The 288358-nt window shown below is 35.1% G+C and overlaps 3 protein-coding genes and 1 pseudogene across 3 annotated transcripts; all 4 read right to left on the reverse strand.

The window, feature by feature from the left end:
• Positions 1-15864, reverse strand: part of LOC141494551 (isopentenyl-diphosphate Delta-isomerase 1-like) — a 27884-nt pseudogene extending 12020 nt beyond the window's left edge.
• Positions 15865-38004: 22140 nt separating this feature from the next.
• Positions 38005-123550, reverse strand: LPCAT2 (lysophosphatidylcholine acyltransferase 2). The gene is made up of 14 exons (XM_074211293.1): positions 123356-123550; positions 116383-116522; positions 114344-114561; positions 112987-113099; positions 109633-109693; positions 107797-107855; positions 106853-106887; positions 103179-103233; positions 82479-82561; positions 73301-73426; positions 70997-71150; positions 51829-51927; positions 44468-44609; positions 38005-40339 (listed from the first exon to the last, which is right to left on the reverse strand). The coding sequence occupies exons 1-14, from the start codon at positions 123533-123535 to the stop codon at positions 40155-40157; spliced, it is 1650 nt and encodes a 549-aa protein (XP_074067394.1). The 5' UTR covers positions 123536-123550; the 3' UTR covers positions 38005-40154.
• On the reverse strand, positions 53537-68392 carry CAPNS2 (calpain small subunit 2). The gene has a single exon (XM_074211294.1). It carries the CDS (start codon positions 61740-61742, stop codon positions 60999-61001), a length of 744 nt encoding a protein of 247 aa, XP_074067395.1. The 5' UTR covers positions 61743-68392; the 3' UTR covers positions 53537-60998.
• Positions 123551-123749: 199 nt separating the features above from the next.
• Positions 123750-158120, reverse strand: MMP2 (matrix metallopeptidase 2). Its single transcript, XM_074211295.1, has 13 exons — positions 157714-158120; positions 150254-150480; positions 147760-147908; positions 145915-146043; positions 144869-145042; positions 141839-142012; positions 141147-141320; positions 140031-140186; positions 139401-139554; positions 137617-137753; positions 136749-136908; positions 130640-130749; positions 123750-129580 (listed from the first exon to the last, which is right to left on the reverse strand). Exons 1-13 carry the CDS (start codon positions 157861-157863, stop codon positions 129477-129479), a joined length of 1998 nt encoding a protein of 665 aa, XP_074067396.1. The 5' UTR covers positions 157864-158120; the 3' UTR covers positions 123750-129476.
• Between the last annotated feature and the right edge of the window lie 130238 nt (positions 158121-288358).

Consider the following 288358-nt stretch of genomic DNA (forward strand, 5'->3'; position numbering starts at 1 on the left):
TGTCTGAGTCTGAATTCGAGCTTCTCTCCTCCTGATTCCAAGATTCACTATGCTATCTGACTGCTACAAACTCAAATGGATACATAACAGACATAAAGTACACAAACAAAATTAATGTAACTAAAATTAGAAGAGAAATAGGTAAATAGAAATATATATGCAGTAAAATTTCTCTGATAAAGGGCTCTTTTCTAATATTTATGTGGAAATGATAAAAATTTATGAAACTAAGAGCCATTTCACAATTGATACATGTTCTTAAGATTTAATAGGTATTTTTCAGAAAAGGAAATCTACTTTATCAATAATCATAAGAAAAATGATCAAAATTACTAATAATTAAAGAAATATAAATAAAACAACTGGAATTATATTCCCACTTTCATTAGATTGGTGAAATTGACCAAAAAAAAGGAAATGACAGATGCTAGAGGGACTGTGGAAAAACAAGTACATAAATGTATTATAGGAGGAACTCAGGAATTAGTCTAATCATTTAGAAAAGCAACTTGAAACTATGCCCCCAAATCTATTGAATAGTACATATTCTTTGACACAGAAATACTACCATTAAGTCTATACTTACTCCAAAAAGATTTAAAGAAAAAAGAAAAAAATACACATTTATAATAGCTCCTTTTGTGGTAGCAAAGAATTAAAAGCTGAAGGGGAATGTTTGATATATAAATGAAACAGAATACTACTGTGCTGTAAGAAATGATAAAGGAGAAGATTACAGAATAGTATGGCTAGAAGTGCATGAAATGATGTCAGGGAAATAAGAAACAGAAGAGCAATTTATATAGTAACAAAAATAATGTAAAGACCACGAGTAAGGAACACAACACAATCATTAATCATGATCCAAGAAAAACATGATGAAACATACTACCAATTTTCTTGGAGAGGGTTGATGGATTCAGAATGTAGGCCTTTTTTTGGATATGCTCAATATGAAAATTTGTTTTGCTTGTTTATATATATTTTTGTTTTTCTTGCTTTTCCAATGTAGGGGGGAGGGGTGGGAGGAAAGAAAAGTGAAATTCCACCTGAAAAAATTAATTGAAAAATTCAAACCCATAAAAATAAGAAATGTTCATAGGATTATATCATCATCATTATTACTATAAATATCTGACACTTGTATAGCATTTTATAGCTTTCAAATTATATTCACATAAAACTGAAAGAAATTACTATTATCTTGGACTGTAGTATCAGAAGACTAATGTCCAGAATGAGGGAAATGATTAGTGAATTCCCCAACCATCTTCATGATACACTCTTACCCTGTGGAAACTTTTGAAGACAATGATCAAATCACATAACCACTCCTAGAAAAGATTTATTAAACAATTGTTCAATGACTCCAGTTACCATCCCTATTTCTTCCCAGAAGAAAACTTTCCCCTGGCCACCGCTCGCCTATATGTATTAGCTTCTTTTATTAGAATGTAAGGTCTTTGTGGGCAGGGATTCTCACTTCATGTTTTTATATCTCTAGGGCTTAGTACAGGGTTTGGTACATACTAATCAGTAATAATTTTTTGCACTCATTTATTCATATAATCATTCATTCATGATAGTTTTTACATATTTTTTCTTGGCCAGATCACATCTGAAGCATTGTTTTTGCTTCACTGACATTGGTTGAGCCAAACTAGCCTCCTCTGATTTTCACACATGCTACTCCAACTCCCATTTCCATATCAGAGACTACTGTTCTCCAAGCCTGGAAAGTATTCCCTTCTCACTTCTGTGAGAATTCTTGATTTCTTTTAAAATTCTGTTCAAACTCAATTGTATTTATGAGGTTTTTCTTTCTTTCCCTAGGTAAAAGGACCTTGTTTTTATTTAGTATAGGCTTCAGAGTGTGTATGTGCTGGAGGGGAAAAAGTAGGGCAGGTGGTGTAACAGATACAACAGTAAACCTGAAGACAGGAAAACTTTTTCACATCTCACCCAGTTTTCTCTACTGTAAAATGGGTATAATGGCAGCAGTATTTCTCAGAATTGTTGTGAAGATCAAATGAGGTAATATTTGTAAAGCACTTAGCACAATTATGTTATATAAGTCCTTGTTCTCTTCTCCTTTTGCATATACCTATGCAGGTAGGTGGCACAGTGGATAGAGTGCAGATCGGTAGTCAGGAAAAATCATCTTTCTGAGTTCAAATCTGACCTCAGGCACTTACTAGCAGTGTGATTTTGAGAAAGTTAATTAACCCAACTGATCTCATTTCCTCATCTGTACATTAAGTTGGAGATGAAAATAGCAAATCACTCCATTATCTTTGCCAAGAAAACCTCAAATGGGTCACCAAGGGTCATATTGACTGAAATTATTGAACAACAATGCTTGTACTTGTTGTCTCTTTTTAACACAAAAATCTCATTGAGGGCAGGAACTATTTTGTTTCTATTTTTCTAGTCTCAGAACCTAATATGGTTTACTACTAGCAATTAACAGATACTTCTTGACTGACAGACAAACGGATTTGTGTCTAGAAGAAGACATCTGGTATTATGGTGGAAATGACACCAGGTAAAGAAAAGCTGAAGGTTTAGGGGCTGTTTGCCTTGGGGGAAAATAAGATTTACTAGAGGGATTGAGGAAAAGGCATGAAAGCTATCTTCAAGTGTATGAAGAGCTAACTTATAAAAGATTGATTATGCCTGTCCTTATTGACCCCAAAATGTGTGTGGGAGGGGAGTATGGGTGGAGAAAATCAAACATGTATTAAGTGTTTCCCATGTTCCAGGCTCAGTGCTAACCACTTTTACAAATATTATCTTATTTGTTCCCACTTGATCCCAACAGGGCAGAATAAGGAGTAATAGAAAATTAAGAGAAAGATTTGAACTTAATAGGAGAAAAATCTTTCTAATAAGTAAGGACTCTGAAAGTAAAATAGTTTCCCCTATGAATCAGTGTCTATCTTTGAAAGTCTTCAGTAGAGTTTAGATTTATAATTGTCAAGGAGATTGGAGAGTAGATTGCTGCGTAGTCAGAGGCTTGATGAGATGGTCTCTAAAGTCCCTCCCAATTCTGAGAGTATATGATTTTTAGGATCCTAGGATTTAAAACTGGAAGAAAACTTGGAGATTATCTAGTACAAATCCTTCATTTTACAGGTGAGGAAAAGGAAGTCCAAAGAAATTAAATAAATTAAATAAATTTGTCTAAGGTCATACAGGGCAGTTATGGGGTGTAGTGGATATAGCACTGGACTTGGAATCATCAAGATCTGAGTTATAATCTGATCTCAGACACTTTATAGATGTTGTGATCCTGGATATCACTTTATTTGCCTCAGTTCATCATCTGTCAAAATAAATTGAAAAAGGAATTGGTTATATCTTTACAGTATTACAGTATCTTTACAGATTACAGAATTACTTTGTCTTTGACAGGAAAACTATAAATGAAATGCCAAAAATTCAGACATGACTAAACAGGATCATAAAATACATAGGGTTCAGATTTGTACTCAAGACCTCTGACATCAAATCCAATATGGTTTCAAATATAATATCTTGATCATATTCAAACTTAATATTAACTACAAAGTAGAGTTAAAAATTCTTACTTATCATGAACAATCCTGGGCCTCAGTTTCCTCATTTGTAAAATGAGTGGGTTGAATTTAGTGACTTTTGAGATGCCTTTTAGTTCTATCATCCCATGTCATAAGTTGAGCTTTCAAAGCCTAGAAAACTTAGAATATCAGAGCTGGATTTATGAAACTTTAATGTTCATTTCTATCTATGATTTTTCATAAGTCTAGAGTTGGAAGGAAAGTTAGTGATTATCTACTCCAATCTCTTGGGGGCAACACAAGGGGAAATAAACAATAGAAACAGAACCTGGAATTTCACTTCTAATGGAAGTGAAATTGTTTCCATTGGAAACTCAGCAGTGAAGGACTCCCTCTTCTAATGGAGAACATCACCTTTCCTGCAACTTAGTCTTAGACAATTACCTAGTGTTCTGAGACATTAAATGACTTGGTGTCAGTATATTCCAGAAGCAGGACTTGAATCCATGTTTCCTTGACTTTAAGACCAGCTCTCTAACAAGTTATGTTCCCTTTTAATCTTTCATTTTTGGAAATGAGGAAATCAAAGAGAGCATTTGATTTTCCCCAAACAGTTTTACTAAGCTACAAAGGCAGAATTAGAATCTAAATCCTCCAGAGGACTGCAGAATCAATGCAGACAGAATAAAAAGCCTGGAAAGGAATAGTGACTTTCTATGATCAGATTGCAAATTAAGTTAGTGGCAATAGCTAGAATTTGAACCCAAGGCTCTGATTCTTGTGCTCTCCCCACACCCACACCACCCCTGCCTCCCTAGAGTCAAATATTGACCAATATTTTAATGATAGAATGCTGTGGTCAAGAAAATATAAAGGTAAGTACTAGGTCTTCTTCTTTTTTCTTAATCCTCTTCTCCACGTGGTTCTGTCTGTAATTTACCAGACACTTCTTAGGTAAGCAAGAAACCACCTCCCGGATATGATGGATCTGTGGGAGTGTGTCCCTTGTCCAGGGAACAATCCACTGGGAATAAACAGACGGCTTTCCTCTTATGCCCCTGAATATTTGATCTTCTATTTATTTACATTCCCTGACTTGGGGTAGGTTTGGGAATGGGGATAGAAGGGCTGTATATCAAATCCTGCCTGAGGCTTTCTTCCTGTTAATATATTAGAGCTGGCCAGTGTTTCTGTGACATCAGCAGGAATAAATGCATAAACTTGGGAGACAATGGTTGAAGAAACAGAGTCCTTTGATGTGTGGCAAATGACTCCCAATTGGGAAACATTGATATATAGCCAAGCTAGGGGTGAAAGAGGGTTGACTAGAAAGTGTTTGTACCCTTGATAAGATATCCTCCCTTCCCCACTCTCCTCCTCTCTAGGGATGCAGGTTAAAAGTTTCAATACATACCCAGCTTTAAGAATCCTGGAGTCCTGACCAAAGACCCTGAAATCATCTGACAAGAGTTGGTTCTGTTTAGGATCATAGGATAAAGGATTGGTTTGCACCTTAAAGATCTTATGTCATCATTTTATAAAGGAGGAAACTGAGGCCAAAAAAACAAAAGATATCATTTGCCCTTGGTTAGGTAGCATTTCACAGAATCAGAGTTAAACATGTTTCCTGTCTCTAAGTCTGGATCAGTCAGATGAAAACAATTCTACCCAGTAACTCATGTCTAAAGTGTAAAATATATGTTGTCAGGGCTATATAGCTAATAAAGGCAGGATTTCAAGACAGCGGACTGATTGAAAGATTATCCTTCCCCAAGGTAACCTCTGGTTTTTGCTGTTGTTGAACTTGACTTTTATTTCCTTGAAAGATCAAAGGATCATGAAATATGGATAAGAAAATCTTTAAGGCCTCCAACATCCTTTGTTTGTTGAAAGACAAATCCTTCAAAATTATTTTGAAAGGGATGATCATTCAGGAATGAATGGAAGTTAAAAGTAATCTCCTAAATCTGTAAATGCAGGTCTGAGAAAGATATTTATCCTAGTGAGAAGGAGGAAGTAGGTTCAAGGCAAATTGAATTCCTGTGGATTCTACTTAATTTAGTACTTGTTTTGTTTCTAAAAGAGCTTGACTCAGTGGATAAAGCACTGGCCCTGGAGTCAGGAGTACCTGGGTTCAAATCTGGTCTCAGACACTTAATAATTACCTAGCTGTGTGGCCTTGGGTAAGCCACTTAACCCCATTTGCCTTACAAAAACCTAAAAATACAAAAACAAACAAAAAAAAATAAAAGAGCTTGACCCCTGGGTGCAAAACTGTTATGGAGCAAAATGCCACATACATTCAAGATCTTGGGAACCACAGATACCTCTTCTTACAGAGACAGAACTAAAAAGGTTTCCCTAATCTGAAACTCTTTAGGAAGGATTCACTAAAAGGGTCATTATTTAATTTTAAGACTCTAATAATAAGAGAAGCTAGAACTTTCCCTCTTATGAGAAAAATAAAAGGTACCACCTCAAGTGAAGCCTACAGCTGAAAGCTGGAACTGGAATTAGGAAGAAGTTTCCATGTCCACATAACTCCAATGAAGTAATGTGTACTGGTCACCACAAAACAAGTGAAGATTACATGTAACAAGAAACCAGCAGGAAGCCAGTCCCTAGAGACCATCACTTTGAAGATCCTGGTGACCCTACAGGGTTGGGATATGAGTTGCCTCTATACATCTATTTTCTATATGTTTGATCTTTGGCACACATACTCACCTATTTCTCACATGTGTCCTTCTATGAGTGTGGTAATTCTGCTACTAATGAAAAACTTTTTGTAACAGAATGTTTCCAAACTCTTCCAATGTGGGGAGATGTGGCACTGTTACTTTCTTACCATACTCTCTGTTGGTTATGTCTTTACTTTGAACTATGTCTGACAAGATTTGTAAACATTTCAGTAGGCCTATGGTTTTGAGTGGATGCCATAGTTATCTTGAACCTAGAATAACTTTTTGGGGAATCTCTGCAAATTAACAGTGGCCTTCTAGGCATTAATAAGATATAATAGGTCTTATATAATGCTTTAGATATGCAAAGTACCCTACAATGTCAATTCATGTGATCTTCACATCAAGAAAGAATCTTAAGTAATAGATCTATGAATACAAATTTGAGGCTGCCTAGGTGAAATGTGATTAGAGAAGCACCAGGAACGGCCCCAGCCCCTGTTTTAGACACTTGCCTCAGTTTGAGTTACTGATTGCTCACTCCTGTGTCCTATTTCAAGACAAGAATCTCCTGAACAGGGAAAATATGCAAAGTCATTAATAGCTTAATGTGAATAAGCTTATCAATTACTTAATATTTTTATCATTTAACAATTGCTAACTTTTGGCACAGCAAAGAAGGATCAGCATGTAGACATAAAGAATTTTGGGGTTAAAGAACTGAAAGAGTGAAGAGGATATGGAAAAAAGCAGATTTGAGGAGGGAATAATGAAAGATGAATAGCTGACTTCACAATTTTGCTGAGGGCTAGATGCTTCTTATGAAAATAGTCTCTAATCAGTGTGGTCAAGACTGATCCTCAGTGCTTTTAAGAAAATTGCCAAAATATCAATTGAGACAAAAAAGAAAATTGCCACATAGGAAAAGTTCTAAAAGTACAATACAGTTTTGGCAATGCAAGTAGCAGTAGAAATCAGGAGGCTGACTTGGATAACAACTCTTACACAGACTACACAGACTTGTCCATTTTCCCTGTAATTCAATTCAATATTTTTTAAAAAATCTAACAGCATTTATTAAATACTTCATAAATAAATAAATTTATTACATACTTCAGAAATGGTAAGAATGATTTTGCTTTGAGATTACTCCTGTGATTTCATTGGAGTAGAGCATAGGTATCAAATAGTGTCTGAAACAGATAAACTGTAATTAGGAACTATTTAATGAAATAAACAAAAATACAATGGAACTCAGACAATGTTAGTATATGGTCAATACAGGGATACTTAATGTGGTTTAGTGGTCCTCATTTCTTTTGAGTTTGACACCAAAGGCATGCACACTTATATTGCTCTCCAAAATAGTTGTATTATTTCTCAAATTCACCAATAGCATATTATTGTATCTATTTTTTCCACCATCCCCTACCCAATATTTGTCAACTTCCTTTTCTGTGATCTCAGTCAGTATTGATTGTGTGAGGTGATATCTCAGTTATTTTAATTTACAATATTTCTCTACTTAATAATTTAGAGAATTTTTTCATATAATTATAGATAACTTTAATTTCTTCTCCTGAAAGCTGCCTATTTATATATCTTTTTGATATATCAGTTAAGGGATGGCTATATTTTTATAATTTAAATCATATCTCTATATATTTGAGAAATTAGATCTTTATCATGAAAAGTTTTCTGTAAGTCCCCCCCCCCCCCAAGTTTTTTGCTTTCCTTCTAATTTTGGCTGCATTGGTTTTGTTCGTGTAAAATATATTTTTTCAATTTCATATGTTCAAAATTATCCATTTCATCTCCCATCATACTCTCTATCTCTTCTTTGGTCATGAATTCTTCTATTATTCATAAATTTGCTAAGCAATTTTTCCATGCTCCCCTAATTTGCTTATGATATTAACATTTGTGTCTGAATCATGTATCCATTTTGAGCTTATCTTGGTATATGCAATGTGAGATGTTAGTCTAGGCATAGTTTCTGCCAGACTATTTTCCAGTTTTCCCAATAGTTCTTGCTCCAAAGTCTTGAACCTTTGAGTAAGTGCTTGTGGTCATTTTACTTCTGTATATTATATGCCCCATCTGTTCCTTTGATCAACCACTCTATTTCTTATCCAGTATCATTATCATTTTGGTAATTGGCCTTTGTAGTACAGTTTGAGATTTGGTTATGATAGGCTCTCTTTCTTCATTCCCAACTCCCATTGTTTTTCTCTATAATCTTAAAATTTTCTTCTTTGAGATTAATTTTATTATTGTTTTTATCTAGCTCTATAAAATAATTCTTTGTATTTGATATCAAACTCAATAAGTAAATTAACAGTTGAAATTGTCATTTTTATCATACTGGTTCAGTTTACCCATGAGCAATTAATAGTTCTTCAATTATTTAGATATATCTTTATTTGTGCTAAAAGTGTTTTGCAATTGTATTCATACAGTTCTTATACATGTCTTGGTTGGTAGACTCTCAAGTATTTTATACTTTCTGAAGTTATTTTAGATAGAATTTCTCTTTATATTTCTTCCTGATGGATTCTTTTGGTATTATATAGAAATGCTGATGATTTATGTGAGTTCATTTTATGTCTTGCTTCTTACATTGCTTCTCCTGACTTTTGGAAAGATAAGGTCATAGCCTCTATTCTCTTTCATCTAAAGTGAAAGAAAAACTGCAACATAGAAGAAACAATGACTCAATTCATGGGAACATCTTCTCAGATAGAGAGACCCAGGTCAGTACTCTATTCACTGTGCCACTTAACTGCCCCTAATTAAACTTTTTAAAGTCATTCCCAGTTGTAGATACATACCTGTAGCCATTCAAAGAAACTGTTCAACACATGATCAACAGAATGGCACCAGTTAGGAATATTTATATATATTTCAAAGTCTCTCCAGGAATTCTGTTAAATGTCATCACATCTCTTCAATATGGGAATTACATAAGTAGCATTGTGTTTATCTTCATAGAGCCCATTGAACAATTAATTCTGTTTGCATTATGAAACAAGACAGGAAAGATGAATGGGAGCCAGACTACAAAAGGATTTAAATGCAAAACTGAGGAGTTTATATATTATTTCAAAGACAAAAGAATCCACTGAAGTCTTTGTAACATGCATTACATGGCATTTTAGGAATATTTATGAGAGTTATATAGAGAATGAATTAGAGAGGAAAGGGGTTTGAGGCAGGGAGACCAATTAGAATGCTATTACAGGGTGGCTAGGTGGCACAGTAGATAAATCACTGGCCTTGGAGTCAGGAGTACCTGGGTTCAAATCCGGTCTCAGACACTTAATAATTACCTAGCTGTGTGGCCTTGGGCAAGCCACTTAACCCCATTTGCCTTGCAAAAACCTAAAAAAAAAGGAATGCTATTACAATAGTCCCAGTGAAAGATAATAAGAGCTTGAACTATAGTAGAGCCTGTGTAAGTGGAGGGAAAGGAATGGATCAAAGAGATTTAGAAGTTAAGAGAAGTTGAATAGGACAGGATAGCTTCAAGTTTGCCAACAGAGATTTGTAAACTGGAAGGATGGTGCTATCACTAATAGGCAAGAGGGAAATTTGAAGAGGAATATGTTAAATATGATGATTTCCATTTCTGGCACATTGAATTTGAGATATCTACTGAATATACTCATAGAGATAATCTAGTAATCAATTAGCAATATGGAACTGAAGTTTGGAAGAAAGATTATGATCAGCTATATAGATATGGGAGTCATCTGAAAAGAGATAACTGACAAGTTGAAATTGTTGAATAAGAGACTTTAGAGAAAAGTGACTAGGACAGAGCCTTAGAGAGTGCTAAGAGAAGATGTAGAAAATGATAGATCAGAAGAAAAGCAAAAGACACCAGTTTCATGGAACCTATAGGAAGAGAAAGTACCCAGAAGGAGGAAATGATCAACAGTCTCAAAACCTATAGAGAGATAAAAAAAGAATAGGAACTAAGAAAAGTTCACTGAATTTAAAGGTCAAGAGCCTTAATCACCTTGGATAGAACAATTTTAATTAAATATTAGTTAGAAGTTTAAAGTTTGTAGAACTAGAAATTAAAGAGTGAGTGGAAGGTGATTTTTAAAAAAGGCAAAGAGTATCACAGATAATTCTAAGAATTTGGCATTGAAAGAAGTCAACAAGATATAGGAGAATATAGCCTGAAGAGATGTCAGAATCAAATGAGGATTTGTAAAGCATATGGGGTAATCACCAGTGATGTGGAAATTAAAGTAATAATTCAGAGATATTTTGCCTAAATGTATGCCAATAAATTTGAAAATTTAAATGAAATGGATGGTTATGTGCAAAAATATAAACTGCCTAGGTTAAAAGAAGAGGAAATCAAATACTTAAATAACCCCATCTCAGAAAAAGCAATGGAACAAGCTATTAATAAACTCCCTAAGGAAAAAAATCCAGGGCCAGATGGATTCACAAGCAAATTCTACTAAACTTTCAAGGAACAATTAATTCCAATTCTATATAAGTTATTTGAAAAAATAGATGAAGAAGGAGTTCTGCTAAATTCCTTTTATGATACCAATATGGTGCTACCTAAACCAGTAAGAGTCAAAACAGAGAAATAAAATTATATACTAATTTACCTAATAACTATACATGCAAAAATTAAATAAAATATTAGAAAAGTAATTTCAGCAAGTTATCACTGGAATAATATGCTATGATCAAGTAGGATTTCCCAGGAATACAGGATTGGTTCAATATTAGGAAAATTATCAGTATAATTGATCCTATCAGCAACAAATCTAACAGAAATCATATAATTGCTTCAACAGATGATTTAAAAGCTTTTGACAAAATATAGTAGCCATTCCTATTAAAAATAACACTTTGGGGCAGCTGTGTGGTGCAGTTAATAGAGCACTGACCCTGGAGTCAGGAGGATCTGAGTTCAAATCCAGCCTCAGACATGTAATAATTATTCTCACACCTAGCTGTGTGACCTTGGGCAAGTCACCTAGCCCCAATGCTTTGCAAAAAAGGTCAAAAAAGAAAAGGAAAACACTAGAGAGCATGGGGGGAAATGGAGTGTTCCTTAAAACAATAAGCAATATCTATCTAAAACTATGGGGATAAACTAGAAGCATTCCCAATAAGATCAGGGGTGAAACAAGGATGTCTATATCACCAGTATTAGTCAATATTTTATTATAAATATCAACCTTAGCAATAAAAGAAGGAAAAGGAAGTGAAGGAATTAGAATAGGCCACGAAGAAATAAAATTCTCACTCTTTACAGATGATATGATGATGTACTTAGAGAACCTTAGAAAATCATCTAAAAACTACTTGAAGTAATTAGCAACTTTAGTAAAGTTGCAGGATATAAAATAAAACCACATTAATCATCAGCATTTCTATATATTACTAACAAGATACAGTAGCAAGACCTAGAAAGAGAAATTCCATTCAAAGTAACAGTAGACAGAATAACAAATTTGGGAGTCTACCTGCCAAGGAAGACACAGAAACTATATGGAAACAACTATAAATCACTATTCACACAGATAAAATCTGATCTAAATAACTGGACAAATATCAATTGCTCATGGGTAGGCCAAACTAATATAATAAAAATGATAATTCTACCTAAATTAAATTACTTATTCAGTTCCATGACAATCAAACTAAAAAAAAATTATTGTTCTAGGAAAAAAATAGAACTAAATTCTTATAACAAAAGGTCAAGCATATCAAGAGAATTCATGAAAAAGAAAAAAAAAGCACAGGAAAGTGACCTAGCCATACCAGATCTAAAAATTATAATATAAAGCATTAGTCATCAAAACTGTTTGGTACTCATTGGATCAGTCGAATAGACTAGGTACAAAAAAAATGGTAGTAAATGTCTATAGCAATCTGTTTTTTGATAAAATCAGATATTACAGCTTCTGGGATAAAAATGCACTCTGATACAAAAAACTACTGGGACAACTCAAAGAATGCATTGCAGAAACCGTATCCTATTTCAAGATAATATCAGGATGGGTACAGGATTTAGACATAAAAATGATTTAATAAGCCAATTAGAACAATGAATTGTCAGATCTATGGAAAGGGGAACAGTTTATAACCAAAAAAGAGATAGGGAATAATATAAAATACAAAATGGATAATTTTGATTTTTTTCTAAATTGAAGTTTTGGCATAAGCATAACCAATGCAACCAAGATTAAATGGAATACAGTAAGAAGGGAAATCGTTGATACAGTTAGTATTTCTGATAAAGGATTCATTTATAAAACATATATAGAGAACTGAGTTAAATTTACACAAAAACAAGTCATTTCCAAATTGATAAATGGTCAAAGTCTATGGAAAGACAATTCTCATATGAAGAAATTAAAATTATCTATAGTCATATAAAAAATTGCTCTAATCATATGGATGAGGAAAATGCAAATTAAAACAACTCCGAGGTACCGCTACCTCATACCTATTGGATTGGCCAATATGAAAATGATTATGATGGAGGAAATGTGGGAAAACTGGGACACAGATGCATTGTTGGTGAATTTATGAACTGGTCCAAACTTTCTGGAGAGCAAATTAAGTCTGTATGCCAAAGAAATGAATAGAAAAAAGGGGGAAAAACCCCAGATGTACAAAAGTATTCCTAGCAGTTCTTTTCATGGTGGCAAAAAATTGGAAATTTAGGGGATACCCATCAATTGACAAATGACTGAACACATAATGATGGAATACTATTGCTTTATTAGAGATCATGAGGAACAGGCCTTGAGAACAACCTTGAAAGACTTACATGAACTGATGCTGAATGAAATGAGCCAAACTAGAAGAACACTGTACTCACTAACAACAACATGGATGATGATCAACTATGATAGACTTGTTCTTTTCAGCAGTACAACAATAAAAGACAATTATAAAAGACCTGTGATGGAAAATACCATCAAAAGTGGTATGGAGGGGCTACTAGGTGGCACAGTGGATAAAGCACTGGCCCTGGAGTCAGGAGTTCAAATCCGGTCTCAGGCACTTAATAATGACCTAGCTGTGTGGCCTTGGGCAAGCCACTTAACCCATTTGCCTTGCAAAAAAAATGGTATGGAAAATACCATATCATTTTTTTCTCTATAAATTTTTTTCTCCCATTTGGATTTCAATCTCCTTTCACAACATGGTTACTATGTTTAGTATAGTTACATAAGTAGAGTCTTTATTAGATTGCTTTCTATAAGGGGAAGGGAGGAGGTAAGGAAGGTATGGAGAAAAAAGTGAAGTTCGAAATCTTGCAAAAAACGATTGGTGAAAAGCATCATTGCATGTGGTTGGAAAAACAAATAAATAAAAATATGTGAATTGGGGAAAAATAAAAGTATGTAAATTGGGAAAAAAGAAGAATAAAGGAGAATCTATAAAATGAGGGGGTTATTTAAGGAAAGTCAACATTCATTCTGGTTTCTTCTTGTGTTTCTTTTTTAATTTCTTTTTTAATTTTTTCAATTGCATATAAAATTAGTTTTCAACATTCATCTTTTATAAAATTTTGATTTCTACATTTTTCTCCTTCCCTTCCTTTCCCCTTTGAAAATGAATAATTCATTCATGTTCAACTATGTTAAACATATTTCCATGTTAGTCATATTGTGAAAGAATCAGATCAAAAGAGAAAAATATGAGAAGAAAAAAACCCAAAATTTTAAAAGTGAAAACAATATGCTTTGGTCCACATTCAGCTTCTATAGTTCTTTCTCTATTATATGGATGGTTTTCTTCATCACAGTCTTTTAGAATTTTTTATCATTATACTGCTAAGAAGAGCTGAGCCTATCATAGCTGATCATCACACAATGTTGCTGTAAAGGTATGTAATATTCTCCTGGTTCTGGTCTTTTCACTTGGTATCAGTTCCTGCAAGTCTTTTCAGTTTTTCTGAATTTCACCTGCTCTTGAATTCTTACAGAACAACAGTATTCCATCATATTCATATATCACAATTTGCTCAATCATTTCACAACTGATGGACATTCCTTCAATTTCCAATTCTTTGCCACAAAAAGAGTTCTTAAATTTTTATAAGTATTAGTCTTTCCCTCAGTTTATGACTTTGGGATACAGAACTAGTAGGGGTATTGTTGGATCAAAGGGTAGCTTTTTAATAGCCCTTTGGACATAGTTCCAAAAAGCTCTCCAGAATGGCTGGATCAGTTCACGACTCCACCAACAGTGCATTAGTGTCCTACTTTTTTCACATTCCCTCCAACAATTTTGTCATATTGGTCAATCTGATAGGTATGTGTGGTGGTACCTCATAGCTGTTTTAATTTACATTTCTCTAATCAATAATTATTTAGAGCATTTTTTATATGACTACAGAAAGCTTAAATTTCTTCATTTGAAAACTGAAAACTTCATATTCTTTGGTCATTTATCAACTGGGGAATGATTTTTTATTTTTATAAATTTGACAGCTCTCTATATATTTTAGAAATGAGTCCTTTATCAGAAATACATTGCTACAAAAATTGTTTCCCAACTTTCTGCATCATTCTAGTTTCTAATCCAAATTTCAAGAAAGAAATATCCTTTAATGCTGTAAAAACTCTTTAATAATAATAATAATATATACATATATATTTATATACTTAATACAATACTTAATAGTTTACAAATTTCCTATGCATGTTATTCATTGAATCTTTGCAACAGTTCTGTGAAGTGCATTAAAGCAGGAGATGACTTCAATTTTTTACATGTGAAGAAACTGAAATTCAGAGGAATGAAGCAATTTGATTAAATTCACCCAAGTAGTGAGAGGACTGAAACCCAGGACTTTCATCTCCAAGTTCATGTTCTTCCTTTACTACACTGGCCTTTCCCTTTTCTTCCCTACCCCCCTCCAGATAGTCTAAGTTTTTGCCAGTGCTTGTGAGTTGGTTCCCTCCTGCTCTGGTCCTTTGAAAGATTAAGTCAAAATGTTTCCACAACTGTTCTCCATTAGCTTGACTCTGTGGTAGCTTAAATAGCTCAGGCTGCCAAAGTAATGATAGAAATGGAAAAGGCTTTTGTGATTTCAAAAGTTATTTGGGCCCAGGTTGAGTTTCACTCATAAATTTTTATATAATTTAAACAAAGACTGAAATTGTAATTAGACCAAAGAGATGCCATTTCTCTTTCAGAGTTTCAATGCATTTTTATATTAAAAAAGAAAGAAAAAGCACTTTGTCTAGATTAATATTCATTTACTAAGAGTTTCTGAAACACGGCAGAAAGAAAAACAAGTTCTCTAAGCATGATATACTTGGGATCAGAAGGAAATGTAATATGCAATAATGAAATCTTTCTGACTTGTAATAGATTCTGAATAAATGTTGCATTTCATTGCTAGTTTTCTCTGGTTTCAAAAGGCTTCCTGCAAAGAAGAAAAGCCCTGTTTTAAAAGCATCAACTAGACTAAAATTCCCCCTATTGCCTTCTAAACTACTCCCTATTTTTTTCAAGTTTTGCGCAAATACAGGGCGTTCTCCTGTGGGTTCTGATGTCAGGGATCCACCCTGGTGCGTAGAAATCTCATCAACAGAAGGGGATGATTGTCCTTCTGGCACCAGCATCTTATGCAGGGTTGGCATGCATGCCTCTTCTAAAGGAAATGGCTGTCTCTGAACAATCCTGGCATACAACTTCAGCTTTCACTATCTCCTTTTGATTTGGAAAACTTTCCTGGTGATAATAGTTAGTGTCCAAGAAAACTAGGAAACAATTTTTTTTCAGTGTCTGTCTCAGAATCTGAGACATGATCCCTTCAACCTGACTCCTATAGGAAAATAAATATAGCAAAAACTTTGGCTGGATACCTTATAGAGATGTAAGTAACAAATTAGTGAAACTAACAACCCTAATGGAATGAACTTGATCCTTTTGGGCTCCTTTGTTTAATCTCTTCAATCACATTTCCAAATGTTTTCCACTTCAATATTCTCCATTAAACACATATGCCTCCATTTGATCTTTAACTGAAGAAACTTTTGCAAGAATGATGAGGAAATACCCCAGGGAAGAAGAAAATCACTGGGTTGCTTGGTCCTCAATGAGAAGCACCTCCACTGTAAGATAATTCATGAGGAGGCTGTTCTCCCCACTCCCAGGTTATTGGCTGTACAGTAAGTTGCCAAGGCTAGTTAATTCCTTCTCCATAACTTTTCTTGAATCTGCTGCCTTCTCTTTACTCACACTACTACCACTAAAGTCTAGGACCTCTGATCTACTGTAATATGATCTTACTTTGTCTCTGTGTTTCCAGTCTCTGCCTTCTCCAATGCATTGTACACATAGTTGCAAAGCTGATATTCTCAAAGCACAAGACTTACTGTATCATACATTTGTTCTAGATATTCCTTTGGCTTCCTCTTGCTTCCAGAACAATGGTATCAAACTCAAATAAAATGGGTACTAAACCTAACACAGGGATTTCACTGGTTGCATATTGACTTTAAAAATAATAGATACTTATATTATCTATGTTCTACTTTTTATTTATTTTGTTATATACATTTCCAAATTACATTTTTTCTTTTTTTAAATAAATTTTTATGACTTTGTTTCTTACATCACCATAACTACCCCAAGTATCTACCACCCCCTCCTAGAAAATCATCCTATATGGCAAATGTTTTAGAGAAAAAAAGAATCATTACAACTGATTGATATATTGGAAAAAGTCCAGGGGAATCCAGGTGGCACAGTGGATAGAGCCAGAGTCAGGAGAGCCTGAGTTCAAATACAGTCTCAGACACTTAATAATTACCTAGTTATGTGACTTTGGGCAAGTCATTTAACCCCATTACCTTGCAAAAACCAAAAAAAGGAAAAAAGAAAAAGTCTAAAAACAAGTGCAATTTGTAATGCCTTCCACAATGGGGTGGGGTAGATGAGGAGGGTCTTCCCATATTTCTTCATTTGAGTTCAGCTTGATCTTTAAAAATTTTGTTATATTCTCTTTTGGTTTATGATATGTCATTGTTCTTTACATTTATATCATTGTAGTTACTGTATATTTTGTTTTCTTGAATCTTCTTACTTCACTATGTTTCACTTCATATAGATTTTCCATATTTCTCTTACTATCATGCATATAATTTTTTAAGGTACAGTGATATTCCATTACATTCATGTACAACAATTTGTTTAATGATTCCCTAGTTGATGGACCTCTATTCTATTTTTAATTTTTTGCTACAAAAATAAGTATTGCTATAAATATTTTGGTGTGAATGGGGCTGGTAAATGGGGTTATGATGACTTATCAATCACTTCCTTTTTTGATATAGGCCCAAAAAGAGTCTCTGGTTCAAAGGGTACAGATATTTAAGTAACTTTTTTGCATTATTCTCAATTGATTTCCTTTTTTATTTTTTAAATTGTATTTATTTAAGGCACTGGGGTTTTATGACTTGCCCAAGATCATACAGCTAGGAAATTATTAAGTGTCTGATATCAAATTTGAATTCAGGTCCTCCTGACTTCAGGACCAGTGCTCCATCCACTACACAACCTAGCTGCCCCTTAATTGCTTTTCAAAAACAGTTTTATCACTTCACAGCTACACCAACAATACATTACTGTCATGACACAATCCCTCAAATATAGACTATTAGTCATTTTTCATCATTTTTTTTGCTATTTTGTAAAGTGTGGAGAAAAACCTCAGAGCTGTATTGATGTTCATTTTCTGTCTCCTACCTCTAGCCATGACAAGTATATGATCTTAATCTCTTCTAATTTTGTAAAGTGTGGTCTTTAATATTAACATTAATAATGTATTATGGAATAACATGATATAAAGCATTTGTCTAAGGTAATTTCTACCAAACTGACTTCTGGTTTTACCAGTAGATTTGATCACTTAAAAGTCTTTTCCAGTAGATAATTCAAGGTTTCTACTTTATTAAACACTATCCTAATTAAGTTCTATGATTTTTGTTTTTCTTTGCCTAGCCTGTTCAATTGATCTGTTTGTCTGTTTTTAGCCAATATCAGATAGTCTTTATGATTGCTGCTTTATTCATATGAATTATAATATATAAAGTATATATTATTATTACTAATTATAGTTTGAAGGATGAAAGTGCTATTTCCTCTTTATTCCTACTTCTTTTCATCATTTCCCTTGATAGTCTGTAAGATCTTTTGTTTTTTCCAAAATAGTTTTGTCATTATTATATCAATTTTGTAAAATATCCCCTTGATAATTTGATAGATATAGTATAAATTAATGTTAGTTGTACTGCCATTTTTGTCATATTGGCATGTCCTAGCCATGAACACTGAATATTCTTCCAATTATATAAATTCTTTATTTATTTAAGAAATACTTTGATATTGAATCTATACAAGTTTTCTGTGTACCTTACCAGTTTAATCCTTAAAATTTTTATACAAGTACTTTTTGAAATGAGATTTCTTATTGAGCCAATATTCATGAATTATATTCATCTATAGTTTTTTTCATGACCTGGCTTAAATATAAAGACTATATTGTTTCATAAGGATTCTGGTGAGTGTTTTCTTTCTAGTAATAATTTTTGAAGCATTGGTACTAATTATTCTTTAAGAAATAGAATTTTTTTTTGAATCCATCAAGAACAGGTGTTCCCCCACCCCACCCCACCCCTTTGATAGCTCATTTTCAGTTCAATCTATTTTTCCCCATGAGCCTGAGTTATTTAGGTTCTCTATCTGATTTTCTGATGGTTTAGAAATTTTATTTTCTAAAGTTACTCCTTTATTCTTCCATGTTCTCAGTTTTGTTAGTAATATTCTAATTATTATTTTATTTTTCCTGCTTTTGTTGTGATTCTACCTTGTTCATTTATTATTTAAATGATTTTATTTCCTACATCCTTCTTTTTAATAAGATTAGCAAAGATTTCATCAATTTTATTAGTCTTCAAAGAATCAGTTTGTAGTTTTTATTTGTCATTATTATGGGAGGTGGTTATTTCAAAATTTCTTTCTAATTTTTAACATCTCTTCTTTTGTTCTTACATTGGTTTATTTATTTGTCTGCTTCCTGATTCTTAAAAGGAATATTTAGTTCATTAATCCTCTCTTTTTTCTATTTTGTTAATATATGCTTTAAGAAATTATTTTTCTCCCTAAGCAATGCTTTAGCTACATCCCAGAAATTTCATTATGTTCTTTGGTCATTGTCATTTTATTGTCCATGGTTAGTCATCATTTGTATTATTTCTTTTTTAACCTGTCTATTATTTGGGATTCCAGTCATGGTGATCTCTATCTTTTTTGTAGTACTTGAACCCAATCTCTGTTTTATTGAAATATGTCTATAGCTGATTAATAACTATTTAAGTCTTTTTGTCTGAAAAAGCAATTCCTTAATACATGGTCAATTTTTGTAAAAGTTCTATGTGATGCTTAGAAGTATGTATACTCTTTACATTCCCATTTAGAAGATGCCATGCCTTTTAGTTCTGGTTTCACTTTAAATTTATTCAGTTCCATATTTTACCATTTGTTTATCTTTCTTTTTGATTTATCCAATCATAGAAAACAGTGACAAGAGACTGTTTTCTATGTCTTCTAATAGCTCAGATAATGGTTCCTTTGTGAATATGTGTATTAAACGCATTTAGAGCATATAGTTCTGATATATTAGCATATATTATTAGTGGTATTAGTTTTTGTCTATAATTACCGTCAGCATAATGTAGTTTCCTTGTTTTTGCCTATTTATTTTTTGGATATTTTTGCTTTTTCAGATATCACCGTCTTCGATTCACTTAATACATACTCATTTTCCTATGGGTTCCTCTTACTAAGAGCACAAAGATCACCCTTGTCTTACTATTAGCCCTCTAGTTGACCTGGGCACATCACATATTTCTCTCTTTCTCCCTGCTCCCCCTTCACCATTCATATATATATATATATATATATATATATATATATATATATATATATATATTCTCTACTTCACCATTCATATATGTCAAAATGTAATACGTAAAAAATTTTGATTCATTTGTAGAAAAGGTGTTTCAAGATTCTGTTCATGATGCCCTAGATCTGACTCCCATTCCCATCATCTGCCTTCATCCCTGTCTCCTTGTGTACATTTAGAAGTAAGTTTCTTAGTGGTAACTCTGCTACCAATAGCTCTGTTGCTTTTGTTGAGCTTGGCTCCTGTCTTTTATTCACTCCTACATTTCTCTTGTTTTGGACATCTGAAAAAAAACACCCCAATATCTTCAGGCTGGATTTGCTTTCCAAAAGTGTTTTAAACCATTCTCAAGTATTAAATTTCTCTCTCTTTATTTTTAAGTTTATAATTAAACTCTTATTTCCAAACTAAGTCATTCTGAGTTGAATTCTGAATTTCATTGCTCTTCAAAACACATTGTTCCATACCCTCATGCTTTTTAGGCAGTGCACAATAATCTTGTGTTACATAAATTGTCTTTACTTTGTATTTGAAGATCTTTCTTCCTAATCACTTATAGAACTTGTTTTTTTCATTGAATTGTTAAATTTAACTACTATATGTCTTGGAATTTGAAATTTGGGGCATTTTTCCCAGGAGATGATCTATAAATATTTTGAATTTTCTATGTTCAGAAGTTCTGGATATTTCTCATCCATTATTTTTTTTCATTATGTTGTTAAAGTCTTTTTTGTCCTTCTGAGAAATCTATAATCCTTAGGCTTTATCCACATATAACTGCTGAGGCCAGTTATGTTTTGTTTGCAAAGTGACCATATTTACCTTTAATGGTCCAATTTCTTTTGCTTTTATGCTTCTAGATTGTCTTTCAGTTCTGGATATTTTCATTTCCAACCTATTTTTCTCTCTTTTGTTTCTTTAGTGAGACCTGCCATTGCAGATCATAGTGTTGCTATTCTGCCCAATTTGTGAGCCATATATTCTGTTCTCATAATTCTCACTTTTCTTGTGAACCCACTGGAACAGTATTCCGTGGTTCTATGTTCTCCTCAAATTCTACAGGGTTCTCTATTTCATCAAGTCTTAGATTATTTTCCTTTATTTTGTAGTATTTATTCATAAATGCCTGAGCTTACTTACTAGATCTGGAGGTCATATTTCTTTCTATTATTAATGATTACCCTTTCAATTTATTAACTTGTGTTTAAGGCCTTTGAGTTTCATTCTTCCTGGAGTCTTTAGTAATTTCAACCTATTTTTCCCCATTATTCATTTTCTGACTTTCTGACTCATTCCCCTTTGACTCATTCTCCAGACCAAGATGTCTCAGCATTTTCCCATATTGGGCAATACATGATATCATAATTAACCAATATTTCTGACCCAAGTGACTTTGGGGTGGACAGAACTTTCCCCAGCTGGATGTTAAGTACTTTCCCCAACATATCCACTATGTCATGTCCTGCAGTGTAGCTTTTCCTGTGACAGACAATTAGGCATGCTAGTGAAGAGGGATGATTTTTGTAGTCTGGGTCACTGAGTTTCTAGGAAAGAGGGGTCAGAGTGGGATGTAGTATTGACCTCAGACATTTGTGTTCTACTCCATTCCCTCTGTTTCTGGCTCTCCTGAAGAAATCTTTTGAAACATAGAACACTTCCCCCGTACTGCTAGCTGTGTGGCCTAAGAAGGTTTCCAAAGTCTGAAGTGCTACATAGGCACTGACTATTTGTCCTGACCCAAATTCTGGGAACTAAGATCTCCACACATCTGGAAAGAGGGAAGAAAGACAGGGAAATGGGGTTGGGTTTTGTTTCCAGCCCTGTGGGTTGGCTTGTGTAGCTTTGTGGCTGCTAGCATGCAATGTGGAAAAGGGGCTCTGAGTAAGCTCAGTTTCGAAATCAGTTCATGGGTCTGTTTTATCTTTTCTTGGATTAAAATCATGAAGACAACTAGTTTCTTTATCTTTGGCACATAATTTCTATATTGAAAAGGTTCAAAAGTTCAAGGAGATTAGATGTTCTTTATCTTATTGACTACATGACCACATCCCAATTTTCCTAACTTTTCCCTGTTTTAATTTGATTAGGTCTTCACTCAGGAGAGTCTCCAATGTTGCTGAGGGCTATGTATTTGACAACTCTTTTCTAGAACAAAACACAAATTCTTCTGTTTGGCACTTAAAGTTTTTCACAGCCTAACACCAATCTATCAGTCCTGACAGGTTAATTTTACTCCCCTTGCTACCAACAAGAGGAATGACCCAAATCTAGACATTGTGTGTGGTTTTTTTTTTTTTTTGGCTGTGGCTGTTATTACTCTATGCAAAACTGGAGTAGTGAAACTGGATCTGGTGATTTTTATTATTGTTGTTGTTCTTAATATTTTTTAACATTTTCTTCCCATTTTTCTCGAAAACCCCAACTTCCCTTCCCAGCACCCCCTGGCCTATAGTTGCTCTCTCTCTCTCTGGCAATACTCCAAATGGAAATTTCCCACCCTCCAATTGAAATTTAACATTACAACTCTCTCTAGTTCTTTTCCTTTATGATCCTGTTGAAAGTTTAGGTGATAAATTATTTGATTGTAGGGTTTTCATGGATAGCAAGTCAAAGTTATCATATTAGCTTCTAAAGAGGAGTAATCTGAAGATAGGAACAAAACTTGAACTCAGTGAATAATAGACATCACCATAGGAATTCAGTCATGGAATATTTAGTGACTAGAGTTTTCCTGGTACTCACTAAATTATACAACTCCATATACCACTTAGACTGGTCTTTAAGTACAAGGCAATCTCATCACTCTGGGATGCCAACAGAAATAGTATGGTCTCAATTTCTATTCAACCATAATTGTCCTTCCAAGCAAGTCTGAGAACTTTTACATTCTGAAATACTTCATCAATCCCTTGTAGGATTAGATTTTCTCCTCAGGAGAGCCTTAACTAGAAACATTCTTGTTCTCTATAACCAAAAATAGTTCTAAAGGGTGAAATATTAAGAAATATATGATGTAGAACAAAGAGAAATTTCAAACCAGTAGCTTGCAGGTTTTCAGATTTTCAAAATAAATGAAAATAAGAGTATGTGGCTACCTTTGGTCTACTTAACTATAGACCTGTTACAAGGCTAGGGATCCATGATTCTTCTTCCTAAGGGTACTTGGAATCAGAGAATATTCCTTAGAGGCATTAAACAGTGCTTATATTGGCCTAGACATAATTACTTTTTTATATCTCTAAGCATACTTTTACTGATGAGTTAGATGCCATGGGGATAAGTGTTTAATAATTCTGAGAAGTGAAATGAGGAAGAAAATGGATACAAATCACATTGAGATTAACCCTATCCACATTACTTAAGAACAGACCTCAGGACAGATGGGACTTGAAGATAGATGGGACAGATTCACTCTGTAATGATTCATTATTATATTTGTATCTCCCTTTAAAGTGAAATTAAACAGCTTAGGTAAAATGAGAAAGCTTTGTAAGAATTAAAAAACAAGAAAAAACATTAAAAAAAGAAAAAAGGTGTAATCGACCTACCTGTAAAACCAGAAGTGATTAGTAGAGATGTTCATATGTGAAAGGGATGGATAAGTTACCACAGATGTGTTGGGATTTATATAATAGAAGGCAAGAATTAAAATGCATCTTATAAGCCACCATAAAATGACCCTGTTAACAAGAAGTTTATACAATTAATGTCCTAGTATTAAAAGTATTAAATATGTTGTGAACTCATTCCAAAAAGAATCTATGTTATTGCTATTTGAGTATCTACGATGCACTCCTTAAGAGTGAGGAAACAGAACATTATCACAGAATAATAGATTTGAGATAGAAGGGACTTTTAGCCGTCATCTAGTCCAAACATCTTCCTCTGTGACTCCCTACACACACACACACACACACACACACACATCCTTAGAGATATGATTTTTCTCAAGTTCATACAGGTAGTAAGCAACAAAGCCAAGATTCAAACCCAGGTCTTCTGATTCCAAATACAGCTCTTTATCTATTACTTCATGCTATTTCCCAGCAATGCAAATAGCTATCATTTTTTTTCCAATGGGACTTTGCTTTGAATATGCCCAGATTACTCAAGATGGAGGCATCCAGACAAAAGCCTTAAGGACTGACTTTTGTGTTCCTTTCTCAGCTAGGGAATAGCCTCTTTCCATTGCTTATATAACTATGATAGGCAATGTCTTTGGAACTATCAGACTGAAAGAACCTCTTTGTCTCTGTTTTTCTCTCTCTCCTCTCTCTCTCTCTCTCTCTCTCTCTCTCTCTCTCTCTCTCTCTCTCTCTGTCTTGATTTCTTAAGATGCAAGACTTATTCCTATCTCTAGTTGCTGAATGCCAACATGAAATTTACTCTCTACTTCTCCATCCCACCTCTCAGTACCAATGGGAGATGCTTCACAATACACAGTCACAATCTCTGGATGTATTACCACAACCACTATGCACACAAAGTGTGAGGCTATCCTAAACAGGTTCACCAAACATATGGGACTTGCCTTCTTCTTCTTTTTAATACTTTCCCCACTTTAATGAGGTCATTAGGGTCAATTCCTATCAACTACTGTCAAATGTTATGTAACAGGACTGATTAAGATCAATCCAATAGTTGGGATGCAGAACTGGAAGAAAATGAAATACCTGTCTGTCTTCTAACAGATAACAAAAGGAATTTTATGATCCAAAGTATGGGAGGATAGTTTCCAAGGTAACAACAATGAATAAATTTGACAAAGATTCCCTGTTTCTATATTTGCTCTAGTGGTACATAAGTGTGAAGCTTATGAAAGGAGCTGCTACTACTTATATGCTATGCTTAAGACCACTAGGAAGTTATGTCAATGGCCTTAGCCTGGGTCCCTTGGGCCAATTAAGACTTGAAGCTGGATTCAATACCTTTTAAAGAAAGGCTAATCTAGCCTTCAAGGAGTAGAACTTTAATAAGAGATATCCCAGTCTGAGTGGCCGGCATCTTATTGCACATTCTACAAAAAGTAACTCAAAGCATTTCAAGAAATTCACTCAAATTCACTTAAATTTGAGTGAATTTAAGTATTACAAAAGAGATCCTTTGTTGGAAGCTCAATGTCTTACAAAAAGTCCAGTATCTTATATCTGAAAAGCAGCTCCCAACTCAAACTTCATGTGCCCTCCTCTCAGTTCAATAAGTCTGATCATATTCTTAAGAAGCAATTTTTCTGATCTTCAGTATACCATTGGTATCCCTATAGTATTCATAGTCTTTATCATACAAAGCTTATTGTGAACGTCATAATATATTTTTTCAAACATATGTGTCTTGACTCTTTAACTAGATTATAAGATACTCAAGAATAAAGATCATTTATTCTTCTCCTTTTTGACCTCAGGTCCAGAAGAACTTTAGTGTTTGTTAATAACATAGTAGGTTTATCAAATGGAAATTTTACTGTGGTAGAAGTTAGTCACAAGGGTTGGCAAAGTAGGCCACCAAGAAAAAACAATTGTGGAATTTGTTTCAGCAATAGTAAACATTTATACAATGCTTTGAATTGTGCAAAGCTCTCTGAAAGTATTATCTCATTTTATCTTCACACTACCCCTGAGAAGTATATGCTATTATCCCTTTTATACAGGTGAGGTTAACTGAAGCATGGGTTAAACTGAGGGCCATTAATCTGGCAAGCATCAAAGATATTGAAAAAATAATAATGATAAAGATAATTGTGCAATCTTCCACAAAGAGTAGTGTATATAAGCAGCATTGTGTGGGACATTGAAAGAAATTGTATTAAAGTCCAGGCAGCAGTCAGGAAGAATTCAATTCTAATATTGAATCAAGATCTTATTAGCTATATGAATCTGAAAAAACAATTAACCAACTTCACTTTCCTTATATATAAAGTGAGGGGAGTTAGAATGGATGACTTCTAAGGTCTCTTCAAACTCTAGATTCATGATCGTATGACATATGTTTGTGCAAAATGTGTATCAAATAAGTCTCCATGGTATAAGAGCTGAAGTTTTGCTCTCTCCTGAACAAAATGGACCTTAAAAGAATTAGAAAAAGGCCACAAAAATGAAATTAGGAATACAAAGGAATTGAAAGGGCAGTGGTTAATTCCACCTGCAGAATCATAAATGTTTTAGAGGTTCAAGGATCTAAAATGATTTAATCTAATTTTTATCTAATTGCTTTATAACAGACCTGACAAGTGACCATTTTGTGTTTGCAGACTTCTAGTGAAGTAGAACCTGATTGCTCCTAAAGCAACCAATTTTAATTCTAATTATTGAAAGATTTTCCTTCCACCAAAATCAAGAAAACTCCTTATAAGTTTCCCAAATAATAAGAGTTAAGAATGAAGTAACCAAATATCTCACTTATTCAGAAGTAATTATCTACCAAAAAACTATTAAAAGTATGGCCAAGAAGTTGGAAAGGAATGAATAGGATCTTTTAACCAATTAAAGCAGATATCATTAAGTCTATATATTCAAGCCATTTACATTATACCAAGAAAAGCCTATTTATTTATTTATTTATTTATTTATTTATTTATTTATTTATTCATTTATTTGCTTGTTTGTTTGTTTGTTTGTTTGTTTGAGTTATTGCAAGGCAATGGGGTCAAGTGACTTGCTGAAAGTGACACAGCTATGTAATTATTAAATGTCTGAGGTCAAATTTGAGCTCAGGTCCTCCTGACTCCAGGAGGGTCAGTGCTCTATCCACTGCACCACCTAGCTGCCCCAAAACTATTTATTATATTTTTAATTTTGTCTATTATTATTTAATTGAATTTGAATTAAGGGCAGCCAGTCAGGTAGCACAATGGACAGAGCACCAAGCCTGGAGGCAGGAAGAACTGAGTTCAAATCTAGGCTCAGGTACCCATTAGCTGAGTATCAGTTCATGCAAATCCATCTAGGCTTCCCTGAATTTCCATCCCACCTGGTTTTTAATAGAACAATAGTGTTCCATGATACATATACCACAGTATGCTAAGCCATTCCCCAATTGAAGGACTTTACTAGATTTCCAATTCTTTGCCACTACAAACAGGGCTGCTATGAATATTTTTGTACAAGTAATGTTTTTACCCTTTTTCATCATCCCTTCAGGGTATAGACCCAGTAGTGGTATTGCTGGATCAAAAGGTATGCACATTTTTGTTGCCCTTTGGACATAGTTCCAAATTGCTCTCCAGAAAGGGTGGATGAGTTCAAAGCTCCACCAACAATGTAATAGTGTCCCAGATTTCCCACAGCCCTACCAACAATGATCACTATCCTTTCTGGTCATATCGGCCAGTATGAGAGGTGTGAGGTGTTACCTCAGAGAAGCTTTAATTTGCATTTCTCTAGTAAGTAATTATATAGAGTAATTTTTTTTATATGACTATGGATTGATTTGATCTCCTCATCTGTAAATTGCCTTTGCATATCCTTTGACCATTTGTCAATTGGAGAATGGCTTTTTTTTTTATTAAATTTGACTCAGTTCTCTGTAAATTTTAGAAATGAGTCCTTTGTCAGAAATATTAGTTATAAAGATTGTTTCCCAGTTTACTACATTTCTGTTGATCTTAGTTACAGTGGTTTTGTCTGTGCAAAAGCTTTGTAATTTAATGTAATTGAAATCATAGAGTTTATTTTTGGTGATATCCTCCATCTCTTCCTTAGTCATAAACTGCTCCCCTTTCCATAGATCTGACAGGTAAACTAGTCCTTGATCTTCTAGTTTGTTTGCTTATAGTATTGTTTTTTTATGTCTATATCCTGCATCCATTTGGATCTTATCTTGGGATAGGGTGTGAGGTGTTGGTCTAATCTAAGTTTCTTCAATACTTACTTCCAATTTTCCCAGCAGCTTTTATTGAAGAGAGAGTTTTTATCACAATAGCTGAGCTCCTTGGGTTTATCAAACAGCAGATTACTATAATTGTTTCCTGCTATTGTACCTGGTATATTCCACTGGTTTTTCACTCTGTTTCTTAGCCAGTACCAGACAGTTTTGATGACTGATGCTTTATAATATAATTTTAGATCAGGTAGGGCTAAACCACCTTCTTTTGCACTTTTTTTCATTAAATCCCTGGAAATTCTTGACTTTTTATTTCTCCATATGAATTACTTACAACTTTTTCTAACTCATTAAAGTAATTTTCTACAATTTTGATTGGTAGGGCACTAAACAAAGTAGTTTAGTTTTGGTAGAATTGTAATTTTCATTATATTAGCTCAACCTATCCACGAGCAGTTGATGGTTGTCCAGTTATTTACATCTGATTTAATTTGTGTGAGAAGTGTTTTATAATTGCTTTCAAAATTTTCTGAGTCTGCCTTGGCAAATAGACTCCCAGGTATTTTATATTGTCTGAGGTTACTTTGAATGGGATTTCTCTTTCTAGCTCTTCCTGCTGTATCTTGCTGGTCATATATAGAAAAGTTGAGGATTTATGAGGGTTTATTTTATATCTTGCTACTTTGTTAAAATTCCTAATTGTTTCCAGTAGTTTTTTGGATAATTTCTTGGGATTCTCTAGGTAGACCACCATGACATCTGCAATGAGTGAGAGTTTTGTCTCTTCCTTCCCAATTCTAATTCCTTCAATTTCTTTTTCTTCTCTAATTGCTGAAGCTAACATTTCTAATATGATATTGAATAGTAGTGGTGATAATGGTCATCCTTGTTTCACCCTTGATCTTATTGGGAATGCCTCTAGCCTCTCCCCATTGAATATAATGCTTGTTGATGGTTTCAGATAGATAATGCTTATTATTCTAAGGAACAGTCCATTTATTCTTATAATCTCAAGTGTTTTTAGTTTTTAGAGCTGTATTTTATCAAAAACTTTTTCAGCATCTATTGATATAATCATATAATTTATGATAGGTTTGTTGTTGATATAATTAATTATTCTAACAGTTTTCCTAATATTGAACCAACCTTGCATTCCTCGGGTGAATCCTACTTGGTCAAAATGTATTAGCCCAGTGATAACAGGTTGTAATTGTTTTGCTAAGATTTTTATTTAAGATTTTTGCATTTATATTCATTAGGGAGATAGGTCTATAAATGTCTTTCTCTGTTTTAACTCTTTCTGATTTAGGTATCAACACCATATTGGTTTCATAGAAAGAGATAGACAGAGTTCTATCTTCCCCTATTTTTCCAAAGAATTTATATAGAATTGGAACCAATTGTTCCTTAAATGTTTGGTAGAATTCACTTGTGAATCCATCAGGCCCTGGAGATTTTTTCCTTAGGAAATTCAGTGATGGTTTGTTGAATTTCTTTTTTTGAGATATGGTTGTTTAGGTATTTAATCTCCTCTTCATTTAACCTGGACAACTTATATTTTTGTTATTCATCCATTTCACTTAGATTGTCAGATTTATTGGCATAGAATTGGCCAAAATAATTCTGAATTATTACTTTAATTTCCTCCTCATTGGTGGTTGAGTTCACCTTTTTCATTTATGATACTAAAAATTTAGTTTTCTTCTCTTTTTTTAAATCAAATTGACCAGAGGTTTATCAATTTTATTGGTTTATTTTTGTAAAACCAATTCTTGGTTTCATTTAATTAATTCAATAGTCCATTTGCTTTTGATTTTATTAATTTCTCCTTTAATTTTTAGAATTTCTAATTTGGTATTTACTTGGGGATTTTTAATTTGTTCTTCCTCTAATTTTTTTAGTTGTATATTTAGTTCATTGATTTCCTCTTTCTCTAATTTATTCATGTAAGCATTTAAAGATATAATATATCCCCTGACAGCTGCTTTAAGTGAATCCCATAGGTTTTTGTATGTTGTTTCATTTTTGTCATCATCTAGGATAAAATATTTAATTCTTTCTATAATTTGTTGTTTGATTCACTCATTCTTTAAAATGAGGTTATTCAGTTTCCAGTTATTTCTGGGTCTATCTCTTTCTCTGGCCCAATATTGCATATGGTTTTTATTGCATTTTGATCTAAGAAAGATTTAGTCACTATTTCTGCTTTTCTGCAGTTACTATTAGGTTTTTATGCCCTAGTACATGGTCAATTTTCATATAATTGCCATGTACTGCAGATCAAAAGGTATATTCCTTTCTATTTCCATTGAATTTCATCCATAAATCTATCATATCTTATTTTTCTTACAATCTACTTACCTCCTTAACTTCTTTCTTGTTTATTTTATAATTCAATTTATCTAGATCTGAGAGTGGGAGGTTGAGGTCTCCCACTAGTAGAATTTTGTTATCTATGTCTTCCTGTAGTTCTTTAAGCTTTTCCTCTATGAATTTGGATACTATCCCATTGCATGCATATATATTCAGTCTTGAAATCATTTTATTGTCTATGGTACCTATTAGGAGGATATAGTTTCCTTCCTTACCTCTTTTAACACTATCTATCTTTGCAGTTGCTTTGTGTGAGATAAGGATTGCTACCCCTGTTTTTCTCACTTCAGCTAAAGCAAAATGTATTTTGCTCCAACCTTTTAAATTTATTCTCAAATGAGTTTCTTATAAGCAGCATATTGTAGCATTCTGGCTTTTAATCCACTCTGCTATTTGCTTATGTTTTAAGGGAGAGTTCATCCCATTCAAATTCACAGTTATAATTACTAACTCTTCATTGCCCTCCATGCTATCTTCCCTCTGTTTTTATTTTTCCTCTGTTTACCCCTATATCTGTATTCCCCAGTATTTTGTTTCTGAATACCACCTCCTTCAATGTGTGTGCCCTCCTATATCCACCCCTCCCCTTTATTTCCCCTTTCCCTTTTTCCCTTTTCCCTTCCCTTCCTTCTGTTAGTTCCCCCTTTTCTCCCCCTCCTTGTCCCTGTCTCCCCCTCCCCTTTTAACCTTTTAATACTTGAAAGGCAAGATGTTTTTTAAGTTAACTGAGTATGTGTGTAAGTTAACTTTAAGCCAAGTCTGATGACAGGAAGGTTCAGCTGTTTCTCATCTCCTCCCTTCTTCCCCTCTATTACTATAGGTCTTTTGTACCTCTTTATGTAAGGAGATTTACCCCATTCAATATGCTCCCTCCTCCCATCTCCTTCTTGTCCCCCTTTTTAAGGAGGAAATGTTTTTAAATCATTCTATCTGAGTCATAGAAAATTCTGAGTATCCATCACTTCTAGCTAAGTATATTCTATCTAATAGCTACAATTCTTGAGAGTTATTAGAGTATTTTTCCCAACAATGGGTTTTAGCCAGTTTCATCCCATGGAATAGCAGTCTCATGGATAAATCTTGAGTGTCCATCACTTCTGGCTAGGTATATTCTCTCTGTTAGAGTTACAATTCTCAAGAGTTATGAGAGTCTTTTTCCCATGTTGGTATATAGCCAGTTTCATCCTATTGTATAACATTTTATTTTCTTTACCCCTCCCCTTTTTTAATACCTTTTCATGTGTCTCTGATCATTTCATCTTCTGGCCAAGATGGCAGAGAGAAGAAAGGAACAGTTCTAAAATTTCCTGATCTTTCCCCATATATGATATGAAACAAACCTCTTAACAGAAATCCAATCAACAAAACACAGAAAGAAATGCCAGGAGAAAGAATATCTACCTCCTTTGTCTAAATTTTTCTATTTAGCTCTGGTCTTTTAATCAGGAATTTTTGGAATTCTTCCATTTTGCTAAACTGCCCATCTTTTCCCCTGAAAAAGAAGGCTCAGCTTTACGGGATAATGAATTCTTGGCTGCATTCCCAGCTCCCTTGCTCTTTGGAATATCTCCTTCCAGCCCTTAATGTTGATGCATCCAGGTCCTGCATAATCCTTACTGTGGCTCCTTGGTATTTAAATTGTTTTATTCTGGCTGCTTGCAAGATTTTCTCTTTTATCTGATAGTTCTGGAATTTGGCCACAACATTCCTTGGTGTTTTCATTTTAGGACCTCTTTTCGGAGGGGATCAATGTATTTTTCAATAACTATTTGGCCATGATATCAGGGCAATTTTCCATCACTAGATCCTGTAATGTTAAGTCCAGGATTTTTTTTCTCTTCAATGTTTTCAAAAAGACCAATAATTTTCAGGTTGCCCCTACTCGATTTATTCTCAAGGTCAGTGGTTTTGCTGATGAGGTGTTTTACATTTTCTTCTATTTTCTTCTATTTTTTTTTTTTTGGTTTTGTTTAACTGGCTCTTTCTGTCTCATGAAGTCATTAGTTTCTGCAGACTCCATTCATTTTTTCATAGAGCAGTTTCCTTCATTTACCTTTTGCAACTCCTTTTCCAATTGGTCAATTCTATTTTTGAAAGAACTTTCCATTTGACCAATTGAGGTTTTGAGAGAATTATTTTCTTTTTCCATTTGTCCAATTGAGCATCTGAGAGAATTATTCTCATTCTGTATTTGTCTAATTACAGATCTGAGAGAGTTATTCTCATTTTTCATTCGTCCAATTGAGGATCTGAGAGAATTATTCTCATTTTGAATTTGTCCAATTGCATTTTCCAGTGATTTGTTTTGTTGTTGCAAGGTATTAATCTTCTCTTGGGTTTTTGTTTCCCAAATTTTCCAGTTGATTTTTGACCTCCTTCCTTCTTTCTTCAAGAAAGTATTTCTGTGCTGGAGACCAGATCATATTCTCCACAGAGGTTCTAGGTCTCTCTGAGTTAGGGTCTTTTCCTACCAAGAATTTTTCTATGGATCCACCTTTCTGCTGACCTTCATTTTGCTAAAACCTTGATTTGGGGAGGGACTGGTTCACAGAGGTTTGGTGTTGGGATCCCCAGAGGCATTACTCACTGAGAGTAATATCTCCAGCTGGCCAGTAGGGGGTGCTGGTTGCTTTCTCTGGAGTGTCTGTGACCTCGATTGAGATCCTCTCTCTTAGCCTGCAGGGAGTGAGTGAAGCTGTTAAATACTTTTGTCTTCAATCAATGGTGGGCTTTACCCTGGGGTGAGGTCATCCCTCTCCCTATTGTCAGCTGAGTTGCTTCTTCTGCTCACACACCTGTGCCTGGAGGGAAGGTCTGCAACTATGTTTGTTCTGAGAAGAGACTTAAGCTGAAATGGAAGTATGGACTCAAAGTTCCTCAGACCAGAGGAGCCCAGAGAGGATGTCTGCAGCTCTCCTGCACCGGAACTCTCCCCCGCAGCCCTGTTTGGCAAGCTCCAGATGGTCAGAGCCAACACCAATGCTTTTGCTCCCAAGGTCGAACAGGTTTTCATCCCACCACTGATCAAGAAGGTCCAGTTCTTGGGCCCTCAGGCTCCCCAGTCTCCAACCCTGCCATTAATCAGGCTAATCTGTGGCTGATCAGCCCTCTGTGCCTGGACTCACCCATGACTGAGGAAGACAAATCTTGAGGTAGTTGTTCTTTCTCCTGGCTTTCTTTTCTGGGTTTTATTATCGGATTTCTGTTAAGAGGTTTGTTTTATATCATAGATGGGTAAAGATCAGGAGATTTTAGAACTGTGCCTGTCTATCTTTGCCAGAAGTCCCTCAACCTATCTTGCTAAGATATGAACACAGTCCTTTCCCATTTCAGTCACCCTCCTCTTAATGGTCTAGAAGTTATCGATGTCATTCCTAAATTGTGATTTCCAGAATAAACTCCAGATGTGGTCTGATAGAGGCCAAGTATACTTTCATCTCCTTTTTCCTGGAAGCCATACTTAATATAGCTGAAGATCACAGTGGCATTTTGTTTTCTGTGTCATACTGCCAACTCATTTTGAAGTTGCAGAACACCAAAATACCCAGTTTCCTTTTTAGATAAATTGCTTTTTAAACATGTATCTCCATCCCTTGTATTTTTGAAGTTTTTTCTTAATATAAGTATAAGATTTCATATTCATGCCTATTAAATTTCAGTTACATACCCTATTTTAGCTTGTCAAGATCTTACTTTATCCTGTCATCCAGTATGATAGCAATCTAATGCATAGCTTTAAGCCATCAACAAATTTGATAAGTATTTGTATTAATTCAAGTCCTTAATACAAATGTAGTCATCCAAAATTTATTTAAGAATGAAAAAGAGAACTACAAACAGAAGAAAAATGGAAAAGATCTGCCAAAATTGTTGCAGCAAACTTTCCTTCATCAATAATATTGGAATAACCACGTTTGTACTTTGGCATTGTATTGGATGAGGAGTTTGTAAAAGAAGGTGATATAACATTCTAAAGAGAACAAAAATCAGAAAAGCATAATTAGATCAAATATATAGAGAAAAATTCTGTGCTAAGGACCTAGAGGAACTGTACTTACAAAGTATTTAAAGAATGTGAAAATTCCAAATGAATGGCTATAAATTCAGGATTTAATGATTTTCCAATCCCACCCCTCAAAAGTGAATGACAACCTCATCCACAACTGACATTTTTTATTCTCTTCTCCTTTTCATACAATGCCTATTTAAGGAAAAACCACAAGGAAATTGATTAGAGTATCCTGGTTCTGCTTACTTCCCTTTGTGTATCATTTTATAGAACTTTCCAGATTTTTCTGATACCCTCTTGCTCATCATTTCTTATACCACATTAACATTCCATCACAATCATATTACACAACTTGTTAAGTCATTCATCAATTGATATGCATCCCCTTGATTTCTATATTTTTACCACCATGAAAAAGAACTGCTATAAATATTTTATACAAACAAATTCTCTTTCTTTTTATTTGATCTCTTTGAGATATGGACCAATGTTTTGACTGAGTCAAAGGAGTTTTATATCCTTTTGGGGATAGTTCCAAATTGTTCAGCAGAATTGTTGGAGCATTTCAAAACTCCAACAACAGTATATTAGTGTCCCTATTTTCTTTTACATGCCTTTCAGCATTTGTCATTTTCCCTTTTTTGTCATTTCAGTAAATCTAATAGGCAGGAGGTGTTATTTCAGATCATTACATTCATATATCATATGTTTATCCATTCATCCAGTAGGTGGACATTCCTTTAGTCTTCATTTTGTTTTGTGCTACCACAAAAAGAGCTAACATAAACATTTTTATATGTACTGGTCTCTTCCTTCTATAATCATGACTTACATTTATGTAAGGCACAGGCACATTGCAAATATTAGTTCATTTGATTCACCCAACAACCATATTAGTTAGGGACTGTTATTATCCCCATTTTACAAATAGATGAAACTAAAGCAAACAATTTAATTCTCTTGCCCAGAGTCATGCATACAGTTAATAAGGGTCTGAGACCTAATTTGAATTCAGGTCTTCCTGACTCTATGGACAGTGCTCTATCCACTGCACCACCCAATTGTTCTCTGATATCTTTGGAGGGGTACTGACTTAGCACTGGCATTGCTGATTCAAAGAAATAATCACATCATATGTATATTGCAGGAAAATTTGGCAAAAAATCTTTAAAATAATTTTCCAGAATACTATTAATTCATAACTCTACAGACAATATACTAGTTAATGTGTCTGTTAATATAAGCCTCTTAAACAGTTCCAATTTTTGACAAAGTTCTAGACACAACTGTGGCACAGTGGACAGAGTGTTGGACCTGGAGTCGTGAAAGACCTGAGTTCAAATCCAAATTTAGATATTTATAAGTTGATTAAATATAATCACTTTTGTTTTAAAGTTAGATCTTCTCAAAATAAAGCTATTCTAGTTTTATCTCACATTACTTCCTATTTCCTGTAGTCTACAGATCAGACATTTTTTTCTATTCCTTACACAAAACATTCAATCTTTTATTTCTGTCTATGACTTTGCACAAGCTGTCTTTCATGGTTGAAATGTACTCTCTCTGTACTTCTGCCACTTAGTATCCTTATCAAAGTTCAATTCAATGACTACCTCCTACAAAAAGTTCTTCCTAATTAATCTTGTTACACAGAAATTATCTTGTATGTATTTTGAATGGAGTAACTTTCTGATCAACACCCTCTTCACTTCCACTTTAGTCCAGGAAATTCAAGATCTAATCACATGAAGTGATGATATATTAACATATTAGCATAACTTTAAAAATGTACCTACAAATTTTATCCCTTTATAAAGTAAGCAAGAATTTCCTTGACTGAATTTGAAGTGGCAAAAGTAATTGGCTGATGTTTGTTCTCCATTCTTGAAGAAGACCATGACATCAGGGAGGTGATGCCTTGACAAGAAAGTGAATTGGATTTGAGTGAGGGGGTGCTATGCTAAGTCACCAACCCCACTTTCTCCTCCAGTGCCATCTGGATCCAGTGGCCAGATATGAATCAGGACAACTGGAGATGACCCTGGATGTGAGGCAATCAGGGTTAAGTGACCTGCCCAGGGTCACACAGCTAATAAGTGTCAAGTGTTGAGGCTGGATCTAAACTCCTATCCTCCTGACTCCAAGGTCAGTACTCTATCCACTGTGACACCAAACTGCCCCAAAGTAATTGATTAGGTGATAGTTGACCATACACCTGCTTAGCCCCTTAAAAGACTGAGGTTTGATATCTATAGGTGATGAGTTTAGTCCTGGAACAACTTCATCAATTGTGACTTGCTGAACCTCTGACAGAAGTCATTAACTAGGAGAACATTTTGCATATTAACAGCAATATTGTGAGATGATCAACTAAGATGGATGCAGCTCCAGCAGTCTAGTGATCAAGGACAACTCTTTATGATGGCAAAATGCCATCAATATCTAGGGGAAAATTATTGAATCTGAATGCAAACCAAAGCATATGATGTTTTAATTTTAAATTTTTTTTTATGTTTTTTTCTCTTTCTCATTGTTTTTTTCCCTTTTAGTTCTAATTCTTCTTTCACAACTTGTATAGACTATATCAGATTGCTGTCATGGGGTGAGGAGAGGGTAGAGTGGGAGAAAATTGTGGAACTCAATGAAAAGATGAATGTTGAAAACTATCCCTTTGCATGTAATTAGAAAAAAATAAAACGTGTGCTCATTCTTTCCACAAATGTGTATATTTGAGGAATAGGGTATCTGAGGTTATACAAGAGGAAATTTTATAGATACTATGCCATTTTAGTAAATAACTGAGTGGATTGTGTCTGCAAGATAATAGTTAATAGGAAATTCATGACCTCTTTAGTTTTAGTAATATAGTCACAGACTATATGGTAGGACTAGAAAAAGCATTTGACTTCCAGGGATTCAATCTGTAACTACAAATGCAAGTTGGGAGAGTAATACAGAGAGAGGACATGCTTTATGAATATATTTTATATACATGTAAATATTATTTCCTTCAGTTGAATAAAAGCTCCTTGAAGGCAGGAACTTTTTCATATTGACCTTTGTACTTCTCGTGCCTAGTACCATATCTGGTTCATAGGACATATTGAATAAATGCTTGATGATTGGTTGATAGTCTTTGAAGAACTCAAATATCAGTAGGACTCCACTCAGATCATTTCCCTAGTATTCTTTCAATTTATTCCCTAGTTTTTCTGTATGTATTATTTTTATTAGCAATTGCTCAAAATATCTCTAAAATGCTTTAATAGCAGTTGCCCATTTTATATACATAATAAAACAGCCTCATTCTGTATATTAGCATTGAATGCAGTGGTGAGTTTATAACAATCGAGACTGGATTTTTATGGTTAATATGCCTTAGGATTTCAATATTTTCTAATCCAAGGGAATCCTATTTCATCTCCAGCTATTTATTGAAACTATAGGGCAACTGATTGGTTTTTAATGAAATTTAATTCCTTACTTTGAATCTTAAGGCAAGAAAAAAGACTTTCAAACAAATCTTTGTTAAATTAACTGTTATCTTGCATAACACCAAACCTTTTTAAAGTAGAAATACTGATCATGATTTATGGTTGTTATTCATAATAATACTATTTAAAATCATCTTCTTTAGGATTAATATCTATTGCTAGCTTGGTTGAAATCTGAGTTTCTGATTAGAATAAAATGATTTCTGACATTTCATAAGCCTGAAATGCAAACAAAAATTATTAAAGAGCCACACATATGTAACTGTTATTCAGCCCACCATGCTGAAGAGGTAGAGCAAATTTTGAGACAAAATGGAGAAAATAGAATGAAATATTATATAGTATTCTTCTTTATTCAATAACATAATAAAATAGAAACACTGGAAAATTACAGACAAATTACTAGTGAAATTAAATAGCATAATATTATCTCAAAACAGGAAAACAAAGTAATCAATTGCATTCTCCCCAAAGGAAGCCCTTAATTTGCAATGTTATTTATTAGGCATCTTTGTCTTTCATGATTAATAAGACTAATATCTAGTTTCTCTGTGATAAACAACAAACAATTATTGGATCTGAGTATCAGATATTTTTCAACTTCTTGTGACAGATACTATATAACAATGATGTGCTAGTCTAATTATTCAAAAGATTACTTCAGTTCACTTATTGTTTAATGTCTAAATAGCTTTGAGGGGTCAAAATCAAACAATTGTGTATTCTTAAGGGTAAGAGTTGATATTCAATTAGCTAAATACACATTTAATTATCTGGGAAATGAGGACATTTATTGATCAAAGTGTTCAATTAGTTTAAAATCATGATTACTTGCTAAAAATAAATTTTGGAATCTCCTGTGAACATTTCTATTTTCACTGAAGGGGGACTTTACTTTTAAAAGAACATTAAAGAACCAGACAGACTGTGTAATTCATTGCAGATATTCCATAAAAAGTCAGAAACAACCTGTTTCTGTGTTTTAGCTATCCTTTTGTTCTTTGTCTCAAACTATTTAGAGCACAACAAAATGTGTTTTAAATGTCAAAAAATCAGACTGTATCTGATACAACTAAATGAAATTACTAACTAATCCAAACTGCTGTATTGGACAGGTTTTTAAAGTCACTTGATTTTGGTTATGCTCTGAAGAATAATGCACTTTACATGTAGACATTCCAGAAAAACTGAAATTTATCCATTTCTCTTTTAGAAAATAAGAGCATTTTGGGAGGGCTAGGTGGTACAGTGGATAGAGCACTGTCCCTGGAGTCAGGAGTACCTGAGTTCAAATTCAGCCTCAGACACTTAATAATTACCTAGCTGTGTAGCCTTGGGCAAGCCACTTAACCCCATTTGCTTTGCAAAAAAAACCTTAAAAAAAAGAAAATAAGAACATTTTAATGGGGGAAACTCCATTTTGAGAATTTGACATTCTAAAATATAGTTAATATATGTTTACATACATACACAGTAAAAATATCATTTGTCTATTGGGCAAATAATACCTTCTGTTGAATAAAATTCAACTCTAACACAGTTAATTGTTTTCATTAAGCAATCAGCATCACCTTAATAAGGCATTCATAATCTTTCATTGGCCATAGAGAGTACTGTAATATCAACATTCTCTAAGTTTTCATAGGAATATCAATTTTGAGATCATTATAAAAACCTATAAATCAGATGCAAACTAAGAAGAATTTGAGTTTCTTAAAATGTCTTATCTAAGAAATGGAATTATTTATCTTCACTGTAAACTTTATAATCCAAGAGTTGTTTTTGTTCCTTGTAAAATCAATAAAGAATTTGATAAAACAACTTTAGAATTCTGCTTCACATATCATACTCATAACCTACTTTAGGGGCATTATCATTTCTAGAGAAAAAACAATTCATGAACAGAATTATTTTCCATTTTTTACAGGATATTCAGAAAAATCCAGATCTTTTAAAAGAACAGACTACTATTCTTACTTAGGAGAGTCATCTTGATACAAAAAGTAAAATTTATTATAAACTAGATTTTTATCTTCAACAAATCAACCATATTGTTAAATGGTATGAAGCACGTCAAAAGAAAATGGTAAGAGTTAGACAATTTAGATATTTAGGTAACTTTTTAAAAATAGAGCCATAAAAACAACTTTAGAGAAGCAAAAGGTTTTCAATTTTATATGTAATCTCTATTCAACAGATATTTTAATTACCATTAATAAATGTCTTTAAAATATAAAATGAAAATTACTGATGTCCATTTTTGGATCAGTCATCTTTTTTGTCTGAAGTGCCATCTTCAATAGGTTCTGGACAGACTTTGTTGTGGGCAACTGATGGAGCCATGTCATCTTCTTTGGGCAAGGAAAATACATGGCATGTCTGGAGGTCTAGGTATGTAGTAAAAATCTTGGCATATTCTGGATGTTTCAGGGCAAAACTCCTAAATTCCACTGAAAGAGAAGAAAATAAAAAATAAAAAACAAAATAAAATCTAGATTGTGTTGAAACCCTCTTGAATAGATCCTGTTTTGCCTGACATAAAATAATAGAATACAACAAATTTCTATTCCCCCTACTTTATAGGGGTGAATTAGAGAAGACTTTCTGAAATCTCAACAATGGCCAATAAATTTTGTCACTTAATTCTGTGTGCCTTATGCAGTCTGAAAAATCTCAATAAGGTGCTAAATCCAGTCAGAAAAATAACACCTAACAGGCTCAGAATACATGATGATGACATCACAAGACCTTCTGATAATAAATAATTGGTCTTTTATTTCAAATATTTCAGGTTTGAAGAATTTGGGGTTAGCAGAAAATCTGAGCCTCAACACGTCATACCAAAAGAGAGGACCAAATTCTTGAATCTGTCCTATATGATTTCGTTTCTCTCTACTTTTCAGTTATGGCTAAAACTTTTAATAGCCATATAGAGCAAAGGGAAGCTTGCCTTTTAATTATTTTCCTAATTATACCTTTCAAAAGAAAGAGTCTTTGGCTGTTACTTCCTCAATCGCTTTCCAAAAGTTAAAATTATATTGATGGATCTTTATAATGAATTAGTAAGGTTAAACTCACTATTTGACAATAATAATCACTTTATACTGTCAAAAGTTGCAAAGCTGTTGTTAACTGTCTTACTAAATCCCTTTTGTGATAAGATAAACTTACTAATTTACTTTAAGGGCTAGTAAGGGGGGAGGCTAGGTGGCGCAGTGTATAGAGCACCATCCCTGGAGTCAGGAGTACCTGAGTTCAAAGAGGGCCTTAGACACTTAATAATTCCCTAGCTGTGTGGCCTTGGACAAGCCACTTAACCCCATTGCCTTGCAAAAAAAAAAGGACTAGTAAGGGAATCAAGGTTCAAGATAGAACACTAATTTTCCAAAGATTAGAAAGGAAGTCATTGTGAAAGCTGACTATGGTTGAATTCAAGCATCTTAAGTCTGATGCCTGAGCTCTATAATGTGAAATGACCAACATCTCAGCCTCTGGTATGATGGGTGAAATCAAGGTGTTAAAGATTTCTGATAGAAATTTTTCATGAAATTAAATCAAATGTGCTGCGATTTGATTTAAGAACAGTATTAAAGCAAAAATTAAAGGTGATGACAGGGGAATCATTTAAGTTCTCAATATTATAACACTTTTAGAGGCACATATCTCTAAGACTTTTTCCTGCCTAGAAAATACCAACCTGTATTGTTAAAGGAGTTTCTTACCAGAAGTTTGAGTTACATCACTGAAATCACAGTACCAGACTTTATTTATATATTCCAATGCCAAAAGTATTTTCAAAATGTTTTCTTAAATATCTTCTCCCCCCCCCCACACACACACTACATTTATACATGAATAAGATTGAGGCAAAAACTCATCTAATACCACTGAGAAGAGAAGGGGTGGGGAAGGATAGAAAAAGGAATCTCCTTCACTAAATAAATATTTTCACTTTTTAAAAGAAGCATTTTTTTAATTGACTAAGAAAATTATGGCTTGGTACCACCTCACACCTCTCAGATTGGTTAATATAACCAGAAAGGGACACTAATTCATTGGTGGTGGAGCTGTGAATTGATCCAACCTTTCTGGAGAGAATTTGGAATTATGCACAAAGGGTAATAAAAATATGCATACCCTTTGATCCAGAAATAGCACTGCTGGGTCAATACCCTGAAGAGATCATGAAAAAGGGTAAAAACATCACTTGAACAAAAATATTCATAGCATCACTGTTTGTGGTAGCAAAGAATTGGAAATTGAGGGGCTGTCCATCAATTGGAGAATGGCTGGACAAATTATGGTATATGTATGTTAGGGAACACTATTATTCTATTAGAAACCAGGAGGGATGGGATTTCAGAGAAGCTTGGAAAGACTTGCATGAACCGATGCTGAGCGAGGTGAACAGAACCAGAAGAACATTGTGCACCCTAACAGCAACATGGGGTGATGATCAAACTTGATGGACTTGCTCATGCCATCAGTGCAATAATCAGGGACAATTTTAGGGTATCTGTGATGGAGAATACCATCTGTATCCAGAGAAAGAACTGTGGAGTTTAAAGCAAAGACCAACTATTGTTACCTTTAATTTCTAAAAAAATGTCTAATATATTACATAATTTTGCTATATCTAATATTTTCTTTCTTCCTCAAGGATATGTTTTTTCTCTCAACACATTCAATTTTGATCAATGCATATCATGGAAACAATGTAAAAATTATCAGATTGTCTTCTTTTGGCTTTTGGGGGGAGGGGGAGGGTCGGGGAAAATTGTAAAATTCAAAACCCTACAAAAATTTGTAGAGACCACTATTGTATATAATTAGAAAACAAATAAAATATTTATATAATTAAAAAAGAAAATTATGGTTTTTGGTCTACAACATTTCTAAAGCATTTACTAACATCAGACTGAAAAGGAGTTGATATCTCTGTTTCTTCAGTAAAATTCTTCTAATTCTTATTTTGAAGATAGAAAATTCAGGGAAATAGCTTGTTTTACCCAGAGAAGAAAAAATGAATAGACTAGAATTAATATTCTTAATCCTTCCCTCAGGATACATGTATTCATTTTTATCATTTCCACATTATTTTTAAATGAGTTTAGTAAATAAAAATGGAGCAGCTAGCTGGCACTGTGAATAAAGTGTGGGGCCCAGGAGTCAGGAAAATTCATCTTCTAGAGTTTAAATCTGATCTCATACACTTACTAGCTGTGTTACCCTCAACAAGTCACTTTCCCTCAGTTTCCCTATTTGTAAAATGAACTGGAGAAGGAAATGGCAAATCTGTATATTTGCCAAGAAAACCTCAAATGTGATCATGAGGAATTAGATACAACTGAAATAAATGAACAATAACAGCAATTAGTAAAGAAAGCTCCAGGTAGCTAACTATTCAATATGGAATAGTGAAACACAATTGGACATACAATAGCTAAATTATTAATGTTTTTCTTGAAAACTGTAATAGACTTCAAATTAAGTCTGTCTGCCTTAGTTTGTCCCTTCTCTAATCCATCCACCAAATAGCTACCAAACCGTTATTGCTAAAGCATCCCCTAACTCAATAAGATTCAGTGGTTCCCTGTTGTCTTTAGGAAAAATACAAACTCCTTTGATTGATTTCTAAAGTTCTTGACAATTTGGCTCTAATTTAGCTTTACAGGATGATTATATATTACTTCCCATCAAGCAATCTAGCATTTAAACAGGGTTACTTGTTGTTTCCTGTTCATAGAGAAATCTGTCTCTATGCCTTTGCACAGGCTGAGTCTACATACCTAGAATGTTCTCCCTCTCCTTGTTTGCCATTTGGAACAAACATTTGACTCTAGTCAAGGCTTAACTCATGCATCATCAACCGAATTACTTTATAATGATTTTGCATTTAATTTTGTGTATATGTTATTTCTCTCTACTAGAATCTGTGCTCTTTGAGAATAGGAATTGATATTTCTTTGTCCTCAGTGACTAGCATAATGAATACCTATTAAGTATCTGTTTGACTGAACTGAATTAATACATTGGGATTCATGACTATCTGTAGATATAGTTAGATGCTAGTCAAATAGAGATAGACAGATGATAAATAGAGACAGATCTGTAGATATAAATATATAAACAAATATAGATATAGATAGATTATAGCTCTATGTATATCTAAAGAGTGATAGACATCTTAGTTTGTAGATTTCTATATGTCTTATATCTGGTATCTAAATCTATATCTATCTATAATCTATCTCTGTTATTGTGAACCTGTGTCTGACTATAGGGAGAGAAGTCAAATACTGATGGTCTGAACTATCTTGTTCCCTTCCAGCTGCTCCACTTGAGTTATACCACACCATGGACAACATGCTTAAGCCTTAACTATAGCCATAGCAGATGAAATCAAAATCCCTCCTTCTAGTTCAAGACTTGAGATGACCCATGGTGGGGCAGAGGATCTGATACAGTTCCTAAAGGTAACATGTATGGAGAGATAATATGGAATATTTTAAGGGACAATCTGTTAGAAGTATTATTGAAATAGCAAATTCTAATATCAGGTTATGTAGTAAACTCACTGTAGGAAACATGTGTTGAATCCCCTTTGGATATTTCCCGGAAAAGGCCGGAAACATTCAGGTCAGGTATTCCAAGAGAAGCCTGTAAAATGGTGGCAAATTCTTCCTCTGTTATGTAACCATCCTCATCAACATCAAAGAGCTGAAAGAGAAAGACTAAAGGATTAACTCTCTGAAAGGGATATTAGTATAGAGTAATCTTTGAAAATGCATAATGATATTTCCTGATATTCAAAATCCTTCTATAGTTTTTATTTAGTTTTGGTAGTTTCCAAGTAAATTTTAAAAAATTTATTTTCAAAAATGAAGTCAACTAGCATTAAATAAATTTAACTGAAGAAAAGTGCAATTGGCAAAATCTCTAATTACAGTCATATTTGTCATATATATATATATATATATATATATATATATATATAGTTTGTACAGAAAAATAATTAGAAAATGTGACTATGTGACTAAGTTAATAGTCCCAAGTAGAAGAGAAAGTGTAACTTTGGTTAAATGACTTAGTCTCATAGGATCATCAGATTCTAGTGGACAAAAACCACAAAGCTATAAAGCAGTGATGATTTTTTATATTGAAAATGTTATTTTCCATGGAGTGCTTTCCTTTGTTATCAGCCATTCTTTCCTACAACTTAGTCACAGTCAATAAATATTAATTAAGCACCTACTATGTGCCAGACACTGTTTTAAACTCTGAAGACACAAAGAAAGGCAAAGGACAATTCCTACTCTCAATCATTTCACTGGTCCTAGATTGAGATAGTTTAACTTTTTCTGTCTGATTAAGTGGAACCAATAGTCCTTAGTATGTGTTCTTCTGCTCTTTCTCTCTCTATTATGTCTGACAAAATGACCACTTAATAAATGACTATCAATTGATTGATTCTTTATATCATAGATTTAGAGCTAGAAGAGGCCATTTAGCCTAACTCTTGTTACAAATGAGGTAACAGAGGGAAGTTTGGTGATTTGTCTAGGGCCATTGATATACTTCCTGTGATCTTAATAATAGTTCTTCATATATCATGCCCTTCACCCAAACATCAAAATTCCTGATTGTGACACTCAGCTTCATGACTTCTTGCTTCTCTGCCATTTCCAAATTTCAGGCAGATTTTTCTCTCTGGGTACCCTCAATGTACATTTTCCAGGTTCTCAAACACCTTTCAAATATCTGCACTAGGGATACACTGGAGAATCAATTTTAAGCTCCTTGAGTGTAAGGCCCAAGTTTTAATTCATCTCAGAGTCTCTGACATGCTGAACTCAATTCATTGAACCCAAAACCACAGAATCATAGCACAAAGAATCATAGAATAGCAGAAAGTGTTTAGAGATGGGATGACTTAATTGTCTTATTTTACCAGAGTTGGATTTAGGTTGAAAGAGTTTAACTCTCAAAGTCATAAAGGAAACCAATAACAGAACTAGGATTCAAATTCAGTTGTTCTGACTCATGCTTGTGCCCTTCCCTGTTGCAACAAATTGTTTAAGAATGCATACAGTAAAGTGGTCAATTGGTTAAAAATAAAAATTGGTCTTTATCCATGTTATTTCTTTACGTTGGGCTGTAATGTTAGTTCTCCTAAATATGTGTCTTTTCTTTTAGTGGGGGTTGGGAAGAAGGCAATTTGTTTTTCCAAGTAGGGTTTTACAGCAATATACATACATACATACATACATACACACACATATATATGAGCAATTCAGAAATCATAACATCTCAGAATGTCAAAATAGGAAAAGCCCTTAGAACACAGAAATTTAGAATGATAGGGGCCTTCAGAGATCATCTGATTTAACTCATTCTCCAAGAACAAATAATAGAAGCCTGGAAAAATGAAGAAACTATTCAATACCAAAAATGAATTCAAAATGAAAACATTTCTTTAAATGTTTGACAGAGGGAATAATGAATTGTTAGGCTCTAGAAATAAGGGTAGATGAGAGGTCACAAGGCCACTGAAAGAATTTTTTAGAATAATGAATAAGTATTTCTGATTTGGAATATCAGCCTTTAATCTTGTCTTATTTGTACTAATGGGATATATTCCCTAATGTTTATGAGGTTTTTCTGTACTTTTTACTTCAGGGACTATGGAAAATATGAGAAGGAATGGGAGAGAATGAAGGAACTTTGGAGTTGTCATTCATTTTTTTTGTTAGGTTTTTTTTTTTGCAAGGCAAATGGTATTAAGTAGATTGCACAAGGCCATACAGCTAGATAATTATTAAGTGTCTGAGACTGGATTTGAACCCAGGTACTCCTGACTCCAGGGCCAGTGCTTTATCCACTACACCACCTAGCCACCCCATCATTCATTTTTAAAAATAAAAAATATCCCATTTATACTAGGAATAAGACAAATATGATGGCAAAATCTTAATACTATCTTTTGAGTACACCATTCCAGTATTCCTGTCAGATCAATTACTGAAATTCTTTGTTCAAAGACTCTTAGGACTATGTATATTTTGAGCCTAATGGAATTTCAGAAGTCATGGAGAGCCATTCTTTTACTTTAGTGAGAAGGAAAACAGTTTTTGGAAGATTAAGGGGCTTGCCCAAGCATTATTTGAATAGTCAATAAGTGACAGAGCTTGTTCTTGAACTTAGGTTCTCTGATGCCAATTTTGCTTCTCCTTTTTTACAGCATCATGCTGTGCTCCCATTTAAAAAACTTTGTTAAGTAATATCACTCTAGTTAGTTGTCATTGCTCTCATCAAAACAAAGTAACTGATATTTTGTGGGGTAGAGCCAAGATGGAGGCCAGAGAATAGCCTTTCCTATTGCAAAAACCTTAAAATTATGACTCTAACAAAATTTTCAAGAGAAGGAACCCACAGAAAGATCCAGTGAGGCAATTCTCCAGTCCAAGGTAAATTGGAAGAATGTGGGAAGGTTCTGTTCCACAGGGTTGGAGGGAGCAGCAGTGCTGGAGCAAAGGAGTTCCAGCCCTCCAGGAACAACCTACAGGACACCTGGGTCCCTGTGAGTGCTAGCTCCTGGCAGCAGAAGCAGTTTCTTGACTAGGCAACACAGGGAGCACCAAGCACAACTTGGAAGATCAGTGGGGGGAACCTCTGACAGAGTGAGCATGAAGCCCAGGCCAGCATGACCCTCCTCAGCATGGCCATGGCCCTCGGAGAAGCCCAGATCCCAGGAAACAGAAGCAAGCCCACAGAGCCACCCAGCAGGGAGCTGACCAGCAGCTGTTTCCAGAGCACTCAGGCAACGAAAGGTAAGGGATTGGGGAGAGACTGTCAAGGTCTCTCCTCTGTTCCTGGGAGGAGGCTTTGTCCATATTCAAACCCTAGTCACAGTCTAGGCCCCCATACATCCATAGAGCAGGGACCCTCCTCACAGACCCAGGGAAGAAGGGTCATCCACAGACCAAAATACAGGCAGGAAAACAGTCAAAGTTTCTCATAAGACCTTGAAGGAACTGAGATCCTTGGGGGATGTCCCAATAATGTTCAAAAGTTCAGGAAGCACCCCAAAACTAGGGCCAATCTGGGGAAATGAGTAAATAGTAAAGAAGAAACCTGACCATAGACAATTACTTTGTACTCATGGAAGATCAAAATTCACACTCAGAAGATGAAAAAGTCCAAGCTTCTGCATCTAAAGACTCCAAGAAATATAGAAGTTAGTCTTTGGCTATGACAGAATTCATAAAGACTTTGAAAATCAAGAGAGAAAGAGGAAAAATTGGGAAGAGAAATGAGGGAGATGCAGGAAAAACATGAAAATGAAGTCAGCAGTTAAGTCAAGGAGATCAAAAAAATCTTGAAAAAAAACAAAATGTTAAAAGCCAGTTTGGGTCAAATGGAAAAAAAAATCCAAAAAGTTAATAAGGATAAGAAATGAGATCAGAAAGCTCTCTGAGGAAAACAAATCCTTCAAATGTAGAATGAAGCTAAAGGAAGCTGATGACTTTGTGAGGAATCAAGACACAATAATTCAATATGAAAAGAATGAAAAACTGGAGGAAAATGTGAAATATCTCATTGTAAATAAACAACTGATCTGGGAAAAACAGATCCATGAGAGACAACTTAAAAATTATTGGGCTACCTGACAGTTATGATGAGGAAAAGAGTCTCAATTTCATTTTTTTAAAAAAATTCTACAGGAAAATTGCCCTGCTATCTTAGAATCAGAGGGTAAAATAGAAATTGTGAGAATCCCCCGATCTCCTCCTGAAATACACCCAAAAAAATAACCCCCGGGAATACTATAGTCAAGTTCAAGAATTCCCAAGTCAAAGAGAAAATATTACAAGTAGCCAGGATGAAACAATTCAAATATTGTGGAGCTACATTCAAGATTACACAGAACTTAGCAGAAACCCACATTAAGGGCTCATAGGACTTGGAATATGATATTCTAGAAAGTAAAAAAGCTTGGAACACAACTGAGAATTAATTACCCAGCAAAAGTGAACATCCTCTTCCAGGGGAAAGCATGGACTTTCAGTGAAACAGGGGAATTTGAAATGTTCTTGTTGAAATGACAAGAGCTGAACAGAAAGTTTGATCTTCAAGTACAGGACTCAGGTGAAGCATAGAGAGTGTGGACAAGAAGGATAAATTATGAGGGGATTTGATGATGATGAACTGTGTGTTTTCCTGCATGGGAAGATGATACTGATAATACTCATATGAATTTTCTCATTTATCAAAGCAGTTAGACAAGGCACAAGAGAGAGCTGAATTTGAAAGTACAATATATTGTAAAAAAGGAGTCAGTGGGTGAAAGGGAAATGTACTGGGAGAAAGAGAAAGGAGAGATAGAATACGCCAAAATATTTCATATAAAAGAGTCAAGAAATAGCTTTTACAATGATATGGAAGAGCGGAAGGTTAGGGATAATGAGGGATCCTTCATTCTCATCAGAAATGGCTCAGAGAGGAAACAACATATATACTCAATAGGTTATAGAAATCTAGAGGAAAAAGGAGAGAAAGGGGCAGGAGGAGGAGAGAGGGAATGTAAGTGATAGAAGAAAGGGTAGATCATGGGAAAGGATAGTCAGATATAACACATTTTCTTTTTGATTTTTTGTAAGGTGTTGGGATTAGACCAAAGGGCTGGGTGGTTGCTGGGTCTCTAGGGTGGGATGTGCGCTTGGGGCCTCCTGGCCTTCCAGAGCACTCAGGCCACGAAAGGTAAGGGGTTGGGGAGAGACTGTCAAGGTCTCTCCTCTGTTCCTGGGAGGAGGCTTTGTCCATATTCCACTGCATCATTCAGCTGCCCCACAGTACATTTTTGTAAAGGGATAGAGTGAAAGGAGAGAGAAAATATAATAAATGGTAGAGGGGAGACAATCAGCAACAGCAACTGTGGAAAAATATTGAAGTAACTTCTCTGATGGATTTACAATAAAGAATGAGATCCACCCCAGAGACAAAGCTGATGGTATCAGAACACAGATTGAAGCACATTTTTTTCTCTTTCTTTCTCTTTATTCCTTATGAGGCTTTTTTATTTTGGGGGGAGATGGGGGAATTATGTTCATTCTTAAAACAACAATATTTTAGAAATGTATGAATAAATGAAAATAAATAAATTAAAAATTAAAAAAATAAAAATAAGTGCTATTTTTGTGTCTCCTCTCATTTTCCTTTCTGTATCAGGGCCTTTCCCTTACAATAGAGATAGGGACAGGAATTAGACCTGTTATTTTGGTCTAATTCAGTGTAGAGCAAAACTTGTCCCAAACATATTTCATGGAACTTCAAGAATATGAGGTGAACATGTACTACACTGTCAACACAGACTAAGACAAATGTCCATACTATAGAAGATTAGGATATATTTCTTTATGTGTAAAAGGGTAAATGATAAAATGTTTGTGAGAGCAGAATAAAAAATGTTGATCATTCTATAAATATAAGGAATTATTATTAATAATAATCAAATTAATATCTTGCCCCAATAAAGGATGACCTTAAGGTTTTATTTTGTTTTTGTTTCATTTTTCAGCATAGTAGAGCACAGATAAAAATCTAAGAAATTCTAATATACAATACTTATTGTGATAAAGGATCACATTTGTTAAATGATAAACTTTTATTCCTTTAACTAACTTTGTAATTATAAGCTTATTGGGTTTAGAGTTGGAAGGAAACTTAGAAACCATCTAGTTCAACCCTCTTTCATATAAGAGGAAAAGAGAGGAAAAAAGGATTTGATCAAGGACATACAGGCAGATTCATAAGTATTTAAATTCAGAGCATCTGATTTGAAATCCCCTGCTATTATACAAATTATATGTTATTAGGAGAAGGTAAAAGTATATATTTAATTATTAAGAATTTTCACATGTAAATAGGTATAATTATGATACCTACTTCACAGACTTGCAGTAGACTTTAAAATATTACACAAATGTTAATTATTGTGACTGTTATAATTATAAATAGAGACATAGTAAAGAACAGAAGATGAAATTTGTGTAACTACTGAGATTCAACCACATTAGTCTCAAACACAAAATGAACAACCCACTCAAAAGTTCATTTAATATAAGATGTTTTACAAAGAACCAGAAAAATAAACTTTGTGACTGTACTCTTCTTCCTATATTAATACCTATGTTTTTGAAGGAGATAGACATAATTTTCACAGAACCAAGGCTTCCATATTCAATTCTATTAGAATGGAAACCACTTAACCATAATTATTTACCTATTATACTTATTTAGAACTACTTAACCATTTATTCCCAACTGAAATTACAAATGAGATAGTAAGGGAAATAACACTAAATTCTTAGAAAACAAGCACACCATATGATGAAATTTATAGTATTATTAATTGAGGATACTAACATAGGAAAAAATATAAATATTCTTTATATAGGAGAGATGTCTCAGGGTAAATACATTCATACTAATAGGGAAAAAAATTTGAAGTTCAACCTCTATTGACTATGGACCAGTAGATTATACAAATACAATCACAACCAAGTAGAATCATGTTTTCAGGGAAATTCTGGGACTGAACAAGTTAATGGCAGATATTGCTTACTTGTAAATCACATTTAAGGACTTCAAAATGAGAAAGCTAAAAAGGGGAATAATTTTCTGACTTAATTTGTTAAATTACAATGCTCTTTATCTGTGACATTATTACAAATTTGTTTTCAAAGGTCTTTATGACAAAACTGACACCTGCATTTTCTTCACTGTCAGTGTCAATTGATTTAACCATATTATTTCCATGTACATGTCAGAGTGGATCTATAAATTCCTCTAAGAGATTCACAGATTTTCAAGTAATGCTTTTAGAGTCAACATTCATTTGTGAGGTTGAATGAGATTCTCTCAATGGGGTTGACAGTACCTTAAATGCCACCTGGATGAGTTCTTCTGTATTGGCAGGATTACACAGGACAGCCAGACCAATCACATATTCCCTGAAGTCTATGCTGCCATCATGATTCTGTGAAGGGATGAGGAGAATTCAATTAGGAAGTCCAACAGTCAATCATTGTTAAAAAGAAAATGCTGGGTGACAATATGATTCAGTCATGCCATGCAGCTCAACAACAACTATATGCAATGTGATTATTTGGAAGAAAAATTTATATATATATTATATGACAGACTAAAAATCCATTCATCTTCAGAAGTAGAAACAATGGGATAAAAGTTGAAAGGAAGCAAATTTTTGGCTCAATATAAGGAGAAATTTTTTAACAATTAAGAAAGACAAAAAATGTAACACATTGCCTGAAGAGATAGTGCTTTCTTTCTCGCTTGAAATCTTTAAACTAAGGTTGAATTACTATTTCTTGGAAATGAGATAGAGGAGGATTCTTGGACAAATATGAGTTGGGTTAGATGGCACTTGAGGTCCCTTTCAATTCGGAAATATTCCAATTCTCTGAAAGGTCAGGAGACCTAGTTATATTTTCTCTTCACCTTGCCACTGATTCCTAAGCATTCAACTTTCACTGAGTGGTTGTAGGGGTTAGGGCAGGGATAAAGACAATTAAGAGGAAGAATTTAAAGGAAAAAAAAAGATCATAATAAAGCACCTTAACACCTTTGAGACAAATGGTATGAGTTATGAATTCCAGGTGCTGTGAAAATCATCTTGGATGCAAACTCTCAGATGAATTTGTAGATAAACCATGAACTAGTACCAGCAAAGCTGGGAAGATGTTTGATAAACTATCACAGAAGGCTTGTCATCAGTGAAATGCAGGTTTCTAATTCTGATTAAAATTTTACTTCTATCATAAATAATACTTTTTCTACTCTCCCAAACCAGTCTAACACAGCCTTCCCTTTAAACAACCTAAGAACTTATATCATTACCTCGTTTATCTTCAAAACACCTTATAAAGGCAAAACAGAAAAGGAAAGTATTTTTATCTTTAATTTCCACTGGAGAAATTAAAGAACAGAGAGGTGTGGTAATTTCTCCAAAGTTACATAATGAGTCTATGCAAGAAACAGGACTAAAAATCCACTCTCCAAAAGGCCTCCAGTCTGACCTTGCCACCAGGTTCCTAAAAGGGCTGTTCAACTGTTGTTGGATGTGAGAGACTTGACTAAGCCTGCTAAATATATATTGTTCAGTACATGGATCGATTTCACCTGCATCCCTTATTCTTAGGTCAACATCATTGTGATATTTGGAAGTTCTCCTGAAAGGTGGACTCATTGTCATTTATGTTATGCTCATTGCAACTCTACTTTAAAAGAGAATATATAATAGCTAGGCAAAGTCACTTTAAGTTTATATTGTGCCTTTATTCTCGGATATTCAAAGTACATTACTTTAATCATATAAACTCACAACATCTTAGAAATAACAAAATCAATTAGCATTAACATCTAATTTTCAGTTGCAAAAACAGAAAATATACTAGTCATAGACCTAGGATTTATATTCAGGCTTCTCAATTTTCTCTGAAAATTTTTATGTATATATATATATATATATATATATATATATATATATATATATATATATATATATATATATGTATGTATGTGTATGTATGTGCATATATATATATATATATATATATATATATATGTAACACTTGGCTAGAAATTAACAAACAAAACAATACCACAGAAAGGTAGACTAGGAGGTCCTAACTCAAATATCTAAAGCAAAGGAAACATTGCCTCTACCCTGGAAGATGCTATTAAAGGAATTTTTTAAAATTATGGCTTACCCAGATTGATTGATTTATTTATAGAATTTAACATTTGGGATCAGGGACTTAGAGTTTAATGATATAAAGATTTTCTTTAATCCAATTCTCATTTAAACAACTTCAGAAAAGGAAAGTAACACACACACATATGGTCAGACTGCTAGGCACAGCTAGGACTTGAATCTATGGGACTTGTGAGCTCTCAAAGGGAGAGCCATCTTTGTTTTATAAATCACTGCATCAAAGTTTTACAGCTAGAAAGACTCTTAGAAACCACAGAATCCAAATCATACTGACACCTGCAAATGAGAAAAATAAGAAAAAGAGATGGGAAATGATTTGCCCAAGATCACCCAATTAGTAAGTTTCTTTTTTCTTTCTATTTAGTATTTTATTTTTCCTCAATTGCATATAAAAATGATTTTTAATGTTAATTTTTAAAATGTTGAGTCCCAAACTATCTCCCTTCCTTCCTCCCCACATTTCCTCATTGAGAAAGTGAGCAATTGAATACAGGTCATACATGTGTGATCATGCAAAACCTTTCCATAATAGTCATGTTGTGAAAGAAAACATAGACCCCTCCCCTGAAAAAGAACCCTCAAGAAAAGTAATGAAAATTAAAAAGTATGTTTTAGTCTGTAGTTCAGACAGCATCAGTTTTTCTTTGGAAGTCTATAGCATTTTTTCATCATAAATCCTTCAGGGTAGACTGGGGTCATTATATTATTGAAAATAGCTAAGTCATTCACAGCTTATAAGATCCATCAGTATTTTACATCATTGCTATACATTTGCACACAATACATCTCATCAGTTCATGTCTTTCCAGATTTTTCTGAGATCATGCTGCTCATCATTCTCAAAGCACAATAGTATTTTCACACCACAATCTCATGGCACAATCACATAGCCTAAACACATATTTATTCAGCCATTCCCCAACTGATGGGCATCCCATTAACTTCTAATTGTTTGCTACCAGAAAAGAGTTGTTATAAATATTTTTGTACATATTGATCATTTTCCTTTTGTTTTTTTTTATCTCTTTTGGCATAGAAACCTAATACGGGTACTGCTAGGTCAAAGAGTATGCATGGTTTTATAGTCCTTTGGCTATAGTTCCAAATTGCTCTTCAGAATGGTTGAATAAGTTCACACCTCTGACAACAATGTCTCATTTTTACCACATCCCCTCCAACATTTGTCATTTTCTGTTCTGTTCTATTACTCAATCTAACAGGTAGTACCTCAAAATTGTTTTAATTTGCATTTCTCCAATCAATAATGAATTAGGACATTTAAAAATATGGCTATAGATGGCTTTGATTATTTCACCTGAAAACTGAATAATTCATATCTTTTAATCATTTATCAATTTGAGAATGGCTCTTACTTTTAGAAATTTGACTCAGTTCTCTATATATTTGAGAAATGAGACCTTCTTCAGGAAAAACTTGCTTTGAAATTTTTTTTTACCTCCATTGTATCCTCCACTCCATTTATTCTATTTTTCTCTCTCCTTTCACCTGTCCTCAAAATTGTTTTGCTTCTGACAGCCCCCCTCCCCAATTCTTCCTTCCTTTCTTTCACTTCTCTAATCCCCTTACCCTTCTACTTACCTGTAAGGAAATATAGATTTCTAAACTAAACCCAATTGAGTATGTATGCTATTCCCTCTTTAAGGTAATTCTAATGAGAATTAAGTTCACTCATTCCTCCTTCCTTCTCCTCTCTTTTCTTCAGTTGTAAAAGCTTTGTCCACTTCTTTACTTCTTTCTACCTCTCCCTCACCCATTCTCCCAAGTACTCTCCTCTATCATCCCTTAATTTCATAATTTTAGATATCATCCTTTCATATTCAACTTAAACCTATGACTCTGTCTAAATATATACTCCTTCTAACTGCCCTAATAATGAAAAAGTTTTTATGAGATACCAGTATCTCTTCCTATGTAGGAATGTAAACAGTTTAACCTTTTTAAGCTCATTATTTCCCTTTCCTGTTTAGCCTTTTTATATTTCTCTTGAATCTTCTATTTGAAAGTTAAATTTTCTATTCAGCTTTGGCCTTTTTATCAAGAATGCTTGAAATTTCTCTCTTTCTTTCAATGTCCAATTTTCCTTTGAAGGACTATACTCAGTTTTGCTGACTAGATGATTATTGATTCTAATCCTACCTCCTTTGCCGTCTAGAATTTTATATGCCAAAACATCCAATTCTTTAGTACAAAAGTTGCCAAATCTTATGTTTTGTTGAATGTGGCTCCAATAATACTTGAACTATTTCCTTCTGGATACTTGCAATATTTTCTTCTTCATCTGGATAAGCCAATACTGTTTTTCATAAAGCACTGTATACACTGCTCACTCACATCATGGATATGAAGAAGACTGCTATTCATATCTCTTAGCTACTAAGAACTTAAAATTAGAGATGGGGGGAAGGTTAGAAGACGTTCAGCATATTCTTACATCTATAAACTCTTAATTATCCAGCATAAGAGAATAAGGTGTTCTGATTCTATGATTACCAAGATTAAAAAATAAAGTAAGGAAAAGTATGATATAATAGAAATACTGGATAAAGAGCCAGGAGACCTAGACTGCAAATTAATAATTTTGTGACCCTAAGTGGCAACACAAACTCTAAATCTCAATTTCCTCACCTGCAAAGTACTTTGTAACATCTGAAGGTATTATTTGAACTTTTCAACCCATAGTGTTATTTTGAAGGAAGAGAACTATAAACTCTAACATACTATATAAAGGGAAGTTAATAATACAAATACAACTACTACATGTAATATTATTTTTTTAGGTTTTTGCAAGGCAAATGGGGTTAAGTGGCCCAAGGCCACATAGCTAGGTAATTATTAAGTGTCTGAGACCAGATTGGAGCCCAGGTACTCCTGACTCCAGGGCCCATGCTTTATCCATTGTGCCACCTAGCCGCCCATACATGTAAGATTATTAATAATACTAAATTTCAAAAATCTAGGATATACACTTAGTATCTTTTGCTGTTATCCAGTTGTTTTGGTTGAAACTGACTCTTCATGGCTCCATTTGGAGTTTTCTTGGCAAAGACAGAATGATTTACCATGTCCTTCTCCAGTTCATTTTACAGATGAAGAAACTGAGGCAAATAGGATTAAGTGATTTGCCTAGTGTCTGAAATCAGATTTGAACTCAGGTCTTCACTACTCTAAGCTTGGCACTCTAATTTACGGCACCACCTACTACTTGCCCTTGATTAGTATTACCCAGAAACAACTTGATCTTTCTTTGATGACTCAAAAGCTGCTTTCGAATATTGTAGTGTCCTCATCCTCTACTATGAAAAACTGGTACACAACTTCAAAAAATGGCAACCAGTAGAAATTTGGGGTTAATAGATCACTATATTGATCAATTATATTCTGGTTTGTTACCTTATGCAGTTATGCTGTTATTATTATTATTATTATTATTTCAAAATACCTTAATAAAATGTATACTCAACATCTTGCTATCACTCACAAATGCACAGTTCTTGCCAACTCTAATACTTTCTCTTGACCCCTTTATCCTCTGATTCCATCATCTTATATTCCCCTTTTCTATTCAATAATACACTTCTAAAATGAGTAGTCAACATTTCCTGACTCTTGTTATCATTCCACTCACTCTTTACCTCGTTTAATGTGGCTGGCAATCCATCAGTCTACTGAAACTAGTATCTTAAAGGTCAACAAAAGTGCTCTCAATCCTCTGTTAATGATGAATGGCCTTTTTTCCAGTCCTGAAACATCCTGACTTTTCAATAGCATTCAATGTTGATAACCAATCCTTTCCTCCTGGACACATTTCTCTTTGGTGGCTAATAAAAAATTGCCCTTTCCCAATTCCCATACCTGTCCAACTATTCCTTGATGTCCTTTGAAGGTTCTGTAATCTCTGACTTTTTAATGTAGCTGTCTGTCAAACTAGCAATGAAAGAACTCACACAAGTAATACCCTCAAAGTATTAAAAGTAAAGAATAGTTTAAATAGTAATGGTACTGGAGGTGAGATTTTAATCCAGGTCCCTTGACTTTAGAGCCAATGTTCTTCCCACTGTACCACATGGGCTTCTCCCTTTATAAATGAGGAAACAGACCTCAAAAGGTTTTACCTAGAGACTCAAAAGCAGTAAGGAAAAGAATTAAGGTTCAAATTCATTTATGTGGGAATAATCATTCTAATCAGGTCTAATGTGACTCTAAGGTAATGACACTCACTTTCATGCAATTAAGTTTTAATCCTTTACAGTTATATCTCATACAGATGACTCACCAAACCAAGTTTAATTTAAAGACTCTGGAGAGGAGGTGGGTAGAAGTTGCATTTCAACAATATCAGAGCTATTTGTATGCACATATTTAATTAATATTGTTTAATAATAGTATTGGTACAAGGCAAGGAGGCCAAATTTCAACTTCATCAATTTCAAAAGTAATTTATGATAACCAATTGAAGACTGTTACACATCAGAAATATCATTATTAGTAGTAACATCATCACCACAAAGTTGTTTCTTTCTGATTGAGAATCAAAGAAGGAAGAGTGTCTCTTCTAACTCACTATTCAAATCTAGTGTTTGAATTTGTTAAACAAGCAAAAGCACTGTCTATCCATCTTATACAAGTGAAAAAGGTAATGTACAATAAATGTGCAATAAAATCTTAAAGAGCATTTTGATATGGAGTTTTGCAAGATATCTAACTCATTGTAGTTTGGGATTGGGTTTGCATTCTGTGCCTCTATTTCCTCGCCTATATAATGAATAGCTTGTATTTGAAGAACTCCAAGAAGCCTTCTATCTCTAGACCCACAATCTTAGAAGTATGGACCTTAAAGACAAAGCTAAAAGAGGTATTTAGATGTAGCAGTTGAGAGAAAGCCCAGCCTGGAGGCAGGGAGTCCTCGAATTTGGCCTCAGATATTTACTTTTACTTACCTCAGTTTCCTCAGGCAAACAGGTTTAGTGACTCTCCCAGGGTAACACAGTTATTAATATGTGAATAATAATAGTATCTACCTCCCAGAGTTGTTGGGTAGCTAAATGGTACAGTGAATAGAGCAACAGCTGTAAGCAAGAGGATGTGAGTTCAAATCTGAACTTAGATAATTAACTGTGTGAACCTAAGCAAGTCACATAACCTTATTTGCCTGAATTTTCTCATCTGTAAGAATGAGCTGGAGAAGGGGCGGCTAGGTGGCACAGTGTCTAAAGCACTAGCCCTGGAGGCAGGAGTACCTGGGTTCAAATCTGGTCTCAGACACTTAATAATTACCTAGCTGTGTGGCCTTGGGCAAGCCACTTAACCCCACTTGCCTTGCCAAAAAAACCCCCTAAAAACAAAAGAATGAGCTGGAGAAGGAAATGACAAACCTCTCCAAGTATCTTTACTAAGAAAATGTCAAATGGGGTCATGAAGAGTAAGACTGAAAAATGATTGAAAAACCAAGATTGTTATAAGGCTCAAATAATATAATAATTGTAACATACTTAGCATAATGCCTTGCACAAATTTTTGTGCAATATAAAATAAATGTTTTGTTGTTGTTCTTGTTGTTATTCATATATTGTTTCATGAAAGAAAGACATTTCTATGATGATTTTTCTTTATCATTTTCTTCCTGATGTATCTTTCAGGGTCATATTTGTTTTGTTTCCTCCTCTGTTCTTTTTGAAAATGGATAAGCTCTTCTAGCTTGGTCTCAGTCTCAGTTATGGTACACAGGACATCACCATGAGAGAGTTTTGCATGAAAGTCCTGGATTTATTTTCAACACTGTTTCACATTCCATTCAATTTACAATTCTGCCTTCAGTTTGTGAAGAACAAAAGAATTTTCCTTGCTCCAAGGCAAGGCAAGACATGACAGGAGCTGGCCAACATCAACCAGGCAAGTCTGATTTTGCATGAAGTGCCTGTAAGAGTGATTCTTTTGATTTATTACGGCAGCCAAGGACATTCTGAACCAAAGATACACCCTTTTAGTCGTTCTTCCTGACCCCTTAGAAAATAAATAGAACAACAAAATAACCTCACTATTCATATTTGCTCTGCTTGAGTCTAAAAGTAAAGAATATGAAGCCTGCAACAAAAAGCTCTACTAAAATGAAATAGTATCTTTATATATGATGAATTATGCTTATAATTCTGAGACTCCCAAATTTGAGTTTGAAAGACTGACTCATAACAACTCTAAAAGACTTGTGATGGAAAATGCCATCAACATCTAGAGAAAAAAAAACTATAGAGTCTAAATGCAGAACAAAGCTGATTATGTTCACTTTTTAAAACTTCTTTTCTATTTTTCTTTTTCTCATTTTTTCCTTTAGTTTTAATTCTTCTTTCACACCATGATCAATATGGAAATATGCTAAACAATATTGTATATGTACAACCTATATCAGATTGCCATGGGGAGGGGGGAGGGAATGGAGGATAGTAGAAATTTATGAAACTCAAAAATTTACAAAAAGATGAATGCTGAAAACTATCTTTGCATGCAATTGGAAAAAGTAAAATAGAGCAACATTTATAGATACAAGAAATATTGACTCATTAGAATATTTTCTTCAATTCTTATAGAATTTTTAGAATATAGTAGAATTATCACATATGAAATCTCAGGAAAAAATAGAACTCTATTTTTACTTTTAAAGGTGAGGAGAAAGGGGTGAGAGGAAAGGAACATTGGCTATTCATTTGTTCTAGGATTTTAAAATTTTTTACTTAATAAATATTTTCTACTAATAAGAATTCATTTATCAAATAATTCCCAGTTGAGAACAGAAAATCATAATAGAATTTTAAATCCCTTCATGATTTTTGGATCTGATTTTTTACCAACAAAATTCACATACATAAAATTTCAAAGAAATAAAAACATTTATGCTATGTTCACTTTTTTAAAAAATCTCATTTTATTCCTTCCTATTTCATGGTTTGCCTTCTTTTTCCTTTGTCCTATTTCCTCTCACATAAAATGACTAATTTGCAAATATGTTAAACAAAATGTGCATCAGAATGGAGGGGGGAGGAAAGGAAAGGTGGTAGAAAAATATGTAACATAAAATTGCATGAATGTTGAAAAACAGAAAAAAGAAGTAAAGCATTTATTGCCCAGATAATAAACTACTCAATATAATTTGCATTTAAATCTCCTTTAATAAAGCAAAAAACAAAACTTCAGAAACTTCAGAGGACAAACAATAGCTATAATGCCCCATCCCAACAGACACACCTAGGTTTAGAGCAGTCCTATCCTCAAGGCAGGACTGTGACTTCTCAGCATTTATTTCAGGAATATATAGTCAGTTCCAGCCATTCTTGAATATTGACTTGAATGTGACCATCTTGATCTCCATCTAGGGACTTGAAGGCTCGAAACATAGCATCTAGACGTACCAAGCAGTTAATGAAGTTGTTAAAATCCATGCTTCCATCTTCCTCAGTATATCTAAGTATAATCATTGGGTAAAGTTGCTCATTTAGCTGGAAGCCTGCTGCCTGAAAAGCTCCCATTAGTTGCTCTGATGGCAGAGCAACAGAATTGTTGGTGTTAAATTTTTTGTAAACACACTGCCATTTCTTGATGTTGTTCCACAGGTACTTAAATTCCTCAAATCCTAGTTTTCCTGTGGTATCACTATCCATGACGGCTACAATGCTCCGACAAGTCTCAAGGCTAAAGCCTTCAGAATTCAGTTCTTTGTGCTTGGAGATGACCCTGTTTATAATTTTCCTCAGGTCATGGGCATCTACTTCCATGTTATCTCCAGCTAACTGATGAAAAATTCTACGGAACTGTTTTACTTCATCATCTTCACTGGCTTCAACATTTGCAAAGTGCTGGTAGGCAGGTGGTGGTTCAGGTGTATACTTAGCAGCTGCAGCCTCACTGATAAGGTTCACAATTCCCCCAACAATACCTTCAATATTTCCTCCTCCTCTTCTTTTCCCTCCTCCACCTAAGAGACCTCCAATTGCTTCTCCAAGACCAGCTTTATCTGCCCCTTCCAGGAATGCCTTTGCAAGAAACATCCCGGCGGTGTAAGAAGAAAGTTGCCGAAGAGACGACAAAGGCTGTAATGGAGTTTTAGCAGCCCAAGAAGAAAAACAAGTTCATCTGTTTTTGCTTAAACTGAACCACACCCATTTGTGTTTCATCCAGCATTGGAGTTTAAGCAGTCTGAATCCCATGAGGTCTTGGAACCTCCCCCCCCACACTTTATAAGACTTCTAATTGCCAACTTTAACACCACTTTAGTGAAATCATGAAAACCACATCGACTTTTCATTTCACTAACAAGAATAATATGTAACTGGGAAGTAAGAAGTGTGTTATATATTGTGGCATTCTCCCTATAACCCTCTGGATAACTTGAATACTCCTGCTGAGGAGAAGTGTGAGACAATGAGAATAGGTTAGCTCAGAAGTAAAGGGATCTTTTTCCCCCAAAGAATTATTTTACTAAACTAAAGAATTCTATAATCCTAGAGATTAGAAACCTCACCTAATTTATCTCCTTGTTTCATGACTCAACAAGGGTGAGTTGGGCTTCCATTCAGAAGCCTGGGCTATCTAGCGCTTTTTATATTTTTTAAAATTAAAGGGGAGAACTATGATCTAAGCCACAAAACAATGTGTTTTCTATCATGAAAATACATCTGTTCTATTATAAGAATGTCTCCTGACCTTGAGGAGAACTGCAAATGATCTGTAATTTCAAATAGAAAAGTCAGACTATTGAAAAGAGAGATAGCAAAGTGATTCTATAGCCTTTTCCCATCCCCAAATACCTGCATTCCTAAATGAAATTTTGGTGCTGGGCTAACAATTAAATGATATCAAGATTAAGAAGGCAGAATTAAGTGTATTGATCCCAAGTAAGCTTACTCTTCTGAATTTTGTTTTATACAATTATACATAATCAACCCTGGGGTTTTTTTTTAATCATTTTTAGAGTAATTTCATATTGTCCATACTTTGAGATGCTTTTTCTAGGAAGTAAAAGATGAAATTAAGGAATAAAATGGTGTTTTATGGATTTAATGCATCTACTTAATTCCTTGTTTTACATACCTCCCACGAAGCTCTGCTGCTGTTCCATTAAATGTTTGGTTTTATTTCTCTTTTATACAACGTATCTTTTGGGATATTAAGATAACATGTCTTTATTAGACATTAGGGAAAAAATAAAAGTCATTTTTTAAAGAATCACAAGAACCTGAACTCAGTGAGCTTTATAACACTTCATATAATTCATAGTCTTATGTTTATATATTTCAATGAGTTCTCCTTTTAGGCTCAGTTCTCAGCTCCTTTCAAGATGTTCTATCTATCTAAAGTATTTCTTACCAAATTTAAGTTAATTTCTCATCATGTGGCCTCCATAACCATCATTTTCAGCTAAATCTTTTTAGAGATTTGAAGGTGGCTATTAAGTCAATCTTATTTTTTCATTTCTAGACTAATTAACCCCAACATCATTTACCTATTCTTAAAGTCCTAATGTTCTCCTTCATCATTTTTGTAGTTGTATTTTGACTCAAATTTCTTTACAGGAAACCCAAAATAGTTCCTGCCTATAATCCTTTAAAAGGGAGCTTGACAGTTTATGACCAAGGAAGATAGATGGAGAACATCATTAAAAACAAACTAGACAATGTTGATTACATTAAATTAAAAAGCTTTCACACAGACAAAATCACTGTAACCAAGATAAAAAATGTAGTAAATTGGGAAACAATTTTTACAACTAGTATTTTTGACAAAGGACTCATTTCTAAAATATACAGAGAACTGAGTCAAATTTCCAAAAAAAACCATTATCCAATCGACAAATGGTCAAAGGAAATGCAAATGTAATTTACAGATGAGGAAATCAAAGCAATTCTAGTTATATGAAAAATTGCTCTAAATCACTACTTATTAGAGAAATACAAATTAAAGCATCACTTAGGTACCACCTCACACCTCTCAGACTGACCAAAATGACCACAAAAGACGACGATCTATGTTGGAAGGGATGTGGGAAATTTGGGACACTAATGCATTGTTGATGGAGCTGTGAGCTCATGCAACATTTCTGGAGAGCAATTTGGAATTACATCCAAAGGGCAACAAAAATGTGCATATCCTTTGATCCAGCAATACCACTACTGGGTCTATACACTGAAGAGATTATGAAAAATGGTAAAAAACATCACTTGTACAAAAATATTCATAGCAGCCCTGTTTGTGTTCACAAGGAATTGGAAATCAAGTGAATGTCCTTCATTTGGGGAGTGGCTTAACAAACTGTGGTATATGTATGTCATGGAACACTACTGTTCTATTAGAAACCAGGATGTCTGGGAATTCAGGGAAGCCTGGAAGGATCTGCATGAACTGATGCTGAGTGAGATGAGCAGAATCAGAAGAACATTGTACACCTTAACAGCAACATGGGGGAGATGATCAGCCTTAATGTATTTGCTTATTCCATCAGTGCAACTATCATGGACAATTTGGGGTTGTCTGCAGTGGAGAATACTATCTGTATCCAAAGAAAGAATTGTGGAATTTGAACAAAGACCAAAGACTATTACCTTTAATTATAGGAATACTGTTATCTTATGTAATTTTGCTATCTCTTATACTTTATTTTTCTTCCTTAAGGATATGATTTCTCTCTCTTCATATTCAACTTAGATCAGTGTATACCATGGAAACAATGTAAAGACTAACAGACTGCCTTCTGTGGAGGGAGGGAAGTGAGACTAAAATTCAAAATAAATAAAATCTTTCTTTTATTATAAAAAAGGGATTGACTGATATTGTTCCTTTTTTATTGAAGATTATAATTCTTCTAATTTCTAGTTTGGTACCAAGTTCACTATTTTTAAAACTGAAAATAGTGTAGCTTCAATGAACAAAGTTATATTTACTTAATGTCTTTGATAGTTGTAAATGAGAGTAGTAATATTGTTGCTAAGATGGGCAAATATTTCTCACCACAATAGTGCCCATATCATCTTTTTTTATGCTGTTTAATTTCCTATTACCTATAATCCCAAATTGTTCCCTCCTGATTTTATTCATGGGAGTGGACAAATTACATGGTAAAGCCCTATACTTTTTCTAACAGGAATGAGTAAATGGAGTTTGATTGCAGTCTCTTTCTTTTCCAGTTTCATTAGTAAGTAGTCTGTCAAAGAATGTTTGAGACTGAAAGGGAGATGAGGCCAATATTGTCCAAAGTACCAAAGAATCTCTATAGTTCTTTGGAAATGATTGAGAGATGCAGAAAAATGGGAAGAAGCTAGGGTTTCTACTCCTAGTAGCACCATGAAGGCCTCACTTTTCAAACAATGCCTGGCCACCCTCCTTTGGTCTGAGTCAACGAAAGGTAGAGAATTTCAACAAGTTTGATTTAAGAAAGCTTCTAGGTCCAATAGTAACCAAGAGGGCTTTGACCTCCTCCTGTCTCCTCCCAGAGGTAGAATGAAAGAATGGGAAAGGTGAAACCTTTATAGATCCTATCTACTACTTGTAATATTGGCCAAAGTACATTTAAATATCTCAGGCATGTTTGTCTACAAGAAAATGGAGGGATGTAAAGCAGAAGAGTCAAAAGAAAGTTCTTCCAGCTCTATTATTTAGTCAATCCTTTGGGGAGAAAACTGGAGAAAGGAAAAAGACTTCTGGGATGGAGTAGCTGATGTCTACACCTCTGTGTCCTTATTCTCAGTAATATTAAATCAAAAGAGCAAACAGAGACCCATTCAAGATAGTATTTGCTCAAGAGCTGTTTTATAGAATACAAACTATTGGAAATACTGTAGAAGTTCAAATATAGCAGAGTGGCTTGCCATTATGACAGGAGAGATAGAGAGAAGACATTTGTTGGTTCGGTCCCTCCTTTGAGCATCTCAGAAGCCTGGGTGCCATAGCCCTGACAAGATACCAGACATACAAAGTTGAGGTAAGTGACCTTGTCAGAAAAGCCATAGCAGAGACACTGTTAAGACCATCTATGCTGTTCACTACCAGAACTGCTAAACTGCAGAACTTACAGAGGGGTAGAGGCAGGAGGACCTGGTGGCATGTGGGAACAGGTACCTCAAGGGTCCAAAGATGAAAGGTAGGCAAATGAGTCTGGGTGCCCCACAGCTCTCCACAATCACTTTTTAAGAGGTAAAATAAGTCACACACAAAGCAATCTTATTTTTGTAATTTAAAAATTCAAATGTTAGCCTATTCAGGGTAGAAATTACCACAGGCTCACCGCCTACTTTTTTTTTCTTCTGATGAGCCCAACCCAAGCTGCTTGTGTAATAGACTTGGGAAAGCTCTGTGTTACTCATTGGCAACAGACCCTTAAAAACTAAGGTTGGGAGGATTGGTACATCTGGTGATGAGAAAGATATTTACTCTAAAACATAAAATACTGGCAGTATATCAAAGAATAATATTTCCATTTTTATCAGATCCTTCTCTTACTACAAATCCATGTTTCTGCAGAAAATCTTTGCTTAACTATACAATTTCTTCAAGCTGTCATCCTCTTTATCTCTGTTAAAATAACTGGTTGCTGAAAGAATTGGCAGAATTAATTGCTGAGCCACTATCAGAAATATTTGAAAGATCATGGAACAAAGAAGGGCTACTAACATTTTGATTTTTTTTCAAAAAGAAATAGAGCTGAGTCTGTCAGACTATAAACTATTTAATTTGACTCAAATTCTTATAAGAATTCTAAAAGAGATCATTGAAGAGATGGCTGAATATTTGAAGAGGAATCTATTGAGCATAAAGAGGCTTTAATAAGAATAATTCATGCCACAATAAACTTCCTTTTATTTTTTTCAAGGTAGAGAAAGAAATAATTTCTAAATTAATAGACAAAGGAAATTCTGCAGTTATAATTTACTTAGATTTTATAGTAAAGCTTCAGATAAAAGTATCTCATACTATTCTTGTGGACTAGATGATAATACAATTAGAGTTTCAGAGCTGATCTGGTTGGTTAAATAGTTGCAATGAAAGAGTAGTTGTTAAATGATTTGGTGTTTATGTGGCAATTAATCTCCATTGGAGTGCTTCATAGATGCCATGTGACTATGGTTTGATATTTTTATCAATGACTTGGAAAAAAATCAAGGATGACATGCTCATCAAATTCTTAGATAACACAAAGTTCAGACAGAGAGTTAATACACTGGATGATGGAATCAGGATCAAAAAAAGAATTTGACAAGAGAGCCTTGGCATGAATCTGGTAAATAAGAAATTAATGTAAAGTATTGCATGTGACTGCAAAAACTTAACTTTGTAAATTCATGATGTCAGAAATATGATTACATAGTTACACAGCTCTGGAGCAATTCTGTGTAAAATTCATTTGTGGTACAAGGAAAATTGTAGCTTTTCTCTGCTTAGGACAACATCAATTATGCATCATATAGAATAGATTTTATTTAACAAATCAGTTCTTAACTACAGAAATTAAGTGGGACTGGAATTAGGACTAATTATTTACACTTAAATCACCAGATGTTACAAGACAGATTTCTGATAATGGGTAAGCAAAAATAAGAAAAAAATTCAATTCATCTCCTATCACCTATACTCCCAAATTGACCTTTACTAATTTTATTCATGGGAGTGGACAAATTGCATAGTAAAGCACTATACATTTTCTAACAGGAATGAGCAAGTAAGGATGTTTGCCATTACTGGCACTCATACTTTAACATTCTAACTAAAAATGAGAACAAATAAGATAGAAAGAGCTAAGGAAGCATATTCATATCAAATAATATGAAAAGATAATATAAGAAGTACAGAACTTGAAAAACTAATTCTTCAAGAGTGCTTAAAGAACACAAAATTTTGCATTTGATATTTTTCTTTTTTATTAAATTTGAAAAAATAATAATTTTAGAAAGGACTTTACAGCTGTGAGAAAGTCAGAATTAGGAAAAAACAGTAATTTTAAACTATTTTGCAAGAACTGGGAATTGAGGAGATGCCCATAGATTGAGAAATAGCTGAACAAGTTATGGTATATGAATGTTATAGAATAACATTGTTCTATAAGAAACCACAAATGGTTAGACTCTAGAGAAAAATGGAATAAATTACAGGAATTGATGCTGAGTGAAGAAGGCAGAAGCAAGAGAACATGGTCCACATTAACAATAACAATGAAAACTGATCAAACTTGATGTATGCAGCTTCTCTAATCAGTTCAGAGAGCTAGGATACCCCTAGGAGACCAACTAAGGACAATACTATTCCCATCCAGAGGAAGAAAAAACCAAACAAAAAATTAAACCTTATAGAATCTGAATGAACACAACATTCACGTTTTAAAATTTTCTTTTATGTATTTCTTTCCTATCTCATAGTTTTTTCTTTTTTCCCCTTAATTCTAATTCTTCATACCAAAAATGACTAATCTGTAAACATGTTAAACACAATTGTGTATGTATAATATTTACCTGACTATTTGTACCACTGAAGGGAGACAGGTGGGAAGGTCAGGTGGAAGGAAATTATGTAACTTAAAAATATGTATATGCATGTTGATGAATGTTGAAAAAGTTTTATAACATATAATTAAAAAGTAAAATATCAATTAAGAAATAAAATAAAATAAAATAAATGATTTTGTATTATAAAATAGTGAGTACCTATTAAAACTTTCATCGATTATTTTGTCTATTATCTACATAAAAGTATTAAACCTTATAAAATTTTAATTCTTTTATTCTCAAAAATGTATTCTTCTATATTCCAGTAAGCACCATGAATCTTTATTTGGAAGTTGAATTAAATAATGCAAGAAAGAACAAAATGATAAAACATATTCTATAGAAATTAGAATAAAGCTCAGGGTGATACTTTCTGATTTACTCACAAAGCATATCCTAAACTGATTATAGTTAGGCCAAGTCCTGATTATAAATCTCCAGTTCACATAACATTTTGATTCTAAAAAGCATTTATTCAACATTGACTATGTGCTGGGGACAAAGAAAGTAAAAACAAAGAAGTTTACATTCTAACAAATATGAACTTACCTGAATAAATACACACAGATTTCCACAGATAAAGTCAGTACACAAATATAATGGTATCATTGGATCACAAAATGATAGTTATGTTATATAATATGTGTAATATTATTTGAAGAAATACATGTATTTGAGGTGAAGAAAAATGGTATAGAAATACTTCTGTCTATCCCAAATTAATCCCCAACCATCCCTCACCTATTTATGTGGTCTTCTAGATACATGTGAAGTAGAGAGGCAATGAAAATCAAGATCATATTCATAATCATTATAAATTTTTAAAAGAGAAAAAATAAAACCAATATAAAAATAAAAATATTGAAGAAAAAGTTCTTTGGATTGGTTTATACCTAATCTGAAATGAAGTACTAGAAGTATAATCATCATGAAAATAATTGTGTTCCTTAATTCCCCTCTTTTCACCTACCTTCAAGCACGAATTTAACCGGATATATGCTAGTCTGAAAAAAAAATGTAGTTATTAAATCCTTCCTGTCTTTATCCTATCAAAATTTTCCAATTTCATTCCATAGTTTAAGCAAATCTATTATCATGCAGGTGTGTGTGTGTGTACAGGGTGTGTTAATGTATCTTAATTGAGCAATACAGTCCTTCAAAAACAAAACAAGTTTTACTTGTACAAAGATACAGGTCTATTAAAAACAAGCCAAGTGAATCACTCATGCCCCTTCTCTGATTGCCATAATAACAGAGCTCAAAAGTAAACTGTTTCAACTCCAGTTCAAGACATTCTCTAGCTAGATCTTACTGTACACACTTGAGTCAAAAAATCCACCAATACATATTAGTAGATTGAAACAATCCATGCAGAAAGGTGAATGACTAAATTGTGTATGATGACTCACCAACCTTCTCATCCCTAGAAGCAGTTGTCTTTCTCTAGATCAGAGGGAAGCCACCTGGCTGACCAAAATTTTGTATTGTCATAGCTCAGGCAGCACCTAACATATGAACAAAAGGACTTCAGTCTTCAACTCAAAGTTAGCACTTCAATAACAAGTAACTTAAAAAAAGATTATTTGAACTCCTCACAATTATATGTATCATGGTATCAATGGAACTGATGAAGAAATCTATCAATTAGCAGAAGGAAAAGACTAATAAAGCATGTAATTAATAACCAGGAGTAAAACCTGAAGGATAGGGCAAGGATTATTAATCTTATTTTCAATTTTGACTATTATTTTTTTTGGCGAATATCTTTTAGATCATGTATAAACTTCCATTTTGGTCCCTTCTCAATCACCTTCCTTTTCCTGTTCTTACTGTTTTTACTCTAAAATATCCCTTCCTTTCAACAGACTATGATTTGCAGAAGTGAGATTGGCTTTTTTTTTGTCTGTTATAAAAGGAGACCTGAAAACAGAAATTGCTTTGTCCTTATCCTTTTTTATTAAAAGTAATTTTCAGCATTCCATGAGTCTTCAGAATAAAGGACAACAGTGAAACACACAAATGATATCTATATTATTAATATGCATATATCATAGTTTTGAAAGATAAATATTGACAATATTATGAAATTTTTTTCTCTATTCCATATTTTATACTAAAATAAATCTTTTTAAAATTTATGTCAATATATTTCTTTTAAAAATTTCTTAAGATGACCATTTTTAAACAAAATTTCTTTGTTTTTTAAAGTTTTTGCAAGGCAATGGGATTAAGTGGCTTGCTTAAGGCCACACAGCTAGGCAATTATTAAGTGTTTGAGGCCAGATTTGAACTCAGGTACTCCTGACTCCAGGGCCAGTGCTCTATCCACTGCACCACCTAGCCACCCCTAAACAAAATTTCTAATTTGATGAATGCATGCTTTATAAAATTTAGTCAATATTAAAAATTTTAAATTGTTTGCCCAGCTGTATGATTTATAGTAATGTTTCAGTAATATTTTGTACCTACAGTTCAGAAATTTATATAGAAAAAAACCCTTTACTATGAACACAAATCCTAAAAGATAACAAAATTCAGATTACATGATGTCTAATTTAAGCTCCAGAAAAGTGATGGTGAAAAACTTCTCTCAGTTTGCATTATTACCCATGTTGCCAGTTACACTGGCTCTGCTGAACTGATTTTCTTTAATATCAGAGTGAATCTAAAGGGATTGAGGAGAAAGTACTGACAGTGATGTGAAAAGTAAATGATTCAAAAATTCACTAAAAAAATAAAAGTCATTAACAATTTGAGGAAAAAATTAAACATACCCTGTCAAAGAGTGCAAAAAGCTGTCTCAGTACATCTGACACGGGCAGTTTTAGATATTCTGCAAACTCTTCTATTCCAATTCTTCCTCCTTTTGAGGCTGTTGCAATAACAGCATATTCATCCAAGTGTTTACGAACACCTTCCCAATCTAATCTAAACAAGAAAAGGTATAGAAATAATTGAGGGGGAAAATTAAAACAATTCAAGAGGAGTCAGAAAATCATCAAAATAAGCATCAGTACAAAAGATATATACCACTTATCCATAATACTTTAAAATTTGAACTGTAATATTTTAAGTAAAAAAGATATTTCTGCAAATAACTAAATTTTGTGCTAATACTTCGAAAAGAGAAAAATAAAAGAGGCAAGTCACATAATGTAGAGAATGATAACATGAATAAAGCCAAATCAAATCCATTTATCAGCTGCTATTTTCCCAAGTGTCACACCTAGTGTAGCTGAGGAATATGTATAGAGCTAATGAATAAAAAAAAAATAAATTATAGTCTTTTGTCCTCAAAGAACTTTCAATTTATTTAGGATTTAGAACTACCACAAATAAAATGTCACTTAGAAAAACTTGATAATCAAGAAATCCTTTAGATACTCTCTTGTTTCCTAAAGTTAGGAATAAAAATTTCAATGAGTAATAATATTAATAAATATACTATACTATATAAAAATCCCATTTTTGTCTTGAAGGAATGAAAAAAGTGAGCTAATATGTTTTGTTTTGATTTCTTTCAGTATTGGATTTCTCTACCTGACCTTTCTAAAACTACAGAAACGATGTGAATGTCGACATAAAAACGATCAGTCAATTTCATTTCTCACATGGAAAAAATACCAATATTTGCTGTAACAGTTATCTTCAATATATTATACACCAATATTGAACTTGAACCAATTGTAGAGTTTGTTCCTAGAGATGATGCCAGTTCTTGTATAAATCAAACTAAGTTTTTCCTTTGTTTTCAATAGACTAGAAATTCTACAAATCCATAGTAGCCATTGGTCAGCTAGGTGATGCAGTTGGATAGAGTGCCAGGTCTGAAGTCAGGAAGTTTCATATTCCTGAGTTCGAATCCATCTTCAGACACATGTGTAACCCTGGGAAAGTCACTTAATTCTGTTTTCTTGGTTTGCTTATCTATAAAATGAGCTAAAGATGGAAATGACAAACACTTCAATATCTATACTAATAAAACCCCAAATGAGGGTAACAAAGAGTCTGAAACACCTGAAACAAATCAATGAATAATGAACATAGTATACAAATATGAACCATGACAAGGTGGGAATCCAGTAATTATGTCTAAAACTAAATGACTTAGACTTAGACTTGAATTCAAGATCACAAATAGGTGTTTTTTTCTGCATTCACATGTCTCTCATCTTCTATTAGTCTACAAAGAAACAGATTATCTTTGGACTCATTATAGAAGTGTTTTATGGTAAGTATATAAAAAGGAATTAGTAGTCAGAATATAACAGGGTATGGTAGAAAGAATCTACAAATCAGCATACTTGCCTTCTATCCATAGCTTTGCCATTGACTCAAAGGGTGACCTTAAGCAAATTGCTATAAGATTCTCATCTGGAATATGAGGTGCAAACTGAATAATGAGCTTCAAATCTGATCTCAAACACATACTAGCTTTGTACTCTGGGCAAGTCATTTAAGTGCCTGCCTTAGTTTACCTCATCTGTAAAAAGAGTGGAGAAAGAAATGACCAACCATTTGAGGATCTTTGTTTTTATTTTAATTTTTTTTGTTTTATTTAAGGCAATGGAGTTAAGTGACTTGCTCAAGGTCACACAACTAGCCAATTATTATGTGTCTGAGGCTGGATTTGAACTCAGGTCCTCCTGACTCGAGGACTGGTGCTCTATCTACTGCACCATCTAGCTGCCCTGAAGATCTTTGTTAAGAAAATTCCAAATGGGATCATGAAGAATGAAATATTATGGAAATGACACATGAAAATGATGATCATCACTTAATGTTAAAACAAGTTAATAAGTTCTATAGTATTATGATAGCATCTTAATGCACTCTCCTGTAATATGACAATATTACTACATATGCCATGAAATTATTTTGAAAAGTAAGAGTAGTTTTGTGCTTTTGCAGACCTAATATAGCTTTAGATTCCTCTTGTGAATCTCTTAGAAGTATGATTAGAGAAAAGGTAGCCCAAGATAAGTCAGCTTTGGAATTCTAAATATGACAATAACTGAAAAAGAAGTCTTCAGAACTTTAATAGTTCTGAAATAAAATAATGCAAAATATGAACTTACTTCAATTTCTGACTGATTTTAGTAAATTCCACCAAACCAGCTTCCATCGGCAATGTCAGTTGTCCTGCTGAAATCATCAGGCGGCAATCTTCATAAGTATGATCTGTAACAGGCACTCCCAGAGCACTAAAACATTGATTTTCAAATAGATTTTAATGATGGTGATATTAGTTTGGATTTTAGTTAGGTTAGGCTTGGATTGATCAAGCAACAACCACAAATGGTTGATAAACTATAACTGTGGCTTTTTTTTTCTGCCGGAGCCGAATTTTTACTACTTAATCAATGAACTTCTGTATTTTATCTATATAGTTCAGATGTTTTTGCTTGACAATGTATATTCATTTATTCAAATTGTTTTATTTTATTTTTTCTGGGGAAAATATTTATTTTATTTTATTTTCCCTATTTACATGCAAAAACAAGCTTCAATATTCACTTTTAAAACCCTGAGTTTAGAATTCTCTTCCTTCTTCCCCCATCCCCCTCACTGAGAAAGCAAGTTATTTGATAGAGGTTAGAAATGTGTAGTCATGAAAAACATTACCACAATAACCATTGTATGAGTACACATAACTTCTGCCAAGGAAAGAGAAACCTCAAGAAAAATACAGTTTAAAAAAAAAAGGATTCACCAAAAGTCAGATTATTTTTAAAAGACAAGTAATAGAAGCATAAAAATTGTAAATCAAGGGATATCAGCTATGTGATAATATAGCTCTAAATCTAATTGGCAAAATGTCTCTGGGAAACTCATTTGATCCCCCAGAATTTTAGATTCCCGATCTTCCCTTCCTAGTTTGGAGAATTATTTTGAAATAGAGTAATATATTTATCTCAATTATGGAAATGAAATGAATTTCTTTCTTTACCCATTCAAAGAAAGAAGGAATTAAGAATAGAATACTAATCAAATTAGTATTTAAAAATTTTTTAAAACAAAAAATAATATTTAAAAAAAGATTAAAGTATTAGTGGAAAGACTGATGTCACACAAAGCTTTGGCTTTTAAAACATATAATATTACAAATAATACACTTTATAATACTTAAAAGTAAAACTCAGTAAACAGATATTGGATCTAAAAAGAAAATTTTGGGGTCCCCTCCCACCATGAGGCAAGTGTTCCATTTTGTTAAGATATCTTAATAAAAAAAATTTTATCACTCTGGATTAAGTATTCACAAGCCATTTATAACAATTTGGTGGCTAGTCCATCATATTAATGTAAATCTTTTTACCTGGTATTTTCCAGGAAGAACACAAGAAAATAATGTGCACAAATGGCCCGATTTCAAGCAAATATTTCAAAGATTCCTTGGAAAATTGGCCCAGATTTGGAGCTGAGAGTGACTGAAATGACTGGGGGTAAGGGGCAGATCTATAGTCTGGTGTTTGGTGGCCAGAACCAACCTGGACTGGCTGAGAAGTGCTCCAGGTGGGAGATCTATCCTGAAGAAGAGGCCAGAGGATAATAGGGTGCCCCAAAGGAGGGAAGGGGATTTGGGTTCCCTCTGTGGGAATTTCCCCAAAATCTTAAAGGAGGAATGTTGCCTCCAGACTTGGAGGTCAAGGGAGCCACGTAGTTGGTAGCTGGAAGCCAAGGAAGCCAGAATGAAGCAAGCGAATAGGATCCAGTGCTGTGTGAGTGAGTTCAAATGATTCTACGCAGGATTGTGTGTGTGTGTGTGTGTGTGTGTGTGTGTGTGTGTGTGTGTGTGTGTGTCTGGACAGTCTAAGTTTTAAAATGTGGGGGATCTGGGTGTTGAGCTCAGGAGTTTCAGAAAGTAAGAGGAGGAGGAAGTAAGTCTGTAGCATGGAGGTCAGCTCTTCCCTTGCTGAGGGGGTGGTAGCTGGCTCTGGCATGTAGAGTTAAAGAGGAAAGGGGATAGGGATTCTTAAGGAGAAAAAGCTATGGTTTGAAAGAGTTTAGAAGAGAGAAAGAACTTGTAAGGGAAAGATTGAGAAGTCATAGGAGGGAAGATTGTTTTTTCTCCCTGGGTTGGGGGAAGGGGGTGGGGGGGTGGACATGTGGTGGTCTTGGACACGTGGCAGTCTTGACCCCATCTGCCATCTTGTTAAGACTTGAACTTTAAATTAAGTTCATCTGAGGAGGACCCTACCTACCCATGGATTGAGTGGGGGGGGGGAGTAAATTTAACGTGCTTAAGCCTTAAAGGGAAAGAGAACCCATAACAGATGGGGTATGTGATTGGGAAAGGAAGAAAATACAAAATCCAGGAGCAAGAAGACACATTTATTGAAAGCAAATCATGTTTAATGAATGTCTCTGCTCTGTCTAAATGTGTTGCATTCCTGACTCTTAAATGTTTTTAAGGATTCTGAACTAGACTTTAGGGAATCACTCTGGGAATTTTAAAAGAGGGTTATATTCTGACAAAATTTGTACAGAATGGAAGGAATTGAATAACCTAGATTGTTAATGATTGGGTAAAGAGATCTAGAAAACAAAAGTGTAAAGATAGTGGGACATTCATTTTGCTCCTGTTCTAAGGGGAATGAGATGTTTAAATAAGAATCTTATGTTTAATGTAAATTAATAATGTATGTTAAATTTTAAGAAGTCAAGAATGTGGACTTCTCACCAGCTGATGTGGGTGGTTCTGACTGATGACAAGAAATAGCAATTGAATGGTCTCACTGTAAAGTAACTTATTGATGAATAAGATGCATTTATCAATTATGTAATATTCTTTTGTAAATACAAAAATATATTATTTGGTTATCACTTGAAAATATGTTATTTAAATACTGTATTGTTAAAGCCTGAAATTAATATGTGATGGCTTTGAAGGACAATAAGGGAAATATCAAAAATTAGGACCCTTCTGGAATAGATCTGTGGGTTCATGAATAATGGAAGGATTGCTTTGTACAATCTAGTAATTTGTGTGTATTCTTATTGATGCTTTGTTATTTTGGAATTAATAACACATGTTGAAATTTAAGGTTACCTAAGATGTTCTAATTTTTTTTTCTTTAGGTTTTTTGCAAGCAAATGGGGTTAAGTGACTTGCCCAAGGCCACACAGATAGGTAATTACTAAGTGTCTGAGGCGGAATTTGAACTCAGGTCCTCCTGAATCCAGGGCCGGTGCTCTATCCACTGAAACACCTAGCCACCCCTGTTCTAATGGTTTTAAAGAACTCTGAAAGTAATTTGTATGTTACAGGGCAGCTAGGTGGCACAGTGGATAGAACACTAGCCCTGGAGTCAGGAGGACTTGAATTCAAATCTAAATTCAGACACTTAATGATTACCTAGCTGTGTGACCTTGGGCAAGTCACTTAACCCCAATTGCCTTGCAAACACAAAAACAATAATTTGTATGTTATGGATGGCTAGTAGCTAAACAAGTTTGTATAGAAGTTTCTAGCTATATGTGTGTGTGAATTGGGAATATTTTGTATATACGTGTGTGTGTGTGTGTGTGTGTGTGTGTGTGTGTGTATGTGTGTGTGTTTGTTCCAAAACTGGTTGTTTACTTTGAAGTCAAGCACCTAGGTAATATAAGAAAGACATACACAAGAAAGATAATTTGAGATCTTTCCGTGCAATCTGCTGGCCAAAAGAGGTGCTATTTGTTGTAAAATATAACAGGCTAGAAGAAGGGTTCTCTAGCCAAGGCGAATCTGATATACCATCTTTATAGAGATAGAGTAGGTGTAGGGGAGGCCAGGTGGTGCAGTGGATAAAGCACCAGCCCTGGAGTCAGGAGTACCTGGGTTCAAATCCGGTCTCAGATACTGAATAGTTACCTAGCTGTGTGGCCTTGGCAAGCCACTTAACCCCATTTGCCTTGCAAAAAAAACCTAACAAAAGAAATAAAAGAGATAGAGGAGATGTGATTTCAGACAAAGGAATTCCTCCTGTAATAGTTAGGAGATGAGGTTCATAGGGCCAGGCATAGTTAGAATACCTAGTTTTAGCAAGGACCCAAGAAGGGCACTCAGACCTTTAGGTAGGGGATTCATTAATTGGGACCACATTAAGACTATAATTTGAATTTAGTAAATTGAACTAATTTTACCTAATTAGGTAAAAGTTTACCAATTAGGTAAAAACTGTTTTTGGAACTTTTAATCATTTTCTCTTTATGTCAGATACTAAGATGGTCAGCAAAAAAGGAAATGTTACTGAGTCAATGTGTTGTTCTTGGAGCCAAGGAAGCCAATGGGCTGAAGATATCAGTTGAATAGGGATGTACAGTCAAAGAGGCAATTTTTCAGTATGACTTGAGGCTGGATCCTTTTGACTTGATTTTCCCAAAATGACATATGAATACTGTCTCAACTGAAAGAATAAATCTGGCCCAAGACACTTGACTACTCACATGACCCGTGCCTTGACACTGATGTTCAATACTTATATCTATAAAGGAATTTTCCTTTGATGTCCTGGATCTTTATAGTTGCCAAGCAAACTAGAATAAAAGAAGTTTTAGCTCAATTGAATTTAATAGCCAGATAGTTTAGGTGTGTGACTGTGATACCTGCTATCAGCTACACACGGTAAGATAAGAATTAAGTTTCCTTGATTTTTATTTTAGGGGATATTTAAGTAATAAGAAGAATGGGAAAATATTAGGATAATTATAGACTCAAGGTCTGATTTAAGGAAAGGAATCTGAGTCAGATAAGTACACCAGGAAAAGGAAAATATGGAAATATTTTGGAAAAAATTCATTTTAGTTAAGGATGTTTGAGTCATTGTAATGAGAGCAAAAGGTTAAGAAATGTATATGATACAAGCTTAAGCTAATGTGATAATTCTAATTGGGAGTTTGCTCATGTAGTAAAACTCTTATGGAAGTTTATTGTGTTGAAGTGAAGTGTGTATGTCAATAGGACAACGAATAAGGCAAGATGGAAATTGTAATAAGCTCCAAAATCTCATTGTCTTGTGATGAAAACATGTGCTGGACCAAGCATTCACAAGCCATTTCTTTCTTTATTTTTTAAATTATTTTTATTTTTATTGAATTTTGCAATTTTCCCCTAGTCTCGATTCCCTCCCCCCACCCCCCACGGAGGTCTGGTGGTCTTTGCATTGTTTCCATGCTATACATTTGATCAGGGTTGGGTGTATTGAGAGAGAAATCATATACTAAAGGAAAGGATGGAATATAAGAGATAGCAAAATTACATAGTTGGATAACAAAGATCAAGGACTATTGCCTTAAATTAAAAAAAAAATCTTGTCTTGTGGTGTAGTTTTGCTATCTGTTACATTTTATTTTTTTCCTTGGGGATATGATTTCTCTCTCAACACATTCAATTTAGATCAATGTACAGCATGGAAACATTGTGGAGACTATCAGACTGCCTTCTGTGGGGTGGTGAGAGGAGAGAAGCTGGATTGGGGAAAAATTGTAAAATTCAAAAAGAAAGAAAGGAAAGAAGGAAGGAAGGAAGGAAGGAAGGAAGGAAGGAAGGAAGGAAGGAAGGAAGGAAGGAAGGAAGGAAGGAAAGAAAAGAAAGAAAGAAAGAAAGAAAGAAAGAAAGAATGAAAGAAAGAAAGAAAGAAAGAAAGAAAGAAAGAAAGAAAGAGAAAGATTAACAAAAAACGAAAAGCATAGAAATGGAAAAAAAGAAAATTTCCAAAAGGAAATATAAATTACAAATAATCACTTGAAAAAAGAATCAATCTTTGTAACAGATATGTGCAAACAACTTTTATCCTCTCCTACCCCTCCCATTCATTAAATACTTTCCACCCATCAAAAATTGGCAAAAAATATTGACAAGCAGTAAAATTCAATGCAAATGAGACTGTGGAGAAAAAAAGTATAAACAAACAAGCCTAATGAAAACTCACAAAATGTGGATTCTTTCTAGAGAATAGTTTGGCAACAAGCCAATAAAAGTAATAAAAATACTTGAATCCTTTGAAACAATAATTCCATTACTGCGAATGTAACTTAAAAATATCATCAAAGATAAAGGAAAATAATTATCTTTCAAAAGATTTTCATCACATTCTTTTTTATAATATAACAAAATAAATACATTTGTAATTAGTAATTGCAAAAAAGTAAAAATCTAAAGTCCAACAAAATGGGAATGGCTAAATAAGTTGTGGTAATGGAATGGAATATCACAATTAATACTAGAAATATTAAAAACTTTTTGGAAGAGTGTCATAAAAATGTAAAATAAAGCAATAGAAGCAAAGAAAAAGTGTAAAGAATATAGCCAGAAAAAGTGGATAAGGTTTGGACAAAGACTTGAGGTCACTGAAAAGTAATTATATATGTAATGGATTTTTATTTGGGTTCAGATCCTTTGATTTAACTAGCATAAAGAACTACTAGGTAGGACATATCCCTCTAACAAAACAGCATCTCTCTTAGACAGGGATGTAGCAATATATGTAAATCAGTATTTGAACTCAGATCTTTCTTATCCTGACACTGGCTCTCTAGCCCATCATACCACATTGCCTCACATAATGAAATCAATTAATTTAAAAGTAAAAACTATGTTAAGCAAGTTAAATTTGTTGCATTAATGTTTGGTATTAAATGTATGATGTATTACTTAATAAAATTATTTCAAAGTTCAAATAGCATGAAAAGTTTACATATATGATATAATAAACAAATACGCTAGAAAATGTAATAAACTGGAATGCCAAATTATCCTGAAATAAAAGGGGGGAACCTACTCTTTTAAAATATGTACAGAAAAAAGAACATAAATACACATATAAATCAATAAAAATATTGTGAAAAATGTTTGCCAAATATTTATACAATCTCCCTCCACCCTACTTCCCAAGTCACAGAACGATAATCTTTGCCAAAACAATATGGTTATTATATAGAGATAGACAAGCTATGGCTAAAACCAGATTTTAAAAATCCCCTCATCATTTTCTTTCTTATTTTTTAATCTTATAATAACTACATTTATTTTTTTTGCTTCATGGTACATTTTCATACCATAGTTATTTCTTTATTATTACATTTACCAATACCAATGAACTCTCTTGTAATACAGAAAACATTAAGCAAAATTGATTGTTCAAAGGACCTTATCTGAGTGGAGTGGCCATCAGGGAGACTTATCTCTTCACATCAAATTTTTTTATTTCATTGGGCACCAGAAATATTCCATCATTCCATTATATTTGTATACTACAATTTATTAGACCATTTCCTAATCAATACATCCATTTTGCTTGAAGAAAGTAAGAAATTTCGAGTTTTTTTCTTACCACAAAAGTTCTATTATGACTATTTTGGTTTATAAGAAATTATTATTTTGGTCTTTGACATCCTCTTCATATATATGCCAGAAGTGCAATTATTGGAAAACTCAGAGTTTTCCAGTGGTTGTGCCAATTCCCTGCTCTGCTAAACATGAATTAGTGTACCAGTCCTCCTGTAGCTCCTCCAACTTTGAGTCTAACAATCTTTCAATATTTTTGCCTGAATGTGAAAGGGAACCCACTGAATGGTTATTAGAAATTTGGGACATTTTTATATGACTTATTGAAAGTTTCCATTCCTTCTCTGAAAACTGCTCATATTTTTTTGCCCCTTTTTTATACCTGTTGGTCTTAAATAATTGTTTCAATTGTCTTTATATCTGGAAAGCAAACTTTAATCAAAGATAATTGTGCAAATGTTTTCCTCACTTTCTCTGCTTTTAAAGGAAGCTAAGTGGCACAGTAGTTGATTTAGACTTGTCAGAAGGATCTCAGTTAAAATGCTACTTCAGATTCCAATTAAGTCACAGTTCTCTCAGACTCAGTTTCTTCATGTGTAAAATGGGAATAACAACAGTACCTCCTTTATGGGGGGTGTTGAGAAAAATCAAATGAGATAATATGTAGAGAGCACTGCAAACCTCAACGCTAGATAGTTATTTTTATTCTAACTGTATTAACTTTTCTATTCAAAGAGTTTTAAATTATTCAAAAAGTTTAAATGTAATTAAAATTATTGACTCTATTTTTTTTAGGATCACCTCTTTTTATTTGCTTAAGAATTTGTCCCTTAATGATAGTTGTGAAAGTTATCTTCTGAATTTCTCCTTTAATCACTCAATAAATTTAAATTTTGGACTTTCATTTTTTTTGCCAAGGGGCCTCCTGAAGCCTAGTGTACAGGTAGACACATGTGTACGCATGCGCACAAACACACACACACAAATGTTTGCAAGGACTTTCAAGGGCTCACATATTATAGGGATATATTTTTGCATGGGATTTTTGTCTTTACATAAAGTAGTATCCAGATAATTTAGCATTTGTTTGAATGAACAGAACTGAAATTATTCTAGAAGACATTTTAAGCTATGAAATGAGATTCAAGGAGATAATAAACTGAAAGTGCTTTATAACCCTGAATGTTCTTTTCAAATGGTGGCTATCATTAGCTTTTTTAACTGAAAGGATATGTTTGCTAAATATGATTGCAATTTCCAATTGCAGAATTTGTGTTATTATCTCAAACTTTTATCGTTTTGGTTCTACAGTTCATACTATTGTAACATTTACCCCAGCTTCCAATGATGAAATGAATATATTCTCAGACTATCCAGAAACAATTATCTCAAATTATCATAGGACAAACTCTATTGAACAATAACTCATCTGAGGTCCAGTCCATGAAGAGGTGTAATAGAGTCAAATCCAATTATTACATTTCCAGTTTAAGCATTTACACTTCAGAAATTACAAATCATGGTTAGATTTATTATTTTATTGACTGTCCAGAGTTAAAAAAGTGATAAATAAAATGTTAATAATGTTGATTAAATGTAAAAGTATGTCCTACATTCTTTTCTATAGAATAGCTGCTAAACATTTATCAATACACAACTATTATTGAAATTTTACAGGGTCTTGATGATACAGAGACATTATCATTGAAACACTGAAAAGTATGACAAAGCTGATGAACATTAAGGGAAAATGTAGAATGACTTATTTTAAACAACTTTACATTTTTAAAGAATAAGGGACCATCTGAGAAAAGCACCATACATACAAAGTTCCTGATTTTATAAATGAGGAAATGGGAAAAACAAAGAACTAAGTTCACACTGATTGAAGATATTAGACTTGGGAATTGCATCCAAGTCTTCAGATTCCAAATGTAACAAATACTCTTTCCCTTGCTAGTACCAAACTGTGCATGGACACTTACTTTGCCATGATGTCTCGGACATGACTGGCAAAAAGAACAGGATCACTTTTTTCTTCATCATTAGGAACATGAACAGGCATAAACTGAAAGATAAATATTAGTAAGGAAAAATACACAGATTTAGAAACATTGTCAACAGTTATCTCATTATTGTTTCCCAGTCATCTTTGCTTATTTATTTCAGTCCAGTCTTCCCATTCTTTCCAGTTGGAAACATTACTTTCATCATTTTACTTTCTTCTCTGATATTTCTTTTCTCATATTCTGTACTTTCTAATCATGCACTTGGTACTGAGTGCAATCAGGGAACAAATATTGAATGAGGGGGATCAGGAAGAGATTTTTTAAAAAAGGTTAAAGACTATTTCCAAATGATTGTGTCTATAGTGCATGAGTGGATGATATGTTGTGGAGATGGAGTCACTGTGCTGAAAGGATGGTAAAAGAAGTATCAAAAAATCAGTGAGGGGTAGCTAGGTGGTGCAGTGGATAGAAAACAGGCCTTCAAGTCAAGAGGACCTGAGTTCAAATTAGAACTCATTCACTTAATAAATTACCTAGCTATATGTCCTTGGGCAAGTCCCTTGACTCTATTGCCTTGCCCCTCCCCCCAAAAAAATCAGTGAGTATGCCTTAAAAGAAATAACAGAATAAGTCAGGAAAACCATTTAAATCACAAATGAAATATAAATATGAGCCATTATGTTTATGTTGAAACCAACATATATGAAAGCAGAAGATGAGATAGAAAGGCTGACTAGAGGCTAATGTATTTTGATGAAAATGAGGAAGTCTCATAAGATGGCAGACAGTGCTGATAAACATGACCAGAAAGTTTTATAAATGGATAGGTATATGTCTAAGAGAAAGATGTATTTATGATTAAAACAATTTTTGAAGCATAAATTTTTAACCTATGGTCAATGAATTTTTTTTTTGTTTAAGTGACTATTTCAATAAAATTGGTTTCTTTTGTAAACCTATATCTTTTTATTTTTATGGATCTAAAAATGTCATTTTGAGAAGAGGCCCAAAGACTTCATCAGACTGCCAAATAATGGATTCTATGCACACAAAAAGACTAAAGAAGGTATGGCCTGGAGGAATGTTAGGGAGCAAAGAATAGACTCACCTCTTCCCCTTCTGGCTCTATGAGGAAAGGGGAATGGGAGATGTGGCCTATTCCACAAAGGACCAAAAGAAAATCATTGACATCAGGAAAATGGTAAGTCACTATTTTTACTTAAGTGGTTTTCTAGAGTCAGAAGGGACCTTAGAGGGAACATATTGTCATTTTACCATGAGGAAACTAAAATTCAAAGAGGGGGTCATAATTTGTGTAACATCAAAGAGTTAGTTAATGCCAGATTCAACTACAACTCATCTCTCTTGACTTTGAGTTCAATGGTGTTTTCATTAAATCATACTTACTCTCTAATACTTACCATTTTTACTATCATATTGCTATCATTTACATATAGTTTTTAAGATTTGCAAAATGCTTTACAAATAATATTACATTTGATCCTCAAGGAGGTTTAACTGTAATGAGAGAAATGATTTATACATATAGGTATATATGTAAAATCTACTGCTACCATATGAGAAGATATAATGGGGGAGGAAGGGAAAGGTTAATACATTACTCTTTTCTACCTCTTAACTTAATAAGGAGACTCCAAAGTTTTTTGAAATTCACACTTCTCTGTCTTTCTATAAATTAAACCACTAGAGGTCTCCAAATATCCCAAATAGCCAATACAGCCAACAAACTGGTTTTTCTTTTTATTTTTATTTCATTAAATATTTTCCAATTATATGTAAAGTTATTAACATTCATTTTTTTAAAATTTGGAATTCTGTAATTTCTTCCTCAACCCTTTAAGAAAAAAAGCAATATTATACTGAGGTCATATAAAACATTTCCTTATTAACCATGTTTGTTAGAAAATACGTATACATCCCAAAAGAAAATTTTTTTTAAAGTTAGAAAAAAAGTGTGCTACAATCTTTCCTCAGAGTTTACTTGTTCTCTCTCTGGAAGTGAATAATATTTATTTTTATGAGTACCTTGGAATTGCTTTGGATTGCTGTCTTGAGCAGAGTAGCTAAGTTTTGCATAATTGATTATCCTTACAATATTGCTATTATTGTATATAATGTTCTCCTGGTTCTTCTCGGTTCACTTCAAACTAGTTTTTCAAATAAATATTTTTCAAAACATACTGGCATTTTCTTTAATCTTATACTACTTGAACCTTCATAATTGCTCAGTAAAAAATAAAAGAATACCTGAAATAAAATGCCAATAACACTACAGAATGATACAAAAATTTAACTGACCAAAGGATTATAATGCTGGAATGACTAGTTTAATCAATCTCACTTATGAGTAAAATAGGCATATAGTGTTCTCTTTTATATGTATTCAGTCATACTTTGTCCTGAAAATACTACCTAATAAAATATTTTGAATAATATAAGTATAAAAATTTAGTTGGGTCCCTTTTGGCATGGATAATATTTGCCCATGTAACAATTTTAATAACCTTAATATCAGAATGGTATTTTACAATTGGAAAAAAGTCCAAAGAGAATACAAAGTAATAAAATGAATAAATTTTATACTTAGATACCTTTAGATTTCCAGTTACCCTTAATGAAGAAAATCAGTGGAAAAATCTAAGAAAAAGTTGCTTCTTCAGGGATACAATATAGGCCCTCTATATCACAAATCGGTGAAACATATGAGTCAAGCTTTTTAAACTGTTCTTGTAATAGACTGGTGGTTTTCAAACTTTTTGGTCAAAGGTCCCCTTTACAATCTTAAAATATGTTGGGGAAATCCCTCCCCCCCTAAAACTTTTCTTTATGTGGGCTATATCTATCATTAGGCAGACAGAAGGACAGATACACAACCAGACATAAAGAAATTAAAACATCTTAATTTTTTAAATTTTTTATTTTTATTTAAGGCACTGGGGTTAAGTGATTTGCCCAAGGTCACACAGTTAGGCAATTATTAAGTGTTTGAGGTCAGATCTGAACTCAGATCCTCCTGACTCCAGAGCTGGTATTCTATCCACTGTGCCACCTAGATTCCCCAAAACATCTTAATATTATTATGAAAATAATTTTGATATCATGGATCTCCTGAAAGGGTCTACAAGTCCCCAGACTATACTTTGAGATGCCTAATATGATATATGTACTTTGAAAGGGAAAGGCAGAGAGGCATAAGGGGAAGTGAGTCCACATTATCACAATATTTTGCTTTTTTCAACAAGGTTAATTTTTCTTTGTAGTCTTAGTATCTATCATTTTCGTCCACTTTTTTCTCTACATCCTATTTCTGACTTTTATCTTCAGGAATTTCAATAAGACTGAAGATAGCCCCAGCACCTGATTTTGTATTTATTCAATTTCAAAGGACTTAGAGATGAGATTTGTCACCAGGAGAGATATCACTGATACTCATCATTCAATTTAACATTTATTAAACACTTATCTTAGAACGATCTAGCTTTGAATAAATAAAGCTTTGTCTCTCAGTACCAATTGCCTTTTTCAACTACCCATAAAACTATGGAATCCAACACTGAGACACTCTCACAGACACATAACCTTTCTTTACTGTGGTAACAATCTAACACACAGTAACAAAAGGTCCCTCTTGTACAAATCAGTTAAAGAGCATTTATTAAGTCATTACTATGTTGTATGTAATCTATAACACAGATAGGAAACAAATACTAGGTCTGCTCCTAAGGAGGTATACATACACCTCTCAACTATTTTTGTCCCTTAGTCTTCACAGCATTGGTACCTATAAGCAAAATATTGTGCTAAAGCACAGGAAACACAAAGATCAAGAACTACCTACTCTCAGGGAATTTACATTCCCCAGGATTTGAAATATAATCAATGCCAATCCAATACCATTGAAAATACATTAATTGTCTACCATGAGTCAAGTACAGCCCTGCCCTCAAAAAGCTGATACAAAAAGCTGAAATGGGGAAGGCAATGTACTGAAGAGGAAAGTGTTACACAACATTACTTAGACACAGGAAGCAAAGAAAAAAATATAATATGATAACTTAAGGAGTAAGAGAGTACTAATAAGTAAAAGGATTATCAAAGGGTTCTATAGGAAATGGCATATTGCTGAGACTTGGAAAACAAGGGGTTCAGTCATCATCTCTATTGATGACTCTAAGAATACTTAGGTAGCACAGTGAAGCGAGCACTGGCCTTGAAGTCAAGAGGAAGGGAGTGCAAATTCAAACTCAGTTGGGTGATGCTTACTTAACTATGTGACCTTGAGCAAGTCACTTAACCCTGACTGTTTCACATCCAGGGCCATCCTCAGTTGCCTTGATTTATATCTGGCCAATAAACCCAGATGATTCATGAGGAGAAAGTGAGATTGATGATTCAGCACAGTATCCCCCTCACTCAAGTCCAATCCATGTGCTTATCATGGCATCATATGATGTCATGGTCTTCTTTGAGATTGAAGGACCAACATCATCATTGATAATTAGCTCATGGACTCCAATCCTATATCCCAAACTATCCATTGAACATTTCCAACTAGATATCCTGGATTTCAAACTGATCATATCCAAAAGAAAATACATTCTTTTCTCCCTAAAATCTGACCTTCTGCTTAGGTTACACCAACCACTTTATCTTGGTATTATCCTCAACTCTTCATTTTCAGATCTTCCACTTATAAAAATAAGGTGTCAACAACTGTCATTTCTATCTTCACAACATTCATTGAATGCTTCTTTTCCTCTATACACACATAGCTACCACCCTAATGACTATCACTTCATGCCCAAGTTATTGCAATAACCTCCTAACTGGTCCTGCCTTGTGTGTTTCTTTCCTCCAAACTATCCTCCAATTAACCACTAAATTGAACTTTGTTCTAAAGTACAATGCTAACTATGATGCTCTCCTTACTTAAAAAAATCCAATGACTCTTTTTGTCTCAACAATCAAATATAACCTTTTCTGGCACTTAAATTGCTTCATAATATGGACCAATCCATCCTTTTCAGACTTCTTGTTCATTACTTCTTCCATTTTCTCTACAATCTAAGCATCACAGTCCACATGCTGTTACTCATACACAAAACCTGATCTCCCATCTCCATCCTTTGCATTATTACTACTCCATACCTAGAAGATCATTTTTCCTTTCTTCTGCCTCATGAAATCCCTGTCTTTTTTCATGACTCAGTTCAGAAAACTTCTTCATAAAACCTTTCCTGGTTCCCTAGTTTTGAGTATCTTCCCCTAAAAGTTGCCCTTGATTTACAACTCTTTTCTTATACTGCCATATTTGTATTTTATGTATACCACATCTATCTATCTATCTATCTATCTATCTATCTATATATATATATATATATATATATATACATATACATGTATATATATTTTTTTCACACACATATATGTAGATGGTCTCTCTTTCACATTAGGACTATTTTGTTTTTGTCTTTATACTACCTAACACAATGCCTGGAACATAAAGTATATTCAATAAATACTTCATTGATTAAATGATGAGGGACAGCATTCCAGGAATGATAGATAAGTGATACAAAGGAACAGTGGGGAGGAGTGATGAGTTTTGGGAAACAGCAAGAAGTCTAAATTCTCCAATACACAGAATAAAGAACAGTGGTATACAATAAACCACACCATGAATGGCTTTAAATTCCAATTTGATATATTTACATTTTCTCTTAGAAGCAATAGTGAATCACTTAAAGTTCTTAAAGATATGAGTGACCATATCATAAAAATTTATTATTTTGCAATCTGTGTGAAGGATAAGTTGAGATGGGAAGACACTGGAAGCCAAGAGTCCAATGTGGATGCTGCTGCAATAATTCAGGAAAGATGTAATAAGGGCCTCAATTAGGGCAGTAATCACATAAATGGAAAGAATAAGAAAAAAATGAATATTTATATAGTGGTGGGATAGAAGCCAGACTGCAAGGGGTTATTTCGTTATTTAAATCATATCTGACTCTTCATGACCCCTTTTGGGATTTTCCAGGCAAGGATATAGGAGTGATTTGCCATTTTTATCTCCAACTCATTTTACAAATCAGGAAACTGAAACAAACAGGGTAAAGTGACTTTCCCAAGGTCACATTGCAAGTGCCTAAGATCAGATTTGAACTCAGGATTATAAATCATCCTGACTCCAAGACCAGCACTTTATCCACTGTGACGTCTAGGTGCCCTGATCAGCAAGGGATTGAGAGATGAGTGGAAAATTAAACAGAAGTAAGAAATATAAGTTTTCCTAGGAGTTTAGTGGTGAAAGGGAGACAAGAATATAAGATGACAGGGTCAAGTGAGAGTTTATTTAAAGATGAAGAAGTCCTGGGCATGTATGTAGGCAGCATAGGAATAAAGAAGTAAGGGATTCTAAAGATGGCAGTTGTGGGGGGGGGGGAATAACTAAAGAGGTAAAACACCAAGAAGAAATGAGGGGATAGGATCAGGGATATATGTACAAGAAAGATTTAACCTACAGCTTTGCTCATCAGTTACCATGAGTTCAATTATTATATCTATTCACAGATGTATATATCCAGTCAGTACCCCCTGGTCTCCATTTTCATAATACTATTATTTCCTTGTGGATGTCACACAGATATTTCAAGGCAAACATGTCAAAAACTATATTCATTACTTTTTCCCAAAAAGTGCCCTTTTTTGAAATTTCTATTTTAAAGCATATTACCATCCTCCCAATCACAGGTTTGCAACCTCTCTGTCTTCAAATCCTCACTTTCACTCATCCTACATAATCAATTAATAAAATTTATCACTTCTATCCTCTATCAATCAGTACACATTTATTAAGCAACTATATCTCAGGTACAATAGTAGGTGCAAGGGTTACAAATAGAAAGAAATAATCAGTACTCCGAAGAAGCTTACATTCTGGGAGCAGGCAATATATAATAATAACATATACTGAAACTAGGTGGCACAGTGGATAAAAAGTTAGATGCAAAGTCAAGAAGACCTGAGTTCAAATTCAATTTCAGATGCTTCCTAGCTGTGTAGCCCTAAGCAAGTCATTTAACCTGCTTGCCTGAGTTTCTTCATCTTTAAAATGAGGAAAATAGTAGCACCTATCTATCTCAAAGTGTTGTGAGGATCAAATGATATATTTGTAAAAGGTTAGGCACTATATTAACATTAGTTATTATTTTTATTATTAAGAAAATAGATAAAAATAGTTAAATATAAGGAAACTAAGAATAAAAATTGATTTTGCCTAAGAAATGGAACCCTAGAGCAGCTAGGTGGTACAGTATATAGAGCATGGGCCCTGGAGTCAGGAGGATCTGAGTTCAAATCCAACCTCAGACACTTAGTAATTATCTGGTTGTGTGACCTTGGGCAAGTCATTTAAACACATTACCTTAAATAAATATTTTTTTAAAAAAAAGAAATGGAGTCCCTGAAAATCAGAATAGAAGGAACAGAAATCAATGACTCTATAAGACAGTAAGAAATATTACAATAAAATAAAATGACTCAAAACGATGAAAACATAAGACATATGATATCACAAGTATCAGAGAGAATCACAATTCAGAGATAGATAATGTAATTATCTTTGGATTCCATGAAAACCACAATATTTAAAAACCTATATGTTCAATTTCAAGAAGTCATAAATTAAAAATGTCCAGATCAATTTGAACCAGAGGGTAAAATGAAGATTAAAAAAAAAATCTGCCAGGGGCGGCTAGGTGGCACAGTGGATAGAGCAACGGCTCTGGACTCATGAGTACTGATTTCAAATGTGGCCTCAGACACTGGCTGTGTGGCCTTGGGCGAGCCACTTAACCCCATTGCCTTGCAAAAAAAAAATCTGCCATTAAATAGTATTCTGAAAGGAGACTCAAAAGGAAAAGTTCTAGCAATGTCATGGTCAAAATTTGATGCCCCTGTATCAAAGAAAAAGTACTGCAAATCTAGAAAAGAGCAGTTCAAGAACTAAAGAACTACAATTAAGACTACAAAAGGGGGGTGGCTAGGTGGTGCAGTGGATAGAGCACTGGCCCTGGAGTCAGGAGTACTTGAGTTCAAATCCAGCCTCAGACACTTGATAATTCCCTAGCTGTGTGGCCTTGGGCAAGCCATTTCACCCCATTTGCCTTGCAAAAAATAAGAAAAATTTTTTTTTTTAAAAAGACTACATAAGACTTGGAAGAATATAATATAAACATGTGGAGATGTTGGAATATAATATTCCAGAAGACAAATAATATAGACTTATAATCAAGGAAAATTTATTTACCTTGAAAAGTTGAATATAATTCTGTTGGGGGGGGATAAATAATAGACTAGAGCATTTTCACTTAGGTCCTAGTATTGAAATAATACTGTTCCAAGGGTTTTAAAAGTGGTAAAGGAATGGAAGGTTAAAAGAGACATACATAAGAATAAGAAGGAGAAGAAGTGGAACCTGCTACTTCTCATATTTAGAGTGCATCAGAATATATAAAGCAATGGTGGGGGAAGAAACATTAGATAAACTTCACTCTTATCTGAAATGGACAAAGGAGAGATGAACACACAGATGCACAAAAAATAGTCCAATATATAAATAAATCAAACTGAACAAGAAAACAAATGAGAGTGGAGGAAGCAGCTATGAGGGGAAATAATATCAGGAAAGGATAGGGAACAAACAAACTGACTTATCCTTCAAGGAATATTTAAAAATGGAAGTGGGTAGGAAGAAAAGTAAAGAATGAAAATCTAAGGGGCTGTCTTAGATTTCCTCTCAGACTATGTTGTGAGGAATGACAAAAGAGATGATTTCAGAAAATCTTGGATAGAATTAACTGACGTAGAATAGAATAAGAAGAACCAAGAGAACAATATATCTGAGAATAATATTGAAAAGAAAAGAAAATGAAGACTTGAGAAGTCTGATTAAATCACTATCCACCATATCTCCAGAAGACCTCTCTCTCTCTCTCTCTCTCTCTCTCTCTCTCTCTCTCTCTATATATATATATATATATATATATATATATATATATATATATATATATATATATGTATATATATGTATATGTATATGTATACATATATATGTATATGTATACATATATATATATATATATAATATCTCCTTTTGTCAGAGAGATGGACATAAAGTAGAGATATAAATTGTTGAACAAAGTCACTTTATTGATATGTTTTGCTTGACTGCTTATTTGTCACAAGTTTTATTTTCCTCTTTTCTTACACTCAATAGAAAAAGGAAGAAAAGGATTAGCAATAATAAAGTTATACAGAATGTTCCATCTCTCATCTCCATAACTTTTTTCTGACAATTTTACCTTACTTTTGCTTTTCAATATCTCTTGTTTCCTTCAAAACTCAAAAATAACCTACATGAAGCTTTCCCTAATTGTTTTAGATCCTAGTATCCTCCCCCCCAAAAATTCCCTTTATTTTTATGCAATAAATATATAATGCATACATATATTTGTATAAGTATGTGTGTGTATAAAAATGGCTAAGTTCACAATGTACATATGTGTGTATGAACTTTTGAGGTTGATTAGCACAGCCTGGTGGAGCATATAGTATATGAATGAAAGAAGTGATACTACTAGATATATATATCCCAAAGACATCAGAAAAAAAAGGGGAAATTTACATTTCAAAATATACATTTACACATTTACAAAAAAATTTATAGCAACTCTTTTTGTTTGGAAATTCTTTGTCCATCAATTATGGAATAGCTAAACAAGTTATGGTATATGAATGTAATGGAATACTATTGCTCTGTAAGAAATAATATGTGCCTGGACTTCAGAAAATCCTGGAAAGCATTGCATGAACCAGTGCTGAGTGAGGTAAGCAAAACCAGAACTTCTAAACAAACTAACAGCAATATTGTGAGATGATCAATTATGATGGATGCAGTTCCTTTAAGTAATTCTGTGTTCAAGGACAATCCTGAGAGATTTGTTATGGAAAATGCCATCCAAATCTAGAGGACAAAACTACAGAATCTGAATAAAGAGCAAAAAATACTATGTTTATTTTAAGAACTTCTTTTATTTTTTATTTTTTCTCATGTTATCCTCTTAATTTTATTTTTACATTAACATTTTTATTTATTTACACATTACTAAAATAATCTTGTTGTAAGAGTAAACATAATCCCCCCTGCCCCCCACAAAAATTTAAAAAACCTCACAAGAAATAAAATGAGAGAAAAAATGCGTTTCAGTCTGGTTCAGATCCCATCAGTTCTGTCTCTGGGGTGGATCTCATTCCTTATCATAAGTCCATCAGAGAGGTTACTTCCATATTTTTCCACATTCCCTCCATCCATCCTCCCCATTACCATTTATTATATTTTCTCTTTCCTTTCACCTCTGTCCTTCTCCAAAAGTGTGCTGTTGGGCAGCTGAAGGCTGCAGTGTACATAGCACTGCCCCTGGGGCCTAAGCCTACATTCCACCCCAGAGACCCAGAAACCACACAGGCTCATGGTCCCAAACAGGCCACCATCCCATCACCTTGCAAAAAGTGAAAACAAAAGTATTGTCTCTGACTATCCTCTCCCATGATCTACCCTCTCATCCCCCTGTCCTCTTTGTCCCATTGCCTTCCTCTCCTTTTTCCTTTAAGGTAAGAGATTTCTATTAAAGTGTGTATATTATTTCCTGCCTGAGCCATTTTTGATGAGAATGAAGATTCCCTCATTCCTCCCCCCACCTTCTTCCCTTTCACACCATTGCAAAAGCTTTTCCTTGTCTCTTCTACATGAAATATCTTAGCCTATTCTACTTCCCTTTCCTGTTCTCCCAGTACACTTCCTTTTCATCCATTGACTCCATTTTTACAATATATTATACCTTTAACTTCAGCTCTCTCCTGTGCCTCATCTGAATATGCACCTTCTAACTGCTCTAATAAATGAGAAGGTTCATATGAGTTATCAATGTCATCTTCCCATGCAGGAATAACATGCAGTTCATCATCATTAAATCCCTTATATTTACCCTTATCATTCACCCTCACTATGCTTCACCTGAGTCCAGTACTTGAAGATCAAACTTTCTGTTCATCTCTGGCCATTTCAATAGGAATCATGAATGTCCAGTCTTTTCCCTAGAAGAGAATGTTCATTTTTGCATTCCATCCTCATTCCAAGTCTTTTGCCTTTCAGAATATCATATTCCAAGTCATATAAGCCCTTAATGTAGATACTGCTAAGTCCTGTGTAATCCTGACTGTAGCTCCACAATATATGCATTGCTTTGTCCTGGCTACTTGTAATATTTTCTCTTTGACTTGGGAGTTCTGGAACTTAGCTATAATTCCTGGGGGTTATTTTTTTGAATCTCTTTCAGAAGGAGATCAGTGTATTCTTTCTATTTCTATTTTGCCCTCTGCTTCTAGGATATCAGGGCAATTTTCCTGTAGAAAATCTTTAAAACTGAATTCAAGGTTCTTTTCCTGATCATGACTTTCAGGTATCCCAATAATTTTTAAATCATCTCTTCTGTATCTGTTTTCCAGGTCAGTTGTTTTTTCAATGAGATATTTCACATATTCTTCTAGTTTTTCATTCTTTGGATATTATTTTATTCCTTCTCTATTCCTTGCAAAGTCACCAGCTTTCTTTAGCTCCATTATACATTTGAAGGGATTGTTTTCTTCAGAGAGATTTCTTATCTCCTTTTCCAACTGGCCAATTCTGCTTTTTCAGACTTTCTTCTCCTCATTGACTTTTTGTATTGTTTTATCCATTTGACCTAAACTGGTTTTTAACATTTGTTTTCTTCAGAATTTTTCTGGATCTCCTTGACCAAGCTGCTGACTTGGTTTTCATGTTTTTCCTGCATCTCTCTCATTTCTCTTCCAAATTTTTTTCTCTACCTCCCTTACTTGATGTTCAAAAATCTTTTTTAGTTCTACCATAGCCCGAGTAGAATTCTTTTTCTTGGATGCTTTGGATACAGAAACTTGCACTTTGTCATCTTCTGAATCTGTGTTTTGATCCTCTATGGGACCAAAGAAATCATCTATGGTCAGTTTTCTTTTTTCCTGTTTACTCATTTCTCCAACTTGTGTCCTGGTTTTGGGGTGCTTCCTGAGCTTTTTGAGTGTTATTGGGGCACCCACGCTACAAGGACCTCAGTTCCTTCAAGGTCTTATGGGAGACTCTGACTGCTCTCCTGTGTTTTGGTCTGTGGATGACTACAAGCATGGCCCTCTGCCCTGAGACTCTGAGGAGTGTCCCTGCTCAATGGCAGTATGGGGGCCCAAACTGTGACCAGGGTTTGAATATGGACAAAGCCCCATAGTCCTGTCCCAGGGACAGAGAAGAAACCTCAGCAGTCTCCTCCCTTATCTTCTGTGGGCTGAGCACTCTGGAAGTAGCTGATTAGCAGCTCCCTTCTGGGTGCCTCCACTGCCCTGCTTCCATTTCCTGGGATCTGAGCTGCACTGAGATCCATGGGCTCTGTCCTAACTCTTGCAGAGTGATCTTCCAAATTGTGCTTGTTGTTCCCTGAATTGGCATGTCAAGAAACTGCTTCTGCAACCAGGAGCCAGCACTCCCAGGGACCCAGGCACCCCATGGGCTGTTTCCAGATGGTTGGAGTTCCTTCACTCCCACCCAGTGGTCCTGTCTGCACTGCTGCTCCTTCCAATCCCATGGAACAGAACCTTCCCATCATCTTTCAAGTTATGGTGGGCTGGAGAATTGCCTCATTGGATCTTTCTGTGGTTCTGTCACTAGAAAATTTAGTTACAGTCATAATTTTAAGGTTTTTGAAATATTTTGAAAGAGAGCTCCTAGGAAAGGCTGTCCTCATGCTGTCATCTTGGCTTTGTTCCACACCCCCTTAATTTTAATTCTTCTTTCCTAACATGACTAATATGGAAATTTGTTGAACACAATTGTACATATACAACCTATATCAGATTGCTTGTTGCCATAGGGAAGAGAGAGGAAAGGGACAATGATAGAAAAATGTGAAATTCAAAAGCTTGCAAAAAAAGGATGGATGCTGAAAACTATCCTTATATGTACCTGGAAAAAATAAAAAAAAACTAAAATAAAATTTAAAAAGAGAGAGAAATGAGACTCTTAGAATGGCATTTGTAGGACAGACTACATAACACCCTGAATATGAAGCTAACCCTTAAAACTTTTTTTGCAGCCATCAAATTACTGATACTATTTCCTCCAAGGTCATCTTCTAAATACCTAAATCTTATGGCCTTTCTCAATCGTCTTTCTCTTTCACTTTTCTGAAAGCTTTTAATACATCCTCCTTAAAACATTCTTTTATCTGAACTTTTATGAAACAATATACTTCCTTTTCTTGTACTTTTGGCATTTCTATTTCCTACTCATTTGGCAAAAAATATAGACCAAATGTACTTTTTATGTACATTATATTTTATATCCAAAAGACAGTACTGCTGTCAATTTCTTTTTTGTAATGAGAAGAGTAATTGATTAAAATGAAGCTTTAACTCTTAGATTATTCTTCTAACCTCATGAAATGGGGGGGGGAGAAGGAATCAGTAATCAGTTTTCACTATCCTATCCACAAAAGGAAAGACATGCTTTTGATGGATGTGTCTAAACACAACTAGGTATGTTTCCAACACCTTGGGATTATAGAAATGAATTGATAAGACTCTAGTTAAATCTCCTTACTTTGTAATCCATGTGCAGAAATGCCTTACCCAGGACAACAAAGATAGTTAAAAATCACTGACAAGAATAAACCCCAAGCCTGCTGACATTTTGACTGGGTTCTTTCAACTATACCATAATATCATTCAAGCTTTTCACAAGCACACTATAAAATAAACTATACTTCAGAACATGTCTCTGTATTTATGTGATGGAGATCTCCCAAACGCTAGTGTCTAGGCCAAAAATCACAAACCAATTCAGTATTGTAGAAATTAAATAAACTTTAGAGACATTTATGCATGTACTTCCATAAGTAACTAGCTCTTTGGGGACTTTTAAAGTAAAATATTTCTGGACCTATTGAATAAATCTACATTAAACATTGTCCTTTCCTAAATCAGAAATTTTTGAGTTTGGTTGAAAAAGAAACTCCCCCCTTGAATAACAAAATGATCTTATATTTCTTTGGGTGGTGAAATGTCCTTCCCAAAATGTCTTAGAATACCACCTACATTTTAAAATATACAATATAACCTTTGTAAGGGAATTGCTTAGAAGTACATGAGTATATCTGTGAACATACCTACACACAAATCATTTTTAATACCCATAATGTACTGGAATTAAAATGGTCTTTAAAGACCATATGCCTTGAATGTATATGCATTATATTGCATTACAAGAAAGTAGGGAAGCAGTCAGTTACTGGGAGTGGGGGAGGTATGATTAAATTTTTTTTTTGTTTGGGGCAATTTTCTTGTCATGAGCAAAGTAATAAAAAAAGCAATCAAAATATATATATATACATATGTATATATATATATATATATATATTTGGAATTTATGTTCTAGACACTGTGCTATATAGGTATTGGGATATAAAATCAAAATGAAATAGTTTCTGCTCTGAAGAAGCTGATATTCATTTGGAGGAGACAATAAATGTGTTTGGGTATGTAAAGGTATACATAGATGTATATTTATATGCCTATGTATAAAGGCATCAAGTAAGTTTGAATGGCCTCTTGAAGGAAGTCAGGAATTCTAGACAGACTTGAATCATGGCCAGAGTCAAGTAGAAATGGCAAGAAAGGGGTAAAGGCAAAGAGTTGGGAGATAAGAGTGTTGGGTGTGAAAAACAGAAGAAAGAAATTTTGTTTGGCTAGATCTTAGAATACAGAGAAGGAAAAATCCATAAAGAGACCAAAATCTTGGAGTCAAGTTGTAAAAGGACTCTAAAAGTCAAAGGAGTTTATATTTGATTCTAAAGACACAAGCAGGAAAGTAACATGAAAATTACTGTGTAGAAATGAATTGAAATAAGGGGGAGGGATCTGAAATAAAAAGTCCATTGAAGTGACCATTGCAGTGGTCAGGAAATTGGTGATGAGTCCCTCTCCTAAGGCAGTGACTATGTGAGTTGAAAGGAGCTGTAGTGAGAAATTGAGTACAGGTGGAAATGGCAAATTGGCAATTAATTGGATTTGTGGTGTTAAGAAGAAAGAAAGAGGAATAAGGATAATGCCAAAGTTATGAGCCTGGGAGACCAGAAGAATGTAGTACTCTCAATAGAAATAGAGAATCCCAATAGAGGAAAGGGGAGAGGAGTTTTAAATGTCCAATGCATTGTTGGTGGAGTTGTAATTGAGAAAATGTGGATCTATACTCACCATAAAACTGTTCATATCTCTTGAGGTAACAAACCACAACCAGGGTTGTATCCCAAAGAGATCAAAGAAAAGGGAAAAGACATATTTCTATAAAAAATGTTCAAAAGTTCTTTTTGTGGTGACATAGATTTGGAAACTGAAAGTTTAATCAATTGGGAATAAGTCATAGTATATATTTATGATGGAATATTATTTTGCTATAAGAAATGGCAAGGGGGATGATTTAAGAAAAAAAAAAACCTGAGAATTACATGAACTGGTGCAAAGTGAACAAAACCAGAATTTGAGACTGAAATTTCTCCTGTATATCCAGTTTTAAATGTCCAATGAATTGTTATCAATGTAGTACTGGAAAACAGGAGGAAAACTAATTCTAAAAAGCTAAGTTAAAACTATCAGCTTCAGAGCTAATTTATTATACATCCTTTCCTCAATAATCAGTAGTAGTAATCAGTTAGAAAGGTCTTCATTTATTGCATAATATGCCATGTTCCTTTATTAGCTATCTTAGTCTGTTATAGCTCAAATCATTAATGTGAGTTGTTTGCAAAGAATTTTGGATCTTATGTTATTAGAGATAAAATAAAATCTATAAAATTATAATATTTTTAATATAAATATTACTTATCAGAGTACAAAATATAAGAAGACACAAAATTGGTCCATCAAAAGTACTTACCAATGCCAACAAAGCATATCTTAAATTCATAAAGAACTCAAGAAAAACAGTTCCTTTTATTGAAGAGAAACTTCACATTCATGAGTCAACTAAATCTCCTATAGGGTTGCCAATCTAAACATTCAGAGCACCAGGATTCCTCACACTAAAGAATACTGTGCTGTGAGCAAAAATGCTTAAGAACTATTAATCTAAATTATAGGTTTATAAACACTACTCTAATTCCTTCACTTTTGAGATAATAAAACTTTCTACAGGAAGCCTTTCCTGATTACCCCTTAATGCTAGTGCATTCTCTCTGTATATTTTTCCACTTTATTATGAATTTAGCTTGTTTGCAGGTTGGTTTGCTTTTTTTCCCCCCTCGACTAGATGGTGAACTCCTTGGAAGCAAGACTGTCTTTCTTTTTTTCACTTCACATCATCCGTGTTTAGTACAGGGACTAGCACAAAATAGATTCTTAATAAATGTTTATTGACTGATTGATTGAAAGAGAAACTGATTTACTCAAAGTCATAAAGGCACATGGTGAGTACAACTATATATGGAATATGGTCAATTCAAATGACAACCACCAAAAAATGAATTTAAGTTCTGATAACTAAAAACATACAAAAAGGATTGAAGATGGTAAAATCCAAGAAAGAAGTAATTGCATCATATAATTCTTTTGTATTCCATTTATCATTTTGCAGGGTGATTGTTGTTGTTCAGTCAATCTGAATTTGTGGACCATGCTATCCATTAAGCTTTGTTGGGAAAAATGCTGGAGTAGTTTGTCATTTCCTTTTCCAGTGCATTAAGGCAAGCAGAGGTTAAGTGTTTTGCCCAGGGTCAATATAGTACTAAGGATAGATTTGAACCCAGGTCTTTCTGACTCCAGCCTTAGCACTCTGTCCATCGATTGAAAATTTACTAAAAGTCTTAAGCAAAATTTAAAAAAAAATGTGAAGGTAAGATATGTTTTTTTTTAAGAATCTTGGGGAGAGTAGAAATTTATATCACTTTTTTTACAAGCTCTCATTTCTCAAATCTAAAATAGTCAACTTCAGTCAAATTTATAAAAATAAGATTTATTCCCCATTGATAAATGGCTAAATGATATCAATAGTAGTCTTCAAAAAAAGAAATCAAAACTAACAATTATCACATGAAAAATGGTTTAAATCAAAATGGGTTAAAAAAGCAATTTTTAAAAAAGTCTGAGAAACACCTTCTTATCTGTCATGACATGAAAGGCTAACATGACAGAAAAAGAAAATGACAAATAATGAGAATAAGTAATAAAATTGAGACACTAATGCATTTTTGGTGGAGTTGTAATTGAGAAAATTTGGATCCGTACTCAAAGGGTCATAAAACTGTGCATACCTCTTGAGTTAGCAAACCATAACTAGAGTTGTATCCCATAGAGATCAAAGAAAAGGGGAAAGGATATATTTCTATAAAAATGTTTAAAGAACGTTCTTTTTGTCATGGCTTAGATTTGGAAACTGAAAGAAAGTTCTATCAGTTGGGGAATGGCTGAACAAGTCATGATATATGATTATGATGGAATATTATTTTGCTGTAAGAAATGACAAGGGGGATGGTTCCATATAAAAGACCTGGGAAGTTTATGAACTTATATGAACTGATGCAAAATGAAATAAACAAAGCTAGAAGAACATTATACACAATAATAGCAATTATTTTAAAGATGATCAGCTATGCAAAACCTACTCTGATTGAGAAAATTATACAAGACAATTTTAAAGGATCCATGAGGGAAAATGCTATTTACCTCCAGAGAACAGACTGAAGCATATTTATAAATTTTTTTGAGATTTTTTTGGTGTGTTTTCTTTTATAATGTGGTTAATGTGGAAAAACATTTTGCATGACTTCACATATTTAATTGACATTCTATTGCTTGTTTTCTTAAGAGGTAAGAGATAGGAAGGAAAAGAAAGAGGAAGGGAATTTGAAACTCAATTTTTTAAATGAATGCTAAAAATCATAAATATTATTGGAAAATATTTAATGACATTAAGTAAAAATATACTTTGACAATATGACATCAATGTTACCTTGAGATACAGAGAATTATTTTCTATGCATAAATTCAGTAGCTATATCTGAGTGGCATTATGACACTTTAGAATTAGAGCTAGACCTAGAGTCAGAAATCTAGGTGTACAAATCCCACTTTCAATTGTGTGATATTGAATAAAACATAACCCTCTCTGAGACAGTTTCCTTTTTGTATAATGTATATAATAACCCTCACAGGGTTGTTGTGAAGATTTGATGTGTCAATGTATATAAAGTACTCTGTTATTAGATGTGTCAATGTATATAAAGTATTCTGTTAAGTTTAAAATACTATATATAAATGCTAAATATTATTATTATATCTAATCCTGGGTTTTATGGTTACAGCAATGTTCTCACAGAAAAATTTTACAGAATCAAATTATTCTTTTTTACTTTTTAATTAAAATGTTTAACAATCATTTATTTTTGACTTCCAAATTCTCTCTCTCCTTCCAGATTCATATTTTTAAATCTTATTATAAATTCACCTAGAGTGAAAAGGTAATAATATTTAAATATTACAAACATCTATTATGACACCATTACAGGAACATCAATCACCAATGCAGATCATAATCAACTGATCTTTCAAGAGTTGTGACTGAAAAAAATCATCACCCTGAAGAGGAAGTCATCTGAATAACTTACTAATGGGAAAGAATTAAAATTGAGTAAAGAAACATCCTAAAATACTAGAGGGAAATACTAATAATCAGTAACAGGTTACATAGCAATGGACAACTGAGATTCCTGAAGATTCATACTATTGAGCAGTAATGAAGAAAGAATTTAATGAAGTACTCAAGTTTTACCAGATTGATAATTCAGCTAATTTTTGCTAACAACATCTAATAAGATTATCTGAATTATACTTGGAATATAGTCAATTAGCATAAAAAAGAAATAAACCTTAAGCAATCAAGACAAGAAGGGTCAAGGCATTTGTGTAGTAACCTAAGGTGGAATCTCTCAGTCTGCCTAGAGAAGCTAGACTGCCTCAGAGCCAAGGTCATGAATACAATATATTCTGCAAAGAGACATCATGTCCCTAGTATCCTGGTTGAGTATTTAATGTAGATCTTCTCAACTGTGTTCAAATGCAATAAGGAACTAAGAACATACAGAAGTCAATAAAATAACTGGAGCTCCTAGGATTGAAAGGAAGCTCCATAAAACCAAAAAACATCCAAATCAAAAATATCATAAATCTAAAATATACACACCAAAGACTGGGTCCTCCTATTTCCATTATCTTGCTTAATATATCTGCTTATAGCAAAATTCTAATGCATTAAATCATATTGAACAGGTCATATTGGCATATTGGTAGAAAACTAAATTCTATTTCTGAAGCTAAAGGATAAATAATTTCTTCCAAAAAATATTAACTAATCAAATCCAAGTCTGGCTAGAGAATAAAAATATTGTTATACTAAAAAAAGAGAGAGAAGACAAAGAAGAAAGCAACAGAGCCACCATGTGACACAGAGGAAATGTGGCAAGAGTGGTTAGAGAAAGAGAAAAGGGGAATTTATATGTCTCTGTTGCAATCCCAAGTTGACCACTGACACATATGTCAGAGTAAAGCATGGTTCTCTGTCTCTGTTCCTCCATCTGCTTGCTGGAGTTTTCCTTGTTTAGATTTTTGTCAACAAGTTAGAGAAATGTCTGGTTTCTGTTTGTATTGTAGAGAACCCTACAATTCTGTAGTGTTTTTTTATTTTAGTTTTTAAAATGAGAATCGAGAATAACTAATAAAAATGTAAAAACAAAAAAGACAATAGTAATGCTTACAGAAACTTGGAGTGTAATTAAGAAAAGAAAGTTATCTTTTCTAAGGGGCAAAAAAAAAATCAAACACCAAAAGATTTAGCTGAAACAAATGCAACCTTGGCTTTATAATTGAAAATTCATTTTAACCACAATTTACTGAATCTTAAATTGTCTATATTAATAATGAATTACTTCTGAAAGGCTAAAGAACAAAAATAATCTATCAAATCAAAATACTTACCTCATAAACTAACACCAAATAGTATAAATTTGTAGCCCTTAATCCTGTGTGTGGCTTGGGTATGCGAATGCACAGCTGAGTTTCCTATTATGTTGCAGAATGAGGTTACTATTTCTCAGAATGTATTTCCTCACAAGGATCCTGGTACTGGAACTGATAGTCTGTGACTAAACGCTGAGTTCATTTAAATGCAAAAACACTTTTAAAAGCACAATGCCTATTGCAACTTTAAACCATTTTGGAATTATTAAATCCAATTCTGTGGTCTTAGAACAGGAGTTTTAAGATGGGTTCTTAATCTGAGAATTGTATTTCAGTATATTTCATTTTGTTTTATGCATTTTAAAACTTTATTCTGAGAAAGGTTCTTTAAACTGCCAAAGCAGTTTATGTTACACACACACACACACACACACACACACACCACATATACACATGTTAAGAGCCGCTGATTTGTAAATTCAAGGAAAAAACCAATAAATAAATTTCACAGTTAAATCCTGACCAACTTACCTCAACTTCTACTTTTGTGAAGAGCTGACAGAAAGTAAGCATGCAAAGTTGAATGCTGGAAGAGGGGGAAAGAGACAATGCCATCTTAATACAAGAACATAGAAATTATTTGATGGTATGCATTATTCTTTTCATTTCCATAAAATTAAACAGCATAAGATTTTGCTTTTAGACATGTTCCTTTTCTATTCATAATGCTCCATAATAATGTACTAACATATTTGAAAAGTTATCATTCTTGTTATGCAAATGTTAAAACTATTATATTTATGAATCCAATAGCTCAGCAAACTAAATCTCAAATTTGAAATCTTTCCAACAAGGATCTATTTAAGATCTCACTTTAAAGCCTATTAGATATCAAGAATCTCTTAAATATAAGCCTAAGTGTCTAATCTTTTGGGATGAATATTAGAAATAATTTGTTCTTTTCCTTTAAAGTATTACCTTACAATTTATTTACTCTTTAAAGATTATATTTTTCACTCTTAAAAATCTTTCCATAAAAGCATTCATTTATAAGTATTTTTAAAATACACGATTCATGCCTGAGCTTAAGAGTAATGAAATACAGTGAGTTAAACCAACTGGGGGTCCTAGCACTGGTCTACAGAGCAAGAGGAGTGAACTAACCCAGTCAGATATGGTTCAAGGTCAAATTTCTGGGTTAATCAGTAATGAGAGGAGTATATAAAGGGAAACTTCTAGACTTATATTGTACACATGCATAGGTGCACATATATATGCATAAAAATTAACATCGAGATATAAATGATTTCAATTATGAAGTCAGTGCAGTGTAAAAGATGTTATTGAAAAGAAAAACAAACTGATAATTTTGAAAATTAGTTATATTTTTGAGCTGGAGAAAATTTTTCTCATAGGGAAAAATATTATTCCAAGTAGCCAAGGATGTGCTTCTGTTTTTTCTTTATATAAGCAGAAGTCAGAAGAAGGAAGCTAGGATAGGAAATAAGAGGTTTACCACTTCCATATCTAATTATATGATAGGCACTGTGGCATAATGGATATAGAGAGTTAGATATGGATTTAGGAAGTTATGTATTCAAGTACTTCTTCTGACATTAATTGTCTGTGTGACCCTGGGCAAATCTTGAATCTCTCAGTGTCTGAGGCAGCTCTAAGACTATAAATTGCCAATGTCAACCTGTACTAGAAAGGGAATTTGCTTATCTGGGTCTTCCCAGTGCTAATGAAATAACAAGTCTGGTCCAGATACCTCTATCTTCTTATGAATTGTTGATTTAACCATCAATTTTCACAATTTCCAGTTAAAACTAAAAATATCTATTCAGGTATTCATGTCTAGCAAAAAAAATACTTAATTCTTGCTTGTTAATAAAAGAAAGTATTGACCTAGAGAATTCAAAAATGATTCTAATCGGATTTTGAAGTTATCATTTAAACCTGTATTTGAATATGTTGGTCTGAGAATTTCACCACTTTGAAACTGCTCTTTATTTTGAATAGTCCAAAAAAGAGAGTTAGAATAAATTTATCTATTTTCACAAGGTATACTATGATCCACTCCAGTTTTCTAAAGATTTCTGGCAGGATTCTTTTAAAAAATATTTTTTATATGATAGTTCAGATGATATATTAAATGATACAAACTAGGTAATTGATTTTTTCCCTGAGAAGTCAAAGGTTAAATAGATTCTATTTTATGATGTTTACTTTGATTCTATTCTTCTTTGTTTTTTGCACTTGTGCTCATTCCCCCTTAGAACATGAATGAAATGAGCAGGATTATTGAAAAATGAACAGTATGTTATAATAAGGATCGAAACTATGATATGATGATGTTTTGGGTGGTTGTGGTGATTGTAGTGATTGTTTTTGGTTTTTTGCAAGGTAATGGAGTTAAGTGATTTGCCCAAGGTCACACAGCTAGGTAATTATTAAGTGTCTGAGGTCAAATTTGAACTCAGGTACTCCTGACTCCAGGGCTGGTGCTTTATCCACTGTGCCACTTAGCTGCCCAAGTATTGATTTTTAATATCATTTGTACAGGGAATTTCTGGTAGAGAAATGTCCTATAATAAAGCAGAATAGTAACTTTTATCCTCAGAGCTGACTGGGGTAGCGAGAGGATAAATAATGAAATGACTTGTTCAAGATCACAAAGATAGTATGTATTAGGGAGTAATATTTAAACCCATATCTTTCTAATTCTGAGGTCAACTCTCAGTCCACTATGACACACTGCCATTTCACAGCATTCTATGTTTTTTGCAACAGTCTTAGTTTCGAGAAAAGAATATGTACTTTTAAGTAGGTCATATAAATGGTTTTATTTGTATCAAAACATACATCCCAAGTTTGTATTTGAAAAACATGACTACTATAAATCTATGGTAACATTTGGGTACCCAATAACTTCCTGATTTTTTTGCTGTTCAGTTGTTTCAGTCACATTTGACCCTTTGTAAGTCCATTTGGGGGTTTTCTTGGGAAAGATACTGGATTGTTTTGCCATTTCTTTCTCCAACTCGTTTTATAGCTGAGGAAACTGAGGCAAATAAAGTTAAATGACTTGCCTAGGGATACACAATGAATAAGGGCCTGAGACCAGATTTGAACTCAAGTCTTCTGGACTTCAAAGCCAGAGCTCTATCCACATAACTGCCTTTTGCTGATATAAGTGAGCTACATAAGAAATTGGAGAAAATTAATATCATAAAAAAGAAGTTGTGACTGAAGGGACAGTAAGCACTATTGAATTGTTTGACAATGTACAGGAATATCTTATTATTGAAGGAAATACAAATTATTTTTTCTCTTAACTATTTCTAAACTATTAAGTCACTAAGTCTCTCTATCATCAAGTAAATAAAATTATTTAAGTCAAGCATATGCTCACACAGGGAACAAAATAGAACACAGAAAAGTGAGCATTTACTATGATGAAACATTCAAAATATAAGTTGGTCCTCCAGTAGCTGTTATCAAACATCTAACTGGCTCAGAGTTCAACAGTGAATTGAATATAACAGTTCTTAGTGAGGAAGATAACATTGAGAGAATGTTTTAAATTATTACTTCATAATCAATTTAACAAGAGTGAAATTTAAGCTTTTCCTATACACTTCTTAAAGCACTACTAAAGTTTAACATTTTTTAAAACAATGTTAATTTAGGAACAAAGTTAAAATTTGACATCTAACAAAAATTGAGGTTCACTTCAATAAGTACTGATAATATTGTTGTTTTTCTGTATTAATAAATTTGAAGCATGCTGCCACTGACTAGCCTGCTTCTTGCAGAGTACAGTCAAAATTGAAGTGTTATCTGATCAGAGTAAATCTGATTAAGCCTCAAGTAATGCAAAAGTCTGAAACTGAAATTTTTACATGTAAAACTAAACAAGCTACAAAATGAACTGCTAGGCTATTTCTTCAGAAATGACAAAAAATCTTCAATGGTCATTAAGATGCTATATAGAATCCACATTTGGCATATCAAAGATTTATTGGATGTACAATGCTACTTTCTGCCAAGACTTGTCATTCACTTATCAGTTAAAGATTCCAAACTGCTGACATAAAAACTTCACATGAGATGACAAGAACAGCTTTGTGCATGAAAAACCTATTTTTCTTCGCTAACAATTAATATATACTAATCTAAACATATTAGTATATACAACTTACAATGTGTACCCCTGCCATGTCCAGGTCACAGTATCCTAAAGCAGAAACAAGTTTCAGAATGTTAGTGGGGGGGTGAGGTGGGAGGGAAAATAAATCACTTGAAACTAAATTCCTTACTGTATGTAATAAGTTGGTGATATTCATAATAGTTATCATCAGTTTGGGGAAATAAAAATACTTTGACATTTATGTTCACAGATACTTGACTCCTATTTGATGGGAACAAATAGGTGACTTTAGAGGACTAAATTTCATGTTGAAATTAAAAATTAAATTTAAAACAAATCTCAAAAAGGATGACATTGAGATAAAATATGGAGGAATAAAACACAGTAAAAGATATGAAAATACAATAAATGAAAACCTATGATCAGATACGTATCTTAATAAATTTTATGAAATGTAATGCCTCTTTTTTCAAAGGACCAAATGAGAAAAAATTGTTTCTGAATTGGACCTGAGTTTTTTTTTTGTTTTAATTAAGTAATTTTAATTAAGTAAAGTTAAAAACAAAAACCATGGGGCAGCTAGGTGGCACAGTGGATAGAATATGGCCCTGTAGTCAGGAGGACCTCAGTTCAAATCCAACCTCAGACACTTAATAATTACCTAGCTGTGTGGCCTTGGGCTAATCACTTAACTCCATTGCCTTGTCAAAAAAAAAAAAAAAACAACAACCAAAAAACCCAGCAACAACAAATAAGCCTCAGAGCTAACAATATTCTCTAATGTATTTACCAATACCTCAAATACAAATGTGAGCTTATCATTCAAAGAAAATATTTTTCCTTCTAAAAACTTTTAAGGGTTGAGCAAAATGTGACTAGATGTACTGGCGCCATTTATGTCAAGCAGCAATTCCAATATTAGGAAGGATAAAAACAATCTACTCTGAGTGTTTAAAATGTTTGAAATTTGTCCCACCAGTAATTTACAATGCTTACCAACTTATTTGGATATCTCAGAAGTATTGGCTGCACCGGAACCCCTGGAATGAAGGCTCCTAAAAGCACAAAGAAATTTTGCAATTTGTCTTTTATATCACTGAATACTATTAAATCAAAATAAAAGATACACTCTTTTAACAGTAGAGAAGAGGTAGCTAGGTGGCACAGTGGATAGAACACGGGCCTTGGAGTCAGCAGTACCTGAGTTCAAATCTGACCACAGACATTTAATAATTGCCTAATTGTAAGACCTTGAGCAAGTCACTTAACCCCATTGCCTTGCAAAAAAACCCAGTAGAGCAGCAATGTGATCTACCAGGTAAAGGTAAAACTCAGAGTCAGAAAGTTCCAGGTTCAAGGACTGCCTCAAACACATTCTAGATGTGAGATTAGCACAGAAAAAACACTTAACCTCATTTTATCTCTCTCAAGCTCTGTAAACAATTAGCTAGGGTCTCATGCATATTGTTGGGAAATTCTTTATGTAGGTGAAATCTCAGAGTTGTACGACATAGCTTCCCCTCAAAATAAATAAATTATATATATCATAGATTTTGTTAAATGTTATAATCTTATCAGGCAAGCTAGATAGTTCAGTGGATAGAATGGTAGGCCTGGAATCTGGAAAACCTAAATATAAGTCCAGCCTCAGACACGAAATAGCTGGTTGACCCTAGACAAGTTACTTTAACACTGTTTGCCTTAATTCACAGGAGAAAGAAATGACAAAACACTTCAGTATCTTAAAGAAAATCCTAAGAACAGTACTGGTACTATGGTCCACAAGGTCATAAAGAATCAGACATGACTGAACAACAACAGTGTAATAAAAAGAAAAACAAATATTTAAAATGATTTCAGATAAACTTGGGAAAATGTCAAATTATTGGAATTTTTTTCAGATTGCTCCATCATTAGGAGTTTAAGAAGAGGATAAAGACTCTGGGGAAACAACCTGTTGATGCCTGCTTGAACATTTACAAACCCAGATTATGGCTCTATACACTGGAAGAGAGGAACAGAAATATAAAATTAGCAGGTTTGGGCTCTAAGATGCAAAAACATAATACAATAAATCCTGTGCCTTTTATAAAGCTCAGAAACTTTTTTCTGGATATAAATATTCAGAGAAACAGTCAATAACTATTTCATCAAGTTTTAAAAAATTAAAGTCTTTTTTTCCAAATAACAAATCTCCTTTTCTTCCTCCTCCTCCTCCTCCTCCTCCTCCTCCTCCTCTTCCGCCTCCTCCTCCTTCTTCTTCTTCTCTCTCTCTCTGTCTCTCTCTCTCTCTGTCTCTCTCTCTCTCTGTCTCTCTCTCTCTCTCTCTCTCTCCCTTTCTAATCTCACTGAGAAAAGGGAAAAAATCAAAACAATTGTTGAAACTGTGCATAGTCAAACAAACTAAATTCACCCCATTGGACAAGTTACTCCAGAATATATTTCCATTTTTCTTTCTCAGTCCATCATCTTTCTTTCCTGAGGTCAGAAGACTGCTTCATCATGTCTCCTCTGGAATTGGGATTGGTCATGGCATTGATCAGAATTGTAAAGACTTTCAAAGTTATTAGTCTTCACAGTTTCATAGGTTATCAATTCACTTGAAATGGCAGCATAAAAAGCTCTCTAGATTTTTAGTTAGATCTGAATTTGAATTCTGATTTTGTCTCTTGCTACCTACTTATATGTTGATCAAGTCATGGAGCTTCAGTTTCCTCATCATCGAAATGAGGGCCAGTGATCACAAGGACCATGGTATCTTGAAAACAACTGTATTCTACTACAATCAATTTTATACCTATTAGTCAAAATAAATTATTAAAATTCACTCACCTGGCTTAAAAGTGATCAGACAGGTACGATTAGTGCAGGTGCCTTCTGGGAACACTAGTAACTTGATAGAACAAGAAATATATTTATTATTTCAATCTCATTAACAGCTAAGCATCTTATGTAGTTTATTACTATATAATTGTTGCCAGTTCTGTTGTTTTTAATTTTAAAAAATACAAATGATAGCACATGCATTCAGATAGAAGTCACTGATTTTTTTCCAGTTTTCTTTAAAAGGTAATAATGATGGTGGAATTTTCAAATGGCTACTATGACAAGGTTTTTGAAACCTACACATTGTTGGCACTGAAAAAATACTTGTTAATATTGATTAAGATGATTCAAGCTAATTTAAAACACAGAAACACTAGTTCAATGAGATTTGTACTGAAATGAAAATTGGAGTAGGTTCTAGTTTTTCTTCTACCTTTATAATGCCTTGGTCAAATAATTTCTTAGTTCTTCACTCAGTTTTCCCTTTCAGAATTAATACTATCCTTTCATCATATATGTTTCAACAATCAATTTTTAAAATGCTCATAAAATGTTTTACTGAGCAAGACAATATATGGAATGCTACTTTATAATATTAATAACATGTTTATATCATGTTTTAATGTTCCAAAGCACTTTGGATATATTGTCTCATTTGATCTGCAAAACAATTCTGGTGAGGTAGATGCTATCATCACCTCTATTTACAGATGAGAAAACTGAGGCAAAGAGAGATTAAGTGACTTGCCCAGGGCCATGTAGTTAATAAGTAACTGAGGAGGAAGCTGAAATCAGATCTTCCTGATTCAAAGTTCAGAATTCTTTCTGCTATACTACCCAGGCTGCCTAATAAGTCATTTGCAAACTGAAAATGATACGTACAACTGCCATTCTCTCATTAAAAAATGGTTCCCATAACTGCTGATGTAATATTGATGCATTATTACATTTGAATGTTGCTGGCAGTGTTTTGATTATTTCAGTCTTGTCCAACTCTTTGTGAACCCATTTGGGGTTGTCTTGGGAAAGATATGAGAGAAGTTTCCCATTTCCTTCTTCAACTCATTTGACAGATGAGGAAACTAAGGCAAATGGAATACAGCAACTTGCCCAGGATTACACAATTAGTAAGTGTCTAAGACTAGATTTAAGATTATGATTCTACAAATTCAGTTGCAACAAATAGACATTGAGTAAAGTTGCAACCTAGAACTTAGTGAAATTGGTGCAACTGGTCCTGTGCAATAGTTTTATTTGATTACAAAAATCACCTTCCAAAAACAAGAAGAGAAGAATGAATGAATAAATGATTACAAAACAAATAAATATACAAATCTGTTTGACACATTTGATTTATTAATCTAGTTATCTGTGTCAAGAACACATATTTAATTCATAATCATCAATTTCATTATTACATACTGAACAACTAGAAAGTACCTTGTTCAGAATCAAGATTTCTTTCAGGGCAATTAGATGCAGAATGATATCTATAGAAGATACTTTTTTATAGTTTAGAATTAAAATGTATTCAAAGAATATTGGACTTTAAAAATATTCTTAATTCCAGTTCTTGATGCATCAAAGGAAGAAGCTATACTATTAATTCAAATCAACAAACATCTATTATTGAATGTCTACTATGTTCAATGTTCAAAAATAATAGCTACATGTTGTGGGTTACAGAAAAAAGATGTAGTCTCTGTTATCAAGAAATATCTTATTTAGTAACTGCTATAAAGCATTTGTTATTTACTTGCTGTATCAACAATATAGAGAATATTATGTTAAAAATCTAATAAGCACCAATTGAATTAAATTGAAAAGTTCTTGCACAATCAAAATCAATGTAGCTAGAATGAGAAGAGAAATAGTTAACTCATAAAACTTTATAACAAAATATATCTGGTAAAAATCTGATATATATGGTATAAAAGGAATAATAATATACAAATGTATAAGAATAAAAGACAGTCCCAATGGATAAACAGTTAAAGGATATTAACTGGCAATAATTAAAAGAACAAATATAAGCTATTAACCATGTGAAAGAATATTTCAAATCTCTAACAAGAAAATTAAAATAATTCTGAAGTTCCACATCACACCCATCAAATCTGTTGCTGTTATTCTGTATTTTCAGTCATGTCTGACTTTTCTTGAACCTAGTTTGGGTTTTCTTGGCAAAGATACTAGAGTGGCTTACCATTTCCCTCTCTACTTCATTTTACAAATGAGGAAACTGAGGCAAACAAAGCTACATGATTTGCCCAGAATCATACAGCTAGTAAGTACCTGACACTAGATTTGAACTCACGTCTTCCTAACACCAGGTCAAGTTCTCTATCCTCTCTATACCACCTGGCTATCAGCAGATCAGCAGGTGGCAAAAGGTAAAAATGCTAAAATGGTCTGTTGAAAGATGGGCATACTTAATGTACTGCTGCTAGAGCTTTATACGGAATGATCCACTCTCCAAACAATTGGCATTATGATTTTAAAGTGCTTTAAGTGTACCTTCACAACCTTTAGTCCAGAGATATAATCACCATGCATAGAATCCAAAGAGATTAAAGACAGTGGAAAAGATACCATATACACAAAGTATTGCTAGCAGCAAATTTTGTAGTGGCAAAGAACTGAAAACAATAGCTAGGTATCTGTCCATTGGGGAATGGTTGAAAAAAAATTGTTATAGGAATGTAGTGAGATGTTTTTATGTCAAAAAATAATGGTAAATATAAAGAACTCCAAGACTTATGTGAACTGATGGAGAATAAAGTTGAGTCAGAAGAACTAATATCAGAGTTATCAAACTCAGGCAGCTGGCTACCAGCAGCTGAAAACACATGAAAGTACCCAAACCAGATTAAAATGTAAAATGCAATAAAAATGAATAAAAATACAACACAAAAGAAATAATGTTAATTATGGTTTGCTAAATCAATATGCAACCTGAAGAAATTCATTTCTATTCAAGTTCAATACCACTGACTACACTTATAACTACATAATGTAAAAGCAAAACTGAAAAACTTTTGGACTCTGATTAATATAGTAACCAATTCTGACTTCAGAAGAATGATAAAAATGGAAAGAAGCCTAAAAGCAAGAATAAAGAATGCATTCTGATAGGTTATGGTGTTTTGCTGAACTTATTTTTCACAAAAGAGGATTCTTTTTTGTTTTTTTTTTAATAAGAGAAAAGTTAATAAAAGATATTGATGTTTAGAAAATCAATAAAACATTCTAAAACTCTAAATACATTAAGCATACTTAAATTCTAATTAATACATAAATTAATAAATCTATAAACTAATAAAGGGCAGGTGTTGAAGAGATGTAGATATATATTTTTACCTGAGGCCATTCACCTCTTGAAGTGGCCCTCTTTCTTATTTCATTTATTGTGGTCTTCCGAGAATCAGGGTCTACACGAGACACTAACACTGGCTGAATAGCTCGTAATACTCCTTTTGAAACATGTAAAAAACACGCAAATAATGTTCTTGGTTAAAAGGTAGTAAGTTAAGTGAGAAATAATTCAAGTCAACAACAACAAAACTCATAAAAATTGTTCATATCAGTCTATGAAAAAAGAAGTTATTGTTTTTCTTGATGGGGGAGGGAGATGATAGTGGCAAAGGAGTCTTCCAATTCAAGGAATTAAGTTTCATTTCTAAAAGCAAAGTGGATATTTTAACATAAAATTATGTTTTATCAACTGGCCTGAAAGAAAAAAGGGAAAAGAACTTAAAAAAATAACAAATGCAATTTTTATAACCACTCAGTGCATTTTTAATACCAAATTCAAATTCAAAGCTTATGAAGATTTGATATGTGAAAATGTGGATTTACACAAAAGCTATTATTCAGATATTTTATAGGAATATCTCCATCAGATAAAGAGTAAAATATTTGGTACATTATACAAATTTATATTTTTAGATAGGAAGCCTCTTCTCAACAATTGATGGATTAAGTGACTTGCTCTTGGTCACTCAGCCAGGATTTCTTAGAGTACAGACTTGAGCTTGACACCCAGGTCAACTTTCTTCTCTACCACATCACAAAGAAATAAATTATCTTTATTTATATGACAGGCAGGAAACACCAACAACTCTCCTCCAGAGCAATCAAAGCAATAATATATGAAACAAAAACAGAAAGCAGTTACTCAGAGACAGGGCCCTAGGGAGAGACCACTGCTCCTTGTGGGAAAAACATTTCACTGACTTCATTATAATATTTTATGGGAGGAAAATTTATTGCCTTATGTTGTCATTTTTAAAAAAATACATTTTGGCCCTTCATGGAAGTTTTTGTAGGCAATGAGGAAGAACACATAAGCATTAAGTAAAGATGTCATACATCAGTTGGATCACTAATATCTATCTAGTTACATTCATATCTTGAGAAATTCATTCAAGAATATATTAACTATGTCAATATCATAGGAGTCTGAATCGGGCTTGTTTTGAATTTTATTTAGCTCTATCTAATAAGTCAAGAATTCTAATTACATAAAGTTACAATAGTGTACTGGATCAGCTTTAAATGATATATAGTACAAGAGAAACAACATATAAATATCATTTTCAAAAATATAATTTTCCCAAAATATTTTCATTTAAAAATAAGTTAATAGATCATAAAATTCATTTTTAAAATGTGAGCACCAAAGCATAAATCACTTGTGTTATCTACAAATACTTACTGCCAATAAGTGGGACATATGCATTCTCAGTTCTTGATACAATAGAAGGCAATCCAGCAACAACACAAGCAATTCCATCAAAGAAAGTTGAGTGAGGAGCTACAATAAAAATTGGTGCTTCCAATGGACTTGCTATTTTTCCTTTCACTCTAACCATGAATCCCATTAAAAAGAACATAACTCGGCCTAGAAACTTCAGGGCTGGGTGAGTAAGTTTCCTTTTTAAAAGATAAATGTAAAGAGAATATAATTAGTTTTACTAGTTTATGGTAGTAGCAAAATAACTTTCATTCTCGAGTGTGGTAAGAAATTTAAAAAATCATAACATATCAAAAATAAGGACCTGTATTGGACCTGTAATTATCACTGGGAATTTGTGTAGCTTCCTTCCATCAGTATTGATCTGTACTTTCTCTGCATCCTTAGCAGGATGCCCTAGAGAACACCCATAGGATGTTTGGCAGCTATAGAACTGACCTCAATGACCTTAGGTAAGTCATTTTACCACTTAGTGCCCTAAGCAACTGGCTCAAACTGACAAAAATAAACAAGGTGTGACTATAGAGTAAAAGACAGGATATCTTGCAGGATTATTGTCTAAAATGTCTCTATAACTCATTGCCAAATAGGAACTCTTAAAATGGTTTGAGTAATGTTATCTCCCAAAATGTCTACTTTAAGGATAACACTCACTTACTGTTCTAAGTAATATGATATGCTTGTTTAGCTTTTGAAAAAAAAAAACACAGTATTATTAACAACTTTAGAGACATAAGCCCATTTCTAGTAAACTAACAAATCAAAAACACTTAATACTCATCTTATTTATCAGACATCACTTTAAAAGATTCGTGGGAGTTTCTAAAAACCGAATCTACTCTTACTCTCCTAAGATAAAAATTCACCACCATATCTTGAATCACTGAGAATATTCAAAAGAATGTGCCTTAGATTCTAAATATGTCACCAAAGGAAAGGTTCCCAAAACCATAGAATCAGTATTTAAAAGCTTAAAATGTTGCTCAGTGACACCACTTCTTTGAAAAGTACATTCCTTATGTGTATGGATTTGTAGTGGCATGCTAATTTTTAAAAAAAAAAATCAGAATAATTACTTTTTTTGCTCATACCTGCTCTTTACTGCAGTCTCTAAGACTAGTTAAAAGGGACATCTACAAAAAAAGCATAAGACTGGTAAAAAATATAAAACATAATTTTCTCCTCCTCTCCAGTTTATTTATGCCATTCTGAAAATGCAGCCATATACCTCTGTAAAGCCATGGCAAAAAACTCATGCAAAAAGAAAATGAAAAGAATGTGGCTTTGGGAGAAAAATTAAGAAAGGCAAGCTAGAACACTAAGGAAAGGTACAGGAAAGTTAGGATTCATGGTAATCAAAATAGCATCATATATATATATATATATATAGATATATATATATATATATATATATATATATAAATTGGATATTTTTAGAACCATATTATGTTTTGGCATAAATTTATAAAGCAGAATTTTATATTGTATTGGGATATTTACAACAAAAACAGACAGCTGCATTGTATTTAATGACTCAAATTATTTCAATGCATAGAGGCAGATTAATTCTTTGTAAAAATAAAATACTGATAAAAGTGATGATGATGATATTGATAATAATGGTGATGATGACAATGAAAACTAACATATATACTATTATATACCAGGCACTGTGCTAAGCACTTTACCAATATTACCTCATTCGATCTTCTTAACAATTTAGGTGCCATTATTATCTTCATTTTAAAATCGAGGAAAACTGAGACAGTTAAGTGATTTGCCTAGGATCATGCATAAATGCAGCATAAATATTTGAGACTGATTTTGAACTCAGGCTTTGCTGATTCCAGACTCAGCACTTTAGCTACTATACCACATAGCTATCCACTTAGACATAGTATTTGGGGAGGGGGGGGGATAAAACTGGCATACTGACTGAACCTGAACAAACTTTTCTTACTCCTCAAGCACTTAACATTTAGCTATAAAGTATTACTTACCTCCTCCAACCCATGATTGGATATGTCAGTTTTTCTGGTAAGCCTACTGTTGCAACTGCAGCAAATGGCCAAGATATTATCACAATCAGTGCAACACATATGGCACGGATTGGAAGTAAAATACATCCCAGAAAGAAAATCTGAAAGTTAAAGTTGATAATAATGGATACAAGTAAATTATTTTGACAGCAAAGTTCAATAAACTGTACTTGTAAAACAGAAATGTACATTGATAAAATTTGAACTTTTTTCTGTACAATTTATTTGTTCCAGACATATAATTTCATTAGTTTAAGGAAATTCCAAACAGAAAACTGGCTCTGCTAATGAAGAGTAGTAACTCACAGTCTTAGGGTTGTCTGGGGCACTGAGAAGGTAATTGACTTGCTCAGGAAAACATAGTCAATTTAGGACTTGGACCTAGGTCTTTTTTAGCCCAAGAACTGTTTTTAACTCTTTCAATATAGATTTTTATTAACATATATATATATATATATGATTTCTTGTTCTTATATTCTTCCTGTTCCCCCCCCATTTTCCCTTATGTCAAATAATTGGGGAGGGGGATGTAGAGGAGAACAAAATCAACAAAATTAATAAATGCACTAAAATGACATCAAAGGCAAAATTACATATTTATAGAGATATCTACCTCATATGTCTTCTTTGTAAGACAAATTTTCTTTTGGAATTTTTTTTCTTTGAAGACTTTGATATTTTTGCTTTGAAGACCTTGATATTTCCCTTTACATTCCCATGTATGTCAAGATATTTTGATGTTGCTTACCACATTTTACATCAGTTCATATGCCTATTTTGATGTCTATCGCATCCAGTCACTAGAGATGGCTCCAGAGGAGAAGATAAGGCTGGCAACTTGACACAGCACTTTCTTACTCAAATCCAATTCATTTGCTTCTCATGGTATCACCTCCCAGATTCATGGTCTTAATTTTTACAGTGCATTAATATGCACTGTATTCTACAATTTGTTTAACCATTCTCCAAATGGTGGGAAACTAATTTATTTTTAGTTCTTTGATGTCATAAAATATGCTGGCATAAATATTATATAAAATACAGACTCTTCCCTTTGTCAGCAAACTCCTTGGGGAATATGTTCAGCTTTACAATTTCTAATTCAAAGAGCTCAATTTAGGTATTTTATTTGAATAATGCCAAATTACCTTCGGAATTGTTATACTAAATCACAACTCTGACAACAATGTATTAATGCTTCTGTCTATCCACATATCCCCACCAAAAGTGAATATTCTTATTTAGGGGGTAATTCTTACCACTTTGCTATATGTAAGGTGAAACCATAATATTGTTTTAATTGTATACCTTTTATTAAAAATTTGGTGCTTTGTTTCATTTGATTAATTTCAATTCTTATAAGAACTGTCTGTTCATATATTTTAAATGCCTATCACTTGAAGGATGACTTTTGGTCTTTTATACTCATTAGCTATCTATATAACTTGTATACACTAAAGCCTTGTCTGAAGTATTTGATATGAAGATTTTTTTCATTCAACCACTTCCTTTCTTATCCTTTGTTGTCATTGTTTGGTCATTTTAATGTTTAATGTTTAATCACTTTAATCATTTCCAATGTCATTTCTTTGTGACAACATTTGAGATTTTCTTGGCAAAGATACTGGAATTTGCCATTTTCTTCTCTAGTTCATTTTCCAGATGAGAAACTGAGGTATACAGGGTTAAGTGATTTGCCCAGGGTCACACTGCTAATAAGTATCTGAGGTCAGGTTTGTTTTAACTAAAGTCTTCTGGATTCTAGACCTGCTCCATCTACTGCACCACATAGCTGCTCTATCTTATCCAAGACACATTGATTTCATTTCTGCAAAATCTTTTGAATTTCATGTCATCAAAGGCATCTATTTCATTTCCCACAATTGTTTCTATCCCTTATTTGGTTAAGTAGTCATGCTCTATTCATAGTTATTCATAGTATATTTCTCTCCTAATTTTTAATATGACATGATGTTCAATTTTTTAGTTTCATTTCCAATTAGGATTTTTTTAATCGAATATGGTATAAAATTGGCTGAGACAAGTTTTCTATCAATTTTATTATGCTGCTATTCTTCTAAAGAATTATTATATAAGATACTATAATACAAACATAGATATACAGCTTTGTATCCTTGAAAAGTTCTTATTCATAAGTTTTCAAGTTCTACACTGTTCTTGGGTTGTCTTTTACCAAAGCATATCCAAACAATATTTAATTGTGTGTACAATCTCAAACATCCCATACACACTAAGTGCCAAGTTCTCTTTGATCCCACAAGTCTTTGAGCCTAATGGTCAATTTGGCATATACCTCAAAGTCATAGCTGTTATCTACTTCATTACTAAATTCTTGACAAGTGGCTCAGAATTAACCTACACAATTGCTATTGTACTATTTTCAGTGAGTAGAATCAAATATACATGTATCTATCAAAGATGGTCATCATCCAAAGTCATTTAGTTAAGAAAGTAGCAAAATATGATTTCAACTAAAGCAGTTGATGATGTTTGTCCTTCATTCTCAAAGAAGACCATGATATTAGGGAGCTGATGCCTAGACATGCACATGAATTGGATTTGAGTGAGGGGTGCTGTGCTATGTCACCAGCATCATTTTCTCCTCCATAGCCATCTGGGACCAGTGGCCAGATATGAATCAGGATGACTATAGATGGCCCTGAATGCTAGGGAATCAGAATTAAGTAATTTGCACAAGGTCACATAGCTAGTAAATGTCTGAAGTTGGATTTGAACTCCAGTCCTCCTTACTCCAAGGTCATTACTCTATCCTCTGTGCCATCAAGCTGCCATGAATCATATGAACAGTAAGAATGATACTTCATGGTACTTATATTGCTCAATTCCACATACTACAAAAGTAATCTTAGTCACAAAAGATCCTTCATAGAAGACCAGGAAGTGATAGACACTGAACTGTGGTTTGAGACTATAACTTATATTATCTGAGTTAGAAGTATAAAAGTCACTGTTACAAATAATAGTAAATAAGAGCAATACATCCTGAAGACCAGTTAAACATTAAAAAATCTCAAGCAAAGGAAAATATTCCTTAAACATCCCTTTAGAAGTATAGGAAGGGTCAAAGAATCAAGCTATAACCATAGCTCCTATTATTTCCATTGCCCTCCAATTTCATTTTCTTCATTTATTAAAAAAATAAAACTGGGACAGTTTTACTCATATATAAAATAGGAAGGAATTCGGTCAAGAAAAAAGATGCAGTGATTATTTCTATATGAGACATAGGTGAGAAAAATAATTAAACTCATAGTAATAATACTCCACATTTACTGAGCATTTTAAGGTTAACAAAGGATTTCCCCACAATATTCTTGAGAAGTAGGCATTATAGATATTATCATTCTAATTTTACCAGTGAGGAAAGTGAGGCTGGGGAAAGGAGAATTATATATTGACCAGTATTAGAGCAAGGGATCCTGTGAAATGTGTTCATGTAAAATCTAGTTTGTTCAAATTTGCCTATATCCACTTAAATATTTCAGTAGATCTGTGATATCAGTAATGTAAGTACTCCATCTAAAGGTATAAGTCATAGCTCATCTATGACATTCCAAACTGTTCATCTTTTGTGCAGACCTCCAAGATTTGTTCACTCTGTGAGTTGGGGACTTTTTCATATCTTAGGCACATTATTTTCTGGGTCTCAGTTCTTCATATGTAAAATGAGGAGAATGGATTACAGTTTTCTCATATAAATAAAAGCTTTATAGCCAAGCTGACAGGTGGAGTTCATTGTTGGATAGATATGTGTATATATGTGTATATATATATATATATATATATATACATATATGTGTGTATGCATGTATGTGTACATATATATATGTATGTTTAGAGATATCCATGTCATCTGTCTAATTCATTCTCATTTTACAAGTATAATATACATAATATGTATGAGTAAAATAATATTTTTAAATGTTAAATATCCAGCCTTAAATAATGTTACTTTCCATTTCTGTAAATTATTTTAGTGTGCAAGATAGTTTATACAATGGGGCTGCTTCAGTCTCCTGGCTATCTGACATGTCAAACATTCAGATTATTATCAGTCCGAGTCAGTCAATAAGCATTTTTAAAGCATCTATTCTATTCTATATCAGGCATTGTGCTAAGTGGCAAGGATAGAAAGAAAGGCAAAAATAGTCTCTGCTTTCAAGGAGCTCACAGAATAGGGAGGACAACATGAAAATAGTTATGTATACAATAAGATATTATATAAGATAAATTGGAACTATTCCATAGGAGTAAGGCATTATTCAGAGAGTCTTCTTATACAAGGTGGATTTTAGCTGGCTCTTGAAAGAAACCAAGAAATCCAGGACATGAAGATGGGGAGGGAAAGTATTTCTAAAATAGGGAATAGCTTGTTAAAATGCCAAGAGTCTGAAGATTAGGGAGTGTCTTTTTGGAGGAATAACAAGGAGATCAGTGTCACAGAATCCCTGAGTACTTAGTGGGAATAAAGTGTAAAAAAGAAGGAAAAGGTAGGAGGGTGCTAGTTGGCAAAGGGCTCTGAATGCCAAACAGAAGATATTATATTTTAATCTTAAAGATGATAAATAAACACTGAAGTTTATTGAATGGAGAGGTTGAAGAGGAGATATGGTCTCATTTGACTTTGGGGAAGATTACTGGAGTGGGAAGAGACTTGAGAATGGGAGACCAATCATCAGGCTGTTGTGATCATCCAGGAATGTGGTGATGAGAACCTGACTGAAAATATTACAAGACCATCATTCTTATTATTACTAATCATGATGATGATAATTATACAACATATTATTAGTTATTATTATCAGTAGTAGTATTATCAGGCTTTAGGATTCACTGAATGAATTAGGCACATATATTCTAATACTTAATGGACCTGTGATTTCTTCTATCCAATAAGACCCATCATCCATGATTTTCCATCCTTGTAATTCCAGGCCAGGCCCCCACCATATACCTCAAGCAGTCCACCTAATGCTGAAGGCCTTCTTTATGTTCTTTTTATATTTTTGTATGTGATCAACTCATTTTTAAATCATCTATTTCTTTATATCTTCACAGTTTCTTTTATATAACTATTTGTCTGTAATGTATTGTGGTTGCTTATGACCTCCATGGGTCACTTCATTGCCCTTGGGGCTGACCTTCATTCAGACTGGTACAGTCAAAAGAGCACTGTCCTGGAAACAGAGATCCTGAATTCAAATCCAAACATGTGGTGATTACTACTTGCTTGACCTTGGACAAATCAATTATACTCCTTGAGTTTCAGTTTACTCATTGGTAACTTGAGGGGAATGGATTAAATAGCCTGTAAGTTAGAACCTTCTAGTTTTAAATTGGCCCCTAAATTCCCCAGCTATGCTAGGTGAAATTTTGCTATCTACTAATGAAGTTCAGGCCTTCAGGACACTTCTCTCTTGTCTCTTCTCTCATCCCTCCCAGCATTCTTTTACATATACTGTCTTTTTCCATTAGAATGTAGATTTCTTGAGGATAAGTAATGGCTCTATTACTTATCCACAGGATTTAGCACAGTGTCCTTAATCAGCACAGTAATCCTTAATTCATGTACTCTCTTGTGCCTTTTTCTGTTCCTTCCAGGGTTTTGTCTCCCTCTTCTTTTCTCTCTCTTCCTTGCTTTTTCCCTCTCTCTCTTTTCCCATCTCTCACTCTGAAAAAAAATAATATTAAATCTATGGAGAAGCATAGGTATTAAAAAGAAGGGGCTTTATTTCAGGGAGAAAGTGGAGTAAAGATCATTAAAGATAAAAAAAAAAACTTTGCAATTTCCCCATGTAAAGGAAGTCAGCTTCTTGTTCTATTCTGAGCCCAACTCACTGTTCATTTTCATTGTCTGTTAAAAACATGTAAAGTGATGGATAAGTTCTAGAGACTCATATAACTATATAACATAGACTTAAAAAAAATGAAACTTTCCTTCTATTGTTTTTTTTTTCTTTTCTGTATGGTTAGGCTAAGTGGTTTGGGGTGATAATACATTAGTCAAGCTTCTGTGGTGTCTTACAGCTTGATGCAATCAACACAACCTCATGCATATATATGGAAACATAATAATTAAATTACTATATATGTCCTAGAGCAAAGTATTACTTAAAGGAAGCAAAAAAAATGCTGTCACTTGTTAATGCAGAACCAACATTAAAAATATAGATTACAGAGACCTATCTTTTCCTTGGATCTCCAAATTTACCAAAGAGGAAGTCCAGGGTATGTAACTGTGAAAAACTGCAGTTTAAAAAAAAAGCCAAAAAAAGGAAACTTTCATCAAATGCATAACTATGCATCCTTGACTTGATAAAGACAAGAAACACCCTGATTTTCTGAGTAGGGAGTATCTGTCACCGTTCACTTTAAATAGAGTCCGCTAAAATGTGCTGAATTTCTTGCCTCCCTTTTCTTTCCAAATTCATGTCCTGATTCACTTACCACATCCACCTTCCTTTTCAGTCTGACAATAAACATTTATTAAATATAGAATGAGCCAAGCACATGTTAAGCACTTTATATAGATAAAAATGTTCATATGTTTATTTCATGTCTGGTGAAGACTCTTGCCTTTAATCCCAAATCCTACTGCAAAATCTCACTGTGACCATTAAATACCTACCACAGTTTACCAGTCACATCCCCCCACCCCCCATCGGACCTGTTTTAAAACTTCAGCCGCCTCCCCATGGTACGCCTTCCCGGTACGTCGCTCGTCATAGATCCACCTTTCTCCAAGTTGCAGGTGGGCCGTCCCCCACCCACCTTGGCCAAATCCACTTGCTCACAGGTGCGCGGCTCTATCACAGGTGCCTGGTCCTAGAACTTGCCAGCCCCCAGGCCCACGTCCTCCCCTCCTCAGCCCCGCTCAGCCCCTCCCTCTCACCAGGACTCTGCTGCCCGCGCTCATCCGCGTATCCTGCACAAACGGGTTGGGCACTGGAGGGGGGAAGAAGGATGCTTGGCGGGGCACCATGGGGGGCCGCAAGCCGGGTGCCTCCGCGTGCCCGACCCTCGCCCCGGGCAAGGTGGCCGCCACCGCGGCTGCCTCCGCGCACCCGCTCATCCCGCGCCGGCTCGACCTCCGCCACTCCACCGGACTGGGCTAGCCGGAGCCCGGGCCGATCCTCCAGCCCCCCTGCGCAGGAGGGCGCCAACAGGTCCCCTCCCTACCTTGGCTTGCCTCGCCCCTCCCCGTCCCACCCAGCATGACTCCACCTTCTCCCTAAGACTCCGGCGTAATCCTTCCTGCGGAGACAGCTCGGCCTTCCCCTGCTGGGCCCCGCCTCGCTCGGTGCCCCCGCCCTTCTCGCTTCTGCATCCACCTTTGGCTGCTGTGTTAGATTGTTTGTGAAGAATAAAGATAATTACACATTTACTCTCCAAACACCCTTCCCTCACAAAGAACTTTCCTTAGGAAACTTTGTCTTCCATAAAGTAAGTTGGGTAATGCACCTGTCCTTATTAGCATTTTGCAGGAGAGGAACAGACTCAGAGAAACTATGTAATTTGTTCATGGTCACACAGCCCAGGTTTCAGATTCAGAATTCAAATACATCTCGAGTCCGGGATCATAAGCTTTAGAGTTTGGAAAGTCCCACTTAGTGCAATCTATGCTCAAGAGGGGAAGTGACTTCATCAAAATAGCAGATTAGTAACAACCAAAATTTGAACTTCCATTCCAAATCCAGGAGTTCTGCCATCATGATCTTTAAAAGGATCTCATTTAAACCAACATAGACTGAACCTTCTTCGAGTTTTAGTAGCTATTCCAGGTGAATTGCTGTGAACAAACTATTTCTTCATTTGGTGATCCATTTACACATGAGCCTTTGATCCATGTTCACAGCTTTTCCCCATGGTAGAACCTGCCAAGAGCTGAGCATCACTAAGAATATTTGAGACTTTTAAAACCTTAGAGGACTTCAGTGGAGAATTGATTGTCATTACCATCTAATCTTATTTATGTTTTCTGCTTAAGGAACAATTTCTTCACATAGACACATACATGCACATATCTATCTATCTGTCTATATATATAGCTATATTTTCCAACTTTACACCTAAGAAAACTGAAATAGATGTGCCTGGAAATTGTCAAAGCTGGGTTTTAAACTCAAGCCTTTCCAAATCCAAGACCAGGGCTTTTTCTGTTTACCATAGGACCTCCAACCTATCTCCAATCCTCAAAGGGAATCATAACGCTCCCTGCCTTTTTGTACAAACCTCCATCTTCCATGGTTCCTGGACAACTGTGGTGATTTGAACAAAGAACATGTGAACTTGAGTAAAAGAGTTGAGAGACCCGAAACAGGAAGTTGTGGGATAGAAAGTGGCCAAAGACCAGAGAACATGCAGTTCCTCTTTAGGTTCTCTTGGCTGGCTATAAGTTGTTTGACTTCTAGCTCCCCACTTCCTTTCCACCCTTACTATACCCTTTTTCCATTCAACCTGAAGTTTCCCATAGCCTCTGAAATCTGGTTTTGACCTCTGTGAAACAGGAATGAAGACAGCTGCAGGGAAGAGGAAATGATGGCCTGAAATTTGCAGTAATACTTTCTCCTAAAATATATTGGAGGGGAGGAGGAGGCATGGAGGGGAAGGTGTTAATGATGTTACATATTTCATCATCTACTTTTTTGGGGCCTCTGTAACTATGTGTCTGATATTTTTTCATGGGTGAGACATAGGATTATCTGGCCTCCTCACAAGCAGTAACCTGCTGATCAGGTCCATGATCACAAAGTCTGATCTTCTTCACCTGATGCCTATACTAGGGCAACAGCCTTCTGTTAGCCTCCCTACCTCAAGCCTCTCCTCATTCCAGGCCATTTTCCACTCATTCATCAAAGGGATCTTTCTAAAGTACAGGTCTGACCATGTTACCACCACCACCACCCCCACTCCAGGATCAAATATAAATTCTTCTTTTAAGCTTTTAAAGCCCTTCATCACGTGACTCCTTTCCATATCTCTACCTACCTCCCTTCCATGCCCTCTACTAAGTGATCTTGATCTTCTTGTTGCTCCTCACATAGGATACTCTTATCTTCTAACTACATGCACTTTCACAATCCTGGAATTCCCATCCTGGAAAGCTTTGCCCCCTAGTTTCCCTGTATACTTCTGAGTCTCAGTTGAAATTGCATCTTCCTGCAAGAAGTCCTTCAAGATCCCCTTTAATGCTAGTGCCTTTCTTCATCAGCAATTTATCCAGTGCCTGTCTTATTTGTTTGTATGTTGTCTCCCTCATTAATTTGCAAGTCAGAAGTATGGAGTGTTTTTCTACTACTCTTTATATTCCTGGTTCTTAATGCAATATCTGGGAGATAGGAAGAACTTTAAAAGTGTTTATTGCTTTGATTTGACTTAATCTGCTGTACTGAGTTATTAAAAGTGCAGCACTGTCTCAAAGAAAGAGAATAGATTTGTTTTGCTAAGTCACAGAGAATAGGAATGGAGCAATGAATGGAAGTCAGGAAGAGGCAAATTAAGATTGGATAGGACTCAGGTTAGGGAGCAGATCTGTGATTTCACAGTATAGGAAAATCCCAGATGAGAAAACTCCCTCCACCTCCACACATTAGTATCTTCTTTATTGTTAACAGACCTTTCAAGGATTGAAAGGTCAAATAACCTTGATCAGGTCCCAGAGACAGTGTATGTCAGAGAAAGTCTTCCTGATTCCAAGGCTATCTCCCTAGCTATTATTACAAGCTAACAATTGGAACCAGACAATATAGGAATGAATTGCCTAAGAAAATAGTGAGTTCCTTGTCACTGGCCATTTTCAAGCAAAGACTAGATGACTTTTACCAAGTCAAGGATGCTGTAGGGTATGTTATGGTTCAAATAAAGGTACAGGTGGTACTAGCTGGTCTCCAGAATCTCTTTCAACTTGGAGATTTTATATTCTAATTGACCATTGCCGTATATCAATATTTAACTCAGGTACTAAGGAATTATCAGCTGTAGACCATGTTTAACATCTCAACCTGACAGTCACCAGAATACCAGTGTCTATTCAGAAAATGTATTTTGACATCTGTCCTGCTGTGTTCTGACTACTTTCAACCTCTTATTCTGAATCTAAAAATGAAATGTCATTGCTACTGAAAAGTACGAAAAAATCTACTATAACCTAATCCTTTATGATCTGTGTGACTACCTAGACTAGTTCTTAAGCCAGGGTTCTCAAATTCCCAAAGCATCTGTGAATAAATTTCAGAGTTGGATGGGAAAAAATTATATTATTTTCATTCATTTCTGAAATTTAATTTTTCCTTCCATTATGAATATAGAAAGAAAATATTATTCTGAGAGGGGTCCATAGTCTACCAAACTGCTAAAGAAAGGGTCTGTGACACAGAAAAGTTTAAGAACCCCTGGTCTACACTAAAACTCCCTTTCTTGGACACCTCTCCCATATATGGGCTGCATTCCCCCTATTAAAATGCAAACTCTTTCTGGGCAGGGATGGTTTCATTTTTTATTTTTGTATTCCCAGCACCTGGTAGCAGGCACACAAATGTTCATTGATTGATAATGAATAAATGTTTGTTGACTGACAGACATGAAACTGGATCCTGCAGACCCCATCTCTTAGCAGATTAATCACACTGTTAAAAAACTCTTCCAGAGAGCATTGTTAGAAGTATGAGACAGAAACAACAGAAGGAGATTTGTGTTGTGGAAAAAGCACTACATCTGGAGGCAGAAGACCTGGTTTTTTTTAACTAGATTTGCTACTTGCTTCCATTTTTCACCCTGGGAAAAAATCACTTCTTGACTGTTTGAGCCTAAGCTTTCTCATCTCTTACACTGAGAGGGCTGGACTCTAAAAGCCCTTTTTAGCTCCAAATCTTCTGAACCTAATCTACTGGGTATTTTCCCCAACTTGTCACTAATTCCATCCATGAGCATTCAGTTCTGGCCACATTCAGTAGATCTCTTCAGTTTCCTCTCTCTCATCATCTGGGACTTGGAGAGATAGACCTCGAGGTGAAAGAGAGAGAGAGAGAGAGAGAGAGAGAGAGAGAGAGAGAGAGAGAGAGAGAGAGAGAGAGAGAGAGAGAAAGATGCTGACTTAAGGCATTTTGAGAACACCTCTACTAAATAACTGCCAACAAGCACAAGGTAGACAAGCCAGTCTAGCTGACATAGCCTAACACTCTAAGGGAGAGATAAGAAGCAGTAAGTGCCAGACAAATCAAACCATCACCATCACACCACCCCTATATCATGATGGAGCCATCCCAGGACTTTGAATAGTGGATAATTTGTAATAGTGATTCTTCTAACCCAATACTCTCAGTCTTCATCCTGGGAATCAATCTCTATGAAAATGTAGCCTGGAAATTGTTCCTATAGATGCTAAAGCCATATATTTTTGAAGACTCCCAAAAGAAAATTCTTGTCACTAAGTCTTTGGTACTTGTAAAATGATTTATCATCAATACTGATATAATGTTATCAGTGAGGACATGAAAGAAGAGACCTTATTACCACTGACTATGCCATTGTGCCCTAGAAACCTTGGGACTTTTTCATCTAACTTGCAACTGAAACAATCCAAATGTGATGTTGCTCCGATTAGAATGTAAACCCCTTGAAACCAAGGACTTTCTTATTGTTCTATTTGTATTCCCAGCATTTTACACCATGCTTTTCACAGTCAAGTGCTTAAATATCGATGCTATATTCATTATTTATAACTCCATTCCAACTTACCCATTCCCCTATCCTAAATGGTCTATTTCAAAGAGGGAGAATGGGAATGGAAGAATTAGAAGACACCTTGGAGGTGGCCTGGTCTGATCCCCTCATTTTATATAGAGAGAAACTGAGACCTGGTAATATGAAGTAAGCTGACCCAAGTTACAGAGCCAAATAGGAAAAGAATTCAGGACTCCTTACTGCTAGTCTGGTGGTCTTTCCCCTGTATTACATTAGACTAAAGATTTTCTAGTTGCAAACTACCTCTATGTGGATAATCTTCCTTATATAGACATCTTAGACATCTTACCCTATCAGTGGGGGGAGGGTTTGAGAGCTTGGTCCTATTGATTTCCTTCTTTTTGTTGCTGCTGCTGCTGCAGCTACCTACCTCTCCTATGAGCTGCTGCAATGTTCCTCAAACACTCCCGGGCACAATGGATTTCTTTATTCATACTTGTTGACATTTCTCACAGGGAAGGAAGGAGTGGGAAGGGGAAGAACTGTGGCTTTTTTTTCCTCCCTCCACCAGATGTGAAGGGGTCATGATGGTTGGAAAAATGCTATAAAATATGAACCAGTTAATTATTATTATGTGACCCGGGCATCATGCAGTGACTTCAGAAAATCTGAGTCCTTCTGTCCAGAAATGAATTTTAAACAAAAAACAAACAAACAACAAAAGACCAAAGTGCATTGAAGCAAATGGCTAATGAACCTATTACTAGGGCAGCCAGTTGTGTTAAAGTTAATTAACACAGCTGCCATTAGACGATCACTCCCTCCCAGGGCTCCATGGCAGGGTGTCAGGGCCACCAGTGCCCACTCCAGATAGTCTCTGCTGGGCTTTGAGAATAAAGGTATGTCATAAGGGAGCAGAGAAGGGAGAAAGGCCTTAAGGGGGACAGCACCAGGGCAGCCCTGGGCAGGGCTACTCAGAAGATATACAATTATCTCCTCGGAGGCAAGGGGTAAACACTAGGAGACCCTCCGTGGCTCACTCAACCCCTACTGGGGACCTGGAGGTAGGGCAGAAGAGGGAAAAGAGGAGATGGGGGTAGATATAATAAACATTTATATCCCTGGGTTAGGGAATTGGGATAGGATGGGAAGTAACTGAACAAAAAAATCTTAAATTACCAAAATGTGAGAGAATTGACTAACAGATCCTTAATGCTTGGGGCAACCAGTACCAGCCTGGGCTAGTAATGAGTATTCAGATCTAGCTAGTGACAGAGAAGGTAGGGAGGGATAAGAGATGTAAATACTGGGTTACAGAGAGTTTGCAATGTTCAGCAGCTCAGCCAGTCAGATTTGATGTTTCCAACTTTTACAATTTTCAGACTCTTGTTCTCCAGTTTAAGGTAATACCAGTCCTTGAAGAAATAGCTGTGTCCTGAGAGAGAAAGGAAATAGGGGATAGGTGTTGATCTGAACTCCCATTGAGAATTAAGTTTGATCCTTGAGGAAGGCAGTGAAGGATAGTATAAAGAATATTGGCACTGGAATCAGAGAACCTGAATTCCAGTACCACCTTTTTCTTACCAATGTATCTTTAGTCAAGTCACTTAACTACCCAGGGGCTACATTTATTCATACATAAGAAGCCAATGGTGGGCTAAATGAGCTCTAAGATCTCTTCCAGCTCCAGAGCTATAGTCCTTCTGATCTCTATGATTTAGCAAGAAATCTGATGCTGCATTAATATCAATATACAATTGTTTATGCTATATTGATCTCATCTCTGGAACTAGATTTCCTACAGGGCAGAGGCTCGATCCTTTTTCCATCTATCTGTCATGATGCCTCAAACAGTATTAGAATAGGCTCTTGGTAGATCCTTGTTGACATAAGTAAGCTGAGCTCTGGCTGCACTCCCCAAATGGCTTTAATTTGCCAGCTATGCCTTGGAGGATCCCTCAAAGTCACCTCAGGAACAGGGATCAGTGCCCAGGATTCAATATTGGCTGAGCATCACTGGGATGCCAGGGACAACTGAAGAAGATCAGGGGCTATTTGTTCTCAGCAGAGAATCATGAATAAATCAGTAACACTTCAATTAAACATTGAAATGAGTCATTCCTTGAATGTAACATTGCCCTTTGGTGCAGAGCTGCCAATATAAATTCAAACAGGGAAGGTCTATAAATCGTGAAGAGTTGGAGGAACTGGAGGGGAGGGGCAGGGTATGCATGCCCCCCTTTTAGGCCTGGCAACTGTGACGGTTGGTTTTCCTGATAGAAGCCAGGGTAAGTTGAGCAGAGGTCAACTGCTCTGGAATCTCTCCCAGCATGGAACTGAAGGGGCTGATTTATTTTCTCTAGGCAGACTCATGCCTCCCCAACACAATGAGTGAGTGTATGCTTGGGGAACCACAGGGAGCCTGGAGTTGAGGTGGGGGTGGGGAAAGGAGGCAATCAGTCCTAGAAAGGAAGGAAAGGCCTAGACAACTCACCATTTCCCTGCAGTTCTACCACAGCATCCAGATTGTCCGGGATTCCATTCCAGGAATCAGCAATGAGCTTGGGGAAGCCAGGGTCCATTTTCTTCTTAACTTCATTGTACCTAAAGAGGAACAGGATTGGATAGGTATCAAGAAGTGGAGAATAGAGTTAGCCCAGGGCAAGTAAGAACAGAGTCTACCTTTACCATCCACCCTATTGGAAGACTGCAAATAAAGCTAAAGTTTCCTTGAGATATCTTGCAATCTAATCCAAGATCTTTATAGGCTATAACACTGTGAGGTGGATAAGGTATGGAACTTGAAGAGAAAAAACCTGTGTCCTGAGTTACATTATCAAAGAATCACAAAATCTCAGAATAGGACACAATATCTCAAAGGCTTTCTGGTCTAATCTGAACCTGTCTGAGGATCTTCTGTGACAATCTCCAATAGATAAAATAATCATTCAGCCTTCACTTGAAGATCTCAAATGAAGGGAATCCACAACTTCTAAAAACCTCCCATTCTTTTACTGAATATTCCTAAATGTTAAGCTTTTCCATTTCCTTGGGTCTAAAAATTATCTCTCAGCAACTGTCACTCACTACTCACAGTTTTTCTGCCCAAGGGTGCCAAGGAGAATAAGGCAATCATTTTCCTAGATACCTATCCTATAAATTCTTAGAGCCATCCATTACCATCCCAAGTCTTTTCCCAGCCTAAACATCCCTAGTTTCTTCTTCCATTCCTTATAATGCATATTTTTGTTGCCTTTTACCTATTCAGCTGATCTTTTTAGAACACTCTCCAGTTTATCAATGTCTCTTCACCCCTGTCTTCCTTGTAGAGATGGAAGACTTTTGATAGGGTAAATATTATTAGTTTTTTTTTTTATAGTTAGTTAATTTTGCTAAAAAAATTTTCCTCCCTTTTTTCTTTCTTGCAACCACTTTAAGACCATAGATCTAGAGCTAGGAAGGAATCCAGAGATCAACTAGACCAACTTCTTCATTTTACAAATGATGAAGCTGAGGCCTGGGGGAAAGGCAAGTGACTGTTCACTAAATGACTTGATCCATGTTTAAACAGATTGGAAGCATTAGGAGTAGGACTGGAACCCAGCTTCTCTGACTCCAGGACTAATGTTCTTTCTATTACACTACATGAACTGCTCTAAAAACAGGGTAGGAAATATACTGGGAAATATAAGTGATTTTATACACACACACACACACACACACACACACACACACCAACACAAACATGCATACAGAGGTATATATATACATATATGTGTGTATTATAAACAATATATATATATATATCAAATATATCAATATATATTGATATATTTGATATATATACACAAATATACAATGGCATTATCAAATTCTAAGTTCTTGCTGTAATATATCTTTTAATGCTGTCTAGGATAGTATTAATTTTAATTATTTTTCAAATAACTTAAACTGAATTTGCAGTACAGCAAAAACCACAGATCTTTCTCACAGTGGTTTATTCACACCTGTAAAGGTTATGCTTGCGAAGTTGATATTTTTCATCTCATTTAAGACTTTGAATTTATCTCCAGTAAATTTCATCTCGGATTCATTTTGGGGTGGCTAGGTTGTACAATGGATAGAGCACCAGCCCTAGAGTCAGGAGGACCTGAGTTCAAATCCAGTCTCAGACCCTTAATAGTTACCTAACTGTGTGACCTTGGGCAAATCACTTAATCCCATTACCTTAAATAAAAGTAAAATTTTAAAAAAAGTAAAAATTCATTTCAACACTGTAACCTGTTCAATTACCAGATCAATTAGAATATAATCCCTTCCTCCCAAATTTATGTCAACTACAAATTTACTAAGGATGCCTTTATCTGTTTGACTCTGAGGAACAAATAAGATAACTATAAAAATAAGATAACTGTAGCACAGGTACATAGTACATAGTAAGTGTTATACAAATGTTAGCTATTTGTTAAGTGACTTATCCAAGGTCACACATGTATTAAGTAGCAGATTCATAATTCAAATCCATATCCTCTAAATTCAGGGTTCTTTTGATTTCATTACATGGACCACTGTACAAACCCAAAACATTTGTACTTTTATATTATTTTATACTTTTTGTATATTATTATCAAAATGTTCTATTGTTTCCTATGTGTTCTATCTGTTACATATGCAGAACTCTTATCTCTCATTAGATGGCTCTAAAACTTAGAACTGTTTCTATTTTTCCTAATAATATAAAAATAGATTTAGGAATAGAAATGATATTAGAGGCTATCTAGTCCAACTCACTCATTTTACAAATGAGAAAACTGAGGTCCATGGAGGCCCAAGGTCAAACAGGTTGTATATGACAGATTTTTTAATGATAAAGTTATCGTTATTTTCACTGCACCACTCTGAATTGACCAACAGAACTCAAAAATAATGATCCAATGTCAATTGGAAGGCTCTGGGACTCTGTTCAATCCAAAGTATTTAACAGTTTTTATTAGAGCCTTGGATAAAGTAATAAAGGACAAAGCTATCAAATCTCTCCCAGCATCCAAGGAAGTTCAGAAGAAGAAGACTGCTTGCTTGCCTAGTCCCATATAATTCTAAATCTATGATCATTTTTTAACCCTCCAGGACTGCCTTTACAGTATAAACATCAAGGGATCACTGATGACAATATAGGACATCTAGATGGCCCAATGGATGATATAGTGCTGGACCTGAAGTCAGCAAGATTCATCTCAAATGCAGCCTCAGACACTTACTAGATTGTGACCCTGGGCAAAGTCACTTAACCCTGTTTGTCTTGGTTTGCTCGTCTATAAAATGAGGAGAAGGAAATGGCAAACCAGTCCAGTATCTTTGTCAAAAAAGATAAAGAAAAGAAAAATCCAAATGAGATCACAAAGAGTCTGATATGAATTAAAAATGACTGAATAACAAAAAACTGATGATATTCCCAGGAGATATTTACATGCCAAGCATGGCAGTTTCTCAAGCTTATCAAGACAGATCTCTCTCTCTCTCTCTCTCTCTCTCTCTCTCTCTCTCTCTCTCTCTCTCTCTCTCTCTCTCTGTTTTTCTGTTTGTCTTTGTGTGTGTGTGTGTGTCTTTCTTTGTCTCTCTCTTTCTCCTGCACTCCCAGGGTGTGGTCTCAAGAAACAACAGGCTCTTACATCAGCCCTTTATATCAAGTTCTCTGTTCTTCCTTCTACTACAAGTACTACTGGAGAGAATTCTCCTATACTTCACCTGTTTGTTCAAGTCAAGGGACCTCAGAAAAGATCTATTCCTAGATACTCTGTGTATAAACTTAGTCATTTAGAACCATGGAGTAAGTAAGATGTTAAGATGTAGATTCAAAATTTGCTCTTGAAACTCATTAGTATTGTTATCACAGACCAGTAATAGCTACTCTGATCTTCAGTATTTTTAACATGATACTTATAGGAATAATACCTGTAGTACCCAATTTACAGAATTGCTGTGAGGTCTAAGTGAAAAAATGAATATAATGCAAAGGGACTAAATCTGAGAATATATTGGACTCCTAGATGAGCAGACTTTCTCTACCAAGGAAAGAACTATACCTTTTCTATAAATTATGGCTTTGAGGAGTTGTCTAGAGCACTGAGAGTTGAAGTAAATTGACTAGAGTCAATAGTCAGTATGTGCTAGAAGCATGATTTGAATTCAAATCTTCTGACTTCCAAGAGTCAGTTCTCTCTCTCTCTCTCTCTCTCTCTCTCTCTCTCTCTCTCTCTCTCTCTCTCTCTCTCTCTCTCTCTTTCTCTCTGTCTCTCCACTCTATCATACTGTATAGAATGTGCTTTGCAAACCATAAAGTCTCATACTAATGTCATTTGTTATCATTGTGTAGATAAAGGATCTACTTATGAACTTCTGCATTTCTTTGTGAGCGTGCTTGTTTTCCTATGTGTGCTTATAGGTGTTTTCAGTCTCTTGCCTATAAGATGTGTGTGTTTATTTGGGTGTGTCTAATTTTATTCGGGTCTGTGTCTGCCTTGCTTTTCTCTTCCTGGCTGAGATATAAATCAACTTAGCTGCTAAATGACTTAATAGCAAATCTGGAATTCTCTTCTGAAACAGACTTAAGACAGAACCAGCCTTTGAGATCAGAGCAGGCATGAAAAGGAATTAAGAGTACTAGTTGGGAGAGGGGAGTGGAAAATGCCCCTCTTGTGCCCCACTTTCCTCCTGGATCTTTTAAGGCATTTCCCATAGATTTTGAGTGAAGTAATAATATTCTATGTTAATAGGCAGTCAAGGAGGGTGGTGTTGATTTCAAGAATCTGGGAGGAAGAGAAAGGATCTTTTTGGAGAAAGACCAATCTATGCCAAGTTTTAATTATCCTTCTTTTCTTGGCTAAACATTGAAAGGCGGTGTATAGTGAGTTAGAAATTACATTAGACTACCTGTGTTCTAATAACTACTCTGGTATTAACTCCAAGAGGAACTTTTGAGAAGTCATTTAAACTCAATTTGCAGGTGTAAAGGGATCTACTCCAGATCTATTTCTTTTCATACCTGTAACCTAGCATAAGTCACCTCCTCTCCTTGGGCCTCAGCCTTCTCATTGCAAAATGGGTAGAGGGCAAGTGTGCATGCTTGGGAGTTCTTGGGAGAAAGTCCATTGGGTATAAGAATTAGAGTCAGAGAATGAGAACAACTTATATAGTGCTTTACAAAAATTAACTCTTTATCTTCACAACAACTTGGGCAGGAAAATGTTATTATTATCTACATTTTGCAGATGAAGAGACTGTGATAAATAAAGTCAAAGGACTTGCTCAGGGTCATACAGCTAGTAAGTCTGCTAGTAAGAGCCTGGTGATAAATTTGAACTCAAATCTTTCTTACTCCCAGTCCATTGCTATAATTACTGTACCCTATAATGTATTTTTTTAGTTTTTTCGGAAGGCAGTGCCCAAAGTCACACAGCTGGTTAATTATTAAGCGTCTGAGGCTGGATTTGAACTGAGGTCCTCCTGTCTGTAGGGCTGGTGCTTTATTCATTGCCCCACCTAGCTGCCCCTCACATAATGGGTTCTGCCATTTTCTGACTGATTATGGTCAAGTCACTTCATTCTTTGTGACTCTGTAAAATGGTTATATTTATTACACCTGTAGTATTATAGTGGGCTATAGTGGGGTTTAAATTAGATAGAAAGTATCCCCAATGTTTTAGTGCAGTTTTAGCTCCAATGGCTTAAATGTATATATGTATATGTGCATATATGTATATGTGTCCACATATACATAAATGATATACATATATATATATATATATATTTGTTGTTCTTTAGTCTTTTTCAGTCATGTCTGACTCTTTGTGACCCTTTTGGGATTTTCTTAGCAAAGATACTAGAGTTGTTTGCCATTTCCTTTTCCAACTTATTGACTGATGAGAAAACTGAGGCAAACAAGGTTAAATGACTCATTGCCCAGGATTTTATAACCACTAAGTCAGTCTCTCTTCCTCACCCTCCCCCCCTCCCTCTCTTTCTCTCTCTCTTTATGAATGTATGTAGATATACAAATACATGCAAATATATACATATATATATATATATATATATATACTCGTAAAGTGTATAAAGTGCTTTAAAAACTTTTTAACTCCAAATGCATTTAAGCTATTTATTAATTTTTGTGTGGATAAAAGTAGGGGCTAGTTGATCTCTGATGTCCCACTTAGCTCAAAATGCAATGATCTCCAGAGTTTATCTTCTGCATTTAAAAATGGAAAAAGGATCCACTTAATAGAACTCATCATCATTACATGGCAAGCAAGGCAGTTTCTCAATTCATTGAGACGGAAACAGTAAGATTTAGATCTCTCTCTGTCTCTTCTGCAAAATTAGGATGTGGCCTCAAGAAACACGAAACTCTAAAGTCTACTCTCTGTTCTTCCTTCTACCACTGCCCTGGAGGAAACTTTCCTGGGTCTGTACAAGTCTGTGGGCCTGGCACTAGAAAAGATATGAGAAGCAGTTCTAGGAGACTTTGTGTAAAAAGTCAATGTGAAATCAATTTGGAAGTTGTTATAAAATTATTGAATTGCCTAAGAAGAGCTAGTAAAACTCACCTCCAGAACTTATCTCCAGAAAAGATATATGTCTTCTTGTTTTTGCTCCAGCTGAAGGCAGCATCCACATGCTGAACATCTGGAGGCAGCCCAAGGCTAGTCAACTTCTTAGGATAGCCCCGCTCCAGAGTGCTGGCTGAGTAGACCCAGTACTCATCCCCTGAAATGTTGACAAAGGTCATGTTATTGATCTAAGCACGTAACATACCCCCACCAGTCAATGACTCTCACCCCACATCTGCCACATGGTTAGGGGAGTCTCTGGGATAGAGTCTCCTGAGGACAAGAATTATGTGTTGTGAGATCTCTTTCTAAGCCCTGAGTCCAATCATGTGAATGGTTCCTCAGGATACATAATTTTATGTAAAAGAAGAATGGAGGCAGACAATGGTCCTACAGTTAGTCATGGAATAGAGGATAAAAGTAAAAAGAGCTAAGGATGGGATTTTGGAATATTAAGAAGATGGTGCTGGAAGAAAAGGCAGAGGATGGAATGAGCAGGATAGGAGCAGGGTAGGTGTTTTGTCTTGATTTCTTTTTCTCTTATTTTACTTTGTTTCAGAGAAATAAGCATGAAGTACAATGGAAAGGTGGTTTGAAATAAAAAGGACAGGAGGTGAAGGAGGCTGGCTTGAGTTTGTATATGCAAGCCTGAAGTCAAGTGGATATGATGAAGAAAGTCTTCACCCAACATTATCAAATAGGATTATATTTTTAGACTTAGAAACCCTACAGTCATTTAAGCCAATGCCCCCCCCCATTTTACAGATGAGGAAACTGAGACAAAAAGCAGTTAAGTAACTTGCCCAAGGTCACCAAGATCAATAACATAGTTCCCCTCTTCCTCTCTCCCTTCATCCATCAATACCTGAGAAGAACACAGCCTTTTCCTCCTGTGGGGCCTCATACACTGCATCTATCTTCTCAGGAACTTCTGGCCAGAATGTGGCTACAAGCAGGGGTCCTGTGGGCTTCTCCCTTGAGTTTGCAGTCCGCCACATGAACCTGAATGGATAGAGGAAAAAAAATTCATCCTCATGATCACTTCTCACTCCCCCTCACAAAGTCCCTCAAACTGATATCTTCCCTCATTCCTGGCCTTTCCCAGTCAGATCCACCAAAAGAAGCCCAAGTCATAGCAACCATCAGCTTCAGAAGAGAGGGAAGGAAGAAGAAAATAAACTGGAATATGAGTGTACAGAAATAGGAAATATCAGGCTTGCCTAGATGTCATAATCTGAGGTATGCTCACTGAATCCTGAGTTGCACGGAGTAGCCTTAGCTTCACTCCCCCTCCTCCAGAAGTATTTCTGTGATCCATATCTCTCCACATGACTCTTATGACAAATATTATCAGGTTCCCTAATGGATGCTTAGCACACACTCTTGGGCATTTTTTTACTTTCTGTTCATATGCATTTATCATATTTCTGATATTTGTTTATAAGTTTCCTGAAAGAAAAAAAAAACTGTTTGCACTACCACTTTTGTATCTCTGGCTTCTACCAGTGTCCTTGAACAGCAAGTTATTATTGATTAATTCCAGTGGCTACTTGCTTAGTGATAAAATCATGAGCAACATAATTCAGTGAAGGCCTTCCATGGTTAGCGGGATTCTCTTTGCTGCAGTTTTCTGAATCCTATGTTCCAATTTTGAGGACCACACAGAGCTTCTTGGCACTGTGCTGTTCTCCATGCTCTCTACCTCAGAGTTAGTTTGAATTCTAGGGTAATGGGAATTATCAGGAAACCACTCTGAGCTGCTGGCCTGGGGCACTTCCATTGGAGTTTGTGATGTCCTCTGGCATTTTTCCTAAGAGGTCTTCTCTGGCTGTTACCTAGAAATTCCAGATGATCCCTTGCTTTCCACAACTAGAGTATACTGCAGATAGTCAGACACAGAATCCAGAGGGAACCTTCCCCCTTCTATAGGGGGAAGAACTATAGAAAGGCTCTAACTTCCCTAGGGTCCCTTAATCCTAAAGTTGGAGCTCCTTTTAGGAAGAGCCTTTCTCTTACTTGCTTTTAAGTTATAGATGAAATTAGGTTCTCCATCATAAGGCTAAAAATAAATCTCAAGTAGAAAGCTCTTGATGAGTACCAACCCAAGGATTTTTGGTGACCTTGGAGAAGTCATTCTGGGCTTCAATTTTATGTAGTTATGTAATGGAGTTCATTCCCAAAGTTTCATTCAGATTTAACAATCTATTAATATTTCTATTGACTATAAATTTAGCAGCTCTGTTAGAAAAGATTGGTCTCCTTGCAAGTTGTTAGTTACAGGACCAATATTTATACCTATTATAATAAATAAATGCTAGTCTCATTGCATAATTCCAGGTCCAGCATATTATTCTAGATGTTCCAATGTCAATTCCCTAAATCTAGTCTCACCCATTAAAAGGTGTAGATGGTTATGACTCTCATATTGCAGGTCTGAGTGAGGGTACTTATCTTTCCCTTTCACTTGTTATCACTTGCTTTCTATGATCAGGACAATTTAACATGGGACTAGAGTTGCACATAGGAACCACCTTGAGCCCTGGTGTCAGTGGAAGATAAGAGTATAAGGTAAGAACAAGGGAGTCAGTGGTTGCCAGAAAGGGAGCAGGAGATAAAGAGTAAAGAACAGAAGTAGGATCCATCACTCACCTGTCCTTGAAGAAGAATGTTTCTCCTCTAATCTGAGAGATGCCATCAAACACAATGTTTGTGTCTGGTTTGCAGATCTGAGGAGTGACAGGCCCCGGGGTGGGGGTAGGACCAGTGTCAATGTCGGTGTCAGTGCCAGTGTCAGTGGAGGACCCTGGGAGAAGCACATGTGACCTTGCATCCTTCTCCAGAATTCAGGAGTGACCCTTGATCCGTCTACATTTGCACTTCATGTTCAAATAGAATGGTTCCTACCTACACTGTAGGCCTTCCCAAACCCAGGACCAATCTCCAGCTAGCTTTGGAGTCTCATATCATAAACACTTTAATCCCAAGCTCAAAGTCTCCAACAATTCCCCCCATTGCACAGCCTACTTTTCCTTCCAATCTTAGGTCTCCCTGTTTACAAGCTCCCTGGCAGCTTTAGTAGATTCTTGTAGATGGCAGACAGAAAGATTGCCATTTGACTGATATTTGTCAGATTTGTTGACCACTATTTTACCAGAGAAGCTAAAACTGCTTTTACTGATCTGTCTTGTTATGCGTATGTATAAGTTCTTTCAATTTTCACTTTGGTAGAGCTACTGGAGAATCTAGTTGCCATGTGCCATCCTGGGGATGGAAGTTTACCGTACAGCTCCCGAATGCCCTTGATGTCATCATTGGACAGGCGGAAATTCTTGGTATATGTGTAGATTGGTGCCATCAGTGCCCCAGGGTCTTCTGAGTGTTCCAACCCCATAGCATGGCCAAACTCATGGGCTGCCACAAGGAACAGGCTATACCCTGAAAGACAAGAATGAAAGAGAAAGGTAATGAAGACAAAAAGGGGCTGAAGAGGAAAATTAATGTGTCTGTCTGTCTCACTCACTGTCTGTGTCCTTCATCTGGCAAGGGACATACGTAGCCTTATAGTTCTATCTTATTCACTAAGTGCTTGATGTTAGTTTAATATAAGAAAAAACCCCTTAAAATAATAGCTGTCCAAAAGTAAAATTGACTGACTCGGGAAGCAACAAGATTCCTTTTCATTAGAATTTTTCAAAAAAAAGGCTAGATGATTTTTTTGTCGGGGATTTTATTGAGAAAATTTTTGCCAGGTATGGATTGGGTTGATTTATGTAACCTGTGAGCCTTTTTCCCTACTCTAAGCCTCTACATTTCTGTGTGATTCTCTCTCTCTCTTCAACTAGACTGTAAGCACCTTGAGGGCAGAGATAGTATTTATCAATTTATCAATTTCAAATTGGTTATTTATCAATATCCAATCTTTGGTACCTAGGAAAATACCATTTATATAGTAGATACTCAGATGATGGAGGCAACATGGTTCACTGAAAAATGGCAGTTGTTTATTATTATCTTTGTGACCTTATGCAAATTACTTAACCCCTCTGGGCTTCCATTTCCTCAACTGGGGGAAGAGAGGAACTACCCTATAGCTCTTCTAGCTCTAAATCCTATCATTCTATGATAATTAGGATTATAATCAAGAGATTTTTTTTAACAATTCCCTAAAAGTCTAATTTTGGTCCTGGAGCAAGGAGTTAAGTTGGAAAGGAAACTTTCTTTCTTTCTCAAGATAGTCTTTGTTCCAGAAGAAGCTGATATGACTCTATTTAAAATGGGGATGAGGAAGGAAAGACCATAAAGTTATATTTGCCTGTGGTGAGGAGGAAAATGAAATCTTGGCTTAGCAGAGCTAATTTATCCCCACTCTGTTCTTCCAATATATATCCCTAATACCTTGGTCAGGACAAAAGCCCCATTTTCGGTCATCATCATAGTTGGCTGTTGTGGCACACCACATTTTGCCATCACTGCGGCCAGCACTTGTACATGATTCATGCTTGTTGCCCAAAAAGGTGAAGGGGAAGACACATGGAGCACCTTCAGAGTTCCCCCCAACAGTTGACATGGCTGTGAAAATAGAAAAGTAAAAGTGAAGGGGAGCTATATAGGACAACAGGGAGATGGCCCAGGGAAATAGGACCAAAGGAAGACATTATAGGAAATATATCTCAGATGGTCAATGTGTCTAATAGCAGCCTCTCCACTCCTCCTTTGCCCAAACAAGTCAAGAAATCTCCACTAAAGTTCATCAGTGGTTGTGCTGGAAATAAGGAAATTTGAGTAGGCAGAGCTGAGGGAATCAAGCTCATTGAGAGCTTTGTATCTTCCATTAAGTTAATCAGGAGAGGTGTTCAATATTTATCGAATATATGTATGAATGAAGAAATTAAATGAATGAATGAGGGAACAGGAAGCAGAGAAAAAGAAGCATAGATACAAGAAGACAGAAAAAAGTGAAAGAGTAAAAGAGAGAAAGAAAAAAGACAAAACTCAGAATATGGGGTTGAGATGGGGAGGAGAAGGGAGAGATGACCTCAAAATCTCCATTTTAGTGGAAGAACAAAGTACTAGGCAATGACTCTCACCAGTCTCAGGACAGAAACCATATTTCTTGTCACGATCATAGTCCTCAGTAGTGCCACACCAGCGGTAGCCATCTGTTCGACCCTCAGTAGTACAGCTGTCATAAGAAGTACCCTCAAACTTGAATGGGAATTTACAAGGCTGCCCCTCAGCATTCCCACCCATGGTAAACAGGGCTGGAGAGAGAGACAGAGAGAGAGAAAGAGATGGGGAAGAAGTATTAGCATTTATACACATACATACATATACTCCCTCAAACCCATATTTATAAATATATGAATATATATATATATATATATATATATTGACTATATATCCTTCTGTCTCCCTGATACACAGACTTCTCAGTAGTAACCAGTGCTGTGGAGTGTCAGAGACAAATGAAACATACATATCTATGAAGAAATTGAAGTCAGAAATATGGAAATATGTTAGACACAATTGTACATATATAACCTATATCAGATTATTTGTTGTCATAAGGAGGGGGAGGGAAGGAGGCAGAAAAATGTGGAACCCAAAATCTTACAAAAAGATGAATGTTGAAAACTATCTTTGTATATAATTGAAAAAATAAAATAAATTTCAAAAAAATAGAGATAGAAGTCAAGATCAGATACTTCACCATAGTCCTGCCATTCTGTCCCCTACCCTTCTTCTTTCCCAGTTTCTCCCCAAGTAGATTCCATTCTACTCCCTCCTAAGATAAAAATAAAAGGGAGAAGAGTAGTAGAGGGAAGGATAGATGCCTAGGAGGGCGGAGGGCTTTAAAAATATTTAAAACTCCACTCTGATTCCTTAAGAAAGAAACCATTACCCAACAGTGTAGGGCAGAAGAGTCTCAGATAATGGGCTTTCTTTCCCTGCTCTCTCTTCTAGTCCCCTCACCCACCCCTGATCTGCAAAATGTTGTATCTCTGGAATTGCCAATAAGCAAAACCACATAGTCTAATGAAAACCATCTGTGCTGAGCAGGGCCAGAGGTGATCTCACTCCCCACCCCCACCAGAATTAACTCTACTATAACTGGAATGGGGTTAATGCTACTTGCATCCCCATGTCTAGGACTCAAAAACACTAGATTTAAATGCCTGGCTGTATTCCATAAGACTCCTGCTCTGTTCCCTAAATACATTAGGAATAAAGGAGGGAGAGTTGGGAGAAGGATCAGAGGCTCCAAGGTCTTTGTTTTAGGATGAGTCAAAGAGTTAAGCTTGAATTTGACTGGCCTCAGTCTGCTCATCCAACACCAGGCCCCCCACCCCTTTTCTTCCTTGCCCACCCAGGAAGCTCCTTGGCTCTCCATTGATCTGTCAACCTCATGTTCCTCTATATACAGAGAATGAAGGATACACTGAATCAGCAGTCAGGAGGAACTGAGTAATAGAAACTTCAATCCCAAATATGTGTACTCTGTTTCCAAACCAAAAAGCAAGGGAAAAAGAATCACAAAATAGATACCTTCTATCTTCAAAGGTTAATGATTTATTTAATAATGTCTTCTAATTTGATTAGAAGTATCAGCATGTGAAAGTGACAGTTGAATTACATGATAAAGAAAATTCAAACCTATCTGTGAAATTTTCTTTTATAAAATCAATGATTTTGATTTACTAACGGATACTATAAGCTGGAGTCAGGCTCATGTAAAACAATGACTAATTTGGTTACCAGAAGCATAAATAAAAATAGGCATTAATTTGTTAACTGTTTTTCCTTGATTCCAAGATTAGTTGGTTTTTTTGTCTTCAGTTGTGACGACAGCATATCTCTATCTTTAGTCACCAAAAACCAGAAACAAATAGTTACTGCATATGCTTAGAAATGTAGGCTAGACTTGGTGAATTACCAGGAAAAGCAACCCAGAAAACTTTTTTGTTGTTGTTAAAGAAAGAGAAAATGTTTCCCTAATTATTTGATTATTCTATTTTTTTCTCACCTAGACCTTTCCATGTCTAAATATATGTCACACCTAGGCCTTCAGATTTCTGAACTATGAATTTACGAGCAAATCAAGTTACAAATGATGGATTTCTCTCTGCTTTGGTGCTAAACAAAGAAACTTTAGATTCCTAAGGAAAACCAAAATGTGGGGTATCTTAAAATGGGTAAAGAAAAATAATTTCTCCATAATGTCAAAAAGTCCAGAAATTTTAAATGCTAACATGCACACATGTTCATGTACACAGACACACTCACATAGAACAATTTCTTATCTTCTGGAAAAAGTAGCCATCAGACTTTCATAAAACCATTAGGACATATGGAGACAACAGATACAAGAACAACTAATACGACAAACATTTATTAAGGTCATTTTATATGCAGAACACTGTGCTAGACATGGATGAAAATACAAACCTTAGATAGTCCTTGCCCTTATAGACTACTATCCCACATTTGTTGTTCAGTCATTTCTTTCTTACCTGACTCTTCATGACCCCATTTGGGGTTTCCTTGGCAAAGTTTCTGAAGCGTTTTGCCATTCCTTCTCCAGCTCATTTTATAGTTGAGGAACTGAGACAAACGAAGTTAAGTGATTTTCCCAGGGTCACACAGCTACTAAGTATCCATGGCTAGCTTTGAAGTCATAAAGATGGCCTTTTCTGAATCTAAGCCAAATACACTATCCACTGTACATCTAGCTTCCCAACCCCCACATATAAGATATTCAGACATAAATAATATCTAACATAAAATCAAATCAAGGAGGACCCAATGCTAATACTTCCTTTGTTCCCATGAGGATTCATCTCTCAGAGCCAGGTAATCAACCTAACCTTATTCTATGATCTCAACTTTCTATCCCATAAACTGGGTCTCTGACTCAACCTAAGTTTTCTAACTAATGTCCTATCTTCCACTTCTAGACTAAATAACCAGATCTTAGAAAGGCATGGTGTTTTGGAAACCAGATCAAGTAAAAGTCTAAAGTTGAAAGGGCGCCCTTGACAGTTTTTGCCATTGTCAGTGGGAAATGGTAGGACATGCATCAAGAGTACAAGAAAACCTTGGTGAAGAAGGGAACTCACCTTCATGGGGACAGAAGCCATATTTCCCATCACTGTCAAAGTTGTAGGAGGTCGCACACCAGAGAAATCCATCACTACGGCCAGCATCCGTGCAACTGGTATACTCCTTGTCGTTGAACAGGAAGGGAAACTTACAGTACTCACCATCGGCGTTCCCATATTTTACTCGAACCACTATAAGCAACAGGGAAGCCATCACTATCATATTCAAAATCAAGAACCAAGGGTTGTAGTGGAAAGGTAAAATTGGAATAGGGGAAAGCTAAGAAAGCAGGGAGGTATATATTTTTATCTAAGGCAGCAGGGCAGAATAGAAAGAGCAAGGATTCAGGAGACTTGGTCTAATATGAAACCCATCAACTATGTGACTTGGGGGAAGTTATTTAATTTTACTAAACCTGTGTTCCCTCATCAGTGAAGAACATATCCCATAGTGTTGTGAGGAAAGTACTTAGTAACACTTAAAGTGGTAATTAGAGTCTTTTCTGGACATCTGGTTTCTGATTTATCAGTCATGTAACAAAATCATCAATTTTAAAAAGAAAACCCTTTGAGTTAGTGGCAGGTGACAGGGACATAGCAGAGTCAAGGAAGGTTTAGCTCTAGAAAGCCCATTGTATTTTGCGTTGGAAGGTCTGGCTTGGAATCTCAGTCTGTTTTTTACTAGTTGAGTAAATTTAAGCAAATGTCTATTTCTCTGACTCAGTTTCCTCTATCTGATATGAGGATAATGATACTTACTCTACCTCTCTCAGAAGATTGTTTGAGGCTAAAATGAACTAATGTATGTATGTCAGGTGACTGAAAAAGCGTGGGCCCTAAATAAGAGTTGGCTCTTGTTACTGCTACAGAGGGATGCCTGTGGGATAACCTGTGTTCCAACTATGTGTTGCCAAATGGAAAGCACACAGTCCTTTCAGATGATGGATGGGGTGAGATCAACTGTGGATACTGCAGAGTGAGTAAAGGAAAATAATAAGGATATAGTGATAAAGATAAGTGCAGGATATATAAGGGAAAGGGAATGGAGAGGGTCAGGCTCCTACCTTGCCCTTCTCCCAGAGTCCATAGCTCATCATCATCAAAATGGGAGTCTCCTCCTACACCAGTGCCAGGAGCGAAGGCATGAGCCAGAAGTCCATCCTTCCCATCAAAAGGGTACCCATCCCCATGCTCTGCAATACACATATAGTCATCAATTCCTTACCTCCAAAAAGTACCTTGCCCACCACCCAAAGAGAAATTCAGGGTATCTAGAAAAACCCATATTTACTTAGCATTCTGACTTGCTCTGAGGAGTCATCTGAGTTTATGACAAAAAATGTCCTTGCTCCATGTCAAAACTGTCCTGCCATTCAAGCATTTGTCCATGGAACAAGTCTGGACAGAATAAATACCCAGGAAAGAACTACTGATCTTGATCTTCCATTAGTATTGTTTTGTGGATCAGATTTTGGAAGGGGGTCAGGAAGACTTGAGCTCAAATACAGTTTTAGTCATAAATAAAAATTATTACAGCAACTGTTTTACAGGTGGCAAAGAATTGGAAACAGAGGTTGTCAATCAATTGGGGAAAGGCTGAACAAGTTATGGTATATGAAGTCTGGGGATTATTACTATGCCATAAGAAATTAGAAAGGGGATAGTTTCAGAAAAAACTTGGAAAGTTTTGTATAAACTGATGACAAATGGAGTAGAACCAGTAAAACAGTTTATACAATGATAAAAATATTATAAAGATAATAAACTGGAGGGGAGGGAGGATTAGAATTAGAAATTCAAAACTTTTTTAAAAATATCAAAATTAGGGGAAGCTAGGTGGCACAGTGGATAGAGCACCAGCCCTGGAGTCAGGAGTACCTGAGTTCAAATCTGACCTCAGACACTTAATAATTGCCTATCTGTGTGGCCTTGGGCAAGCCACTTAACCCCATTTGCCTTGCAAAAAATAAAGAAAAATGAAAAAAATCAAAATTGTTTTTATATGCCATATAAAAATAATATATTATTTTAAAATTAGAGGTAGAAAAACATGAGGGATGGGAAAAATATACTAAACAATCAATAACATGAGAATTTGTCAAAAACATTTACAAGTATAAAAAATTGTGCTTGAATTCTGCCTCATCTATACAAACAAATTAAAGTAGATAATTGTTCTGGATAGGCCTAATTAAAAAAATCAAACTTGTTTGTATGATATATTTCTATATCACCTGTTCAAACAATTTTTTAAAAAAGTGTGCAGCTTATGTTGAATTTCAATTGTCTGTATCATTTTAAAACAGAAAAGTTGAGTGTTTCATTAAGTTTAAAAAATAAAGAAAATGAACATTGAAAGAAAAACCTGGGAAGACTTGTTTGAACTGAAGAAAAGTGAAGTGTGTAGAACCAGTAAAACTATTTATATCTTGACAACAATATTGCAAAGATAATCACTTTTGAAAGAATTAGGAACGCTGATCAATGTAATGCCCAACTTGAATTCCAAAGCACTCTTGGCATACACTATCCATAGCCCAATAGATAGCTGATGGACCAAGTGCAGATTGAAACATATTTTCCTTTTTTTCTCTTTTCTTTGCTCTCTGGTTAATGTATGAACTTGTTTTGCTTGGCTACACAGCCCTCTAAAGGATTTTCTTTTTTTAATCTTTTCAATGGATGGGGGAGATGAAGGGAGAGAATTCAGAATGGGAAATAAAATTGAAATAAAACAAAATATTTAAAAAGGGTTTATTCTTAGGTACTCAGGTATGTAATCTGGAGGAAGTCACTTAACTGTATTGTGCCTTAGTATCCTCATTTGTAAAAGGGGGGAGTTAGACTTAGATAGCTAGTAACACTCTTTCCAGTTCTATATTATTCCTGGGTGAATATCCAGCACTTACCCCAACGACCAAAGTTGATCATGATGTCAGCTTCCCCATCATGGATACGTGAAAACCTAAGAGGGGTAACATCACTCCAGACCTTGAAGGCTCGAGCAAAAGCATCATCCACAGTCTCAGGGTCCAGATCAGGTGTGTAACCAATGATCCTGAATTAGGCAAAGAAAATGAAGCATTATGGGGAAGCATTATAGCAGGGACATCTCTCCCACAATGCACTGGAATTCCAAGTCAATCTTTTTCCAATCCAGTTTTCATGGGTGTCAGCATGATATGGTGTATAAAAAGTTAGCCTCCAAGTCAAAAAGGAATTAGTTCAAATTCTGACTCTGACAGAGCCTGTCTGTGTGAGCCTGCACAACTTACTTATCTATCAGTGCTCTAAGCAACACTCTAACTTGCAGAGAAGGTACCGGTCAGTATTAATAGTGGGAGTTTCCTGTCTTGGGAGTTCTCTATTCCAGTGAAATCATGGGCCTACTTCATACCCTTCTACCCCTCATTACTGATATATATAGGAAAATTTACTCCAACCCCTAAATATCAGAACAGAAGACATATATGGTAGAATCTAGGGCCTACCGCCTGTGATTACATTGGTATAGGGAGTTACAGATAAGAAAATTGTCCTTCTAAATGTTAAGCAGTTCATACTCTGCACGTTCAGTAAAGATCTATCTGAAGCACTGAGACTGCTTCAATGTTACACAGCCAGCATGGGTCAGAGCCAGGGTTTAAATCTGGATTCTGAGCTAAACTAATTTATTATACCACACTGCTTTTCAGAGGTAGAAATTACTTCTGAAGATATTCTTTACCACCTGTGCAATATTTCTGCCATTCATCCCCTTTCCTCCACTTAACATAGTTGTCACACTGGGTCTAATGTACATTAGCTTTTTATTTGGTCTTCTTGCCTCCTGTCTCTCATTTCTCACCTTTCTAATCACCAATCCTCTACACAACTTCCAAAATGATCTTCCTAAAACACAGGTATATTATTCCCTTGCTTAAAAACAAAATAAAAAAGACTTCAGTGATTCCCTAATGCCTAAGCAATTCAAACCTATTGATCTGACATTAACTACCCCTCCTTCTATGACTCGAGTCTAAACTTCACAGTCAAATTTCACATGACTCCAACTATCCCACATTATACAGTCCAGTAAAACTCGACTACTAATTGTTTCCCAAATTCAGTGTCATTCTATACCATTTACAGAAGCAAATGTTAATAATGAATCTGTCAATGATGAAATGTTTCCTCAGATCAATCTCTCAGCATTCTTATAAGCCTTTCCTGCTCCCTCTAGCTGTGATATTAGCATTCTCTCATAAAATTACCTTACAATCACTTCTCTATGTTTAAGATACATATATGCCTAAGAGAAATAATTTTCTTTCCACTGAGTGCTTTGCTTTTCATTTTGTATCCTCACCACATAGTACTGGCCTTGCGCAAAAATGTTTGTTAAATTCAATTGAATTGAAATGAATAGAATTGAATCTGCTAGTGAGAAGAAGCAGATATCTTAAAATTCCTGCCACCTTCTCTGATCTGTAAAAGTAATTTCACCTCAAAGGTTTTTTTGCAACTCTCAAAATCATGACAAATGATATATTATGTTACATCATTATTTGTAGCATCACCATACTAGATTATGAGCTCCATTAGGAACCACAACTTATCTAAGCCTTGTTATCTTCTCCAGGGACAGCAGAGTACTCTAGACATTATAGGTACTTAAGAAATATTGAAAATGAATTTAGAATTTTGAGGTCAGAAACTGAATTTTGGCATTGCTACTTACTCTCTGAGGTTAATTCATTCCTCCCTGCTCAGCCCTCTTTTATACTTCCATTTCCTTATCTGTTTGTTGAACTGATTTTAAATGAGGGTGCTGGAATAGATCAGAGGTTCTTTCTTTTTCATGTGTCATAAGCCCCTTTGGCAGTCTGATGAAGCTAATGGAACCTTTCTCAGAATAATGTTTTTAGATACAGAAAATAGGATTTGCAAAGGAAATCAATTATGTTGAAGCATAGCAGTCAATTTTTTTTTAAATAGTCAACTCTAATTTAATAACTCCCAGATTAGGTGATCTCTTGAAGCTCTAAATTCTATAATCAAAATCCTCCAGCCAAAAAAAAAAATTAAACAACAACAATTTATTAAATACTCAACTCACTACATGCTAGGCATTGTATCAAGAATTAAGAATCAAAGGTAAAAGTGAGATGTTCCCTGCTACAAGGGAGAAATACCTCCTATAATCTCTAATGCCCTGACAATTCCTCCTTCCCCACCTTTCCATTTCATGTATGAATCTTCAATGTCCCCTTGGATATTGAAAGTAGATCAGGGAAGGGCAGAGATAACTGCAGTTATTTTTGGTCCAGGCCCTGATCTGATCAGGGGCCTACAACTTGGGGATCTCATGTCTTGTCTCTTGCTCTGGACCTCACCCCCAATCTTCTCCCCTTCCCTGGGCACCTGTATGTGATCTGGTTCTTCTCCCACTTGGGCTTCCGGGGGAAGAAGTTATAGTTGGCCACATCAGGGTTCCCACATCGTGGTTTCTTCATGGTCTCAATAGTGTTCTGGTCTAGCTCTCCTGTCTCTGGCAGGCCAAAGAATTTCTGCATCTTCTTCAGGGTGTCTTTCAGCACAAACAGGTTGCAGCTCTCCTTGGGGCAGCCGTAGAATGTGTTGAGGTATTGCTAAAATATAAGAGAGTATAGGACTGAGTTCCTGTGTGCAAGAGATCCTGGATTGGTCAATGCTCTGGATAGGAATCATATCTATAACACTAATCTAAATCTAGATCGCCATCTTTTTAAGGTTTTTATCTCAGGAGAAACTCAGAAAAACCTCCAAAGGTAATGGAAAAACACCAGTCAGTGTTTATAGAAACATTTTCAAAGTAGGAAACAGGGAGAGGACCAGTATTTTGTATATGTAAGGGACTCTTTCTGAAAAAATCTTCCTCTACCAATTCAGATCTGCAACAAATAGGTTTAGAGAACTCTTTAGGGTTCTAAAAGATGGTGACATTTTTATGGGTCCCCCAGTCATTCAATCAATCAATTAATCAATAATATGGGGAAGGAAATAAGCATTTATATGGTGTCTACTTTTTGCCAGGAACTTTACACATATTATCTCATTTGATCTTCATAACAACCCTCTGAATTAGATGCTGTTATTATCCTCATTTTGCAGTTGAGGATACTGAGGCAAACAGAGATTAAGAAGATTTTCCACAGCGAATAAGTGACTGGGTCTTCCTGACTCTAGGGTTAGTGCTTTATGCATTTTACCATGTAGAAACATCTTTAAATCATATACTGTTTGCCAGGCCCTATACTAGATTCTGGGAAGAGAATGACAAGTCAGCATATGCCTGAGCTGTGATCTGATCCACTCTTCCCAATTTTAAAACTGGCTCTTCATTCATTCATAGCTACCTCACTTATGGAAGGATATAGAGTTTGAATATAGGGTTTGAATTCAGAAGTCAGGAGATTAAACTGGGGTAAGTTCCAGCCAATTCAAACAACCTCTAGCAAGTAGATTGTTTAATTTTCATTTTGAACAAAGAACACCTTGGGAATCAACAAATGCTACAAATCAGGGATTGATTTATTTATAGACTTAATTGGGCAATGAAGATAAAAATTAATAATCAAAAATACAAAAATATAAAAATAATTAAATTTAAAAGGTGTTCTGCATTTTTTGGAGACCTGGTCATTAAATATTTAACAGCACATCTCTATGAAATTATGAAAATAAACCTCTGCTTCAAGCACTGGTTTTTCTACTTGCTAGCTCTTAGCCCTTGGGAATGTCAATCTACTCCTGTGGGCTTTAATTTTACTGTGTAAATTGATGAATTTGGACTAGAGAATCTTTACGTTTTCTTTGGCACTAATTGTTTGTCAATCTTTGTCTAGCTTAATGCTAGGACCATAAAAGGAACTTGACCTTAGTGCCTTCAATGGATAGGGAAAGGACTCTCCACTATAGGATTCATCTTAGAATAATTCATTCATCTCACAACTTCTCCTTGAGTACAATGTGCAAGACAAGATATACAATAAAGGAAACAAAAAAAAGAACAAGAAATGTTCCTTCCATGAATGAGCTTATGATCTAAGTGGAAGAGGAGAAGCTCTGTATACATGAAATGTTAACAATTTAAGATAGTGAATACCACATGCCTAATGAGTCATACAGATAAGTGCAGAGGGAGGGAAGATCACTGAGCAATAAAGTATTCACTACAGATTCTATGGAGGAGTCAGAAAGGGTAGAATTCAAGTTGAGGGAAGAAGGATATAAAGACATGAGTGGGGGGGAGAGAGAAGCATAGACTCTACAGGAGGTCAATCAGAACACCAATCTCAGCAGAACCACCCAGCACAGGAGATTAAGAATGAATAGGAAATTAATGTAAACTGTAGGGGAATATTTTCAAAAGGAAAATGAAAAAAAAGGAATAGGAGATGAATTTAGAAAATGTGGAGAGTTAACAAATTTTGTCATTTTCATACATAGCCAAAGAGTTTTAGAAAGTCAGGTTGAGACCAGACTATAGAGAAAATTAAATGTCAAACAAAGGAATGGGATTAATGTGGAGTTACAAAAGATTTCTGAACAAAAAGTATGGTATATTTTAAGAAAAAAATATCTGAAGGAGGTATGCAAGATGTTTTAGAGAAAAGTGAAATCAGAAACAAGGAGACCAGTTGAGAGAATATTACTATAATCCAAGTATGGTTGGGTAAAATTGGTATGAAAAGGAGGGGAAATAGAAAAGACATCAGGAAGGATCAATAGAACTTGATGACTATTTAAATATAAGAGGAAAGGATGTGTCAAAGATGATTTTTAGCTTTTTAAGGTCTAATGCCTAGAATGATAGCATTATAAAATCAGAAGTTAGGAAAGGAAGCTTGTTTGGGAAACGATGATAAAGTGTTTGGTTTAAGGAATAGGCAACCAATTAATTAATAAATTAGCATTTTAAAGTGCATACTATCCCTTAAATCAACTAATCAATCAGCATGTAAATGCCTAATATGAACATTGTGCTTAGATGCTACTAAGAATAAAAAAATTGAACAATCCCTGCCCTAAAAAAGTTTACATTCTATGGGGAGGGAAAAATGTATGTGAATTTATATGAGACAATATATATTAATGCATACTACATATGAGCAAAAATGCATCAAAGGGGAAGAAACTAGCAAGAAGGTATTTAAACTGATTTTTGAAGGAGAAGAGGGAATTCTAAGAGGAGAAAATGGGCAAGATATCTAAGTGTAAAAGTCTAGTAGTTGGATAATCAAGACAGAAGTTCAGAAGTAGGGTCAACTGGAAATGTATGGTGGAAGCATTTATCTCTGTAAAATAGAACCACAAGATAGGATAAAGCCACAAGAATAGGTGCTCTGAAATAGAGTAGAGAAGAGAACTAAGGACAAAACTTTAGGGCATGCCCCTGGCTAAGAGGGTAGAGAAGAAAGAAGGACCAATAAAGAATGATATCACTTCCTCTTCCATTCTCAGAGTTCAGTTCTGTGTCAAATACCCTTCTACAAAGACTTGCAGTCTCTACAAAATAAATAAATGTTCTCCTTTTAAAAGCAAAGGTGTTGCTCCAGATCCTCCCTACAATAGGGCAGGGGCTCAGAGTTTTATTTATAATATGTAGAGGAGAGATTTGCAATGAGCAATTCATCCTTCATTGTTTGCTAACATGTTAATATTTTTTTAAAAAACATCTAGTTGATGTAAAGTAGCCACAATGCATAGTGATGCTACCTGACCCACCTGAAAATTGAACTCATGACTATGGTCTCATAAAGTTGACTGCAACCAAAAATTTAACCAGCCCCAAATCCTGTCACACACTCAAACTTATTATAAACAACTCCTCTTTCATTTGGGAGAAAAATCCCCCCCCAAAATAATAGCCCATATGACTTGTATACAATTGCTTCCCTTATCTGTTCCCCTTACTTTTTGCTTTTAGCCTCTACTTTCCATTCTCTACTTCTCCAGCTTCTATTTTAATTCTCTGTCTCTCTGTCTCTCTGTCTCTCTGTCTCTGTCTCTGTCTCTCTCTCTGTCTCTGTCTCTGTCTCTCTGTCTGTCTCTCTCTGTCTCTGTCTCTCTCACACACACACACACACACACACACACACACACACACACACACACACACACACACACACACACAGACAATGTTAAAATCCTGTTTACTCATTGACTTCAGTCTGCTTTTTTTAGGGGATTTGCATTAGCCTCCATTGATTGTCTACCTCTAACATTTCCCTACCCCAACCTTTCTTTTATCAATTGCTATTCCTAAGCATAGATGTGACTTTACCAGCCTTCTCCTGTGCAAATATTTTTAATGGTCCCTATTGCCACTAATATATAATGTTAATTCCATAGCCTAGAATTTAGTTTTCAACAATTCCTATCTATTTTTTCCAGTTTTATTTCACATTTTCTTCCACTTCATCTCTGCCTCTTGGAATACCAAGTTTCCTTCAAAGCACAACTTATCTGTCACTTCCCATGGGAGACTCCTGATCTTCCCAATTCTTGGCATTCTTTTCTTCTTGAAATTATTTTATGTATACTTCATACTTATATGTATACATGCTACCTTGCCATCTTTAGAATGTAAGCTCCTTCAGGAGGAAGACTGATTTTTACTTTTGTATCTACAAGACCTAGCTCAAAATCTTAAATATAGAAGACACTGAATAATACTTGTTGGTTTGAATTAAATTAAATAATAAGGATAACAAGACTTGACATTGGGCTAAAAAAACAACTTAGAGATTTAGACAATCTCATTTATTTTCCAGAAGAAATTGAGACTCAAATAGATTTAATATCTGGGCCAACTAGAAAACTACAGAGAACGGATTTTAAAAGAGATTTAAAAAACCCAACTCAAACCAGTTCTCTTTCCAACACATCATACAGGTCTACACTATGCTCTTCATAGGCCCTCATCAAGTTGTCCTGGATTTCTACCTTGCCAAGTTTGCTTCTATGTTCATTTCAATTCAACATGCTCATGAATTCTCACTTCCTCAATGAAGTTTTCCTGGACTGATCAGAGATCTAACAAAAGTTCCTCTATTTAGCACTTACTCTAAATACAAAATCAAATTGGATGCAAAAATCCATGAGTGTGAGAAGAGGTGGGAAAGTTACTGCATTTGGTGCTTGTAAATCTTATGGTAGGAAAATTATACATAAGAATCAATCCTAAATGAACTCCCACATGTCCATTTTTCCTGATACTCTCTTTTGGGCTCAAAGCAGATGTTGAATAAATATGACTTTGATACACAGAGCAGTTTTCTCTAATCAGTCAGTGATATAATTTTTTCTCTACAATTGATTGAAAAGCAACCACATACCTTTATGTGCCTGGAATACTACTTCATCTCTGATTACTGGCTTTACTGACTTCTTTAATTCTCTTGTTTCCCTACTAATTTTACATGTACCTTGCTTGTATATATTTGTTTGCTTATTGACTCCTCCATTAAATTGTGAGTTCCTTGAAAGCAAGAACTAACTTTTATCCTCAGTGCTCAGCCTAGTCCATAGCTGATGATTCATTTCAGTCATGTTCATTCTTTGTGACATGATGTAGGATTTTCTTGGCAAAGCTATTAAAGGTTTGTCATTTTCTTTTAGAGCTTATCTTACATATGAGGAACTGAGGTAATCATGGTCAAGTGACTTGTCCAGGATCACACAACTAGTTAAGTGTCCAAGATTGGATTTGAATACATACAGATGAGTCTCCCTGATTCCAAACACACTGCTTTATCCACTATGACATATAGCTTGGCCTACTGTAGGCATTTAATAAATGTTTAATGACTTACTGACTAAACATATATATGTATATATACATATATATATATATATATCTGTGTTTTAGCTCATAAATTTCCAGAGAGCAGATACTGTCTATAGATTTTTCCATATAGTACCTAGCCTAGTGTTATATACTATTAAGTAAATAACATTTCTACTATGATAATTGTTTTCTGTGTTATTTCATATCAAATGATATAAAATATGTAGAAAACATAGTAGGAATGAACTTAATTAATCTTAAATGATAGCTATTAGTTAAGATGACACCAGAAAATGTCTTAAGCTAGAAAAAATTCTAAAAATTACCTAGTTCACGTTCCCTCTTTCCCATCTCACCCAGTGCCTTGTTACTGTTTTGTTCTTATGTGTTATGGTTAGAGTTTTGAGTTCTCTCCTTGATGACCCAAGCCCAGCATGGTGATCTAGGAAAAATGTTGCCTCAGCTGTTTCTGTTTGGGAGGAATCTGCATCTGGTTCTGTTCTTGCCAAGTTCTCTCAAACTGAGGGCTATCCTATATAATCCAGGAAACCAAATTAGTCCTTCCTCTGAAGTGGTTCAGGATTCCCCTATGTTTTTGGTCCTTTTGGAAAATGGTAGAGCCATCAACAGATAAAAGAAAATGTTTAAGATAAGAGATGGATGAGGCATAAGACAGAAGGATCATATTTTTAGAACTAAAAGGAATGTTAGAGGCCATTTAGGTCCCAAACCTAATTGTACAGATAAGAAAAATAGAACCAGAACTGCTACTCTGCTCAGATGACATCTAGAGCTTTGTTTTGTTGGGGACATCACATTTAAAGGATTGAAGAGCATCTAGGATGTTCTAGTCTAGGGACTAGAGAAGGTCAGTTGAAAAATGAAATGATGTTCTAGCATAGAGAGAAGAAGGGGGGGATATGCTATTTGTCTTCAGAGATTTGAGGTTTGTTAGGAGGTGGGGCAATTCAACTTGTTCTGCTGGGTTCCAGATATGGAACTTGGATCAAATGGGCATAAGTTACAGAAAGGCACTTTGGGGCTTGAAAGGAAAATCAATTAGAGCAACTCAGAACTGGAATGGATGATTTTAGTGGGTGATGAATAGATTTTCTATCACTGGACGTCTTCCAGTGGAGACTAAATGACTACTTTTCTCAGATGCTATAGTGATGGCTTCTTGTTCAGTACGGACTGGAGTAGATAGCCTTGGAAAGGCTCTTCAATTTGGGGATGGGTTGCATTAATCTTTAAAATAAATTTCAAGAGGAAAAAAAAAGACCCAGGGTCAGGTAGAAGACCCCCCGGATTTAAACTCTCCCTTCCCCCCCTGCCCCGCAACCCTTGCGCCCCCAACCCCCGGCAGCTTTCAGAAGAGCGGGTTCCGACTGCAGCTTTCAGAAGAGCTCGTTCTGACCGCGGGGACTAGTGCTCCAAGCCCAAAGTGCTCATTAAAGCCAGAGGCTCAGCGGCCCCTCAGCCGCACAGTAATTGTCCTTCCAATTCTGCTTATGCAACGATGTGGTGAATGCACGGAAAACAACATCTGAGCTGCTTCAAGGAGCGGTCCAGGCCCTGGGGGAGGGGTTTTCTGGCCCGCTCAGTTCCCCAGTAATCCAGTAATCGGCCGGGGGCTCCCTGCTTCCCCCTCCCTCTTGCTCCCCTAGCTGTGTGCCGGAGCTCATTAGGAGTTGCAGGAAACCTCTCGCGCCTCCATCCCTCCTCCCTTCCTCTCTTCTCTCCCCCCCCCCCCCCATCCTCCCTCCTGCGTCTCGCCAGCCTCACTTCTCTAAAGTCCTAGGAAACTTTCTTTGGCCGTGGACTCTCCATCCAAAAGGCTGACTTTGCCAATTCCCTTCTCCCGGGACACCCTGCCTCTCCCCAGCCCAAGCGGACCTCCCACCCTCCAGCTGAGTCCTCGAGCCCCCTCCTCCCCTTCACCCCCAGGGAGCTGAGGAAGCCAGCTCCCCACAGCTGTTTGTAGGACCCCCTCAGCTAGACCCCCCTCCCCCCAACCCCCACCCTGCTGAAGCCCAACCGAGACACTCACTACAGCCAACTCTTTGTCTGTTTTGGGAGAGACATCGCCCGGGAACTTGATGATTGGGGACGGGGCTGCCCAAGTTTGGTGGAAAACGCTGGAGTGGAGCCAGAGAGCCGGGAGGAGGACTCCCAGGACCCTGGGGGCCGCCGGAGTCATCGTGGTCGTTCCTCAAAGCGTTTGTGCTGTCGCGCTCTAAGAGGGGAGCTCTAGGAGTCTCCAGTCCACGTCTCCGCCTTCTTTCTCAACCGCGCATCGTCTCCAGCCCGCACGCCGAGCAGCCTAGCAAGCCCGTTCCCTCCCCTCTCCTTCCCTCCCCTTTACTGCGCTTTGCTCCGCGCTGCCTGCCCTTTTGCTGGTCCCAGCAATTCCTTTGTATGTTTAAACCCCCAGATGCGCAGCCTCCAGCCACTGCGAGAGGAAGTCTGGATCCAATAGAAACTTGGGAAAGAGGCAGTTAGTTAACAGATGTGGCCGGCTGGGTTGAGAGAGCAGCCGTCAAATCTCTGACCTTGGGGGAGGAGGGGATAATTCCCTCCCCTGTCCCTCTCCTACCCCAGTCACTGCCCACCCCCTACTCCTTCCTGCTATAGCCATCATAAAGTCTGCAGGACCATAGCCTTGGGCCCTGGCTCTCAGTTCTCAATTTTGGTCCCACATGCTTTATATCTCTCTCCCTCACCCCTCAACATCTGGACTGCTGGACTGGTAACCTTTGTAATTTCTGATCCTGAAGGGTTCTTTTTTTTTGTTTTGTTTTTTTGTTTGTTTTTACCATACAGCAATTTAGTTGGGAAGAATAGTGGACAAAAGGAAAAGAACATAATCTTCGATGAGAGAGAGAGAATCAGATCATTGGAGATGGAAAGAGATAATCAGAGAAATGAAGAGAGATGGAAAGGAACCATCATCAATGCTAATTAGTATGAAGGCATGGCAATGGAAAAAATGATGTCAGATAGCTAGAAATATGGAGAGAAACAAAGAAAAAGACATGGCAAAACAGTGAGTGGCAGCTGGAGTTTGAATCTTCCTAGAGGAAGTCTTGAAACTGATTCAGTGGTGACAGACTGAAAAACACATGCAAAAACAATAAAATAGCTCAAGTATCTTATAGGGCTTTTTGGTTTGTAAAAAGCTTTCATAACTACCATATGGCACTTATTGTGTCAATATTATTAAACTCATTTTCTACTTCAAGTTATTCAACAGATTTATGATCTCTTTTGTGTTTTCCCTCTTTTGGTATAGATTGCAGCTCATTCAAGCCTCCTTATATTGTGCTCTCACCATAAAACCAGCCCATCTTCGTTTCTGATTATACATTGGCAATGATACATCCCTTATGTTACTTCTTGTACATTTATTGTCATCAGGATATAAGCTGTAACGCATTGATATCTGCCATGCATCTCTCCATTGTCTTTTTGATGACCAGAGATTTTGATGTTCAAAGATTCACAATAATAGGGCAGGCAAACCTGACAAACCATTTTTTTTAAATGAGGGTTTGCACCATTATGTAGATTAAAGAACATAGGCTCAAATGATTAAAATAATTTGCTTATAGCTATTTAGTAGTTGTATGAAGATTTGAATCCAAATCATTTTACTTTTGGCCTAATGTTTTTTCTCTTGTAGTGTACTAAGACAGAGCCAATCTAACATATAAACAGATTCACAGACAAATGAATATCTTTTTCTTATTTTTTTGAGTGTGTACTGACAGGAATCCAGTATCTCTTCTCTCTTGCCCAACCTAGAAACTAGGACTGAGGCAAACGCAGAAAATCCAGGACCCCAGGGGTGGGTTCTCTCAAATCTGGCCACACCCCTTAGTTGCTACAAAATCAGGATGAAGGCCCAGACTCCATCTTCCTCAGACCATATCTCCTTAGGGTTACTGAGGAAATTATTTTTATCCCTTAAAATCTGCAGAGACAAGACACTTTGTATCATACAACAGAGCTGGAAGAGACCTTTCAAAGACATTGAGTACATACAGTTTATTTTACAGAGAAAGAAGCTGAAGTCCAGAAAGATTCTTATTTTGATGCTCAGAAAATACTGAAATCGATCTTTCTTCTGCCAATGATTCTGGGAACCTTTAGACCAGCTGTAAAAGGGCTGCTGGTATTGGATGGTTGGTCACCAAAAAGGACTTGTTAGAATGAGCAGCAGACAGTATGGGGGGGGGGGTGGAGTAAAGGAGAGGGCTTAATGCTTGAACTGAGATTTAGGTCTCTTTCAGTGCTATGGTCCAACAAAGAGCAAACCCTTTGTCAAAGGTTCAAACATCTTTGTCCAAGAGGCAGGTTTTAGAATCAAAGAAAATACTTGACCTGGGAGATAGGAACTGGGTCTTTCTGTGCTTGGGATTTGGGTTTGTAAGAGACCAGGAGAGAGTCAGTCAGGGTAATTTGCTTTCCTAAGTTACCCTAAGTCATCCCCAGGTCTCAGACACATCCTTACATCTTCTACTGAGCTTCTTTATCCATCTGCCACTACTGCCCTCAAGGACAACAGTCCATCATTTCTAGAGACTGCTAAATACTTACCTTCAGTAAATACTCTGTGTCTTTTCCCTAAAATATTTTTTGCCCCAGTCTTGTCTCCAGTTACTGCTTACCCCCTTTTCACTTCCATGGTATGTTCTTGCCTGAAATTCATGCTCTTGTCATCAGACCAGATGTTGAACCTAAGGGGTTAAGGTTTAAGGGGTGGGAAGAGAAGACAAAATGTAATGCTTCTGACATGACTCAGAACTGCCTCCATAGTGAAGGCAGAAGTCACCCCTAGGAGGTAAAAAGTCTTTCCAATTCAAGTGTTGCTGAATATCACTAATTGAAATCATAGCTCTACTCTTGGGGACTAACATAAATTGATATTTTCTAATCTTGACTGGGTCCATATCACCATATAGCAATCATTTTATTCTTTCTTGCTTGACTATTTTATTTCTCACAGAAACTATTCTAAACCTCTTCTCTCCTCAAGCTCTCTTTGCCACTCCCACACACCTCCCTCTCAAGTAACCTCATTTTTTCTTTTTTCTTTTAATCTTTATCATAAATTTAGCAATATCAACAAACACAAAAGAAGATTATATGTGAAACTATGAATTTCCATTATAAATAATTTTAAAGGGTATATACGTTGTGTATGTTCTTGGTATTTTCATTTTAGGATCTCTTTCTGGAGGGGATCGATGTATTCTTTCAATAACTACTTTGCCCCCTGGTTCCATGCTATCAGGGCAATTTTCCATAACTAGATCCTGTAATATAAAGTCCAGCCTTTTTTTCCTCTTCAATGTTTTCAGGAAGTCCTATAATTCTCAAGTTACCCCACCTTGATCTATTCTCGAGGTCAGTGGTTTTGCTGATGAGGTATTTTACATTTTCTTCTATTTTTTCTATTTTTTTATTTTGTTTTAACATGCTCTTGCTGTCTCACAAAGTCATTAGTTTCTACAGACTCTATTCTTTTTTTTTTAGAGAGGAGTTTTCTTCATTTACCTTTTGCAACTCCTTTTCCAATTGGTCAATTGTACTTTTGAAAGAACTTTCCATTTGACCAATTGAGGTTTTGAGAGAATTATTTTCTTTTTTGCATTTGCCCAATTGAGGATCTGAGAGAATTATTCTCATTTAGTATTTGTCCAATTGAGGATTTGAAAGAATTATTTTCATTTTGTATTTGTCCAATTGAGGATCTGAGAGAATTATTCTCATTTTGTATTTGTCCAATTGTATTTTCCAATGAATTGTTTTCTTGTTGCAAGTGTTAATTGTCTCTCCCAAATTTTCCAATTGATTTTTAAACTCCTTCCTAATTTCTTCAAGGAAGTCCTTCTGTGCTGGAGATCAGATCATATTCTCCTCAGAAGTTCTAGGTCTCGCTAAGTTAGGGTCTTTTCCTTCCAAGAATTTTTCTATGGATTCACCTTTCTGCTGATCTTTCTTCATTTTGCTAAGACCCTGAGTTGGGGAGGGGCTGGTTCACAGAGGTTTGGTGTTGGAATCCCTAGATGCTTTACTCATTGAGTGCAATTTCTCTGGCTGGCCAGTAGGAGGTGCTGGTTGCTTTCTCTGGAGTGTCTGTGACCTTGATTGAGACCCTCTCCCTTAGCCTGGAGGGAGTGATTGAAGCTGTTAAATACTTTGTCTTCACTCAATGGTGTGGTGAGGTCATCCCTCTCCCTATTATCAGCTGGGCTGGTTCTTCTGCTCACACCCCTGTGACTGGGGCAGAAGTAGTCTGTAATTGTGTTGGTTCAGGGAAGAAGCCTCCACCCAATGGAGGTATGGACTCAGAGTTCCTCAGAACAGAGGAACCCAGGGATGATGTCTGGGCTGTCCTGTACCCCAGCCCTGTTGGCAAGCTCTAGAGGGTCAGCACCAACACCAATGCCTCTGCTCCTTAGTAGACCCAAGTCCCCATGATCTAGCCCAGCCACTGATCAAGCAGGTGAGCTCCTTGGGCCATTCCCAAAACAGCCACTAATCAGGCTGATAAGAGGCTGATCCACCCTCTGCACCCAGAGCTGTGGAAGACAAATCCTGAGGTAGATGTTCTTTCTTCTGGCTTTTCTTTCTGTGTTTTGTGGATCGGATTTCTGTTAAGAGGGTTTTTTTTATATCATAGATGGGGAAAGATCAGGAGACTTTAGAACTGTGCCTGTCTTCTCTCCACCATCTTGGCCAGAAGTCATGTGTGTTGATCTTTATGTCCCTTTCTGAACATTATTTTCTTCTGGGTATTTTTCTATTGATTGATTAATACTCTATTCTTTATGCATTCCTCTTATTTCTATAACTCACCATCAAAATTGAAGCCCACCCTTATAATAAATAAGTATAGTTAAATAAAATAAACTTGTTTTACTAAGAAAATAGAGGCCATGAGCTCTACTGTTCACCTATTCAACACCTCAAATACTCAGCTTCATTCTTCCTCTCTTCTCCTTTTTTTCCTCTATTATTTGACCAGGAGTTGATCCTTGCTATAAGTATCATCTCGATTTGTGTCCTCAATTGCATCCTCTTGTTTCCTCTAGAAACTTAACTTTATTTATTCTATCCTTATTCCATCTTAAATTACTCCTTATATGATTACATCCTTCCTGGATTACTACTTTGTCATGATAGAGGGGCTTGCATAACACAATGAAACTATGAGTGGCAGGGTTTTCAATATAGATAGTTCATAATAGAAAGTTCAGACAAAAGGTGAGACACTGGAGAAGAAAATGGCAAACCACTCCAATATCTTTGCCATGAAAACCCTATGGTTGGTTTTAAAATAATAAAAGATATGACATCAGAAAATGAATCCCTCAGGTCAGAAAACATCCAACATATTACTGGGGAAGAGCAGAGGATAACTACAAATAGTTCTGGAAATAATGATGGGTATGAATAAAAGCTGAAAGGAAGTTCAACTATGGATGTTTCTGCTGACTAGAGGAAAGTTTGATGCTAAAAGATCAATATGCAAAGAAATGCAGATTATAAGATTATGAAATAAAGTAAGCTGGAAGTGTCCAAACAGGAGACAGAAAATTTAACCAAATGCATCTTGGATGTCAGTGAACTTAAATGGGTAGGAATGGGTGGAATTAATTCAAGAGAGAATTACATCTACTGCTCTGGGCAAGAACTCCTTAGAAGCAATGAAGCAGCCCTCATTGTCAGGAAAAGGTAAAAAAAAAAAAGTAGTACTAGAGTATAATCTAAAAAATGACAATGATATCTATTCAAATTCAATGTCAACCGTTTAACATCACAGTTATATAATTCTATACTCCAACCACTGACTCTGAAGAGATCAAAGTTGCTCAATTTTATGTAAACCTATAGTTTCTGGAAATAACAACGCCCCCCCCCCCAAATGGAATGCTAAAGTAAAAAATCAAAAAAAAATTGGGATGACAAGTAGTTTTAAGTTTGGACCACACAATGAAGCAAGTTAGAGGATATTAGGATTTTGTCAAGCTAAGTTATTTGTAATAATAAAAACTCTTTTTTATTAACTCTACCCAAGGACATCACCAGATGATCAATATCAAAATCAGATTGATTATATGCTTTGCAACCAAAAGTAGAGGGAAAGCTATTCAGTTATTTAAAATAAGACCTGGGAGTGGCTAGGTTATGCAGTGGATAAAGCACTGGCCCTGGAATCAGGAGTACCTAGGTTCAAATCAGGTCTCAGACACTTAATAATTACCCAGCTGCGTGGCCTTGGGCAAGCCACTTAACCCCATTGCCTTGTAAAAACCTAAAATAAGACCTGGAAGTGCCTGTGATTCAGATAATGAGCTTCTCATTGCAAAATATGCATTGAATTTGAAGAAAGTAGGGAAAATTATTAGACCATATGGGTATGTCTTAAATAATCCATATTATGAATATGAAGTAGAGGTGAGAGATTTAAGGGATTAAATGTGGTACATAGGGTACCTGAAGAACTATGGACAGAAGTTTGCAATATTGCACTGGAGACAGTAATAAAAACAGCAACAAAAATATTCCAAAGAAAAAAAGATGAACAAAATTAGAAAATGACTTTCTGAAAAGGCTTTACAAATAGACAAGGGAAGAATAAAGGGAAAAATAGACCCAACTGACTGCAGAATGCTAGAAGTGAAAGAAGAGATAAGAAGATTTTCTTGAATGAGTAATTCAAAGTAATAAAAGAAAACAATACAATGGAAAAAATTAGAGATCTCAAAACATTTCATGCAAAAACGACATGATAAAAGACAAAACTGGTAGGGATTTAACAGAAGCAAAAGAAATTAAAAAGGTGTAGCCATGATATAAAGAAGAACTATACAATAAAGATATTTAAAAAGAATGAGAGTAAGAGGAAAAGGAATGACAGATGATAAGATGGATACATACTATCATGGAAGCAAAGAACAAAAGCTTGGACAGATGTTAGGAAATAGTGGAGAAAAGTATCATGGTTCGTGTGGTCATGAAGAGTGGTGGGACATGACTTCAGCAATTTACTGGCTCCTTCCATGCTGCCTGTAAACATGCTCAGGGATCCATTTCTTTATAGAAATCACTCTTTGCCTGGATTGTATTGCAAAATATGATGATAGATTCTTTGTTATCTTTCTATCATAGACATTTCACTTAGTTGCTGGATCCATCCCAAGGTATGTCATCCTACTTTTTAGGTTGATCCACGGAACTTCTTGGACTTACTGTAACGTTCATTGCTTTCTGTCTCTAACTTCATTGTTGCTTGCTATACTCTCTGGCCAATTTGAAAATCAGCAGTTCAGTTGCCATGGATCAGTTTAATTCAGAGACTGCAATTTGAAAGAGGAAAGTTGGCTTTTCCTATTCCTCACTCCAATTTGGGGATTATCTCAATGGTCTATTTGTTTCTTAAACTTTGTTCTGGTAATTTTTGCCATGAAGCTTTTTCTTATCTTATCTTATTTCACATTGGAAGCTTTTTTCCTCCCTCACCTCTCTCTCTCTCTCTCTCTCTCTCTCTCTCTCTATATATATATATATATATATATATATATATATATATATATGTATATATATATATACATATATATATATATATATATATATATATATGAAGATAGCACAGCCTAGCAACTATTTTGAAACTTTAATTGTTTTAAGAAAATGGGACTTGGGGTGGCTAGGTGGCATAGTGGATAGAGCACTGGCCCTGGACTCAGGGTCTCAGATGCTTAATAATTACCTAGCCATGTGACCTTGGGCAAGTGACTTAACCCTATTGCTTTGCCAAAAAAAAAAAAAGAAAGAAATTGGGATTCAAAATAATAGAGAAGTATCTGGGTTTTTGATTAGATGTTTTAAGGGTTATGCAAGTTAAATATATGTAAAATGTTCTGTTGAATTGAAAAGGTATATTGTGGAAATTTAGAATTTTGCTGCATTTTATAAAAGATTTCTATAAATTTTAAAAATTATATTTTAACCCTTGAAAGGTGTCTTGGTCTTTACCATGCAAAATAAGGTGTGACTTGAAAATATTATGTTGCTGTTTGTGTGTGTGTGTGTGTGGTTTGTCCAAATTTTATTAAAATTTGCATGAATTAGGATGCTTTTTTATGATTTGATTTTTAGGGTAAATTAGACATAAATATGCATATATGTGTGTATGTATATATACAAGAACTACAAATCAAAAGATAAGTTGTGAGGTCTTTCTGGGAGTGTGTAACCCAAATTTGAATGGTTTAAGGATGTGTTCATTTGGGGGGTAGATTGAAATCCTGGCGTCATAAAAAGTGAGTATAGTGCTGTTTTGGGGAACTCTCAAGGAGTGACTTGTCAAGGAGTAATCAAGCATTTGGTTTCAGAGTAAAGGATAGAAGCTGAAAATCCTATTCAGATATTAATTGTTTTTTAAAACTATATAACTTAGAATGCTAAATCCAAGCCTTTATTTGACAATATGGAGGAAAAAATAAGATTCATGGGCAACTGAGTTCATTTCGAGTCCCAGACTAAATGAAATGAAAATTCTAAATGTGAATTTCACATTTTGTTGGGGAATAAATAAAAAACAATTTAGAATTAATAAGAAACAGAAGATTATCAGTTAATTTAAGATAGCATCATTTTTAAAATTTCAAAGCCTAGCTAGTTCCATGCTAGAATATTTTAATGGAATAGTGAATTGTGTTAAGTTAAAAACACCAAAGATAGACTTTCCCTTTTTGAAATCAGTTAGTAAATTGGGTTTAAACTAGGAGAAGTTCAAGATACCTCTAGGAAGCTTTCTCAAGCTAGCCATATACCTTGCTAGCAGCAAAGCAATTTCATGGTTTTCCATATTGCTATCAGACCAGAATTGGTTTGATTAAAAAAAATTAGCCCTTAAGGAAAGAGTAACAGGGCTACTTACTATCTGCTAGTTGACATTAAGAAATTTATTAAGCAACATGATGTATGTTAATTAGATAACCATAGATATAAATGTACACATATATATTTAAATAAAAAAAACTTGGGTATTTTTCTTTATTGCCTGTTGTAACTAAAATAATAACTATATCTGGATCAAGGTGTGATTAGTAACAATTTGCATGTCCTAGTAACCTTCAGGCTGAAATTGCTATACATGTAATAATCATGACACAGTTTTGTTTTGTTTTTTCCAATTGGAGATATGTGTGCCAGTTTCTCCTACTAAAAGAAACAATCAATAGTTTGGAAAAATGACCACTATTCTACCATCTATATTTCTATACAAAAGTAGACTTACTTAATGTTATTTTGGTTATGGTTTAGAAAGTTATTAAGATTACTAATTGAAATATGTAGGAAATCCTGTAATCCTAAAAAAAGGATTTTTTTGAAATTTCTAGTCAGAAATCTTTAACAGGAATATTTTATTTTGAATCTGTACAAAATTGAGATGTACTTCACAAGTTTGTTTTTGCTGAAATATGTTTTTTAAAATTCCTTTGCATTAATTTGGGTTTAAGAAGTTTAAATTTTAAAGTTTTTTTTTGCTTTTACTGAGTAAGAATGAGAGATGTTTCCCTAACTAATTTAAGTTTTATATGTGATTTTTATTTTTCAACATGTTAATTCAGTACAATAATCTGATATTAATATTATTTTACCCAACTTATTTATTTAATGAGTTCCTTGGGGACCTGGTATATTTGTAGTTCCATTGTTAAATTTTGCTGTTTTGAGGTAGATTTTTGTTAGAGACCAAAGGATAAGACTTTATGTTAGTAGAGATCTTTTTAGTATATCTGATAAACACCCTAGATCAGAAGGGAAGAGGAACTCAGATGAAGTTACTTGTTGATAACAGTCTTTCTGCTCTCAATGATTATGTCAAAACAACTTGGAATTCCCTTTTTATCCAGAGTACTATAATGAAGTGAAACTTTGAGCAGTTGGAGTTTCTGTAGAAGTTTCATTTTCCTAGTTTTTGTCCACCTAATTAGTTATGTCCCTGCTTATAGCTCCCATAGAAAAGTTTATATTTTTCAAGGTAGTAAAAATGGAAATTTACTATAGTGAAGCATTTTGTCATTAGATAGGTGCATCTAAATTTCTTTCAGTAGAAAGAATTTTTCTGTTTTTGATCTGTAAGAATTATATTAATGTGCTGAGCTTATCAATATATAAGATTCAATTCCTGAGGAATCTTAATTCCTTTTTTGAGAATGATATGAGTATATTTGGGTAGAAGTAAATAAACTTATAAAACAAAATATGGAAGATACATTATGTTTATAAGGTTAAAGTTAAGAAAGCTCCATGTTGTTTTTGCTCTTCTAAGAAACAAGATATGTGTATGAAAGCATCATGAAATTCATGTGTCAGCCTACTTAGAAATCTGATTTTTCTTATGACTGTTTTGTTTCATTTGGAATTGGAAACACCTGTTGTATTTTAAATTGTTTTTATTGTTTAAAAGGATTCTAAAAGCATTAGTCTGTGTTTATGTCTATTTTAAAGATGGTTAATCACTGAACATATTTTCTATAAATATTGTTTTTATAAAACTGGTTCTAGATGCAATTTGTGATTACTGTTTTTGTTACAATTCAAGTTTCTGCTTATTATATTTCATTTTTCAACACAGGTTTTTAAATGCAACAACTGATAGAAGAAGTTATGAGCTTTTTTAAAATTTTTGTCAGATTATAGGTACCACATGAGATATTTTGATCCTTTAGAGCTGAATTCACTCTTGATCATGGAAAATTGCCATTAATGATTCCATGAGACTGAAAATTGGCCTTCTATTTGAATCTGAGTCCCAGTATCAAGGAAATTTAGAAACCCAAGGGTGTTGGATATACGGCAGGTGACAGGTTCATTGGGAATGGCTGGAGAAACTGCTTTTTAGCAAGCTCTAATGCTAAATTTTCCTAACTCAGTTTCCCAAATGTGACATTTGGACATGTCTCACCTGATTCAATCTGACTCAAGACATTTGGTCATCCACATAGCTTACCTAAAAACTGACAACTAAGAAAAAAGGAAAATTTTCCTTTTTTATGAGACACACACACACACACACACACACACACACACACACACACACAAACACAGAGTCCAGTGGCTCCCATTCCAGCACCAATTATAAAGTTCATTCTTCTGCATTTAAAGCTCCTCTTGTTTTTTGTTTGTTTATTTGTTTGTTTGTTTGTTTGTTTGATGGACTTGTTCTTTTGTTTTTTTGCAATGGGATTAAGTGACTTGGCCAAGATCACACAACAAGGTAATTATTAAGTGTCTGAGGATGGATTTGAATTCAGATCTTCCTGTCTCCAGATCAGACCTAGCTGCACCCCCTTTATTGTTTTGCTTTATATTTAGAAATCTGGAAAACAATTTTACAACCAGTGTTTCTGATAAAAGTCAAATATATAAGAATATAAATTATTCCCCAATAGATAAATCATCAAAGGATATGAATAGGCAGTTTTCAAATGAAGAAATTAAGGTTCTCTATATCCATATGAAAAATGATCTATTGATTAGAGAAATGCAAATTAAAACAACTCTGAGAAACCATATCACACCTATCAGAAAAGGAAAATTATAAATATTGGAGGGAATTTGGAAAAGCTGGGTCACTAATATACTGTTAGTGGAGTTGGGTACTGACCTAACCATTCTGTATAGGCCTTTTTTTTTTTTTTAGGGTTTTGCAAGGCAATGGGGTTAAGTGGCTTGTCCAAGGCCTCACAGCTAGGTAATTATTAAGTGTGTGAGGTCGGATTTGAACTCAGGTACTCCTGACTCCAGAGCCCGTGCTCTTTCCACTGCGCCACCTAGCATCCCCTGACCTAACCATTCTGGAGAGCAATTTGGAAAATTGGTTATTTAGAAAATTTGGAAAAAGGATTATAGAACTGTGTATTTACTTTGATATAGCAATACTACTTCTTGGTCTGTTTCTCAAAGAGATCATTAAAAAAAGGAATAAGACCTACATGTGGGGCAGCTAGATGGTGCAGTGAGGGGGTGGCTAGGTGGCTCAGTGGATAGAGCACTGGCCTTGGAGTCAGGAGTACCTGAGTTCCAATCTGGCCTCAAACACCTAGCTGTGTGGCCTTGGGCAAGCCACTTAACCCCATTTGCCTTGCAAAATAAAAAAAAAAAACCTACATGTACAAAAATGTAGCAGCCCTTTTCTATGGTGCTAAAAAAATTGGAAATTGAGGGAATGCCCATCAATTGGGGAATGACTGAATAAATTGTCATACGTGAATTTAATGGAACACTATTGTTCTATAAGAGCAGGGAGATTTAATAAAAATTTGGAAAGGCTTATAAGAACTGATATTGAGTGAAGTATATAGAACCAGAAGAACATTTTACACAGTAACAGCAACATAGTATGATAATTAACCACTTGGCTCTTCTCAACAATACAATGATCAAAGACAATTCTAAAAGACTTGTGATGGAAAATGCCGTCCACATCCAGAGAAAGAACTATGGAGTCTGAATGCAGATTGAAGCCTACTATTTCATATTATTGAATTTTTTTTTCTTTCTGGTGGTTTTCCCCTTTTTGTTCTGATTTTGTTTCACAATATAGCTAATATGAAAATGTTTAAGATGATCATACATATACAATCTATATCATATTGCTTGCTCTTCTGGGGAGGGGAAAGAAATAGAAGGGAAGGAAAAAAGTTGGTACTCAAAATTTTACAAAAATGAATGCTGCAAAACTAGTTTAACATGTACTTGGAAAAGTACTATTAAGAGTAAAATTGAGTACTTTCTTTTGATAAGTTAACTAATAATAAGAATAGAATTATATTTGTAAAGTATGTAGCATTTTACTTGATTCAGGTTCAAAGTTAGTGTGTTTCCTATTATCAAAATTGCTTACAAATGTTTATCTGTTAATACTGGTATGTAATAAGATTTTACATAATTTTTCTTTGAAAATGTTTTTTCACAAAGAGAAGTAGTGCCAAATACAAATATCAGTCTATGAGCATGTGAATTTAACTGATTATATATTTGGAAGATATTTATAAAATTCTATTAGAGTCTTCTCTTGATATTTGTCTTACAGCATGTAAGGTTCTCAATTACATAGTTAAATGAATTTAAAATATGGATATTTCTTTTGTACTTGCCTCAAAATCCAAAAACTGCTACTAAAACTATGGTTTGAGTTTGGAAAATGTATCCACTGCAAATTTGGTTGGTAATGGAGATTTTGCTCCTTGTTCTATCTTTTGACAGAATAGAAAACATACAAATTAGCTTGTCATTATTTGTAATTCAAATATTAGATGCCATGATGCCATTGAATTGACTATACCACTTCAAATTTTGCCAAGAAGCACTATTTTGCCTTTTAATTTTAGGCTGAAATTCATTCAGTAACATTATCAAGTGTGCAGCAAAAGCTTATTTCCAGTTGTTCAACATATATATATATATATATATATATATATATATATATATATATATATGTTTATTATACAAAAGTCTTTGACTAATAGTTAATTCATATACTAATATATATATATGCACATGTATATATGAAGACAATATACACATAGGCATGGCTGTGTACATATGTGCATGCAAGCATATGCCTACACACATGTACACATACAAACACATGCACACACACATATGGTTCTTAGTTGATTAGTTGAGAGACCTCTTGAAAAAAGAGAAGTGGGGAGGAAAGTTCCATCAAGAAATGGCAAATGAAGGTCTCTGTAATTGAAGACATGCTGAAAGAAGCTAGAATTCCAAGATGTTTCTTGATTTTCATCACCAGAACTCCTGAGTCTACCAGGAAAAGACTACTAGAGGAAAGATCATTTTCTATCCTGCTACACTGAAAGATAAATTATTTTTTGCCTTCTTGGTTTAGCGTAGATCTACTTTCTCCTATTAAGCTAGTAAATGTAGAATTTATTCTGATTTCCATGAATCATAATCTTAGACATAAATGTCTCATGTGTAATAGGTACCATTCCAAAGCCCATGTAACCCCGTAAATATGTGGAAATAGTTATATTTAGAGTACAGCCATGGTTACATTCCATTTCCCATATGACTTTCAATTCTAACTATGCATCGCTGCTATGTCCAGGTTGCCTGGTCATATGTTACATTGTCATATGTGTTACATATACAGTAGACAAGGAGAGTGAGAATGATAAATTATATGATATTTTCATGAGAAAATATTCCCTATTTAAAATATACCATTAGTAAAATAATGTCAAGAATATGCATGATGTAAAGCATGGTATTTTGTCATGGAGAGTTTTATATTATTATGGTCCTATTTAAACTGTGATTTATCATCATTTCTTTACTTTATATAAGCATATGAACTTTTCTCAATTTCCTCAAGTTGTTTCATCATTTCTTATGTTGTAATTATATTTGATTACATAGATATGACTTAATTTGTTAAACTATTCCCAAATAGTGTTACATTAAAAAAAGAAAAAAATAATATCTCCATTTGCCCTTTATTCACCATTTAAGTTTTAACTTATTGCAAGGCAACTGACTTTGAAGAAATCATAAATCTACCTCCTGTCCACTGTCATCAAATTTTAAGGAAATTGTAGAACTACTTCCCTCTCTACACTGTTACCTGATTTTGGGAAAAGTTCAGATCAAATCTACCAATAAGAAATAAAATACAATGTTTTTTTGACCTGCTTCAACCTATAATAACTGTAAAAACCAAGGACTATGAAGGGTCCTTATTTTATTGAAAACCCTGGACCCAGTTTGTTTCTGCAATCACATGCCTAACTAAATAAATAATTCATCTGGGTGAAACTTGATTTCTTTATTCTATCATAATAGTAATGGTGACTCAGAGAAAACTGAGACTATGAGTTTTCATGTGATGATCAGATATTTGCCTAAGGAACAAGAACACTCTGATAAGATTTCTACCAATTGACTTTCTTGGTATAGGGCCTCCCATCCCTAGACCTCAACATCCTCCCAAAACATGTTTATATGGCCACCTCCTTAGAGGTGAGTGCATGCTGGGTCTAGAAAGCTGCAAGGAAAGTTATTAATGGTCTGGGGATAGGAGAAACTTTCCATTCAAAAGAGCATGATTAAGTATAGAGATCTAGGAAGGCCTTAACAAAGGTATAATATAAGGAAAAAGTGAGCATGGCACTTTTTTCAGGAGCTTAGAAAGGTGGAGCTTCAATATATCTCTTCAAGTTATTGATAATATCAAGCAGAGATTTACTCTTACAGACTTTTTGATTAAACTTTTGGTGGGAAATGAGAATGAAAACTTTGTAATAAAAATATATATGTGTCTGTCTCATCATATTGTCTATGTTTTGTGTCATAGTAAATCAAACTTCTTCTCTGTGGCCTGATCAGAAAAAGGAAAATGATTGTAAATAGTAATAACTTTTCTGAGGAATTCTCAAAGTCTCTCTCTCTCTCTCTCTCTCTCTCTCTCTCTCTCTCTCTCTTTCTCTTTCAACGTTAGAGAGGCAGACAAAAGACATGAATAAGAAGGAAGGAATATTTTCCACTTTAACTATAACTTAACTATAGATATTAATGACACTGTAAACTAATTAGGGAAAACATTTTTAAATGAAATGTAAGTTCTTTACTGTGAATTTCCTAACTGTAGTTTAAATGTTTCATCAAAGTTGAAAAATTTTAATGAGTTCAAGGGTATCACACTCTGTAGAATGATTTAAAAAAGAAACTTTGTCAAAGTTACATGGAAAGCAACTTGGTTCTTTTACCATTCTTTCCCTAGTGACAGATTAATGTTTTAGTATAAAGGAGGGAAGGTTATTTCATTGACTTAAAAATGAGGGAGAACTGAAACTAGTTGTATTAAGGGCAGAGCCAAGATGACAGTGTGATGCTAGCATGCTCCTGGAGCTATTTAAATGAAGCCTCTACACAGACATTAATGTTACAGATCCCATCAAAAAAAAAGATCAAAACACGTTTTTAAATTTAGACTTTGTGCAGGATCTTCAGTGAAGGTATGTTTCTTTGGGGGAGAAAAGGGGAAATAAAGGCCAGCTAGGTGGGTGATCAGGAAAGCCAGTGGGAGGCTATGCAGTCCAGGTCCTGGGCAGCTGGGTAACAGGCTAGCAGAGAGGGTCCCATTCTCATACAAAGTCTGAACACTGGGATCCCTGGGACTGGATTAGGACTGAGTTGGAAACAAACCAGAGCCTGGACATAAAGGAACCTCTGCATAGACAACCCCTGAGCTGTACAGGCAACATCTTGGTCAATGATAAACCAGGGATTAGACCCCAGTCCCATCAGAGTTGGGGTATATAGTCCCCTTTACCCCAATATTAGGCCTATATTCAGAAGAAATCATAAAAAAATGAGAAAAGTCCCACATGTTCTAAGATATTCCTAGCAGCTCTTTTTGTAGTGGCAAAGAATTGGAAATTGAGGGTATGCCCAAAAATTGGGAAAATTGCTGAACAAGTTATGATATATGAATGTTATAGAGTACTATTGTTCTATAAAAACCCATGAATGGTTGGAACCTAGAGAAGCATGGAAAGATTTATAGGAACTGATGCCAAGTAGAGCAGAACCAAAGGAACATTTTATACATTAACAGCAACATTGTGAGCTGATCAACTTTGATGGATGCAGCTCCTCTCAGCATCCAGAGAGCTAGGACAATCCCTGGAGATCTGTTATGAACAACATCATCCACATCCAGGGGAAGAAAAACAAAACAAAAACAAACTACAGAATCTGAATGAACACTGTTTTCACTTTTTAAAAATTTCTCTTTCTTCTTATCCCTTGGTTTTTTTCTTTTTCTTTAATTCTAATTCCCTGTACAGAAAATGACTAATATGTAAATATGTTAAACACAAATATATGTGTGCAATGTTCACTAGATTGTTCTCTGCTGAAAGGAGAGAGGTGAGAAGGAAAAGTGAAAAAAATGTGTAACATAAATACTTATTTGAATTAATGTTAAAAAACTTTCACAACATGTAATTTTAAAAATAAAATGAAATATCAATAAAGCATTTTAAGAAAAGTAGTATCATTGAAGTTCCAAATTGAAGAAAAACATGACTTCTAAATTTGCAGTTAAAATTTATCTTATGCTGAAGAACTATATCTCATTAACTATTCTCTTGACCATGAAAACATAGAAACTTGTTTAAATGAGGGATCATCATAAAAATAAATTTTAGTTTGAGAGGCTGTTATATATTCTACTATGTCTCCTGTGAAAGTTATAACAGAACTTATTTAGATACCCTAGAAGCAAAGTCACCTAAAGAAACTGTAATGGACCAAGCAATTGTAAGATCTAAAAAACCCCTAGATGTAACAATATCGCAATTAATAGGTGGATAATAAAAGCTTTTGCTGAGTTGTAAAGGGGAAATTCAATGAGGTGAAAATTAGTTCTATAGATAGTCTGGGATATTATTGAGAAATAAAGACTAGAGGTCTAAGTAAAAAGAAATTGGACTAGAGAAATTAAGCAAGTAGAAAAAAAGTAAGAGGAAGCCAGATCAGAATATAAAAGATTTAAAAACTGGCCAGTTTTGAAAGACTACTCAAAATCCACTCAAAGACTATAAAAAGAAAGAAGAGTAAAGTTTAAATAGGTATGAATGAGAGAAGAATAAGTAAAAAGTTAAACTTGCAGTCCGTTTAAAGACACAATGTGAATGGAAAGTTTGAGAGTAAAGGGTTCATGGTTTGGAAAAGAGAAGTTTGAAGAAGGTTTTGATCTCATTAAGATAACAAGAATATGAGAAACATGGTTATTCATATGAAAAATATATAAATATATTTTGAAGAGGAAATTACTTGAGGAACTCAGTCCTTAGTAGGAAAGGCACTTAATATTTGGCATTAAGATAACATATTTAGAAATTGCAAAAAAAAATGATTTGGCGAAAAATGTAATTGGATGAAAATTACTCTATACTGGTTTTGAATGCAATCAGTAAATAATGTCTAAAGTGATCAAATGAATAAAGTTATGTTCTATGTAAGATAATTTGTAGATGCATTTAATTAAGCTGATATATTTTGATTGGTAATGTTGTATTTTGTATTTTAAATACATGATATTATGTTTCTAAAGTTTCTTGTATTGTGAATTTGGAGAAACCACTGTGCCAGAAAAGTTGTTAGAAAAGTAACTTCTCTTTAATCTGGATTCTGTTAGATTATGAATTGATCTGATAAAATATTGTGCTAAAATGTTTGAAAAACTGTTAAATGTTTGATGGGGTATTTTTGCTTTAAATAGATTATGATGATGATGATGATGATGATGATGATGATAATAATAATAATAATAATAATAACAACTTTCTGTTGGAAGAAAGGTGTCACAGACATCTTAAGCTATTCTTATCAGTGAGATTCCTTGGGGCTTTTGACTTGGGTAAGGTCACAAGATCTTATTAGATTTGCTGACAATTATAAAGTACTACAGTTTGAGAAATTAGGACAACACTCAGCCATCAATGTCAGCCACCACACTGTCAGCAAATTCTTTAACTTGAAAAGGTTACAAGTCAAGACGAAAGTGGTGGAAGATTTGGTGTGTGATGATTGTGCACTCATTGTAGCTTCTGAGGCAAAGAGGCAACAGAATATGTATCAATTCTTTGCTGCTTGTGCCAATTTCCACCTGACAAGAAAAAAGAAGATTCTCCAACCCTGGGGATCACACTATCCATATATAGGACCATCAGTTACAGCATATGGAGAAATTTTGAATGCCGTGGATAAGTTTGCTTACCTTAGAAGTGTGCTTTCCCAGGATCTTATTTTTAAGATGATCTTTGATTTAAACAAGTTTCTATCTTTTCATGGTCAAGAAAATAGTTAATGAGAGACAGCTCTTCAACATAAAATAAAGTTTAACTGCAAACTTAAAAGCCATTTTTCTTCACTTTGGAACTTCAATGATACTACTTTTAAAAAAAAAATAGATATTTTATTGTATTTTTCCATCATACATAGTTGATGCACCCATTACAGAGTAAGTTCAGCATTTTGGAGACTTCAAGAGAAAATGTGGAAGAGAAGAGGTATTAGGCTACTTACCAAAATGAAGGTCTACAGAGCTATTACTCTGACCTCATTGCTATATTTTGAAACCTGACAGTCTAATAGCACCAAGCTAGCAAATTGAACAGTTTCCATTTGCATTCTTTTAGGAAGATTCTAATTATAATCTGGAAAGATAAGATGCTGACATTGAGAACCTTTCTTGAACTATACTGCCAATCATTCAAATTCTACTTCAGAGAGCACAACTCTGAAAGAAGTTGTTCGAATGCCGCATATATGTTTGCCTAAAAAATTATTTTCTGGAGGATTTTCAAAGGGCAAGTACTCATGTGGAAATCTGAAGAAGTGATAAAAGGACATTCTCAAGGTCTCTATGAAAAATGTTGAGACATAGGAGATGCTAGCATAGCACCATCAGGATGGAGTGCTTCAATCAAAGAAGACAGTGCTGTATGAGCAAAGCAGAATTGCAGTACCTCAAAAGAAACATCAGATGTACAAATTTAGAGACATATTCATCCCAAATGTTCATGTGGATCATTTGTACCTAACATGTGAAGGAATCTTCTATCTAGTATTGCCTTGACCAGTCACAGTTGGGCACACTATACCTTGACCCTGATATTGTTATGTCATTTTCCTTCTCTTTGACTACAAAGGACAATAAAAGTTGACAGTAATTGACATCTCTGCTTCACCTCTGATCTTTTTGGAAGATGTATAATGTTTTCCTTATTACATGTAATACCTTTGCTTGGTTTTAAAGAGATAAAATTTACTAACTATATAGAGAGATATAGCTAGAGATCGATATTAATATTTTATTGATTTTCCACTTACATGCAAAGATAGTCTTCAACAATGATTTTTGTAAGGTTTTGAGTTTCTCATTTTTCTCCCTTCCTCCTTTGCTTTCCCTCTCCCCCTAACAGAAAGCCATCTAATATAGTTTACACATGCATAACTATGTTAAACATATATCCATAGAAATCATGTAGTAAAAGAAGAATCAAATCAAAAAGTGGAAAGAAATCATGAGAGGAGAAAAAATAAAATATATGAAAAAATTTTAAAAATTGAAAATAATAAGCTTTGAACTCCATAGTTTTTTCTCAGGATAGGATGCTATTTTTCATCAAAGAATTGTCTTTGATTATTGTATTGCTGAGATGAATAGGTCAATCATAGTTGATCATTGCACAATGTTGCTGCTAATGTGTACAATGTTTGTACAAAGTTCTGTTCACTTCATTTAGCATCAGTTCATGCAAGTCTTTCAGCTTTTTCTGAAGTTTTACCCATTATGATTTCTTACAGAACAATAGTGCTCCATTACCCTAATATACCACAATTTGTTCAATCATTCCTCAATTAATGGGCATCTCCTCAGTTTCTAATTCTTTGTCATTATGAAAAGAACTGCTATAAATATTTTGATATATGTGGGGGGTTTTTTACCCATTTTTTGTGATCTCATTAGGATATTGCCTGTATTGCCCTTTTATCATAGTTTCAAATTGCTCTCCAGAAAGATTGGATCAGTTTACAATTTCAACAACAATAGTATTTTCTATAGTGAGGAAAAAATCCTTTCATTTCTAAGTCTTACCAAGTTTTGAACAGTAACGGATGCTGAGTTTGATCAAAATATTTTCAGCATATCTTGATATAATAATTATTAATATAGCTTATTATGCTTATATTTTCCTTATATTAAGCCCATTCTGAATTTCTAGTATAAATCCAATCTGATCATATTGTTTAATTTAAAATTATTATTGTGGTATATTTTATCTTGTTTTGTTTAAAATTTTGTGTTAAGATTCATTAAGATAGCAATCTTTACTCTTTTTTCTCTGTTTTGTCTTTTCCTACTTTAAATATTGGGATCATGTTTGTATCACATAGAAAATCTTTATTTTCATATTTTTAAATAGTTTATATAATACAGGAATTAATTATTTTTTGAATGTTTGAAAGAATTCACTTGTAAATCCATAGAGCTTTGAAGGTTTTTTGGTTAGGGAAGGGGAATTCACTTATGACCAGTTAAACTAAGAATATGTTCAATTTCTTTTTATTATATTGGCTTATTTACATCATCAATTTTATCCTATTAATCTTTGAATTTTATATTTTATAAGGATGCATCCATTTCATCTGTGTTATCAGTTTTGTTAGCATATAACTGGGAAAATACTTTTCAAATAATTTTATTTCCTCTTTTTGAATTCTTTCACTTTTTGAAATGAATAATTTGTTTTCCCCTATCTCTAATCAGATAAGCTAATTTTCCTATATTTTATTTAAAGTTTTTTTTGGAGAAAAGTTTTTATTTTTATTATCAGCTGGCTTTTATTTGCTTTCAAATTTGTTAATTTCACCTTTGATTTTCAAGATTCTTAATTGTTCAGATTTTTCCTTTTTTTTGTCCTAGTTATGTACCTATTTCATTGACTTTTTTCCCTCTTAGATGGATGAAACTATTTAGAGATTTAAATTTTCCATTAACTAGTTGCTTCCCAAAATGTGGCTATATCACCTCATTATTCTAAATTTCTTTGAGGAATTTTTCCTTTTTTCTCTATAATTCTTTTTTTGACAAAGATTCTTTAAGATTAACTTATTTAGTCTCCAATTAATTTTTGGTTCTTTCTTTAAAGGTCTTTTTATTGAATGCATTTTTATTGCATTATGATCAATAAATAATGTGCTCACGATTTCTACTTTTATATCTTTTGTGATGAATATATACCTAAGGACAAGAATAATTTTTGTGAAGGTGCAATGTATGGTTGAGATATATGCAAATTCTTTTCATTTGCCATTCAGGAATTGTCAGAGATTTATCCTCTTTGCTATTTCTAGAGCTTTACTCGGGTCCATAATTTATTTCTTGTTTATCTTTGGGTTACATTTCTATGTTAGAAGTGGGTATGTTGAGGTCCCCCATTGTCTACTTCTCCTTGAAGTTCAATTAAGTTTTCTTTTAAGTATTTAGATACTATACTATTGGTCAATAATGAGCACAGATCCATTTCTATGATACTTTAAAATATAATGTTGCTTCCTTGTCAATTTATTTCAATCACGTCTATACTTACTGAAGCCATATCTTAAATCAAGTTTACTATATTTGACTATTTAAAATTTGACTGAAATTCAGTAATTTTTTTCTAGACCCCTCATTTTAATTCTATTGTACTCCACGTTCTAAGTGTTTCTTGTAAACAACACATTTTTGGATGCTGCCTTTGTATTTGTTTCACCATACTTTTCTGATTTAGCTGATGAGTTCATCCCATTCATGTTTCTAGTTATGATCTTTTTCTCTTGCACTTTCCGCTTTCCCCCCCTTGCCCCACCCTTTAAAAATAAGAAGTGTGAGTAGAGGGGGAAGAAAAGTTATTTGCCTACACATGATCATAAATGTCCTTTTTTCTGATCTTAGGTTGTTACACTTCCTTTTGTTTTGTTTTTATTACTCTCTTCACACTTTCTCCTCTGATGCTGGAATTTATTTTTGTTTTATTTTATTGTTTATAGTAATTCCTTTACCTATCTTGACCTCCCTCTTCCTCTCCTCTCTCCAGGTCCCCTACTATTTCTCTTAAAACTTTAATATATTTTTGTACCAACCCCCCCATCCCTCTCTCTGTCTCTGTCTCTTTTTGTCTCTCTCTCTGTCTCTGTCTCTGTCTCTCTTTGTTTATGTCTCTCTGTGTCTGTCTGTCTGTCTGTCTCTCATTATGTTCAACAGTTCAACAATGTTTGTACAAAGTTCTGATTCTGCTCACTTCACTTAGCACCAGTTCATGCAAGTCTTGCAGGCTTGTCTGAAGTTATACCCATCATGATTTCTTACAGAACAATAGTGCTCCATTACACTCATATACCACATTTTGTTCACTCATTCCTCAGTTGATGGGAATCTCCTCAGTTTCTTTGCCAACATTCAGATAAGGGTGAGGTTCATAGAATGTCTGTCATCCTCTCCATGTTTGAGTACATTTCATCTTATTTTCCTTTGTTATCTGGGAAATAGCAATCTCCCTATATTTCCTTCTCTTTGCCTCTACCACTGTAGCCCCATATTCTTCTCATTTATTTCTTGTGAACATTAAAATTGTGTGTAGGTATATATGTGTATATAATAGATATAGACATAGATAAACAGATACACATGTTTTTGTCTCCATGTATGTGTATGTCTGTGTGTGTGCATGTACATAAAATATTTAGTGAGAAAGCTTTGGATTTGGGTTTTTATATTCCTATAAATTTTTGTTTTGAGTTTTTTTCCCTCTCAGGAAGTAATTGTTGTTTTCTTCTTTTTTTTACTTTGCCATCTGATTCTAATAATTCTAAGAACTTTTCTTTCATAATTTCAAGTATTTGGTGATTTTTAGAACATCTCTTCTTGATCTTTTTTGTTTCCCAGTCAGTTGTTTTTTATATTCCTTATTTTTTTCTGTTTTGTAATCAATCTTTTGATTTCATGTTAATATTTCTTGTTCTCACAATGAATCATTGGTTTTTGTTTAGCCCATTCTAATTTGCAAGACTTTCAATTCTTTGGTTAGGTTGTAAATGCCTGCTGTAAAAATAAATCCTTTCCAATCTTTCTTCCCTAGCTATTCGATTTTTGATTTCATGTTTTATTTCTTCTAGTATTCTTAGTGCTTTTTCTCTGTGGATTTCCTTGTCCTTGTGAATTTTGGGGAATTTTGCCCTTTGAACCTCTCTTAAATCAAGATATATCTTGTTTTTGGACTTTTCTTTGGATTGCTCTTATTGATGTAGGGGAATGATGTAGAGAATTATGAATGTAGCAGAAACAAAATCTGTAATCTTAAATGCTGTCAAATTTTATCAAATGGACTCTTGAGATGTAAATTGATCTCGATTGTTGATTGTATCCTGCCTCCCCATGACACTGTCCTTTGTGTCTTTTCCTCCATTTTCCCCTTTACTTAACTTTGACCAGGATACTGGCATGACAGGAAATGATGTGTGGAATTTGGGGTTTGAACACCTTGGGACAGAAAGGACCAGTACATAGTTGGCCATTGGAGGATACCTGGTCCAAGGCTGTACGACCACATCCCAAGAGCCATCCTCTGTCCAATCTACCATAGAAGGGTAATTAATAGGAAGGACCAGCCCTTTAGGGTCTTTGCTTCTTCTGAATTGGGTTGGGCTCCCATCCAGAAGGATGGGACTTTCTCATGCTCTTCCTTAATTCTTATGGAGCCCTGTGGCCCTCACTATGTGGCCTGGTTAAACCAAAGCCCATAGCTGCCTGCTCTTTTCTCCTTCTCTCTCCCTCTCTCTCTGTCTCTGTCTCTATCTCTGTTTCTGTCTCTGTCTCTCTGTATCTCTCTGTCTGAGTCTCTTTCTGTGTCTCTGTCTCTGTCTCTCTCCTTCCCCCCCACACTCTCTGTCTCTGTCTTTCTGTATCTGTGTGTGTGCGTGTGTGTGTGTGTTTCTGTCTCTGTCTTTCTCTGTCTCTGTCTCTGTCTCTGTCTTTCTTTGTCTCTCTGTCTCTCTGACTTCACCTGGCCTGGCCTCAGGGTACTTAGCTTTTCTTATTAATTTTGACCTGTGTACTTCGTAACAATATTCTGCATTAATAAAATCTGAGCAGTTCTAACATCCCAGAGAGCTTTGAATTCCTTTGCCTTTTCAGTGTCCTTAAATCTTCTGTCTCCAATCTCTAAATCTTTAATAACTGACAATATTGACCCTAACTTCCATGTTCAGAGAGGGGCCTGTGATTTGTTCAAACTCTGCTTCTATACCCCCTGGATTATGGGATCAGTCTCTGCTTTGTCCTGAATTCAGTGATTATAAGCATTCCTCACTTTCTACAGGAAATTTTTGGCCTTATTTCTTGTTGTGCTTTGGGCCTAGGCTTCTTGGATGCTACTTAGGGTCTTTCTTCTGTTGTGACAGTGTAGAACCTCACTTGTTAGGTTCTGTTCAGAGCTTGCCTGTGACCTTTCTCCTATTGCCACCAGAAATCACAAAAAGTTTTTTCTTTAAGCAGTAATATAAATTACCAAAGAAAATATGATAGCTATGATAGATTAATATCTTCTATTTACAACAGATGACAAATCCCCATTTTACAAATACAGATTTAAAAGTTATCTTGAGAAATCAACCTATAAATGGCATTGGGACTAGACTATTATCTCAGACAGAACTGTGGCTCACAATTTTGTAGGCCAAAGCTTCCCACATTTTCTTGAATTATAATATCCTCAGTATCTCAGTAATTTTTTTCATTGTACCCTTTGGTAAGAAAAAAAGATGTCTATTAATTCTTTTATTAAGTTGTAAGATGAAAAAATTAAATTAGTATGTTCTTAAAACTTAGTAGCTTTTTGAAAAAAACATAAATTGAAAGAGAAAAGAATATTTTTATTTCATTCTTAGAGTAGCACAATTTTTCACTAATGGGATGTGTGAACTTATGGGCATTGAACAACTTCACAAACCTTAGAATCAGCATTGTCACTCTCATTTCCTATTCCATAGACTTTTTCCCACAGCAACTACTTACAAACCCAACTTTGCAAAGATATGACATTGCAAATGAGGAAATATAAAAAGTCACTTTCATTGATAGAACTCACAGATAACTTTCTTAAAGAGAGCTCAAAATGAAAACTCCCAGGAATATTATAGTCAAATTTTAGTGCTCCCACATCAAAGAGAAAAAAACTTCAAGCATCCAGAAAGAAACAATTCAAATATTGTAGAACTACAGTCAGTATCATAAAAGATTTAGCAGCTTCCATATTAAAGGAGTAGATTGTTTGGTATATGATATTTTGGTAGACAAAGGAGCAAGGATTATAACCAACAAAAGGATTCTATCCAACAAAACAGAGTATGATCCTTCAGAGGAAAAAATAAATATTTAATGAATCAGAGAAATTTCAGCCATTCCTGATGAAAGATACAGGTTGAAAATTTGTTATTAAAACAAAAAATTCAGGAGAAGCATGAAGAGTTAAATATGAAAGGATATTTATAAGGGATATAATAAAGTTGAACTGTTTATAGTTTGGCATTTTTCTCCTAAGAACTTTTCATTTTTAGAAGGGTATAGATGTGGGTTGATTACCTTGGAATGATATCCACAAAATGAAGTTATGATAAAAAGGGATACATTGGGAAAGGGGGAAGGGAGAGGTAGAATAGGGAACATTTTCTGACATAAAACGATGACACAAGTTTACAATGGAGGGGAAATAGAAAGGAATGATAGTCTTTGCTTGAACCTCACTCTCATTGGAAGTAATTTAAAGAAAGAAGAACATATATATGTATGTATATCTGTATCTATATATTTATCTATAACTCTATTTTAAAATATCTTTATAAATATCTATCTATATATTTACAAACTAAGTGATATATAGAAATATAGCAGCCAAAAGAGAAATAGGATGGAAAAAGTCAAAGAGAAAGAGGGGAGATATAAAAAGGAGGGGAGAATAAAGGGATATAGTAGAAGCAAAATAGTCCTTAGAGGACAGGGTAAAAGGAGAGACAGGAAGAAACAGAAGAAAATGGAATGGAAGAAATACAGTTAGTAATCATAACTGTGAATGTGAATAGGATGGACTCACCCATAAAATGGAAGCAGATAGCATAATGAATTAGAAATTAGAATCCACTAATATGTTGTTTATAAAGAGACACATTTCAAGCAGAAAGACATCTAGAGAATTAAAATAAAGGATTGGAGCAGGATCTAACTTCAGCTAATGTTAAATTGGTTGATCGGTTCTTGTCCTCCATTACTGAAGATGAGCAAAATGACATCACTATATTTGAGACAATTTACACTATATAGCAAAATGAAATCACTATATTTGAGACAGATTACAAATTTGAAACTGACTATGGCTGATCAGACCAATAAAAGCACAGAATGTTCTACCACAGGTTGGGCACAAATAGCACATATGAAAACTTGGAGTGGGTACTCTAAACTTACCATGTCATGTATCTTTTGAGTTGCTTCAATTCTTCCTCATAGAGCACAGCACCCTCACTGATGAGGGCATGCCTTGCTGGGTGGTCCTATGCCAGTGTCTCCCATGCTAGACAATCAATTCTAAAGTTCTTCAATGAGACTTTCAGGGTTTCTCAGTATTGCTTTGTCTGACCCTATTGTGAGCACGTACCCTGTGTGAGTTCTCCATAAAATTGGCCAGTGTACGTCTGGTATCCTAACAACATGTCCAATCCATTGTAGTTCTCCACAAAGCAGACAAACCTTCTCCCTTTGGGATATTGGTACCATCCGGTGCCCATTGATACAGTTGGGATATTCGTATTTGTTATTATAGGTCAACAAAACCTCCAAGTACTATATTAATGCAAGTTATTTTTCTTACTTCTCTGTTCACCTCTTATATTTCCCCAATAGAATGTAAATTTCTTGAGCACAAGGTTTCTTTCATTCTAAATTTGTATCCATGGTTTCTAGCATATAGCAAACAATAAATGCTTATTGGAATGGATTGGATTGGATTATATTTCCCCAGATTTAGATGACTGCTCTCAAATTTGTCACCACTTCCCATATTAACCTTTGAGTTTGTGATGCCAGTAAACTCTTGATGCTCCCACATCAAAGAGAAAAGACTTCAAGCAGCCAGAAAAAAAAAAGCAATTTAAATATTGTAGAATTATAGTCAGTTTCACACAAGATTTAGCTTAATCTTTTGGGTCATATTTTATATCTGACTCTCTTTTCCCAAGAAGGTTCTTCTCAGATCTTGATGATTACCCTTAATCACAAGCATGAAGTCATCCATTTGCAAAATAAATTGCAAATATCATCTTCTTTAATCTTCATAACAACTCTTTAATTTAGATTCTATTATTATTCCCATTTGTATGAGAAAACCAAGGGTGAGGGATTAAGTTCCATGGCCAGGGATAAAAACTCTTAAGTGTATGAGGCAGAATTGGAACTGATTTGAGTAGAGTAAGTCACTGAGATACATAGGATTTCAGGGAGGAGGGGAATGTTAATCAGAGGATCTGATAGTGCAGTTCCATGAATTGCATTGGTGAATGAGGACAGTTAAGAGAGATAGTTGGGTGGAGTCCTTTTCAGTACAATAGATAGGTCCTTCAAGGACAAATTGAAACAGATATGATGTAGCACTTCAGACCTCTTAGAAATGATAGATACTGGATGGACTGAGAGAAAAATAGATATACTAATGAATTGTTGTTGGTGGAGTAGTGAACTGGCCCAACCATTCTGAATCTACAATTCTACTCCAGAAATATATCTAAAGGGCTATTAAACTATGCATTCTCTTTGACCCAAAATTTCTAGGTCTATATCCCAAAGAGATCAAAGAAAAAGGAAGATGACCCATATGTATAAGAATATTTACAGCATCTCTTTTTCTGTAATGGCAAAGTTTGGAAATCTAGGGGATGCTCATCAATTGGGGAATAGTTGAACAAGTTTTGGCATATGATTGAGAAGGATTACTATTGTATTACAAAAAATACTGAGGGGTATAGTTAAAAACTATATGAAACTGATGTAGAATGAAGTGATAAGAATCAGGAAATCATTGTGTACAATAACAGAAATATCGTAATGAAGATTAACTCAGAAAAATTTGTCTACTCTGATCAATACAATGATCCAAGAAAATTCCAAAGGACGCATGATGATAAAATGCTATCCACCTAAGAGAACTGATGAACTCTGAGTGCAGAAATTTTCTTACTTTTTTTGCTTTTTTGAAATATGGCTAATATGGACATTTGTTTTGCATGATATCTCATGTATGATTAATATCATATTGCTTGTCTTCCCATTAGGCATAGGAGGATGTGAGAGTGAGGGGGAAAATTTGGAACTCAAACTTTAAGAGGAACAGAATGTTAAAAAGGAATTAAATAATTTTTTAAAAAGGAAAAAAGTTATTGCCATAGCCCAAAACATAAGCAAACAAAAACCATCTATACATCAATTATATCATTGAAAGGAACATAGGATGCTCTAACTTTAAAACTATGAATTACCTAGAAGTAAATATCTGAAAGATATAAAATATTGTTGTTTTCCTTGAAAATTTAAAATGTCATGAGCTATGAGTTGGAATTCTCTCAGTTCATCTAGTATCTATCATTTCTAAGAAGTCTCAAGTGCAGTGTGGGACAGTTTGGGAATCATGAACCCTAGGTATGACAATGATTCTCAAAGAATTTAGAAACATTAAAAGAATTACTGATTTTTTTGTTTGTTTCATATATCACCATTGTATATTGTGTATATATATATATATATATATATATATATATATATATATATATATATATATATCTCCCCATCCCTTCCTGAGATCTATCCCAAAGACAGTGCTTTTAAGAGAGGAAAAAAATCAATATAACTGATCAATACATTGAGAAATTCTTAAAACATATGCTAAGTTTGATACCTGTGGACCTCTGACTTCCATGAAGTGGTAAATTTGGGCTATCTTCTTATATCATTTCATTTGAGTCCTAAATGATCTTTATAATTTTATTATATCCAATTTTAATTTTTTGGTGTTATGTAAATAACTCTAGTTTATGGCTATATTGTTTTCTTGTTTATGCTTACTTCACTTTTTGTCAGTTCATATAGATTTTTCCATACTTCTTGGCATTCACACAAATAATTTCTTATAGCACAATAGTATTCTATTATGTCCTTATACTAAAATTTGTTTAGCCATTCCACAAGCGGACAACTATTTAATTATCACAAAAAAGATGTGGATGTAAATAATTTTTACATTAAACCTTTTTGTTATTAATGGCTTTATTGGGGAATAAGCCAAATAATGGAGTCTTTGGTTCAAACAGTATAGTCATTTTAGGCACTTTATTTTTATTATTCCAAATTGTTTTTAAAGTGCTTGGGTCATTTCACAATCTGCCCTCAATGGATTAGTGTGTCTATATTCCACACCTCCTCCAACAATGATTGTTCCAATTTTTGTTTCATTTTTACCATTGTTCAGGTAATTTCAGCGAAATCTCAGAGGAATTTTGGTTCGTGTTGCCTTCATTATTAGTTATTTGTAGTATTCTATTCATATGGCTGTGTGAATACTTTGCAATTCTCTTGAGAACTGTTCATATATATCTTAGTTATAAACCCTTGTCAGAGAAATTTGATACAAAGATTTTTTTTTTGATTCAAATACTTTCCTTCTTATCCAAGATGCATTAATGTTGTCTGTGCAGAAGCTTTTCAATTTCAAGTATTCCAAGTTATCTTTTTTATCTATTGTAAATTGCTTTATCTCTCGTTTAATTAAGATTATATCTCTTACCCATAACTATGAGAAGTGCATGCTCTGTTTCTTTTCTAAGTTTTTATAGTGTGATCTTTTTTTAAAAAGTCATGTATCCATTTAGAGTGTATTATGGAATGGAGAATGTGAGATATTGGCTAAGCCTAATTTATGACAGACTACTTTCTAGTTTTCCCAGCAATTTTTCCTTAGGTAACATATATTTCCTACTTTATTAAACACTAGGTTCTTGAGTTCTATTATTTCTGAAAGTCCCTTGTCTAGACTTTTCCATTGATCTGTCTATCTACCCATCTATCTGTCTGTCTGTCTATCTTTAAAACAACAAAAGATGATTTGGATGACTACCACTTGATAAAATAGTTTGAGTTCTGAAAGTAATTATTTTATATTTGTACTTCTTTTTCTTTTCTCAAATGATTTTTGCTATTCACTTTTATCAAATTCTACAAGGTACCATGTTGGTAATTTGATTGGGATTTCATTAAAAGTATGAATTAATTTTGAGAATATTGTCATTTTTATTATGTTGACATGGTTCAGTCACAAGGAGCAAATACTCCTCTAATTGTTTAGGCCATTCTTCAAATCTTTAAGGAGTACTATGCAATTGGGCCTATGCAATTCTTTTGTGTGCTTTAGGAGATTGATCACCAGATAATTTGAGATTTCCCTTTCTAATGTTGCTTCCTGTGTTTCATTTTTATTTTATAGAAATGAAGTTAATTATTGAGAATTTGTTTTGTAATTTGAATTTGATTCCCTGAAATTTTCCAAATTAAGACACTTTAGGATCAGCTAATAATAATAGAGTTTTATCTGCTCTTTGCCTATCTTTAATTTTAAATTTTCTTTCTCTTGTCATTGCTATTGCTAACATAGTCATTACTATATCCAACAATAGTGGGGAGAGTAAACATCCACACTTCATTCCTGTATTTAGTGGAAAAGGTTAAAGTGAATCCTTATTGCATATGAATGTTTGATTGTGTGTGCATTTAAAGCATCCTTTTATGCCTATACTTTGTAAGATTTGTTAGTTTGTTTTTGGCAAAAATTTGTCAATGAATTTTTCTACATTATATAGCTTGGGACTTTTGAGGTTCTAATATTATTAGCTATGTTGGTTATTTTCCTAATTTTAGCATATCCTTGTATAGCTGATAAAAATTTCATCATAATGAATGATTTCTTTGATAAATCACCTTAATCTGCTTGATAGGATTATATTTAAAAATTTTCAGTCAATGTTCATGAATGATCTTTGCCTATAGTTTGCATTTTGCTTTTGGATATTAGGACTATATTTGTCTCATAAAAGGATTCTATTATAATTCTTTCTCATTTTTCTGATAATAATTTTTGAATTATGTGAACTAATTGTTCTTTAAAAGTTTAATAGAATTCTTCTGAGAATCCATCAGGTCCAGGATATATTTCCCCCTTTGGTATTTCTTTTAGAGTTAAATCTATTTGAGATAGGGTTATTTAAGATGTCTCTTTGGTCTTATGATAGCTTGTATATTTTATATTTTTGATGGCATTCTATTGTGTTCTCAGTTTTGTTAGCACAAAACTGTGCACAATATTAAGATTTATTCTTTTTATTTTTCTGAATTTTCATGATTTCACCTTACTTATTTGCTGTTTTAATGATTTGATATTTTGCTCTTTTCTTTTTAATCACATTATTGAAGGGCTTACCAATTTATTATTCTTTAAAAAAACAGTTTTCAGTTTTATTTTTCATTTCTATGTTTTTTCATTTATTTCATATTTCAGTTATTTCTCTTCTAAATTTTAATATCCGCTCTTTTATGCTTATTTTAGGTTTGTTTACTTTCTAATTTTAAGGTTCATATTCATTTCATTAATCTTCTCTTTTTCTATTTCATTTAAGAATAATTTTAAGAACATAATTCCCTCCCAGGACTGCTTTAGCTACCTCCCAGAAATATTGAAGTTATTTTTATTATTATCATTTTCCTTTACAAAGTTATTGTTCTATGATTTGACTTTTGATCCACTCGTTATTTAAGACATCATTGTTAAATCTCCATGTGATCTTTATTATTTGTTTGCTTCCCTGATCTAAATTCTATTTTTATCATTTTATAGTCTTAATGAGATGTATGATTTTTCCTGTTTTTTTGCATTTATTTGAAATATCTTTGTGCTCTAGTACATAGTCAATTTTTGCAAAAAAGTTTCATGTACTTCAGAGGAATATGTAAATTATTTTATTGTCCCATTTAGAGGATACCATACATCTTTTGATTCTAATTTCTCCAGATATTCATTCAGTTCCCCATTTTACCTCTTGTTTACCTTTCTCTTTGACTTATACAAAACTGACAGAGCCATATTGAAATCTCTGGTCACTTTTATTTTACTATCTTTGTCTTCTTGAAATTTAGATGATGCTTTCTTTATGAATTTGAAGGCTAAGATATTTGGAACAAATAAAGTTTATTACGGATATTGGTTTCTTTAAGCATAACATAGTTTCCCTGTTTATTCCTTTTTATTTTTTTAAAGGTTTGTTTTTGCTTTGCCTAATGATAACAACTCCTTTTTATCCATTTGAGTCCTAGCAAGATTTTTTTCCATTCTCCCAGTTTTATTTTGGGTATGTTTGATTTTTAAGTATTTTTCTTGTAAGCAATTATAGACTTTTGTTTCCTTTTCCATTTTTTTATTCTTTTTTATTTTTTTTGGATTAGGTAAACCATTCATATTTTAAATTGGCAAAATTGGGTTTACTTTTTCCACTATCTATCTCTAAAATCAGGAAAGGACACTATCCTATAGTATGACATCTCCTCCTGCCTCTCCAATAATGTCTATCCACTCTTAATTCTTAAATTTTCTACACTTGCCTGGAAATCTCCCTGTGTCCATGTTTCTACTTTTCCAGGTTCAGCTCCTTCCCTCTCAACAAAGTGGACTTTTCAGGTACCAACTCCCCCAGTTTCATGCAGTGTAAGGTTCTAATCTCCTTCCACTCTTTAAAGCACTCATTAGTGGAACCCTATTCTATCTCCAAAGTAAGGCTTCTTTCTTCTCCTACTGCTATCAAGCTTTCCTACCCCTTCTCTTACTCATTCCTCTGGAGGCTGTTCTTTTTCTGAAACTACAAAAATCACATTAACCTGATTGTTAGTCCTTGTTTTAAGCCCGGCATATCTCTCACCTGTCTCTATCCCATGGTGCTTTCCCCCTTTCATATAGCCTCCCATGTTGTAGTGCAGTCCCATAATAGAAGTATTTACCAGTAGACAAAGTGTTGTCAGGTTCTGTCCATTATTTCTCCTGTCTATATTTTCACTATTATTCTACTAGATTTCAGCATTCACCTATCTCCTTGTTTACTTTAAAAAAATTATTCTATTTTTAATTAGATGTTTTCTTATTACATGTAAAAATTTAATGATCATTTAAAAATATTTTGAGCTCCTTGATAGAAAATACTATCCACATCTAAAGTTCTATGCGGTCTGAATGCAGATTAAAGCACACTGTTTTCACTTTTGTTGTTACTTTTATCTTTCTAGTAGTTTGCCCCCTTTGTTCTAAGTTTTCTTTCTCATCATTACTAAAAATGAAATGTATTTAACATGATTGCACATGTGAAATTTATATCAGTTGTCTTGCCATCTTGTGAAGGAGAAAGGGAAGGTGGGAGGGAGAAAAAAATTGGTACTCAAAATCTAATAAAAAATGAATCTTGAAAACTAAAACTCTCTTAATATGTAATTGGAAAAAATGAAGCATTATTTACCAAAAAGGGAATAAAATCAGTTGCTTTTTTGCTAGAAATATTAACCTTATTGAGTTCCTTATGATTTCTCTTTCATGTTTGCAATCTTTTTCTTTTCTTGAGTCAAGTATTTGAAAGTCAATTTTTATATTTTTATGCAGTTAATTATCTATTTATTAATAGTACTTTATTTTTCCCAAATACATATGTAGTTTTCAATGTTCATTTTTGTAAAATTTTGAGTTATAGATTTTTCTCCCTCCCTTTCCTTTTCCATCCCCAACAGCAAATAATCTAAAAAAGATTATACCTGTACAATCATGTAAGCATACTTACATGCTAATTATGCTGTAAAAGAAGAATCAGAACAAAAGAGGAAAACCACAAAAGTCAACTTTTCTATCCAACTCTGGTCTTTTCATCAGGAATGCTTGAAAATCCTCTATTTCACTCTTGTTTTTATTCATTCAGTTATGTCCAATTCTTTGTTATCCCATGGACCATAGCAGGCCAGGCTGTTCTATCTTCCAATATTTCCCAAAGTCTTTTCAAGTTCTTCTTTGTTTCTATGATATTATTTATCTATTTCAACTTCTGCCATCCACTTTTCCTTTTCTAACATTAGGGTCTTTTCCAATGGCTTCTATCTTCTCATTGTGCCACCAAAGTAATTAAATTTCAGTTTAAGTATTTTTTTCTTCCAATGAGTATGAATGAATTTTTAAAAGAATTTGCTGTTTTGATCTTCTAGCTATCCAAGGGAATGTCAAAAGTCTTCTCCAGCACCACATTTCAAAGGCATTGATTCTCCTTCCCTTATAGTTCAAGTATATAAGTTCAATTATATATTACTATTAGAAAAATCATAACTTTGACTACACAGACTTTGCTGGCAAGGTAATGTCTCTGCTTTTAGACTATATTTGTCATAGCTTTCCTTCCAAGGAACCAGTACTTTTTTCCCCTTGATTATATGCAAAGATACGTTTTTACATTTATCTATTTGCAAGCTTTTGAGTTTCATATTTTTCTACCACCCTCCCTTCCCCCCACCATGGCAGCAAGCCATTTGTTCTTGTTTGTACATGTACAATCATGTCTAAACTATTTCCATATTAGACATTTTGTGAAAGAAGAATTAGAACTGGGGGGGAAGATCATGAGAAAAAAAGAAAAAAAGAAACAATATAAAAGAAATTTTAAAAAGTGAACATAAGGGGTGGCTAGGTGGCACAGTAGATAAAGCACTGCCCCTGGAGTCAGGAGTACCTGGGTTCAAATCCTATCTCAAACATTTAATAATTACCTCATTGTGTGGCCTTGGGCAAGCCACTTAACCCCATTTGCCTTGCAAAAACCTAAAAAAAAAGTGAACATAGGAAGTTTTGCTCTGCATTCAGACTCCTTGTGTGGGGATGGCATTTTCCATAACACGTCTTTCAGTATTTTCCTTGATCACTGAATTGCTAAAAGGAGTTTCATGAATCATATTTGATCATTTCACAATGTTGCTGTTAAAGTATATAATTTTCTCCTAGTTCTGCCACCTTCACTCAACATCAGTTTTTGTAAGTCCAGGTTTTTCTAAAGTCTAACTGCTTATGATTTTTTAACAAACAATGCTCCATCACATTCATATATCAGAATTTAATTGAGTCATTCTTCAATTGATGGGAATCCCCTCAATTTCCATTTCTTACTACTATAAAAAGAACTACGATAAATGTTTTTGTACATGTGGGTCTTTTTATCTTTTTATGATCTTTTTGGGATATATAGACCTTTTAGTGTTATTGTTGAATCCATGGATAAGCATAGCTTTATTGTCCAAATGAGCAAATGTCTTTTAATTTCATGGTGGCAGTCCCATGAGCAGTGATCTTTCAATCCAAGGATATTAAGTGACATTGCTTCATTTCTTCTCTCCATTTATCAGGATCAATTACCATAATCTTAGATTTTATTTTAAATGTTCAGCTTGAAGTCAACTTTTACATTCTCATCTTTCACCCTTATCAATAGTCTTCATTATTCTTCTTTGCTTTCTGCCATCAAAGTGGTAGCATATCTGAGATTTCCTGGCTATAATCTTCTGGATATAATTCTGGCTCTTGATTGACCCAGTCTAGAATTCCACATGTTGTACTTTGAAAATAATTCTATTAAATAAATAAGGAGAAACTATACAGCCTTGACACACTCCTTCCCCAATCTTACACCAATCATTTTTTGGCCTAAGTATTGCTTCTTGGTCTGCATCTAGGTTCCTTAGAACTCAAGTAAGATGTGAGCTGATATTCACATGTCTTTGATGACTTGTCTGGCTCTTGATCAGGCATACCACCGTTATAGTGATTAGTGACACAAAAATTTTTTCATGGATATTTCATTTTATTAAAATCACCCTTTCATAATCTCTTCTGCTTCTGTTAAGTCATTTCCATTTTTGTCTTTTATCATGCTCAGTTTTTACATGGAATGCTCACTTCATATCTTCAATCTTCTTAAAGAGACCTCTTGTCTTTTCCATTCTATTGTTTTCCATTGTTTCTGCATTGCACATGCATGAAAACTTTCTTATCACTCCTTGTTCGTCTATCATTCTGCATTTAGTTGAATATATCTTTTCTTTTAACTTTTCTTCTTTTCTCAGATAATTGTAAGCTTCCTCAGTCAATCATCTTGTTCATTTTTTGCTCTGGAATATTTTTGTTGCTGCCACTTGCACAATATTGTGAACCACTGTTCATTTTTTTCAGGCACTCTATCTACCTTATTTACCTCTCTAATTCCTTAAATTTATTTGTCATCTTCACTTCACATTCAAAAGGAATATTCTTAGGTCGTAACTATATTGTCTGATGGTTTTCCCTACTTTCTTCAATTGTAATAAGAACCTCTTGAACTGAACCATAGTCAGCTCCAGGCCTTGTTTCTAACAGACTAATAGCCACCTTTGGCTACAAAGTAATCAAGTTGATTTTAGTATTGATTAGTTGATTATGTCAATGTGTAGAATCACCTTTCGAATTGTTCAAAAGAATATTAATAATAACATCGAGTTATTGACAAAACTCCATTAGTCTCAGCCATGTTTTATTTTATACTTCAAGGTTGAACTTAACCTGTTCTTCCAATTACCTTTTGATTTCTTACCTAAGCATTCTAATTGTAATTTTTTTGATGGTATTTCCAAAATATATAGTATTTCAATAAATATCTATTTTTTCTCTTGAAGAATTTTACTCATTTTTGTTGGGTTTGTTATTCTTTGTTATAATATCACTACTTTTGCATTCCAGAATATCATATTCCAATGTGATTGCTGCTAAATCTTGTGTGATACTCACTGTTGCTCCATGGTATTTAAATGATTACTTTCTTGATGCTTCAAACAACTTCTTTTTTAGCTAGAAGTTCAGAAATTTGGCTATGATATCCCTGGGAACTTTTCTTTTTTTTCCTTCTTTCAGACAGTGGTCAGTGGGTTCTTTCAACACCTATTTTACCCTGTAATTCAAAGACCTCAGGGTATTTTTCCTTGATAATGTCTAGCTCTTTCTTTGATCCTGGCTTTAAGATAATCCAATAAATCTTAAATTATCTCTTCTTGATCTATTTCCATGTCAATTGTTTTTTCCAATGAAATATTTTCCTTTTTTCTTCTGTTTTTCTCATTCTTTTGACTTTATCTTATTGAATTTTGTTGTCTCATGGAGTCTTTAGCTTCCAATTGCCAAATTCTCATTTTTAAATAATTATTTTCTTCAGCAAACTTTTAAATCTTTTTTAATTGTCCAATTCTGTTTTTTAAAGAATTGTTTTTATTAGTGAATTTTTGTATCTTTTTTAATAGATCAATTCTATTTTCAATGTGCTATTTTTTCACTATTTTTATGCCTCTTTTACCACATTGCTAATTATCTTTTTATAATTTTCTTTCTTTGTCCAGGAATTTTTACTGGACTTGTGTACAATTCCTTTTTTTTTCCCCTGGAGACTTTGCTTGTAGCTATTTTGTCTTCATTGTCTTCTGAGTTTGTTTGTTTTTTCTTTGATACCTTTCACTATAACAACTTTATACCATCAGGTTCTTTTTAATGGCTATTTGCTATTTTTTTTCTCACCTATTTCTTGATTTAGAACTCTATGTTAGTGTTGGGCTCTTTTCCTGGCATAGCAGAATAAGGGACTCTGTATCAAACTTCAGATTCTTTTTTCATGATGCTTTTTTCAGAACTGGTTCTGGGTTGGGTTTTTTATTTTGGTTCTTTCAAAGTAGTGTGATCCAATCTCTGGTTTGAGAGCTTCTGAAGTTCCTGCTGTTTCTGTCGCTACTCATACCACTGGTGTTTCATCTGTGTCTTCATGTCAGCTTCCTTTTTCTGAACTTCTCTCTTTCTGAACTCTTTCATTATTCAAATGTCCTTTCCTTTGCTGAAGGTCTCTCTTCTGATGGTTTGCAAAATCAATAGTTTCTATAGTGAATTGTTAAATTTAATCACTATGTGTCTTGGAGTTTGCAGCATTTTTATTCTATATGTGGCCTCTGAATTCTTTAAATCTTAAATTTCATTTTCTATGTGCAGAATTTTGAGAGAGTTCTCTTCTATTATTTTCCTAATTATGGTGCTAAGATTTTTTGTCCTGTCACATTTTTCTGTAAATACTACGATCCTTACTTTGTCTAGACATAGGTCTGTCTTCACAATCCACATGTTTTGCTTTCAGAGTAAGCCTATTTCCTTTTCATGGTCTTGTTTTTTTCTTCTCACTTCCTAAATTATCTTTCACTTCTATGTATTTGCATTCTTAGTCTATTGTTCTCTCTCTCTTTTTTGGAGTTGTACCAAGGATGGGTTTAATAAGTCTAGACATGATCTAGCATCCTAATCTTTTTATTCAATCACAAGAATCAGTTACTTTATTGATTTACTTATAATTCTTCAGCCTAGTATGCAATAGTCTTTAGATCACTGAATAGTTGATTATTGTCCGTCAATTTTGATGAAGAACAAAATGGCATCACCATGTTAGAGTCAAACTGTGACTGAATAGACCAATAAGAGCTTCAAATGCACTAACACAGGTTGGGCACTAATTGTCCTTGTGAATACCTGAAGTGAATTCTCTAAACTTGCATATCTCACATTTCCTATTTATGGAATCATCTCTTTAATTTTATTTAATTTTATTTTTTTTCTAATTCCATGCAAAGATAGTTTTCAACATTCATCCTTTTGCAAGCTTTTGAGTTTCACATTTTTCTGCTACTCTCCCTTCCTTCTCCTGGCCCTATGGCAGTGAATATATAGTTATTCATGTACAATATTGTCTAATATATTTCCTTATCAGTCATGTTGTGAATGAGGAATTAGAACTAAGGGGGGAACCCATGAGAAAAAAAGAAAAAAACATAAATGAAGTTTTAAAAATTGAACATAACATACTTTGCTCTGTATTCAGATTCTATAGTTTTTTTTTTCCCTCTCTGGATAAATGGCATCTTCTAGAACAAGTCTCACAAGATTATCCTTGATCACTGAACTGCTGAGAAGAGCTGCACCTATTATCATTGATCATCTTACAATGTTGCTGTTAATGTGTTCAGTGTTCTCCTGGTTCTGCTCAGAGTGAAACTTTCTTTGAAGAAGTTTTTGTACATTTGTGTGTGTGTGTGTGTGTGTGTGTGTGTGTGTGTGTGTGTGTGTTTTGACTGCAGAACAGGATTCCCAGCTTCCACAGTAATCAGACCAGGGTTGTGTGAGCAGACAATTTTTAGAGCACTTTTTCTAGTCACACAAGGAGATGGTCAGTGTGATCCTTAAAAGGCTGCTCTGACACCCAGGGGACTGCTGAATCCCTACTACTTCCAGTAAGAAGATGACTCTTTGACCTGAGCTGCCTATTTGCACCTATCCACATCTGTTACTTTGTCACTTGTATAACCAAAGGAATTTGAGAAAGGTAAAAATTATAAAATACTATGGTAAGGTCTTTTGATTCACACATAAATTGGATTTAAGTGAGGCAGAGTGGGACAATCATCAGCTTCACTATCTCTTCCAGAGTCATCAAGACAGTGTCAAGACAATTGGTGATGGCTCTAGATGCAGAGGGTGACTTTGGTGTCTTTGATGTTTAACAAAGTTCTGCATGCTCCACAGTGCCTACTTCGGTTGCCTTCTTGGCCACTGTAACAAATTGTTTTCATCAGCCCATTCACTAGGGGAAGTCTTCACATGCTTGGGATAGATACCCCCTAATTCATTGATGGATTTGAGACCTCTTGATTACCCTCAACCCATTTTAGCTTGTCTGCCTACATGGTTTACCAGCATATGGCCATAATGCATGCTATAGCTTCTTGGAGTCACAGATCAGAGGGAGATGATTCAGGTGCACATTCAAGTGCAAAGCAGCCCTGAAAGGCTCAGCAACCTATTCTTCAAAATAGAACTCTGAATATATGAGAATTATAGGAGGAGAGCAGTTTGTTCCAAGAGCTTTCCTAGTCTCACCCTGATAAAAATAGATGAGATAAATGGGTAATAAAAATAATAATTAATATTTATATAGCACTTTAAGGTCTTCAAGAGTGTTTTTTAAGATATAGTATTTCATTTCATCCCCACAACTATATAAGATTAGGTACTATTATTTTTATTTTATACATGAGAAAACTAAGGTAAGTTAACTATCTTGTCCAGGATCACATAACTAATAACTCTTTAAGGATAAATTACCATTATTATCATTATTAATGTTATTAATAATCATAATAAAATAATAGTTCACATTTTATTAGTAAATTTTAATTTTGTGAAGCTTTCCTTATAACACTCCCTTAAGGCAGTTAATGTATAAATATTATTAATCTACCTTATAGTTGAGGAAACTGAAGCACAGAGGAATTAAGTGACTGACCCAGAATCAAGTAGATAAGTATGAGAACCAGATTATGGACACTGTTATGTTGACTAATAATATCTTGACTTTTCTGTATATACCATCAGCCCTTTGGATAGATGAAAATCTTACTAACATTTGAGATACCTATAGCTCTAGATTCCTTATGTATCATTCCTCAACTACTTGAACACCTATTGATAGGTGCCCCCTTTTGTTAATGCCTCTCACTTTTTACCTGACCCTGAATCAGTTACTGAGTAATGATGATTCTCTGTCATAATCATTTGATCTTGCAGCAATGGAAAATATCTTTATATTTGAAATCAGGGAACAAGGAAATGACTTCCTGCGTCATTTGGGGAAGTCTCTTTTCTTCTCTGAACCTCAATTTTCTGGTCTAAAAAATAGAGGTAGCCAATTAGATGACTTATGGCACCTTTCCAAATATAAACTCACAATCTAAGAATGCTCTATGACTCCTCCTTTAAACCTTTGATCCAGAGTTTGTCTGAATTGTGCTTCTTCCAGATCTGACTCAAAATTAACTTTCTCCAGAAAAATCTTCTCTAAAAGGAAATTTGCTGTAATAGAAGAACTTTTGGCTGCCTGAAACCCAGGTCATAAGACTTGAATTTAAATTTTTGGTTTTGACTAGGATTTAAAGGGATAAGGAAGTTATTGAAATATGGTGAAATTAGGAATAATAATATAATTAGTATTTATATAGTGTTTTAATGTTATCAAAGTATTTACATCTTCACTATAATCTTGGAAGGTAGGTCGTATTATTATCCTCATTTTCCTACTGAGGAAACTGAATCAAGTTAATTAACTTCCCCAGAATCACATAGTTGTGAAATATTTGAGACAGGATTTAAACTCAGACAGATCTTCTTAACTATAATTCCAACACTGTCCACTGTCACTTAATTGCTAGTTAGTGAAAAGAGTACTGATTTTGAAATCAGAAAACCTGACCTTGAATCCTTGTTCTACTAATTAATAACAGTATGGTTTTGGGAAAATCATCTCATCTATGAAGTGAGGTGGTTAGACTATCAAGAATTCTTATTCCAGGGTTCATAGTCTTTTTTTATAACTATATTTCAATATAATTGGTTTGCTTTATAATCCTATGCATTTTATGTTATGCTTTAAAAAAAAACTATTTTGAGAAGTGGTTCATAAGCCTCATGTGACTTCAAAAGGGTCCATGACACAAATGCTTAAAGATACTTGGACTTTAAAGTTTGTTATAGATATAAATTCTCTGATTCTATGATCCCTCTCAGTTTCCTCATCCTTCAAATGAAAATAATTCTTCTGGCCTTGTTTCCTTTATATTATTTTTATCAGTATGAAATCAAGCTCTGTAGAGACAAAAATAAGAATAAGTATATTGAATGAATACCAAAAAAGTAAGCAAAACTATAAAAAGCAATATGTATGATGACAATATAAATTGATATAACAAAAAAGTTAAAGACCATATAATTATAGTAACCAAGTTTTGTCACATAGAGCAGATGGAAAATTGCATTTCCTTTCAGATTATGGCTGTTAAACATTAAATACAGTCAACCCGGATGGATTGATTGGTAAATTTTGCTAGAGTATCATCTCTTTTTCACTTTTTTCTTCTTTGTTAAGTAGGATAGCTAACCAGGTAAGAAAGTGTGGGGAGATAAGCTTGAAAAAATGAGGGTGATGTAAAAATAAAAGATAGCAATTCCTTTAAAAAATAAGTGATCTAATAATTATAAAAATGAATATATAGGATTTTATTGAATATATAGTGATATATAGGTACATAAATGCACATACATACACACACACATATATGTATGTATGTATGTGTGTGTATATGTGTGTGTATACAAATTTATCACAACAAGGTACATTTTGTACCTCAATTTTATGGACAGGGAAATGGATAGATCTCAAGTACTCTGTTGAGAAGTGGTAAATCTGTAATTCAGATCTTTCAGAAATTAAAACTTTTCACATCCAACCACTCTATAAACAGGAACCCTTTACTTGGAAAAGTCCTTGAAACAAAATAGAACAAAACTACAAAATAATTGCAATCATATCAATAATGATAATAGGATTTATATAGTGTTTTAAAGTTTGCAATGTAATTTTATAATATCTCATTTGGTTTTCCAAATAACATTTTGAGATAGTTGCCATCATTATACTTATTTTTCTAGATGAGGAAACTGAGACTGAGCAAGGTGAAGTCATTTTTCCCAGGGTCACAAAACTCCTCTGTGTACATCAGATTTGGACCTCTAAGTCTGTACATTCATTAATCTGTTAGTATAATATTTTTTGCAAATATTTGTTGTTTTATTTTTGTTTTTTTCTTACAGTCTTATCTCCTTGAACATAACACAGTTCCTTGGGTGGGAAGGACTCCTCCTGAAGCATCACAAGGAGGGGGAGGAGGCTCCATCAACAGGCAATGTCTTAGGAGTCTCCAGATGCCTTCCAAAGATTTGTTCTACCATCTGGTGGTCACTAAATAATGTTACAACCTGAAAACTCCAAGAGAATGAAGCCAGTTGTTTTTCATGGGCTTCTGCTGTCATCTAGTGGTTCTTATATGAAATTGCAACTAAGAATACTGCTTTTGTTGCTTCAGCTAGTCAAGTTTGTTGATTATTTCACTTTGCACTGACAAAGAAATCTGGTTCTACACCCCTTCCCTCAAATATCTTGCAAAGGGCATGGTTTTAAATTTCTCCATTTTATTTTGGACTCCACATTCCTTCCTTTTAGGAAGAGGATCTAGTTATCAACCCTGTCTTTTTTTTTTTCAAAACTATTTTCTCTCTTCTTCCTCTGCTATGCTTTATCTTTCTCCTTCTCTTTTAACTACTCAACCATATGCTCTATCCAAGACCTCAGATTTAATTCCTTAAGAATTTACTGCTGTTTATATAAAGGGGTTAGTTAGTGGGAGTGATAGTAATGGAAAGTCATCTAATATAACCTCCCACCCAGTGCAATAATCTGTTTCAGAGCAGAGAGTCTGAATCTGTGCTTCAAGATCATTGAAACAATTACATGGTTTCTTTAGCATTGAGCTACATAAACTTCAATGGGGAAAAGTACATCACTATTCTTACTAACTTCTAACTAAAACTTGACATTTCCTTCAGTGATTTAATAACATTATTCTGAGAAGTCCAGAATGCCAAAAAAACGTTAAGCTCTAGGGCAATTTCAAACAAAAATCCGGTCTGCTTGATTACTCAGATCAATAGGCTGCTCACTATCCTGTGCAACTCTTTTTTTTGACAAGAGTTGTTAAAAATACTATAAAATTCCAAAGGATTTATGATTTCATTCATGTTGATCTGTCTTGCAATGAAGTTCACAGATTATCTAAACCTAATCATTCTATATGTCTCCTCTGTATTCTGTCAAAAGTTCACACAGAATGTCCACCCAATGTTTTGGGATCCTTTCTTCTATTCTTTGACTTTTCAAGGCTTAGCACAGTATTTGTTACATAGTAAACAAATATGTGATAAAGGCTTGCTGACAGACCATATATTTAAGATGAGAGCTAGGGGGCACGGTGGATAGAGTGCTGGCCCTGGAGTAAGAAGGACCTGAGTTCAAATACACATTCAGATGGTTATTGTGTGATCTTGAGGAAATCACCTACCATTTATCAACTGTGAAAAACAAAACAAAAACAAACCTCAAACTGTCTTCAATTATAAAATGGGAATAATAATATCACCTACTTCTTAGGATCAATATGAAGATTAAATGAGATATTTGTAAGTAGTTAGTATGCAGTTTGACTCCTAATAGGAATTTGATAAATATTTATTACAACCCTTCTCTTGTACATTTAAGTTTTACCCTCTGTGCAAGACTTTGCACTGCCTTCATTCAATTTAGTCTTGTTAAATTTGGCTTTAAGTCTAACCTTTTGTAGAATCTTGAGGTCTTGATTCTGGACCACACCATACTCTCTGTCCATGACAGGCTCATGTCAATCACAAATGTGACAACCATGTGTCTTCATTTAAGACTGATAAAAATGGTATATAATAGTTGAGTTGAGAATGAAGATTTTATACACACCCCTAGAGATTTTCTTCATGTTATCATGGATATATTACATTAATTCTTTTTAATCTGGCTTGTTGTTTAACCAGCCCTGAATCCATTTAACTGCATTTTCATCTAGTCCACTCTTAACCAACTTGTCTACAAGGATTGTGCAAGACATTTTCTTTAAAGGCTTTACTGAAGTGCAGAGATATGTCTAATTCCAGGCATTCTCCTGACCTATCAAATCTAGTGATGTTATCCAAAAAAAGGAAATAATTGTAAAAAAGATATCCCCTGACAGTTATCTACTCCAGCTCAGGGCAAGTATCCTAAGGCTAGAAGAGAGCCAAGTAGGAGAAATGAACATGTTCACGATATATAATATAGAGAGTTTGAGACCATCTAGAAGAGGATGAAAACTAAGGATGGCCTAGACTTGGGATGAGTAAAAAACAAGAAGAAAATTAGGGAAGGAAAATAAGAACTAAGGGTTAGAGCATGTAGAAGGGAAAGTAGAGGACTGGAACAAAGGGAGCATGTTGGAAGCTAGTGAAATGAATTAAGATTGCAGGAAAGGATTAGCACCCAAAGGAAAGGAATAAGGGAAGAGTGTATTGGGTAGAGATTTGTAGTAAGATGTTAAGAACTAAAGGAAAACCCCTAGGGCCTGAGGTTGAGGAAAATAAGGTGATAAGGAGAAGAGTATAAAATTGGGCTAGGAGAAGGGAAATAGGGAAGAATTGGGGGATTAAGGAAAGGAACTGGTATTTGAATTGTTTTTTCCCTTGAACTTTCTGACTTAATTGTCTCTATAGTGCAAAAGGCCACTGTGATACCCTGACCCAGGGTAGTCATCCCATTGTAACAAAGAAGTCAAAAGACAATGGGAAAGAAGCTTTGCAAAACAACCAATAAATCCAAAGGATCTGATAATATATGCAACAACCCACACCCATTGTCTTTGGTCTCTTCAATGAAGAGAGGAAAGAATATTTTCTTAACTCTTTTCTGGGGAAAGACGTCATTATAATTGCACAACATTAAATTATATTGTGTCCTTCTATTTATGTTGTTAAAGTTTTTGCATAGATTGTTTTCCTAGTTCTGCTTACTTCATTTTGAATTAGTTCCTATAAAAGTCTTCCCGTGCTTCTTTGAATTCTTCATTTTGATTATTTTTTAATTTTACAACAATATTCTGCTGTCATGTACAATGTTTTATTTAGCTGTTCCCTAGATTGCTAGATATGCACTTATTTCACAAGTAGATCTATCATAGTTTGAACCATCAGTAAATGGAGAGAACAAATAGACTGTCTGAAAGGTCTTGAATAGGTATATGCATATATATGATTATGCATATTCTAATGCATAAAACACATATGTATATATCTATACATGCATACATTTATGCATCATACAAGTACAAACATACATAGACATCTCTTTGCTTCACTACTACAAAAATTGTTATAATTATTTTTATAGTATGAATAGGAACTTCCCCACCACCACCTTTAACTGATGTGGCATGTATTTAAAGCAGCAGGATTCCTGGGGGAGGCAGCTAAGTAGTAACTCTGGGTTTGGAGTCAGGAATACTCATCTTCCTGAGTTCAAATTTGAGCTCAGACAACTAACTAGATGTATGATACTGGACAAGTCAGTTAACTCTGTTTCCCTCAGTTTCCACATCTGTAAAATGAGCTGAAGAAAGGAAATGGCAAACCACTCCAGTATCTTTGCTGAGAAAACCCCAAATGGGGTCACGAAGAGTCAGACATGAATAAATTAGCAACAACAACAAAAGTTTCTAGGTCAAAGGCATAGTCATTTTCATCACTTTTAATATTGCAATTCCTGGGCTAGTCACTTAACTACAATTGCCTCCAAAATCATCAAAATTAAAATAAAAATGCAATTCCAAATTTGATTGCACAATAATAGTTTACACTTTTACAACTTTACCATTAGTATATTAGTGTGCCTATCTTCCTGTAGCCTTTCTAATATTGACTATTTCCATCTTCTGATAATTTTATCAGTTTGGTGAGTATGAAACAAAACTTCAGTATTTTACCCTTTTAATATAGGGATAAATCTCACCAAATAAGACTGAAGTCATCTCATTCATTCTATTTATATGTACTTCTGACTGATGCTAATTCCACCTTCCCCTTCCTCCCCAATGAATTCTCCTCCTTTCATTTCTCCCTGCCCTCCCACCCACCCAATACACACTTGATGAAATAGGTGCAACTTGTTTTCAGTGCTTTCAAAACTTCTCCATTTAATGCTTCCTAATAAATTGATGGTGTCCCCAGTGCCCACCACCTCAGTACCCTATCCAGTCACCATCCTTCAAAACTATGTTTCCTGCTGACAGCAGAAGCATCCAGAAATCATCCTCCGAGCCTCACTGAACACCGAGGCGCAGACCCTAGGGATGATTGACAGTGAAAGGAACAGGCAGGTACTGAGCAAAATGGACTAAAATCAGTCTCTGGAAAAAACATGAGAACTGGAAATTGCAAACAACAGGAAAACAAAGAGCATTTCAAATGGGGCTTAATCCAGTGTTTCTAGGTTTTCACAGGCTACTGCTTGGCCCCACACTAAGGACTGTATTCCTTGAGATTAATCAGAAATGTGGTCATATACTAGTGTGAAAATGAAGAATAGGGAGGAAGGGGTCAGACAACCTAGGACTGAATCCTGGCTCTGCCACTTACTCCCTGTGTGAACAAAGCATTCGTCCCTCTCTGACCTACTGTCCGATGCCTTAGTATCTTTTTTTTATAAAATAACTATACTGTCTAGATGACCTCTAAAGGTACTTCCAGCTCTAAAACCAGGAGTCTGATAATTCTTATGAAGTAGGTGTGAACAAAGAATAATAACTGATAGTGTGATAGACTTGGGAAAATTTAGCCAGTTGAAGTTGAAAACATGTTTTCTGTCATATATGCCCTAACAGAGAGGGAAAATCATACCTATGCCTCACTAATCACGAATAATGCAAACCTTCCAAAGCCTCTTCATCAACAGAATTTTTAAGTATTCAGATAGCCTCAGAATGAGCGATACATATGGCTTTGGATGTCACATTTTAAGAGGAACTTTGGTAAATTAAAGAGTGTTTAGAGAAGGAGGGATTTGGAGACAATGTCATAATAGTTTGATTTGGTAATTGTCCATTCTTGAAGAGGACCAAAATGACATAACCATGTCATAAGCAAGGTACAGTGGGTCAGATTGTGGTTTATAAGACTAAAATGAGGTATATATGCCCCTTCACAGATTAGGTACAAAATATTCATGTGAATATTTGGGTGGATTTTCTAAATTTGTGCTTGTTCTGTTTCCTTTGAGCTATTTCAATTCTGCTTTGCTCATAAAACACAGCACCTTCTCTGAAAAGGACATACCATGCTCAGTGGTCTTGTGGCAGTGTCTCCAATGTCATGCAATCAATTCCAAAGTTCTTAAAAAGACCTTGAGAGTGTTCTTGTATTGCTTTTTCTGACCACCATATGATCATCTGCCCTACGTGAGTTCTCCATAAAATAGTCTTTTTGGCAAACATACATTTGGCATTTAAACAACATGGTCAGCAGAGTTGTGCTCCCTGCAGTAGAATTTGAATGATTGGCAGTTTAGTTCAAGAAAGGACCTCAGTGTCTGTTATCTTATCCTGCCAGGTGATCTTCAGAATCTTCCTAAGACAATTTAAATGGATGTGATCCAGTTTCCTTTTGTGGTGCTGGTAGATTGTCCAAGTTTCACAGGCTCACAGCAATGAGGCCAACACAATAGCTCTGTGGGTCTTTAGTTTGGTAGTTATTCAAATACCTATTCTCTCACACACTGTCCTCTAGAATCTCCCAGAAAAAGCCTCTCTAAAGTAGTGCTGTCATCATTTTAAGAAACTAAGCTTTTACTTTCTGTAAAAAAGATTTTGGGGGTGACCATGTGAAAGAGACCAGACTTAGTCTACATGACTCAGACAGAACTGAGGCCAAGAGGATAAATAATTACAGTAATAATGATGTTGACAATGTAATAATAGTTAATAGTTTATAAAGCATTTATATAACACTTTAAGGTTTTCAAAGTACTTAAAAAGATTATTTCACTTAATCTTTACAACTCTGGGAAATAGGTGATTTAATTATTCTTATTTTACAGATGAAAAAACTGGGGCAGATAGAGGTTAAGTGACTTGCCCAGAGTTCATAGAAAGTAGGTATCCAAGGATAGATTTTTAACTCAGATCTTACTCCCAGTCCAGAACTCTATCCACCAAGCCACCTAGCTGAGACAAGTTGGATATTTATATAAAGAAAGACTTGGCAACAATCAGAATTGTGCAGCAGTGACTTAAACTATCCCTTGAAATAATGACTTCTTCATCATTGAAAGAGTGCAAGAATGGGATGAATGATCATATCTCAGTGATGTTCCAAACAAAATTTCAGAATAAATGGTCTGAAATTCCTTTTAACTCTTAGATTCAATAAAAATGTTCTTGATGTCAAAAACTACTTCATGAATGCAAATTAAAACAACAATGAGGTATCATCTCACACCTATCAGATTGACCAAGATGAAAAAAAGGGAAAGTGATCAGTATTGGAGAGGTTGTGGGAGGATTGTGATACTGATGCATTTCTGGTGGAGTTGTGAACAGATCCAACTTTTCTGGAGAGCAATATGGAATTATGTCCAAAGAGTAACAAAACTGTTCATATCTTTTGACCCAGCAATTCCAATTCTAGGTGTATATCCAGATGAAATTACAAAAAGGACAAAGTCTTACATGTTCCAAAATATTCATAAGCAGCTCTTTTTGTAATGGCAAAGAATTGGAAATTGAGTTGATGCCCATCCATTGGGGAATGGCTAAATGAGTTATGGTACATGAATACTATGGAATACTATTATTCTATAAGAAAGCATAAATAGTATGACTCTAGAGAAGCATGGAATGACTTATACAATCTGATGCTGAGTGAAGAGAATAGAACCAAGAGAACAATATACACATCAACAACAACATTGTGAGATGAACAATCTTGATGTAAGCAGCTCCTCTCAGCAGGCCAGAGAGCTAGGCAACTCTTGTAGACTGGCTGTGGACTATATTATCCCCATCCAGAGGAAGAAAAATAAAACAAAACAAAACACACACAAAAAACCAAACAAACCCTCAGAATCTGATGAACACTTTATTAAAATTATCTCTTAATCTTAATTCCTCATGCCAAAAATTACTAATCTGTAAATGTGTTTATTAAAATATGTATATACATGCTAACCTGATTGTCCACTGCTGAGGGGGGGGAAGGGTGGAAGGAAATTTTGTAACTTAAAAGTATACATGTGCATATGGATGAAAATAAATTGATTGGTTAAAAAACTATTTCATGAACTCCTATGTAAATGAGAGCCAACTGTGTACTAAGAATATTTATCCCACCCCATCTCCACATTCTCTTTCAACTCTTTTGGATCCTCCCTGTTTCCCATTAGATAATCAACACCTTATTATTCTTGTGGTGGGTAAGAGCATGGTGATAATGAGTTCATAAGCTTTAAAATTCATAGATTTTTACCCTTAGTATATCTCAAAATGTACTTGATCACATGGAGAACAAATAAGTGTGGATGGGTAGTAACAATGCAGTTCCACTGAGAGGAATAATTCAGTCTTCCAGTTTTGCAATAGTAAGTCAGCTATGTCCCCTCTTTGAGCATAAAGGACATTTCATTTATTCATCAGAATAAATGTCACTTGCCCTGTAGCTTTGACATCTAGTGATTAACCCCATGAAGACTGCCCAACAACCCTGTTTAAACAATCTTACTTCCTAGTGGCATCAGCTCAGAATGAAGTCCTTCTCTCTCTCCTACCCTGAAATTGTCCTCTATGAACATAGCTTCATTTTTCTAATCCTAAACAAGTTTCAGTCCATGAGGTTATAAAATTATTATTCCTTCTGGAATCTGGCACCATAAAATGACTCTATTTGGATATCTGGACTATATAAGAAAATATACTCATTATGGATGATTATAATAAATATAGTTAGTGTTCACAGACTGCTAAACCCTATCATTGTCAGCATTAACCATGAATGACTTGGGTAGGGATGGAGGAGATATGTATAAGATTGAATGTTGAAAAAAATTTCACTAGCATGAAACTAGGAAGCAAAAATCTGTTTGTTCTATCCTCTGTGTTGTATTCTGATAATTGATTTGGGGTGCTTATATATTCTAGGGTATTTTCCCATTATTTTTTCTCCCAGTAGCATAAAATAATTCACAGAATCAAAGAATCAGAGAAATGAAAGAGGCCTTAGAACATGAAATGTCAAAACTAAAACAGATCTTATATCAAAGAAAGTTAAAGATTGAAAGGACCCCAGAGCAAAGAATGATAGAGCTAAGAAGAATCATGGAACATGGAATAACAGAGCTAGAAGATAACTGAAAAGTGATCATGACTAATATGGAAATGATTTACATGATTGTACATGTATAACCATATCAGATTGCTTACCATCTCAGGGATAAGGGAGGGAAGAGAGAATTTGGAATTCAAAGCTTAAAAAATAATGAATGCTGAAAATTATTTTTGCATGTAATTGGGGGGAAAATAATGTATTATTTTTTAAAATGAGAGATGATTTCATAACTGAAGAGAGAAAATCCAAAACCAGAAAAATAGTTAAAATACAGATTGTCAGAACAAAAATGAATATTAAAGATAATCTCATTCCCATTCACCCACTTGAAGAGACCATCTAAGGAAAACTTCCATCTTGCTTTGTAGTAATCATCCTGCTTCTCAATTCATGTCAATTTCTTAATCACTTTGCAAGCTATAAAAATACAAGCCTACAAAGTGTTTTAAATTATTGTTATTTTGGAATCTGGAGACAATGATTAGTTGTCCAAATTTATCTCACAAACAAATGAATAGTTTTAGTTTTTGGTGCAAAATACTTTATTTTGTCTAAAGGATTAAATGCATTAAAACTGACGAATATGCTGTGATCATGTTTTTTTTTAGCAAAGCTGCAATAATCAGACATTTACAACTAATAAATCAGTCCTCTAATTCCTCTGCAATGAGGCTTTGAAATATAATCTGTCATTTTGGATTTATAGAATATGACTTTTCATAATTATAATTCGCAGACACACATTACTACTTATAATTAAGTTCACTTTAAAAAATATGAAGCATTTTTATGGATTATCTGTTCATATTGTGTCCTAATGGTAAAATTAATGTATAATCTGTTGAATAAATTTAGTTCATTCTTGGATAGAAAACACATACTCACTATTGATCAAAAGCTGGAAAAAGAGATAAGGAGAACAAAATGTGTATTATGTATTAGAAAAAGATCCAAACAAAGCCAGAGTGGATTCAATCACACTCCCCCACCACCAAAAAAAATAAGAGAGATGGCTTAGCAGCATGAAAAAGGAAATGAGAATGTTTGAACTAGTTGAAAAGACACAAAAATATTAAATTACAGACATATTAGAAAGTGGTCAAAAAGTGACTCTGCTTATGACAATGGAAAGGATTCAATTAATTGCCTTTTCAACTAAGCAGTGAAGGTAGACATTAAAGAGAGAGAAGACAGATTTGAGACCCTGGATTGACCAGGTACAAAAATAACCCCCATTTTCAAAGTCCTTTAAAATCATGCAGAATTTTGATCTGAACAACTCTTTCAGTGAGGTAGAGCAAGATTACTGTCCCCATTTTATAGATGAGGGAGCTGAGGTTCAGAAAGATTAAATTAGTAAATCAAGTATTTATTAAACATCAACTGGGTTAGGCGCTCAGAAATACAAATAATGAAGCAGTCTCTTATAAGAATCTGATATTAGAGTGACAATAATTAAACACCTATCACATAAACCTAAGTGAATAATCTCACATCTATGAAAAATGTTGATACAATATTGTTCAGTCATTCAATCCATATTTGACCCTTTGTGACCCCATGGTCCCCAGTACACCTAGCCCCTCTATCATCCATTATCTCTCAAAGACTGTCCAAGTTCATGTTCATTGATTCCATGACACTATCTATCCATCTCATCTTCTGTCATCTTCTTTTCCTTTTTCCTTCAGTCTTTCCCAACAGCAAGGTATTTTCCAATGAGTTCCATCTTCTTGTTTTGTGGTCAAAATATTTAAACTTAAGCTTCAGTTTGAAATCCTTCAGTGAATAACCTGAATTAATTTCTTTGAGTATTGACTGATTTTATCTTCTTGCTGTCCAAGAGACTTTCAAAAGTCTTTTCTCTAGCACCACAAATGGAAAACATTGATCCTGCACCTTTCAGCTTTCTTCATAGCCAAAACAAAGTAGTTTGATAGAGAAGGCAATAGTAGGTGAGGAGAATCATGAAAAGTCATGCAGAAGGTGGTATTGGTTAGAGGCAAGTAAAAATGCATTCTGAGTAAATGGGATGGCCAGTGTAATGGCCTGAAAATGCAATGTCTTCTAAGCATAGAAAGAAGGCCAGTTTGGAAAAATAGAAGAGGGTAAAATGGTGGTAGAATAATTTACAATAAGGCTGGGAGGTTAGATTGAAGTTAGGTTCTGTAGGAATTCAAAAGCTAAACAGATGAGTTTATATATTTGACCTTACAAATAAATCATTGAGGTTGATTGAGTAGGATAGTCACATAGTCAGATCTCTGCAGAAGAAAAATTACTTTGACTATAGTTTATAGGATGGACTAGAGTGAAAGATTTGAGGAAGAGACACCAATTAGGTCAAACAAGGGAGAAATGAGAAGAGAGAGTTGCCTGGAAGTTAGAGGGATGAATTGCTAATGAATTGTGATAGTTATATGCGTAAAGCAAAGCATTAACAGTAACTAACACTTATATAGTTCTTTAAGAATTGCAGCAAGGTGGTGCAGAGGTTAGGGTTTCAGCCCTGAACCCAGTCAGGAAGACTCATCTTCTTAGGTTCAAATCTGACCTTAGACACTTAATAGCTAGGTTACCCTGGGCAAGTCATTTAAACCTGTTTGCCTCATTTATAAAATGAATTGAAAAGGGAAATAGAAAACCATTTCTGGATCTTTTCCAAGAAAACTCCAAAGGCATTATAAAGAGTCGGACACAATGATACAAAAAATTAAAGATCACAAAGTGTTTTATCATTTTTTTCCTCACAATAAATGCTGTAAGGCAAGTCCTATTGTTATCTCCATTTTACAGATGACTAAACTGAAGCTGAAAGTAGTTACAGTGATTTGCCTAGTTACACAGTCAGGATCTGAGGCAGGATCTAGATACAGATGCTTCTGAATTCAGGTCTCTGAATCTATTCACTGTATCACCAAGCTACCAGCAAAAATATTTCCTTAAAATACATGGAAGAAAGCAAAAATGTAAAGGACATCAAAATAGAGCAATTTTATTTCTTTGATAATTTTAATGTGTTTTGTACACACACACCTATTATATATATATATATATATATACATATATATATATATATATATGTTTATGGATATTTCTAAAAAAGCAGCAACTTATGTATCTATGTGGCAATTGATAGTTCAGATAAGTTTTCCCTAGTCAATTTAACACTTTTATCAATATCTCACGTTCCTACAATATTTTACCATGAAACTGTGCCTTGAATATAATTATATGTGTTTACTGCTGCACTGGTAACAACTTCATGTGAATATGCTTTTCCCTTATTTTATTATGTCCATTTGACTCTGTTTTGTATTATGTTCATGCTATAGTTATCTCTGTATTGTTTTGTACATATGCTTCTGCTTATAGTTAAGTTATATTTGATATGTATATTAATTATTCAAGCTTCCCTTTGATTTATTGTTGCTTACTATGTATATGTGTATATTTTATTAAAAATTTTTAATTTATGGAATAATACAAGCATTTCCATAACAGTGCAATAAAATGATTATACATGAAATTACAAATGTACTATGCACAATTTTCTATCCTTTTCAAATACACAACAAAATTAAGGTAAGTTTCTTTTATTTCTTCTTTCATCCTAACCCTAGAGATAACTGCCATTAGACACAAATAGGCACAGATATATGTTAGGGTTTTTATAATATACAATATATTTTATTCACTCAGTCATTCTTGAAACAGTATTACTGTTACTTTATACTTTTGGTTCTGCTCATTTTCTCTTTTTTATTTCAGGCAAGTCTTTCCATGTTTTTCTAAAATCATTAAACTTGCCATTTCATAGAGTACAGTAGTATTCCATCACAATCATATACCAAATTTGACCAGCCATTTCTCAATTTATGAGCATCTCCTCAAATTGCCAATTCTTTGCCACCACAAAGAAAGCTGCTATATAAACATTTTGTAACATAATGGTTATTTTCCTTGTCCCTAATCTTTGGAATTAAGCAAAGTTGGTTCAATGGTATATAGTTAGTTTAGTAACTCTATGGGCATCTCCTCGTTGTCAAAGAAAAATGTCTTGTGCCTTCTGAAGGGTTGGGGTAAAATTAGCAAAAGTAGAAAAGAAGAGAGATCTAAGTTTCATTCAGTTTTTCTCACTTTGAGCTTTTAGAGAAAAATTGGATAATGCCAACTCCACTTCAAATTACTGAAGAAAAAAGACTTTGGGAAGAAGGAAATGTAGAGAACTTTAATCATGTCCCCATTTTCCTTGTGACACCAGAAACTTTGGAAAATTTTCCCTTTGGGGAGATTTTGGACTGTCTCTCTTGGTTTGGTTGAATTACCCTGCTTCTAAAAGGAGAATTCTTTCCATCTGAATTTTCTGGAATATATTCTCAATTTTTCTTTTTTTGATTTCTCTCTAACAACTTTGACAAATGGATTTCTTTACTTAAAAAGTTCTATGTAATAAAAATTCACAGTTTCTGTCACTGAGGGTTCTCTTGTTTTTCTTTCTTTCTTTTTTTTTAACATTCTCCTATGGGTTCCCAGAGGAGATCATTTCTATTTTTACATATCACAAGTTCATATCCTATCCTTCTCATTAAGGCAGCAGGTGGCACAATGATCACTTGACTTAGATTCAGAAATACCAGTGTTCAAATGTGACCTCAGACCCTTATTAACTGCTACCTTAGACAAGTCATTTAATTTCCATTGGACTCGATTTCCTCAGCTGAAAGTAACAGCACCTCTCTCATGAATTGTGGTGAAAAAGAAATGAGATATTTGTAAAACACAGAGCAATAAATGCTTATTTCTTTTCCCTTACTTTTCAGGGGAGTGGAACTCAGGTAGTTTCCTGTTAGTTGCACTAGCCCTTCTGCCTTCTCAACAACTCAAGAAGAAAGAGCTCAGTCATTCATGGAAAGTAGAGGGAGCCTTGCTGTAGTTCTGGAGACATTCTGGGAATATTAATTGGAACTCACAGTACTAAACTTGGTAATAGAATTTCTATGGACAGGAATCCTAGCTGAGGGAGAAAAAAAGTCATCTTGTCACTTCTGCCAAGGATACATGTGTGGGCATGGTCTCAATACAGAAAAAAAAACAAAAACCTTCTTGAAGGGGAATTGACCCTTATATCTCACTGTCCCTTTATTTCTGCACTGAACATAGAAGGAATTGATCACAAGGGCTATGAGGTTCTTTTTCTGGAATCTCTTTCTAGGTCTTTTTAGGACTATCTAGGCTCAGACACACTTTCCTAGGCTATTTGTTTCATTAAACAGTCTTCTAGAATAAGATTGCTATCATCTTTTCCTAATAAGAATAGTTATCTATCTCAAAGCATTCTGGGGATTATTATCTAGAGAGTCTGCCTGTCAAGAAAGGGATAGGGCTAGTCCCCAATTAATGTGAGTATGAATCATCTGTGGTAGCATTATTCAAATTTGCACAGCCCATTTTCACTGGTTTAGAACAAATTATCATATTTCATATAACTAAGACTTTGAATAGTACAATCTGAATATATGTGATCGTTTCACAGGATTCATTAGTCCCACCAATTGAGACTTAGCTATATCATACAAAGTTTAGTACACTCATTTTAATAGTAAGGTGGCACAATGTATGTTGTCCTGGAACTGGAATCAGAAAGAATGGAATTTAAATCCAACCTCAGACACTTACTAGCTGTGTGACCTTGTGATTCAACAACTGTTCCATCTGGCTACACCTAATTATAGGTAGAAAGTAGCAAAACAAAGATTTGAAATCATATTCTTAAATCCAACCAAGTTTAGTAGAACATTGTACACCCTAACAGCAACATGGGGGATGTTGATCAACCTTAATGGACTTGTTCATTCCATCAGTGCAATAATCAGGGACAATTTTAGGGCATCTCTGATGGAGAGTACCATCTGTATACAGAGAAGAACAATGGAATTTAAACAAAAACCAAAGATTATTACCTTCAATTTTTTTAAAAAAGTTTGCTGTCTCTAATATTTTATTTTTTCCTCAAAGATATGTTTTTTTTTCTCTCAACACATTCAATTTTGATCTATGCATAGTATGGAAACAATGTAAAGATTATCAGATTGCTTTCTGTGAGGGGGAGGGGGAGGTAAGGGAGGGTAGGGGGAAATTCTAAAATTCAAAGCCTTACAAAAAATGATAGAAACTATTATTGTCGGGGGCAGCTAGGTGGTGCAGTTGGATAGAGCACCAGCCCTGGAGTCAGAAGGACCCCAATTCAAATCCTGTCTCTAAAACTTAATAATTATCTAGCTGTGTGACCTTGGGCAAGTCACTTAACCCCATTGCCTTAAAAAATAAAATAAATAGAAGTTACTATTATATATAATTGGAAAACAAATAAAATATTTATATAAAAAACAACATTGAGATATCAGAATAAGAGGTTTCAAAATAAGAGGTTACCTAGATAGAAAATATGAGTGTGAGGTGACTATGATGGGATAGTATAAAAAAAGTAAAATTAGGGGATGAGAAAGATGGATAAACTTAGAGAAGAGGGAAGGGAGAGGTAGCATAGGGTAAATTATCTCGCATAAAACCAGCACAAAAATGAGAAGGATGAACCATGATCAAATCTAATTCTGATCATAATTAGTTCAAGAAGGAAATAACACACATACTCAGCTGGATATAGAAATCTGTCATCCTATAGGTTATTAGGAAGAGAGAAGAATAAGAGGAGGGGGAAGGTAATAGAAGGGAGATTGGGTTTTAGGGAAGTGGTGATCAGAAGAAAAACATTTGGGAAATGTTTGAAATTTGAAAGGAGAGAGAGAAGAAACAGGGTGAAAAGAAGGAAATACAAAGTTAGTATTGATAACTAAATATGAATGGAATGAACTCATCCATAAATTAGAAGTAAATAACAGAGTAAATTAAAAAAAAGAATTGTATAATATGTCATTTACAAAAAGCATACTTAAGGTGGAGAAACACACAGTAGACCACAGATAAGGGATGAAGCAGAATCTATTATGCTTTAACTGAAGTAAAAACAAAAGCATGGGGAGCAAAATGTAAAAAAATAGATTTAATTCAAAGAGGTAAGCAGGGAATCAAAATTTTTCTGCAAGTTACCATAGAAAATGAAGTAGTATCTATGCAATATAAATGGTCAATAAATCAAATGGCATTAGATCAAATTCTTAAAGAAAAGTTAAATGAGTTACAGGTAAAAGACTGTAAACCTATATTCTAGTTGGAGATTTTTCCTCTCAGAACTAGATAAATCCAACAACAAAAATCTAAGAATGAGGTTAAGGAGATAATTAGAATTTTAGTAAAGTTAGATGTGATAGACATAGAAAGTTGAATAGGAATACAAAAGAATATATATACTGGTACATGACCCTTACACAAAAACTGATCAAGTGTTAGGGCATAGAAACTTTATCACCATACTCTGAAAACATGGGAATTCCAGATGATATGATGGTATACTTACAGAATCCAGGAATCACTAAAAAGCTATGAAACAATTAGCATAACTTTAGAACGTTGCAGATTATAAAATAAACCTCATAAACCATTCACTTTCTATATATGTCCAACATACAGCAGGAAGGCTAGAGAAGGGAGAAATTCCATTCAAAGTAACCTCATGGACATTATAAAATACTTTGGAGTCTAGTTTGCAAAGAACAGACTCAGACAACATATTTGAACAACAATTACTAACATTTATACACAAATAAATTAGATTAAACTTGGAAATATCAACTGCTCATGGATAGATAAGACTAATATAATAAAAATGACAATTCTACCTAAATTAATGTACTTATTCAGTATCATACCACTCAATCTACAAAAAAATTATTTTCATATAAACCAGAAATTATTTTATAGGCCTAGAAAAAATGGTAAAACACAAAATTCACCTAGATGAAAAAGCTATCAAGAATATCAAGAGTTTAATGAGAAAAAAGCAAGGGGGGGGGGGGGGAGCCAAGATGGCGATAAAAGTGAATCATGTCCTAGGTGCTCTCTCATAAATCTCTGAAACTAAGAACTCTAACTAAATTGTCGAGAAACAGAACCCACAGAGGGACCCAATGAGGCAGTTCTCCTACTCAAGGTAACCTGGAAAAGAGCAGAAAGGCTCTGCTCTGTGGGGTTGGAGGGACTCCCCGCCAGAGCAAAAGAACTTCAGCCTCCTGGAGGCAGCCCCAGAGCACTGGGAGCAGCAGGGGAGTTTCCTGAGCTATACCCCAGGGAGCACCAGGCACAAATTGGAGGAACAGAGGGGGACCTCTGCCAGCCCTCAGGGCACACAGCGAGCTGCTTGGCCACTGCATTCCAGATCCAGGAAACAGAAGCAGGTGAGCCAGTAAGCGGAGCCCCCAGGGCATGAGCCCATTGAACCTAGGGAGGGGAGTGAAGAGAGAGACTGCAGAGCTCTGTCCTCTGCCCCTGGAACAGGGACTCTGGGGCTCTGACTACATTCAGATCCTGATCTCAGTCCAGGCCCCCCCCATAGAACAGCAGGGCCACCCCCCACTTGAGCCCTGTAGGGCGGGGGAGCTTGTGCTCATTCACAGACCAGGAGGGAGGACAGAGACTCACACACTGAGACCCTTGTGGGAGTGTCCCAAAAGCTCAGGAAGCACTCCCAAAACAGGCTTAGACTGGGAAAATGAGCAAGCAGAGAAACACCATTGAGAAATATATTATCTATGAACCCAAGAAGGATCAATATACTCAGCCTGAAGATGAGGAAGCATAAGCTCCTGCATCTAAAGACTCCAAGAAAAGCAGAAATTGGGCTCAGGCTATGATAGAGCTCAAAAAAGACTTTGAAAATCAAATGAGGGAGTTAGAAGAAAAACTGGGAAAAGAAAGGAGAGAGATGCAGGAAAAACATGAAAATGAAGTCAGCAGCCTAGTCAAGGAAATCCAAAAAAATGCTGAAGAAAATAGCATGCTAAAAACCAGCTTAGGTTCAAAAAGTTATTAAGGAGGAGAAGAATGCTTTAAAAAGCAAAATTGGCCAGATGGAAAAAGAGATAAGAAAACTCTCTAAGGAGAACAAATCCTTCAGACAAAGAATAGAATTCAGGAAGATTGATGAATTTACCAGAAATCAGAAATCAATACTTCAAAACCAAAAAAATGAAAAATTAAAAGAAAATGTGAAATATGTCATTGGAAAAAGAACTGATATGGAAAATAGACTTAAGAAAGATAATTTTAAAATTATTGGAATACCTGAAAGTCATGATCAGGAAAAAAACCTGGAAATCATTTTCAAAAAATTACTACAGGAAAATTACCCTGATATTCTAGAAGTAGAGGGCAAAATAGAAATGGAGAGAATCCACCAATCCCCCCAAGAAAGAGATCCCAAAAAACCAACCCCTAGGAATATTATAGCCAAGTTCCAGAATTCCCAAGCCAAAGAGAAAATATTACAAGTAGCCAGAAGGAAACAGTTCAAATATCGTGGAGCTGCAGTCAGGATCACACAGGACTTAGCAGCAACTACATTGGAAGCTCATAGAGCTTGGAATATAATATACCGGAAGGCAAAAGAGCTTAGAATGCAGCCAAGAATGAACTACCCAGCAAGGCTGAATGCCCTCTTCCAGGGAAAAAGATGGACTTTCAATGAACCAGGGGAATTTCAAATGTTCCTGTTGGAATGGTCAGAGCTGAACAGAAGGTTTGATCTTCAGATACAGGACTCAGGTGAAGCATAGAGATTAGAGGAGAGGGGTAAAATATGAGGGACTTAATTATGATGAACTGCAGGTATTCCTGCATAGAAAAATGACACTGATAATACTCATATGAACTTCTCAGTTAATAGAGCAGGTAGAAGGAGCTTTTATAGTTGAAGCACAGGAGAAAGCTGAATTTGAAGATAAAATATGGAGTAAAAATGGAGTCAATAGAAAAAAGGGAAATGTAATGAGAGAAAGAAAAAGGAGAGGGGGAATAGGCCAAGATATTTCATATAATAAGATTTTTCTTTATTACAATGAGCTATTTCAATGATATGGAAGGGGGAAAGGCAAGGGGGAATGAGGGAATCTTTGCTCTCATCAGAGGTGGCTAGGAGAGGAAACAGCATATATACTCAATAGGGTATAGACATCTGGAGTAAGAAGAAGAGGGGAACGGGGGAAGGGGGGTGCTGTGAGTGATGGAGGAGAGGATGGACCACAGGGGGAGAGTGGTCAGATATAACACATTTTTTTTTTACTTCTTACAAGGGGCTGGGATTGGATGGCCTGTCCGAGACCGTAGGGCCAGGTGGATGCTGGACCTAAGGGGTGGTATGGGGGCTCAGGGCCTCTTGGCACCAGGGCCAGGGATCTGTCTGCTGCACCACTCAGCTATGCTACAGCAGAGTAAGAGTGAAAGGAGGGAGAAAAATATAGTACAAGGTAGTGGAGAAATACAAAAGGAGGGAGTTGCGATCAGCAATGGCAACCTTGGAAAAATATGGAAGTAACTTTTGCCATGGACTTATCATAAAGAATGTGACCCACTCACGACAGAGTTGTTGGTGTTGGAACAAAGACTCAAGCACATTTTTTATTATTATTATTTTGGGGGGGTGCAGGGCAAATGGGGCTAGGTGGCCCACCTGGGGCCACATAGCAGGGTGATCGTTGGGTGTCTGAGGCCATATTTGGACCCAGGTGCTCCTGGCTCAAGGGCCAATGCTCTGTCCACCACCTAGCCACCCCTACTGTTATTACTATTTTATTTTATTTGGGGTTTTTTTTCTTTCTTTTGGTTTTTGCAGGGCAGTGGGGTTTGGGTGGCTTGCATGTCACAAGGTTGGGTGATTGTTGGGTGTACAGGGCCAGATGTGGGCTTGGGTGCTCATGACTCCAGGGCTGGTGCTCCGTCCACTGCACTACCTGGCCATACCTACAATCATTACTATTTTTTTTATTTTAATTTTTTTCTCTCACCTTTACTTTATCACTCAAGTGAGTCTATATTTTGGGGGTGGAGGGGGTATTTTGTTTACTCTTAAACAAGAGTATTTTATTAATGTATATAAAAACATTTGTACAAAATGAGAATAAATAAATATTAAATATTAAAAAAAAGAAAAAAGCAAAGGAAGGTGACCTAGATATACAAGACCTCAAACTATATTACTATATTATATAATAATCTGGTAGTGGCAAAGAAATAGAATGGCAGATCAATGGTATATTTTAATTGCATAATATACAGTAGAAAACAACCATAGTAATATAGCATTTGATAAAACAAGAGATTCAAGTTTTGAGATGAAAGTCTCACTATATGACAAAAATTGTTGATTGGCAGAAACTAGATATAGACCAACATTATATACCATATACCTAGATGTGGTCAAAATGAGCACATGATTTTGACATAAAGGGTGATACCATAAACAAATTTGGGAAACATGGAATAGTTAACCTGTCAGTTTTATGGACAAGGGAAGAATTTATGAACCAACAAGATATAGAGAATATTGCAAGATGTAAAAGGGATAATTTTTATCATAATGGATTGAAAAAATTTTTGCACAAATGCAACCAAAATTACAAAAAAAGCAGAAAATTGGGGGAAAATTTAGAGCAAATGTCTTTTATAAAGGCTTTATTTCTCAATTTTATAGAGAATTGAATCAAATTTATAAGAATGCAAGTCACTCCCTAATTGATAAATGGCCAGTGGCTGTGAATGATCAATTTTCAGATGAAGCAATTAAAGTTATCTATAGTAATATGAAAATATGCATCTAAATATATTGATTAAGAATGACAAATAAAAATTCTGAATTACCTCAATCCCTCACATGATGATAATAGACCAGAAAAGAATATGATCAAAATTTAAACGGGATGTGGGAAAAATGAGGCATTTATGTATTGTTGGTGGAGTTGTGAACTGATCCACTCATTCTGTAGAGTGATTTTAGAACTAAGTCCAAGAGGATATTAAATTGCACAAATATTTTGAACCAGAAATATCACTTCTCATTATCTATTTCCCCCCAAAAGGGGAAAAGGCCTATTTGTACAAAAATATTTAAAACAGCTCTTTTTTTTGTGTGTAGTTGCAAAGAATTGGAACTTAAAGAAATGCCTATCAGTAGGAGAGTGGATGAACAAGTTGTGGTATATGATTTTGTTGGAATAGTATTGTTCTGTAAGAAAATACAAGCAATATGGTTTTAAAAAAATACTTGGAAGGACTTTCCCAAACAGATGCAGTGATGTAAGCAGAACTAGGAGAACATTGTACACAGTAACAGCAATTGTAATTAATGATGAGATGTGAATACCTTAGCTATTCTCAAGGACGCATCATGAAAAATGCCATCTCTTTGGAACCTGAATGAAGACTGAAATTTACATTTTTCACTTTCTTATGTTGTTGTTTTTGTCTCTTTTTCTTCCTCTATATGGACTAATATGGAAATATGTTTTACATGAATGTACATGTATAGTCAATATCAAATTGTTTCTCTTTTTCAATGAGGGGTGAAAGAGGGGAAAGAAGAGAATTTGGAATTTAAAATTAAAAAAAGTTAAAAATTGCTTTTAAATTCAATTTTGAAAAAACAAAATATTTTCTAAATGCTGTTTGGAGGGGAATTTGGGAGAGCTTAATTAAGTCTCCGCCTTTACCTTCTTATCTTTCTCCTTCCCCCGCCCCCAGTGCTTCTTAAGGATACAAGTTAAGGGTACAGGAAAGAAAGATCTTAAACTCTGCTATCAGAAACAACCTTAGATTATAGAAAATAAGACCAGGTATCAGGAGCGGCAGCATGGTATCATAGAAAGAGTATGGAACAGAGTCCTAGGGTGTGTGTGTGTTTGATTCCCAGATATGCTACTTACTTAGCTGTATGACCTTGGGCAATTAACCACATTTTTGAACCTCAATTTCTGTGTCTGTAAAATGAAGGAATTTGATTAAAATGACCACTAAAGATTTTTCCAACCCTAAACCCATTACCCTATGAATGTAGAATTTCTTAACTGAGATCTCTGAGGGGATACAATGTTATGACTGGTAAGGGCCTTAAAAGTTCAACTAATCCAATACTGCTGCCTTCTTTTTATAGAGGAACCTCAGAAACGGGGAGTGACTTGCTCATGACCTTAGTGGGTCATCTGAGAGACAGAAATAAAAAAATCCACTAAATTACTATTCTATGAAATTCTGAAGCAGATGTGCCAGTAAGCCATACTTGTCTTCCTCACCCTAATCTCTCAGTCTCCCAGACTTGATCATGGTCAGGGTGAAGTGAAGGGGTAGGTTCATAGAAAGAGCAGCTGTCCTGAAAAATAGGAAACAAATCATTTCCGAAAACATCCCTTATGTACTTTTGTATTTCATTGACATTTTAATTAAGACTGGAACACTCTTGGGGGAGCTCAGCTCTGAAGTTGAAATCACTTTAATATGCTGCCCTAGCCTAATGTAAGAGATGAATGGGGACCTGGAGTTCCCATATGTTTTATGGCACTTAGCAATACTTTTTTTTTTAACAATGCATTATGTTGTTAAGATGTTTTGTGAGTTTCTATTGGCTAAGTGCAGCCATAACAAATTATAATTTTGCTCAGTGGATTTTGCTTTAAGAAGATTAAAAAGCACCCATGCCTTCTTCAGTTAGCAGCTGGCCACAGTTTGGGGGAAGTTCCTCAATTCTGGGGGTGGGGTGCATCATCCTTGATCAACTGGCACCTGAGGCAAGAGTGACACTGTGTAGATTGTGAAGGGAAAGAGTACTAGTCAAGTTTGACAAAAGATGTGTCTGCTTTTCTAAGTCTAGGAATGAAAAGGTTCAGACTTGTTCTTTGTTATACCATGCTCTAAATAAAAAATTTCAGAACAGAATCTAAGACATAGATAGCCATAGAAAGTGGACATTAGACATCAAAGGATCAAAGATTGAGAATTGAAAGGAGGATCTTTGTGGCTATCTAATCTATTACCATCATTTTGGAGATGAGGAAACTGAGACATTAGGAGCCTAAGTGACTTGTACAAGGTCCCATGGTTAGTAAACATCAAACACAAGATTTGAACCTAAATCTTTTTACTCCTAATCTAGTCCCCTTTCAGAGAGTCATATTGACTCTCTGCAAAGGGAAATGATTTATCCAGTACCACATGGCTCATAAAACAATTGAATTCTCTTCAGTAAAGACTTTTAAATACCTAGTGACTACAAAGCACTTTGAGACTTATTACCCCACCACACCCCACCTTTACTTTTTACTCTTTTCTAAATTATTACCAATCCCTAAAATCAATTAGCAGGACTAAATCCAGACCATCCTAGCCTCTAAAATCAGTTAACAATATGGCTTTATGAGATTATATCCTGATTCTTTATTTACCTGTCCTTTCTTCACTTCTTAGTCACAAATTCTTAGTGCCTCAGTTTTACCATCCATTTTTGTCTTTTCTTTCCACTTGAATCTTCTGTTCAGGAGAGGTTACAAAACTGACTTTATTTAAACAAGTACATTTATAAAGTAAAGAGAATATTAAATTACAGAATTAATGCTCTAGAGTTAAATAATCAGAAATGTGTATTGAGTGTTCAAAGTAAATGCACATAGCCTCAGATTAAGTGCTATATACCTTTTCTATTTTAATCATTAAGACTCTTGGACATAGTCTCGTCAAAATCTTCTCTAGCTCTGATTGGTTGACAATGACCTTGAGCTAGAAAGACTATATAGGTAATATGTTGGATACCAACAATTGGTACAATGGTAAAAGAACATACTTAGAATCATATATTAAAGCTGAGCTTTGGAACCTCTATCTAAGCATGTTATATAAATGCTAATATACAATTGTTAATGATCTATCTTTTGTAATATTCATAATACCATATCTGGGAAATTAGGGAAGTCATGGGTCAGTTTAGCTGCTTTCAGCAATACAGTGGTGTTAGACTGGACTTTCTCTTTTAAGTGGCAAAGTAGGATTAAATACTGTACCTGAAGTAAGACCTGAGTTCAAATTAAGACTGAAGATTATAGGATATATAACCCTGGGCAAGTCATTTAACTTCTGTCTACTTTTGTTTCCTCATCTGTAAAATGGAGATAATAATAGTACTTACCTTCAAGAGTTGTAAAGTTAAAATTAGATAATAATTCTATTTTATAAACTTTAAAGAGTAAGATAAATGTTAATATGTGCTAACAATATTTTTTCTTATTTATATTTTCCAATTACATGCAGACATCATTTTCAACATTCATTCTTTTTTAAGCTTTTGAACTCCACATTTTTCTACCACCCATTCATCCTACCTCCCTCCCCATGGCAGCAAACAATCTGATATAGGTTTTACATGCAAATTCAAGTTTAACATATTTCTACATTACCTAAGCTGTGAAAGAAGAACTAGAACTAAGGAGAACAATAATTGCTACTATTGTCATTACTACCCTTGGTGTTGTTTAAATGTCTCACTGCTATACTTTCAGGAAAGGTAGGCAGGGGATCATGTGTAGTGTCTGTGCTTTCCTGAGTGTCTGTGACCATAGTTAGTCTTTCTTGTTCTGAAGTCGGAGCATTTAATGCATTTAGGCACTCAAAGCATTTAAGAGGGCCCCCACAGAATGGATGTGATCCACAGATTCAATGGAAGATTGTCTTCCATTAGAATGTAAGTTCCATGAGGGCAGGGGCTATTTCACTTAAGTCTGTATATTCTCAAAGTTTAGAAAACTACCGAAGTTTAATCTAATTCCAGTTGTGTAGCAAGCTCTTACTCACTGCTTGTTGATTAATTAATTGAAAGTCAGATATAATATTTGATCCTTCAAACTCAAATTAAATTCTTCATGTGCCAGGGAAACCTGATCAGATGCAGATATCTTTGTGCAGCTAGGTTAAATGGTGTCTTAACCATAGCACTTTGCAATGCTCAGCTAAAGAACTTTTCTCTTCCTCCAACAAAAGAAAATCCAGGAAATAGAAAACAGGTACAGTGTTCCCTCTGCAGAAAGATTTGACTAATAGAACCTGACACAAAGGGTACCCCTAAAGTTCAAGAAAAAAGAGCCCCCATTCTTTACATGATTCATTAAACAATTGTACTTAAGACTATTTCTGGCAGGTAGAGGGAGAGGTCAGAAAGTAGCAACCCCACCCACATCCTGCTCTGTGTTCCTGCAAGAAGAGGCTTTAAAGGGGGCAGCTAGGTGGCGCAGTGGATAAGGCACTGGCTGGAGTCAGCTGTGTGGCCTTGGGCAAGCCACTTAACCCCATTTGCCTTGCAAAAACCTTAAAAAAAGGCTTTAAAGACCAATGAATTTAACATCACAAATACATATAATAACAAACATGAAATAACATTATAATAACAAATATTGATAGCTAACATTGTTAATGTTTTAAGGTTTACAAAGCACTTTATAAGTATGATGCCATGTTATCCTTAGAACAACCCTAGGATGTAGGAATTGTTATTATCCCCATTTCCCAGATGAGGAAAATAAGACAGAAAATGTGAAATAGAGTCACATATCTACTAAGTTTCTGAATCTGTATTTGAACTCAGGTCTCTTTTTATTCCAAGTCCACTGAGCTACCTAACTACACACATTAAAAACATTCCATATAAACACTCTTCAAAAAGACTCCAAACAGATTCTAAAAACTCTGTATGCAGTAATGGTTTTCTTCAAGGTCTAAAATAATCCTCCTCACTTTGATGTGACCATGTGGTTACTGTGGCAAAGGCTAAAGAAGTTTATTAGTGTCATTTTAGCAGATGAAAAATTTGGAGAAAGGAAAATAGGTGTGTCTTTATCATTGTATATCAAAAAATATAAAATGTCAGAGTTTGGTGGAAAACTTAGAGCATGGAAAAAAAGAATGGGAAGGAGACTTCAAGAATATCTGGATCAATGCTCTCATTTTATAGAGGAAGAAACAGAGGCTTGCAGAGGGAAACTGACTTGCTCACTGCCTTGTAGCCTTTTAGGGCTGCTTATATGTTCCTCTCTATATATCTGTATATTTGATTGTAGTTATATCTGTGTGTCTTCTTTTATATGAGTCTATATGTATATATGTATGTATTTGTTGTCTGATTCATTAATTTGTACAACCATTTAAGACTCTAGCTTTACTAAGCATTGAGGAAGACACAAAGATAAATGACCATTCTTATGTATGTATATCTAGTTCTACATATCAAAGATTCTATAATTCAATAAACATGTAAGATTATTTTGTAAGACTATAGTCTAATTGTGAACAAAACACTGCTAATTCTTCTGAGATAAGACTGTTCTCACCAAGCTTACAATTCAGAGAGCAGGTTTGGACACAAATACATGTATCTGACTTCCAGCCAAGATGGCGGAGAGAAGACATGCACAGTTCTAAAGTCTCCTGATCTCTTCCCCATCTATCACATGAAACAAACCTCTTAAAAGAAAACCAATCTAGAAAACCCAGAAAGAAAAGCCAGAAGAACAGCTACCTCAGGATTTGTCTATCGCAGCATCCCTGGATGAATCCAGGCTGGTGAGTCTGGGCTCCAAGGGAGGATCTGCCCCAGATCAGCCAGATTAACGGCTGAATTGGAACCAGGAGTCTAAGGGCCTGAGAGCCAGACCTGCTGGATCAGCAGTGAGGCTGGACGAAAGGGGCTTGGGTCCACGGGGAAGCAGAGGCGCTGGTGTTGGTGCTGTCCCCCTGGAGCTCTGGGACCAGGCTGGGGGAAGTATTCTGGTGCAGGAGAACAGCAGACACCATCCCTAGGCTTCTGGGGTCTGAGAAACTCTGAGGGCACCTCTCCATTGCACAGAGGCTTCTCCGCAAACAAAGGCAAATTACTTCTGCCTCAGGCCCAGGTGTGTGAGCAAAAGAACCAGCCCAGCTGAGGAATGACCTCAGGCCAGGGTAAAGCCCACCATTGATTGAAGGCAAAAGAATTCAATAGTTCTAACTCCTGCCTTCAGGCAAATGGAGAAGGCCTCACAACCAAGGTCACAGACACTCCAGAGAGGACAACTAGCACCTCTTACTGGCCATCTAAGAAACTGCACTCAGGAAAGTCTTCAGCGATCTCAAGCCCAGATGAACCAGCCCCCCCCCCCCACAACTCAAGGCCTTAGCATAATGAAAAAGGGTCAGCAGAGGGTGGATCCACAGAAAAATTCCTGGAAGGGAAAGACCCCAACTCAGAGAGACCTGGAACCTCTGAGGAGAATACAATCTGGTCTCCAGCACAGAAAGACTTCCTTGAAGAAATAAGGAAGGAGCTTAAAAATTTGGGGGAGACAACTAATACCTTAGAAAGTACAACTGGACAAACACAAAAGGAGAATAAATCTCTCAGATCATCAATTGGACAATTACAAAATGAGAATAATTCTCTCAGGTCCTCAAATGAGCAAATGCAAAAACAAATTAATTCTCTCAAAACCTCAATTGATCAAATGGAAAGCTCTTTCAAAAGTAGAATTCACCAATTGGAAAAGGAGTTGCAAAAGGTTAATGAAGAAAACTCCTCCCCCCCCAAAAAAATAATGGAGTCTACAGAAACTAATGACTCCATGAGACAGCAAGAGTCAGTTAAACAAAATTAAAAAATAGAAAAAATAGAAGCAAATGTAAAACACCTCATAAACAAAACCACTGACCTCGAGAATAGATTGAGGAGGGGCAACCTGAAAATTATAGGACTTCCTGAAAACACTGAAGAGAAAAAAAGCCTGGACTTAATATTACAGGATCTAGTGATGGAAAACTGCCCTAATATCATGGAGTCAGAGGGCAAAGTAGTTATTTAAAGAGTACATCGATCCCCACCAGAAAAAGATCCTAAAATGAAAACACCAAGGAATGTTGTGGCCAAACTACAGAACTATCAGATAAAAGAGAAAATCCTGCAAGCAGCCAGAAAGAAAAAATTTAAATATCAAGGAACCACAGTAAGGATCACGCAGGACCTGGCTGCATCAACTTTAAGGGATCGAAGGGCCTGGAACGAGATATTTCAAAGAGCACGGGAGCTTGGAATGCAGCCAAGAATCTACTTTCCTGCAAAGCTGAGCCTTCTCTTCCACGGAAAAAGATGGACATTTAATGAAATGGAAGAATTCCAAAAATTTCTGATGAAAAGACCAGAGATAAACAGAAAATTTGGACATCAAACAGGAGGTTCAAGAGACACATGAAAAGGTAAAAAAAAGGGGGGTGGTGGCAGTAAAAGAAAATAAATGCAATCCAGTAAGTTGAAATTGGCTAAACCCCAGCATGGGGGGGGAAAAAAGATTCTCATAAACCTTGAGAAATGTAACTCTAACAGAGAGAATAAACCTAGCCAGAAATGATGGACATTCATGACCTATCCATGAGACTACTATCCAATGGGATGTAACTGGCTTTAACCCCACTTGGGAGAAAGACTCTAATAACTCTCAGGAATTTTGACTCTATTTGACAGAATGTATAGAACTAGAAGGGACAGACACTCAGAATTTTCTATGACTTAGAAGGATCTAAAAAAAAAATACTACCACCCTAAAAAGGGGGACAGGAAAGAGACTGGAGGAGGAAGGGGATTGAATGGGGTAAATCTCATTACACTAAGAGGTACAAAAAACCTATGGTAATATTGGGGAAGAAGAGAGCAGAGGAGAAGCACCTGAATCTTCTTGTCATCAGATTTGGCTTAAAGTCAACCTACATATACTCAGTTAACTTATAAAACATCTAACCTTTCAAGTATTAAAAGGGGAAAAGGGGAGGGGTGATGGAGAAAGGGAAGGGGAGTGGGGGAAATAAGGGGAAATAACAAAAGGAAGGGAAGGGAAAAGGGAAAAAGGGAAAGGGGAAAGAAAGGAGAGGGTGTGATATAGGAGGGCAAAAACACTGAAGGGGGTGCTTTTCAGAAACAAAAGAATGGGGAATATGGATAAAAGGGGGGAAGGGGGAAAATACAAACAGAGGGAAGATAGCACAGAGGGCAATAAAGAATTAGTAATCATAACCTTGAATGTGAATGGGGTGAACTCTCCCTTAAAACTTAAGCAAATAACACAGTGGATTAAAAACCAGAATCCTACAATATGCTGCTTACAAGAAACTCATTTGAAGGAGAGAGATACAAATAGAGTAAAGGTAAAAGGTTGGAGCAAAATATATTTTGCTTCAGCTGAAGTAAAAAAAGCAGGAGTAGCAATCCTTATCTCAGACAAAGCAGCAGCAAAAATAGGTAGCATTAAAAGAGATAAGGAAGGAAACTTTATCCTCCTAAAAGGTACCATAGACAATAAAGTCATTTCAATATTGAATATATATGCACCCAGTGGGACAGCACCCAAATTCTTAGAGGAGAAGCTGAAAGAATTACAGGAAGACGTAGACAGCAAAACTCTACTAGTGGGAGACCTCAACCTACTGCCATCAGATCTAGATAAATTGAATGATAAAACAAACAAGAAAGAAATTAGGGAGGTAAATAGATTGGTAGAAAAATTAGATATGGTAGACTTATGGAGGATACTGAATGGGGATAGGAAGGAATATACCTTTTTCTCTGCAGTACATGGAACTTATACAAAAATTGACCATGTACTAGGACATAAAAACCTAATGATCAACTGCAGAAAGGCAGAAATAGTGAATACATCTTTCTCAGATCACAATGCAATAAAAGTTATATGCAATACAGGGCCAAGGAGATATAGACCCAGAACAAATTGGAAACTGAATAACCTCATTTTAAAAAAAATGAGTGGACCAAAAAACAAATTATAGAAAGGATTAACCATTTTATCCTAGATAATGATAATAATGAAACAACATACCAAAACCTATGGGATTCATTCAAAGCAACTCTCAGGGGATATATTATAGCTCTAAATGCTTATATGAATAAATTGGAGAAAGAGGAAATCAATGAACTAAACATACAACTAAAAAAATTAGAGAAAGAACAAATCAAAAATCCCCAATTAAGTACCAAATTAGAAATTCTAAAAATTAAAGGAGAATTAATAAAATTGAAAGCAAAAACACTATTGAATTAATAAATAAAACCAAAAGTTGGTATTATGAAAAAACCAATAAAATTGATAAACCTCTGGTCAATTTGATTAAAAAAAGAAAGAAGAAAACCAAATTGCTAGTATCATAAATGAAAAAGGTGAACTCACCACCAATGAGGAGGAAATTAAAGTAATAATTTGAAACTATTTTGCCCAACTCTATGCCAATAAATTTGATAATCTAAGTGAAATGGATGAATATTTACAAAAATATAAATTGCCCAGGTTAAATGAAAAAGAGATTAAATACCTAAACTACCCTATTTCAGAAAAAGAAATTCAGCAAGCCATTACTGAACTCCCTAAAAAAAATCTCCAGGGCCTGATGGATTCACAAGTGAATTCTAACAAACATTTAAGGAACAATTGGTTCCAATCCTATATAAACTCTTTGGAAAAATAGGGAAAGATGCCTAACTCTTTCTTTGAAACCAATATGGTACTGTTACCTAAACCAGGAAGAGTTAAAACAGAGAAAGAAAATTATAGACCTATCTCCCTGATGAATATAGATGCAAAAATCCTAAATAAAATCTTAGCAAAATGATTACAAGTCATCACTAGGATAATACATTATGATCAAGTAGGATTTATTCCAGGAATGCAGGGTTGGTTCAATATTAGGAAAACTGTTAGTATACTCAATTATATCAACAACAAACCTATCAGGAATCATATGATCATATGAATAGATGCGGAAAAAGTTTTTGACAAAATACAGCATCCATTCCTATTAAAAACACTAGAGAGTGTAGGAATAAATGGACTGTTCCTTAAAATAATTAGCCGTATCTATTTGAAACCATCAACAAGCATTATATTCAATGGGGAGAGGCTAGAGCCATTCCCAATAAGATCAGGGATGAAACAAGGATGCCCATTATCACCACTACTACTTAATATTGTATTAGAAATGTTAGCAGCAGCAATTAGAGAAGAAAAAGAAATTAAAGGAATTAGAATTGGGAAGGAAGAGACAAAACTCTCACTCTTTGCAGATGACATGATAGTCTACCTAGAGAATCCCAAGAAATCATCTAAAAACTACTGGAAACAATTAGCAATTTTAGCAAAGTTGCAGGTTATAAAATAAACCCTCATAAATCCTCAACTTTTCTATATATGTCTAGCAAGAAACAGCAGGAAGAGCTAGAAAGAGAAATCCCATTCAAAGTAACCTCAGACAATATAAAATATTTGGGAGTCTATTTGCCAAGACAGACTCACAATCTTTTTGAAAACAATTATAAAACACTACTCACACAAATTAAATTAGATTTAAAAAACTGGGCAAATATCAACTGCTCATGGATAGGTAGAGCTAATATAATAAAAATGACAATTCTACCAAAACTAAACTATCTGTTTAGTGCCCTACCAATCAAAATTCCAAAAAATTATTTTAACGAGTTAGAAAAAATTGTAAGTAAATTCATATGGAGAAATAAAAAGTCAAGAATTGACAGGAGCTTAATGAAAAAAAGGGCAGAAGAAGGTGGCTTAGCTCTACCCGATCTAAAATTATATTATAAAGCATCAGTCATCAAAACTGTTTGGTATTGGCTAAGAAATAGAGTGGTGGACCAGTGGAATAGACTAGGTGTAAAAGCAGGAGATGATTATAGTAAGCTGCTGTTTGATAAACCCAAAGAGTCTGGCCATTGGGACAAAAACCCCCTCTTTGATAAAAATTGCTGGGAAAATTGGAAGTTAGTATGGAAGAAACTTAGATTAGACCAACACCTCACACCCTTTACCAAGATAAGATCCAAATGGTTACAGGACATAGACATAAAAAACAATACTATAAACAAATTAGAAGATCAAGGACTAATCTACCTATCAGATCTATGGAAAGGGGAGCAGTTTATGACTAAGGAAGAGTTGGAGAACATCGCCCAAATCCAATTAGATGATTTCAATTACATTAAATTAAAAAGGTTCTGCACAGATAAAACCAATGTAATCAAGATCAAAAGAAATGTAGTAAATTGGGAAACAATCTTTACAACTAATGATTCTGACCAAGGACTCATTTCTAAAATATACAGAGAACTGAGTCATATCTTTAAAACAAAAAGCCATTCCCCAATTGACAAATGGTCAAAGGATATGCAAAGGCAATTTATAAATGAGGAGATCAAAGTAATCTATAGCTATATGAAAAAATGCTCTAAATCATTAATTATTAGAGAAATGCAAATTAAAGCTTCTCTGAGGTACCACCTCACACCTCTCAGATTGGCCAGTATGACCAGGAAGGATAATGATCATTGTTGGAAGGGATGTGGGAAATCTGGGACACTATTACACTGTTGGTGGAGCTGTGAACTCATGCAACCCTTCTGGAGAGCTATTTGGAACTATGCCCAAAGGGCAACAAAAATGTGCATACCCTTTGACCCAGCAGTACCACTACTGGGTCTGTACCCTGAAGAGATGAGGAAAAAGGGTAAAAACATTACTTGTACAAAAATATTTATAGCAGCCCTGTTTGTGGTGGCAAAGAATTGGAAATCCAGTAAATGTCCTTCAATTGGGGAATGGCTTAGCAAACTGTGATATATGTATGTCATGGAACACTATTGTTCTATTAGAAACCAGGAGGGATGGGATTTCAGAGAAACCTGGAGGGATTTGCATGAACTGATGCTAAGTGAGATGAGCAGAACCAGAAAAACACTGTACACCCTAACAGCAACATGGGAGTGATGTTCAACCTTGAAGGACTTGCTTATTCCATCAGGGCAACAATTGGGAACAATTTTGGGCTGTCTGCAAAGGAGAGTACCATCTGTATCCAGATAAGGAGCTGTGGAGTTTGAACAAAGTGCAAGGACTATTCCCTTTAATTTAGAAAAAAAACAGATAGCTTATTGTCTGATCTTGTTACCTCTGAGAATTCTGTTCTCTTTAAGGATATGATTTCTCTTTCATCACACCCAATTTGGATCAAGGTACAACATGGAAACAAAGTAAAGACTGACAGAGTGCTCTCTGTGGGGGGGTGGGGAGGGATGCAAGATGGAGGAAAATGTAAAACTCAAATAATATCTTTAATAAAAATAAATTTAAATTAAAATAAATAAATAAATAGAAGGGAAAAAACAAATACATGTATCTGTAATAAACAATATTACATGGTAAATGCATTAGAGGGGGCAAGGGGAATGGTGGTGGTGATGGTTGAGAAAGCACTCCTAGAGGAATTTGGACTTTAAGGATGGGCAGAATCATAGATTTAGAACTTCAGTGGAATTCAGATCCCATCTGGCCCAATTTATGCATTTTGTAGATGAAGAAATGAGACAGGGAAATGAAAGTATGTGCCCAAAGTCATGTACCCAGTAAGCAACAGAACCAGATTCAAACTCAGGTCCTCAGTACTGTTCTACTTTACCATGATGCCTCACTCCCTCCCAACTTTTACTCCCCTAAACACCCCCACAACAGCTTAACAAAGGATAGGAGCTAAATAGATTCCAAGGCTGTACATAGAGTATCTGATGAGGATGTCAGAGGATTTTTGAGTCCAATCCCCTCATTTTTGCAGACAAGGAAATTAAGACATAGAGAGATTAAGTGACTTGCTCAAGGTAACAAGTGAGTTGTCTATGGTACAGGTCTTCCTGACTGCAAATCTATAACTCTACCTATTTTGCAACCTACCTGCCTCTACCCTGCTGATTCCCTTGGGGAACTCAGTTCTGAAATCATTACTAAAGTCTTTGTTAATAGGATCAAGCTCCTCTGAAGTTTGGATATTAGAAGATCTGGGGAGAGGGAGGGAGAACTCTGTCTATTTTAGTTTTGTCCAATAGAAAAGGCAGCCAATTTGCACTGAACCCTGAGAAGCTCTACTCTGGCTTTACTAGGTTAAACTAAATCTGGTATTGTGAATCATTTTGTATAGGAGTACTGTGAATTATCTTCACCTGCTGTCCTTAAACACCAGTCTTAGCTTACTAAGTGCCATGGGAATGGGAGTGGATTAGAAACTGGAAAGTTATTTAGACACTGGTGTTTTGGGGAATAAATGGAGCACTTAGAGATCTTGATGGAGTACTTGTCTCCTTTGTCATCATTGTATCTTGTGCCCCCCCCAAAATGCTCAACTGGGAAAGATTGAGGGAGTCCAAAGTGGAATTAAACAGTCTGGGACTCAAGTTAGTTTTCAGAGCATGTCACCTGCCCACTAAGCAATGAAAGAGAAACTTAAGGGTCTCAAGAAGTAATTCATTCTGATTGGTCAGCATTTCTACCTAGAATTCTTCTGTCAAGGGTCTCGGTCTTAAAGAGCACATTTGCTCCCTCAACAAATATTGTGGGCCTAATTTAAAGTGACTTTTAGGTGAATTTCTAGAAAACTTGCCTTAGATGGCAACTTTTATCTAATAGGACTTAGAGAGTTCTAAGATTCTAATGTACTGGGCAAAGTTTCTAGGGAGAGACGTTCAGGAGTTATTAATCTGCCATATAAGGATAACAGGACTGGATAGTTGGTTTCCTTTTCCTCCTTCTTGGAAAAGCCAGAAATTCTCTGACCACCCAATGACCCACAAAAGGTGAGCAAGAGATAAGCTGAGGTTGAGGGCATCATGGTATAGTGGAGGGTGAGTTGACTTTAGAGTACAAGTCCCATCTCTGAACTAAACTGACCTGAGCAAGTCTTTTAACTTCTCCATGCCTCCAGACAACTCACTAAAATTCAGAACTTCAGAATAGGTGTCAGTCTGCATTCCAAGTCCATTGGATATGGTATACTCTATAGGACTCTATATTGATGGAGAAAAATGTCTCAACCCCCACACAATGAAATTCATTATTTTCTATCAATGAGGAGAAAGTCTCATAGAGTCCCATAACAGTTGGTTTAGGGACTGGGGTTTATCTCATTGAAAAGAAGAAGAGTTCAAGGGAATAAGGGTCTGCCTTTGTCTATAGTAGCATGTTCTAATTTCACCCTATTGTTAAAGGGCTCCCATCTAATACAATGATGAAACTTATTTTAGGGACTTCTCCCTCCTCCAGGTTATTGTCCCCACCCAGATGCCCTGAGAATTTCATAATCTGGCACCTTGACTTGAGAAGTCACTGAAAGTAAGTTCACAAAATTCAAACCATTAGCCAAATGTTATTTTCTTTGTCTTTTTTTTATTTAAGGCAATGGGGTCAAGTGACTTGCCCAAGGTCACACAGCTAAGCAATTATTGTCTGGGGTTGGATTTGAACCAGGTACTCCTGACTCCAGGGCCAGTCTATCCACTGTGTCACCTAACTGCCCCACAAAACATTATTTTCAAGGAAATGGAAACACAAAAGCTTATAGAAATTAACAACTCTGAACACTTGGCATAAGTGTTCTAATCTCAGTGCCTTTTAGTACTGTTTTAGGATCTTTCACGTAGATGCTTTCCTCTAAGTCTCCTTTGTCTACACAGTATTATTTCTTCCCGGCAGTTTTTGCTGTTTGCTTTTATAGATGGTATAACTGACAATATCTCTTTATCATTCTCCTTGAATAACTGTCTTCTGCAGCTGCACTATTATGGCATTTCTTTAGGTCCCATCAGGAAGTCATTTTTAATGTATGCCATACTCCTTAACCTTTGAAGTTCTATAACTAACTCTCCATAGACTCCAGCAGATGGTGCACATTCCCTTTTCCAGGGGACCAGCAATTGTTCCACTGAGAAGAGAAAACTACTTCTTAAAAGTAAAAGGCAAAAATGAAAGAAAGAAAGAAAGAAAGAAAGAAAGAAAGAAAGAAAGAAAGAAAGAAAGAAAGAAAGAAAGAAAGAAAGAAAGAAAGAAAGAAAGAAAGAAAGAAAGAAGGAAAGAAGGAAAGAAGGAAAGAAAGAAAAGAAAGAAAAAGAAAGAAACCCAGGATAGAGTTCCTCTAACATTCTTAAGCTTTTCTTTATATTCCCTTCTCCATAGTCCTAGACTTCACTCATAAGAGTTCATTCAACTTTTTCAGGGGCCCTTACTGGAATTCCTATATTCTAGACTATTCAACCCTAAAATCTCTTTGAATCTACTCTGTGTGTATCTTACATATACTACTTATGTTTATGTTGTCTTTCTCATTAAAATAAGCTCCCAGAGGGCAAGGGCCTTTTTTTTTTAACTTTGCTTTTTTCCTTTCAAACCTCAAGATTTAGCATAGTATCTGACTAAATGTAGAGTATAGTAAGCATTTAATAAATGTTGATTGATTGTCTGAGCTTCAGGTCTTTTTCAAGTCAGTTTATGGAGCCTCTCCCCTTCTTCAATCTCCCATATTACTTTCCAGAATCATTATACAGCTCCACCCTTCTGGACCCTTCAGGATTAACTGCAAGGGCTTTAAGTGGGACAAAGGCAGGACTGCTTCATCTCATGACTAACTTTAGGACCTAGTCCTGTCATGAAAGTCCTTTATGTTTACCCACCTGCACCTCCAGCTCCACCTCCACCATTTCAGCTTCCTATCAGATCATTCATAAGTTGTGACAGGAGACAGCGACAAGCTTGACATGAGAGTGAAAAATCAGGATAGGAAGTCCAGGAGAAAATGGATCCTTGGCTCCCAGTCCAAGGCTCTGCCTCTGAAACAAGCAGTAAGCTGTCATAAAAACTTTCTGCTTTTGACTACCATACTGCCCCCTTCCCACTAACATACATTCTAGTTAATCCATTCAGTTTTGGTATTCTAACTTGAGGTTGAGCTGTTCAGATTTGTGGATGAATGGGTACTATCTTCCTCCTCTTCCTTCTACTCTTAGCCTTTAAAAGACTTACTTTTTTCCATCGAACATATTAAGAATGTTAAACCAAACTTTCTTTCTATAGATGAGAAACTGTGACAAAGAGACTTGTCTAAGTAAGTTGCAGTATGACAAGGAATCCAATTCCTTTGACTCTTAAGCTGATACCAGTTAGCTACAGAGTTGAAACTCAAATCCAGGCTTTCTCTCTTTCAATGCAGCATTGCTTCCACTATATGAGGCTTTTTGTCACATCGCTGATGCTCCTCTATCATTTGTCACATTCCTACATGCCAGTCTTCTCATTGTGTTTTTTGGAGGGTTCAGTTTTCACCTTTTTAAAACAAAATGACCAGGTGAGGCAATGAAACACATCTCTGCAATGTGATTTGCCCTAGGAGTCCCTCATTCATCTCACTGATGATATGTAATGGAAATATTTTGGGGAGTCTTGAGTATGCATAGACATTCTACAACTAGTTCTGGCCTGTTAACTATGTAGTTATAAGAAGACTTTTTGATCACTACTTGGAATGTCTTTCCAAGGCATTAGTGTACAGAACACTGACCATTTTTTTTTCTCTTCAACTTTTCTGTCATGTCTTCCCTCCTTTCCTGCCCATGACTGGTGAGAGATAGAAAGATATAAGGAAAAAGGACTTTTGCCTTTTTTCCCTTTGGGGTCCTATGGTCTGAATTTTTTGCCTGGCATTATATTCTTTATATTAGATGAAGAGATTGAAGACAGACTTTTGAATACTGAAAAATCATGAGAATGAGTCCATACGGGATTTTATAGCCAGTATAGCACTGATGCCCCAAGGAGCAAAGAATGACCTTTAGGACCTATCCTAGGAGTAGCTGAGATGAGACCTCAATTGGCAGAATACAATAGCTAAATGTAAATTTCACGAGACCAGTGATGTATGGAAACTCTACCTTGGTCCTGAGGTAAGATAAGATAAGAGTATCTCCTGAAATATTGGAGGAAAATGTTTGTATTTGTGTTCTTGCTATGCCTTTGAAGTAAATGTCCCTTTTTAAAAGCTAATTGATATTAAAAATGGAGAATGAAACTACATGTAGCTTTTAGAGGAACATAATTGAGGGGGCTTCAACCCATGGCATTAGGCCAACCCTCAGGTGCTCTTAACAGGAGATATACACAACTAAGTAAACACAATATATACAAATAGCAAATACAGATTTTCAAGGAGTTAGAGTAAGAGTTATAATTATCTCCATTTTCCTCTACCATTATCCTTCAAAGACTAAAGAGTGTAAATATATGCATATATAGGACCTGAGTGTTAATCCAGCCCCCATATGTATATATATTTTATTATCCAGCTTCTAAGCAATTAAATTATAATTTCACATAATATGCTTTCTTTAATATTCATAAAATAGCTTGATATTTGCAAAACTTTTAAAATTTCCCTTTGTACTCTAACCTCCATCAAACTATACTTTATTTCCAAGTAGCCATCAACCAGGACACCAGAATCTACCTGCTTTGTGTATCTGATCATTTGTCTTGTTGCTGTGTACTGCTCTTCACCTCTTTCAAGGACCAATAATCGTATCTACACTACCATGGACACTGAAAAGGACATGAAAATCTATTATCCTATATTTCCATTTATAAGACCTGTCACTGAAAATATCTTTCTGAGGGTCTGGTAGGTGGTGCAGAGGATAGAGCACCAGTCCTGGAGTCAGGAGGGCCTGAATTCAAATTTGACTTCAGATACTTAATAATAACTATCCAGTTGTGTGACCTTGGGCAAGTCACTTAGCCCCATTGCCTTACAAAATTAAAAAAAAAACATAAAAAAAGAAACTATCTTTTCTGGTCACCTTTGCTTTATTTGTTTTATTACCCTATTAAAACATAAAGCTCTTGAGAACTCTCTCACTTTCACCCTTTTATTTTACCAGTGTCTCTGGCAAAGAGTTGGCACTTAATAAATTCCTATTGAGTAATTTATTGCTTATATGCTTCTACTCCATAAGGGACTGTAAGGTATGGAGAAAAGTGGTTTAGGCCAGGAATTGGTTTTGAATTCCAGTTCTGCCACTAACTAGCTGTGTGACCTTGGGCATGTCACTTAACTCTGATTGCCTTTTTTATCCAGGGCCATCTCCAGTCATTTTGATTCATATCTGGCCACCGGACACAGAAGGTTCCAGAGGAGAAAGTAAGACTGGTGACTTAGCAAAGCATCCTTACTCAAATCCAATTCATATACTTGTCATGGCATCACCTACCTGATGTCACGATCTTCTTCGAGAATGAAGGACAAACAATTTGTGTGACCTTGTACAAATCACTTAAACCTCCCTAGAACTCAATTTATTCACCCATAAAATTGAGAAGAATGGAATAGATGACCTATAAGGTCTTTCTAACTTGATCTCCATAATTCTGTGATCCTATGGTGCTGTTGGGTACTTCTTCCTTATCTTTAAATTGAAAGGATTTGAAGAGAAGAGGTTCTTAACCTTTGGGTGTCTTGTACCCCTTTGGTAGTCTAATAAAGCGTATGGATACCTACAAATTGTGGCTTACATTCACAATGGAAGGAAATGATAAATTTCAATTAGAAGTTAGTAAAAATAAAGATGTAAAATTTTGCCAAGCAAATTTACACCCTGCTGTAATCTATCTATGGGTCATTGGGTTTAAAGTTACACCTTTGAGAGTCTTTGGATCCCTGATTAATAACCCCTGATCTAAAGGTCCCTTTCCAGACCTAAATCCTATGATCCTAAATCCCAAGCAGACGTATCCATTCCCATACCTTTGAAGCCCCTATCAGCTCTATCAGAAGCTTCTCATCTCACACATATTGCTCTTTCTGCCCTTCAGCACAACAGATCAAAAAGCCAGCCCAGAGGAGAATTTTTATTCCAATTATTATTATTTTTTCCTCATGGTCTTAAAGAGATAATGTTAGATCCTTTTGCCTTAAAATATGCCCACTGTTCAGGCAGGTGCTAGAATATAACTTGCAAAGCACCTATTGTTTTTGGAAACTTTGACAAATGAATGCAGCTTTTAGCAAGAGAAAAATTATATGTATATTTGATTTTTTTTTAGAGCTGGTACTTTCAAGTGTCCTGTGAAAAAGAAAGTATTTTGGCCTCCAGCACACACATCCGCAGGAGACATTCAACTCTCCTATAAAGTGGTGAGTTTTGTGTGAGCACAGATGCATTTTGTTTTCCTATGAGGGAAAGATGATTAAATTACCAGAAACAAAGATAAAAACCCAAGCCTGCCTGAATATTCCTCCATACCTCCCCTGTGCCGCCCTCATTCCTCCTGCTTATTCGGAGGCCATACTTTATCTCAGGAAGCTTTACTTTAAATGTCCAACACAGCTTATTAATGAAAGTAATAAGCTTTTGTTTATTATATGTCATAATGGGGAACATGACTATTTAATATAAATCTGACATTTAAATTCCACTTAGTTCTGAGATGTGGACGATATCAACGAATAACTCTTTACCCCAGAGAGAAAACTCCCTGGGCCTGCATTTTAAAGCATTGAAGTTTTCAAAGTAATCAGTTTTTTTTTTTCCAGAGGAACCAAATTGTGAAGACATCTGTTCTGTTATTAATTTCACATAAATCTTAAGCTCCTCAAGGCCAGAAATGAGGCTTCATTCAAGCCGAATTAATGAAACATGATTGTAAGTCCCTTGCATGGAAATGCTGTCACACAGTATTGAGTTGCTTATAATCACTGAGTAATCTCAAGAGCTGCCAGGGGACAACTACTTTAAATCCCACCCCACCCCCCATAAAACAATATCTGAAAATATCAGAACACTAACTATATCCTGAAAGATTAATCACAGATGAAAATTTCTGTGAAATGAATCATACTTTCTTGGTAAAGGATACAAATATCTTTCACAAAGGCAGATTGCTCAATGTAAGACTCTTTAGATACAATTTAATAATATCCACTATAGTGCAGAGGGAAGCCCTGAAAATTCTTTGCAGATACCGAGTTCTTTGTGTATGAATATTAGAGAAAGGTTTTATGTTTCATAGATTTGAAATTTAATATCTCAGAAGCTGGACAATGAAGACTGTGTGTGTGTGTGTGTGTGTGTGTGTGTGTGTGTGTGTGTGTGTGTGAAGTAATGTTGATATAGCAAATGTACCCTTTGTGTAAATGCATTTTTGCTCTTGGAGGCAGCCTTTGGAGTATAAGAGGAAGTATAGAAGGAAATGGAGATCATTACCAATTCCAGCTCACCCTACCATCCCTTGAAAGCTTGTATTTGTTTTCTATATATATTTCATGTTTACTTCTCTATAGACACATATTTACTTACCTCCAGTAGAATGCAAGCTCCTTGATATCAGGGACTGACTGTTATCACTTTTGTCTATGTATTCCTATCATTTTGCAGAGTTCATGGCTTTAAGGTAGGATTAGTGTGTGAATCTTCCTTTGTGGAAGCTTCTTTCACTACTGCAAATTGGAAATTAGTATATAATTTATATCCTTAGAAAGTTGTCTAGAGATTAATTGACTTGACAGTCACACAAATCAGCATGTTTGGGAAGCAGGACTCGAATCCAAATACTCTTAGCCACAAGACTATACATTATACTATACTTTTCTCTTTCACATCTCAAAGTCACTTCATAAATGTCTATTGAATTATTGAATTTAATAGGATATATAGTGGTTCTTTTCATAAAATAACTAATATTTGCCAGAAGAAAGACTTATTAGGGAAGGGGTAGAAAGGGAAGCTGAGACTTCTTAATCAAACTTGCAAGTGCTATTTTTGGTCTTCAACTGAACTGGGAAACCAAAAAAAAATCAAATCTGCATATGATATTTACATCTCAAATCTTCAGAGTCTCATTAGCTTTGATAATTATTTATTTATTTGCAAAAAAGAATTTAAATCAAACAGAGAATTAAGTACAAAAGCAAGCCTTTGAATGTAGTGCAGAATTAATTAAAAAGACATTGGAGGACTTGAGTTGAATACAATAGTTAATACATAAAAACAGTAGAATCAATTAAATATTCTTCCCTATTTGAAAATCATCAACTAGATATTTCAAAATCATAAACTTAATATTTTAAAATAAATGCTGAGATTTTAGTGAATATTTTTCATAATTTTATCTTTTTTTGCTCAGTCTACAAATGCAAACCAGAGGGGGTAGGCAGAATCAGCTGCATTCAGTGAACCAGTTATCATCTATCATTTATCCTCAGAATAATTAATTGCTTGACTGGAACTCAGCAAGAGATTTTGAAAAATAATCAGTTGGTGTGTGTAGACAGAACCCAATTTGAAGACTGTATTAACTAGTGTTTGACCAGACAAACCAGCCCAATTGGTTAAAATCATGGAATTAGTATGTGTTTGATAGACACCTTATTAAAGTCCAGGATAAGTGGATCAAGGATGAAAGGGTAGGGGACAATAGTCCCAAAGTTCTCAACTTTGATGAGGGGAGCTCATGTCTGGAGAAGAATCAAATAGTAATTATATTGATATAGAGAATCATGTATGTAAAAATTTATAGTCAGAAACAAATTCTGTAATCTTAAATGCTGTTAAATCTAGTTAAATGGGTGGAGAATCTTTGCTCTTGAGATGTAAATTGGCTTCTATTGTTTCCCTGTTTAATGTAAAATTTGTGTCTGGTCTCCTCATTCCCAACCCTTAGCTTTCAACCTTCCACCTGGTTTTGATCAGGTAAGGATGGGAGACTTTTCCCCTTTTGCCCTCAGTGCCCAGATAATGGGCAAGGCTATAAAACCTGAGCTGGACCTCCGCTAGGATCTGGTTCACCTTCCTGGTGGACCTTATCTCTGTCTCTGTACCAATCTCCCTCTCTGTCTCAGTCTCTGTCTCCCAAGCAACCTGTCTAGCCTTTTGTTTTTCATCCTGTCCTAAGTGTTTGTTGACCCTTTGGGAGGAAATTTTTTTAAAACCTGTTTACTTAGCTACATTTCATAATAAAATCCTGAGCAGTTTTAACATCCCAGCTAGCTCAAATTCTTTTGTCCTTTCACTGGCCCTTGATTTCTTGGCTACCCCAAATTCTATTTTTAATTGGCAACCCCAAAATCCTAGAGGCAACAATATAACATGAGCGTGGAGACCAGGCAGAAAGAATATAGTCAGTCATTTCTAGAGGAGCTATTGAAATACCCTTTACAGTAGTTTCCTGCTCACAGTCTGTTGCATATTTATGTATTTGAATCAGTTGAGGTCAGTGCCATATGGGCAGCCAATTCATCCCAGTCCTAGAGACTAGATTGTCTTAAAAGCTCAGGATTCCCTCCCTCTAAGATTATCTTTCATTTACCCCTTCTATTTATCTTGCACTTATATAGTTGGTTGCATGATATCTTTCCTTTTAGAATGTGAGCTTCTTGCAGGCCAGAGGCCATGGTTTTGCCTTTCTTTTTTCTCCCTAGTGCTTAGCACACTCTCTGGCATATGGTAAGCTCTTAATAAATGCTTATTGTCTGACTGACCCAGATACATTTTTCCCCCAGTATGTTTTTGGTGCTCCTGTTACAAATCACTGTTTAGGGTTTTGTGAAAATGTTCTTATATGGTCAGTTTAAAAAAGAAAAAATAAATAAACATTAGCTGACAATCTAAATTTGTTTTTGGTCAAGCATAGTGTTGGGACTAACTTGGTCCAACTCATTTGGAGGGCTCATTTTTAGTGGAATAGATTCTGTTGATTTTGAGGTTTTGTGTCTTCTTAGACTATATAACAGCATAAGTGTCCAACTACTTAGGACCTTAAGCAAGCTTTGGGGTAGTAAATCAGAGTACCATTTGGAAATTATTGTGATTCAGATGGAGCTAAACCAACCCCCTGTCTGTGGCTTGCATTTTTATGCAAATTGTGAAGTTAACCAAATTTAGCTTATCATGGGCAAAAAGCGATATCAAGAAATGTTTGAATATAGGGCAAATTCATTTTAGGACTGGAGGTGACTCAGAAGCAGTCTAACTCAACCATGAATACTTGTCGCCCTGAAAAAGAGAGCAGACAATCCCTTGGAGAGTCTGGTCTCAGTCTTCCTGGGGGACACAAGAGGAAAATACACCCCAGGAGAGGGATGCCACAGGCACAGGACCCTTGGGTGAAAAGAAGAGGAAGTCATGTTGCTTAGCAATGAAGACCACAGAGGACATTTAGAGAAGACATCTTCACATCCCCAAAGCATTTGTTGCTTTGTTTGTACTCACTTCTTTCTGCATATTTTCTCTTCCTCTAGGTCTCTGTCTGACTGTTTTCCTATGTATAGTTATCTCTCTCTCTCTCTCTCTCTCTCTTTCTCTCTTTCTCCCCCCCTCTCCCTCCCTCCCTCCCCACCCCCTCTCTGTCTCTTTGCCTCTCCGTTTCTCTCTCTTTGTCTCTTTCTCCTCTGTCTTTGTCTTGCTCTACTTCCCTTCCCCTCTTTCTAGCTACCCAGTGACTTTTCCATCAAAAGTAACTCTACCAATACTTAGTACATGTGTTTAGTGTGTCATCCAGTCCCGTGGATGGTGATTTAAAAGGAAAACTGAGTCACTAAGAGTGGAATCTGTGGCACCTGAATAGTCAAACATTTTAAGCGGCAAAGCTGTCATCCCTAAAATAGCACCACTTGGGCTGCTGTCCAGTCTAGCTAAGGCTGTCCCAGGGCTAAGGTATCTGAAGATGAGAAAACAAACTTTGTTAGCTACCAGGTCAAGAGTTAAGCTTCCTTATCCTCCCACTCTCAAGAAGTGTTTGGATGCTTAAGTTAGTTCAATGCAGACAGTTCCCTGTTGTATCAGAAAAAATTTTTGCAAAGGTCAAGGGAAATGACAAGGCTTGTCCATGGCTTCAGTAGTACTTTAATTCACAGAATTACAAAATCTCAGATGAAAGAGCCTCTAAATTCAACTATATCTGAACAGTCTTGTCCTTCTAAGAGTCTACTAAAACATTTGGGGAAGAGTAAGCTGAGCCTCAGCCTTTCTGAGCCAACACTCCCTCCCTCCAGAGAGGGGGAGAAATCCATCCACCAAGCAGTCCTGGGCCCCTTTGAAGTCAAGGAGTCTACATCCACAGGGCGGGTCCTCATCTCGAAATCACATGGAAACTATTCCCATCCCGAAGGCCATAATCGTTTGCTTGCTGCAAGTCTCACGGTTTTCGGCCACAGTTATAATCGACTAACTGGCTCAGATGTTATTTATTAGAACACTTTGCTTTTTGAAAAGAAAACTGCCTCTTAATTAGAGGTTGGGCCTCTGATGCCCTCCTGTGCTCTACACAGATGAGAAAAATTAACCAACAGTGTGTGCCAGGCTCCGTGCCTCCTCTGTTCTTTCAAACACTACAGTTTACACATTTGCAGGGACATGTAACCACTAGACTCCACTCTCAGACTGGGTTTTTATTTTATTTTTTTCAGGGTAGGTTGGGTGGGGTGTATAGTTTATAGGAAATTAGAAAGTAGGCTAGAAAACAAATCTTCAGAAACATTATGATGCCATTTTCATATCATTTTCTAGCATATCTTTTTACCAAGAGATCTTGCAATGTAATGTAAAAAGTTAGCCAAGGTTACATTAGTGTCAGAGAGGTGCTCTTGCCCACATCTATGATGAGTCGTTCCCCACTCTCTCCAGACAAGGTATATTATAGTGTTTAGATACAGGCAGCACCTTTAGTTGATCATCTTGTCCAAATTCTTCACTTTACAAATGAGAGAACTAAGAGCAAAAGTGATTAATGAAAATCAGGGAAATTAAGTAATTTGCCAATGATCACCTAGCTAATTGATGTTAGAGATAGGACTTGAACCCACATCTTTCTGACTCCACATCTGTCTTTGTATGCATGTAGTGTAGATAAATTGGCATATAACCCATAAAGAGGAACTGGGTTTTGTTTAGGTAGGGTGACCTAATGGAGAGAGAATTGGAGGAGAGCAGAGGGAAAAAGATAACAGAAAGGAATGGGAGGAAGAGAAATAGAAGGAAAAGGAGAAGGCAAAAGAGAGCAGAACTTTTCTCAATTAAGCAGGGTAGTAATGGGTCATCTCTGTATTATTATTTGAGGTCCAAATATGTTCCCCTGCTGTAATAGTTGAAATTCAGTTTTTAACGATTCTTATCTTTTGGTTACTCATGATCCTCTCAGTGGCATTTCTCTTTTAAATTATAAAAAAAAAAACCATGTATATGCAATACATTAGAGTTTACAAAGCATATTACATATACCATTATATTGGAGGTTCACCACAGCTCTGAGATGGGAACTATATGTATTCTTGTACCCTTTTTAAAGATGTAGAAACCAAGGCTCAAACCAAGTTCACCCAGTTAAGCAAGTCTTAGTAAATGGAATTCCAGTTCATACCTTTCTGATTCTCTCATATATATTGGGGAACACAGACAATCTAGAAATATATAAAAATCTAAATAGATGTACACAGACATGAATACATAATTCACATTTTAGAGGAATTAAATCAAAATTTATAAAGCATTTTGTGGTCAATAGTTCTTCCACCAGGCCATGTTATTCCCTGCTCTCTGCCTAGTCTCATGCCCTAACATATCTAGTTCTCAGTTTCTTAGTATGAATAAGTGTGTTTGATACCTTTTTTCCTCTGAAAGGAAAGACCTTACCATCTATTGAACTGAGAATCAAGGGGTGAGGGAAACTAAAAGAGGGGAATGGATTCAGGAAATCAGGCTGGGAGATACTGAGAACAAATTTTGTAACTGGTCTAGATCATTCTATAAGGTGGAAAGGAAGATTGAGGAAACTGCCAGATTAAAGAAAGAAAAGGAAGTAATTATGTGGCTTGTGACTATGTCAGTTTCTTCCTGGAGAAATGCAAACCAGCAGAGCCCTCTCATTCTCCTATCTCCAGAAACACCAATGTGATGAGAAGACCTGATTACTTCCCAGATACTTCTGCTTCTCATTGTTGGCAAATGGCTTTCCTTGGTGTCCCTGGAGCTCACCGCACATCTGGAGTCCTGGTGGTTTCTTTCAAAAGGAAGAGGAAAAACTGACAGGTTTGCACACAGAGAAACATGTGTGGAACACCACTAGACATATGTCTAGAGAAACATAAACATATTACAGGTATGTGCAGACAAGAAGACATTGCAATTCTCATTTTTATAGTGTTTTAAGTTTTTTAAAATATCTTCCTCACAATTTGATGAGGTTGCACAAGTTTCTGGGTTGTTGTTTTTTTTAACCATCATCATTATTATTATTATTATTGCTGAAGACAGGTTAACATAGTAGATGGAGAGTTGGTCTCAGAGTCAGGAAGATCTGAGTTCAAATTCTTGATACAGTTCCTTGATACATACTAGCTATGTGCCACAAGCAACATTGTAAGACTACAAGTTACAGAGCTGGTGCCCACATATAGTGGTACAGGGAGTTTCATTTCTTCATTGGAAGTCTTGCACAAAATAGAAAGACATATATGTACATGCATTCAGAATTCTCCTTTTACAAACAAGGAAACTGAGGCTTAGAAAGGTCATAGGATCACAGATTAGAAGGGATCCTAGAGTCTATCTAGACCAAATCAATCAAGATGAAGAAATGGAGACCTAGAAAGATTATGTAACCTTCCCAAGATCACATAGGTATCAAATGTCAGAGGTAAGATTTGATCCTAGGTCTTCTGACTCCTGAGCCAATTATTCTTTCAGACTGTTGACATTCTCTAGATCAGTAATATCAGCCTCAATAAGAAATAGATTCCTACTGTTTACACTTTCACTTAGAAAGACAACAAATTAGTATTACCTATATTGTAATATATTTTTATTTATTTTGTTAAACTTTCATCAATTCTGTTTTAATCTGGTTCCGGCTGCACTGGGAGTTTTGAGGGTTGCCTGTTTGACATTTCTCCCCTAAGTAGCCTACTAGCTAAATGTCTTAACTTCTTAAATCAAGGTCCTGGCTCAAAAACCATTGCTCTCTTCACTATTTATATGGTTATTGTCAAGTGGGAAAGCTCTGAAAGACATGGTCATTCTTAAACTATTTCTCCACTGTGGTAAACACTTAGCAGCTCAGAAATATCTCGATAAACTATAATGGATGTATCTCCTCTCAGCAGTTCAGAGATTTAGGACAACCCTGGGAGATCTGTTATGGACAACACCATTCACATCCAGAGGAAAATAAAATGAAACAAACAAAAAATCCCACAGAATCTGTTTGGATACTATATTCACTTTTTAAAAAACTTCTCATATTTTTTCCTTTCTCTCCCATAGTTTTCTTTCTTTTCCCTTAGTCCTGGTTCCTCATACAAAAAAATGTCTAATATGTAAACATGTTAAACACAAATCTACATGTACAATGTTTACTAGACTGCCATTAAAGGGGAAACAGGTGGGAAGGGAGGATAATAGAAAAATGTGTAACATAAATGTGCAAGTGGATGAATGTTAAAAAAACTTTCATAACATGCAAATGGAAAAATAAAATAAAATATCAATCAAACAAAATCTGGAAAAATGACTGAGTTATTCATTTTCCTCTATACACGTGGAGACTCACAGAGTTTATTCCATAAATAAATAGATGGTATTTATTTGTCCCAAATTGATTAGTGCTCATGAAACCTTTATGTCAAAATTGTAAACATTTAGCTTTTTAAGCCAGAAGAACCAAAGTATACAGGAGCTCCTTCCTATTCCTGCTTCGATAATTGGCTTTTTTTCTTTTCTTTTCTTTTCTTTCCTTTTTTTTTTTTTTGGTGCAAAAGTTAACTGTGGGTGCTACAATTAAAAAAAATACCCTTGAACTGAACCCAAGACCACACCCAAGTCCTCAGTCCCTTATTGTGTCTATTTTAAGGATCTTATAGCTTATGGAATGATTCCTCAAACCTGCTGTTTTGTCCCTAACTTCAAAGTGTTAATGAGATTCAGGAAGGAAGTTCCACCTCTCCACAGTCTGGACCCATGTGCTTCCCAGAGCAATTCCATCCTTGTTTGATCTGGGGTCTGTGCTCAGCAGTCCTCAGCACTTGCTGCCAGTTGGCTGAGTTTTCCTTTTCTCCTGCCTCTGGCCATTTTCCATTGTGTGAAATTGCTTCCCTGTCTTTAGGTGAGTCTCCTACATCTAGAAAAATGTTGGCGGGAAATGAAGTTTGGCATCCAGTTATGTTTCCACAGCACCTTTGAGGAAGACTTTTACTAGAACCTCTGAGTTCCCATTCTCTTTCATGCCACAAAACTGTGTATCAGCCTAACTAGTCGCCTCATTGACTCTTTTTTTTTGCAAGGCAAATGGGATTAAGTGAGTTGCCCAAGGTCACACAGCTGGGTAATTATTAAGTGTCTGGGGTTAAATTTGAACTCAGGTCCCCCTGACTTCAGCCCCTCCTCATTGACTCTTAAATATTATGTATATATTCATTTTCATCTCTTGTCCTTTGCTCAGTCTACCACCTCGCTCCCCACCTTTCATGATTCCATTCCCTAGCCTTCATATCAGAGAATCACAGAATCTCACTGCTATGTCCAAAACTAGCATACTTAACCTTCCTGCTCCATGCTGTTTTCCACTCTCTGGAATCACTAAATGATGAACAACCATTTTCTATCAGAACCTTTGCAGTAATGGGGAGCTCAATGACTAATAAGACAGTTCATTCCATTTGGGGACAACTCTAATTGTTGCCCCAGGTCATAATCTAATATTCCTTTCTTCATGAATTCTTTCTGGACTGCTACAGCTCATAATGATGTTTCCTTTTTCATCTTTTGAAGAGCCCCTATAGTCTTTTATAGGCTAACATGCCATTTAACTTCACATGCAATTTTACTTGTGCCTATAATTGTTTTATGTGCTTTAGTCTTATCTCCCTGAGAAGACTATAAGTTGTATAAGAGTGAAGAGTATTGTATGAGGATGAGGTCTAAGTCTTTTCAGAATATTTGGATTTCTTTTGTAATCATTACAGCACTTTCTACCATAGCAACAAATCAGGTGCTCACTATTTATTGTCTGACTGATGGATATATTTGTGACTTTTCAGTTACATCTGTTAGTCTGGGATGACAATTTTGATGTTGTATATAAATTTTATGGGATGTTCCTAAAGGGAATATTAATTTCTCCAAGGCAGGGAAGGTCCTGTTTGCATGCTGGAAATCTGTTTTAGAACCCTATGGGTACAGAGCAACTGAAATGATTGTTGTGAAATTATATAAAGAGCCAGCTTCATACCCCACCCAAAAGAGAATACCTTCTACTCCCCATTCTTTGGTATAGGTAAGGAATATTGCATCAGAAGAGAACTTAGACGTGATTAAGTCCAGTCTCTTTAGATGAGGAAACTGAGGCCCAAGGAAATTTAATGACTCATCCAAGTAGAGAATGAAAAACTAAAATTCAAACTTAGGCCTTTTGACTCCAAATCCAAAGCAATGGATAGGTGGACAATTTAGATACCATGGCAACTGACTGAGATATTTTTTGAATAGAGGTGTTTTTAATGTTGCTTTTCATGAATATAGTTAAAACTGTTTCTTCAAGTCTGAGTAAGTGTATATCACCTAGAAAAAAAAAACATGAATTTTCTTTTTTTCTGCTTCTTTTTAATTTTTCAATGTGTTATTTATCTTTAACATTTTTTCAAAATTTTGAGTCCCCAATCCCCTCCCACTACTCTTCTGCCCCTGAGAAGGCAAGGATATCAATTACACATGTGAAATATTATATCAATTATACATGTGAAACATACAAAAATTTCCATTTTAGCCATTTCACAAAAAAAGCAATAAAAATAAAGAAGGTGAAAAAATTAAACACTTCAATTTGCCCTCATGGTTCTTCACTTCTCTTTCTGGAGATGAGAAGCATTTTTCATCATGAGTCCTTTGGAATTATCTTTAGCTTTAGCTAAAAGATAAAGTTTCTACTGTAATTGTAAATTGTTGGGAATTCATGTAAGTAATTACTGAGTATCTCATATGCAATATGGGTGTCTATTATGCCCCTTTACTGGAATTGGTGAGTAGCAGGATTTTGAAACCATTTTTTGTGGAAACAGCCTTTTATTTTTATTACTATAGAAAACTTAGAGTGAAGAATTTCCCTCTCTTGATACATATCTACCCTACCATACAATTCCTAGTCTTTGATAGTAGCTTGGGATAAAGAGAGATTAGGTGACTTGTCCAGTCCACGAGGACAGTGTATCAGAGATGAGACTTGAACCTAGGACTTCCTGACTTTAAGGTTAATTACCCACCTCCTATACTGTGATATATCCCCAGAGGTAAGATGTGGGATCTATTTGGCAATTGGGTGGCATCAGAGTGACGAACACAAAAAAAAGAACTGAAAAGTCATTCTATATAGTAACTTATTAGATATTTGACTGGGCAAATTATTCACCCACTATCTGCCTCACATTTCCCATCTATAAAATGAGAAGAATAATACCATTTAACTTTTAGGATTGTCATAGGGATAAAATTATAAGATAAATGCAGAATGTTTTGCAAATATTAAAGTACTGTGCTAATGTTGTAAATGTAAAATATTGTAAGTATTATAATATTGTAAAGTAAATCTAATATTGTTGTTGTTATCCTCTGAAATTGGAAAGGGAAACAAAAAATTAAATGTTATATAATTTTAATGACCAAGTTGGACTGTAAGAAAAGAAATTTAAAAAGTATACCTCCATCCATATTTTTTTTCCAAAAAATGCAAGGCTATGGATGCGAAACAATGCATATACCAATACACCAGGGTGCTATATTAGTTCTGATAAACTAACTTTCTTTTTTATTCTTTGCTACAAGAGATGGATGGCTGGGTATAGAGTGTGTGAGAGTGGGGGCAAGGAACAAGGATAAATTCATAAATTAAAGTGATATAAGACCAAACTATTTCAATAATTTAGAATGTATATATCTATATCTATTTATCTATATATATATATATATATATATACATATATATAAACATGTGTTTGAGTGTATATATTCATATATGTATATGCATATTTCTGAATGGGGTTGGTGGGCATTTGAATGAGATTTACTTGGGAAGAGGTATCGTATCTTGTGGAAAAGAAAATACTTAGGTGAGAGTTGGGAAATTTTGGTCCTGGTCCTAGTTCCCCTATTAATTAGCTAATTTTCCAGTTACTTTACCTCTTTTGGACCCCAGTTTTCTGTTCATTAAAGTAGAGATAATATCTACCTCACTGGATTGTTGTGAAATTCACTATGTATGATTGCACATAAAACCATGTCCAGCAAGATACAAAACACAAAAGTGGAGGAGGGTGTGGCCTTGGGCAAGCCACTTAACCCTATTTGCCTTGCAAATACCTAAAAAGCAAAACAAAAAAAAGTGGAGAAGGGGACCATTGATCTTATCCAACCAAAATCCCTGATTCACAAATGATGAGAATCTCTGAACAATTAACAATATGGCCAGGACCAAGAGCCTTGTGTTCTTACTTCCAGGCCTGCAGTCAGAGTCCATGCCACAGGGCATCTTTAGTGGGGTTTTTTTTCAAATTTGTAAATTCAAAAAAATTTTAAATCAATTTTATTTTATTTTCAGGTCCATATTCTTCTCTCTCTACCTGTCTCCCCCCACCTCATTTCCCTCTATCCTTCGCCTGAGAAAACAAGAAAAGCAAAACCCCTGTTATAAATATGTATCTCCAAGTAAAACAAATTCTCCCATTGGGTACCATCTACCCTTTAGTTTCAAGACATTCCTTTCCTTACTACTTTCTTTGGGGTGACTTATTTGTGGCCCCAGTGCTATGTTACTTTTGATAGATCGGCTGCTTCTATCTGAGTTTCACCGTTCCAGATTCTAGCCTCTTTTTCATAAAGCCTTTCAAAGTGCTGTTGTTAATTTCATTGCTGAGCTTCCATATAGAAGAAATCAGAACAGCTCCCTTTCTTCTCAGGTTTGTAACACAGAAAACCTTCAATATTGAGAACAGATAGACTCGAAGGTGGGTTCATATCTCTCAGCAAGAGAGCTGTAACTTAAATCTCCTACACTCGATCAAGGCTTTCTCTCTGCCTTGTAGGTATTTTAATACAAATGTGTCTTTCATTTGACTGATTGAAGGTCTCCAACCTGCAATAAATGAAACATCTGATCCCCTTGAATCCAAATCACTTTTTCTTTGATTTTCTTTTACTTCTATTTCTTCTTCCTTTGTTCTTTAGCTCGAGTCAAATTTCCCTTTAGAAATTGAAAGAATGTGTGTGGGTTTTTTGCTGCTTTTCTTGCAGTGTTCCAGTGCAAAGGGCTGTTGGCTCATGGACTAGAATTTATTTCCCTGGCAGTCTGTAGTGATGTACTTTATTTGCCATTGTCCTAACCTATTGAGGACAAAGAGGATACAAATTAGTTACTTTAGTTTCTGATAATTGGATTTCTGCATAACCATCCATTTGGGTGGGAAATAAAGGATCCAAAGAAAACTAAAGGTTTTTATGATTTGTTTTTACTAATTGGGGATTTTTTTTAAACTTGCCCGAGCTCTAGTTAATGAATAGAAGGCTTGAGTATTAACCATAGCCATCCTGGACTTATAAGCTTTCTGTCTATTGGGAAGTAATTTGGTAGTACTGGTTTAGGAATAGAACACCTGAATCCTAGTCTTAACTCTACTATAAATTTGCTGTGTTGTGTGTGTGTGTGTGTGTGTGTGTGTGTGTGTGTGTGTCCTTTAAAGAAGAAAACTCAGAGGTCAGAGAAATTCAGGGGTCCCAAAAGTTATTAAAGTTTAAAATTGCACGAAGATTTTTGGGACACACTCTGGTATGACACAGAGGGTGTTTGAAATTTATCCTGGGATTGGGACAGAAGAGGTGGAAAGAGGTACAAATTGCAAGTAATTTGATTTTTACTGCTTGCTCTTATTCATGGCCACTCCGTTTTCAAGTCTTTGTTGATTTAAACTCAACGTATTTTGTCTCTGTCCCCTTCTTCCACTCAAAGAGCCAGAACCTTAATTCAGGTCCTAATGGAACTGGGATATTGCAAATAGCCTCCCAACTGCTCTTCTTGTCTGCAGTCTCCAAACCATCTTCCACACAGCTGCCAAAGTAATATTCCTAAATAACAGTGCTGTCCATGTCACTCCTCTGCTAAATATACTCCAGGGGTTCCCTGGTACCACCAGAATCAAATAGAACTACTTCTGTTTGTCATTTGAAGTCTTTCAGAGACTGTCTCTGTCTTAATTTTTTGCATTGTAATACCTATTTTCCTTCATCCACTTGATAATCCAAGCAAATTGGACTTCTTGAAGTTTCATACACCTATCTCTTGCCTCATGTGCTTTTTCACAGGTTGCTAGTATGTACTTCCCTACTTTTGTGAATCCTTCATTGCCTTCAAAGCTCAGCACTAATACTAAATTCTACCAAAAACCTTTCCCCTACCTGAAATCACCTATTTCTTTTGCAAATGTTTTGAACATATTTTATGTGCATATGTTGCCTCATCTGACAGAATGTAAACTCCTTGAGGACAAGGTGCTCAGTACTTAATATAGTACCTGGAACAGATGATGTTTGTCCTTTGCTCTCAAAGGCTATGACATAAGAAAGGTAATACCATAACATGCAATGAATTGAATGAGAGTAAGGGGTTGCTGTGCTAAGTTACCAATCTCATTTTTTCCATGGGGTAGCTAGATGGCACAGAGGGTAGACCACAGGTCCTGAAGTCAGGAGGACCTGAGTTCAAATCTCACCTCTGATACTTACTTGATTTTTGACCTTGGGCAAATCACTTAATCCTGATTGCTTGCCATCTAAAACCATCTAAAACCATGATCCATATTTGGCTACTGGACCCAGATAGCTCTGGAGGAAAAAGTGTTACTGGTTACATATCATAGCACCCCTCACTCAAATCCATTTCACTTGCTTGTCATGGCCGCACTTCCCTGATCTTAGGGTCCTCTTCAAGAATAAAGGACAAAACATCCCTGACACAGAATAGATGCTTAATAACTGTTTATTGAATAATTTATTCTTGAGAATCTCACTCGGATAAGAGTGGAGGTAGTTTTGTTTCCAGAAGAGCTTTGTAGGAATATGCTAATTATCAAAAGAAGCTAATAAACTGGATAATGGGTGAAATAAAGCAAGAAGCTCTTAGGATCTGTGAATTTACTTGGGCATTTTGCCACAAGAATTAACTAGGAGCCCAATTAGCAAGGATGACGAGGGACTGTGCGATCTTGTTTCCAGTAAGTATGGGGAAAAAAATGGATTAACCTAAAGAGTTTGTGTTATTTTTCCATTTCTTGACTTTCTTTGTATCCTTAGTGCATGGCCCAAGGCAGATACCTAAAAAATGCTAATACTGACCCTTTTCTTCTTAACTTCTTAGCTCTCCTGACATCCTTAATCTTAGTACCTTCCCATGGATACTACTCCCAACTTATCCTGTACATATATTATTGGTACTAGTTGCTTTCATGTCATATCCTCCATTAATCTGTGAGTTCCTTGAGAGTAGGGACTAAGGTTTTTTTTTTTTAGGTTTGTTTTTTTTTTCTTTTTGCTAGGCAATGGAGTAAAGTGGCTTGCCCAAGGACTAAGGTTTTTGCTTTTCTTTGAAATCTCAGCTCTTAGCAGAGTGCCTACTAGATGTTATCCAGAGGCAGAGTAGATCTTTAATAAATAAAATTTGACTTACTGTCATCAGATAAAAGTTATATAACCATCAAATAAAGCCTTGTCTCTCTAAGAAGACAAAGTGAAAGGCATTGTCTCTATTTTCAAGTGTAACCAGAGCATAAACAATTCTTTTGAAAAGAACTGGAAAATGTTTCAAAAGGAAAATAAAACAAAAAAAAATTGAAGAGACAGAAGTTTATGAGAAATTTGAAAGATGGAAGAATTTGATTCAGAAGAGAAAGGAATCCAGAAGGAATTCTGTATATTCAGTACTTTGAAAAATAAGTTCTTAATCATAGAATCTAGAGGAAGAATCCTTTTGTTCCAAAGGATGATGACTATGTGGATAATAATTGATATTATTTTGGCACTTTTAGGGTCATAAAGCACTTTGTATATATAAGCTTCCTACAAGAACCATAAGAAGTCATTGAAATAGGTGCTTTTAGGGGCAGTTAATTGGCACAGTGGATAGAGTACTGACCCTGGAGTCAGGAGGACCTGAATTCAAATCTGACCTGACACTCAATACTTACTTGACTGTGTGGTCTTGGACAATTCACTTAACCCTATTACCTTGCAAAATTTAAAAAATTATATGCTCTTATCCTCATTTTAAAGATGAAAAAATTATGGCTCAGTGATGTTAGGTGACTTACTGCTAGTAAATATTCCTGTTGCCCTTTCCTCCAAGTCCAACATTCTGAATACTATGCCCTGATGCTTCTCCATATCTATAAGCATCATCATGACAGATATCATTTATAATTGTCACATAAAATAGCAAATAGTGGAAGTCTATTATTTCTTCCTGAGAACTGATATGGTTATTCATCTTTCCCCTACAAATAACAGAGAAGTCTGATGTCTTATGAGTCTCATATTTTGAATATGAAGGAGAGCCTACTAAGTCTTGTCAAACCTAATGATTCCTACCCATTTTTATTAGTTCCCATGGAATCAAATGATAACAAAATGAACCTACAGATCATTAATAAGAATTATGAAGCCCTGGGAAATAACATATAATAACCTTAAGGCTACAAGTGCTATTTTCATCAATATTGTTGATCAAAAGTATAGACTTCAGAAAGAAAAAAATGATATGGGGAAATCAACAGCTGTTTAAGTACAGACTTTGGATTTCTTGACCGTGGTTTAAAATTTTAAAATGATGAATTTTTAAATGATGAAGGCTGATGAAGGCTGGTAAAGATAGATTTACTATGAATGTTGTGAAAATTATCAATAGGTTTTAAAGAAGGAAAAAAGGAAGAAAATTGTCTAATATATCTGCAGAGTCAAATACCATAGAAATTAACAGTTCTTACGCCCAAAGGGCAACAAAAATGTGCATACCCTTTGATCCAGAAATACCACTACAGGGTCCATACTTTGAAGAGATGATGAGAAAGGGTAAAAACATCACTTGTACAAAAATATTCATAGCAGCTCTGTTTGTGGTGGCAAAGAAATGGAAATGAAGTAAATGTCCTTCAGTTGGGGAATGGTTTAGCAAACTGTGGTATATGTATGTCATGGAACACTATTGTTCTATTAGAAACCAGGAGGGATGGGAATTCAGGGAAGCCTGGAGGGATTTGCATGAACTGATGCTGAGTGAGATGAGCAGAACCAGAAAAACACTGTATACCCTAACAGCAATATTGGGGCTATGATCAACCATGATGAACTTGCTCATTCTATCAGTGCAACAATCAGGGACAATTTTGGGCTCTCTGCAATGGAGAATAGCATCTGTATCCAGAAAAAGAATTGTAGAGCTTGAACAAAGACCAAGGACTATTACCTTAAATTTAGAAAAAAAAAACACTGATATCTTATTGTCTGATCTTGCTATCTCTTATACTTTATGTTTCTTCCTTAAGGATATGATTTCTCTCTCATCACACTCAATTTAGATCAATGTATACCATGGAAACAATGTAAAGACTGACAAATTGCCTTCTGTGGGGGGTGGCAGGGAGGGAAGTCAGATTGGGGGGAAAATTGTAAAACTCAATATAAATAAAATCTTTAATTAAAAAAAGAAAGTAACAGTTTTTATCAAAGGAAGCAAAAACCATGTTGGAACAGATGACCTCTAAGCTTACATCCAGCTCAGAAATCTATGATCATATACATATATATATATATATATGTATATATATATATATATATAATCAGCAGAGAGGGTCAATAATTCATGGAAGTGAATATCCATGAAATGAATAAGCAATACAACTCAAATAAGCAACACATTCTCAAATCTATGTGAATGTGCAAAGGTGTATGTACAATTGCACATGTTAAACATAGATATTAAGTTGAACTAGCAATTCTATTGCAAGTAGACAATTTTACTCTATAGCACTCACAATGGTTATGTATAATGGGATTTATGACTGGAGCATGGCTATGGAAATAGATCTGTTCCAAAGGAACAGACTAAATAAAAGGTAATGAGAAAACTTTCAATATTAGATATCTGTAGCAAGTTGAGAAAATACAGGAAGCAGATCAGAAAAACTCAGTGAAGAGCATTTGGGTGAGAGTCAATTGAAGGAATTGGGAATAGGGAAAAGAACACTAAACTTGGAATGAGGAGAGACAGTTTTGAATTCTGCCTGTGACATTAGTTATATGGGTATATAACTTAATCTCTATAAATTAGGAGTCTCTGTAAAATGGGAATAATAGTGGTGTCCATCTCACAGGGTTGATTTAAATCTCAACTGAAATGATGTATGTGTGACAGTCAGGCTTAAACAACCTTGGTCACAAAAATTCAAATATCTTGTTTCTTCTTGATCTAGGAAGAAAAATTCTAAAGGCAATTCAGAAATGAAGGACAGGTTTCTCAGTGAGAGTTTCTGAGGATCTCTTAAGATGGAGAGAAGACACCAATTGAATAGAGAAATGAGAGATGGCAAGGTATTTCTTCCCCAATCACAGAGAGCAATAATGTGACAACGACATCCAAAAGCAGCAATATCTGCATTTCCCTTCTTTAAACCCAATCTACTATGTCAGGCTGTGAGAGGTGACTTCTGACTGAACAAGAAGAGAGGTGTGTTGTCTTTCTCTGTGTGTGTGTGTGTGTGTGTGTGTGTGTGTGTTAATTACAAGCATTTACTCCAGTGGCTGGAGAACTAAGAGAAAAACATTGCTTGAGAGAGCAATGATTCTTACCTTTACCTTATTTTAGATGCATGGGAAACACTCAATCCTAAATGTCATTTGCTAAACTTAGCATTTGATTGCTCTAATTTTATTTTTCATAAACACCTGTTTGACTCTGCCCTAGCCTTTCCTTGTGCTTTCTTGTTCAGAAATTAGGGCATGGAACAATTCTGAGTCATAAAGAAAAAAAAAGTAACTTTTCCTAGCATAGGGAGGAATCTCAGCCTCCCAACTCCATTTGAATTATATATAAGAGTTTGTTATCAGGAGCTTGCATGCATCCAATAACTTTAATCTAAAGGCAGAATTACTATGAATTCAGAACCTTTTAAATTATTTGTCCTTCTTATACATCCTTTGTTAATATTCACAACATTCTAGGTAAAAGTATTTTACCAGCCTTCATCAGCTATACATCAACCCTGAAGAAAAATTCAATGTTTTAATATTTTAAATTATGGTCACTAGCATAGTGATTCTAGGATTACCTATGTAAAGTGCCTGGTGCACACTATGCATATCACGTATGACAGAGAAGTAGTGTGACCAAGTGATTAGCATACTGTACTTGGAACTGTGTGTTTTTGAGTACAAATCCTACTCCTATGACATGCTAATTGTTTGACCATGGTCAAGTCATTTAATACTATGAGCTTCATTTTTCTCATCTGTAATATGAGAACAATAATACCTATTATCTCCTTCATAGGGTTGTTATGAGGTTCAAATGAGATGATCTAGGCAAAGTCATTGCAAGTCTCACAGGACTATAAAATTGACAATTGTTATTATTGTGGGAGTATTCTTTAGATCACCTGGCCAGAAGGAAGAAATGGATGAGGAATTCAAGGAAAAGATTATAAATCTGTCAAGAAAAATGATCTAGTTGAGATCATGTATTTCTGGTATGTGAATATTTGTCTTTTCCCCCAAAAGACTGAAATTTATTTTAAAAAACTCTCCTTAATAACAACTGAAATATTCAAAAGATTAAGGTAATGGGAGAATTGACTATCCTTAATTTGATTCATGCCAAAGTTGTTGAAATCGAAATGATGAGAACCTTGGAAGAAAGTGATCACTTCATTCTATAGATAATGAATGACAAGGGGAAAGGTAGGCTTCTCTTGAAACCAGTAATGTGCTAGAGCTGGCTTGAACCAACTTGTAAGAGTCAATGGTAAAATTTTCAGTGTGAGAATTTATAACTCAGAATTAATAAGTGCTACATATCAGGACTTCATTTATTGTTTTGTTGGTTGTATACACATAAGAAAATGATAGAGAAAATGTTAATAATGTAGATTAAACTTAAAATTATGTTTTCTGTATATATTTTTTTTTGTTAGAAAGATGGTTGTTAAATAGTTATTGGCATTTCTACCGAACATGAACCTTAGATTTAGGAGGAGTAGATTTCGGAGTTCACAGAAAGAACAGGTAAGAACCCAAGGCTTAAAATTCAATAAAGAGAATAAGTCCAGAAAGGATGGAAAGTTGTCAAGAAGTAAATTCTAATCACACAAATATGAATAATTTTGATAAGGAAGGAATGTAGAAGTTATGGAAAGACACTGATATAGATGCACAGAGACCTAACTGAGCAAATTAGATTTTTAAGCTATGTGTAGAAGGTGAAAAGAAAGGCAGTAATGGAGACTGAATATAAAGGAGTAGTATGGTTTTCTAAGAATAATGTCAGAAGAGCTAAAATTCTAAATGAATTGAGACTGGAAATGAGTGTTGAGAATTGCAAAACAAGTTGTTGTTTTTTTCCAGGGGGTGAAGTTGTTTATTTTAGAAACTTTGGTGAGGGTAAGAGGAGAACCAAAGAAAGTTTAAGACCATTATTAAAGTGATTGTTGTTCTTTTGGTTTTTTTCATTCATGTCTAATTCTTCATGACCCCATTTGGGGTTTTCTTGATAAAGATACTGGAGGGGTTTGTCATTTTCTTCTCAAGCTCATTTTATAAATTTGGAAACTGAGGCAAACAGTATAAAATGACTTTCCCAGGTCACATAGCTAGCAAGTGTCTGCCAGACTGGAACTCAGGAAGAGGAGTCTTTGTTACTGCATCCATTACACTCTTGTACTATATAACTGTTCTGCTTAGAATGGGCAAATTAACAAAAAATATACAATGATGAGAAAGCAGAACCACTTAGTTCTCTCTACCAAGAGCGAGGATCTTCAAATTGAAAAACATAGAACAAATATAAAAAATAAATATAAATATAAAAAATAAGTGAGGGAATAAGTGGGAATCTGGAGTTCAGATCATCAGCCTTGGAGGAATTACATCCAAGTAAAGAATGAACTGACATATACTTGCTGAACTATTCTTGGTGATCTTTGAAAAAAAAATCAGAGAATGGAAGAGGTGTTATAAGAGTGGAGGAGGAAAAATTTTTCTCTTTTATATAAATATTTTATTTGTTTTCCAATTATATACAATAGTAGTTTTTACCTATCATTTTTGGTAAGGTTTTGAATTTTACAATTTTTCCCTGGTCCTCCCTTCCCTCCCCCACCCCATGCAGAAGGCAGTCTGATAATCTTTACAATGTTTCCATGCTCTAGATTGAATGTGTTGAGAGAAAAATCATATCCTTGAGGAAAAAAATAAAATATTAGAGATAGAAAAATTATGTAGTATGTAAGATAACTTAAAAAAAATTGAAGGTCTTTGGTCGTTAAACTCCACAGTTCTTTCTCTGGATAAAGAAGGTATTCTCCACCACAGATACCCTAAGATTGTCCCTGATTATTGCACTGATGGAGTGAGATCATCACCCCCATGTTGCTGTTACAGTGTACAATGTTCTGGTTCTGCTCATCTCACTCAGCATCAGTTCATGCAAGCCTTCTCTGAAATCGCATCCTTCCTAGTTTCTAATAGAGCAATAGTGTTCGATAACATACATATACCACAGGGAATATTTTTCAAAAAGAAAAACAATAATGGAGTCTGTTAACTCTCTTGGTGACCTTGATTCTAATAATTGGCAAAATTTTAGATGTATTCATGAAGAATAATTGGTGTCATTTTAAAAATAGACCATGTCAAACTAACCTCTTTCCCCTTTTTTTTAAAAACAGACTTATTAGACTCATAAGCTAGGGGATGTCCTGGACATATGAAAACTCAATTTTAACAAAGCATCTGTTAGTCACCTGTATAGTCTTTCTGTACAATATGGAGAGCTATCAACTCAGTGTCCATTCACAGTTTAGTGATTTGTTTATAACTGATCAATAACCAGATTTTAAGAAGTCAATTAATATTTATCCTTCATTTTTAAAGATGACCACTACATCAGGGAGGTGATGCCATGACAAGTACACGAATTGGATTTCAGTGAGGAAGTGCAGTGCTAAGTCACCAGTCTCACTTTCTCCTCCAGAACCATTTGGATCAGGTGAATCAGGATGACTGGAGATGGTCCTGGGTGTGAGGCAATCAGGGTTAAGTGATTTGCTCAAGGTCACACAGCTAAAAAGAATCAAGAATCTGAGTCCAAATTTGAACCCCCTGTCCACTTTACTCCAAGGCAAGTGCTCTATCCACTGTACCACTTTAAGAAGAGTCAAAAATGGACAAAATGGCAACCTAGGGACAAATCTCTAGTGCAGTGTGATGTTTAACATTTTCATCATAAAGATATTATTTATTAACATGAAGATGTTCATCTTGTTAAGTTTGCAGATGATCCAAAGATGGGAGGTATAACAAACACACTGAAAAGAAATAGAATCCAAAAATACCTTGGCAAGTTAGAACAATGAAGCCAGTCTATTAAGATGGAATTTTCTAGAAATAAAGGTAAAATCCCATAGGAGTTGTTTTTTTTAAATCGACTATAGGAGAAAGCATGGTTAGGCAACTACCAATGTCAATGGTAGCAGGATAGTCAAGTAGATATAGAATTTTAGACTCCTTTAATAGTCATACTGTCCAGGAAAGGGATTATCTCATTCTACTCTGCTCTGATAATGCTTCATGTGCTTCTTTCTGGACATCATATTTCATAAAGGATATTGAGAAACTGAAGGGCAATGGATAGAGCACAACCCTGGAGCCAGGAGAACCCCAGTTTAAATTTGACCTCAGATATATACTAATTGTGTGATCCTGGTCAAATCACTTAATTGTTTGCTTCATCTGTAAAACCTGGAAAACAAAATTTTACTCCAGTATCTGCCAAAATAATCCTAAATGAAATCACTGAGAGTTGGACTATGCTGAAACAACTCAACCAACAACAAACAATAACAATTGATAAGAGGAGGATAACCAAAATGATAAAGGAGGAGAGAGCAAAGCATTGGTTGGAGTTGCTGAGAATGATTAGCTTGAAGAGGAGAGTTAGGGGATACACAGTATCTGTCATCAAATGTTTGAAGGATTGTCCATTCTCTGGCTAGCTGTGCTGAGAAGTTTATGAACAGAGAAATGAGAATTAGGAAAAAGTATTCCTGAATGGAAATCCCTTAAGAAATAAGTGTGCAAAGACTGGGCCAACATGTCCCTTACCCTTGTTTTGCATCAGATAGCAGAAATCAAATGCCTCTATGCTCAGTATTTGCCAAGATGAATAAGGGTGGGGTAGGGGCATGTGATAAATTCCTTCCCATTTCTAAATCCTGTATCTGTCAAAAATTCTGGGCTTCCTTTCAGTTTGTAAATGAAACAAGACACTTACTTATGTGTCCTTGGTTTACTTGAATTCAATAGCACATCAAGGCTACATGACCATAGAAGTGGGTCCTTAATTAGGATGAGGTGGGACTTTGTCCCCCATTCATGCTTTTCAGTTCTCCCTGGGAAATATCCCTTGTCTGAATCTCTGTAGTCCCATGCTGATGCAAAGCAAAGGAATCCACGAAGAAGGGCAGGGCAAATGTTGGCTCAGTCTTTGTACACTTATTCCTTAAGGGGCTTACATTTGGAGGTACTTTTTTTAATTCCCACTTCTCAATCTCTGCCTTAAGCTCTCTAGTATTTTAATTGGTACAAAAACAAAGTGCCATTTTTTCTTGCCTTTGCTTTTAAATCTGTGCCTCAGGGGTCTTTAGGCATTAAAATTGGTTGGGGGATGAAAAGGTAGATGATGTGTCTTGTGATTAACCATGTGCAGTGATCATTCAGAGCACACACACACACACACAAACATGGCCACTTTATAAGGTCTTGCATATGCCCATTTGTTTCATCCAAAGGACTAACAATAGGGACAAATACTGCAATTTTATAGGCTTAAGGAACATCTTGATGAGGAAACTCCTTCTATGCAGGTTGGCACCCTCTCTGCCACTTTGAGTTTTGAGGATTTACCTATAGTTCTAAGAGCCTGATTGATTTGACCAGGGTCAAACCTCCAGTATGTGCCAGAGGAAGGACCTGAACTTGGATTTTCCTGATTCCCAGGAAAGCTTTCTATCCACTGCACCATGATACCTTTCTGCCTTTTAAAAATTACATACTTCAATGAGTATAGGTGGTTAGGTAATGTAGTAGATAGCATAATGACCTTGCTAATATAGTGAATAGCACGACTCAACTTCAAATCCTCTCTCAGACATTTATTAGTTGTGGGACCTTATGCATGTCACTGATCCTCTTTGTGTTTCATTTTCCTCATCAAAATGAGGAGGATTGGACTCAATTACTTCAGACATCCCCCCTTTATCAGCTATAAATCTTTGTTCCTGGGAAAAGGGTGAAATGCTAATATATCAAGAATTTAACAGGCCAACTGAGGGGTCATAATATAACAGGGGTCTTTATATAGGGGGGGGGGAGAGAGAGAGAGAGAAAATGAATGTGTGTGTGTGTGTGTGTGTGTGTGTGTGTGTGTGTGTGTGTGTGTGTGTATTTGAATGGTGAATGACAGTATTACATAGTATACATACACAGTCGGGTTTAGAATCCAGGGGCGGCTAGGTGGCACAGTGGATAAAGCACCGACCCTGGAGTCAGGAGTACCTGGGTTCAAATCTGGTCTCAGACACTTAATAATTACCTAGCTGTGTGGCCTTGGCCAAGACAATTAACCCCATTTGCCTTACAAAAAAAACCTAAAAAAAAAAAGAATCCAGAAAGACCTGAGTTCAAAACTCCTTACACATAATTAGAATCTGAGCCTGACAATTCACTCAACCTTTCTGTATCCCAGAAAATTTTCTAAGACAATAAATTGTAAAGCAACTATTCATTTGCCTTTATACAGGGAATTTCCTTTCCAGGAATTACCTACCCCAATTAAATCACAAGTCTAGACAAAAAAAAATTATTCTTACATGAAATCTCTTTTGTCCAAGTATGCTCTTATGAAAATATTAAATCATGTACATTTGAGCAGAACTCATAGCTCACTTAGTAATTTATTTGGGCTGTTAAATTTTTAAAAAATTTCTATTGATAACTTTTATTTTTACTTCACTTTAATTTCTGAATGATCCTTTCCTATTCCCCTATTTAATCAGTCACTTGAAATTTTAAATAAAAGAAATAGAGGAAACTCAATTGTAAGTTACTAAGGCTTTAACTGAGATCATAGTAGTCTGAAAATATAATATGATAATAACATAATATAATGTAATAGTTCTCTGGCTAGGAGCCCCCAGGGACAGAACCCTGGTCTACCACCATTTTTTTCCTTACCTTGGATCAATTTTCCTTTCTTATGTACCTGGTGCCAATTAGGCAACTCACTTAACCCATAGAGAAAACATTAGTAGAATAATATTAGCATAATTAGAGGGGGAGGGAGGGTTGGGCCACAAGCATGAACTCCTTTCTATCACTGCTAACTTTATTAAAGTTATAATCAATTTCTCCCCAATAACAGACTCCAAGCTGATCACTACTGAACTCTATTCTAAAAATGTCCTGATCTTATTCTCCTTCAAGAGAAATAATCCCAGAGGGATAATGCAATTCTTTGATGTCTGTTTACTCCCACTGAATCTTTTTGTTGTTGTTCATTAGTGCCCAATTCTTTTTGATGCCATTTGGGGTTTTCTTGACAACAATACTGATGTGGTTTGCCCCTTTACTTCCCGAGTAAATTTTACACATGAGGAAATTGTCTAAGGTCAAACTTCAGAATTCAGGAAGAGGAATCTTCCTGACTCCAGGTTCAGCATTCTATCTACTGTGCCATCTAGATACCCCCCCAATCAAGAACCCTAAATATGCTCCCCTAAAGTTTGTTTTTCTCCTCAAAGAAAACTACATATTCACGCAAAGATTTTCTGTCCAACAAGTCAAAAGTCTCTCTCCAAGACTCCTTCTTTTATCAATGCTTAATCCTTCTACCAAGACTTTCTCTATCCAAGTCAAAACATCCTCCTCTAGTTCAGTAAGTCCCAATACTCACACCAAAATTCTCCCAGCCCCACATGACCAATTAAAACCAAGCTCCCCACTCACTCCCTTCTTGTGTCTGATTTTATAGACTTAACACAATTGATTTTATAGACTTAGTCCCAAGAGACTTACACTGACATTGCAGCAGAGAAGACCCTGGCATCTAGATTTCTTTTCAGACCACTATGATCTCAGTTATGCTTATACCTCTGGAAACATTTCATAAAGGTCAAGAGGGACAGACTGCAGATGAAATTTATTCCTTTGTTGAATATATACTATGGAGTTCATTTTAAAAGGGTAATACTTGGAAGCAGTATTGTACATAGTTGGTGCTTAATAAAAGTTTGTTTAATGTTGGCAAAATGAAATTGGCTCATTGAATTTTGACAAGTGAGAATGAATACATTTACATATGTATACTTAGCACAGGTCTATCATATAACTTGTTAAATGTTTTTGATATATGGTTTTTTTTTTAATTCACCACAAGCAGTTATTAAAGGCCAACTAAGTACCAGACAATGTTCTAGGCTCTGGGGATAAAAAGACATGAATGAAACTGCCCCAGCCCTCAAAGAGTTGGCATTCTATTGAAGGAGCATGTGTGTAATGTATGCATATATGTGTATTATTTGTCTGATTATGTGTACTATATCTTTATGTACCTGCATAATAATATATACAAAGATATTCCATTTACAAATAGCAACTGCACTCCCATCCTGCTCATTCATTTCTGATTTATCTAGGTACTTTTTTTATCATCTCCATGTAGCAAACTATGAAAAGTCAAAAGATAAGTCATTATTATAGGCTTCATAACATAAGTGGGATCAATCTGAAATTATTTTCACTCAAAGTGAGAAATCTTGGAGGAAATAATGATTTTCTCACTTCCTTCATTTTCTCTGCCATAATTCCTTTCTATTTTCATAACCCAAATTATTTTTGGTTAGTAGTGCATAGAAAGAAGCAGAAAGATGTATTATTGCCAGAAAAACTTTGGACTCTAAGCTGAAAACTTTGGAAATTTCTAGGTGAAGTATGAGAAGAACCAGTTGGCCTAGTTTATAAGACTCCTATGAGAACCATATCAGAAAAAGGAAAAAAGATTCTACCTGTCAAGACCTAAGTGTCAATGTGCATCTATAAAAAGTGTGTTACTGGAATATTTCAGCTTGTTGGACTTAGAACATATCAGCAAGACAAATATCACTCTCTCCTCTACAGTCTGCAGTGTCCTTGTAGGTCTATTCCCAAAAGAGCTAAAAAAAATGAAAGGGTCCCAGATCTACTGCCAAATATACATGTACATAGTTGTAGGTTTATATACATTTATATACACAAAATTGTAGAAGCATACCTATACATACAAGACATATAAATAAGACAGATACATAAGGATATGGACACACAGCGATATATATGTATTATAGAGCAAAGAACCAGAAATTAAGAGAGTGCCCATCAATTAAGGAATGACTGAAAAAATTAAAATAAATGAATGTAATGAAATACTACTGCATGATAATGATGAAAGAAATGGTGTCAAAGAGACCTGGTAAGATTTCTGTGAACTGTTATAAACTGAAATAAGCAGAACCAGGAGACCAGATTATAGGATTAAAAACAATACTGCAAAGATAGACAGTTTTGGGGCAGCTAGGTGGTGCAGTGGATAAAGAACTGGCCCTGGAGTCAGGAGTACCTGGGTTCAAATCCGGTCTCAGACATTTAATAATTACCTAGCTGCATGGCCTTGGGCAAGCCACTTAACCCCATTTGCCTTGCAAAAATAAAAAAAAAAAAACCTAAAAAAAAGATAGACAGTTTTGAAAGATTTAAGATCTGTGATCAATATGATGATCAACCAGAGGACTGTTTATGATCTTTGCTACCCTCTTTCCTGACAGAAAGATGATGTAGTAAAGAAATATGCATTTTTAGACATTGGCAATGTGGGAACTTAAACAGGAAAAGAGAGTAAAAAAATTGGAAAAATTGCATAATTCCCTTAATGACTCAATATTTCTCTGAATCAAAGGCTCACCCATTATGTATATGTTTTGTTTGTATTATGCATGTGATATACATGTGTGTATACATAATATATGTGTATATGCATATATATCAAAACAAAGACATCTTAACAATAAGAAAAATATACTACCTAAATTAATTTACTTATTCAGTGACATGCCAATCAAACTACAGGAGAATTAATTTATAGACCTGGAAAAATTATAACAAAATTCATTTGGAAAAGCAAAATATCAAGAATTTGAGAGGGAATCAATGAAAAAAGACAAAGAAGGGGGTGTCAGCAATAGATCTATGTTACAAAACAATAATCATCAAAACAATTTGATCCTAGATTTAAAAAAGAGTGGTTGATCAATGCAATAAATTAGGTATACAGTATACTGAAGCAAATAAGCAAATTATTCTGCAGATAAGTGATGATATCCATTATCATTGGTATATCTGAGAGAGAAGGTAAAATATGCATGAACTGAGAATAACATAATTTCTTTGCTGTCTTTTTTAACAGACGGTCTAGCATAATATGCTGCATATATTTGGTACTTTATTATTTCCATTGAACTTAACATAACCAATTTACTTAGTATTATATGATGTATTGTTCTGATGTGTTACAGGTTGCGTTTTTATAAATAAATTCCTTGTGGACAGTGATTGTTCTTCTGTCCTTCCTTCCTTCCTTCCTTCCTTCCTTCCTTGCTTCCATCCTTCCTTTTCTTCTTCCTCTTCCTCTTTTTCTTCTCTTTTTTCCTTCCCTTTCCTCTTCCTCTCTCTTCTTTTTAATTCTACATCCTCTTCTTCTTTTTTCCTTCTTCCTCTTCTTTTTCTTCCTCCTCTTTCCCCTTTCTCTTCCTCTTCTTTATTCTTCTTTCTCCTCTTCTTCTCTCTCTTTCTCATTTTTTCATATGCAGAACCTAATAAGGCACTTGGCACTTAGTTGGAATTTAATAAAAGCTTGTTGAAGAATCAGAGAAATTGTTTGACCCAAGATTTCCTCTTCAGTTCTCAAAATAGATGTCAGTTTCCATGTTCCTTTATGAAATAATAGCTTTGTAAGAAGTATTAAATCTAATATTGTCATTCTACAGTGAATTATTTCAATGGTTTAATCACTGAATGATTATTTTCATTGTACAATAAATGACAAATTAAATAAACTAACCTAAACATGTTTTTTTAAAAAAAAATGCATGAAGACAGAGCTATGCCTAGGAATACTTTCACCTGATGTACATACTTTTGAGTTGGGGGGAGGGGAGGATGTAAAGGAATGGACATCAAATAACAGTTTTTAAAAGATAGTTTTATCAAGGGATATATTTGCCCTTCATCCTAGTAAGGTTTGGAGCTAAACCTTGACCCTGAAGGACAAATATCTTGGGAATAAGGTCCTGGGAGGTAGGAAGTCCTGGAAGTGGTTATATAAAAACATTGCAATCTAGTCCAGATCATGAGATAATACATGAGGATGATAGCTGCCACACCTAGTAGGAAGCACCTACCCATTCCCAAAATGGTAGTGAGAGGATTATAGGATCATAGATTTGGAGTTGGAAGGAATCTTATCTGCCACCAAATCTAACTCTTCCATTTGAAGCAAGAAAAATTAAATGATTTTCCAGGGTCACACAGTCTGTAAATTTCTGAGGCAAGATTCCAACCTGGTTCTTCCTGTTTCAAGTCTGTTACAAACCTCTAATCAATAGTGCCTTGGGACAAAACTCTTTTTGCTCTATGTTCCTTACTGTGGTGGACAGAAGTGAATCATGAAGATATTGGAAGCTTACCCATCTTTGTTTCTCTCCTGTAACCTCTAATATTCTCTGATCCGAACCTCTACAGTAATAATGGAAAAGGTATTGGATATAGAATCCTAGGACTTGGGTTTTAATTTCACTTCTGCTCAAATTCCTTCAACTCAGTAGGCTTCTTTTTCTTTTGGTTGCAAAACACAAGAACTGAACTAGATGGCCTTTATGATCTCTAACAAATCTCAACTCCTGTGAGCTAAAGCACTGCAAGCATCTAAAGCCCTTTCCTTCCCCTTCGACCCATCAGGGGCACCCCGACTGCCAGATGGTGTTTGTCAGCTGCGCCTGTCCACATCCAAGGCCAGCTGTTAGGACCTAAGAGCTTTCTCTCGGACAAAAGCAAAGGGTTCCAATGTCAGCATAGAAACTTTAGTTCCTCTGAGGAAAGGGGTTGGTTGCATTGTTCTTTCTGCTCTTCTCCAGAAACTGCCAAATTGACTCATGGCACTGTAGTTTTCATCTTCTCACCAGCTGAACTATTCCTTTAGTTCATATCCATTACTTCTCCTTCCTATTAGGAGTTAAATATTCCTGTCATGACTTGACCATTTTGAAATTGCCTGACAGTTGTATCATAAAACAATCGCAAGCCAGTTTAATTGAATCTCTCTCTTTTTTAAAGTGCACACTGACATCCGATACAGAATAATAATGCTTAGCACTTACAGACAACTTTTCATCTTCAAAGCACTTGGCTACCATTAAAGGCTGCATTTGCAGAAGATAGATTCCCTTTCTCTGTGTCATACCAAATTGCATCAGATTGAGTTTGAGGGGGATGAAGGTATGAGGAATAAGGAACTCTCAGGTATATTTTAAAAAGTCTGAAAATATGCACTAAAAGGAACTTCTGGATATTATCCAGAAAATATTCTTCAAAACCTTGATAAATGCACATATATCTCTGATACAAATGAGTAATTAATTCTATGCCCATTTTAAAGATCGGTAAACAGATGTAAGACAGATCAAGGGCAGATTGGTTAAAAGTCTTGATTCTAACTTATAATTAATATTGGTGGAATTATGAGAAGATTTCCAAGCTAAGACCTGTGGAGTCAAAGCATCTTAGATCTTGGAAGGAACATAGAGGTCACCTAATTCAAACCTCTCACTTTTATAGAGGAAACTGAAAGGAGTAAAGGTCATACAGGCAATAAACATGTGAGGCAGGATTTGAAATTAGGCTACCTCCTAAGGCAGGGGGAAAAATGAAAACAGAGAAAAAGTGCCTGATCCCAAGTAGATTTTAGTCTAGGAAAGTGGGGATTTTATAGAAAAGATTCTACTCATCTATGAGGTGGACTAAGATAACATCTGGGTTCTCTTCCAATTCATCAATCTCAGAGATTTCATAATTTTATGTTACACATATGAAATGGGCAAAAAACAAAAAACAAATTCAACAATTCAACAATATCTACATCTTGTGCTTAATTTTTACCCATTTGCTATTTTTCTTTCTCAGTTACAAGGAGTCTTTAAAAGGACTTATTATATACTGAGTATTTAGAATGATTGAGTTAGATAAATGACAAATATGAAAAGAAATATATAGAGAAAGACTTGGGGTATAATCTTGGACCTGTTGACAGGAAGATGTTCAAGTACAACATCATATTCACTGTATATTATGGATAATCTGAACCTCAGCTTTTTCAACTATAAAATGGAGTCAATGACATCTATAATACTTATTTCTCAGGGTTAGTGTATTAAATGAAATAATTTTTGTAAAGTTTTACAAATTTTAATTGTCATATAACTGTCAGTAATTTTTCTAAAGCAGATACAAATTTACAGTATTGTGAGGTCTCAGATAAAGTGTTGAGACAGGGCTGACCTTTTACAAAACCATGAAGTCAACATTATTTATCTCCAACAAAGTCCTTTCCCATATAATGCTACCCTCAGCCCATCTCTCTTGCCAAACCCAATAAAGTAGATAGAACAGTGTACTTTCTGTTGGATCTGATGTAAGGTTAGGTCTATCATAGATTCTTTGATGTAGATTCAGATAAATTATCCATGTCCCAATTTTCCCTTTGCTCCTGTAAGCTAGGTGCATTATAGATTCCTTATATTAATAACTTCATTTTGCTTTTATTTCCAGTTTTTTGGAGATTATTGTGGAAATATATGACACAATCATCTGACATTTCCCACATATTAATGTTGTTGTTCAGTCATTTCAGTTGTGTATGACTTTTTGTGACCCCATTCAGGGTTTTCTTGGCAAAGATACAACTCAGGTTTTCTTGTCACTGGCACTCTATCTACTGACCACCTAGCTGCCCAATATATTAATAACAATAACCAGTATTACATACCACTTTACAGTGGGCAGTGAAATGGTGCAATGGATAGAGCACCAAACCTGGAGTCAGGAACACTTAACATCCTGAGTTCAAGTCTGACTTCAGACATTTATCACTTATGTAGCCCTAGACAAGTCCATTTACCTTGTTTGCCTCAGTTTCCTTATTTGTAAAATGATCTGGAGTAGAAAATGGCAACCTATTCTAGTATATTTGCTAAAAAAATCCTAAATGGGGTCACAAGAAGTCAGACACAACTGAAATTAGTTGAAACAATAACAACAAAAATCTCATTTATTCCTAAATAGTTATTTTGGGAACCATCATTTGTATTTGCCAATTAGGAAGCTGAAGTTGAGAAAGGTTAAATGACTTTCCCAGAATTCCATAGCCAGTTACTTTCTGAGGCAGGATTTGAACTCAGGTCTTTTTGACTTCAAGTCTAATAGTCTACTCATCATACTGCCTGGACAAAAAGTTATTTAGCTTTAAGTAAATGGAACTTAGAGCTTTGAAACCTATTTTTGAATCCAGGTTTTGGCACTCTCTAGTTGTGTTGTCATATACAAATCACTTGGTTTTTACATCAGTTAAAAATGGAAATAAGACTGTTTGTACCACCTCCCTCACAGAGTTATCATGATGAAAATACTTTACAAGCCCTTTAGCAATTGATTTTTCATTTCATGGTTTCTCTGAAGTTTTCAGATCATTATATTTCTAAATAACTTGCTGGTTTTTATACGTAATTGATAATAATCATGATTTTTAAAAAGACACTACACAGGTGTAGGAAATGTGCCTCCAAACAAGACTATGCTTAGGACCCTTCACTTTACAGGAGTGTGACCACAGCTCTTACTACGTAAGCTCTTTAGAGACTTTGTACTTTGACTTTGTATTCCCAGTCCTTGTTATATGGTAGAAACTTAATAAATACTTGATAAATTAGAATGTATCTACCAAAAATAGGTGACTTCTTTGTCCACCTGGCCCTTGGGTGATTTTGGGCAAGTCACTTGTCCAGACATCAGTTTCCTAATCTATAAAATGAGGAAATTGTACTAAGTGACTTCTAAGGTCCCTCTACAAATTTATGATCCTATGATCTATAATTAAATACAAATTGTCTTCCACCCTCCTAACTATATACCATCCCTCAGACTGCTTTGTTATATCAGAGATGAGGTGATGGAAAGTTGACTGTCTTTATTTTTGTTCTTCATGTGTTACAGATTTGAATTAAATTAAGTTAGTCACATGAAAACATGTATGAATCCTGTAGTTTTCCAAGAATTATTAGAACCAGGTCTTCAACACAAGATATGAGTCTATAAATATTTTCAATGGTTGAGGGAGTAATTATATTTTGGTGCTTATTCATCCTTAAATGCTTTCATATTTCCACATGTATGTCCGGATGGGTTTTGTGTGTGTGCATATGCGTGTACATGAAATACAAATAACCCCACTTCAAAGGGGCAGTAGCTGAGTTACATTTCTAAACATTTTGTGATTTTGAACAGTGTCCTGATAGCATAGAGCCAACATTCCATCAAAGTGGTTTGCTTCAGTAAGGGCCGTGCCGGTGTGGTATAAATTATGAATCATATATTCTGTTTTACATGCGAAATGGGAGCTCTGAGGTGTATCGCACTTGAACAGATGGACTCAGGGTATTTTCATGTTTTCGGCTGCTTATGTTTTGCTTCTAATGTCATTTTCAAAGACTCCATCATTAACTTCAGACGCGCACAGGCAGGGAACTTTCGACAACTAAATCTGGTTAGTGGCAAATGTTCCCAACCCCTCTGACTAAGATAGGATGTTCTGGGGGGTGGTTGGAGAAGAGCCCACTGGCAGAAGTGGGAGGGGGGAAGACTCAGTATTCTTTTCACCCTGTGATAACTGTGTCTATAACAAGGGTACTAAATGGTACCTCTTACAGAACTATAGTGCTTATAGGATGCTGTTTTTTTTTTCATTAGCAGTTTCTAATTCTGAGATTTTCATCTTTGGGGCCATTGATGTTAACTGTGCCTCCGTAGTCAAAACTCAGCAAAAAGATTTAAGATTTGACTGCTGAAATAGGGTGAGGCAGAGGAATCAGAGAGAACCTTATGTCTAGGGGTTTTCTCTGTTTCTCTTCTCTCAGGTCCTAGTTTGATGTGCTAATTTATCTGCTGTCACTGCTTTTTTTTAAAACCATTAGATAATAATCCCTTCTGTGTGTAGAACCCTTTATTCTTCTCCAAAGGCTTTCACATTCATTATTTCATTTGATCCTCATATAGTCCTAAGAGAAAGAGAAGGCAAATATTACAATTCCCATTTGACAGATGAGGAAATTAAGGCAGAAAATGATTGTGTGATTCACATATAGCAAGATAGTGAAAAAACTGAGACTAGGATCTCCTGAATCTCAACCCATCTCAAGTTCATTGGGCTTTGTCATTGTTTTCCATTTAGTCATTCAGTCATGCTTGAATCTACCTGACCCTATGGACTATTGTCCATGGGATTTCTTAGCAAATATACTGTAATGGTCTGGCATTTTCTCCTTTGTGTCCCCATTTTACAGATGAAAAACTGAGACATATAGGTGGTAAGTGACTTGCCCAGGTAATATATATCTGAGGTCAGATTAGTACTTAGATCTTTCTGATTTTAGGCTTGGTGTTCTATCAACTACACCAACTAGCTGCCACAGGACCTTACTACAACCCCAAAATTTCACCTACAAGAAAAGACTACTTGGGATAGTTAAATTGTCACTGCACTTGGATTCAGACCTGTGTTCTAATTTCAGTTTTACACTTCCTAGTTTGTGACCTTTTGAGCCTCAGTTTCCCCTTTCTTAAAATAGGCAAAACAACATTCACACTAATTAATTATCATAAGAAAGCTAAATAATAGTATGATGTGGTAGAAAGAGGACCTGGACATGTATCCTGTGGTCCAGGGGAACTCTCCACCTCCTAGAGGACTATGCTCTTACTTAGACTAGGTGGAATATGGGGCCTGGATCCTTCAAGGGTGAAGGAATCACTTTGTTTCATTAATCTCTGCTATTCCAGAGAAATCTTCCAAGGAAATCCCTAAAATAAAGCTTATCTGTGGCTTGTATTTAGAGGGAATGAATGCATACTCCTTGAAATCAGGGATAGGCTTATCTTTGTATTTCTAGTACTTAGCACATGAGGTGGTAAACAATAGATGCTTAATAAATGTATGTTGATGGATTAATTGATTCATAAACACTCAGGCTAGGAGTCATCAAACCCTAATTTAGATTCCACCTTTTTTTTCTTACTACTTATTTGACTTGGACAAGTCATTTAAACCTTGTTCAACTTTTTATTCTTTTTTCTGGAATAAGTAAATTTGATTAGATGATTTTGAGGATCTCTGCCATCTCTAGAGCTGTGACCATACATAGGCATTATTATTGGTGCCAGATTTGGGGGATATATTATGAAAAAATATATTTTGACTAGTTTTCAGTCAATGCAAATAAAATTTGAGTCCAGATCTCTGAGTTGCCTACTACCACATCAATTCCAAGCTTCAGTCTCCTTCATTCCCATCTGCTTGAGTGGAATTGGCCTATAGATATTGCCCTTAACCTGTGTCAACACCTCGCTCATTGTATGCTACTTGGCTTCCATGAATATTTTAATGGTTTAGCTGCTCTAGCTCCCCAAAGCTGGATTCTACGGAGACAAGAGGGTAGTTATACAACAGGACAAGGGAAGCGTGGCTCCCAAATATCTGTTATTCAAGCAGAGATGAAAGAGGAATCGACAGGCACTTTCCAGAGTGGAAATCGGCCCAGGTGGGCGAATCACACTTATGTCCCCCATGAGCCGTGTGACAGGAATTTTCTTCATAGCAGCTGACTGGACTTTGAAAACTTTTCTGGACTGCTTGTGTTAATAGGTTGTTAATGATTGATGCAGAGGTCTTTTATGTCACCCAATGAAAGGAAGAAAGCAGGCCCTGGCTTTTGAGGTGACTATTAGCGAGGCACTCTTGCACTGCAAAGTCTGGAGTTTAAAACATTTATGTTGGCTGAGCTTCAGATGGGTTTCCACAACAGCTCGGGCAGAGGAATGAAACAATCTTGCCTGGTGTACTCCTTCCTTTGTTCTTTCAGTCAAACATTAAAAATACAGCAGGCTAAAAGGATAAAGTACATTTCATAGATCCTCCTAGACGGCAGGTACAAAGACTAGGAGAGGTTTGAGGTGGGCTTGTTGAACACAGAAGACAAATAAACAGGAGACATGCCACAGATTCTTTAGAAATTGGCACTTCAGTCTCTTTTTCATAGCCCTCCTTGGGCACAGTGCTCCTCCACAAAGGGAGATGCTGCTCTTTCTCCTAGGAATCCTGCCAGGGATCACAGAATTATAGATTCAGAGATGGAATCATTCTCAGAGGTCATTGATTCCAACTCCTTCATTTTATAGATGGGAAAACTGAGGCACAGAGGAGTCATGAGGTTAGGATATAGTGGATAGAATGCTGAATGAACATGAGGAAAATCTAAGTTAAAATCTGGCCTTACTTACTAGTTAGGCAAGGCATAAAGCCTATCTGGACCTCAATTTCCTCTTTTATAAAATGAAGAAGTTGAACTCTATGAACTTTAAGGTCCTTTCTAGCTTTAAATCTAATATCTCATGATTAGGAGTCTTTAAGAGAAAAATTTAGAGTGACTATATATATATATATATATATATATATATATATATATATGTATATACACACAAGCAGTCCAGAAAAGTTTTCAAAGTCCAGTCAGCTGCTATGAAGAAAATTCCTGTCACACGGCTCATGGGGGACATAAGTGTGATTCGCCCACCTGGGCCGATTTCCACTCTGGAAAGTGCCTGTCGATTCCTCTTTCATCTCTGCTTGAATAACAGATATTTGGGAGCCACGCTTCCCTTGTCCTGTTGTATAACTACCCTCTTGTCTCCGTAGAATCTAGCTTTGGGGAGCTAGAGCAGCTAAACCATATATATATATATATATATATATATATATATATATATATATATATATACATTTTATAGTGAAATATATGTATATTATGTGTGTGTGTGTGTGTGTATGTGTGTTTGTGAAGAAAAGATCTTTTTTTCCAGTTCTGCCAACCCAGACTGGAATTTCTCAAAATTCTCAAATGAGTCTGTAATTCAATATATATGTATTAATGCAAATGGTGTCCAATCCATGTTTACCCATCCTGTGCTGCTCTTATCCATGTCCTACAGTGGGACCCAACCAGTGTGCTCGTTGGCCTTCCTTAATTTCTTTGAACTTTGGACTTTGTGAGGATACCATTGGAACATATGAGCAGTGTGATATTTTTACCACGCGACCAGTTCATCTTTTTTTTTCTACTTTCTACTTTTCTACTTTCACATCTCTTTGATAGCATCCATTTATCTGGTTCTTTATAGTCCATTGTTGGTTATGTGTATTGCAGTCTGCTCACACTCACCAAATACTCCTCCATTGTCTTGGGTGATACCATTTTTAATTCTTTGTGAACTTTGTAGCACTCCAGAATCCAGAGCCTTATGATACCCAATAGAAGATGGCTGTTAAATAGACTGGCCTTTGTTTCAGGGAAAAGAAGCAACTATGTAATTTGCTAAAGGCAATCAAATCCACTTTCTTCCTCCTGTTTAAATCTGATCTCAACTCATTGTTCATTTGCCATGCACATCCAAGAATTACCTAAATATGATGTGGATTGAATGGTCCCTGAGCCCATAGGAAAATGATAATTTCTTTGTCTCTATTGTAAATTATGGGCAGATCCATTGTTCTGGCCAGTCAAAATCCATTATAAAGATACAAAATCTCAGTATCCATTGCATAGCCATTCATCTGGTTAAAACATTTTCCCCTATGGAATTGACTCTTCCTCTGTTATATATACATTATGCATATATATATATATAATGTACATTATATATATGTATATATATATATATATATATATATATATATATATAATTTTTTACCCACTCAATATCATGTGAATTTTTTCCTCCTGTAACCAAGGAAGCTAGTTGACTCATTGTCCTCTACCCTCCTCTAGCCTCCTCTGAAATATCATAACTATGTTCAATTCTGGCCTCTACGGTTTAAGAAGGACACTGATAAATTATAGATTAGCCAGAAGGTAACAGCCAGAATGGGTCTTGCGTGCATGACAGATGAAAACAGTTGAAGGACCTGGATGTGTTTAGACTTGAGAAGACTCAGAGTGACATGGTAATTCTCTTCAGATTTTTAAAAGGTTGTCTGTGGAAGAGGGATCACATTTGTGTTATTTGACCCCAGAACCTAGAGTAATATGTGAAAGTTTGCAGAGGCAATTTTAAGTTCAATGTTAGGAAAAGATTTTCCAACAAGCAGAGCTATCCAAAAATGGAATTAGTTGCCTCAAGACAGGTTTCCCCCATCCTTAAAGGTTTTCATGATGAGTTTGTATGATCACTTGAAGTTGGGTGACACAGTGGATAGAGAACTGGAATCATGAAGACCTGAGTTCAAACATTGTCTCTGATACTGTTTTGTGTGACTCCAGGAAAGTCATTTAACCTCTGTCTACATCAGTTTCCCCATCTGTAAAGTAGAGATAGTAACAGCAACATGATTGTTCTGAGGATCAAATGAGAAAATATTTGTAAAACAATTTGCAACAGTTAAAATGATACATGAATGCTATTGTTACTATTCTTATTATCTTATCATTATGGATTTCTTTCCTGTTTAATTTGGATTAGGTGGTTGATGAGGTCCCTTTCAACTGTCAAATTCACTCAGTAAGATATTTCTTCATCATCATCCTTCTCATTAGTGTTATACATGATGTCTGTCAACTGGTCATAATAGTGTTATAATCTTACACTTTGGAAAGTATTATCAATTTCTTTAAAAATTAAATTAAATCAAATTCATAAACTGATGCTGTGTTTAAATATATAGATAGGTAGTACAGTGGATAGAGTGTTGTACCTGGAATCAGGAAGACCTGTCTATGATCCTGGGCAAGTCACCTAACCTTTCTCAATTTCAATTTCCTGATAAAAAAGAATAAAGTACCTACCTTGAAGGTTTGTTGTAAAGATCAAATGACAAATTTGTAAAGCACTTTGCATTCTTTATCTTAGTTATTATTAAGCACAGAAAACATTAGCCCAGGTGTCAGGGATTAGGCAGAAACAGTATTATTATTATTCTCATTTTTCAGATAAGGAGACTGAGGTACAAAGAGAGTGATTAGCCCAAGATTACAGTTGTTGTTAATATCAGCTCTGGGATTAGAATCCTGGTCTTTTGACTAAATCCGATTCTCTGATATTCTTAGTGGGAGTGGGAGTAGAAGTAATTTAAGGAGCAACTATGTGGTGCAGTGGATAGAGCACCAACCCTGAAGCTGGGAGGCTATGGCCTCAGACATTTACTGGCAGTGTGACTTTGGGCAAGTGATTTATCCCCAATTGGCTCACATCTAGGGCCCTCTCTGATCATCCAGATTCATATCTGATCACTTTGAGCTGGTGATTTAGTACAGCACTTCCTCATTCAAATCCAATTCACTCACTTGTCATGGCATCACCTCCTTGCTGGAATGAAGGACAAACATCACCATCATCTTGAAATTCAGTACTGATATATATAAGTCCCTAGAATCTTAGCCTTACTTCAGAGGCACCATCTCGTTTTATAGATAAAGAAATTGAGACTCAGAGAAAGGAAGTGACTTTCCCAAGGTTACACAGATAGTACTAAAAGATAGGATCTGAACCTAAGCCTTCTCACTCCAGATTCAGTGGGTTGCCAAAGCACTCTCCTCAATACAATCCCATGAGGAATGTAATTATTACTATTCCTATTTTGTGAAAAAGAAAACAGTTTAAATGATTGGCTCATGTTCATGAAACTAATTGACTAACTTGGGAATTGAATCCTGGCTTTCTGAATTTAAGTTCAGGGTTGTTATTATCTTATCACTGTGTATTTCTGTCCTGTTTAACTTGGATTAAATGGTTGTTGAAGTCCTTTTCAACTGTCAAATTTTCTGAAAACTATATGACATAAGGCATATTTTGTGATTGGATGTACTTCTAAGACTGAAACCTCAGTCTATATAAAGCAGATCAGATTTGTCCAGAGCTAAAAACACTTTGCATTATTTTTGCTATTGAGTCATTTCTGAATCTTTTTAATCTTCTTGACTCTAACATGATCATTTTACCCCATATAATTCACTAAATGTTCTATATGCCAGGTGCCAAATCAGTTGGTTTTTTTTGTCATCTTTGTATGAATTACTACTAGTCTTTTAAAGAATGAAGAAGACCACACCAACCAACCAAAAGATTGGAGGCATAAATTGCACAATTATGTTTACTGTAGTGAGAGGTATGTTGGGCAAGTCAACCTTCACACTTATCTTTACCAACATGTTCCATCCCTGGTCCTGAATTATAGCAAATAGGTCTATTGGAGATGATCTGGACACTGTGGGAGTCTCTTGACCTTAAATGGTTTTGAATCCTCCCATATCAGTGAGGTACAACATCAATTCCAAGCAAAGCACAAGTCTGTGCTATGTGATGATAATACCTGTCAATGTGGTAAATACTAACCTGTCTCTTGATGGATTAATCATCAATATGGACTTTCTTCTCAGACCTTCCATGTTGGAATTGGGTTTGCCAGGTATATACACTCAACACCAGCAACCAGTTGTGAGGCTTGGTTCTGCCTCACCTTCTTGCCTCTCATTGCACATCCCTGGGACTATTATTACTAACCCCCCCCCCTTCCATTTTATAGTGGAGGAAATTGAGGGAAGTAGAGGTTAAGTGACTTACCTAGGACCACATCATCTATAAATGTCCGATTTGTACTCAGGTCTTCCTCAGTCCAGGCACAGTATTCTATCCATTAGCTTTCCTTGTAGCATTAAGAATCTACTTTGATCCTTTGCATTCTCCACCCCACCCCGCCACTGTCTTTGCATATACACATCACTATCTTAACAGAGACTTCACAGCAAAAGTAGCTTGTCTGTGAACATAGAATTTTAGAACAAGAGCTAGATGATATCTCCGAGGTCAACTGATCCAACCCATTTGTGGACAACCTCAAATATTTCCATATCCCCCATAGAAACTGCTACCAAGTGCTAAGAAAGTTTTGTATTTCAACTTACCATAAGTAGCTAAGTGGTTATAAGAAATAACAAACAAGATGATTTCAGACAAAACTGGAAAGATTTATATAAACTGCCACAAAATGAAGTGAGAAGAACCAGGGAAACATTATAGACAGTAATAGTAATATTGTATGATAATCAGCTGTAAATGATTTAGATATTTTCTGCAATACAATGATTTTGCACAGTTCCAATGAATTCATGATGAAAAAATGTTATCCACCTCCAGAGAAGGCATAGTTGGAGTCTGAATGCAAATTGAAGAATACAATTTTTTTTACTTTATTTATTATGTATATGTTTTTTAGTCTGTCATTTTTCAAAACATAGTAATGTCTTACCTGATTGAACATGTATAATGTGTCAAATTATTTTTTGTCTCAGGAAGAAGGGAGAATTTGGAACTCAAATTTTTTTTAAAAAATAATGATGATGTTAAAATTGTTTTTACATGTAATTGGGGAAAATAAAATATTTAAAAAGAAATCAAAAAAGTTTTTCTATTTTAAACATTTTTTGAAAAAAAAGACAAAGCAGGTCTTGTGCTTACAGTACTTATAGCCCACTCCTTAATCAAGCCCATCATTTAGTCAATGATCACTTATATCCCATCTGCAATGAACACACACACACACACACACACACACACACACACACACACAAACACACACAGAGTTTCAGAGCAAAAAGAATAAACATAAAGGAACTGATACAGTGAAGTGAGCAGAATCGGGATCACAATTTATACATTAATAACAACATTGTAAAGACAATCATCTTTAAGAGACTTATGAACTCTGATAATTTGAATCAGTAAACATGATTCCAAAGGACAGATGATAGACGTGACACACCTGTTGACAGAGAGATGAGGGTCTAGGGGTGTAGAATGTATATGTATATGGAAAGTGTGGGAATTTACTTTGCTCCACTATACATGTTTGTTTCAAGTGATTTGTTTCTCTTTTCTTTTTTTCCCAATAGGGAGGAGGAGGTAGGAGAGAGAGAAATGAGTTTTTCCTAATTTAAAAAAAAAAAGAAGTACCTTAAAGTGGACATCAGGTAAGAGGAAAAGAGTCCTGAATTTGAAGTCAAGACGGCATGCATTTGAACTATACTTCCCAGCTATGTGATACACTGGGCACTGTCTTAGCCTACTTTTCCTCATCTATAAAATGTGATCATAATACCTCAACTGCCTTGTTTTTGTGGAAACACTTTCTAAACTTTAAAGCACTATCAAAATGGGAATAGTATAAGTTACAAAAATCAAGAAAGACTTATGAAGAAGGGGAGATGAGCTGGGCATTGAAAATCAGGTTTTTAGTACTAATACATTCTAGGATTGACAATATATACATTACTCATGGGGATAGAATATTAACTTCCCCTTTGACAAAGGTTCAGAGTAATTAAAGTTGGAAGGAATTTTGGAGAGGTGGTCCATCGTAGCATTCTTTGGAATTCCAAGCAAGTCCAGATGCTTGATAGCATTCGCTTTTCTTGTATGTCTGCTATTTCTAAGTCTTTCTCCTCTGTCTCTCGGGGGCATCTTTTCTTCACCTGTCTCACTTGAAGAATTTCTCTATTACTATTGCAGTATATCCCTTATGTATTCAGCATCATCCTCAGCCTTCTCTCCATTAATCTAGAGTTACTTCTCCTTCCACATATGTGGTAGTATGCAAAATGCCCCAGGCTTGGTTAGAAACCAGGTTATCCTTGTATGAGCTAATATAGAGTGAAATGAGGGCAACTAAAAGAACAATTCACATGAAGACCAAAAAAAAAAAACCACAAAAAATAAAGCAACTTTGAAAGAGTTCATAACTCTGATCATAGCAGTTTCCAATTGTGACTTCAGAAGACTAATGATGCCATCCATGACTTAGAAGAAAAATGAAAAATTTTAGATGAAGAACAACTTCTAAAATTATAGATATAGTCATTGCGTTGTTCTGCTTTGTTCAACTATAAATATGTTACAAAGGACAATATGGGGATGTAGATAGAGGGCAGTGAGAGAAATAAAAAAGAAACATCAATAAAATGTATTTTTACATACATAGAAGAAAAATGTGCAAAAGATGAATTAAACAAATATATTTTTACTGTCTTTTGAATATACTATTTGATTTTTTTTAAAATAAACTATATGTAAAAGAATTTCATACATTTTATATAGTCTTCTATTTTCCTCTTCTCTATATATTGAAATGTTTGTGTATGTTCATAATTGGTAAGTTCAAAATAAAAAAGAAAACCTAAAAGCAAAAAATAAACTGATGACAGTAATTAGTAGACTATCTTGGTAAGTAAAGATTTGTGGAATTGAATTGATTTATCAATTGCAGTTTTAGAACAAACCCTAATTGTCACCTAGTCTAAGTTCATCTTTTTTTTTATAAATGAATAAAGTGAGTCCACAGAAATTGACTTTGCAAAAGTTACAATGCTAGGACTAATTATAGACCTGAGATCTTAACCCAATTCATCTAATTCTACTATTTTAGATTACTTTTCCCTTAAAAATGAGAGACATTCAGTCAACATGACAATGACCAATTCCTTCTATTTTCCTCATATTTCATAGGATTCTGCATGTGCCATGTGAAGACTAGTTTGATTCTTGCATTCCTTGGGATGGGACATAGCTCTGTTCCATAATTACTCTCTATTTAGTTGAGTTTAAAAATCTATAATTTAAAAACCACCAAGGCCCAGGCTGGTAATTCAGCTTCCATGGTCCATTTAATCCTTGGCTTCCAATAGTGAGACAGCCTACAAAGGTGACAACATGTGCCTGTCACAATGGAAATGTTCTATGATCATCTGCCCACCCAGAATTGATCCAAAATCAGACACAAGATCATGGGACAAATCCAGGGCACAGATGTATGATGCATGTCATTGCTATGCCAAAGGTACCCTTTCCTGTCTTCTACCTCTTATAATTCCCTTATATTCCTTCAAGGTTCATCTTATGTCCTGTCTCTTACTGGAAGTCTTTCCTTATCTATGTATACTCTCCTATTTAAATGTTATCTTCCCAACACAAGAATGTAAAATTGAGGGCAGTTTTCCTGTTATATGGAACTTAGCACAAAGCTATGTAATTACTCCAAATTGGACTTTATAGGTCATACTGCATAATCTTTATAACTTTGCCTCAGGGCATTCAGAAAAGCGAAACTAATACTTCCCCAGGCAAGCGATCTAACTTTTTGATTGTGGTCATTGTTCATATTAGGGATAGTGTTGATCTTAGGTAAAGATTAGGCACCTAGAGTGACTTACATAGCTCCTAGTAATCTACTTTCTGACACAGTGGACATACAGAAAGGGCAACAGAGAATCAAATAGGTTTAATTTAACAAGAATTTATTAAGTACCCATTTTGTGAAAGTACTCTGCTAAGAACTGAGACTACAAAGGCAAAACAACTCAAACAGCCCTTGCCCTCAAGGAGCTTGCAAACTATTAGCTGGACATAATATGTATCTGGGTAAATTAATGCAAAATATATATGAAGTTCCAACAATACCTGAAAAATTTTTGTCAGGGTGAGGGCAAAAGTCAATAATAACTAGAGAGATCAGAAAGGACTTGTTTTTGTTTATTTAGTTAGTTTTACTATTTTATTTTATTTATTACTTTTTCTTTTAATTTACATTTTTCATTTATTTACACATTACTAAAATAGTTTTGTTGTAAGAGTAAACATAATCTCCCCTCTCCCCCTACAAAAATAAAAATCCTCACTAGAAATAAAATGAAAGAAAGGGAAAAAATATACTTCAGTCTCTGTTCCGATACCATCAGCTCTGTCTCAGGAGTAGATTGCATTCTTTATCATAAGTCTGTCAGAGAAATTACTTCCATATTTTCCCACAGTTGTTGTTGCTGATTTTAATTCCCTCCATCCAATCCTCTCTACTGCCACTTATTATATTTTCTTTCTCCTTTCACTCTGTCCCTCTTCAAATGTGTGCTATGGGGCAGCCAAGAGGTGCAGTGGATAGAGCCAGGAGGCCCCAAGCCCACATCCCATCCCAGAGACCCAGCAACCTCCCAGCCCTGTGGTCCTGGACAGGCCATCCAAATTCCATGACCTTGCAAAAAGTAAAAAGTAAAATGTGTTATATCTAACTATCCTCTCCCATGATACCTCCTTGCCATCCCCTGTCCCCTTTCTCTCCTTTTTCTTCCAGATTTCTATACCCTATTAAATATATGTGCTGTTTCCTCTCTGAGCCATTTCTGATGAGAATAAAGGTTCCTTCAATCCCTCTCACCTCACCCCTTCCATACCATTGCAAAAGTTATTTCTTGACTCTTTTACATGAAATATCTTAGTCTATCCTACCTCTCCTTTCCCTTTCAGTACATTTCCTAGGAAATGACTTGTTAAGAAAATAGCACCTGATATGAGCCTTGAAGAGAGCCAGAGGTTCTAAAAGGTGGAGATGAGAAGAGAAAGCATTCTAGGCAAGGGAGAGGGAATGTCAAATATTGGGAAAAAACAAGTTTGACTGCAATAGGAAGTGGGATTGGGGGTGAAATGTTAAATGCCTGGAAATGTAGGGCTTCATAGCATTATATCCTTGAGGTAGTAAGGAGCCACTGAAACTTCAGAGCCATAAGAAACACCAGTGACTCTTTATTGGACAGAGTGGGAATAGAAGTGGTTATGTTCTAACCTATATTCTAGGAAGATTATTTTGGAAGCTTCTGTGGAGAATAGAGGAAGAGATCAGGGAAACTAATTAGAAGACTACTGCAATTGTCCTAGCAAGAGGTGATGTGGGGTTAAGGGTGAAGAAGTGTTGAGTGGAGGATAATTCCAAGGTGTCAAACCTGGTTTATAGGAAGAATGGTGGGATCCTTGATTTTTTTTAAAAAAAGAAAAATTAAGAGATAGGTGGGTTGAGAGGGAAAATAATTAATTTCATTTTGAATCTACTGGGTTTGACCTTCAAATGTGACATCAAGGTGGAAATATCTAATAGATAATTAGGGAGTCATCTGCATAGAGACAATAGTCATGAGAATTTGAGATCAATGACAGAAAAAGAAAGACACACACACATAGAAAAGCAGAGAGACACACACATACACAGAGAGGGGGGGAGAGATGGAGAGAGAGAGAGAGAGAGAGAGAAGAGCAGAGGAGAGGAGAGATAGTGGGGGAGGAGGGAGATATAAAATCCAGACTAAGGCAAATCTTGGGATAGCATGGATGATGATATAACAAAGGAAACTGGGAAGTAAGATGAGTTGGAGGACCAAAAGAAAACAGGGTTGTGAAAACTAAGAGAGGAAAGAATTTCCAGGAGGAAGGGGTGGTCAGTAGTACAAAAGCTTTAGCAAAGTCAGAAGTATGAGAATTGAGTGACATCTATTAAATTTAGCAATTTTCTTTGTCAGTATGTTTAGAGGAAAAAAGTTTAGTTGCTAGATATTCAGAAGTTGAAATGTAAGAAGATGGGAAGTAAATTGAAGAAGTGGAATTGGTGAACTAGCTTTTTCTTGTAGTTAGGCTTAACAGAAAGGAGAACTAAAAGGATCAAATGCTTAAGGAATTAGTCTTGCAGTATTTGTGATGAATGAAAAGGATCTAGCACTTTCAACAGATTATGGCAATAAAGAGGGATAGAAACTATTAGTAACTACAAAGTTTCTCAAGAATTGTACCCATACTTTGCAAAGTATTGTGAAATGTTAGAACCAGAAATCTAAAGAGACTCTCTCTGCCCAATAAGGTAATGTACATTCCATGGAATCATGAGTTTAATATATCTGATGGTGGTGCCTCCCTAAAATTCAAGTTATAAGACCTGGATTGGAATCTTTGCTCTGCTGTTTATAAGCTGTATTTTCTTGGCAAGTCATTTCTTCTTTCTAAGTCTCAGCTTTCTTTATCTATAAAATAGGGTTAATAATATATATTATTAATATAGTTAAAATCAATATATCTATAACTACCTCATAAGGGTTCTGTGAGAACCAAATGATTATGTTTATATATATATATATATATGTATATATATATATATAACTTTAAACATACTACTTTAAGATTTTCAAAGTTTTGTACTATATATATATACATATATATATATATATATACATATATATGTATATATATAATGTACAGGCCAATTAAAGTTTCCAGTAAGTAGACAGTTAAGTGGCACAATTGATAGATTCATCTTCATGAGCTCAAATCCAGCTTCAGACACTTACTATATTAAAAACCCTAGGCAATTCACTTTAACCCCTTTTGCCTCAGTTTCAATATTAATAAAATGAACTGAAGAAGGCATGAAAAACAATTCCAGTATCTTTGCCACATTATATCACATAGAGATATTGATGGCCTAACACATAAGATAGGGTATAATTTTCCTTCTAATAGAGGGAGAATATAAAGCTCCAAAGGGAAGTGACCTACCCAAGGCCATC

This window comes from Macrotis lagotis, chromosome 1 (genome assembly GCF_037893015.1).
Source record: "Macrotis lagotis isolate mMagLag1 chromosome 1, bilby.v1.9.chrom.fasta, whole genome shotgun sequence".
Taxonomy (NCBI): Eukaryota; Metazoa; Chordata; class Mammalia; order Peramelemorphia; family Peramelidae; genus Macrotis; species Macrotis lagotis.

Excerpts from the sequence above, each read along its gene's own strand:
- MMP2 (XM_074211295.1), bottom strand. The coding sequence starts at position 157,863 with ATGACTCCGGCGGCCCCCAGGGTCCTGGGAGTCCTCCTCCCGGCTCTC. Across the intron at positions 150,481-157,713 it reads CAGACAAAGAGTTGGCTGTA|CAATACCTCAACACATTCTA; the intron begins GTGAGTGTCTCG and ends CTTATATTTTAG. Across the intron at positions 129,581-130,639 it reads GGTAGAACTGCAGGGAAATG|GACACAGCTATTTCTTCAAG; the intron begins GTGAGTTGTCTA and ends TTTCTCTCTCAG.
- LPCAT2 (XM_074211293.1), bottom strand. The coding sequence starts at position 123,535 with ATGAGCGGGTGCGCGGAGGCAGCCGCGGTGGCGGCCACCTTGCCCGGG. Across the intron at positions 51,928-70,996 it reads TTTTTGCACTCTTTGACAGG|AATCATGATGGCAGCATAGA; the intron begins GTATGTTTAATT and ends ATCCCTTCACAG. Across the intron at positions 44,610-51,828 it reads TCATCCAGGTGGCATTTAAG|CTCTTTGATGTTGATGAGGA; the intron begins GTACTGTCAACC and ends TTTCTCTTTCAG.
- CAPNS2 (XM_074211294.1), bottom strand. The coding sequence starts at position 61,742 with ATGTTTCTTGCAAAGGCATTCCTGGAAGGGGCAGATAAAGCTGGTCTT.